Source organism: Ambystoma mexicanum, chromosome 6q (assembly GCF_040938575.1).
Source record: "Ambystoma mexicanum isolate Mex_15411 chromosome 6q, UKY_AmexF1_1, whole genome shotgun sequence".
NCBI classification, from domain to species: domain Eukaryota; kingdom Metazoa; phylum Chordata; class Amphibia; order Caudata; family Ambystomatidae; genus Ambystoma; species Ambystoma mexicanum.
In genome coordinates, this window is record NC_090937.1 from 298,057,246 (window position 1) to 298,345,603 (window position 288,358).

A 288,358-nucleotide genomic window follows, 5' to 3' on the forward strand; every position below is an offset into this window, starting at 1 on the left:
TTTCTAGGCTTTCCGGAGCGTGAGGGTGAAACGCAAGCAGACATCATACAGAGCCCATAGAGCAGGTGCAGCCAACAGAGGCCCCAGGTCCATTCTAGTACGATTCCACTACTTTGCGGAGAAAAGTATGATTCTAGCACTAGCTCGCAAGAAAGGCCCAGTGGACTGGGAGGGGGCCAGGACCTGTCTACTTTTACCCTGGCAAGGCACCGACTATGCTCCCCCCTGATGAAAATGCTCCAAACCAAGGGGGTTCGGTATAGGTGGGGGTACCCCTTTTCGCTTTCCTTTGAGCTTGAAGGCTACAAGTATGCCCTGGTTACGGAGGACGATATCACAGAGTGTCTGGGGAGCTCCTGGAGGATTCGAACATGGAAATGAGTGAGCAAGAACACGAAAGAGCCCCAGCTGGCCCTAGGGGGCCGAGGGCTCTGCAGGAAAGGTGCAAAGTCCGGGGTCACAGGAAATTCAGGAGAGTGGCTCCAGCATCCCCAGATCAGCCCAAACCTTGAAGAGCCCCCCGGAAGCTCGATGATTAAGCTTGTACTCGATTCTGTGAGTGGGGGTACGACGCATATGTTCACAAACTGGTTGTGGTGAGGGGGGAGGGCTCAGGTTGTTGTTTTTGAGGAGTTCAAGAGCCCGGAAGGGGGAGACAATGGTGGCCTGGATTGGCGACAAGATGAAGCCAATAATCAACCAGGCGTTCAGGGTGGAGGAGGGTGGGGGGGGTGAGAAGTTGGGGTTTGTTTATTGGGTATTTAGTTGGGACACGCCAGGCTCTCAGGTTTATTTTGCTTCTATAGGATTGTTTCTGGGCACCAGCAGGGTGCGGAAGCACTGCGGGAGAAATGACATTTCCCGCTCCATGGAGGGAGCCATGAGCTTCTACCATCGCTTTGATGGCTGATTAGTTTCAATTTTTGACAGTGGGGTTGTTAAATGTAGTAGGGCTTAGCTCTCCTACAAAAAGGTTGTTGGTGGTGAGAGAATTTTCCAGGCTCCAGCTTCACTTTTTATTTGTACAAGAAACCCATTGGGTTCGGGGCAAGGAGCCAAAGCTAAGGGCTAAGCACATTGATCAGGTGTATGTGGCGTCCTTCCAGGCTAAAAAACGTGGAGTGGCCCTACTGGTCTCTCCCGGTGCTCATTTTGTGGCCAAGGCTCAGAAGTCGGACCCGGAAGGTCGATATATTATGGTTAAAGGGGAGGTGAGGGGCCGCCTGTTCACTCTGGTTTGTATATATGCTCCGAATGAGGCGCAGGATAGCTTCTGGGAGGGGATGAAAGGGAAAATCATGACTTTTTCCGAGGGCACTCTACTGGTGGGTGGGGACTTTAACATGGTCCTTTGCCCTAAAAGGGATAGGAAGTCCGTCAACCCATGCCCTGATTTGCGACTTAAAAAAAAACTGGCAGAAGCTTTCCAAGAAGTTAATGGGGAATTGGGCTTGAGTGACACGCACCCCATTAAGCAAGGCCGGGACTCCGATTTTACCTTCTATTCAAAGCCGCATGCCACATTCTCTTGTATTGACTATATTCTGGTTGATTCCACGCTTCGTGGTGAGGTCACGGACTCGGGGGTGGAGATTGTCCCGTGGTCGGACCACGATTTGGTTAGGATAAAAATGGGTATTCCCCCTGCTCGTGCATCCGGGTCCCAGTGGAGGTGCAACAACCTCCTTCTGCATGACAAGGAAGTACGCCAATCCCTTTTAGAAGCCATAAAAGATTACTTCTCTAACAACGACAATGGGGAGGTTGGCATCATGGGAGTTTGGGAGGCATTCAAGGCAACCATTAGGGGCATCCTCATCGAGATAGGTTCAAGAAAAAAGAGGGAGAGGGGCCACGAGGAGAAACTACTGAGGGAAAAGATAGATACTATCCAACCGGGGGGGGGAAACTGAAAACGCAGATGTTCCCTGGACAATGGGAGGAGTTACAAAGACTGCGCGCTAAACTGGCAGACATCCAAGTGGGACAAACGGAAAGGAAGTTGTCTTTCCTGAAACAGAAATACATGGAAAAGGGGGAAAAAGCGGATAAGATATTGGCTTGGAGGCTTTGCGAGCTTAGAAATAGTAGGAGGGTGAATTCCATTTGCACTCCGGAAGGGGATTCGACTGTGAGAGATAGTGAGATAGCTGAAAATTCAGACAATACTATGAACGGTTGTATTGTTCGGAGTACGCAGGGGATGGGACTGAGATAGACAGCTTCCTGGACTCCCTCCCGATCCCGGGCCTCCCTCCTGACTAGGCCCAAACACTAGAACTTCCCGTAACTGCACAAGAGATAATAGACACCATATCCTCTCTGAAGAGCGGAACAGCCCCGGGGGATGATGGGTACACTGTCAAGTTTTACAAGACTTATCGGTCCACTTTTGCCCCGTTCATGGCCAACATGTTTAATTCAGCTTTGGAACTGGGCTCCCTCCCACCTACGATGATGTCAGCTCTGATAGTAGTAATCCCCAAAGAGGGGAGGGACCCTCCCAGTGCCAATCATATCGCCCTATATCCCTCCTCAATGTCGATGTTAAGATTTTGGCCAAACTTTTAGCTAACAGGCTGGCAACATTTCTCCCTTCCGTAGTACATGGAGATGAGGTGGGCTTTATTCCGGGACACCAGAAATCAGATAACATACGGAAGACCCTCGATCTCATGCATGAGGCTTCAAGGAAAGGGGTGGAGGGCTATCTCCTTTCACTAGATTCGGAAAAGGCCTTCGACCGTGTCGAGTGGCCTTATATGGGTAAAGTCCTACGAAAAATGGGTCTGGGGACAACTTCTGTGGATGGGTCTCAGCACTCTACAATGGCCCCTCAGCGAGAGTTTTGGTCAATGGCGGCACCTTGGAGCCTCTGGCTCTATCTAGGGGCACCCGTCAGGGCTGACCCTGTCACCCCTTCTATATGCTTTGGCAATAGAGCCCCTGGCTATAGCGATCAGAGCTGACCAGGAAATCACTGACCGGGTTAGTTAGAGGAAAAGAACACAGGTCTGTAGAAAGATAAGCGGAAACCGCTGAGAGATAAGTCCTGCAAGACAGAACATGAACCCCTGGCTCTGCTATGGAGGATACGAAGGACAGCATTGTGTCAATCGTTGCCACCCTCGGATCCAACTCTTTCTCCAAACACCAATGACAGAACCTGAGCCATTTACTCTTGTATTGAGATCTGGTCGAGGGTTTTCTGGCTGCCTGGATAATACGCATGTTATCCGCAGACAAACTCAAATGCTCTAAAGACTTGAACTCAGGCACCATGCCGCCAAGTTGAGCGATTGTGGGGAGGGGTGCCACATCTGTTGTTCTCCTTGGTGAAGAAGATCGGGAGTTACTGGTAACCTGATCGGTGGACACACCGACAGGTGTTGAAGTTCTGAGAACCAAAACCTGGCCGGCCACCACAGGGCTATCAGTAGAAGAGAACAGTTCACAGAGCTCTTCAACTTCCAAATTGCTCGATGAATTATGGGCAGAGGCGGGAAGGCGTAAGCTCTCATGTTGTGCCATGGAATCTCGAGAGCATCCCCCCAGAGAGGAGGCTCCCAGCCCCCCTCTGGAGGCGTACTGAGGAAGCTTCTTGTTTACCGCCGTGGCAAAGAGGTCCACCTCCGGTGTGCCCCAACGCGAGAGAATCCATGAGAGGATCTCCGCCTTCAACTCCCACTCGTAGCTGACCAGTGTCCGCCGGCTGAGGGCATCCGCTGTGACATTCAGCTGGCCCGGGATGTGCACTGCAAGCAGCCAGACCCGAAGAACCATGGCCCACTCCCAAATCTGGATGGACAGGTCCACGACAGGGGGAGACTTCGTTCCCCCATGCTTGTTTATGTAATACATTGATACCACATTGTCCGTTCTTATGCGGACCACCTTGTTGACAATGAGCGGTCTGAACGCCTTGAGTGCCAGAAAGATCACCAGAAGCTCCAAATGATTTATGTGCAGGAGCTTGTCCTGAGGCGACCAGAGGTCTGAGACCTGAAGAAGATCTAACGTCGCACCCCACCCCAAAAGGGAGGAGTCAGTCATGATCGTCACCATGGGGGCTGGGTCCTGAAACCCTGCGCCCACTGACAGGTTGCTGAGAGATGACCACCAGTCCAGGTCCACTCTCATGGAATCCGGAATCATTATCCGCTTGGAATCCGGGTCCACAGCCTCACGCCAGGAACTCCGAAGAGCCATCTGGGTCCGTCTCATTTTGAGACGAGCAAGAGGAAGACCCAGTACACACGAGGCCATGAGGCCCAGAAGCCTCTGGAACCACATGCTCTCTGACTGCACAAACATCTGACACGTGGCCAACAGATCTGCCATTCTGTTCCCGGTCAGATACACTCGGCAGTCGATCGTGTTCCAACGAAAACCCAGGAAAGTCAGGTCCTGTGAGACGTCATGGAGGATTTCAGCCAGTTCACCGACAGCCCAAGATGGAACAGGAGCTGAAGGAGAGACTGGAGGTTGTCCGCTGCTGCCAACGGACAAGCGCTGCATAAGAGCCAGTCATCCAAATAGGTATACACATGGATACCCTGGAGATGAAGATAGGCCGCAATCACCGACATCATCTTTGTGAAGACACGCAGCGCCGAGCTGAGGCCAAAAGGAAGCACCCGAAACTGGAAGTGCTCCTCTCCCAAAGAGAAGCGTAGATATCTCCTGTGTGGATTCCAAATCAGGATATGCATGTACGCATCCTGAAGATCCACCACGCTGAGCCAATCGCCCATCTGCAAAGAGCAGCGAATCTGGCCGGGCATGATCATCTTGAACTTCTCTTGGGGTAGGAAAAGATTGAACTGGGAAAGGTCTAGGAAGGTGCGCAGGCCAACCTGGTTGGGTTTGGGCACCGTTAACAGCCGGGAGCAAAAGCCCTCCCCTCGCTCCCCAAGGGGAACGGGTTCCACAGCTCTGAGGTGCAGAAGTTTCTCAACCTCGGCCTTGAGGGAGGGTGAGCCCGACAGCTGAAAAGGAGGGTTGAGAGGTGGGGTAGGGGGTAAAGGCAAGCAGAGGCCCGCTCGAGCGACTGACCAGACCCATCTGTCTTCTGTGATGGTCTGCCACGCCTCCCAATGAGACGCATTGCGCGCTCCCACCGGGGTCTCGTGCGAGCGCGGAAAACCCTCATTTGGCAGGCTTATCGGTGGCGGTGCCACCTGAATCTGATGAGGAGCGGGAGAAAAACCGCGTACGCTGTTGCCTACGGCAGTTATTCCCCGCAGGAGTTTCCACTCTGCGAGATTTGCGGTTGAGGAAGCCCCTAAAACCAGAGGAAGGTCGACTTTGCGACAACGGTCTCTGGGATTTGAAAGGAGCTTTAACCAGAACAGACAATGATTTAGCCGTCTGAGTGCTAACCTTGGTTTTGGTGAGCTCTACATCAGTAGAAGAGTGAAAAAGCTCCTTACCATCGAACGGAAAGTCCAGTACCTTGTCTTGCACTTCCTTGGAAAACTTAGTGGCATGCAGCCACGCTTGCCGTGAGGTATCAACCCCAAGCATCAGGCCCCGAGTCGAGGTGTCTACGTGATGAGCCGCAGCCTCCAGGAGATCCTGGGCCAAGACCCTGGCATCGGAAAGGCCACCTCTGAAATCTTCCAACTTCTCGACCGGAATGTGCTCCTCAAAATCCATCAGATCTTTCCACATCCGCATGTTAGCTCCCGCCAAAATCAATTCTGCATTGGCCTGCCTGAGCTGCAAGGCCGAATTGGCAAAGATTTTCCTCCCTAGGGAGTCCAGGAGCTTGTCCTCCTTTCCCAAGACCTGAGTAGCCGTTGCGGAAGAGGATGCTGCAGGTCTGGATTGCAACGTAGCTGCAGCCACCACTGTGGAGGAGGGAGGCGGACAAGGCGACAAGGCCACTTCTTCCGAAGAATGCAGCCTGTACCTCGCGTCAATATTTTTATTGACAAAAAGTCCCGAGTGTGGCTTTTCCCAAACTCTTCAGACCTCGGCCAGAACGTCCTTCTGCAGGAACAAGCTGGTACGCTCCAAGGGAGACAAGGTGAACCCCCCAGAAAGCACGCCCTCCTGCGGAGCGGGTGCCTCGGGCACCGGAACATCTAAGAAACTCATAATGTCCAGCACCCGGTCATGGAAAGCTCTGATAGAGCGGGGAAGGTCCTCGCTGTCCTGATCGCCTTGAGGGTCAGGATCCTGCTTAGCCGTGTCAGGCACTGCCTTGTCCACTGGGGACAATGGTGGCAAAGGCGGAAGAGGGAGGCACCACGGGCAAGGGAGGCGCCGGCGGAACCACCGGAGGAACAGGTGGAGCCGGAGTCGCAGGTGGACATATCTCCTTGAAAAGCCCTTTGAAATATTCCCTCATGGGGTCGGTGCGCATAAGCGCTTGAAATTAACCGAAAAAGGCGTCCTCAGGAGATTGTTTCGGAACCTGAGGTGGACAAATCCAGGGACGTAACGGAGAAGGGTGCCACACCGGCCCCTCCACCGACGTATCCACATAAATCAAAGGAGCCGCCCCCGCGGGCAACGAAACATTGTGCGGAAGAGGCATCCGGGCGTTCCAATCATAAACCGGTAAGGATGCGCACAAGGGACCTTAGGTTCACCCAAAGGACCGAACCCTACACCAGGGGCCGATGGCATAGTTGTAGGGGTAGTACCTAAAATGGCCGCCATGGTCGTGGCTGGAATGGCCACCATTTTGTCCTCATCTGAGGGGAACTGCGGCACGTGAGGAAGTGAGGCAGGGGTCCCCGTTGATGGGTCAGGGGTCTTAATTTTAGCCTTAACGTAAGGAACCTCGGCAGAGCCGGTACTATGAGGCCTGGAATGTTTCTGCGACATACCAACCGCCAACTGAGCCTTCGAAGGAAGGGCCTCGGCACTGCCAGTAAAAGAAGAACCTTTCTTCTTTGCCCCCTCAACAGACCCGGTGTCACCACAAGAGCGGGAACGGTGAGCAACCGCTTTCACCGACAGGGCCTTGCCCGGCCCCTCAGAACTGTTGGTAGCCTTAGCCTCTGTACAAGGGACCTCGGACCTAGGCCCGGTAAAAGCCTTATCAGCAGGGGCCTCGAACATCCGTTCGGTAACCACAAGCCCAGCCAAGGCCTCGGAGCGCACCCCGGTTTTATTTTTTGAGGGAAGCCGAAAGAGAGGCCTCAGAGCATGACTCAGTAGAACTGGGCCTACAAACAGCCCCCACAGGAGGGGCCTCGGAGCGTACTCCAGTGTACACAGGCCCCTTACGGAGACCCTCGGAGAAAACGCTGGTAGAATTATTAGGCCCGACAGGCACCTCAGGGCGAACCCCGGTAACAGAGCGATCAACGCTCCTCCCGGCCCGAGAGGAACCTGGGAAGGTATCCCCCAGTCGGGGTGCTCTGAAAAGTAAAGAACTTACCAGGCGTTTCTTCTTCTCGTCGATGAACGCCTGAAAATGAGAAGGAGGAGTTCGTCGGAACACCTCCTCCCACCGCTCCAACCGACGTTGAAGTGCCCGGACCGAAAGGGAGCCACAGTAAAAACAGGAGTCCCAACGGTGTTCCGGACCCAAACACTCTACACAAAGAGGATGGGGATCCGCCCTCGCGAAGCGACGGTGACACGATGAACAGTCTGGAAAATCTAGTTTAAAAGACATAGACAGACTAGTAAACGAACGCTAGCGAGAGCCAGAGAGGAAAACAGGGAAGAAAATCTTCCGAGGATGCAAGTGCGTCCGGCCCCGATCGTGCGGAGAAAAGGACTGATGGGCGATGCGCGGGGCGGAGCCAAGGTGGGCGGGGTTACGACCTTGTTCCGGGCCCCGCGCAGGAAAGAGAGGAGGGACACATTTTAGAAAAATATTTGGTTGCTTTTTACAAAGTGCTCCGGTCCCGTCCCACAGGACGGAGATATCCCACAAGTATGGAGGAAAGGGGACGGGACGTAGGAGTATTAGCGTTACCGCTGGGACCTGTGGCGATATTAGCGCTGCATCAGAAACTGGCGTGAACGCGTGCACCACTCCGGTGGTAACGCTAATACCACCCGGTGGAATTAACACTGAAACAAGGCACTCTGCTGAAATTCCAGCACTAATAGTGCTACTGCCTGCCCCCGTTGGCACTTATAGCACCAGCGGGGTTTAGCATCAATGCCGGAATGGGAGGCATGGCGGTGGCCATCTTTAAAAACGGAACCCAACCCGAATCCCCCACTTCCTGCAGCCACCTGAACCTGAAGGTCACTGGCAACATGTCTCAGGAGAGAACCCAAGGTAAGGTGCCAGAAACCCGCTCTGAAAGCCAATATTTAGTGAGGGAGAGCTGGTGGTCCTCACAGATGAGGTTGTAGCCCACTGTGAGGAGCTGTATGGGAGCAGACAGCGCAACACCTCAGGCCAGTGTAAAACCACCATCTGGCTGGCAATAAACCAGATGGTAACTGTGGTAGGCAGTGTCCCCCATGATGCAGAGGACTGCTGCAAGAGGTGAAATGACCTAAGGGTCAGGGTGCGGGTACTCCTCTCCTAACACCACCAGGAGGCCATCGCAACAGGAGGCTGTACCACTGAGTCCCTAGTCCTGACACCATGGGAGGAGAAGTGTAGTAGTATCCTCGACATGGAGGGCATTAAGGAAGTTGGTGGAGCGGAGGTGGGTGCCATCAACCAGGAGGCGAGTCATCCCTCCTCCCCAATCCACACAGCAAATGACCATGCATAAATGTCAGCCTAGCACAAAATAATGTAGTTGACAGGGGTACATGCCAGCAGACCCTGCATCTGGGCCGGCCAATCAGGGGGAACTGATGGGGTGTCACATCAGCCACCCTACACAGCAGCGTGGGGGTAGGGCACCAAGTGCACCCCTTAGCAGTTCTGCAGTGTGAAGGCGTGGCAAGCGACCGATCCAAGTGCAATGCACCCCACACCCCTGCTGGTGCACCCCGTGCCTGCAGGACTGTGGTTTGTGGGTAACCATGACACCACACCACAGTCACACCAACATGTTGCGGGCCCAGTTGGTTGGCCCATGCTGGCCTGGCAGACGAGCCCCATGGAAGTACATGACCCCCTGTATCTACATGGGTGCAGCAAGCCAAACACAAAACAAGGCAGCACACCACTGCTGGGTTCACAGCAGCATCCTATAGAGACATGGCAGTGAAATAGACAAAGTCACCATACCCACTCCCACAAGGCGTGTGTCACCAGGGGTGGATGTGAGAGCATGAAGCCATTCAACCATCCCCTGTGCTGTTATTAATAAGGCTGTGCCTGTATGCCAGCAATTGCCAAGAGAGCATGCCACAATATGTGCAACCCTGCATGACCACATGCATGCATGGAATACCCAGTCAGCTGCACCTGCATGGACATCCTGCCTTCACCGGACACAGGCCTAAGGCCACCTGGCCATGGGTTACACACACAAGGTTGAGACCATTCCCACAATGCTGCTGCCACATGCAATGTCCCCTGAACAACCATCCCCATCTGGCCAAATGGGTGGGGTGCCAAATGTGACTTGCATGCCAACCCACGTGAATGCACCATACCTGATCACATTTCATTTGTCTTCTACAGGCACTCTGAAGAGAATGAGGGGACAGGCCCTCAAGTTCCACCACCACCCTTGAAGGGCCGCCACATGCAACACCAAAGCACAAGTCCCGCCATACCACACCTGAACCCAGTTAGACCAAGCCTTCTGATGGCAGCGCAGACCCTGCGCCAACCTCACGTGCCACCAGGACCACCTCCTACTGCACCCACGCAGCCAGCTACAGTGGCCAACATGGAGGACACACCTGCTGGCAGGGGTTCTGATGGCACCCAGGAGGAATTCAGCCAAGTGCCACAGGGTGATGTAGGAAGAGACAACCCCGGGAGCATTCCCCACCACCAGCGTGCCCAGACACCCGGGCCTGACGTGGACACCCCCTCATATGGCTCACCGACATTCAGCATTGACCCTCTGTGGAGCCACCAACTCCTTCACCATCCACCACCAAGCCACTCCATCCTCCACAGGCTGGACGAAATGGAGAGGCAGCAACGTGAGATGAGGCCATTGCCCTCACACACTCACAACACCTCCAAGCCATAGGGGACTGTATGTAGGGAACCACCTGCACAATCGTAAGGTCAGTGGAGCAAAACTAGGCACAGGCGGCTGCAAGTACTGCCACACTGACGGTCTATGGCCAGCGAGTCAGGGAGCTGACCTAGTGGATATCGGTATTTGCAGAGTCCATGCAACAGAGCCTTGAACCCACTCTGCCCTACATCTGGCAGCCAGGGTCCCTACCCTCAAGTTCAGCCACACCCACTGAGGGGTCCCAGCCCAGCACACCAAGGCGCCAGTCTGAGCATCATTTGGGCCTGAAGTCCCTAGCAGCAGCCCTGAGGGAGAAGATGCTGTGCAAGTGACAGTGACACACTTGTTGCCCACACTGGGCCTGTTGGGGTGTTGGTGGGAGGAGGGGGAGAGGGTATCGTGTGTTGGGGTGTTGGTGTAGGTAGAGGGGAGGGGGTAGTGTGTTGGGGGAGGGTGGAGAGGGGATAGTGTGGTGGTGGTGGAGGGAGAGGGCTAGTGTTTTGGGTGGTGGTGGTGGAGGGGGGATAGTGCACTTTAATATATTAAAATCGTTGAACTTCATCAATGCAAGGACATTCCTCATTGTGTCACTGTTGTGTTTATTCAATGATGTGAGTGTCACACAGTGGTGCATTGTATGTGCCATGTGAATGTCTCAGAAACAATTGTCAATCAGTCCCTGGCGAGCCAGTCGACCATCCTTGACGTCGTCTCTGGCAATGCGTATAGACACCTCTGCCACAAGCACTGCCTCCTCATCCTCTGGGGGTGGCATGTCCAAATCTGGGGTGAGAGGACATTCCTCTGAAGGCAGATATTGTGCAGCATATCACACACAAGCATAATTGTACCCACTTGTTCTGGTGTATAAATTAGGACACCTCCTGTATACGGTCAAGGCAGCGGAAACAGGCCTTCAGGCGGCCAAAGGTATGCTCTATACACATACGGGTCCTGCTGTGTGCATGGTTGTAGGCAAAATCCTGTGGTGTTTGTGGATCACGCAGAGGTGTCATGATCCAGGGCAGTTGCGGGTATTCGGAATCACCTGCATGGAGAGAGGCACGGCCATGAGTCACAGTGTATTGTGTGGGAATGGACTTTCATGGCGTCAGGGCACTGGACATCATGTGCATGCATTTGGGGCTTCATTGCATGACATATGTCTTTTCAATGTTTGTGCATGTTGTATCATTTGCATCATGCATTGCATTTTCTTAACATACACCCTGTCCCATTGCAGCTGATGTTACATCATCTGTCTGTCGGTGCCATGTCAAGCTGACATGGTGGCTGTCTTGTGCCAGCGTATTGCTCTCGTGTATGTGGCCTGATGGGTTTACTATCGGCCCTCCATAGTCTTCTGGTGGCAGCAGGTCTGCATTGCAGGTTGAATGTACATGGACACTTGGCTGTGGTACTGGCAGGGTTAATGTTGTGTGATGTGATGTGACACTCTTTGTGAAATTGATTTAGGATAATGCATGTTGCATTGTGGTACCTTTAGTCATGTGTGTGTTTGGAGTTGCTACTGTCTCTGTGCATCACCTTATCCATGCAGGTATGTCTGACATGTGCATGTGCTGTGGGCTGTACAGTGACATTGGTGCGGGAGGTGGGCAGGTCCAACTAGTACATTAACTTGTCATGGCATGCTTTGTGGTGTTTTTGCACATGCCCCCCACCCAATGTGGTTGGATGCATCGCAGCGCCTGTGTGCTGAGAGTTTTACTCACCCACTATCCAAGTCCATTGTTTTCCGTGCCTCTCCATGTATCCAGGCAGTGTACTATGCCATAGGACCATGGCATTGTGGGAGGAACCATTGTAGCGGACACAACAGTGGGTGATGTACATGTTGGGATTGCGGGTCACCTGCATGTTCAATGAGTGGTATTGCTTCCTGCTGTGGTTGTACTTGCTTCGTGGGCCTGTCGGGCCACCAATGTAAAATGGGTGCATGGGTACAGTCCAAGGCTGCGATGGCATTTGTAGGATGGCATGGCATGCGCCTGTGCTGGGGTGGTGGGCAGTGAGATGTGGCATGTCACATGCTGCATGAGAGCATCCAGCACCTGGACTAACACTGCACTTAATGTTGGCTGTGCCATGCCATGTATCATGGCCACAGAGTGCTGGAAGGTGCTAGTTCCAAGGACGGACACTAGCTTTAGCAGTGGGGGCAAAGGTGTCTGGATGATGAACCAGCTCTCTATGTCGCCCTGGATTGTGATGAGCAGCTCACTTAAGGTCTCCCTGTTGAGGCAGTACAGGGTGACCAACTGACTGTTAGTGAGGGACTGACCCTGGGTATTGGTGCATGACTTGCTTGGCATGTCCTTCTCCTCCTCCTTCTCCCCTGTGCACCCTGTGGCCTGGACTGGTTGTCCTGCCTCTGTACTTCTAGGCGCAGCATGAGCAACTGCATGTCCCATCTCACAATGGCTAGTAATAGCATGCTGTTGGAAACTGTGTTTGGGAAGGTGTGTGCCTTATTTAACCCTCTTGAGTGGATTGAGATCGCCTGTGGCTTAATTTCCGCCACCTGTATTCATTTACCTCCACCTGGAGGCTGGGGCTAATTGCGCCGTTGCTTGGGAGGTATCAGCGCCATATTTCGGCGCTAATACCACCATGCAGGGACTTGTGATGCAGCTGTGATTTCGTTTCTTGGTACTGGCGCCGATTCCACCAGCTGTAATAGTAGTGCTCTTTTCCAATGACAGATGAGTGAAAGGACTTGTGAGCTGTACAGCGGGAGGTCTACTGGCATTCTCAGGGGATGTAGTGGCACATGTCAACCAGAAATGTCCTAAAACCTGTTGCACCTATGTGTCAAAACACACTTGGATGGAACTGAACAAAAAGCCTGCTAAAGTGCAAATGGCACTGTACTCCTACGCATAAAATGAAAGGTGGAACAAGGCTTTGATTATTCCTCACTTGACTAATGGCATATCCGCGTTGATGGATTTGTATTGGGTGCGTGGCCAATACACTTATCTCCACCTTCCGCCATCCTGGAGAGGCGTCTGTTCACTCACCACCTCGACGGTTCTTATAATGCCCGACTTGCATTTTACTATCATACACGTGCCATCCCCAGTTGCAACTGAACCCCCGCCCGATCAGTGTCCTCGACGCTCACACAGAGCCCGCTGACAAAAGAGGTTGAATTATTGGTCCCAAGGTTCTTCTGACAGCTTAATTGATCCCAAAACAATTCTGTCTTTTTACAAAAATGGAAACATGGTTTACTTCCCTCCTTGTGCCTGGCATCCAAACTGTAGCCAATGCAAAGTGGTTGCAGATTACTATGTGGGAGATGCTCCAGATAGCGAACCAGACAGAGCAGGGTCTGTCTCAATGCAATTAAAGCAAAATTGCAGCCTATTCAGCTCATGACCCTCCAGTACCGGTATGTTCTGGATTTACTGACAGCAATTGAAGGATGCGTGTGAAAGAAGGTAGGATCCTCTTACTGCACATACATACACCCCCAATGATGTGGTCAATAGATCTCTAATCCATGCCATAGGGGCCCTCTGCAACCTGCGAATTGCCATGGAAAAGGAGGCTGGACTGAGCATTGAAGACTGGTTTTATTCAGTGTTTTCATGGGCCCCATCTTGGTGATAGCCGTAAAATTACTGGTTTCTATCATAATATTTTTTCTTGTCATTTTTTGTTTATGTCAAATGATTGTACGGTGCTTCTCCCAGACACTGCCTAACAGTGCAATGATGATGGCGGTGTCCATAACTACAGGTAAAGCTGCTCCCCTCACAAAGCATGTGTACACATAGACAAAGAAGTGGAAGGGCGAAATAGAGCATAGGATGGTAAGAGTAGAACAACCAATTGGTCCCCCGGGAACATTTTCCCACCCCCCAACTAATCCAGAAATGTATGTGGAACATTGGGTAGATTTGGCAGGAGATGGGGGATGTAGCTTTATGATGTGTACCCCCAGAAGTTTCCCTCATAACGCCTGAAAGTCCCAATCAAGAATCTCAGAGGACTCTCGAGACAGTACTTCTGAAGACAGAGGTGAGGACGTGTCTCGGGAGGGTTCGCCAGTTTCTGACATATGCGTAGTGAATAGACTGCAGGCGGTGCCGCCATTATATAGAACCTGGATATTCCATGTCATAAACGTAGTAAGCTCAACCCGTGGAGAAATGAGGATAGATAGCTATGTGTGTGTCGCAGCAAAGAAATAAGCTGAAGTTCGAAGATGTACCAAAGGATAGCTGTTTGGCCTGGTGTCGAAGGCTAAGACAGCCAAACTGGTAATCAGTCCTTGAAGAACAGTGAATTTGAGACGCTGTTCATCCCTTGTTCAGTTGCAAAGAGAGAACAGTATGAGTGCCAAGTTTCTTTATTCAAAACAAATGATAAAAATGGGCCGATTCACAGTCTCCTGTCATGTGAGTCCAAGATGGAAATAGCAGTAAGCATGCAGACCTGAACCTTTATAAGAATATGCTCCAACTCCCTTCTTCCTAGAGAAGAAAAGTTACTACAAGGCCAAGTTCAAAGACAATCTGAATGTCAGAAGGCATGAATGATGAGAGATGGTGGACTAATTGGGTGGAGAGGTATGGTCAAGTCCACCCACCAGCATCTGGGGTAACAGTTTACGTGCTGCTAGTGAATCGAATGTTCCAGAGGGGTACAAGTGTTACAAACAATTGTAGAGGGTCATGTAAAAAAGGGCCTTATAGTTTGAGGGCCAATGATATGCTGTGTACTTAATAACTGTTGAAGATGACTTGCACTAAGGGAGGGCATAAGTTGTCCACCTGACTCTAGAGACCCAATCACAACCCAACTGTAAGCATGCATATTATTCTTGGGAGACACATGGATATAACACTTTAGTCTTGACACAGGGAGGCAGGCACACAGGCACTGGTCTACATTGTCCCTCACTTCATTAACGTGTATGGTTTGTGTCGGATATGAGTCTTGGAAAATCATCTTTAATCTAGTGAGATAGATTAAATTACTTACCGGTAGTGTGGGGTTTGGCCCTGTTAAGATGGCTGCCAGTGTTTTACGAACTTTAGATGTATGTGGGTAGTCCTTTTTCCATTGCGAGTCTCGGATTGTGGGCTGCACGGCTATAACTTTACGAGTAAACGAGCCGCATGCAGTTAATGTGGAACAGCAAGCATTCAACCGGTGTGAGTACCATTTATCTTTGTGTAAGTGTTGTACGAAGCTTACTACGAGTAGACGTTACAGCGATATGTTATTATACATGTGGGTTTACACAATTTGAAATACTTTTGGTAGTGACATCCTGTTACTTTGTGTGCATTTGTTTTTATTTCTGCTGACATACTGATGTGGCTCCTCGCTTTGTATTATGGCTTGTGAGCTGAAACGCACGTAAAAGGACACACGTTTGTGGTGCTGACATTGACTTAAGCACATGTGAGTAATGTGCTAAAACTGAAATCTCTACTAGATGGCAGGTTTGTGCATTATGGAAGGTTTTTTGTACATATTTGTTTAAGCATGGATATTGATTTGCTTTGAATTGGGGTAACAGCATCTGTGGTTGGTCTATCCTCACTATAAGTTACGTATGCTGTCTCAGAGGTTGGGCATGATTTACTCTCCAATGATATAAGAAGGAAGCAAGGTCTGCTCAGATTGATTCTTTTAAAAAGGTAGCTATTGAGTGACATGGAGTGTTGATGGTTCACATTATATAGTGAATGAGCGATGCTTGAAGAAATTATCACCAAAGCACGTTTTGGTGGAAGGTGCAATAACAAGATGCCGCACAATCTAGTGGTGCTGATTTGTTTTTATTTGGTGTGGTGATGGTCACTGGGCTGGTGTAGCGTTTTTGGGCAGAGTGGCCTGATAAGTGTTTGTATGTTAGTGTTTTACAGTTCGTATACCTGTGTAGAACAGAACACAGGGCTAGAGGGAGATTTGGTGTAGAGTGAAGACTTTAGCCTCCAGGTCTTTTGGTCCTGAGGAAGAGTGTTTTGGATAGTCAAAACTAGAACTAGTGTTGGGCCTAGCTGCCGGATGGATCTATTATTATAATACGCCAGTACCAATAGACACAAAGTTGTGCACGTATTAGGCCTCTAGTTGGCCTCATTACTTTTTGCTTAGCTGCAATCACTAACAATAGATTAGGGCACATCTTATTAGAGAGCCCAGTGGTGTCTGCCACACTAAAGATGTGGACTATGGGTCTGCAGTGAACTACATTTACATTGTATCATGTATTATTATATTGTTTTTATGAAATGTATATGTCATTGTTTGTCAAAAAGAGGTTTTATGTTATGCATTGTTGTTTGTCATATCACACACACATATGTTTGTATGAATTATATCTATGAATATATAAGATCTATTTTACAATTTCATGTTATCATTGAATGTGGTTTTATGTCGTATAATTCTTATTAAAATTATTTATATATTCTTATCCATTGTGGACTACCTGGGTGGTGTCTTAATTTGTGTACCTTCCAGACGTCTTGAGAACGTCATTTTGCTGCTAGACATACAGTAATAGGTGTTTGCAGAAATGCATTTTAATTATTGAATATACTGGTTTGGTCCAGGAGAATTTGTGTTGATACAGGCCACAGAATGCGCATGGTTCCATTTGTAGTTAGCTTTGACACATATTAGAAATACCAAATAGCCATATAGAAAGAGCAACAATGTATTCACGTTGCAGTTACAGAGGTATAAGATAGGGTGATGTATGTTGCATTTAGCAGTAGTGTATGGGGTTGGGTTGTAAGGGATGTGCAAGTAGGTAGCTGACGGAGGTAAGCGTATGAGCTGGAGTCAGAGAAGTTTTGCGGTAGAGGCGAGGTCCGGGGGCTAGGGTAGCAAGAGTTCCACCATGTTCGATTTTAGGGCATGTTACAAAATGTGTTTTTGAAAGTATGAGACACAGACTCAACGTAGAGCTGCAGCTCTGTCCAGTTAATCTAGAGAGAAGTTACAATGTCAAGGCCACAGGCAGCCAGGCTATGTTGATAAAAGTTAATTTCCAGCTGCAGAGCTCAGAGGAGTTGGGAAAGGAATGTTGGGTCCAGGGAGGAAGGGTAGGGAATGCAACTTTTTAAGGTTGATTTCATGTGAGCAGGCATGGGGTTCTGTGATGTCAAGAGGCCCGGTGAAGATTTGGAGCACTAATGCCCTCACCCAAAAGAGCAGTCATCCTATTTGAACTGCAGGTGCTGTATCCTAGGGATCAATACATTTGTGTAATTCAAACATAAGAGTGGTGCCCCGATCACGTAATTCATGGGCACCTGGGTTCCCAAAGAGATAAAGGGGTAGCCTTGCTAGGGCTATAACATGATTTAAGATGGGAGGAGCAGAGGAGATGCCAATACATTTAACTACAAGGTCAGTGGGCTGTTCATGTTTGCCACAGTGTCTGGTATAATGAGGAGGCCCACTGTATTATGAAAGCAGAGTTGACCTTGCTATTCACACTTTGATCAGGACCAGATGAAGGGGTGAACATCACGTGATGGTCAAGACTATTTGACTTGTGACCGAAACGCATTATGGCAACAATGTACCTGGTAGTTAATCAACTCTATGTTTCATGGTGACAACGTAGTAGGTAATGTGTTTAGGGGAATGTGCTTAGATAATGTGTGACCAATAAGGTAATGGACTTTAAGGGATAATTAGAATTATTTATAGGTATTAGCCAAAGGGGAATTCAAGATTGTGTTATAAGCTTTTTTATGAATAATTTTGTACATTTGTGTATTCTGCTATAAGGGATGTAACTTCTTTGGGTTGTTAGAGCAACGTGTTAGTTCGGTTCTACAGGACCGGGATTGTTTTTTGTCGATCAGCTTTGGGTCATTCACCCTACAAACTGGGCACGCCTCCACAGGCTAAAGGAAATGTAAAGGATCTAGGTGTCTTAATGGATATAGACCCCTATACATATTCAAGTATATATCTGCAGTGGTGCAGAAGGCTATCATATGAATATGAAGATGATCAAAAGACTTTTCCCATTTCTAAACTTAACACACCAGGTCTATGCTGTCATTTCATTTGTCTTATGATACTAGCGTGTCTAATGCTTGCCCTGATACTTGCTTGGTCAATTGCAGCATATTCAGAACTCAGAAGCCCAACCGCTACTCCAGTTGAGAAAGTATGATTGCACGCTCCTCTAGTTGGCATTGAAAATGCGAGTGCACTTTAAGTTAATTTGTAGGTTCAACGATCCATTTATAATCAAGTACCAAGTTTCCTATCATACAGCTTCCAGTGAACCAGATCAGCAGATTACAGAAGGCCCAGAATGCAGCAGTTAGGCTAATTGGTCACCTAGGGGAGTGGGACCATGTCTCTGCCCTACGGAGATCGCTGCATTGGTTGATGGTCGAAGACCGCATTAAATTTAAGGTGGCCTGTTTGATGTTCAGATGCATCCATGGATTTGCACCTGAGTACCTCGCAGCCAAGGTGTGCGCCTATCATCCCATTAGAGACCTACGATCAGGGGACAAATTGTTGATGTACATACCTCTGGCTAAACGGCTATACAAGGGAGATAGGAGGTTTGCTGTGTATGCCCACAACATTTGTAACCAGCTACCCTTGGACATCCAAGCCTGCCCGACCATGGAACTCTTCAGGAAGAGGTTAAAAACATTTCTATTTAAATAATGTGGCTAGCGAACAGTCCACCTGCAATATGTACACACTCTGTTTAGTATATAGTTATCATCTGTGGCCGAAAGCAGTTAAGTCTGTTTGGTGCACGTAAGAAATCCCAAAATCAAAATCAGATTTCACCATTATTTGCTGGAATGCATCTTATGATCTCCCTCTACTCAGCTCTTGTACGGTGGGAGACAAGGCCTTTTCATTCAAGTCTGTGAGAGTGTGGCACAATCTGTCTTTATTGTTAAGGTTGATCATGGACCATTAAAAAAAATCAGGAAACAGGTAAAGATCTTCCTCGTCCCCATCGTCTCACTCATTCCACAAGATCTGATTATGTGGCTAAACTCTCCAGACCTAGGAGGCTGCCCTGGCCACCACAGACACACTTCAGACGAATTGTATAACATAACACATAACATAGTTTATGATAACATAACCTTGAACTGTCTTTTAGATGTGTACATTAGGATACATGTAGACACTCCTAAAACACCCAACCCCCCAGATCTTCAAAAATGAAGTGGACCCAATGGAGTCTTGGCTAAATAGGACAATGTTGCTGTCCTGCTGAACACCTTATAAATTATTATTAAGATGATTCACCAATCTCCATGGATTCTAAATTACTCTCTGGGTCTTCTGTCCTTAAATAGTATTCCACGGCATGTCAAGTGTAATTCAACCACCCTCCTTTATCGGTCAGATAGTTGTGAAGGACCCTTGTAATATCCCAAAATGTGGAGTTTGATATTACTTGTAACCTAGAATAGCCCAATTAGCTGGATACCAACAGCTGCGAGAAGCTACTTTTGGCTCCACAGTCGAGGGGATGTCATACAAATATACCTATGAAGCTCATTTTCCATGAGCCAGTAACTTGAATGAATGCATCAGACTTTCTTTGCACCATGGCTTATTTTCATTGATTTGTATGGCGGAGAGGAGGGGCTGTAACTTATGTTACTGCTGATCCCTTTCTCGCCGTCATACAAATACTACAGTATTTGCGCCAGCATGGATTTTCATGCCGGCGCAAATGCTGTGGATTCCTATAGAGCCGGCTGGCTTTTTACACCAACACAAAGCAGGCAGGCTCTATCAGAATCCACGGCGGACTGCAAAAGGGCAGCATATAAATGCTAATAAATGCCTTTTTACCCTCCTCTTTTGCACTCCACCGTGAAAATTAGGACAATTCAGCAGCAGGGACCTGCTTACACAAAAGTGTAAACATACAGGTCCCTGCTGACGAATTATGAGGAGATTGGAAAATTAGATCCTCCTATGTGGCATTAAATCAAGTACAAGTACAAATTGCAGAGTACCATGGAGGTTAGCACCCAGGTGATGTTATGGCCCATGCATTTAAGGTTCTACTTTTACAAAACAGTGTGCAAAAGTAAAGAGTAAAAACAACCGAAAATCGCCTTTAACCCTTCATTTTACTCTCTGTTTCGTTAAAGATGTAAATGTCACCTGCAACTAACACTTCTGCTAAAAACAGGCAAATTCCCTGGGCATCTTCTCCTTTTATGTCTTAATGACAAACCTTGTGCCGGCGTAACAGCATGTGCCCTTTGAAGCCGGAGAAAGAATGCACATCCGAAATATTAATACTGTTTTGTGCTCTTTGTCCGACATCCAATGGCAGCAAAATGCGTTGGTTATTCACCGTAGTGACCACCTTACTCCTAGTCCATAGTCCCCTTTCCTCCATACTTATGGGACATCTCTCCGTCCTGTGGGACGGGACCGGAGCACTTTGTAAAAAGCATCCACATTTTTTTCAAAAATGTGTCCCTCCTCTCTTTCCTGCGCGGGGCCCAGCACGCGGCCGTAACCTCGCCCACCTTGGCTCCGCCCCGCGCATCGCGCATTAGTCCTTTTCTATCACAGGGTCAAAGACCCATTAGCAATAAGAGAGGAACCTTATTGGAGGGGACGGCGGGCGGGCGTATTGAGGAAAGGGGACTATGGACTAGGAGTAAGGTGGTCACTATGGTGAGTAACCTGGTAATACTCCTACGTCCCGTCCCCTTTCCTCCATACTTATGGGAGATTCCCAAGCACTCCTTACAGGAACTATGGGTGGATGGAAATACCCCTTACTGAAGCAGGTTCTTCAGCACAGCCTGGCCGAACTGAGCATCAGCTCTAGAGCTTATATCGAGGCAGTAATGCTTACAGAAAGCAGATGGGGAGGCTCAAGTAGCCGCTTTAGCGATGGACTCCCAGGGACATACTTCTGAAAAGCAACCGCGGCTGCCTTGCCTCGCACCTGGTGTGCATGGATACCTTTAGGAGGTTTCAGCTTTTGGACGGTGAAAGATTCCGTGATACAGGTGGTAATCCATCTGGAAATAGATGCCTTAGATGCCGGCCTGCCCTGAGGCTTACCGAAGGTCACAAACAGTTGGGAAGAGCTCCGAAGCTCGGAAGTCCTGTCCAGGTAGAACCTAAGAGCTCTTCAGACATCCAGGCAGTGTAGAACCCTTTCCGCCTCCGAGGCAGGGTTCGGAAAAAAGACCGGAAGGGAATTCAACTGATTCAGATGGAATTCGGTCACTACCTTTGGTAGGAAAGCTGGGTTCGTCCGAAGGACTACCTTGTCCTTGTGAAAGACCAAGAAAGGGTGCTCCACCGACAATGCCTGGAGCTCACTCACTCTCCTCGCTGACGTAACGGCTACCAGAAAGGACACTTTCCGGGACACGTACTTGAGGTCAACTGTAGCCATTGGCTCAAAATGTTTATGGCACAGCGCCGTCAGGACTACATTTAGGTCCCCAGGCGGGTGCGGACTACAAACCGGAGGGTAGAGGCGTGTCAAGCCTGCAAAATGCCTCTTAACCACTGGGTTACTCCGAGAATAAGAGCATTGGTCTATAGCAAGATAAGCGGAAACCGCTGAAAGGTAAGTTCTGCATGGCAGAACGTAAACACCCGACTCTGCTAGGGAGGACATGAAGGACAGCACTGTGTCAATCGTAGCCACCCTTGGATCCAACTGCTTTTCCAAACACCAACGACAAAACCTGAGCCATTTACTCCTGTATTGGGATCTGGTTGACGGTTCCCTGGCTGCCTGGATAATACGCATGTTATCCGTAGACAAGTTAAAATGCTCTAAGACTTGAACTCAGGCACCATGCCGCCAAGCTGAGCGATTGTGGGGAGGGGTGCCACATCTGCTGTTCCCCTTGATGAAGAAGATCTGGGGTTACTGGTAACCTGATTAGCGGAAACACCGACAGGTGTTGAAGTTCTGAGAACCAAAACCTGGCCAGCCACCACGGGGCTATGAGCAGAAGGGAACAGTTCACAGAGTTCTTCTGCTTCCCAATTGCTTGATGAACTAGAGGCAGAGGCGGGAAGGCGTAAGCTCTCATGTTGTGCCATGGAATCTCGAGAGCATCCCCCAGAGAGGCGGCTCTCAGCCCCCCTCTGGAGGCATAACGAAGAAGCTTGTTGTTTACCACCGTAGCGAAGAGGTCCACCTCCGGTGTGCCCCAACGCAAGAAAGTCCATGAGAGGACCTCCGCCTTCAACTCCCACTCATAGCTGACCACTGTCCGCCGGCTGAGGGCATCCGCTGTGACATTCAGCTGGGCCGGGATGTGCACCGCAAGCAGCCAGATGCCATGAAGCATGGCCCACTCCTATATCTGGATGGACAGATGAACCAAAGGTGCCCACCCCGCAGGCAACAAAACATTGTGCGGAAGGGGTATCCGAGTATTCCGGTCATAAACTGACCGATAAGGATGCGCACAAGGCCGAGAACCCAGTCCTACACCTGAGGCCGATGGCGCAGCCGTAGGGGTAGCGTTCAAAATGGCCGCCGCGGTCGTGGCGGGAATGGGCATCATTTTGTCATCACCTGAGGGGAACTGCGGCACGTGAGGAAGTGAGGCAGGGGTCCCCGTCGATGGATCAGGGGTCTTAACTTTAGCCTTAACATAAGGAACCTCGGCAGAGCCGGTACTATGAGGCCTGGAATGTTTCTGCGACATACCAACTGCCAAATTAGCCTTCTCAGGAAGGACCTCGGCGCTGCCGGTAAAAGAAGAATTTCCCTTCTTTGCCCCCTCAACAGATCTGGTGTCGCCGCAAGAGCAGGAACGGTGAGAAACAACCTTCACCGATAAGGCCTTGCCAGACCCTCAGAAATGTTGGTAGCTTTAGCCTCTGTACGAGGGACCTCAGACCCAGGTCCGGTAACAGCCTTACTCGCGCGGGCCTCGAACATCCGTTCGGTAGCACCAAGCCCCACCAAGGCCTCGGGGCACACCCCGGCATAAGAGCCAGTCGTCCAAATACGGATACTCATGGATACCCTGGAGACGAAGATAGGCCGCAATCACCGACATCATCTTCGTGAAGACACGCGGCACCGAACTGAGGCCAAAAGGAAGCACCCGAAACTGGAAGTGCTCCTCTCTCAAAGAGAAGCAGAGGTATCTCCTGTGTGGATTCCAAATCAGGATATGCATGTACGCATCCTGAAGATCCACCACACTGAGCCAATCGCCCATCTGCAAAGAGGAGCGAATCTGGCCAGGCGTGATCATCTTGAATTTCTCTTGGGGTAGGAAAAGATTGAACTGGGAAAGGTCTAGGATGGTGCGCAGGCCAGCCTTGTTGGGTTTGGGCACCGTAAACAGCTGGGAGTAGAAGCCCTCCCCTCGCTCCCCAAGGGGAACGGGTTCCACAGCTCTGAGGTGCAGAAGTTTCTGAACCTCGGCCTTGAGGGAGAGTGAGCCCGACAGCTGAAAAGGAGGGTTGAGGGGTGGGGTAGGGGGTAAAGGTAAGCAGAAGCCCGCTCGAGCGCCTGACAAGACCCATCTGTCTTCTGAGATGGCCTGCCACGCCTCCCAATGAGACGCAATGCATCCTCCCACCGCGGTCTCGTGCGAGCGCGGAAATCCCTCATTTGTCAGGCTTATCGGTGGCAGTGCCACCTGATCCTGATGAGGAGGCTGAGGAGCGGGAGGAAAACCGCGTATGCTGTTGTCTACAGCGGTTATTCCCCGCAGGAGTATCCACTCTGCGAGATTTGCGGTCGAGGAAGCACCTAAAACCAGAGGAAGGTCGACCTTGCGACAACGGCCTTTGAGACTTGAAGGGAGCTTTAACCAGAACAGACAATGATTTAGCCGTCTGAGTGCTATCCTTGGTTTTGGTGAGCTCTACATCAGTAGAAGAGTGAAAAAGCTCCTTACCATCAAATGGAAGGTCCAGAACCTTGTCTTGCACCTCCTTCGAGAACCTAGTAGCATGCAGCCACACTTGCCGCGAGGTATCAACCCCAAGCATCAGACCCCGAGCCGAGGTGTCTACGTGATGAGCCGCAGCCTCCAGGAGATCCTGGGCCAAGACCCTGGCATCGGAAAGGCCTCCTCTGAAATCCTCCAACTTCTCGACCGGAATGTGCTCCTCAAACCCCGACAGACCTCTCCACATCCGCATGTTAGCTCCCGCCAAAATCAATTCTGCATTGGCCTGCCTGAGCTGTAAGGCCGAATTGGCAAAGATTTTCCTCCCTAGGGAGTCCAGGAGCTTGTCCTCCTTCCCCAAGACCTGAGTAGCCGTCGCGGAGGAGGATGCTGCAGGCCTGGATTGCAATGTAGCCGCAGCCACCACTGTGGAGGAGGGAGGCGGACAAGACGACAAGGCCACTTCTCCCGAGAATGCAGCCTGTACCTCGCGTCAATCTTTTTATTGACAAAAAGTCCCGAGTGTGGCTTTTCCCAAACTCTTCGGACCTCGGCCAGAATGTCCTTCTGCAAGAACAGGCCGGTACGCTCCAAAGGAGACAAGGTGAACGCCCCAGAAAGCACGCCCCCCTGCGGAGCAGGTGCCTCGGGCACCGGAACATCTAAGAAACTCATCATGTCCAGCACCCGGTCATGGAAAGCTCTGATAGAGCGGGGAAGGTCCTTGTTGTCCTGATCGCCTTGAGGGTCATCTGACAGGTCAGGATCCTGCTGAGCCGTGTCAGGCACTGCCTTGTCCACTGGGGACAATGGTGGCAGAGGCGGAAACGCAGGGGGAGGCACCACGGGCAAGGGAGGCGCCAGCGGGACCGCCAGCGGGACCGCCAGCGGGACCACCAGCGGAACGGGTGGAGCCGGAGGCGCGGGTGGACATATCTCCTTGAAAAGCCCTTTGAAATATTCCCTCATAAGCGCTTGAAATTTACCGAAAAAAGTGTTCTCAGGAGATTGTTTTGGAACCTGAGGAGGCCTCTCATGAGGTGGACAAATCCAGGGACGTAACGGAGAAGGGTGCCACACTGGTCCCTCCACCGACAAATCCACATAAATCAAAGGAGCCGCCCCCACGCGCAACGAAACATTGTGCGGAAGAGGCATCCGGGCGTTCCAATCATAAACCGGCCGGTAAGGATGCGCACAAGGGACCTTAGGTTCACCCGATAGAACCCTACACCAGGGGCCGATGGCGTAGTTGTAGGGGTAGTACCTAAAATGGCCGCCGTGGTTGTGGTGGGAATGGCTGCCATTTTGTCCTCATCTGAGGGTAACTGCGGCACGTGAGGAAGTGAGGCAGGGGTCCCCATCGATGGGTCAGGGGTCTTAATTTTAGCCTTAATGTAAGGAACCTCGGCAGAGCCGGTACTATGAGGCCTGGAATGTTTCTGCGACATACCAACCGCCAACTGAGCCTTCGAAGGAAGGGCCTCGGCACTGCCGGTAAAAGAAGAAACTTTCTTATCTGCCCCCTCAACAGGTCTGGTGTCACCACAAGAGCGGGAACGGTGCGCTTTCACCGATAGGGCCTTGCCCGGCCCCTCAGAACTGTTGGTATCCTTAGCCTCTGTACGAGGGACCTCGGACCTAGGCCTGGTAGAAGCCTTATCGGCACGGGCCTCGAACATCCGTTCAGTAACCTCAAGCCCAGCCAAGACCTCGGGGCGCACCCCGGTTTTGTCTTTGAGGGAAGCCGAAAGAGCGGCCTCAGAGCAAGCTCTGGTACCCCACGACTCAGTAGAACTGGGTCTACCGACAGCCCCCACAGGAGGAGCCTCGGAGCGTACTCCGGTGGATACAGGCCCCTTACGGAGACCCTCGGAGAAAACTCTGGTAGAATTATTAGGCCCGACAGGCACCTCAGGGCGAACCCCGGTAACAGAGCGATCAACGCCCCTCCCGGCTCGAGAGGAACCCGGAAAGGTATCCCCCGGCCGGGGAGCTCTGAAAAGTAAAGAACTTACCGGCCCTTTTTTCTTTTCCTCGATGAACGCCTGAAAATGCGAAGGAGGAGTCCGTCCGAACACCTCCTCCCACCGCTCCAACCGACGTTGAAGTGCCCGGACCGAAAGGGAGTCACAGTAAAAACAGGAGTCCCAACGGTGTTCCGGACCCAAACACTCTAAACAAAGAGGATGGGGATCCACCCTCGCAAAGCGACGGTGACACAATGAACAGTCTGGAAAATCTAGTTTAAAAGACATAGACAGACTAGTAAACGAACGCTAGCGAGAGCCAGAGAGGGAAAAAGGGAAGAAAGTCTTCCGAGGATGCAAGTGTGTGCGGCCCCGATCGTGTGGAGAAAAGGACTGATGGGTGATGCGCGGGGCGGAGCCAAGGTGGGTAGGGTTACGGCCGCCTGCCGGGCCCCGCGCAGGAAAGAGAGGAGGGACAAATGTTTGAAAAAAATGTGGATTCTTTTTACAAAGTGCTCCGGTCCCGTCCCACAGGACGGAGAGATGTCCCATAAGTATGGAGGAAAGGGGACGGGACGTAGGAGTATAACACTCACCGGTCTTACACCAGTCCCATCAATTCCATATCGCCCTGAAAATGACTCTGAAGGTCGAAACACGTGTTGGCTACATACATAAAAACACTTGTTACACTGCTAAAAGAACCACGTTTCTGACTCATTAATAGAGGCATTCTACTCTCATTCATGTATTAGTGCCTTGCGCAACTGTGTAGGGTCTCCAACCCCCTTCCTGCTTTCTCAGTCCAGGACATCATTTCAATAAAGGATATACTTGACGAAGATTCCCTTCTGGGAGTGAGGATATTATTTGTAGTCATCAATGTAATTGTCGAGAATTGATTGCTTATGCATGTCTAGTCAATATTTCACTATATTCCTCTTTTCATGACCTTAGTGCCAGTTTCTTTGTTTTTTGTTTTTGTTTACTGTCCTACATGCCTCTTCAATGGTGATGATTGTGTGGAGGAGCAAACTAAACGTGGAGACAGGAAGAAAAACTTCAGAATCCAGGCAGAGACTACCAAACTCATTACCCATAATGCAATCACATTCCGAGGTGTTGATTAACACCTGTGTAGCGAAGATGGGGGAAGGTGAGTATTGCACTAGGAATACAATGTGCAAACCACATTTCTGTGCAAAATAAAACATTGTAATTGTTAACATTTCCTTGCTTTAAGACTTCTTTTGCTGACGTGTCAGGCAGCCAGGTCTGAAGCTTGCAACTTAGAATGTGCCATAATACCAGAGGCTTTTATACAGAAATGTTGTGCTGGTGCAAACGTGATTTTGAACCACATGTGCACAAGGGAAAACATTGCTGCAATGCACTAAAATATATTATTTTGATACATTTTTGCAACAGGCCAAATGTTCCTGGTGCTAATACTGTTCCATAGTAACATTATAACAAAAGTTCGCTCTAGAAAAAAATGCCTTGAAAGAAGATTGGTTTGCCTAGGGGATTTTTACCCATTGCAAAATTGCACTTGTACTAGTGCAACGTTTCTGTAATAAGACCACTGGGACCATTCTACAAAATATGTTCACGTGAACAGATGATATTTGAATGTTTGCAACTACATTAGCTACAGTGCAAATTAGTTGTGGTGTATTTGCACATGTGCTAATCTAATTGCACGGGTTCAAATATAATGTGTACATGTGCTAATGTGATGGCACCTTAATTCTACCCCTCATGTCTATCAGTTCTAGTTTGACATGTACAAAATACACATGTACAAAATACTCTTTATCCTCATGCATTCCATCCTTGAAAAAGTTCAACAGAGCGCAACGTAAACCAATTGAATTTCATATTAATTAACCATGTACACGCTGGGTCTGCAATCTTTGACTCCCCCATCTTTTTGACTACAACTTCCATCATTACTAGCCTTCATAGTCAATGCTGATGAATCACGCAGTCGCAGTGCAAAGCATCCGTAGAGCTGCAGACTCCTTATATAAGCTCAGTCCTACCTGGGAAACAATGCTCTTCTCTAGATGGCTTTACTAGGGCAAAGGCGTATGTGAGATGGCTACATACTTGCCAACATTCTGTGACCAAAACGATGTAGGATTTTTCAACTTTCATAAATAATACTTTGCATAACAATTACATCACAGGAAAGTACAAAACGTACATTGTTGGCACCACTGAGCATTCTAAAGCACACAACCAATCAAAAAGCACAACATGGAAAGATTTTCAAATGTTTACAATTTATAATACAGAATGGTAAATTAATACTGATTTCAATTATCTAACTTCACAGAAGGACATCACACAGAACTAGCAGGCAACGTTTGCCACTGCTAGTAGGAGCAGCCTGGGCAATACATATGTATTCCTGCAATGCAAGATGAATAACTGAACAACATGGAGACTGATACCCTCCTCAGTCTGATCTGCAGATGCTGTGTGATGGTGGTGCGGTCTGCCACTTGCATTCACTGGTGGTTCACCTAAGGTCTGGGCAGAGTCACGTAGCTGTCAGATCAGTGGATTGGTCTGAGCCCATCACTCAAAGTAATCACTTACCCGCCCACCGCACAGACAGACTAATGTGTTGCATGCTTTGTCCTGGGCCGGTCTCAATCAGCCTGCCGTAGAGTCACATAAATGACCCACCCTTGTAAAAAGCAGTAGGATCTGTCAACCAAATTTGTAGGCGGTAGGACTGCTTAAAAAGCAGTAGCCTGCTGCCTAAATTAGTAGGGTTGGCAAGTATGTGGCTAGCATTTAAAAGCATTGGGCCCCGTCCTCAGGTGGCGAGGACCGAGTGTGCCTTCGCTGGAAGTACAGCGGCTGTGTGGCATATTATGAACGGCACCAGGCTATTGTCATGATGCCAGGGTGCGCTCCCTTCCCAAATGCAGGAAGGCCATCCATAGGAGCGGAAGGTGAATGCCCTCACTTCCAAGTACAGCTGCCTAATATGTTTAATAAAAGTGTTGTGCATCACATAAGCTAGGCGAAGGAAAATTACGTTGTAAAGTAGCCATTTAGTGTCTCCTTTCTGAGCCAGCAGCAGTCGCTGCCTTGGCCTTGGATCCGTGACGCATGATCTTAAAAAATATTTATATTTGGTCACCCAAGAGCGCAGTCTCAACTGTTCTCCAGACCACTACAGTACTAGAGAGCAGCGATAAGGCCTGGCGATGTAACCTGTCGAGCATCAATCTGCTCTGAACAAACTCTCAGATGCACTGAAGGATGCTGCAATTAGCCAGAATGCGCTATACCTCATACCCTGTGGACCCAAGAGGTTAGTGACTCTCCCCCACTTTGTACTCCCCCCCCCACCCCCTCTCCCCCAAGACCATCACCCTACTTGCGTTTCCCCCAGAGACCACTGAAACATTGTGTAAGTGTTTGGCAACAAAAAAGGCTGTGGTTTTTATTGCACATCACGTAATAATACACAATCATCATAATCATCATATAATACATAATGTGCACTTTTGGTCACGAGGTCCAGGGTTGTGCCCCTGGTCCGTGCCGCCACACCTGGATGGATTATCAGCCTTTCAGGTTCCCCGCAAAAGTTACTACCTACATTCTCTATCTGCCAGGCTTTCTACTAGTTCTCTGTAGAAATGTTCCATCCCTTTTTCAGACAGATAGGTGCCATCTTTGTGGAAAAGTTCTGGGTTTGCCAAACATATGGAGCTATGTTTAATGAAATGGATCCACAGAATTTCTCTACCCCTCTGTTACATTTCTTTCTTGCTATATCAATGGCCTTATATGAGTTTGCCCACAGCCATGTTTTTCTGGCCAACATTGCTGAGTACAAAATTTCAGGTTTCTTTCCAGTGTGGGCTATGCCTGCCAGGGAGGAGCATGTATCTGCCAATAACTGTTTTCTCCCCATCCATACCAAATCATTGCCCCCCAGATGTATGATTAGAAATTCTGGGGGGGACCCTAAATGCCACCAGGTCTGCTAGCCTGTTGTGAATGTCTGGCCAATTCAACCCCCTGTACCCCGCTGCGCCCCCACAATGACGTGATGGTGTTTTGAAAAGGTGTTCTTTCTTTAGTCTCCTCCGACCATCTCCCTGTTCTGAAAACGAAGGAATGTCCTATTATCCATACTGATTTGAGGGGGACGTCACACTCTGTTTGTGAAGAAAATTAATATTAGTTCCGGCCTTATGTACCTTCTGTAACAGTCTGATTTCCATCCCCTTATCGCTTTTACCTGTTGTGCCCCCCGTCCCCCTTGTCAGGCTGTAGTCGCTGCTCCTATTCTGAATGAATGAGTGCCATTTTCCTTACTGTCCCACCCGGCTTTGCCTATGGCTTTCATGAACACTGCTTTGAATTGAAATTGGCTTAGTGTTGCGGCATCCCTATGAACCAGGAAACAACCACCACCCACTAAACAGTAAATATTGATTTCACTTTTGCATCCTGTTGTGGATGTCTTCACTTCGATAGTGACGCTATATGTTTTTAACCTCACGTCTAATATTCCCAAACCATTGCTGGCTTTCTTGCTTGATGCTATTAGCTTGCTTATCCTGAAAGCCCCAAAATATGCTAAAGTAAATGCAGTTTTAAACAGTAGAGACTTGTATGGATGAGAGCATATTGTGTCTAATAGCCCAGTTAGCACTGTTCATTTCTGTAAATCCAACGGGCGCCTGTTATCTTTTTGGGGACCCTCTATTTTTCCCCAACCTTTCAAAGCGTTTGATATTAATGCACTGCAGGTCGGGTCCGGCCGTTCCTGGATCTTGGCAAAATATGCCACTGCTGTCAAATGCCTTTTTTCCCATTCTTTCTTTACCCCTTGTCTGTAAGCCCACTCCAGAAACTTGTTGATATCTTTTGTTGTTACTAACTCCATATGCGATAAACCCGTAACATTTAGTACCGTTTTCAGACACTTACTATATTGTGCATTGGTGTTGGTTGCCAGCGCCTTCTTGGCCTGGTCTAATAGCAACCCTGTTGCAGGGTCTGTGTTTTTTTTGCCAGAGGTAAATTCCTGCTGCCACCCCGTGTCAAAGGTGTGTGCTGTTGTTGGTTGTGCATCCCTGCCCTGTCATTCGGCGTGTAATGTTGAATTTTGTAAGGAATTTCTCCCGTATCAGAAAATCCTTCTTAACCTCTTCCCCCAATCTTATGTGTAAATGGGGCTTCTGGCAGCCTTTCGTCCTTAGTTCCAAGCTTCTTGCAAATGTTTTGCCCTGTGGGATCACCCTGGCTGCAAAATGTAGGCTTCCTGCCAATGACTGTATTTCTCTTATTGTGCCTTTGATCTTTCCTCTTAAGGATCTGATTTTGCCCCATAGTTCTTCTACCTTTTTTGCTCGGTATCCTACACACTCCTGCTTTAGAATCTATTTCTATACCCAAGAAAATTATGTTTGTTGCTGGGTTGGTGGTTTTCTCCTTTGCTAGTGGTATGCCCACTATGCTGCCATTTCCATCATTACTGCCAATGCGTTTTGACATTCCCCTGTCCCTGGATGACCCATCAGCATGAAATCATCCAGATAGTGCACTACCTGTGCTTCTGGTAATTATTTTTTAAAAACCCATTGAAAAAAGGAGCTGAATTGCTCAAATAGGGCTCATGATATCGTGCAGCCCATTGGTAGGCATTTGTCCACATCAAATTTGCTTTCCAATTTGAAACCCAGCCAACGTTGGGAGTTTGGAAGTACTGGTCGGAGTCTAAATGCTGACTCGATATCCAGTTTTGCCATTAGCGCCTCATTCCCACATTTCTTGACTATTCTGAGTGCCTCCTGAAAGTGCGTGTAAGTCACTGTGGTCTCTGTCTCTGGTATCCCATCATTTACTGACTGCCCCTGGGGGGTAAGACAAATGATGTATCATTCTGAACTGCCCTGGTTATTTTTTGGGTACCAGGCCCAGTGGAGAACATATGTATTATTTGAACGGCATTTCACTCCAAGGCCCCCCAATTCTGCCTACTTCTAGCTTTTTCAGAATTTTCTTCCTAATTATCGTGGGATTTTCCCTTGCTGATTTCAAGTTTTTTTGTATTTTCACTGATCCTTTTCCCCAAAACGGGATACTGAACCCCTCCTGGAAACCCTTTTCTATAATCTGAGTGATGTTTTTGTCCGCATAGGCTGTTAATAATGAAGAAAACTCCAAGACTTAAATTGGAGTTCTCCCTGGCGACCCTCTGACCTTGTCCCTCAGTTTTATTGTTCTTCTTTCTTGGACCCTTTGTTAGGTAACCAGGTGCACCCACTGCTGGCATGCCCCTCCCCCACATTTTGTACAGGCGTGCTTGTACCTACACTCCCTGCCCCATGAGCAGTACCCCTTCTCAAATTTCCAACATGTAATGTTGTTCCTGTTGGTGTTTTGTGGTGTGCTAGTACTCTGGCTGCGGGTATTTGACCTAGCCACCCATGGCTTGTTCTTCCGAAAGGGGGGTTCACCCTTGCTTTGATTCTCCGGCTCGGTGCTCTTATTTCTGCCTAACATGCACTGAGCTCTTTTCCCCGCAGCACTTCTATTAGTGAAAATATTTCCATGTACTCCATTTTCCGAATAGTTTCTTTGACCACCTTTCTATGTTCCATGCCAGGGACCTCTGAAACCTGTTTAAAATATTGGTCTCTAGTGCTTTCAGTTTCTATACCAACTGCAAGGTTGTGACCACTGTGCTTTGTTCTTGTGTTGCTGCAATGACTATGCTGTTGTCTGTTGCTGGCGTTCCCCCTTCTATTGTTGGAGTTGTTGTTATGGGCTCTATAGTGCTGGGCCCTGCTATCTCTTTCTGGTTCTGGGTGGGATTAGGGCCTACCCATGCCCTTAGCGGCCCTTCCCCACTGCTCCCTTGATCCACTGGTACTTCGGATCCCATGGTTTGCAGTTGTTTTTACCCCAAATCAGTCCTCATTTTTTCCAGTCGGTCAAATTTGGCATTTACTTCTTGATTCTTGCTGCACTAAATACTTGTTTGCAAATTCATCCAACATTTCAGTCATAAAAGCTTTCTTTACCTTGATTGTTGTTCTTCTTTCCGGGCCCGGCGCGTTGTCTGTTTTTCTGCTATGATTGGCGTTTTGTCCCCCTTGACTTTCTTCTATCGTGGTGCCTCTGTTTACTCGAGCTCAGTAATTTCTTCTTCCTCCTCACCTGAACTTTCACTTAAACGTTTCCTCACCCATGCCCAGCCGTGTATCTGTTCAGCTTCATCTGCCCATTCCATGCGCTTTGAATTCTTCTTGGTTGCCATTTTCTTGTTACAAGGTATGCAGCTACTGTGGTTTTGCAGTTCTTTCTGCTTTAACATATTCTGCACCTGTGTGCCGTGGAGTTCAGAATTTAAATGTTTTCATTCAGCCAAGTATGCCAGTAACTGTGGTCTTGTAATTGTATCTACGTTTAAGATTTAGGGCCTCTGTGTCCGTGTTATGCAAGACAAACGCCTCACTCTGGGCCTCATTACGGCATTGGAGGCAGCCATGGAGCTATTAGCTCCATGGCTGCCTCCAAAACTCTTCCGACTCCGCCCTGGTGAATGGAGCAATTACCGGTCCATTCCGAGGTCGGAGGGACCGGTAATTCCCCATTCACCAGGGCCATTCCCCATTCCCATTTGAGCCCCAATAGGGCTCAATGGGGAAGGCGCTAATAACGGTACCGCAAATTGCGTCTTCGTCTTCCATTTTGACATGTTAGTTTGTCAGCATTGTTATGGCCCCTGTCAAGGTGCCATTCTCATTGTCGTGAGAAGGTATGAATGTGCAATATGATTATCCGATTTTGGCACAAACACCTCCATCCATAGCTGGTTCCATGTGTTAAAATTGCAGCAAAAATTGTACCCCCCCCAACCCTCGCTCCCCTTAAATGGTATAATGGGGCACACCTTTACCGGGTCAAACCACAGCATTTTTGCCACATTTTTTGTATAGGCGACATTTTTGGCGCAATTTTATCACTGCATACCCCATAGCTGTAATCATATCCAAGACATATCTGTTCTGAAGAGTCATAAGTCGTATGGCTCTTAGCTCCTCCTTGATGGCATTGAATCCCTTTATGGTGGTGTTGATCATCTGCAAAAGTTCCCATCTGGTTATCTGTAACCATTTGGTATTTGCCATTGTCTGGAGCCCAGGCATAAAGATAACAGTAAAAACTTAAGCAGTCTTGCTGAACAATCTGTGTTCATATGGAATAGCATCAAAGGCCTCAATTGACTTGGCTGAGAAATCGTTTTCTCTCTTCATTTGATCAAGGAATTCAGCCGATCTCTTTTTCCTCATGTGAGCATCTGCTTTAGGAAACTTGCCAATGTTCAGGTCACTCTTTGGAATCACCAGTGCTGGAACATGAACAATCACTATAGAACATAGTCCTCCCCAGTTTCTGGGCAGCTTCATGTATGTTCTGGATCCACAGTCCCAATAGTGATTCAGTATCACTTCTGTATCATCTTTCATTCTTGGCACTTCGAAAATATTCGCCCACACTGTTGATTCTCTCCAACTTTCCTTGTGCCATTGTTTATGAAACATAGCTCTGCACTAGCCAAAGGCACTATCTGCAATGGACCTCCTTTGTCCTCGACCCACGTCATAAGCTTTGCAAGCCTCGGCCAGAGAGGTCTACATCAATTTTCCACTTGTTCAATAACTGGCTTGTGATGACCAGTTACTGCCACAGCTCTGCATATGACTTTGCCTTCTACCCAGCCATCTGGAGAAAGTACTGTTCCCCAGATTTGCATCTGGCCTCTTTCCTTGCAGCTTCAAACTTCTTCATCAGTCTTTCCTTGGCAGTTGAGCTTCTTGTTTATTTCCCATCTGATTCCAGCTCCTTTCATGCCAGGTAGTTCATATCTTATCACATGATTTCTGGTGTATGCTCTCTTGCTTGGCTTCAAATCTTGAACATAATCATCTTCATCTGGGGCTGACAATTCTGTCACCCATACCAAGGATGCGGTTCAACCCTGGAACTGAAATCTTGTGTGGCAGAGTGCAAGGTGAGTTAGGCAATGAGCTGTTTGGACATCTATTTCAGTAGCTATGAATATCCTAGAGTTACCCTTAGCATAAGGCAGGAGTGCACATACATAGCAATCCTCCTTAGAAGTTCTTTTTCCCACTTCTTTCATGTGCTGATACCACATGTTATTGTCACACCCCTGGAGTATACACAACTCCTTCCTAGCCCCAGAAGCCAAATGTTGTGACCCCTCCCACCTTGGTTGGCACAGGCTCCTGATTGTTATACAGACAGCCACCCCCAGACAGCCTAAGGGGGAAGTGGGTTAGGGAGAGGTAGTGGATAGGGAGGGGGTATTTAGGGTAACCAGAAAAGGGGATAACATAACCAAACAAGAACATGTAGCATACTTGTCTCACTTCCTAGCTCCTAATGTCAGCATCCTTCTTAATTAGAATACCAACTCTCCCTAATGCTCTTGTGAAGGTTTTCCTGAGATAGCGACAAACGTAAGCACATGAAGCATGGATGAATGTAACATAACACTTATAGACTCCTGTACCATGAAGGATATTTCCAGGCAAGTACTTCTTATTTAGTAATGCTCCGCAACATGTGTCCTTTCAGCTCCTAAGGCGGCACCTAAAGATCCTGTTCACACAGAACATGACTTGAAACATGATGAATTGGCACAACATGTAAATGAAACAGTGGACAGACACAAACAAATATAGTTACTTCACAATATGCATAGAACGCTGCCTTCACCCTAAAAAGTGTCTTTAACAGTTCTGCGAACACATGCATATTGCTGAAAATGTAACTCACGTGCGTCTTCCTAATCGCACATAAATTGGCACAGTGGTGCGTTAGCTCATTGAAAGAATTTTCTTATAGGGTGACAACACTCCTCACAAGACCCCTCACAAGAAAATCAGCATCAAACACCATAAACATTAATGACAGCACTTAACTGAGGCCTGAGGCCTGGGGGGACTCGCCGTTTCACTGCCTGGCCCGGGTCTCATGAAGTCACTGCCAGACACAGGTTCTGCATGGAAAGGTTCCTCACGTGCTCTGACTGAACACCTGCTCCCTACGGCCCGTGCCTGCCATGCCAACAATCACCAACAGGCAGCACAGGCCGAAGGAGCTCTTAAATAGCAGTTGGCTGCACCTGCCTCATTCCAGCCAACTGCTGCCCCAAAGGCTCATGGGGATTCTAGTTTTTTCCCTTTTCTTGAACAAAACACCCCTAACGAACAGCATTTCAGGCCCAGCAGACCCTTTTCCATTACCCCCTCTTCTAAGGCCGTTCCCTGGACCGGCTTTTTCCGGATGCACCCGATGAAATTGTCTTACCAACTGGTCTGCATGAACTGCCTCAGCCGGCTCACAAGAATCATCCTCTGGCCCACACCCCACCCAGGATATGAGATACCAGAGTCGAACACCACGCCACCTGGAGTCCAAAATCTTCTGCACTTCGAATTCGTCCTGACCATCCTTCATTATATCTGGGGCCTTTCTTGTTACCACACCGGGAGCTGTGGGTTTAATCAGAGACGTGTAACACTGGATGAATCTTCATATGCATAGGCAATCATAATCGTACTGCCATATCAGACACACATTTCACCACAGTATAAGGCCCTATGAAACGGGGCAAACATTTTAGTGACCCAAACAGTTTAATATGCTGCGTGGACAACCACACCCGATCTCCAACCACATATTTAGGGCTAGAACGTCTTCTGCGGTCTGCTTGTTTCTTATAGTTCACCTTAGCCTTATCCAGGTTTTGGCGTGCCCGGTCCTGTATCTCAAGAATCTCTTGTGTGCGTTCAGTTACCGCCGGAATCTTGTTAAACCTGGGCACTTCTGGTAACATTTGACAATCTTGACCATACAAACCGATATGAGGAGACATTCCTAGGGGATCATGTTTGGCATTATTGTAACACAATTCTGCTAGCCAGAGAGACCGAACCCATGAGGACCTGCCTTCTGCCAAAAAACATCGCAAATATTGCTCCATGGCTTGATTTACTCTCTCTGTTTGACAGTCTGTTTGTGGGTGGTAACTAGTGGACAGTGTGTAAGACATTCAGAGCATTTTACAGAAGGCATGGCAAAACCGAGAGGTGAATTGTGACCCCTGATCTGACACAATAGTCCTTGGTAACCCATGAAGTCTCACTATGTGCTGCAAGAACAACTCGGCCAAAACAGCAGCACTTGGAATTCCTTCACATGATATAAAATGTGCCTGCTCGGTCAGATAGTCCACTACCACTAAGATGTTATCACAGTTTCATCTTTGGGTAATTTGGTTACAAAATCCATAAACACACATGCCCAAGGTTCCATAGGGGTGGCTAGTGGTTGCAACAGTCCTGCCTTCTTCAAATGATCTGCCTTAGATCGTACACAAATCTCACATCTTGTCACATACTCTGCCCATCCCTCCCACCAGAAATATTGTTGCACCATCTCCTGTGTCTTTCTCACAGCACCATGTCCCGCCATAGGTGAATCATGACACCAGAACAGTGTCTTCTTTCTCAGTGCCTCATTAGGAAGAAACAACTTCCCCTCATGATAAGGTAGACCCTTTCGTATCATTATGGCCTTCCCTTTCTGTACCCACTCTGTCCACTCCGGCTTGGGGAAACCCTGTCGCACTTCCTCCAACACCACCTGCGTTACAGCCCCAACAATCCTTTCTGCTGGAATGATACTCTTTGCCACCTGACCATGCCCACCTAGATTCTCTTGCCGGGAGAGAGCATCAGCCTTGCCATTACGCCGGCCCAGCCTGTAAGTTACCGTAAAATCAAACTCCTCAAAACATTGGGCCCATCTCAATTGCCGGGAACTCAATGTCTGGGCTGATCTTAAGTATTGTAAATTCTTATGATCAGTAATGACCAATACAGAATGTCGGGCCCCCATGAGATAATGACGCCATTCCAGAAAAGCCTCCCTAATGGCCAAATGTTCCTTATCCATGATGGCATAATTCTTTTCACATTGTGTCAATTTGCGAGAAAAATAAACCACAGGATGTAGCACACCTTCCCCATCTGCCTGTGACAGGATGGCCCCATGCAAAATTAGAGGCATCTGTCTCCACCTGAAACTGTTTCTCCAATTTAGGATGACAAAGGATCGGGGCCTCAGTGAAAGCAGTCTTTACTCTCTCAAAGGCGTCCTCTGCCTCCTGATCCCACTGAAACTTGGTCGCCTTCCTCAACAATCTAGTAATGGGTGATAATTGCTGAGAAATTATGAATAAACCTTCTATAGATATTGGCAAAACCCAGATATGATTGAATGTCCTTCACACACTGAGGCGCTGACCACTTGGTTACTACCTGCACCTTCCTCTCATCTATAACCACCCCAGAGGGGGGTCAAAACAAAACCCAAAAATTCCACCCTAGTGGCATGAAATTCTCATTTTTCCAATTTGGCAAATAAATGATACTCCTGTAACCGCGTCAGTACTGCTATAACATGCTTGACATGTTGTTCCACAGTTTCTGAAAAAACCAAAATGTCATCTATGTACACAATCACAAATAAATCTATATATTTTCGCAACACCTCCTGCATAAAATGTTGGAACGCAGCAGGGACGTTGCATAATCCAAAGGACATCACCAAGTACTAAAAAAACAAATTTTGTCCGGAACGCCGTCTTCCACTCATCACCCTCCTTAACCCTGATGAGATGATACACGCACCTCAAATCTAACTTAGTATAAATTGTCGCTATCTTGACCTGATCCAACAATACAGAAATTAAAGGTAGCAGGAACCGGTTCTTAAAGGTTACCCTATCTAATGCACTATAGTCGGAGCAAGTCCTTAACATGCTCTCCTTCTTCGGGACGAAAAACAAAGGAAATGAAACGGGTGACTTGGATGGTCTGATAAACCCACAGGCTAACATCCCGTCTAGGTATGTTTGCAGATGTTGTGTCTCTTTCTCAGCTAAGGCATACACCCGACTGCAATGTAAACTCGCCTAAGGCTCCAACTCAATCACACAATCGAAAGGCCTATGGGGTGGTAACTGAGATGCCCCTCCCTTGTCAAAAACCTCAGAAAACTCTTGATACATTTCTGGGGAAGAAGTAACCACTGCCCCAATCTGAACCTGCTGGTTAACTCCTTCGACCAAAAAGTCAGAGCATTGGAAGCGAGTTGGTGGATTGAGTAACTGTTTAGGAGAAGGGGATGATTTCTGGGTTGCGCACAGTTGGCGTTTTAATAGGCTTGGGTGAAGGCTGCCTGAGCTGAGCAAGAGTAGGTTGCTGTTTGATTAGGGAGGGTGTGGGAAGCCCTGGACTGGCGCTTGTGGCTCGGGTGTCGGAGGTGTGAATAGTGGGTTGTTCAGGGGCTGCAGTGAGGTTGGGATTAATAACTGTTATCTGGACATCGGATAGCGGTGTGCAGGGCAGTTCGAATGGAGATACTTTAGGAAGGAAGGGTGTCGGGCATGAGGTTAGGAGGTGTAGTGGGCAGTAAATACAGTATATACCATGGAAACACGCAGACTGCCCTCATTAAGTGGATTTATGAACTGAAAAGAATGACAGCAGGACAGAGATTGGCAGTGGGTGACGTAAAGGGGCTATTAGTGGCGATCCTCGGAGACTCTGCTGATGATGTGTAGAAGAGGGCGGGGTTTCCTGGGGTGACAACCCAGAAGACGGCGCACAATGATTTGCCGTTCACGAACTGCAGGGCGGCGGTCTGGCGAGCCCTAAGGACACAGTACCCTGACACATCTGACATAGGGGAAATGATGTCTCGGAAAATGAGGGAAGACAAAGACTCCTTACAGTATATTCAGGAGATTGAAGAGCTCTGGCGCCTTGAAACTTGAGAGCCGTGGGACAAAACAGTAGCAATATTCTATCACATAGCCCGTCCAGGAACACCTAAGGAAGTTGGTAGGAATGGAAGCAAGAGTTTGGCCATAAATGCAGCTCACGATCGTTCACCATTGTAGATTATGGCAGGAGAAGATCAAGAAAAAGGCACAGGACAGGAAGATAGATGAAGCGAAACAAGTGCAGAAAACACTAGCTAAGTATGCAATGGAAGGGGCAGTACTAACCAGCCCAATTGCACCGGTGACGCAACAGCAGCAGCCGCCGCAGCAGTTGGCACAGCCCATGGGAGGAGGGTTCATGGGGTGGGGGAACACCCAGCAAGGGTATCGAGGAAGGGTGGGGGCAACCAAGAGGACGTGGGTTCGAACCACAGATGCATCACAATCAAGGGAGCGCTGCATGAGGGTTTAGGGGCTATGGGCAGCAGGTGCAGCTGGGCAATGGGGACTTTTCAGGGGGCTTCCAAGGGCAAGGGAGGGAGCCACCACAGTGTTGGACCTTTGGGCAAATAGGGCACATTTCAAGAGTGTATAGGAGCAGGGGGATGCAGCAGAACGTGGGAGCACAGGGACAGCAGCCATATTAAGGGGACTAGGACGACTACTATGCACACAATCAACAGCAGCGAGGACAGATGCAGGGCACACACCAGCAGATGGCACAAGTACAAGCCCCACAGATGCAATTACAGGTATCACAGATGCAAGCCCCAGTACCACAGTATTTACAAGCACCACAGGCTTACGGGAATACACAGCAATTGGCACAGCTAAAGAGCAATGACGCAGCAGCACATGTGGACTCCATGGCAACGTTAGACAACTGGGAGGGGTTACCATGATGGGGAACAACCCCTTTACAGGGAATCGGATGTCATTATACCCTCAATAGGACAACCCACAGACGAACTTGATGATGTGTCCCATCCTGTCAATCACACCCAACCCTGCTGAGGAACCTAGCATAAGGGTGGCAATGGGTGACAAAATGTTTTCCTTTCTTGTAGACACAGGGGCGACTAGGTCCTGCATTCGGGAAGGAGCCTTTAAATTGTCAGGCGATGCCATGAACACTCAAGGATTCTCTGGGGCACTGGAAATGGTTCCTTTCACAGACGATATCTCACTTTCTATAGGAGATCACGATCTATCTCTACCTTTACTTTACTCTCGACAGACCCCGTAAATATACTAGGACAAGACATTATGAGCAGACTGTACATGACAATTTCATTCACAGACAAGGGGATAGTGTGCTCCACACCAGGAATACACATGTTCAATGTAAGAGAGATTTTTCAGGCATATTGTGAACAGAGGGTACAGAGGGGGTGCCGGTGGACGAGGAGATGTTTCAATATGGAACTGACATTGCTATTGCATGGCTTCCAGGCATTGCAGGGAAAATGTGGCGTATTCCAAATGACTACCTATTCAGGCCTGAGATACCATTAGAAGAGTAAGAGGGAACAATAGTGCCAATAGAAATAGAGGCAGTGGTTGCGAGAGAGGACTGGATAGTGGTACATGGGATGGATGACACAGGACGAGCATGGAGAGCAGTGACCATAGTGGCAGAGGGGTGCAGGTTGACCACAGTGACAGACAATGAGCTATCCAGGGAAGAGAGCTTGGAGACAGATGGTATTCGAGATGAGTTTGACTTACTAGTTAAGGATACGCTACAGAGAGGTACCACAGAGGATGGCAATGGCGCTGGAAGCACCACCCCTATTCTGTGTGGAGGATCTGGCCATGGTGCCAGCACGTTATGGACAACAAGTCCCTATGATATGGGGCTCTTAAAGAGCATAGGGGGAGTGAAAATAAAACTGAAACCAGGAGCAATTTTGTCAAAAGTGAAACAGTACCCACTAACAAAAGAGGCAGATGAAGGTATTTATGAAACCATTGCAGCACCGATAGAGAGAGGCATTCGTGTACCGTCAGAGTCCCCATGTAACACTGTGGTGTACCCAGTGAGAAAGGCGAAAGGGGGGTTGTGGCATTTTATACAGGATTTAAGGCTTCTTAATCACATTGTAGAAGCAGAGTATCCTCTGGTTGCAAATCCAGCGACGATCCTATGCAGCATCCCAGCAGAAGCTGCCTGCTTCATGGTCATTGACTTGAAGAATGCCTTCTTTTCAGTCCCACTACACCCAGATTCACAGGACTTGACTTTCTTTATGTATAGAAACCGTGAGTGGAAACATACAAGAGTACTGCGAGTCACCATCTATCTTTCACAGAGTGATACAGATGAACTTGTGCAATATACAAATGGAGAGCACAGTGTTACAGTACATAGGTGACATTTTAATTTGCAGCAAGACAGAAGATCAGTGCAGGCAGGACACAGTGCACATGCTGACAGACAGTGTAAACTGACAAGGGGTAGCAGGTGGACAAGGGCAAGCTACAATACTGTCAGAAGGAGGTGCTTAACATTGGAATTGGAAAGACAATCTCCCAAAATGGCCCAAAAGATTACCCCAGAAAGGGCAGAGACAATATGAAAGACAGCCAAGCCCACGACAGTGAGGGAAATGCAACAGTTCTTATCTTAGGGTTGTGCAACTACTGCCGGGCATGGGTATTCGACTACAGTACATACACAAGGCCTCTATTGGGCGCTCTCAAGGAAGGACAGAAGGGACACAAGACACTGACATGGACCACAGAGATGACTGATGCATTTGACATCCTGAAAGAGGAACTATGCACAGCACCAGTATTAGGGATTGCAGACTACAAGAAGGAATTTTTCCTATTCTCTCACACTGATTGTGTGGTGATGAAAGCAGTACTGACAAGCTTAGGACACAAACCCATAACATAATACAGTGGGAAGCTTGACCCAGTAATGAGAAGACATTATCAGTGTGAACAAGCTTTGGCAGCTGCCGCATTCGCTATAGAGAAGTCAGCAGCAATTATCATGGGGTGCACTACCACTCGGTAGGTACATGGAGCATGCCCTCTTTGCATTACTGCAGAGGCCAAAGAGCACACTGACAACACACAGAGCATCAGGGTATGAAGTGATACTTTCAAATTCATCCCTGAAGATAGTGAGGTGCAGATTGGTCAACCTGCAATTTTCCTACCAGATGTTCTACAAGAAGGAGACTATGACCATGACTGCGGAGAAAACATACAGGCATTCAGTGACATTCACAAGGTAGATGAGGATGCACTTGAGTGGGGAGACGTGTTGTATATTGGCGGGTCTTCAACTATTAACCAGACAGATGGGGTGAGGCTTACAGAAACTGCACTACTGAGGCTGAAGGAAGACGGGACAAGTGAGGTAGTAGCCAGTGCGCAATTACCATCCCATTATCCAGCAGAAGCAGCAGAACTAGTGGCCCTAATACTAGCATTGGAGCACAGCAGAGACAAGGAAGTGACAGTATACTCTGACTCAGCTTATGTGACATCAATGGTACACTCAGGGCTGGCACGATGGATCAGGAGAGGATTCAGGAGGGTGGATGGGACACCAGTACAGCATGCACTCCTATTGGGCAAACTGATCCAAGTAATTGATTATCCAGCATGGGTAGCTATAGTGAAGTGCCAAGCACACACTAAAGGAGACGATCCTATCTCAAGGGGAAACAAAGTAGCAGATTTTGAGGAAAAATGTGCAGCATATTTTGGAGAGCTGTTAGAAATATAGACGCATCATTAAATGCTCGAGAGTGTGTCAGGAACATGGTACTGAAGGAAGCGTACAATGCACTGCCAGAAACACAGATTGTGGAATTGCAGGGAGCTGCATCCAGGGAAGAAAAGGAGCTGCGGACTAAAATGGGATGCACAGTATCTCCAACAGATGCCCTATGGCGGCAGAATAACACAGGGAAAGTGGTCATGCCATTAGCCTTATTAAACACAGCACTGACAATTGTGCCACCCAACACACACAGGAAAAGAGGTAATTGCTACCCGCTTTGGAGAAACATGGTTCTGTCCTAATTTGGTGGAACACATGGCTGAATTTGTAAGTAAGTGTTTGATGTGTAAGCAATTTACCGAAGGGCATACCTTGAGAGTTGTGAGAGGAGCCATACCTCGACCAGTAGGCCCATTCCAGCATTTACATGTCGACTACATTGACATGATCCAAGTGTGTCAAGGCTACCACTTCATGATAGTGGCTGTGTGTCCATTCTCAAGGTGGACAGTCAGGTCCCTCTTCACATGCTGATGCCCTCAGAGTGGACACATTCTTGGTTAAGGAAGTGTTCCCAGGGTGGGGTGTGTGTGAGTTCCTGCGGTCTGACAATGGCCCTAATTTCGCCAATGGTTCCAGCACATCACCACGTTGCTGGGCCTTCAACATAAATTCACCTGTGCGTACCACCCGCGAACAAACAGCGGGTGTGAGTGTCTGAATGGCCTCCTGAAGGAAGCCATAGCCAAAACACAACAGAGCACAAAAGAAATGTGGCTGCACTGCTTACCTCTTGCTTTGTTTGCACTGCGCAATAAGCCTGGGTCCGACCACCATTTAATGCCCCATGAGGTGATGATAGGACAGCGCATGCATCTTCCACTGGCTCCTCCCACAAGAGCACTGAAAGACTGTGAGGATAGTGCAGATGTGTTGGGGCAAGAGATGCACAAATACATTACTTCCTTTATTGCTAGTGCCTCTTTTATCTCTCACCAGATACAGCGACACTGGAGGGGCCCAGAAGACAGCAAGAGAGCAACTGCAACAATGCACCAAGAGACTCAGAACTGCAGAGACAAGTACATGTGGGGGACCTACTGCTAGTGCAGAACTTTATCAGGCTTTGGAATGCACCAAGATTCACAGGCCCTCACACTGTGGAACAGGTGGCAGACCATGCTGTCAGGCTCAAGGGGAAGACAGTGTAGAACCACCTGTCAGATATAAAGCCCTACAAAGCAGTGACCTTACATGGCAACGTGTTCAACAGGACCAAACGATCAGCAGCAAGGATAGCAACAAGCAGATTCTGAACTTACACTTCCAAGCGGAGGACACCCAATGGTTACTCGCTCACGGGCAGCAGAGTTAGGGACTGGACTGCGCATCGACTTAGAGTAAGGGTACACTGTCTGTTTATTTTATTCTCTACGCACCTTCGATGAGTAAGCCGATGTAATTGTTGATGATTGTTCATGCTGCCCGCTGCCCACCACCCAGATACTTTCTCAAACCAATTTGTCCACACTGTGAGAAGACCCAGTAGGTTCTTGATCTCCTGGAGTATATTATCTTGCCTCTGTAGAATATTTGACCCAAACATACCCACAGCTCGAGCACGGTGATCCTCCTATCCTCGCCACACTGAGAGACCCATCTATAAGGAAAGTGTGGGAAGAAGTCTTTGTGTTTGCCATAATATGACTATTCGGTCCACAGGGCTTAAGAGTTACGTACAATACTAAAACAATAAGGCATTTCTTTCAGCAATTCAGACGAGCAACTATATCTCCAGAATGCAGGAGGATCAGCAGCAGAGGTAAACATGAGAGAAATAATAAAGAATGTAGCTATACTGTTGTTTATGATTATTCCTAGCGGGATTGTTTTGTTTATATATTGGAGGATCTCCTTTGTTGCCAGTGCTACCGCTCTATCCTCTACTAACCTTCCCCCAACCCAAGCAGGTGGAACGACCATGTCAGGTTGACAGGAGAGCACTGCAGACACGGTAAGGAGAGGTAAGCGCAATGTTGACAGAGACATGAAAGGGGCAGACATGTATCTCACTGACACTCCTCGAGTGCCTCCAGAACATTCATAGCAACTGAAATACCAGCAGCCAGAGCACAATGCTTGATGTATCTCTCAATGGTGACAACTCGAGGAAGGTTTCAAGGGAAGACAGCAACACTGAGATGGATGTCTCAAGCAACATTCCATATGAAGATAATTACATAAAGACATTGGACATGATGAACAGTTAGTGGTAATTAGATGAAGCTATACAGTACGTAACAGATGGGCTGGAGAAGGGAGTAACTAAGACTATAATACTGAACGAATTGCCATGTCTGTGGATGAGAGTGAAGGAGACAGGAGGAGAACCTGGATGCTGGGAAAGACTGCAGATACTTGTGCATTGCTAAGTATACACAGAAGATGGATGGAAGGATGGAGTGGTGGTGAGCAAAGCACTGACACTAACGCAAGCACCAGTGAACAAAATACAAGAAGAAAATGACAAGTTCCTGAAGGAATGGGATGTGAGCGCAAAACTGCTGACATAGGGACAATTAAGCTGGACCAATGGCAATTATAACCCTGAAGACACCAGCACTATGTTATCAGAATAACAGGGAAGTAGAAGCATGCTGCTATGAAGACAGGAACAGAAGTACTGATGGACCACTACTGGGCGTGCGAATCGAAGGCATACAACAAGCTGCCACCCAACTGGGGAGGAGTTTTCTCGTTGGTACACATCAATATGTCATCATTAGTCATGCCCCGAATAGTTGTGAAGCTCGATTAATTCCCAAAGATGGACACTAACAAAAGGAAGAAGAGATATGTGTAAGGGGAACAAACAGCCAAGACCGAGAAGCCAGCTGATTTGAGCAGAGTAAAGAGAGGAAGAAATTACTCCTCAGAAACAGCACTAGATGAAGTTCCGCCACAATACCGACTGTTCAGCAGGACACAAATGTTCTTTTCAGCAATTATACCATCTGTACAGGCATACACAAATGCAAAATGGCTGCAGATTACTCGTTGGGAGCCGATGGTGACGATCGACTCCACAGTGAATGGGTTCAATACAATAAAGAAGAGCGTGGAGCGGTGAGCTTGGCAGTGCTCCAGAATAGATACGTCCTGGATCTGCTCACAGCAATGGAAGTAGGAGTTTGTGCAGAAATCAGTTCCTGTTAAACGTTCATACCTGCCAATGACGAAGGCAACAGTACCCTGTCAGAAGCGGTATTTCAGCTATCGCACATGCATGCAAAAATCAAAGAAGAAGCAAAGGGGACTGGGAAGCACCAGAGCTGGATAGTGTACATATGGTCATGGATGCCGTCATGGCTGTCAGATGGACTAAAGTAGTGTGCTGTTATATAAACTAGTCTTTCGATGATCATGCGAATTACTATGGACACCTCACAGGAATAACAAAGATATGGCAACCAAGAGCAAAAGGATTAACGTATAAGGATGTGGTCGACAGGTCGACCAGAGGGGGGACTAAAGATGGAGTTGGGATCCTGGGACCACCCTCCCCTCCCGTCAAGTTCATGACAAGACGGAAGGGCAGAACAGAAAACAAAGCAACCACCCATTCTATTTCAGACGAATCCCAAATGCACCAATGATTGACAAATACACTGAGAGATACCCTCTCAGCTGGCCATATAGACAATTTCAGTACAAATCTATCCATGTGTGGGAGAAGAGACAGTGATCATGGACAGGGACATCTATATGGACAGTCTCGACTGAGCACCAAGAAGCCGCGTTGCTGACATCATTAGAGACACTGTGACGCAGCAGCGTTAGACATGAAGTACATGTGCAGTCTGCACTGCCTCACACAAACACACACTTGAATACATGAAGAACATGAATGCACAGTTTTATAGTTAGAGGGCAGATATGTATACATAGTATCATTGCTTTTATTATTTTGTCATTAGCCAAATGCAGTAACACAGAAACTGCAAGGCACAAGAGATCCTGAGCAAGCTTGCTGATGCTTAAAGCCAATAATCGTAGGACATATAGGAGTATTTATGGAACCTGATAAAACCACATATAGCTAACCTATAGGGAAAGTAGTATAACATGGACAATGTAGAAACTGCATTATAAGGTTTAGGAAAATTACAACAGGCCTCAAATCAATGAGCAAGAGATGAACTGAGCCGATTCAAGCTGGACAGAGAGCAATGCGCCTCGGACAGGGCCCACAGCCAAGGCCAAGAGATACAAAGACATTCCAATCCCCAGATGATAAAGGGACCAGCTGCAGGAAAACATAATAAATCTTCATAATTATGAGCTGCAGAGCTCAATTTTGTGGTACAGCTGAATGGAACAATGGACAATCTTCCAGGGTGGGAAGAAGCCAGTCCCAGCAGCCTGCCACAGATTGCTACAAGTGTTGCTACCATTAGGAGAGTATTCTCATAAGGCAAAGTTAGTGTACACAAGTTACAATAGAGACACACAATCATTTGCATTACCTTGAAGAGGTACACTGAGAGCTGAGAACTCGATCAAGTCCCAGGCATGGGAGAATCAGCTCCAGCCAATCACAGTTTAGCACTCCAGGGGTGGCTAGCAACCAGCAAAAACCAATGGTAATCCAACTACTCTGCAACAATGTGATAGTAAATTGGGGATGGGACAGGCCAGCCGCTTGACATGTAAGAGCCAGTAGAATAACGCATATAGTTGACTAGACTCCTGAGAGCCAATCCTACACAGCGATAGGTTTTTGGAGAGCGGCCCAAGTAATGACAGAGTAGTGACGCAATTTTGTACTAAAACTGGCCTGCGAGCCCGAAGAAGCCGAGATCTACTGGAATCTATCTGTGTTCTTGTATCGATCCTTGCTGGATTTATTTGTAATAAACCCCAGTTTGAACTTGCCGTTGATTGAGTCCTCTGTGTATACTGGGAGAAGGAGTTGGGCTCTCCATGTCCGCAGACTTCCAGCATCACTCTGGCATACCTGGGAGTCTGTCCCAACAGTACAATACGGTACGTTGGGCTTACCTGGCAGCAATACAATGTTCTTGCGCAGTGCAGGGATATCTGGCTTGCATGTCCGTATCGGCAAGCAGCGGAGAGCGGCAGAGAGCTCTTGCACCCTTATGTTTCGCCCTTCTGATGAGCCCGGCTACGCCATCCGTCGAACAGGTCTCCTTGGAATACATCATTCTGTAGCCAATCAGATCGCTTCATGTGAGCTGTGGAAGCCGATTGCTGGTGGTTTTCTTCTGTGACGGCCATCTTGCTGTGTCGGAGGGTATTGCTGGGCAATAGGTGGCTGGTGTTCCCAGGGTGAAGGAGAGGTCCTGGGGGTCTCAAATCGGACCAAATGCTCAGTGGAGCGGCAGAGAGCTTCTGCACCCTTATGTGTCTCCCTTCTGATAAACCCGGCTCCGCCATCAAAGAACTGATGCCTGGCAATGTCACATCTTTGGATACAGGTGACAACACCTAGACCCATGGCCCCCAGATAACTTCACTGGTGAGCCCATGTAGAACATTGCCCCACCACAGAAGGACACAAACACCAATGGGGGGCATTATACTGGAGAGCATGTTCAAAAGCCCACTGATCCTCAGCCAACCCCTTGCCAAACAGGGACCGATCATGTCATGCGACAGGATGACACACAGGAATCACACCATGAGGCAATGATTGCAATACTCTGAGACATGGAGGCCAGACAGGATCACCAGGAGGAGCTTGCCTGACAATAACTGAATGCTCTACAAGAAACCTGGCAAGCCATCACAGTGCTAATAAAGGCACTGGATATTGTAACACCCGTTGGTGTGCCTCCAGCACTGACCTGGCCATAGCCTTCACTTTGAAGAGCCAGCGAATGAAGATTGCCACTGAAGCCACCTCACGTGGATTACAGGTCATGTCCGGGATCCTCAAAAGGCTAGAGAAGTCCCTGAATCAGCTGAGAACAGCAGTGCCACACAATCCCACCACATCAACCTCTGCTACAGAGGAATTCCTGCTGGTCACACCTCCCCTGCAATCATCCTGAGTCTCCCATCCCCCGCCTCCCGGCCCTCCTCTTATAGAGACAAAAGGCCCTATCACCAGTAGAATAGCTCAGACGATAGTTATGGGCTAGTGGTGGGTAGAGGGTTTTGTTGCATGGTGGAGAGTGGAGGGGTTTGTTGTGGTGCTGGTGGGTGGAGGAGTTTGTCGTAGGGTTGGTGTGTGGAGATGGTTGTAGTTGGGATGGTGGGTAGAAGCAGTTGTTGTGGGGGTGGTGGGTGGAGAGCTTTGTCTCCTCAGGTATGGACATTGGAGCTCTGCCTTTATGAGGCAGGCACCAGAATCTTGTCTTCAGGAGTCCAAAGGCCCTCTCAATTGTGGATCCTGTTCCTGTGCCATTTGTGGGTTGCTATATGGTGTCATCAGCCATGGCAGAAGAGGATATTCAGCATCACCTTTGATGAGAATAGTAAAAAGACCAGTAGGTGTTCTCTGATGTACCAAATGATTCATGACTAACATACGGGTCTGCTTGACTTCCCCAGTAGGGACGAGGGTCTGAATGTGGATGTAAGCATATATGGCAAACCACACCTTTCAGGACACCAGCACTGCCCTGCATGCCCCTAGAACACCAGCATTCCCATCGTCCTTCGGACACCAGCATTTCCATCTCCGCTCCCCCAGGACACAAGCATTCTAACTGCATACATGCACAAGTGCTTATATGTTTTCACTCGTAGGTTGCCGAACAGACCTAATAACCATGTCTGTTGTCCTCTGTGAGTGGCTATGTAGGCAGGAAGAGTGTTGTTGCACCAGATAATTGAAGGGACCTGCAAACCATGCACAGCAATGTGCGATGGTATGGTCGGTTTCAGAGGTCATCTGCACATTGAGGGTGTGTTGCATTTTACAATTCCTGTAGACCTGCTCAGGGACATGGGCTGGTACCAATGCCACGTCTGTACAATCCAGGGCACTGATCACGTTGGACTTTGTGCCATGCCAGAGAATCATCCTTTTATGGCATTGATGCCTTCCATGGCTCTGGGCAATGCAATGTGTGCTGACTCATGCTTGAGGACACACAATATGGTTAATTAATCTTGAAAACGTGAGTTGTGGTGTGCCGTGCAGCATGCCCACTCTGAGTGCTGAGTTGTGCCTGTTGCGAAAAGAAATGTAGCACTGTCACCAACTTCAACGGAGTGGAATTGGCCGTGCGAATGCTGATGTAGCTTTCCTGCCCCCCCCCCCCCTTATTGGAGGTGCAGTACTTCCACTATTGTGGCTTTAGCCAGCCTGCAGAGTGTCCGTTTTAGGCTGTCTGTGAGTGCTGAGGGGAAGGGTCTTACTATGGAAATGTGTGGCCTTCTCCTTGCCTGTTGTGCCTACTGTGCCCTCTGTTGTGTTATGTCCTGCTCTGGGGTCACCCAGACCAGGCCGACCAAGGCTGGGTGCACCCAGCCGACATGCTGGGGGCACCCAGTGGACCATAGGCTGCGGTCACGCAGCAGGACCTCAGGCAGGGATCACCCTGCAGATGTCGGGACACCCGACATGACTTCCAGGCTGGGGACACCCAGCAGACAGCTCGGGGCTGGGGGCACACAGTCAGCCCGTGAGCACACAGGCTCCTCCTAGGCCTGGGGGCACCCAGGCCTGCAACAGAAGACAGTGCCGGCGTTGCCTAGCAGGGGCACTGGTTTCCTGATGTAGAGTTGCCCAGCAGGGGCTCTACGGTCATGGTAGGCAGACACGCGGCACAGTGTTGTCCGGCAGGGGCACTGTCATGGTGGAGGGCCTGGCAGGGCAGGCCCTCAATCTGCTACGCAGCACCAGCATGGTGCTGCGCAATAAACACACAGCACATCAGAGTTCCACACTTCCAGACTAAATGCGCCGGAGACCACCCATTCTAGTCACGTAGCTACTGCCACAAGTTCCTGGGAGATATCATGCTCCCAGGAGAGGTGACCCATTACATGTTGCTGCATGGCATCAAGTCTTCTTCCTTCATATAGTATGAATAGCTCACCAATGAAGATTCCCCCTGCTAATAGCGCAGGGAGCTCTTGATTCTATTAAAGACAAGGAGGCGAGCATTATGCTTCATCTTCTCATTTATTAGCTCTCCAGCAGTTTCAACAAATCAAATAAAATGTCCATCTTTTCGTTGAAAACCAAACATTTTTTTTTCTTTTTTACAAAAACTTCATTTCCCATCAACCCTAGGTCCCTGTCCCAGTGTCCTGGTCATGTGACCTAGTCCTTCCTCTTCCTGTGACCTCCTCTTCTTTGACTGCTTTTCAACTGCAATCTTAACCATTACTGAACTGTCCACTTGTTCCGAAAAGTCTCTGAACTGTAGAACTCTGCGGAAAAGATCCCTCGCATTCTAACTTGCGATCTTGATCAACGTGTCCTGTTCTCTACTCGAACGTCTTCAGCCATTCTTCTGATCGTCTCCTAAGACGGAAACAACAGTACATGTTAGGGCGGCGGATACACACCCTATTCTGGGAGGAAAATCTTGTTATTCACTCAGATGTATATCACCGTACATTACTTTGTCATCCTCTTGTCTCTCCCGTGTATCTAGGGCGGGAAAGTAATGCTCGCCTCCTTGTCTTTAATAGAATCAGGAGCTCCCTGCGCTATTAGCAGGGGGAATCTTCATTCTATGTCAAGACAGAGGCGAGCATTATGCTTGTTCAAAGCTTCTTACCATAGCTTCTGCCAATGTGTTAATCGGTTTAAAATAAAACGTTCTGAACTTGTTATCACTCACCCAATCGGCTGCTTTCAGTATATCTTGTAATGTCGCACCCTGCCTCATTGCTTTGGATGCCCCTGCTCCTCGCACTGAGTGTGCTCCAAATTTTTTCATGTCTATCCCTGCTAGGGACATAACTTCTCTAACCCATCTCGCTATGGTGGCTGTCGCTACGCCCTTATGCGGCTTCCTGCGCGCTATCAGTAATTGCGTCGTCCCCCTCGGTCTCAGCTCAGCTGTCTTATTTACATACTCTCTTATACATGCAGCTACGCACCATTTAGGATGATCTTGCATATATGGGTATGATATTGATGAGGAATCTGTCTTCGTTCTCCTTGCCAGATGGAAAGTCACTCCGTCTGTTCCGTATACCATTCTGTCTATTTCTAATGCTCTGACATCTGCTACTCTTCTACATGAAATCATGCACAGAAGCATTGCCAGCTTTTCTGACAGTCTGTCTAACAATAAATATCTATTACTGGGCCAGTCTGCTAATAGTCGTAGCACGACTGTTACGTCCCATAGAGATTTGTATCTTGGCTGCGGTGGCTTCCTAAATCTTATCCCTTTTAGAAGTCTGATCACTGCTACATTCTCCCCCACTGGGACCCCTTCTATAGGCGTATGACCTGCTGATATTGCGGATCTATATACCCCTATCGTTCGGTAGGCTTTGCCATCCTGCCAAAGTTCTGCTAGGAAATTCAAAATCTCTACTAAAGGGGCAGAAACGGGATGAAAACCTCTCTTTTTGCACCACCTTGACCATCTGTTCCATGCTGCGTCTTAGCTCCTTCTAGTCGACGGAGCCCATGACTCTGCGATGAGGCTCGCAGCTTGTGCCGAAATTCCTGGGAGATTCCAACGTCTCCTGCTATCTTGCACGCCATCAGCGGCAGCGTCCCCTATTCTTGGATAGTCGCTATCAGTTCCACCAGTGCTGGAAACCATACTTGCGACTTCCATATCGGGACTACTATTATCAGATTCGCTGCCTCTCTGCGAACTTTCGTTAAAGCTCTGCTTATCATTACAAATGGAGGAAACGCGTATAGTGTCTCTTCTCTCCAATTTTGTAGAAAGGCATCTGTCCCTGCTGCTGCTGGGTCTAGCCTCCAGCTGAAAAATCTGCTCTTCTGAGCGTTCAGTCTGGACGCAAATAGATCTGTATGAATCGGCCCCCAGAGCTCTTCTATCTGTTGGAAGATTGCTCTGTCCAGCATCCAGTCGCTGGAGTCTGTTAGATGTCTGGAGTTCCAGTCCGCCACTACATTCTGAGCGCCTGGTAAATATTCTGCTATCACTGCCGTTCCTGACTCCAGACCGGAGTGCCAAAAGTCCTTGGCTATTTCCGCTAACAATCTGGACTTCGTTACACCTAAGTGATTTATGTATCTGACTGCCGAGATGTTGTCCATCTTCAGTAGTATACATGAGTTCACTTTGTCCTTGGTGAAGGCCTTGATCGCAAAAGAGCCGGCCAATAGTTCCAGGCAGTTTATGTGCAGTTTGAGCTCCTCCGAGCTCCATCTGCCTCCCGTTTGGAGCTCTCCACATCGGGCTCCCCAGCCTGCCCTGCTGGCATCTGATTCTATTATCATGTCCGGGCGGTCGCCAAAAATGTCTCTGCCGTTCCATGCCTCCATGTTCTGGAGCCACCACTCTAGCTCTGTTCTGGATTCTTGGTCTAGCGGCACTAGCTGGTGGTAGTTGAGCCCTTGCTGAAGGTGCTTTATTTTCAGTTTCTGAAGTGCTTGGTAATGCAGGGGTCCTGGGAATATCGCTTGGATTGATGCTGCTAACAGGCCTACAATCCGTGCGATAATTCGCAGAGATGTGGTTGGACTGCCGAGACAGTTCCTTATTTCTCTTCGTATATCTCGAATCTTCCTGTTCGGCAGCTCCAGGGTCGCTGACCTGGTATCTATGATAAAACCTAGGAATTCTATCCGCCTTGCTGGCACCATCTCCGACTTCTCTCGGTTCACCAGGAATCCCAGAGAGGCTAAGAGGTTCGCTACCCAGCTGGTCTGGTAGCGAAGAACATCTTCGCTGCTTGCCATTATTAGGATATCGTCTAGGTAGATGATGATCCGTATACCTTTCTCCCTGATCGCTGCTGCTACTGGCTTCATCAGTTTCGTAAACGCCCAGGGAGCGGACGCTAATCCGAACGGCATCGTGGCAAACTGCCATAATCGCCCGTCCCAGTCGAACGGCAGGAAGGATCAGTATTTTTTTTCTACTGGGATCGTGAGATATGCGTCCTTCAGGTCTATTCTTGCGAGCCAGTCGCCCTGTCTGAGCGTGTCTCTCAACTGGTGAGTCCCTTCCATTTTAAAGTGGTTGTAAACTACCCACTCGTTCATGTCCCTCAAATTTATGACTGGTCTCACTTTTTCTTTTCTGTGGACCAGGAACATATTGCTTATGAACCTCAGAGATATGCGTGGCTTCATGGCTTGTTTCTTCGCAAGGCTCTGTAGTTCTGCGTGCAACAAATCTTTCTCTGTTCGCGCTGCTACTATTGGTCTGGGGGCATTGTACTGGATTGGGGTCTGTGTAAATTGTATGTGTAGGCCCTTGACTGTCTGTAGTACCCAAGCGTCACTGGAAAGCGCGCGCCAGTTTTCCCAGTACTTCGCTGTCCTCCCCCCTACTGCAGGATATGTGGATGCTCTCACCTGTGGGGACGTACTGTCCTCTTCCTTGTCCTATGCCTCGCCTTCCTCTGGGGAAGCGACCTCTGGGTTGGAAGAAAGTGTCTGGTTTCTTATCTTCCCAATATTGTGCTCTGTTTGATTGAGGCCTTCTGGTCGTCTGATAGCGAACGGTCGCTCGGCCTCTGTACCGACCGGTCCCACCAAAAACCCTTCCGGGGAAGATCTTCTTTATAGAGGCTTGTGCTTTCTCCAGCGAGGTGTAGGTCCCTACGAACCTCCCCATCTCTTTTCCGAATGTTTCACCGAACAGTAGCCCCTGCGCAGCTTCGCCTGCCTCTTATGAGGACAGGTCTCCTAATTTCTGATCTATTTTCAATAGTAGTCCTCTTCTGCGCTCAGAGGATATCGCACAGTTTGCGTTACCTAAAAGACATACAGCTCTTTGCGCCCAGTTTTCTAGCACTTCCGGGTCAATCTCTTCCCCTGTATCTTTTGCCCGCTCTGCCAGGTCCATGATCTTGGCCAGTGGACCCGCTAGATCCAGGACCTTCTCCTGGCAACTCCTCCATGAGCGGTCGATCCCTTTCCTAGGGTCTCTGTTTGATTTAGCTACGAAAGCTAGCATTTTAGGATCCAATTCTGGTGCCTTTGCTACCTTTCCTGGGAGTTCTGGCCTGGGGCATTCAGCCCTCATCCTTTGCCTCACCTCCTTTTCAAGTGCCTTGCGCAGCCTCTGAGTCATGTATCGCGCCACTCTTGGAGAAGGCACCCATTCTGAGGATCTTGGGTTTCTGATCTCCTCCGGCTGAAACATATATGAGGTTTCCTCCTCTATATTGTTCAATTTCCTCAGCCTCTTTTTCGGAGGCGGTAAACTCCCTTCATCTGCCTCCTTATCACCTTCCTCTTGCGGGGATGTCGGAGATTCTGCGAGTTCTTCTTCTTGGGGAACCTCTTCTTCCGTGTCTCCCATATTCTCTTCCCCTAGGTAGGGGGTCATGAGGCTCGGCACCCCCGACTTGGACATAAAGGGTTCCTTCAGCCTAATGAAAGCGTTGGTCGCCTCTGGGGCCTTTGGATTTTCCCCTTCAAGTTGGCCCTGGGGGTCAGAAGAGTTCGCGCTCTTCCGGGCCTTAATACACCCCTGTGGGCCCTCTGGCGCGGCCCTGGTGGACATGCTTGCTCGTGGTGTGGTGCTTCTGTCTCTTTGACTCAGGCATGTTTCAATCGTCTGCAGGCGTTCCTGCAGGAATCTAACTCCTAGAGCCACTGCCCCTACGAGTGATTTGCCCAGCACATCTTTGAAGCTTTGAGCCAAGTCTTCAGAATATGTGGCTTCTTGCTCCTCCTCACTCCATTCAAATTCAGCCATGTTGTGTGCTGGTAGGTGCCTGATAGTACCTGAACAGGTGTAGTGGCACGTCCACTCTTCACTCTCCTCTCTTGAGGCTGCACCTGGCTGCTAAGCAGCTTCTTTCTCTTTCAGTGCAGGCACTGAGTTCACTTTATGCTCTGACTCGAGCTGTGGTGTGTTTATGCACTTCTTTCACCTAACGCCGTATAATCTGTCTTTCCGGTGATTTCTTACGATCTGTCACTGAAGGGAGACTGGAGCGCAATGCCTGCGAAGCGCTTAGCCCCTCCTTTCCAAGGGAGGGGGCCTCGCGCTCTCCCAGTTGAATCGCCGGGTTCCCCAGCTTTAAGCCCCACCTCCGCGAGGGTGGGGGCCGTGTGAGCGGCTCTCCGTAAGACGCTCGTACGCGTCTGGACGTCGGCTCCGCCCCCACAAGAGTGGGGGCTCCCGCTCCTTCGCGCCTGCGGCGAGCGAACGAAGCCGCCTCTGCAGGCTCCTCTGCGTACTTTGCTCCGCCCCCACGAAGGTGGGGGCTCTTTGCTCACTCGCGTGCAACGCGAGTGAGCCGACGTGGCCTCAGGCCTACCCCTGGAGTGCTGATACTGCAGCACGGGGCCGCCGGATAAAATTATAAACACACGGATTACGCAATCCTCTCTACGCTGTGCGGTCCCTGCGCACTATCTTAGCATTATGTTATCACGAACTCTTCAATTTATCTGCAAATATACAACAAAACCCTAATACAAATGCTGACTGAATATGCAGCTAAGTGGAGAGGGTACTTATCTCTGGAGAGCAGGAAAAGAAGAGGAGGTTACAGGAAGAGGGACTAGGTCACATGACCAGGACACTGGAACAGGGACCTAGGGTTGATGGGAAATGAAGTTTTTGTAAAAAAGAAAAAAAAACAAGTTTGGTTTTCAACGAAAAGATGGACATTTTATTTGATTTGTTGAAACTGCTGGAGAGCTAATAAATGAGAAGATGAAGCATAATGCTCGCCTCCGTCTTGACATAGAATGTGAGGTGACAGGGATCTGCCTTGCTGCATGTTGTTGTTTGTGTGGGTGTTTTATAAGCTTCTGGGACTAATTGGAGGCATCTGTGTGCGATGAGAGGGCACCTGGCTCCAAATACCAACTGCTTTTTGCAAGAGGTAAATGTGATGTTTTGCTATTATTTTAGCCAGTATCGTAAATATAAATCAGCTACTGGTTACCGGATTCGATCTGTTTGTCTGTGGATATCCGCGTTTTACGGATGCAGTGTCTGCATTTTTTCCCAGTTGCAGTACTTTCGCTTGTTAGTCCCCATTAGCACCCTTGAAGGGGGCACTGGCCAATCAGAAAGCTAAGAACATGGGCTGGGTTCTCCAATATAAGCCCAAGTTCCCAGCAGCCTGAGTGCTGCTGACCAGCACCCACTTTCTTTCCCTGCTCCCCTCTTCCTTCCCTTTTAGTTTCCTAGATAGGTGCTAAGAGTGTTTAATTAAAAAACAAAAAAAGAAACATACCTTGCGTTCGGTGCAGCACGGCGCTGCTGTAGTCTCCAAACTCTGTTTTCTTTGTTGATGTCGTGCTGGTCATCAACACTGAAAATGGACTCGGAAACTATGATTCTGAGCACAGCAAGGTGTGTTTCCTTTTTTTTTTTTATTAACCACCATTAGCACCTGCATAGAAACTACACGGGTGCTAATGGCCATAATTATGAGAAACCTGGACTGTACTGGGTGGTAGCATCCCGGGGCCCTTATTAAAGGCCCTCGATTTGACCAAGCCTATTAACTCGGACCCCAGGCCATTACCACCCGGTCAAAACATTCAGTATTCATCACATGTTTTAGCTTTACAACCAAACTGTTTAAATGCCTTTCAAGGAACATTAGTCATGTTTACCTCTTCATTTTACTGCTTCATTTCCAGTCCAGGTATTCCAGGGATACTATAGCACAGAACCCTACAGTATTATCCGCCAAGGGGTCCTACAAGGCCACCATAGAAGGAGGCCATGGTGGCTCATGCATGGGCTGTGGCTTGGATTCTTCCCTTGCCCATCCTCACAGCAACTCTCCTCTTCCATCTAGCTATCTATAACATTGAAAATGTGTGGGTTTGTTGGTGTCTGGATTCGCTTAGGTTCCGTATACAATTCCACACTGTTTCACCAATCTGCACCAAATTTTGCACAGTCACCGGTTAGGACGCTCCAGACATTACTGGCTACATGTCATCTGGACTGCCCCCCCCCCGACCCCCTGTCCCGGATTTCAGCATAAAAGTGAAAATATGTGGGTGTGTGGCTTCACGTATGTTCCCTATGCAATTCCACACTGATTGACCAATCTGCACCACATTTTGCACAGTCCTGTTAGGACCCTCCGGACATTAATGGCTACATGACATTTGGACACCCCATCCCTTTCCCCCGATTTCAGCAAAAGTCTTAATTTGTTTTTGTGGGTTTGTGGATTGGCAAAGCGTTGCTCCTTATAGAATTCCACAATTCCACACCGTTTCACCAATCTGCACTAGATTTTGCAGTTACCTGTACCTATGAGGGAATGAAAGCCCGCGCAACCTTGGGCGTAATTATAGGGGGGGCAGGGGGTTTTGTCCCCCCCTACTTCTCTGGCATGTCTTTTGTCCCCCCATCTTTTGGAGGGAGGGCAGGGGGGCCGCAATCATCAATTATGTAATTTGACAGCGCAAGCCCAACTGGGCTTGCGCTGTCTCATTATATAATTCTTAGATGCCTGGCAGCCGCGCTGCAACACATTCAGGGCTGGGATACCCTGCGTGGCTCAGTCCCTCACCCTGGCTGCAGAGCCATCTTAAGCACTTTTGGGGCCCTGGCACGGGCATCCTTGGGGGCCCCCTCCACCAACCCAGAGGAATTAAGGGATCAAGAATACTGGTCACGCAGCCCACCCCCCCACCCGCCCGCTCACAATCTATAGGTTGATATGCCGTTTCGCAGCATAATAAGCACGTTTACTCCCTTTAAGTCCCTTTGCCCTCTTCATTCTTGCTCAAATCAGAATGATAAACAAGTAGCATTTGAAGACCAACATTAGCAGTCTACAAAGGGGATACTGTTTTGTACACACAAGATACTTTCTATCAATAACATCCAGTAAGGTCGATGTGCTATTAATGCAGGGCCGTGTGTAAAAGGTACATGTAACCCATAATAGACAGAGAACTCACATTAGCTACCTCACAGAATGCAAAAGTGCTCATCCATGGATAGAGACCACCAATTGGAAGGAAGGAGAACGCTACACATACCGTAGCATGGATAGTGGAGGCAGATTAGAAGCTACCAAGAAGGCATCTTTATCCAGACAGACTGAGATCAGAAGTGGGATATGGTTTTCAAATAGTGTAAAAACTAGATGAGGACTGGGTTTGTTTTAAATTGAGGTCAGGACCGTGCCCCTAACACACTAGAAAAAAATGTTTTAGTAAAGGGATCCTGCACCTCACTTATACTCCTTTTCTAGTGAGATAAATGCTCACAATAGCCCCTAGAGGGTGTGCAACTCCACAGGTCAAACCAAAAGACAATTCTGGACCATTGTAAATTAAGAAAAATATATATATGTACTTTATTTATACCACATTTCGGTCTATTTTTATAAAAAAAAACATATACAACCTGAATGGGGTTTCAATGTACACCTTTTTTGAAAAAAATTTATAGAAAAATATTGTCTAACATATATTACCTGCATGAAACAACACATCAAGTAGGCACAAATCAGTAAAAGAAAAAAGAGGAGAAAAACAAGTGACAAATTAAATAATTAACTAGTAACACTGGGTTCAACACAAACGACCTCCACCTAATGATATCACTAACACAGTTCATTAACACATACACAATGGGAAAAAAGTACATTTACATAAAATCACATTAAGAAACTACAAACCATTCTGAACAAAAGCAAACAGCACTACTAGTAAAGCTATATACATTTAGTATTTAGCTGCCTAGTATTTTATCCTTGGGTAAGTTCGGATTGCTCAGTAAATTTTTTATATATAAATACAAGCTGTTAATGCTCTATTACAGCCGTGTCTTAATCACACGGTATCTTCATCCCGACATGTTTCTTTCCCTAAATATGTGGATCTTGTACAGGGAAATTCTTCAGGGGTATTGCTTCAGAAAGACAAACAATATAACATTAAATACAGTTGTATAGTGCTGGTTCCTTATAGAAAAACTTGATTTGGCCAGGAGTTGCAGCCCTCGAGGGTTTTCTTCTTGTTATACTTAGTTATAACCTTATGGAAAAAGGAAGGAGGGAAAAAAAGAAATGAACACACCATCAAAATGGGTTGTGTTGGGCTCAAAACAGAGTCAAGCATGCTTCACAACCTTTGTTTGTAATTAACTCGGTGAGGCTTACCACACTGCAAACTTATGCTAGAGTAAGAGATGTAAGGTGCGCTGCTTTTAAGTAGGGCGCTGATTCCCTAAAGGGAAAGGAAGAGAAAATAACAAAATGACAACAGGTCAGTGTTGTATCCAGACAAACCGATTTTCCACTGTAAAACAAAGTACAGGTGGCACCGGAAGTCTGGACCGCGGTAATCCATAGATTTACCAAGGTGCACCGACAAACCTTGTCTAATTTAAACTTAGCATCCAGTCAACAATGAAATTTGGGAATACTAAGATGTACATACTAAAGGACTTGTAAAGCCATATAAATGTGGCAGGACCAAGTCTCAATAATTAATACTAAGGGTCCGAAAATGGAAGCAAGCACCTTAGATCACAGTAGGCAGAAAACAGGGGGTGGACGTTTGTATAAGGCAGTTAAAATATCAAGTCAGAATACAGCCAGCCAAACAGTGTACTTGCTCCCGTACTGAGCTGATGTCAGAAAAAACTTCCTGTCATACCAAAGATCCCAGTGAACATACCTATTTAATTGTATCTAGTGCAATTCGTTAAATGCTTATTAGAAGGGAAAGTAGAACGCATACCTGACAGGGCGTAAGGGAGAAGTCCCTTCTTGATATGGTTTTCCTGCAAGTCTCTATAGCCGTTTTCCATGGAGTGTCAGCTGCTGGATAGATTCAGCTGTGTGGGTTCTAGTGTCAAGCTTTTTTAGTGAAGCTGTCAAAACAAATGCGATAGTGCAACAAATGAACACTCTTTCTCACTACGGCTCGCTTGTCTTCATCTGTATTTCTTTTAAAAAGTATATGGTTATTGTTTAATATATTAAACGCTACTGCTGTTATAATAGCGTAATGCATAAAGTCCCATGGTTTTGGGTCAGTGCGAGGGGCCTTCTACAGTAGATACCTCTATTAATTGTAAAACCATGTTGGCACTGGCTGCATGCGTAAATTTTACAAGAAAAGCGGCCACCGCGAGTGTTTGCAGCTGTGCCTAATGACTACAATACTCCCCCGTATGCTAATAGAAACTAAATCTCAACCCGTCTGCATACGCCCAAAACGAGTGATAACAAATCTGTTCCTGTACGGGTATTAACTCAGATTATGCTAAAGCTGGCTGTGCACAGGAATAATATAACAGGTAATTTCTTACCTTGCAGCTAGTCTTCCATGCTGCTGGTTCTTGGCATGCGTTATTGCTCGATGTAGCCGTCGGATCTGGTCGACTGATCCCTTCGGCAGTAACACTGCTTAAAGCCTCACTCTACCGGAAGTCGGAAATTAGGCTCCCGTGACAAACAGACGGCAGGAACACTAGTGCGTTCAAAAGCTCACGCGTTTTTGTTCTTACTGACCCTCCATGGAGGTGCAGTGGTAACACATACCTGCTGTGCAGTGAAAGAAGTGTAACCATTAGATATCAAGGCAACAAATGCCTGTGGTGTGCGATATACATATGCTCACTATTAACACAGTGAAACCATGAATAAGGCTTTTATGAAGATCATACCATGAGAAGGAAATCACTCGGAAGGACTGACAATTTTGAAAGGTTTAGGGACTGGCAATATTGAGAGGTTAGGCAATACAAGATTTCATTATATGCCCAAGATCACACATTGGTGAAGGGGTGAAGCTGGGATTTGTGCCAGCTCTGCAATTTCTGCATTTGAACACTTTCTTTTCCAGTTCTTACCATGAACTAAAACAATCACATTTTATAAAAAAAAACACAGACTTGGAAAGTACACAAATCACATTACCAAACATGACCATTTTTAAACAAAATATTATAGAAGGGTGTTATGCAAAATGGGAATTATTCTAGCTTAATTCTCTCCATCATCAAGGGAAGTATATAGGAACCAGAATACCAATCAATGTGATTTATCAAATTTAATCTGGGGTTGTCTTTTGTATTTTAAAGCTTTAAATACTTACAAAACAATGGCTTGTGACATTTTCATTTATAAACGTGCATACAAACTTTGACTTTTACCAAAAAGCAAACCGTTTTTTGTGTCAAACAAGCAGACCTTAAAATATGCTTGCCTGAGGCCTGCAACATATGGTCCACTCTCTCCTGTATAGCAACCCTTCCACCCAAATGGCCTACATAAGAAGAAATATCGAGTAAGGGGCTAAATGATATCAGCAGTATTCAAGAAGGCAAACCTCACAGAAACATCACAGTAATGTAGGATATATTAGATGATTTGACCAGGATAACTGCATCATCTGCTGGCAAATCCAGGATACAAACATGAACGCTGTCATTCTATTATCTTGAATTTGGATTCTTATTCACCTGTAGTACTAACAGTTTGTGCCATTGTTGGAGGCGATTGCCTAGGTTTTAAAACACCCCATCTGAACAAACCAATTTCTAGACCTTCACCATATGGATGATATTTTAGTTTTTTATAGCAACCCCTGTCTGGTACAGGTACATTGCTGATAATAGCAGATGTTGTTCTGCAAAACCAAGTACATATGCAGGCAGGTTTATAAACTTCAGACATAGGAAAGGCCCAGCCAGCCTTACAAGAATGTGATATTCTATTTTTGCATATGAACACATATCTCTGCAATGGGTGCTTCACACACTGAGCAAACGTCTGGACCATTGTGGCACTCATATCAATATGCATTTCACTATTGCCTATTGCACATTATCAATATCATTCCCACAGGAAGGAAAGAATGCTACAGAGTTGTGCAATAAGGAACACACAAACTATGTATACCACAGTGAACACAGAAAGCAATACATGATCAATTGATCAATGCAGAATGCACTTGCCATAACAAAAAGGCAATGGGTTTAGAGCCTCAGCAGCACCCCATAAAATATCCAGACGTGTGCTATTTAAGACTGGTGAACAATGGAATCTTACTTTTTCAGATCAGCTAGCCTTTTGGGGCCCCCTCCAATGTGGGGGCCCTGTGCAAGTGCCCCTTTTGCCCTCCCATAAAAACGCCTCTGCCTGACTGGCCTGACTCAAAGTCAGCAGCCAGGGTGCTGAACTGGGTGTTGCAGGGCCTGGCGCCTGTGCTGTCACGCTAGCAGCAGCACTTCCAGGGGAGAGCGGCACTGAGCATCACTTTCCGGCTTTGGTTTCGCGCGACACACAGACAGGAACTAGGAAGCTCATTCAGCTTCCTGGTTTCTGTCTGGAGGTGTTTGAGTGCGAAGAGGTTAGGTTGGTGTAGTTTTATGCTCCCATTTCTGCAGGCAAAGTCACAATAGCATCATGCAGATTAATGTGAGCCTAACAAATCCTTCTTGGGTTTTAAAGCCATAGTCATTATTTCATAAAGCATGCAACATTATGCACCCTTCTCGCTTCTGATCACTCCCTCCCATTCACATTTCTAAAGGGACAAAAGTCCCTGCTAATAGTACCCTCCTCCCTCCCGTCAGTGCCTAATGGCTCACATTGTAATACTCTGTTGATACAGAGCAATGTGAGGACCCTCTGCTGCCCGGCGCTCCTTGGGATATTGTCCTGGCAGCGGGACACCTCTACCACTTGGAACGGGAAAGGTGTCCTGCTGCCAGGAAAATGAGCATGCTGAGCAGGTATTTGCTCAGCACACATTGGGCCTCTTTATGATACTGGCAGTAGTTGTGCCGGCAAAACCGGCACGGCTGCCGCTGGTATCATTTTTTTCCCGGCACCCACAAATGGGCAATTACCGTGTCATTACAGCCTTGCCGGACCCTGTAATTGCCCATTCGCGGGCGCCGGAAAATATTATTCCTCATTCCCATTTGAGCCCAATAGGGCTCAATGGGAATGGGGAAGCCGGATGCACCGGCACCATTCGTGAATAGTGCAGGATGCATCCGACATGCTCTGCTTGCGCGTGCCCACGAGCAGAACTCATAGTTTGTCGGTCCGGTAGTAATGACGCCGGTAGCTTTCCGGCACCATTACTACCGGACAGGCAAACCTATAATGAGGCCCATTGCCCTAACAGCGGGACACTTTTGCCGTTGGGCACCTTCTTTGAGGTGCCAAATGGGAGAGGTGTCCCAATGACAAATGTCCCGGTCTGGCTCTTAAAAGAGCTACGGGAGGGGGGGGCAGCTTGACAACCCACTTGCGACTCTCCCGCTCGGTACTCCACTGCTTGGGGTCACTTGAACACAGGAAAACATACCTTAATTTTAATCAGTCAGAATCTTGTAGAAAAATTCTATCAGCATGTAGACATATAAGGTGCTGTGCAGAACCCAAGTTTGGAGATATATGGCATTTAAAAATCTATACCAATTATACTTGGTCAGCCACTGCATTGCATTAACCAATGGTTTCTGCCTTTGAATGAAAGGAGAAATCAGGCAACTTGCTGACATTCCAGTGAATCTGGTCCTTTCGGCCATGGCTTTATAGCTCAGCTAGGTCAAGTCAACATAGCCCAAAATGTCAGGTATCAGGGGGTGATAAAGTCTGGTCTTCTCAATAGACGTTGCGCCACTGCTTCCATGTGTTATTCTAAATGTTCATATAAATTTTGTGTGCACACAGTGTATGTCAGTGGAGGTGTTGGGTGCATTTGTGTGTGAGTGAGAGTGTGTGCAAGCATATGTGTGTTGACATTTGTGTCTGAATGAATGATAAATAATGCATTGTTTGTATGTTCTAGTGGAATTAAGTTTGTGAATGTTATGTTGTGTCACTGGGTGCATTGTAGGCCGCCTGAAGATGTGTGGGGGCCCAATTAAATTTTAAAGGTATGCCACCAGTCTTATAAAAGTTATAACAGAGCATTAGCAAAAGACTCTTGTGGTGTAGTAGTTTAATGTTATCCCTCAGGGATTTAGGTTGTTTGGCCGACGTACAAAATCACGGTGGAATTAACCGTAGTCATTTTCGCTGCGAATACGTTTTTACCTCTGTACAAAAAACCAAACACATGTCCCCTCAAACCACCAGTACACCAATAAACCCCCCCCACTTACCTTTTCTGCATCCGCTGCCTCTCCTGTAATTTGCAGCGTCAGATCCATCCCTTTAACGTGGGTCAGATCTGACGCTGCAGCGTCCCTTTTCTTCTTTTTTTTTTGTTGGGTCCCCTGCCACCGAAGCTGAGGAAGCGGGGGACACCCCTGCATCTGCCAAAGCCAAAAATACCAAACATGGGCTGAGGGGGCCACCCCTGCAACCACTGCTCTTCATGTTTGGTATCTTCGGCTTCGAACTAATGGTGGTGACCGAATTTGGTCAAATCTACCATTCGACCAAATTTGTTTTAACAATTTGGCCGAAACGATCCCTCAGAGCCACCATCCGCCCTCCCTTCACCCCATCCCTCTCCTTCAGTTGTCATGTCCCCCCTAACATTTTCAGCAAAGTTACTCCACTGCGGGCAACGCCTTTTAAAAATATTTTTTTTCATGCTAATTCCTTATATAACTCGTTGCCCCAAATGAATGTACTACTCGTGTCTGTCAGACATCCGGGGTTGGCTGAGGGCTGAGTGTGTTCTCACGTCATTGAGGGGATTGGAGAAGGGAGATGGCTGCCATTACCCTGTGCTGCTTCGGCGTCCAGCACTTGGGGAGGACCACAGACAGAGGCTATATTTGTTGGACCTTGGGTGAGGAGCAGGGTGCAAGCTGTCAGTGTAGGGGGAGAAGAACTAAAAATGGGTGCTGCATGCTTAATGGTGTAGACTGTACTGTTGCTTTCGGCCACCACTTTCATGTTTGCCAGAGATGCATGACTATCTTCTGTGCGGACGCGGCTCCTCCTCCATCTTACACTCAACTGTTTGCTGCATTACTAGATGTCACACTTTTGGATCCGATTGGGAAAATGTTTGCCATGCTGCTGCTCAACAAACTTAATATATGGATCAAAGTAAACAAGAAATTTGACATCAGGCAGACTGGATTTACAGAAAGTATGGGTACTCATGTAAATCTTATGATCTTGAATCTATTGAAACATGAAGCACTGGTTAACAAACATAACACATATACAGCATCCCTAGACCTGCATATGGCTTTTGATATGGTAAATAGGACAACACTTTGGAGAAAACTAAAAAAGTGGAATTGCCCATTGACGCTATTGGAACCAATCAAGCAATTATATAGCAATACAACTTTAAGAATTAGACTTTCCCAACAAGGTCAATTATCGGCACCTATTGAAGCGGACAATGGGCTTAAACAGGGCTGCCCCTCGCAGCAATGCTGTTCAAGTTGTATACCGTGGATCTTCCTGATCCACCTCGATTTCAGAAGGCAAAACCACCTAAAATATAAACAACCATCAGATTCAGCACTTGATGTATGCAGATGATATCGTCATTTTGGATAAAACAGAGTTAGGGCTACAAAGAAGTCTACGGGAATTGGAAATATACATGTTGGAAAATGGCTTAGAGATAAACAACGCCAAAACAAGAATCATGGCACTCCCGGCAAAGAAACCACAAAAAAAAAATCGACAACCATTTCGATTCTGCATGAATTACAAAAAATTGACCACAGTGACAGCATTCAAATATCTGGGAGTCAAAGTGAATCAATCAGAAGTAGAAGCACCCTGGATAAATCATTTAAGAACAAAAACGGCCTCATTGGCGAGACAAGGGCTACTTTTGCATAGAAAATTTGGAAAATACTCTTTAAAACCGATCCTCATTTTCTATCGATAAAAAGTGACTGTGATGCTTAGTTATGGGAGTGAGGCCATGATAAATCTCGACCAATCAATTTGGGACATCTTGGATGGCCTTTTTTGGAGGAAAATTCTTGGGTTATCGAATTCCTTCCCGATCAAAAGAATCAGACACGAGATTGCGACTCAATTGTTACGATCAATAGTCGAGTGGAAAAAAATCGACTTGTAGAGAAAGATGATTAATGAGGATGAAATCCCAGCATACAAATTATTTCAACAAAGAAATAACACAGTGGCTAATACGGCCTTAGCGCTATGGAAGAACGTCATGAAAGACGTGATGGCAGCAAATAGTATAACAACGGAGATGCTAGTGAATCGCCCTCAATGTGCTAAACAAAGACTACAGCGAAATGATTGGATATGCACTCTGACAGAGAAATCACAATACCAGATGAATCTGAACTATGAGTTGGATACCCATGCACTTAATGATCTACCCGCATATCTGAAGCAATTTCCGGATAGGCTGATCAGGGACCAATTTATTAGACTACGATTGAACCAATTACGAAGACGGTAACTGATGGCAAATAGGCAAATCCCCAAAGAGGAAGCCTTCTGTCGATTCTGCGAGAACAATTAATTGTGGAAAGGAACATCCAAAGGATATAATTTGAGATTGGGTATCAAGAGAAATTTATTAAACCTGATACATTTTTAACACAACTTGAATCATGATTTAATCAGCACTTACTGCGAAAAATTACATAGCAGGAAAAAGGACTTTTTAAGAACACAGCTATCAAAAACAATTCATATTATTCAAACGTACAAGCATTCATCCACATACAGCCGTCATTCGTCAGTTCAGTCATTCAAAACACCAATGAATAGAAAATCTAAAATCTATAAAAGAATCATGACATATAACTCATCAAGTAATTTTAAAGAAAGAATGTGAAATCAATGTCGCCACAATGAATAGAAAAAGTGGCCGACAGAATGGGATGGGTCCAAAAGATCTTTAACCACGACCTCATACCAAATTCCTCTCGAGAACAAACAGATGCTCGAGAATATCCATCACATTATCATGATTTGTCCTACGTTAGTTAAAAAGAGAAATTGGTTTCAAGAAATGATATCAACAACTGGGCTCGAACTCAACAGCCAGGACAGATGGAATCTCATACTGTCAGGGAACCACAGGAGTCTTACTGCTGTCATTATTCAATTTTGGAATCATGTTATCGCCATGAAGAACACATAAACAGCTGGAATGTTGGACTTAAAGTAGTACTTAAAGTAATAAGGAAAATTAAATAAGGAATTATGGAGAGTACGGACAATGAAAGAAAGCTTGTGTTGAAACTTTTTATTGTAAATTTTGGAAATGTATGGTTGTTTGGATAAATGAAAAGTTTTGAACAAAAACTATAACATTTCAAATAAAAAAAAAAATGTCTAGCAGGTCCATTAAAGCCGTTTTTTGAGAAAGGAAGACATTGTGCTCTTGGAATCTCCACAAATAGCACATCTTCATTTTTGTAAACATGTGCTCATAGTTTTAGATGGGCCTCCCAGAAGGACACATTTGCCGACATGGAGTAGACCTCAGGGAGGTCCATGTCCTTCTGTCTCAGAGTCTAAGCTACATTCCTGGCCTGCATTAATGACAGAGGTGTAATTACCTAACCCATTCACTGCTCCATGGACCATGCTTTAGGTCCCAAATGATATATGTAGGACTGCCACTTTACACACGCTCCACGCGTTCCTGCCTATGCATTTCACACTCCAAAAACTATGTTTAACAACACCGGCTTTCGTAAAAGCATATTTTGAGTTTTCACCTTACCCATTGTCATTCATTGTGCAAATGAGAATGGTTGCCTAGCAATTTATTACGAAATGGATGGAATTATTCATGAAATTAAGGACCTGGCGGGCGATTTTCGTCTAGAAATAGAAACATCAGTTTTACTTCTAGCGCTAGGAGATACCTTGTGACCAGATATTGGGTGGATATTTTGACAGGAAAACACCTCGATGTGATTACCACTACTGGCAGTGGTATTCCTGAAACCCCACCCAATTCAGAGTTTACCACTTTATACAGTATTGCTGGAATTGTCTGACTCCCAACAAAAAACGGAACGGTGTAAAACCCGGAACAGGCCGGAACGGGCCGGAACGGTACCCTAATATATAAAATGGCAGCAAAACTCACCTGAAAATGATGCAAACACACATGAAGAACATTTTGAAATGGCAAAGGATGAACAATGTGCTGTCATTAACCCATTACTGCCCAAAATCTACATTTTAACACGAAAAAGTACCCGGAACGGGCCGGAACGCTACCCTAATATATAAAACGGCAGCAAAACTCACCTGAAAATGATGCAAACACACATGAAGAACATGTTGAAATGAGAAAGGTGCACCAATATGCTGTCATTAACCCATTATTGCCCAAAATCTACATTTTATCACGAAAAAGTACCCGCAACGGGCCGGAACGCTACCCTAACATATAAAATGGCAGAAAAAATCACCTGAAAATTATGCAAACACACATGAAGTACATTTTGAAATGAGAAAGGTGCTCCAATATGCTGTCATTAACCCATTACTGCCCACAATCTACATTTTATCACGAAAAAGTACCCGGAACGGTACCCTAACATATAAAAAGGCAGCGAAACTCACCTGAAAATGATGCAAACACACATGAAGAACATTTTGAAATGAGAAAGGTGCACCAATATGCTGTCATTAACCCATTACAGCCCAAAATCTACATTTTCACATGAAAAAGTACCCGGAACGGGCCGGAACGCTACCCTAATATATAAAACGGCAGCAAAACTCACCTGAAAATGATGCAAACACACATGAAGAACATGCTGAAATGAGAAAGGTGCACCAATATGCTGTCATTAACCCATTACTGCCCAAAATCTACATTTTATCACGAAAAAGTACCCGCAATGGGCCGGAACGCTACCCTAACATATAAAATGGCAGCAAAACTCACCTGAAAATGATGCAAACACACATGAAGAACATTTTGAAATGGCCAAGGATGAACAATGTGCTGTCATTAACCCATTACTGCCCAAAATCTACATTTTAACACGAAAAAGTACCCGGAACGGGCCGGAACGCTACCCTAATATATAAAACGGCAGCAAAACTCACCTGAAAATGATGCAAACACACATGAAGAACATTTTGAAATGGCAAAGGATGAACAATGTGCTGTCATTAACCCATTACTGCCCAAAATCTACATTTTAACACGAAAAAGTACCCGGAACGGGCCGGAACGCTACCCTAATATATAAAACGGCAGCAAAACTCACCTGAAAATGATGCAAACACACATGAAGAACATGCTGAAATGAGAAAGGTGCACCAATATGCTGTCATTAACCCATTACTGCCCAAAATCTACATTTTATCACGAAAAAGTACCCGCAACGGGCCGGAACGCTACCCTAACATATAAAATGGCAGCAAAAATCACCTGAAAATTATGCAAACACACATGAAGTACATTTTGAAATGAGAAAGGTGCTCCAATATGCTGTCATTAACCCATTACTGCCCAAAATCTACATTTTATCACGAAAAAGTACCCGGAACGGGCCGGAACGGTACCCTAACATAAAAAGGCAGCCAAAATCACCTCAAAATGATGCAAACACACATGAAGAACATTTTGAAATGAGAAAGGTGCACCAATATGCTGTCATTAACCCATTACAGCCCAAAATCTACATTTTCACATGAAAAAGTACCCGGAACGGTACCCTAATATATAAAACGGCAGCAAAACTCACCTGAAAATGATGCAAACACACATGAAGAACATTTTGAAATGGCAAAGGATGAACAATGTGCTGTCATTAACCCATTACTGCCCAAAATCTACATTTTAACACGAAAAAGTACCCAGAACGGGCCGGAACGCTACCCTAATATATAAAACGGCAGCAAAACTCACCTGAAAATGATGCAAACACACATGAAGTACATTTTGAAATGGCAAAGGATGAACAATGTGCTGTCATCAACCCATTACTGCCCAAAATCTACATTTTAACACGAAAAAGTACCCGGAACGCTACCCTAATATATAAAACGGCAGCAAAACTCACCTGAAAATGATGCAAACACACATGAAGAACATGTTGAAATGAGAAAGGTGCACCAATATGCTGTCATTAACCCATTATTGCCCAAAATTTACATTTTATCACGAAAAAGTACCCGGAACGGGCCGGAACGGTACCCTAACATATAAAATGGCAGCAAAAATCACCTGAAAATGATGCAAACACACATGAACATTTTGAAATGAGAAAGGTGCACCAATATGCTGTCATTAACCCATTACTGCCCAAAATCTACATTTTATCACGAAAAAGTACCCGCAACGGGCCGGAACGCTACCCTAACATATAAAATGGCAGCAAAAATCACCTGAAAATTATGCAAACACACATGAAGTACATTTTGAAATGAGAAAGGTGCTCCAATATGCTGTCATTAACCCATTACAGCCCAAAATCTACATTTTCACATGAAAAAGTACCCGGAACGGGCCGGAACGGTACCCTAACATATAAAAAGGCAGCCAAAATCACCTCAAAATGATGCAAACACACATGAAGAACATTTTGAAATGAGAAAGGTGCACCAATATGCTGTCATTAACCCATTACAGCCCAAAATCTACATTTTAACACGAAAAAGTACCCGGAACGGGCCGAAACGCTACCCTAATATATAAAACGGCAGCAAAACTCACCTGAAAATGATGCAAACACACATGAAGAACATGTTGAAATGAGAAAGGTGCACCAATATGCTGTCATTAACCCATTATTGCCCAAAATTTACATTTTATCACGAAAAAGTACCCGGAACGGGCCGGAACGGTACCCTAACATATAAAATGGCAGCAAAAATCACCTGAAAATGATGCAAACACACATGAAGAACATTTTGAAATGGCAAAGGATGAACAATGTGCTGTCATTAACCCATTACTGCCCAAAATCTACATTTTAACACGAAAAAGTACCCGGAACGGTACCCTAACATATAAAAAGGCAGCCAAAATCACCTCAAAATGATGCAAACACACATGAAGAACATTTTGAAATGAGAAAGGTGCACCAATATGCTGTCATTAACCCATTACAGCCCAAAATCTACATTTTCACATGAAAAAGTACCCGGAACGGTACCCTAATATATAAAACGGCAGCAAAACTCGCCTGAAAATGATGCAAACACACATGAAGAACATTTTGAAATGGCAAAGGATGAACAATGTGCTGTCATTAACCCATTGCTGCCCAAAAGCTACATTTTCACACGAAAAAGTACCCGGAACGGTAGCCTAATATATAAACCGGCAGCAAAACTCACCTGAAAATTATGCAAACACACGTGAAGAACATTTTGGAAATGGGGAAGGTTGAACAATGTGCTTTCATTAACCCATTACTGCCCAAAATTCAGTAAAAAGGCAGCTAATAAGTAAACTCAAAGAGGGACTTTGTGATGACATCTATATTGTACTAGAAAATCCTCATCTACCTAAATATACTCTAGTCACATAAAGGTAGAATTGTAACACTTTTGATTTGATTGACATGAAGGGAAATTATATATTTCAAAATATTACTGGAGGGTGACTACACCTTACTGAACACTAGAGGGAGCAGTAACTGTTTAGTTGTGTTCATAGTCAGGTTTTCCTTTATCACTTCCATATCCTTGTTTCAGGAAGTGGTAACATTTCACATGTTTCTTCTTCACTTAAATGTTGCAGCTTCATCTTGTCTGTGCTGATCACCTTGAGTTTAGATACAGGTCAGATTTATGTTTTTTTTCTCTCTGCAAGCCTTGAGCATAAGAGTGCAACAATGGATTGCTTCATGCTGACCAGATCATTTCTTATAGAAAAGCTCTGCTGCAGCAACTTTGACAAATGTAGGACCACCCTGCCTTTTCACTACTTGGTTGGAAAGAGGTCTTCAAGTGGACAGGGCCCAGCCTCGTATGTGACACAGCAAGGATCATAAAAGGTCTTCAAGGTGGCTCAGCAGCTTATAAACACATTTCATGCAAACAAGGAAGCTTGAATCCCTAGGAAGGGGCCCTTAAAAATCAGACACATCAGCTCTTCCTAGGAGAAACCTAGATGTGCATCATGAAGAAAGCTGTTTCATTGTTTTCTCTGTGTAATGTGTTATGTCTTGGTTTCTCCCCTGTTCCTGTGTTGTGAGCCTGGGTGCTGTGGAATGTTTGTAGAATGCCTGCCTCTGGAATGTTGAGAGAGTGTTTGAGAGCTCCTTGCAGTTTGGAGGCTGGGGCTTGAATGATGGCATTGAGGCTTCAGCGGCCAATCAGAGAGGATGTTGTGACGTGGCTAATGGCTGAGGATGTCGAATGATGTGCCATTGAAGGGGATGGACAGCATCACACACTGTACCACGGTTTGCCGCTGCACGCCTCTAAGGGTTTGAACTGAGTCTCAGAGGAGGAGATATTTCCTGATGGTAATGCTGCTGAAAAGAAAAAGCGGCAGGTAACATCTAGTGCGGCGCCCAGCATGGAATGCTATCTGAGCCGGAGCTGGGAGTTGTTTCAGGAGAGCCGTGTGTGTGCTGTCAGCATAGTGAACAGCTGGGTGCTGTGTTTGGAGACCCATGTGGGCACAGTCAGCTCAGTGAACAGCTGGTACCTGAAACAGTCAAGTTGGCAGTGATGGAGGTTGGGCCCAACGTGTGTTGGGGTCGGGGTCACAGGTACCAGCTTGACGGCTGCTCCGGGTATGGTGTGGATGGAACTATGCTGTATCCTGACTGCGTCTCTGGGAAGCAGGAATTGACTATTCGCTGGGAAGAGCGCTGGGGTTTTTGCCTTGGTTGTGGGGCTGACCTGGGTGATTCAAGAAGTCAATATATGGCAGTTTTCCACAAGCTAGATCAGGGCTTTGTCATTTTTCAGGGAGCTGTCCATGCTGAACCGTGAATATTGATCAACAGTGTTATATGAAGTGAAGCCTGTTTGGGTGTAAGTTGTCCATTGGTACGTTGTGGATTGTGGTGGATCTGGGACGTGTCTGGTGTATTTTGGTAAAGACATGTCCTCTGTTAGTTGAAGGAAGTTGAAATTTGGTTTGTTCTTGCATGTTGATTTAACTTTTGCCTCCACAGGTCTATCAGAATATGGACGTGAGAATAGGGCATGGACTTACTGGGGGTTACTTGTGTATGTGGTGTGTGTTGTGCTCACTGGGTGGCCTGGCAAACCACCTTGTGGGGTTGGACAGTTTTGTTTGTGTTTTGTGTGGCAGGGTAGTGCCAGCCACCTGGGCTGCTAGCTGCCAGCACATGGGACACCACAGCACTTTGGGTAGGTATTATGTGCCCGTGCCATTTGCGTTCATGGTTGTGGCTGGAGAAATGTTGTTGAGTGTAGTTTACCTCATTAGTTTGTTTCTGTGGAGGTGGACCCCGCACTCACATGTTTTTTTGCCATTTGGTCAAGTGTGCTTTGCCATTGTGTGTTGGGGGGACCCCAGTACCCTTTGTGGGGGTGTCGCTCCCACACCTTGAATGTGGTGGTCTCAACCTATGTGTTGTTCTTGTGGTTGGGGTGCTCCTTGTTGGGGCACTGGTGGTGCATTTTCATGCGCCATCTATTTGCGGTGGTGTAGTGTTGCTTGTCTGTCGAGCAGCCTCAGTGTTGGTTTGGTTAGGTGATAAAGTGGTTTTGTTTGGTTGAGATGGGTAGTCAGCAGTCGTTCCGTGGGGTTTGAGGCCGGTCCCTTGTGTGAATTGGTTTGGTCAACGGTGTGGATGGTGACATGTTTTCAGTTGTGATGTTTTTCTAGCATTTCATTGGTAGGACGGTTGAGGGGATTTTATGTATTTAAAGTTTATTTATTTATTTAAATATGGTGGCGAAGGCCCACAGGCATTGATTGGGGCTCCAGGTCTGGGGTATGAAGGGGTCTGTGGGCGCACAGGAAGGGTTGGCAGAGCAGAGGATGGGAAGTGTAGAAAAAATCTGAGTGAATGGGGGATAGTGGAGAGAAGGTACTGAGGGGTGGGAGGGAAAGGAGGCTAGTGAGATCACAGATTTTTAAGCCTTTTGCAGTGAGAGACGAAAGAATGAAGAGAGGTCGGGGGAAGAAGGGTAAAAACTGATGGTCCTGGATAGTTTGTGACGGTAAAAATGGAGAGAAGAGATGAGGTTGGTGTAGCAGTGTGATGTGACAGAGTGCAGGATGTAACAGAGTATGGGGAGTGATTCCTTGTAGGCGACAAAAAGAACCTGGGAAAGGATTTTACAGCAGCGATGGATGTCCATATAGTATGATGAATCAGTAGTGATTCCCCCCAGAATCTTGACCTGGGACCCTTCTCGTGTGGCCAGGGGAAGGCAGATGCTTCCTGATCCCAACCCTGGGGGTGGTGTTCTGCGGGAGGATCACATGGGGTGGGAACAGGCCAGGAGGAAGGAGAAACTCCCTTGTTTAATTTTCTCTGAACCCCCAATCTTGGAATGGCTTATTGTAAGGTAGAAGAAGTTAGGAAAACTAACTTGGTTGGCAGGGACTTCAAGTCCCATAATTCTTCAGTACTGGGACGAGGAAAAGGGATGCAGAGGAATATTGCTGTGGGAGCAATCAGCTAATTAGTGTAAACGACCTACACCTGAGGGAGACTGAGAGGCATAAAAAGCCCCCTCAGGTGCAGGAAGAGGGAGAACATGAACAGCAGGAGCAGCAGGAGAGGAGAAAGCAGTGCAGGCTGCAGAGGAAAGTGAAGCTGGCACGAGAGAAGACGCCGGGACCATTGTGCAGCCAAGAGCGGTGTCAAGTCCTGTGAGGGTCTTTGCCTCAAGCTATTCCTGCAGAGGTTGCGCAGTGGGAAGCGTAAGAACGGGACGCTTGCCCATTGAAGGCTTGTTGTGCAGAGGTTGCGCAGCAGGAAGAGGAAGTAGCAAGGGAAGTGTACCCTCGTTAAAGGCTTTAGGAGGCTGGGTTGCACCTGAGCCTCTGCCGAGTGGAGGAAGCTCCAATTTCGAGTGGCGTGAGCGGAGGTGGACCAGACGAGGCTGTTTGCCTGACCGCGAGGAGCCACAATGACAGAAGACCTGCGAACACCAAGCGGAGCTAGATTGAGCGACTTACCTTGTGAGTTCACAGCTTGCAAGTGACTCCGGATCGCTCTGACACTATCCACGGCAGGCAGTTTCACTCGCGTGTGAGTGAGAGAAGCAGTGATTACAATTCTGAATAGTGAACCGTACAAAACCAACAAATGTTTTACTTATTAAACCAAAGTGACTGTGCAAGCAAGCATATGAGTTGGTGGAAGGGCCAAAATCCCTGTGGTGAAGCTTTAGTCCAAACAAAAGCATACAAACAATACCAAGCAAAAGAGTATTTAAAAACCCGGCAATACCAATATAACAACCATTGCTCAAGATTTCGGGAGGATAGCTCAGGGGCAACGTGCTCGCCTTACAAGCAAGACGACATGGAGCACCACAGGTTTGTCACAATTGTCACAAGCTTTGACACTCTCCTCCCGATGACTGTAAGATCCTCTCCGTGCCCAGATCCAACCGTTCTGGAGGGGGTGTAGCCTTGATCTTCCCAGAGTGGATTCCTGCCTCTGTCATTCCTATGCAGGCCTACTCCTCTTTCAAATGCCTTGTCTGAGGCTTTCTCTCTCTCCTTGCCACTCACTTACCATGGCTACTATCTATCAGCCACCTGGTCAAATCACCTCCTTCCTCTCTGAGTGGGCGGACCTCACTTCCTCCCTCCTGGCCTCAACTCCTCGTTCTTGGAGACTTCAACATCCATCTGGATGCTTTCGCGACCTCTGTGACTCTCTCTCTCTTTCTATTCTCCCCTCTGGCCCAACTCACTCTGCTGGGCCCACTCTGGATGCTCTGATCTCTTCAGACCTCCCTCTCTCTATCCCTCTGACCACTCCTCTCTCCTGGAGTGATCACTCTCTCATTTCCTCCCATCTCTCCCTCTGTACCCATCAGGCCAAGCCAACTCCAACACTGCCATGTACCTTCTCGGTCATCCGACCCATGAAGCGTGTCAGTTGAGGCTTCCACTTCCACTTTCTCTCCCCCTCCTCCTCCTCCTCTGGCTGACTCACATCCTGACACAGCCCTTTCCATGCTCTACTCTTCTATCTCTGATACTCTTGATGTTCTTGCCCCTGTCATGAACATCCGCTTGAAGCCCAAAACCAAGTGCAACTCTTGGTATGACTCTGACCTAGTTACCCTTAAACGCAAGTGTAGGGTGGCTGAGAGGAAATGGCGGGCTTCTTGTGCATCCTCTGACAAACTGGCCTGCGCCTGCTACAAAGGCAATACCAGCTCCTTGTCCGCACTAAGAAGGGAGCCCACATCCAAGCCTGCATCTTTGTGGCATCTAACAACTTGGCCGTACTCTTTAAAATCTGCAAGGAGCTGGCCAACCCTGCTGCAGTCTTTACCTCTCCTGTCGCCTCCGAGGCCATCTGCATGGCCTTTGCCTTTCATTTCATCTCAAAACCCAGGACATCCTGTCCACCCTCTCGTCCTCTCCTCCTCCTCCTCCCGCTTCTCTCTCTGCTACCTTTGGCCCCCCTGCAGCCGCCTCTCCTCCTTCTTTCTCATTTTTTCCTCTGTTCTCCCTTGAAGAGATTTCCAGAAAGTCCAATCTATGAAAGTATCGTCAAAACAGGTTATTTCCTGTTCATCCAAAACCATCAAGGACCACATCGACACCTTTGCTCCTGCTCTGGCCGACTTCTGCAACCACTCCTTCGCCTCTGTAGCCTTCCCCTCCCCTCTGAAGCACTCTCTTGTGCACCCTCTTCTCAAGAAACCCATAGCTGACCCCTATTACCCGGCTAACTATCACCCGATCTCTATCACTCCTTTCCTGGGCAAACTCCTGGAAAAGCTGGCCATCTCCCTGCTTAATCTTCACTCCGATTCTGTTGGTTGTCTCCATGACCATCAGTCTGGCTTCAGAGCTGCCAGAAGCATGGAAAGTGCTCTCCTGAACATCCGTGAAGACCTGCTCTCCACCCTTCATTCTAATATCCCATCTGTCCTCATCCTACTCGATCTTTCTTCTGCCTTTCACATGGTCAACCATGTCATCCTGCTCAATCGCCTCCGTGATAAGCTTGGTATCACTGATCAGGCCCTGGCCTGGCTGACACCCTTTCTCTCCAACCGACCCTCCTAGGTCCAACTTGGGTCCTTCCTTTCCTCTATCTCACTTTCTACCTGTGGCGTTCCCCAGGGGTCTAACCTTTCTTCTTGGCTTTTCAACCAATACCTGGCACCGCTAGCCCACTGCATTTCTGCTCTCTGCTGAAACTTTCAGTGCTATGTGGATGACAACCAACTTGTTTTCAGGCTCCCCTCTGCCACCTCTTCTCCCTCTCTCATCTCTGACTGTGTGTCTGCAATCCAGGTGTGGTGCGCCGCCAACACCCTCTTCCTTAATGCCAGTAAGACAGAGATCCTCCTCATCGGCACACCTGCACCTTCCTTTCCTGTCACTCTCTGGCCGGCCTCCCTTGGCCCTCTCCCTGCTCCCACTTGCGAGGCTAAGAACCTCTGGGTCATCTTCGACTCCACGCTTTCCTTTTCTCCACACATCTCTGACGTCTCAAAAAAAGTCTAACTACCAACTGAACCTCCTCGGAGGTATTCTTCTTTGCCTCTCCTTCCCCCATTAGCTCACTGTTTCCAGAGCTCTGGTTCTCTCTAGGCTGGACTATTGCAACAGCCTCTTTGTCAATCTGCCTGCAACCACTCTCCGCCCTCTGCAGCTCATCCAGAACAGGACTGTGAGACTTGTCCTTGGCCTCAAGCCCTGCGATCGTATCTCTCCAGCCCTGAAATCCCTTCATTGGCTCCCAGCGTCTGCAAGGATTAAATTCAAGACCCTTTGCATTGTCCACAAGGCTTTCTGGTGCCTGGTTCCGCAATACCTTGAACTCTCCCTCTGTAAATACCTTCCTACTTGAGCTCTTCGCTCCTTCACCTCCAACTCCCTCAGGATCAGTCGCTTCTCCAAGCAACAAGTTGGGGGTAGATCCCTTTCCTCTGCTGGGGCATACATCTGGAACAGCCTCCCTGCCTCTCTGAAACTTGAGGAGAACCATCTCCGGTTCCGGAAGCACCTCAAGACCTTCCTCTTTGCTTCTGCCTTCGCTCTTCCTCTCCCCTGCTAAACTGTCTGCTTTGGCACCGGGCACCTGGTTACCCTCTGATATCGGGCCCAGATCCCTGCCCTCCCAGCCACACACCCGCACTGCCTCCTGACAACCCTTGCACTTGGGTCTGTATGTGCTACCCTACAGTCCCCTTCGAGCACTTATAATACACCCGTTGTTTACACCTTATTTTCGCACTTACCACCTACTGGGCACACTACCTGTTGTTCTATCACGTGTTCAGCACTTTCCACTCTTCCCCTGCCCCTCGCACTTCCCCCTTCCCTCTCCCCTGCACTCGCACGTTCTTAATGTCACTGGGCCTAGTAAGATCGTTGTTCTGTCCTCCCTTGTTTCCCCTCCCTTGCCTCGTTGCGCTCTGAAACAATTGTGTATTGGCGCAATACAAATAAAATATCATATCATGTAAATATCAGCCTCAAAAGAAAGGTGAGTAACAGCAATATTCGATTGAATAGAAATGATTTCATCCATAAAACATGTGGACAAGGAATTACGGAGGGCCTGAGAGGAGGGAAGAGGAACCGGTAAGCTAGTAGAGAGATTACGAACCACTTTGAACAACTCCCTGGGGTGATTCACAGAAGTTTCAATAATAGATGCAACGTAGACACGTTTGGCACATGAAATGGCTAGGTGATACTGGGAGGTGACCAGAGACAAGGCAAACTTTTTCCTGGGGGTATAAGAGTGCCTCCACTTTTGCTCCATCTGCCTGCATTGTAGGCGAAGGGTACGCAGCTTGTCCATGAACCACTGCTGAGGGGGGCGTGAAGATAGCCTAGATGTCTTGAGCTGAGCAAGGCTGCCTGCAACTGCGGTCAGAGTACTAGTTAAAGAATTCATGTCCACAGGGGACAGCCCTGAAAGTCGGGCAAGTATCAAAGAGGTCATATCAGATTTAGATACTGAGCGCCATCCATGCCGCTGGACTAATTTGGCTGGTGGAGCAGATGGCGGGCCCTTAATGCCCCAGGGGAAGGGAACAAAGAAATGATCAGACCACAGGATTTGAAAGGCCACAAAAAGAGTGATCTCAGCATCTGCTGAGAAAATCAGGTCCAAGGTGTTACCTAAGGAATGGGTCTGTTCATGAACCTGCTGGGGGAGGGAGAGTTCTTTCATAGAGGACAGAAAGCTTTGAATCTTAAAGTTCTCCACCTCATTGACCTTAAGATTAAAGTCACCCACAATTGTAATTGTTTATTTATAACATGCTTAATACCCAGAGATTTCTAAGCGCGGACCCGGGCATCGAACCTGTGTTGCTCCGCGTCGTCTTGCTACCAAGGCGAGCACGTTGCCCCAGAGCTATCCTCCCGACACAATGGCATATCATCCTGACAAAGACAGTGTTTGTTTACTTGAAGGAGATGAATTTAAATCCTGTTCTTACTCCAGGAGAAGTTGGAACCTATCACTTCTTTTCGTACATTGTTGATACAACTGAACTTTTTATTACCAAGATTTGAATCCGAAAGAACTGTGTTGGAACTTTGTGGCAAAACAGAATTTCCTGATTTCTTTTGAACTGTGGAGCAAATCCTTCCTCAAACCTGGGGAAGGGGAATTAACCCAGGTTATGAGAAGAGGCAGTGGCCACATTGTGATGTGGTTTTATGTTATATATAATTGTTGGATTAAACTGCCATACATTTCCTTATTGATTTATTGAGTATACAAGTGTGAGGGACAGATATCCTTTTGTAAGAGTATTTTCTTTAGTTTATTCTAGGCAGGAAAATCCTTGTCAGGGTAGGGATAGAGTGGCGTTTATCCTACCTTTTTATTTAATAAAATGCTAAAGTTGAAAACTCTTTACAAAGTTGTCGGCCTCACATTTCTTACCCCTCACAATAGGTTCTGAGATGCTGGATGGTTGGGGAAATCCAAGGTTCAATGCACAGGCAAGAGGGATAATGGTACTCAACGAGAGCACTAGTGCTAGGTTAAAATCTGGGAAGGCCTTCTCACTGGAGTTGGTAACAGATGGAAAGAGCACCTAAAGGAAGGGCCTGACTTTATTCAGATGAGGAGTTATTTAGTCCAGTGAGTTTCAGAAAAATTGGGCCGACTGATTGTGGAGGGTGACCAGAAAATGGTCAGAGTATGAGGAGTCAAGGTGAAGACAGTGGCTGTAGTCATGTTTACGGCAGGTTGAATTGACAGGTGTTCAGTGTCAGAGATTTGATTAAGAGGTCTAAGTCATTGGAAAAGAGAGATTGAAGACTCAAAGAGGTCAATAGATGAGAATTATGCAAGAGGAGGTGGAGCAAGGAGCTGAATACAAACATACTCAAAAGAAAATGAGATTAAGTAATTGGGGAGAGAGGTGGATGGCATGTCTTTACTGATCATAAGACCTGCCATCCTGCTACCCATTCTGCCATCCTTTTAGGATAATCAGTAAGAGTAGGGAAAGTTAGAGGAATCAGTGTGAAGGGCTTCTGGTGAGGCTGATGAAGATATGGGGCCTCATTACGACCCTGGCGCTAAGTGTTTAACGGCGCCGTAAAACACTTAGCGCCTAATTACGAGGTCCCTTTCCGGGACCCGACCTTAACGGCTGGTTTTTCCAGCCGTTAAAGTAGGCACCCGCAAAGGGACCTTGGTGCTAATTACGGTACCGCAATTTGCGGTACTGTAATTAGCGCCTTCCCCATTCCCATTGAGCCCTATGGGTCAAAAATGGGAATGGGGAAGGGCCATGGCAGCATGGGGAATTACCGCCCCACCAACCTCGGAATGGGGTGGTAATTCCCCATTCCGCCATGGCGGACACCGGCATGGACCATGGTGCTAATAGCACCATGGTCCTCCGCCTAGGTCGTAATGAGGCCCATGGTGTTTACCCCATTGATACACACAGGTTACTGGTTATCAGCACATAGAGACCCATTTTATGATATAGTGTGGAATTTAGGGCCCAATTCTGCTAGAGGTGTAAAACATCCATGGCCCTTAGGGCCATATTCTGCCTGGGTTGTAATTCATGAGTGAATTCCTGATTTGGAATGTACATTTGCTTTTTACACCAGTTTTCTATCTTTATAATGGGACCTATTCTGCTAGAGGTGGAACAACCCCATCGGGATATTACACCTCTAGCAGAATAGGCCCATTATAAAGATAGGAAACAGGTGTAAAAAACAGGTGTACATTCCGAATGGGGAATTCACCCATGAATTACACCTCTAGCATAATTACACCTCCATCAGAATAGGCCACTAAGTCCAGACATGCTTCCTTTATCACTATGTCCCGACATCATCCCTTATCACTGTGTCTCTTCTTGAGTAACAAACCCACTGCCTGCGTATTTGTAATGATCTTAGGGTGTGAGGGAAACAGTGTTCATTTTTAATTTAATTCATATTTTTACTTTATCCTCCAGAATGTGCAGCATAGTTTATATGAACAAACAAACGCCGCTTTCACCACAAGAAGTATTCAACATTTTGAGGCATCACCTAAAAGGCAATATTTCCACACTTCCGGCAACTAATCCAGAAAATGGTCAGGTGTTCCTATACAGTTATGAAGGACAAAAGCATAGAAAAGATGATTGGAGATGTGATCAGTATAAATGGATTCAGAAAGGAAGGCATGCTCTGCCGAGGGCCAGTCCTCTGGTGTGGAAGACCTACTTCCAAAGATTAATTGGTAGAGAGGAAGTTACATTTTACAGATATGGCTAGGAAGTTCTTGATGGAAGTGTTGAAAAAGTGATTGTCCATTATCTAGGTGAAGACAAAACACCTGAGCCATGCATGCCTCATGGAAATATGAGAAAATACCCCTTAAGAATGCCATCTGTGCTGATAGAAATTGCTGAAAATAAAGATTTAGGTCCAACTTCAATTTACCAGAAAATAATTGCAGAATGCGATGCTTCCCCTACCCACATGAGAGTTACAGTGCCGAAAAATACAGAGCAAATAAAAAATAAACTTAAGTATGGGAAACAGAAATGTAGTATCAGTCATGATGATTTATATAACATCTTCGAGCTTCACTATGCACTGGAAGGGTTTGTATGCCATTACTCTCTGGTTCCCGAACTTATTGTAACTTTGGCTCTTCCAGACATTATCAATATTTTTGAGGAAGTGATGAAGTTGAATTCAAGAACCCTAATTTCATATGACACAACATTTCAATTAGGTGATTTTTACCTCTCTCCACTAATATTTCAATGTTCATTGTTTGAGGAAAATCCTGCAATCGCTGCCTTTGTACTGATTCATGATAAACACACAACGATTGTCCATGAAACATTTTTTTCTTTTGTAGCAAAGCGTATGCCTCAAATTAACCAGAGTTCCATTACTATAGTAACAGACAGAGAAGCTGCTATTGTGAAATCTGTAGAGAATATTATTCCAAGATGCAAGCATGTGGTTTGTTGGAACCACATACTGAAAGACGTGGAATTCTGGGTTTCAGGTCATGAAGGAGGACAAGCAGACAGAAAAGTGTACACCAATAATATTCTACAGCTCTTAGACTGCAAAACTGAAGAAGACTTTCTAACATTGTTGGAAAAACTAAGGGCCACATGGAGTGCTTCTTTTGTGAAATATTTTGAGGGAAAACTGAGCAAAGACATCTTGACAAAGGCAGGCAGATGGGTCTTGGAAACAGTTGGCATTTATAGGAAAACCAGTGGAGTTACGACTAATGTGTCAGAAAGCATGAATGCAGTGATGAAAAGACTGACTAAGCACAAAGAGGTTCACATGGATGAAATGGTATTGGCAATCTACTTTTTGAAAACATTTTATCTAAAGGAAGTGTTGAGAGGACAGTGTGGTATGGGGAATTATCACCTGTCAAACAGGCATGCTGGCAAAAAACTTAATTCTGGTGATATTGAATTCCCATTTTATTACATACCTGTGGAAAAGATAGTGGACTTTATAAAGAAGGGTCACTATGATGAAGAACCTGTAACAATATCAAAAGGTGATGAGCGCAAATCAAATGCAATGGAAGGCCTAGCAGACTTGATAGTTAAGCAAAACCGAGTATTTCTTCAGGCACAGTCTGGATGTTTCATAGTTACCGGATTACAAGACAAAAAGTATGTGGTAAAGTTATTCCCAGTTGAAACATGCTCTTGCAACAGTTCACGAACATGCTACCACATTCTGGCTGCACAGAAGTCAATTGGTAAGAGTTCAAGTAAGAAAAGAATAGTGTATTCTCTGAAAAAGCTCAGGATGAATGTCAGAAAAGGCAAATCTGGAAGGAAAAGAATTAGACAGAAAGATGAGCTGCAGACTGTAGCCGCAATGGATTCTATTCTGATGAGTGAAACTAAATTTGATGACACTCAGGAAGACATTAAAGCAAAAAATAAACATACTAAACGATTGAACCCATATGAGAATGTTCCCAAGAAAGAACATTTTACCTCTTTTCTGGTAGACGAGTATGATCTGGGTGTACCGCAGCGGTCAAGCTCACCTAAACAAACAAATAAAACGGTGCCCCTTCCATGGGACTTAATACCAGATTATCCACGCATGCAGAGTGTCCTAGTTCAAAATATTTCCATCAATGTTGAAGACATGAAATCTCTCTTAGGTGATAACTGGCTGGTTGACACAGTCATTGCAGGCTTCTTGCTTACTAGAGCTTCTCTAAAACATGTCACTGAATGTATGTACGTGTGAGTGTTTTCAGTCCATTCATAATTCATTCCATTGACTTACGTGGATACTCTTCAAGTGTTCACGAGTTTGGCATCAAATCAGATATTATGGCAAAGGACATCTGGATCATCCCCACAAATGTGCAAAATACTCACTGGGTACTTATGCTGGTGTTCATGAAGTGGAAGATTATTCTATATTTAGACTCCAATAAAACCCTCTACACAAAGTACATAAACATACTACAAACATTCATGGACATGCAGGTGGCATCCACAATTGACTGGTCTAAGTGGACAATCCATGCTCCTCATGATGTACCAGCTCAGCATGATTCATCCAGTTGTGGACTATTTCTCTGCTTATTTGCACATACATTGTGTAGTGGGTCACTTGTACCATTCCCTGCAGACATGACTGCTGTGCGGCAGTGGATAGCTATGGAATTAATTAGTGGAAAATCCTTTCTCCCAAAATCACAGTTGAAGAAACAAAAATATTGCAGAGCAAAAAAAGAGATTAAGCAGAATATTAAGAAAGATTTTAATACACCTTTTTCAAGGAATTCTCCAAAAGAGGCAACATCCACTGTTGAATTCTTATCTACAGCATTAGATGACTATTACACAGCAACTTGGTTCCTCTGTTTCATGGGTAAACGCTGTAAAAAACCAACAAAATCAAAAATGATACTCTGCCAGGGACTATGCCAGGGCTGGTATCATTTGTCTTGCCTTGACCTAGCTCATTTCCCTAGTGGTCTGTACAAATGTCCGAAGTGCATTTAGGGAAGCACTATGTATTTGAAAAAACAGAATAAATCTCTTCAAATACACGCAGATGTCTACCAAAAGACCAATAAAATATGACACTCACACTGCATCAAAGTTTATGGACAACCTTTGAAAGACATTTTATGTTAAGTTTTATGTGACTTGTTAGCACAACATTTGCCAGATGCAGCTGGTTCAGGCAACACAATCTGCTTGTCTCGTGTGCTAGATTAACAGGAATAGAAGGCAGGTTTTACTGACATCCTACAAGTGAGATGATCTCCCAGGGCTCTCAGGTGGCTTGGTCAAGAGTTTGAAGAAAGGGATGGCATATATTGTGAAAGAGAGCTCATCCATACATGTCTTATTGGTAGCTTGAAACCATGTTATAGTATCTCATTTACAATGTTATTTCATGTATTTACATTTGGTTAAATGTTATAAAATCTATGCTAACATACAAGTACTAATGTCTCTCGCCTTTGCTGATTTATTACACTGAGGGTGGTAAGTGACACTGGTGAATTGTACTTAGTGCCATTGCTGAATTTGGGTATTCATTGCAGTCATACCCAATGCCCCATCTTACAAACTTGTCACACAAAGTTGCACTCCTCTGCCTGTGCCTTCCACTTGTGCAGTGGAATGTATATAAACATAAGCATATCCACAGCACTAGCCAAGTTATACTGAGCGAGTCACTTGTCCCAACAGGTAGCGAAGAGCGGAGAGTCTTCTCCTTTGCATGTGCTCCCCTCACCCACTTGATTCCACTTGCGCAGCCCTACCAGACACTGCTGGTGAGTGCCCCTGCTCTTGTGTTTCCTCTTACTGTCCCCCATCCCTCCACTTTCATTTCGTCTTAGTGTTTTTTTGCTTGTTTGGTCCTTTCCCAGTCCCTCCCTGACCTTCACCCCTGCACACCCTGGTCCGCCTGCAACTCCTGGATTGGGCCATGAGCGAATCACGTGTCCCTCATCCTGAAGAACTCCAGGGCAGCCTTGCCTGAACAGCCATCGGCTAATGCTTCTGTGATAAGGCTGTGCTCTTCTACCATACAGCATACCCTCATACCTTTAACTGACAAGTTCTACTCCATATATCCAGGTACTGGCAGACAAATCACTATAGACCATGTTTGTGAGTAATGGGTTAATGACAGCATATTGGTGCACCTTTCTCATTTCAAAATGTTCTTCATGTGTGTTTGCATCATTTTCAGGTGAGTTTCGCTGCCACTTTATATTTTAGGTTAGCGTTCCGGCCCGTTCCGGGTACTTTTTCGTGATGAAATGTAGATTTTGGGCAGTAATGGGTTAATGACAGCATATTGGTCCACCTTTCTCATTTCAAAATGTTCTTCATGTGTGCTTGCATCATTTTCAGGTGAGTTTCGCTGCCGTTTTATATATTAGGGTAGCGTTCCGGCCCGTTCCGGGTACTTTTTCGCGATAAAATGTAGATTTTGGGCAGTAATGGGTTAATGACAGCATATTGGTGCACCTTTCTCATTTCAAAATGTTCTCCATGTGTGTTTGCATCATTTTCAGGTGAGTTTCGCTGCCATTTTATATTTTAGGGTAGCGTTCCGGCCCGTTCCGGGTACTTTTTCGTGATAAAATGTAGATTTTGGGCAGTAATGGGTTAATGACAGCATATTGGTCCACCTTTCTCATTTCAAAATGTTCTTCATGTGTGCTTGCATCATTTTCAGGTGAGTTTCGCTGCCGTTTTATATATTAGGGTAGCGTTCCGGCCCGTTCCGGGTACTTTTTCGTGATAAAATGTAGACTTTGGGCGGTAATGGGTTAATGACAGCATATTGGTGCACCTTTATCATTTCAAAATGTTCTTCATGTGTGCTTGCATCATTTTCAGGTGAGTTTCGCTGCCGTTTTATATATTAGGTTAGCGTTCCGGCCCGTTGCGGGTACTTTTTCGTGATAAAATGTAGATTTTGGGCAGTAATGGGTTAATGACAGCATATTGGTGCACCTTTCTCATTTCAAAATGTTCTTCATGTGTGTTTGCATCATTTTCAGGTGAGTTTCGCTGCCATTTTATATTTTAGGGTAGCGTTCCGGCCCGTTCCGGGTACTTTTTCGTGATAAAATGTAGATTTTGGGCAGTAATGGGTTAATGACAGCATATTCGTCCACCTTTCTCATTTCAAAATGTTCTTCATGTGTGCTTGCATCCTTTTCAGGTGAGTTTCGCTGCCGTTTTATATATTAGGGTAGCGTTCCGACCCGTTCCGGGTACTTTTTCGTGATAAAATGTAGGTTTTGGGCAGTAATGGGTTAATGACAGCATATTGGTGCACCTTTCTCATTTCAAAATGTTCTCCATGTGTGTTTGCATCATTTTCAGGTGAGTTTCTCTGCCATTTTATATTTTAGGGTAGCGTTCCGGCCCGTCCCGGGTACTTTTTTTCGTGATAAAATGTAGATGTTGGGCAGTAATGGGTTAATGACAGCATATTGGTGCACCTTTCTCATTTCAAAATGTTCTTCATGTGTGTTTGCATCATTTTCAGGTGAGTTTTGCTGCCACTTTATATTTTAGGTTAGCGTTCCGGCCCGTTCCGGGTACTTTTTCGTGATGAAATGTAGATTTTGGGCAGTAATGGGTTAATGACAGCATATTGGTCCACCTTTCTCATTTCAAAATGTTCTTCATGTGTGCTTGCATCATTTTCAGGTGAGTTTCGCTGCCGTTTTATATATTAGGGTAGCGTTCCGGCCCGTTCCGGGTACTTTTTCGTGATAAAATGTAGATTTTGGGCAGTAATGGGTTAATGACGGCATATTGGTGCACCTTTCTCATTTCAAAATGTTCTTCATGTGTGTTTGCATCATTTTCAGGTGAGTTTCGCTGCCACTTTATATTTTAGGTTAGCGTTCCGGCCCGTTCCGGGTACTTTTTCGTGATGAAATGTAGATTCTGGGCAGTAATGGGTTAATGAGAGCATATTGGTCCACTTTTCTCATTTCAAAATGTTCTTCATGTGTGCTTGCATCATTTTCAGGTGAGTTTCGCTGCCGTTTTATATATTAGGGTAGCGTTCCGGCCCGTTCCGGGTACTTTTTCGTGATAAAATGTAGATTTTGGGCAGTAATGGGTTAATGACAGCATATTGGTGCACCTTTCTCATTTCAAAATGTTCTTCATGTGTGCTTGCATAATTTCAGGTGAGTTTCGCTGCCGTTTTATATATTAGGGTAGCGTTCCGGCCCGTTCCGGGTACTTTTTCGTGATAAAATGTAGATTTTGGGCAGTAATGGGTTAATGACAGCATATTGGTGCACCTTTCTCATTTCAAAATGTTCTTCATGTGTGTTTGCATCATTTTCAGGTGATTTTTGCTGCCATTTTATAGGTTAGGGTACCGTTCCGGCCCGTTCTGTGTACTTTTTCGTGATAAAATGTAGATTTTGGGCAGTAATGGGTTAATGTCAGCATATTGGTGCACCTTTCTCATTTCAAAATGTTCTTCATGTGTGTTTGCATCATTTTCAGGTGAGTTTCGCTGCCACTTTATATTTTAGGTTAGCGTTCCGGCCCGTTCCGGTTACTTTTTCGTGATGAAATGTAGATTTTGGGCAGTAATGGGTTAATGACAGCATATTGGTCCACCTTTCTCATTTCAAAATGTTCTTCATGTGTGCTTGCATCATTTTCAGGTGAGTTTCGCTGCCGTTTTATATTTTAGGTTAGCGTTCCGGCCCGTTCCGGGTACTTTTTCGTGATGAAATGTAGATTTTGGGCAGTAATGGGTTAATGTCAGCATATTGGTGCACCTTTCTCATTTCAAAATGTTCTTCATGTGTGTTTGCATAGTTTCGCTGCCGTTTTATATATTAGGGTAGCGTTCCGGCCCGTTCCGGGTACTTTTTTGTGATAAAATGTAGATTTTGGGCAGTAATGGGTTAATGACAGCATATTGGTGCACCTTTCTCATTTCAAAATGTTCTTCATGTGTGCTTGCATCATTTTCAGGTGAGTTTCGCTGCCGTTTTATATATTAGGGTAGCGTTCCGGCCCGTTCCGGGTACTTTTTCGTGATAAAATGTAGATTTTGGGCAGTAATGGGTTAATGACAGCATATTGGTGCACCTTTCTCATTTCAAAATGTTCTTCATGTGTGTTTGCATCATTTTCAGGTGATTTTTGCTGCCATTTTATAGGTTAGGGTACCGTTCCGGCCCGTTCCGTGTACTTTTTCGTGATAAAATGTAGATTTTGGGCAGTAATGGGTTAATGTCAGCATATTGGTGCACCTTTCTCATTTCAAAATGTTCTTCATGTGTGTTTGCATCATTTTCAGGTGAGTTTCGCTGCCACTTTATATTTTAGGTTAGCGTTCCGGCCCGTTCCGGGTACTTTTTCGTGATGAAATGTAGATTTTGGGCAGTAATGGGTTAATGACAGCATATTGGTCCACCTTTCTCATTTCAAAATGTTCTTCATGTGTGCTTGCATCATTTTCAGGTGAGTTTCGCTGCCGTTTTATATATTAGGGTAGCGTTCCGGCCCGTTCCGGGTACTTTTTCGTGATAAAATGTAGATTTTGGGCAGTAATGGGTTAATGACAGCATATTGGTGCACCTTTCTCATTTCAAAATGTTCTTCATGTGTGCTTGCATCATTTTCAGGTGAGTTTCGCTGCCGTTTTATATATTAGGGTAGCGTTCCGGCCCGTTCCGGGTACTTTTTCGTGATAAAATGTAGATTTTGGGCAGTAATGGGTTAATGACAGCATATTGGTGCACCTTTCTCATTTCAAAATGTTCTTCATGTGTGCTTGCATCATTTTCAGGTGAATTTCGCTGCCGTTTTATATATTAGGGTAGCGTTCCGGCCCGTTCCGGGTACTTTTTCGTGATAAAATGTAGATTTTGGGCAGTAATGGGTTAATGACAGCATATTGGTGCACCTTTCTCATTTCAAAATGTTCTTCATGTGTGTTTGCATCATTTTCAGGTGATTTTTGCTGCCATTTTATAGGTTAGGGTACCGTTCCGGCCCGTTCCGTGTACTTTTTCGTGATAAAATGTAGATTTTGGGCAGTAATGGGTTAATGTCAGCATATTGGTGCACCTTTCTCATTTCAAAATGTTCTTCATGTGTGTTTGCATAGTTTCGCTGCCGTTTTATATATTAGGGTAGCGTTCCGGCCCGTTCCGGGTACTTTTTTGTGATAAAATGTAGATTTTGGGCAGTAATGGGTTAATGACAGCATATTGGTGCACCTTTCTCATTTCAAAATGTTCTTCATGTGTGCTTGCATCATTTTCAGGTGAGTTTCGCTGCCGTTTTATATATTAGGGTAGCGTTCCGGCCCGTTCCGGGTACTTTTTCGTGATAAAATGTAGATTTTGGGCAGTAATGGGTTAATGACAGCATATTGGTGCACCTTTCTCATTTCAAAATGTTCTTCATGTGTGTTTGCATCATTTTCAGGTGATTTTTGCTGCCATTTTATAGGTTAGGGTACCGTTCCGGCCCGTTCCGTGTACTTTTTCGTGATAAAATGTAGATTTTGGGCAGTAATGGGTTAATGTCAGCATATTGGTGCACCTTTCTCATTTCAAAATGTTCTTCATGTGTGTTTGCATCATTTTCAGGTGAGTTTCGCTGCCACTTTATATTTTAGGTTAGCGTTCCGGCCCGTTCCGGGTACTTTTTCGTGATGAAATGTAGATTTTGGGCAGTAATGGGTTAATGACAGCATATTGGTCCACCTTTCTCATTTCAAAATGTTCTTCATGTGTGCTTGCATCATTTTCAGGTGAGTTTCGCTGCCGTTTTATATATTAGGGTAGCGTTCCGGCCCGTTCCGGGTACTTTTTCGTGATAAAATGTAGATTTTGGGCAGTAATGGGTTAATGACAGCATATTGGTGCACCTTTCTCATTTCAAAATGTTCTTCATGTGTGCTTGCATCATTTTCAGGTGAGTTTCGCTGCCGTTTTATATATTAGGGTAGCGTTCCGGCCCGTTCCGGGTACTTTTTCGTGATAAAATGTAGATTTTGGGCAGTAATGGGTTAATGACAGCATATTGGTGCACCTTTCTCATTTCAAAATGTTCTTCATGTGTGCTTGCATCATTTTCAGGTGAATTTCGCTGCCGTTTTATATATTAGGGTAGCGTTCCGGCCCGTTCCGGGTACTTTTTCGTGATAAAATGTAGATTTTGGGCAGTAATGGGTTAATGACAGCATATTGGTGCACCTTTCTCATTTCAAAATGTTCTTCATGTGTGTTTGCATCATTTTCAGGTGATTTTTGCTGCCATTTTATAGGTTAGGGTACCGTTCCGGCCCGTTCCGTGTACTTTTTCGTGATAAAATGTAGATTTTGGGCAGTAATGGGTTAATGTCAGCATATTGGTGCACCTTTCTCATTTCAAAATGTTCTTCATGTGTGTTTGCATCATTTTCAGGTGCGTTTCGCTGCCACTTTATATTTTAGGTTAGCGTTCCGGCCCGTTCCGGGTACTTTTTCGTGATGAAATGTAGATTTTGGGCAGTAATGGGTTAATGACAGCATATTGGTCCACCTTTCTCATTTCAAAATGTTCTTCATGTGTGCTTGCATCATTTTCAGGTAAGTTTCGCTGCCGTTTTATATATTAGGGTAGCGTTCCGGCCCATTCCGGGTACTTTTTCGTGATAAAATGTAGATTTGTGGCAGTAATGGGTTAATGACAGCATATTGGTGCACCTTTCTCATTTCAAAATGTTCTTCATGTGTGCTTGCATCATTTTCAGGTGAGTTTCGCTGCCGTTTTATATATTAGGGTAGCGTTCCGGCCCGTTCCGGGTACTTTTTCGTGACAAAATGTAGATTTTGGGCAGTAATGGGTTAATGACAGCATATTGGTGCACCTTTCTCATTTCAAAATGTTCTTCATGTGTGCTTGCATCATTTTCAGGTGAGTTTTGCTGCCGTTTTATATATTAGGGTAGCGTTCCGGCCCGTTCCGGGTACTTTTTCGTGATAAAATGTAGATTTTGGGCAGTAATGGGTTAATGACAGCATATTGGTGCACCTTTCTCATTTCAAAATGTTCTTCATGTGTGTTTGCATCATTTTCAGGTGATTTTTGCTGCCATTTTATAGGTTAGGGTACCGTTCCGGCCCGTTTCGGCGCGTTCCGGGTTTTACACACACCCACAAAAAACAGGTACCTAATGAGTGGTCTGTGCGCCAAAACTACTACATGTAAGCTTTATTTGTTTTTTATTTTATTTTTTTATAACGCACCAAATAGTGGCTCCGGGACTCGAACTTATTTTGCTCTGCATGGTCTTGCTTTTATGGCCAGCGCGTTGCCCCTATTCTATCCTCCGTTTCACATGGCTTGAATAAACAGCCATAATTAGTCTGACAACTCTGCAACATGATAGAATGCCTACTGATGGCATTAATCGGCAAAAACCACCGTTTTAACCATTACCGCCCAACATGTGATGATCAAGTGCGTGCCCTACCTGCAGGAGATTTCAAGCTGTTAACCTTCAGAGTGTAACATTGTCGTCTAGGAAACCATTATGCGGTTTGCCCTTCAGCACAGGTGCGTGTTTTGACTCCTAGTTTCAGGCAGCGCTTTCTGTTGTGTTGACCATGACTTTCAGTCTCTATGAATATGAACCTTGAACTGATTTAATCTTACGGTTTCCATGGCCACATAGCCTGAAATCTGTGTTGTTTCGGTCCGCATGGCCGATTCCCAACTCGAGCAGGTGCTTTCTCAAGACCCACAGTGCTCGACTGGAAATGTGTATTATTGTAAACAACTCCACAGGATAGCAACATTTGCATCGAGGCCAGGTCGTGCCCAAGCCAGAGATATATTTTAAATGTTCTGGCTAGCTGTTAATGACATGTTACAACAGCTGCAGATTTGCTTGGGCTTTCAAGTAGGGAATATCAAGTTAAGATGTATGGATTCGGTCGGTTTCTAGTAAACGGTTTCACTCGTGGCTTGTTTTTTTTTTAAAATCTAATGTCCCTCGGGACTCCAGCAGCAGATGTCGCCACACATGAGTTCATCTCCCTTTCCTTGCCACAAACTGCTGGGCACTAACAACACCTTTTGCTACAAATCTGTGAAAAAGGAGGCTGTCCTCCCACTTCCCCTTAAGGCAAAGGTGTGCACCTTTGCGCCTTCATGTGTTTTGGACTACAACTCCCACCAATATCTGCCAGCGTAGTCAATGGCGAGGGATCATGGATTCGTAGTTCAAAACATCTATAGTGTCACAGGTTGCAGGGCGAGGCATCAAAGGTCATTGGATTTTACCTGGAATAAGAAGATTTCATTGAAGGGGTACCTCTAGTTTAGCAATATGCTTCAAGGGGGTTTTACTCCTAAAATGGTACCTTACATTTTAAAAGGGAAATTGGAAAATCCCAATGAAGTAACACAATATACATCATCAATGTCGCACGCCAGAAAGAAAAGACAGATACACACATCACAGTACTGAGTACCAGCTCCATGCAAGAAAGAACATCACACATCGATGGCCACAACTGTACATTTATACATCCATCAGGAAAACAGAGCTCATCTATACAGATTGCTCAAAGTCAGCCATTACACATAGGGGAACCCAATGCTATTGCTACTTTTTTATTGTCGGTAAGACCGAGATTCTCCTCATTGGCACACCCGCGCCCTCCTTTCCTGTCACTCTCTGGGTGGCCTCTCTTGGCCCCCCTCCTGCTCCCACCTCTGAGGCAAAAAACCTTGGGGACATATTCGACTCCACACTCTCCTTCCCTCCCCACATCTCTGACGTCTCTAAAAAGTCCCACTACTAGCTGCACCTCCTCAGAGGTATTCTTCCTCTCCTCTCCTTCCCCCAGAAGCTCACTGTCTCCAAAGCTCTGGTTCTCTCTAGGCTTGACTATTGCAACAGCCTCCTATTGCAACAGCCTCCTATTGCAACAGTCTCCTTCTAAATCTGCCTGCTTCTGCCCTCCGCACTCTGTAACTCATCCAGAACAGGACTGCAAGACTTGTTATTGGCCTCAAGCCCAGGCATCGTATCTCTCCAGGACTGAAATCTCTTCACTGGCTCCCAGTGGCTGCAAGGATTAAGTTAAAAACCCTCAGAATTGTCCATAAGGCCTTCTGGGGCCTGGGGCCTCTATACCTTCAACTCTCTTTTCCTAAATATCTTCCGTCTCGAGCTCTTCGCTCAACCACCTCCAACTCCCTCAGGGTCAGTCGCTTCTCCAAGCAACGAGTTGGTGGTAGATCTCTTTCTTCGGCTGGGCCTCCCTCTGGAACAGCCTCCCTGCCTCCCTGAAACTTGAGGAGAATCATCTCTGGTTCCAGAAGCACCTCAAAACCTTTCTCTTTGCTTCTACTTTCTCTCCTCCTCTCCCCTGCTGACTTCCTGGCTGATACCGAATCTGCACTGGTTACCTGGCCACCCTCTGATCTCGTGCCCAGGTCCCCCCTCCGCCAGTTGCTTACCTGCACTGCCTTCCTGGCAACCCTCGCACTTGGGGACTGTTTCTGTACCCCTACAGTCCCCCTACCAGGACTTGACACCCAATGCCTGCACTTACCCTTGCACTTGCCACCTGTTGGGTGTACTTTACCTACTGTTATTTATTCTATTATCCCTTGTACCGCACTGTACCCCGCCACACTTTCCCCCCTTCCCCCTTCCCTTGCACTTGCGCAATCTGAATGACACCTGGCCTAGTAGGATCGTCGTCGGTTTTCCCTCTGTTCCCCCTCCCTTGCCTCATCGCGCCTTGAAACACTTGTCTATAGGCGCGTTACAAATATCATATCATTCCTCTAGCTCGTCACCGTCACCACATTTAACAATACGAGGCTGAGAAATGCCAGCCCCAGGTCTAGCAGCAACCGGTGCGGTCGCGGCCAGCTCACACATTGTAAAGTGTCATCATGACACTCTACATTGTGTGAGCTGGCAGTGCCTTTTTGTCAGTCAATGACTTCATATTAGTGAGTAACATAAGTGCAGTGTGAATCACGCCGCACCTCTCTCACTCACTAATAGAAAGTCTTCAACTGACACTTTACATGATAGTGTCATGTATAGGCCACCACCAGCTCATACAATGTAAAGTGTCATGAGCTGGCAGTGCCCTTTTATTCACGCAGCCCCTGTGTGACTGCAATACTTCATCGCCAATTGAGCCGGCTTTGAGGTTGAGCCATGTGCTGCAAACAAGCAGCAACATCGGCCCTTTAAATTTAACAAACATGAACCATTATGGTCCTTTTAATTAAGGTAACACATCGTATGATGGATGGGGATGTAGAATAACTCACACCAAACAAGAAGACCGACTCAGGAAGTTGGCAAAATGTCTGTTTTATTCTCAATTGTCTGAAACAGGAAGTACAATGGACATCAACGGACATCGCACAGCACACTCTCAATACATTTCATAAAAAATATTACTTTTATAGCAAAAAATCATCATACGCAACGTCATACTATGTGGCAAACTACAAAAACGTATGCAGGATTGTGACAGCACTAAGGGGAGTATCTAAGTATATTCTCTATAGGGGATTGGATTGTGATTGGGTCTCTATAGTCAGGTGGGCGACTCATGCCCTCCCTTAGTGCAAGTCATCTTCGACAGTTATTAGAAACACTATATAACATTGGCTCTCAAACTATAAGGCCCTTCGTTATATGGCCTTCTACAATTGGTTGGCACCCGTGTACCCTTCTGGAACATTTGATTCTCTAGCAGCACGTAAACTGGTACCCCAGGTGCTAGTGGGTGCACTTGACTGTACCTCCCCACCCAATTAGCCCATCATCTCTCATCCCTCATGCCGTCTGCCACTCAGATTGTCTTTAAACTTGGCTTTGTAGCAGCTTCTCATCTCTGGGAAAATAGGAGAGTGTGAGTGAGTTCTTATCAAGGTTCAAGCTTGCATGCCCACATCTATGTCCATCTCGGACTCACATGATCAGAGACCGTGAATCGGCCCATTAATAGCATTTAATTGTCTTAAATGAAGAAACTTGGCTCTCATGGTGTTCTCTCTTTGCATCTTAACAAGGGATGCATCGGCGTCTTTTCACTTGTTCTTCAAGGACTGATAACCAGTTTTGGCTGCTCTTAGCCTTTGACACCAGGTTAAGCAGTCGTCCTTTGGTCCATCTTCGAGCTTCAGCTTATTCTTTGCTGCGACACACACACAGCTATCAATCCTCCTTTCTCCACAGGTTGAGCTTACTAAAATTGTGGTGGAATCGAATGTCCAGATTCTACACATATATAAATATATATTGGCGGCACCACCTGCAGTCTATTCACTACATATAGCCAGCCTTTACGATTACTTAGTCTACTTGCATTACGGCATCTGTACAGTTATAAAAACAACTTGCATTTTCTGCAGTGCTTCTTCACACATGCAATCTTCATCCCGCACATGAAAGTCTTCTCAATTCTTTACTTTGCCATCAGATTCTATATCGTCTCTGCATTCTTTTCCTTGGTCATCCTTCTCAGTGTGTCACTCTCATCTCTTGTGACGTCACCAGCCTCTCCTTTTCACATCTTCACACTTCTTCTGGGATCTCCCTCAGGAGACTGTCATCCTTTTGGGGGATACATCATGCAGGGTTTTCTCAGTAGATACTTTGTCTCAAAGGCTTCTCGTGATATAAGTACTCTTACTGGTACTGAACATGTTGCAATTCTCGGTTTCCAACATATAGGCAGAACAGGGGCAGGAAGTCCTGCAGAGGCATTTGGCTGCTCCTCTACAAACATGTTTAGCTAATGAATTGAATTTAGCAGCCTGGCAGGGGCAGCCAGCCAATCAGGTAGCTAGGAACGCGGGCTTGAACAGGCGATCAAAGGCCACATTCCATGCTGCCTGATGGCTGGCACCCCCGCCGCCATCTCCCCCCCCCACCCATGGGCATAATTTTAAGGGGGGCAGGGGTGTTTGTCCCCCCCCCAACTTTCATGGCATACCATTCTGTCCCCATTCATTTGGCTGGGGCACCTTTTCTTCAGATGTCATATCCCCCCCCAACATTTTCAACAAAGTTATTCCACTGCCCCCACCTTCTGTGTCCGTTTTTTGTTCCCCCCACTTACCGCATTTCTGCAGCAGCGGCACTCTCCACCGCCATCGCTCCCTCTTCTCAGCTCCTGCAGGCCACCATGGAAAGGGAAGAGGGGCTTTGCATGGAGCCCCTCTTCCCATGGCAGCCATCTTGGAAAAGTATTTTCTTTCATTCAACGGGACATGCGCATTGTCCCAATGAACAAAGGAAAATACTTTTTTAGTTATCTAGCACCCCGGGTTACCGCTTTGAAAACCCAGAGCTAGCTCTGCATCTTAAACAATAAAATAAAAATAAGGTAAGCTAGAAAGCAAGAGAGAATGTCAGAAGAGCCCCAGGAGAGATAGTGGTCCAGGAGGATGACACTGTGCATGAGAACCTAAGACTGGCCACTGCTTGCCTCTGTGAAGGGCACCTTCTCTTAGGGTTGAGAAGGGTGCCATGTATTTGACTGAAAGTGATTAGGGCACCATACTCATATTCAGAGAAGGGCATAACATCCCTTACTAGTGGGAAGGACATTGTATCCTTTAATAGAGAGACAGGCAGTACACCGCTTACATGTGGAAAGGACGCTATATAATGTAACATTGATCTGGGGACTAATAATCCCAGAAGAAGTGGGCCAGGCACTGGGAATTGGAGCAAAGAGCCAACTTGGCGGTATACCCCCTACACTGCATTAAGACTGCAGAACGTCAGGGACACACGCATCTACACTGGAGAAAAGATCCTGGTGCTTCATACTTTTACCCACCTTCCCACCTGTTTCTTTTTACTTTCTCAAGGAGGACGATCCAGTTTTGTTGTAGATAATCATCTAGACCCTGCAGCTTTTCCCCAGCCGTGACTTGTTTGTAAATAAACAAAGGTTGAAACCATGCCTCTTGTGTCAAATGCAGTGTCAGTCCACCAAAACACATAAGCCCCATTTCATGTTTTCTTTACTTTTTTGTATGTCTTTTAAAGTTCATGCACTATCTAAAAGGTCTACTTTTGCAGTCCTCCGATAGCCACACCCAGAAGTAATTTGTTTTCAATACTTTTTATTCTACTTTACTATACGTTTGAAATTGAAGAAATTTTGTTGCAAAATTAGTGTAGCACGTTGTTTTTATTCTATTTAGGGAGTTAATCTGTTTTTAATATATTTGAACTCTGGAACCATTGCTACCCTTTTGAAATAATCGTATGCTGCGTTTAGGCATCTCCTCACTAATTGTGTGCATTGGAACTGTGTGTATTTAATGCCGAACGGTGCCATGATACATTGTGTTTTCAAACCACATCTCCTGTGAGTTTTTTTAGTTCAGGGTGACATTTAAGCTCCGGTCAGGCGCGTCAGTGCAGTGCCAGTCTGTGCAAGTCCGCGCAGGACGTGCTGGACTTGCTCTACAGGCTGTCTGTGTATCTGATCCATTCCTTAATGTGGAGCTTCTCCTATTAAGGTAACTAGCACTGTTACTTTTCCGAACTATTAGCATGTGTGCTGATACCATTAGAACTAACTGTAACTATGTGTGGTTGTGAGGTCGTCACCTCTGGCGGTTTGTAAACCTATATGCTGCTAGTTGAAGGCTTGCTTGAGTTGCGTATTTAAGAGTAGCGGTTGGCGATATCCCTCACTAATAACTATACAGTGAGAGACAGACCTAACCCCTGGAGAGTTTTCTGAACAGCTGAACTTTCCATAAAATACGTCATTAACTATTTAGAATTACGGTAATTAAGGGTCTGGTAGTATATAATTTTTGTAAGTACAAATGTCAGAAATTAGTAAAACTACGTATAAAACAGTGCAACGTGTCATGAAAATCTCCCTTCTTAATACACGTTCCTTAGAAGAATCTGCAGCAGATGTATGTGATTACATCCTGGATAACCAGGTGGATGTCATGTGTATCACTGAGTCATGGCTGCGGGACTCTAGTGGTCCGAATATTGATCAGGCCACACCAGATGGTTTTGTATTTTTCTGGGCAAAATAGAGAAGTAGGTAGGGGTGGAGGAGTGGCAATCATAGCTAGGCGAGACCTAGCTTTCTTACAAACACCCATTTCCTGTGAGGAATGTGAAATTATGTTGTTAAAAACAACTCCAAAGTGAAGAATAGGGGTGGGCACCACTGTTTGTCAGTCTTTCAAAATGTGTGAGTTTCAAAAAACAAAAAACAAAACTGATAATGTTATTCTTGGTAGCTTTAGCCTGGAGCTGCCAGTGAAAAATGGTCATATGATACAAGGACCATGATAATTGAAGGCAAGCAAAACAGATAAGGTGACACCACCCTATTAGTCCTGGTGCTCTCAGTTGGCTCCAAAAGGAGCTAAAAGAAGTTTTAAAATGTGTTGTTTTAAATTCCTCTGGTGATTCTAAGTTCATTTGTTTGTTATCTTGACCCATATAGTTCCTTATTTAACTTATAGAAAACATATTCGTGAACAAAAATGCCGGGACTCTTGTTAATGAATCAGGAACTGTGTAAAGCACATGTGTGAGCCTTTTATTTTATGGCGAGTAGTGAGGCAAAATAATAATAACAAAAGACCATTATGTGTACATATGCCAATGCATTTCGGTAAAAAACCATCTTCAGAGCTGTACACTTTCGTTTTTATATCATACTGAAATTTTAAACCTTTGGGATTCAACAAACCATATTCACAGTAATTTAACATAAAATGTGCAATGACCATGACATTTATGCAATGTAAAAGATAAAATTAAAAAAAACATACCAACGTGTGCCAATTGTGTTTTTTTGTTTGATGTCATCATAAATGACAAGGTTGGAAAAACAAGAGAAAGTCTGTGTCAACTATATTAAATTTCTGTTATTAGCCTGGTAATTATGTCAAAAGTAGATGTGAATCATACCTCTTTATACTCTGATTAAAGTATCTTCTTGTGTGATCAGTGTGAACACTGAAAATGGAGCAGCATCTATTTGAAAATATGCAGTTTGTCAGTTTATCAATCCTCTGTGTGTATCTAGCGTAAGCTTTAGCTTGACCGGCACTCACCTCTCATCTGTCTCTCTCACCGAATGAAGCCGAGCGAAGCCACGTTGCCTTGGGTGCGCGCGGCTTCAATTTCTATTTATGCATTGTCATGGCGACGGGGCGAGGCGCCGTGCTTCCGCGAAATTGCCGGAGCACGTACGCCTCACGCCTCAGACCCCCGTGATATCACAGAGAGGCGGGGGTGGCGCCATGGTTACGCATCAAGCTATAAAGATCAATATTACCTGCAAGTTGCAGGTACTGCAATGGGGGTTATGATGGCCCCTTCTTATGCAAACTCATTTATGCATAAGTTTGAAACAAAATATGTACTAGAAAATCAGTTATGGAAACAAGAGCTAGCTATTTGGATTAGGTGCATCAATGATATTTTTGGAGTTTGGACGAATACAGAATCTAAATTACTGGAATTTTTTAAACTACCTCAATTTATAGACCCAAGAATCCAATTCACGCATGAGCACTCTCAAAACACCATACATCTCTTGGATGTCAAAATCAATATGACAGACGCAGAATATAAAACAACGATATTCCGTAAAAGCATGGATCGAAATAACCTACTTCAAAGGCTAAGTTTCCATCAGCCCAGTCTGATCAAAACATGTTAACAGTGTGTCGTGTGGGTTCACATCCCTATTCATTCTCCCATCCTGAGCCCCTGTTTCGGTTTCCTCAAATAAAGTCTGGTGGGGGTTCAGAAGGGGGTCCTACAATTTATGGAGAATTGCAAGCAAAGCTCTTTCTGAATATTGGTGATACTGTGCTTGTGTTTTGTGGGGAGTTGTGTCCAGGATTTGTGGGTTCAATTGCTTCATTCACTCCTCCCTTCCTGTGAATACCCATTTTTGGTTGTGTGGGTCCTTGTTCTGAGAAGACTGTCTAGTTCATGTTGGGAGCCAAGGCCTTGCTGTCCACATTCACAGATGTAAGGAACTCATGGTGGCAACAGTAAAGACAGACGCAAGTGATTACAGTTCAAGGGTGTTTATCAAACTGTATAATGGGTGAGACCAATGCCTAATCTAAACTTAAATCTAAGATGGGAGCAAGCTACAACCATCAAATAATAATAAGGCAGTCCTAGTGGCGTCTTGTAAAATATAAAGGGCCTATACTAAAAAAAAAACTATTTCCAATCCTTACAACTAAGTTACAACAATAGTGTGGAATAATGTTCTCAAGAAAAGAAAGAAGTGTTCACCAAATGATAAGTCTAGATGGTATGGCTGGGGTCTCCCTTCTCTTTTAGCATGGGACAAGGCAGGACCTTTGAGCACAGCACACTCCTTGGCCTCCCCAGCACGAGGTTACAGTTCCTTTCAACAATGCCAGGAGATTCTGGGACCAAGCCTCTTTCCTATAAAGTCTCTTACCTTATAAGGCTGTTGGACCATAAACATCCTCTGCTGAGGCAACTGCATTGGCTCCCTGTCGTTCACCAGATTATGTTCAAGTTTATGTGCATAGTGCACTGGGCCTTTTATGGCGTGGGAGCGGAATTCCTGCAATCTAAGTTTGTCTGCTACATGCCCACTCGCTTTCTTCGATCACAAGCCACCCTGCGGTTGGCAGTGCCTCATTTCAGGTTAGCCCGAAAAGGGGGACGAGCCTTCTCGGTGGCAGCCGCCAAAGCATGGAATGACCTTTCTCCTTCCTTGCAGGAGATCACTGAACACTTTGCTTTCCGTCGGAAATTGAAGACTTTGGGGTCATTACGAGGTTGGAGGTAATGGCAAAACGATGATTACCAGCACCGCATACCACTCCGGGCTATTCCAACTCAACAACCCGGTATTAGCGCCACCGCTGATAGCGGTCTCCCCGTACTGGCATGCGCGCGGGCACGAGGCCCTTGGGCCCGGCAATAGCGGGATGGCGCTAACAGGAGGACATCACAAGTCAGAAGGACATGCAAATACCGGCATCATGAAGGCAGTAATGAGGAATACCGGGATGTCGGCAATACCGGCATCGCGAACCACCCACAAACAGCAATGTGCAGTGTTCCCAACTGCCACAGGTGCACACAATCAGCACAGGTGGTGGCAATGGAGTCTGGCCCAGCACAAAAGGAGCACACCCACACACCACACCCCTTACCCCACCAAAATGATTCCACTTGTAGTAGCAATACTGGGGCTGGAGGACATGCTTTCATTTCTACACCAGCAACAACAACAGGCACCACAGAGGAGGCGCAGGAGGAGGAGGGTGAGACAGGCCCAGCAAGCCCCACCAGTGCAGCCAGTGGTACCACGCAGGCAGCCCTCAATTCCTCGCATCAGAGCCAGTCCATTCAACCTAACCCCTAAGCAGACCCAGACCCTGTACCGTCTGGACCGGGACACCATCACCACCATTGTGGACATGATACACAAGGACATTGTCAGCCTGATTGAAATACACACCGCCATCCCACCTCTACTGAATGTAGTGTCTGTGCTCCACTTCCTGGTCAGAGGCACCTACCAGCACACAGTGTGGCACATGCATGGCATATCACAACCCTTATTTTCTTGCATGCTGATCCAAGTGCTGGATTCCCACCTGAAGCACTCCACGAACTACATATCTCTGCCACGGACTGCCCAGGAGATCTTTGACACGAAAATTGGCTTCCATGAACTGGCAGGCATGCCAAATTGTATTGGTGCACTTGACTGCACCCATGTGGAATTGGTGGTGCCGCATGCAACAGAGGTGGTGTACCGCTAACGTAAACTATATCACTCCATCAATGTACAGATGGTATTTGACTCCAGCAAGATCATCACATATTGTTGTGCCCGATTGAACCCACAAATCCTGGACACAACTCCCCACAAAAAACAAGCACAGTATCACCAATATTCAGAAAGAGCTTTGCTTGCAATTCTCCATAAACTGTAGGACCCCCTTCTGAACCCCCGCCAGACTTTATTTGAGGAAACCGAAACAGGGGCTCAGGATGGGAGAATGAATAGGGATGTGAACCCACACAGCACAATGTTAACATGTTTTGATCAGACTGGGCTGGTGGAAACTTAGCCTTTGAAGTAGGTTATTTCGATCCGTGCTTTTACGGAATATCGTTGTTTTATATTCAATGGTCCTGCGGAACTCCACGCTACATGGAGCGACATGCAGGACGACGTGCCTGGCTGCTTGGTAAGTTGCATGACAGGCACATGGCAGTGAAATGGGGGGAGAGATGCACAAACCACCATGGTGTCATTGTTGTGGTGACAGCACGATGTCCACATCCCAAAACACTGTGCCCCAAAGCATCCCAAACTGAACAGACAACCAATCCACATAGCAATGAAGGAAGCTGCACACCAGTCACAACATGCCAAACTTTCATCCACCCCACATCCCACAACACGTGCACCACCCATCATCAGACCTCACCCTCCGTAACACAATCCAGCAACATTCTGTGAGTATACAGGATGTAAATGTCTGCAGCAAATCACTACACAGGACAAGCATCCCTGAGAGTGCACAAAACAAAACCACCAAGGGAATCCACTGCTTGTCACAAGGCCACCACCACAGTGGTGCAGCATGTCACCATGGGAATAATCAGCGCTGAATGCTAAATAATGCAGAGACTACTGCCAACACTGCCAGTAAGAAAATCATACAGAACACTACACATCACATATATAACACAAACACTGCGGTGTGCATCCACAATGCATGAGCAACATCAAGGCAGTGTTTACCGTGTATCATCTTGAAGATGCAATCCACACCATAAGACCATGGCACAGCACACATTGAGGCAAGGTAAAATGTGTGCATACACCCAGGGGCATGTGCATGTGACCAACAAATATCTGCAGGCATGTGTAATAAGTACAGCTGTCCATCATGAATTGACTAACACATACCTTATTTTGCACCCATGCAAGTGATAGTGGCTATCCCTTGAAGCCGTGGCTCCTCACCCCTTTCCGGAACCCGCAGAACAGGCACGAAGAGGACTACAATCATTCCCATATCCGTACCCGTGTGGTCATCGAGCAGACCTTTGGCCTGTTGAAGGCACGTTTTCGCTGCCTCAGCCGGTCGGGTGGGGCACTCCTCTACAGGCATGAGAAGGTGGCCAAGATCATTATGGCATGTGTCATGCTGCAAAACATGTGTATCCGATGGAACATGCCCCTGTCCCCTGACATTGAACTGCAACCACCAGGTGATGCTGAAGAGAATGAAGAAGATGTGGGTGCACATCATCGCGGTGCAGATGCACAGGAGGGAGGTGCTGTGCGCCAGTCTGTGATTGGCCAATATTTTTAAGACACATGGGTGCAGAGGGTGCCATGAAAGTGGGACTGAGGGCACTGGATGTGGGAGTACATGTACACTATGCACTGTAGACCAATAAATGACACATATACAATAAGGAATGTCCACTCATGTATTTTTTTCAGGTACACAACGGGTGTATTAAACAATACAATAGTAAAAAGTGCTCATACCCGCCACCTCAAACACACCCCCTCCCCCTCCCTGCATAACTCCCCCACACCCCCTCTTCCCCTTCCCCTCCCCCACAACTCCCCCACACACCCTCTCCCCCTCCCCCACAACTCCCCCACACACCCTCTCCCCCTCCCCCACAACTCCCCCACACACCCTCTCCCCCCTCACCCTTCCCCCACAACTCCCCCACACACCCCCTCCCCCAACTGCTCGACACACCCTCTCCCCCTCTCCCTCTCCCCACAACAACCCCACGCATGGTGTCCAATCAAATGCTGCAGGTTTCTGCATCAATTGCCATATTCAGGCTGCCCCATCTACTTTTGACCTCTTCCCGCATCTGGTGGCAGCATGTCTGAGCGCCGCAAGGTGCGCGCAGACCTGCAAAGGGGGCTGGTCTGAGTGGAGCTGGAAGAGGAGGCTGTGCCCGCTTGCGCCAGTCTCGGGGCAGGATGCTCTGCCTCCAAGGCATCCGCTATACACGGCACGGGGACCTGCCTTATAGCAGACAACTCCTTAAAGATACGAGTTGTGCTGGCCTCAATGGCCTGTCTCAAGGACGCAGTGTTGTCCTGGCCCTCCTTCCTTGCCTGGGTACCATCCGAGACAAATTGTCTGACTAGGCATGTCGGCTCCTCCTGGCGCTGCTCCGTCTGTGCCATTTGCTGCACCCCATCCCGAACACCAGTGGAGGAGGATGCTGCATGTGGCACATGTCCAAAATCATGGGGCTCCACTGTGGGGCTCAAGCTTCCTTGCCCTGGCTCCCCTCCAGACCGCTCCTGTGTGCTGTCATTGGTGGTGCTGAATGGTGAGATCTGGGGTGATGGCAGGGGGACTGGGTGTGGCAGGTAAGTCTGATGACTCATCCTCCACAGGGACACACACCTGGCCTTGGCTCTGTACATCCTCGTCGCTATGGGGTGCCGTGGCTGCCGCCTCCTCGACAGAGCTGTTGGCAGTTGAAAGGGCCCCTTCGGCCACTGGCTCCTGTGCAGTGCACACAGCTGTTGTGGGGACTGTTGCTGTGGCAGTGGCCCTTAGCCGCCCCCGTGATTTAGCATCCTGTGGTGCCTTCCCCTTCTGTGGCAGTTGTGGCTTGCCTGGGCCTTTTGATGTAGAAGGCCTGTTGCCTTCTTCCCTGCTCCTGGCCTTCTTCCTGGGAGGTGTTGCCTGCGCCGCTGAGTCCCGGGCCTCGCTGTCAGGATCTGAGCCTGTGGGGGACCGAGAGAGGGGCGGCATCAGTGATGGTTCTACATGCATCATTCATACATTGGTATTATTGGTGTTCTACACATTAGAGGGGATTAGGTATTGGTGTTTTGACATTCAGGTTGCTTGCTATATGGGGGGAGCATGCAGGCATACGTCAGGGTCACACATGTTTGAGGTGGTGTATGCTGTGTGACATGCATTTCTGTTGTGGACTGCGTGCAGTGTGACTAATGCCGTTTGTATGGCATTGGCATGCTGCATGCATGTGGATGTGTCAGTGCTGAGTACGGCATCTAGGCAGGGATGTGTCCATGCGTCTGTAATGGGCCATGCGTTGCCTCATGGCACGGTCACATTGGTGGACTATCATCATACTTTGCATTACAGTGTTTTCTTAGGACACTCACCTCCATCTGTGGATGATGTGGCGCCATGTTCCATCTCGCCTACACCTTCGATAGACTCAATGCCAACAGTGCTGGCCCACGTTTCCTCCCAGCAGCTGAGTTTAATTGGCGAGCTAGGGCCACCCCCAGTGTCCAGGCCCTGGCTCCGGTTGGCCGACATGATGTTACGCACTCTGAGGCGCAGGTCGTCCCACCGTTTACGCACGTCCTTCACTGTGCGGGGGTGTTCCCAACTGCACTCACTTTACAGGCTACTTCTTCCCAGATCTCTTTTTTCTTGCGCTGGGCTGCTCTCTTGAGGTAATTCGCAAAGGCCACCTCAGCATTTTCAGCCAGCGTGTCTGCTAGCATTGTGAGCTTGTCCTCCAAAAAACGCTCCTTACGCTGCTGGGATGCCCCTTTCTTCACTGCCTTTGGCATGATGCTGGTGGAGTAGATGTTTTTCTTCTGTCGGAATGCGTCTCCAGGTGCTGTGTAGTGAGGATGGCAATGGATTGTGTTTTTAAAGATGGCCGCCATGCGTTTTCCCGTTCCGGCGCGATGACATTACTTCTGGTTCCGCTTATTAGCGGTGACCGCTAATAGCGGTGGCCGCTATTAGCGGTACCCACTAATAGCAGTGCCCGCTAATGCCGTATCCATTGATTCCAGGCCCATTATTTAGAGGTGGACGGTGGCAGTAATGCAGTCTGCGCTTCCCATGGTGCCGCTAAGGGGCATTTTTGGGACGTTAGTGGCATGCCGGTACTGTCGATACCGGCATTCCGCTACGCTCGTGCAGGCGAACTCGTAATAGGCCACTGTTAGCGGCCTCTTTCCTACACGGACACAGTATTTGCTCCATGCCGTTAAAAGCTGTTTTTTACCTCCAACCTCGTAATGACTCCCTTTGTTCTTTAAGAAACAGCAACTCAGAAATAATTCCTCATCTTCTCCAGCGCCATGATGCCCTCGGGCGTGCGCACACTCAAACAAATTTAGTTAACATAACATAACATAAACCATAAATAAGCAAAAGTTACTTTGGTAATCTTTCACTTTGGGCGATTGCTCTTCACCCGTTGGATCCCCCTCAGCCGGGGTCCGATCCTTCTTGCAACATTAGCCTCCCTCAGTCAGGTACACTATGGCCTTTAACTTAAAACGTACCATTCAAAAAGTCTAAAATGTCTTCGCAGGCATCCCTCAGTCGGGTTCACATTTGCCCATTACAAAAAGTTCAAAATCTCAACAGAAAGTGGGGGGTCCCTTCTACAAGCTTTCTACTGGCATCCCTCAGTCAGGTTCACACTTGCCACAGTTCACAAGACCCCTTAGGTTCTTCCCTTTATCTAAGATTGGGTCTCACCCCCCAGTCAGGCTTTCCATAAATCCCCCAGCCAGGCTTCACACAGTTCTATTAATACCTTGTTCTCGGGTGCGTCACTGGTTACCCTGATTTGTAGGCATCCCTCAGTCAGGTTCACATTTGCCAATTTCACAGTTCACTCAGTTTTCCTCAATGTGTCAAAGATTTTTGAGTGTACGAGGGGTTTTGCTCAACCCTCGTAGGACCACTTCGACACTTCAGGAGGCCTCTCCTAAGGCTTCTTGGTTCTTGTAGTTTCAACAAAATAACACAACCCAAAAAGGCTCCAGTCAGAGTCCTTCGAATAAGCGCCTCCAAGACACTGAACCACTCTGCTTCCGGACCTTTTTCTAGAGTTTCTTTAAAGTTCAATTATACAAGGTCTTTGTTCAATAATGTTGTCGCCTGCAACCTTGGGCCCAGCAGAGTTCTCCACCTCCCCGGCTGTGCTGAACTGTTGAAGCTTCTTGTCTCGGGAGTCAAGAATGGCACCACAGCGGCAAATGCTTCTCCCTGCTTTGGCTATCCGCATGGCAGGGCCCTGTGTGCCGTTGACAGCTGTCACACCACACACCAGCTGGACTTCCCGGTTTTACGATTTCCCTTCCAGAGCCTTCGTGGGTCTCAGTTGAAAAGGACAAGTGCATATCTCTCCTCGTCATCCCTCCAGGTCTCCCCGCATCTCTCCTCAGTTGAACTGCCCTTCCAGAATAGCTGTTTCCTTATGCGTTAGACCTTGCTCAAAGTGTGCTCCACCTTTTTTCCCTGTGGAGAAGAGAAAGGGCTGTCAGGTGTGCGTAGTTATTGTCAATTGCCTGATTTTGCCTGCACCTTGTGGTGGGACATGCCAGGTAAATATCTTTGGTGTTAGTCCATTGTCTTTCACAGTGTAAGAAAGTGTTTGTGTCGGAAAAGGGGGGGGGGGTAGAACCTTTGAATATCCTATGGGGTAGGATGGGAAAAGGTGTTATAGGGAAGGGGGTATTACGTCTAACCTGTCGTCTCACCCTGTAACGCTCACCTGATTCCCGCAGAGGCGCCGGTCTTGACTGGGTGAATGCCGTATCTTCAAAGGTGATGTGTAACACACGATTGGCTCTTTGGGCTGGACCTCTGTGCACTGTATGTCTGACTCGAAGAGTAAGATGTCTGCAGATAGAAAATATAGGATTAATGAACTGGGGTTATGGGGTGCCTCTCTCCTCTTCCCTTTCTCTTCTCCTGTAGAACCCCAAAGGTTAACACCCTCACCTTAGGTAAGTGAACGCCGAGCTCTCCATCTGCCTCGGGGCAGGGTGCCGTAACCAGTTTCTTCACTGGATAAGGGTGCAGGCCTCTTGACCTCAGAGGACTGCTGTCCGTCGTCAACTGCATGAACGGTAAGTTCTGGGCACTTCAAATGTCTTAAAAGTCTTTTGTAATGATATCTCTTGTTTTGCAGGGTTCCGGCGATGGCGGATGGCGGGCTGATGAGAGTTGAGGATCGAACCCGCGTGAGGAATAGAAGCGCCTGGAAGCACGTAAGTAAGCGCTTGTAGCCTGCTTCACGATGCGCACTGACTGTCCCTTTTATCTTGCAGGTACAAGTTCGGAGCTTTAGAGAAGCTGAAGGGTGCTGGAATACCCACTGGATTCGGCGTGGGAAGGAGTAATGGCACGTGAGTAATAAAGTTGCCCAATGTCTTTAAACTCACCTTCTTTTGTCTTTCAGATGCGGGATGCAGCGCCGAAGGCCTCCGGAGCGTGCGAAGAGCTGGTAAGCTTTTGTCTTTCAGATGCCGGAATGCAGTGCGAAGACCTCCGGAGCATGCGAAGAGTAGGTAAGCCTTTGTCTTTCAGATGCCGGAATGCAGCGCGAGGCGTTGGTGACAGCCGATGGACCAGGTAAGAGATGCGCTGCCACTGAAGACCGTAGTGCTAACCTGTTCTTTCTTTGTCTTTACAGGTGCTGCTGAAAACTGGATTCCAGGATGGTAAGCCTTTGTTCCCTTAGGCCCAGGATCAGAAGCAGAAGACACGATGAGCGTTCTGCTGCAGAGAATGCAGAATAACGCAAAGCAAGATTCATCCATCGGGTGTGGTTTAAATAGCCTCCTGTAGTGCTTAGGTGTCTCCTTCCACAGCCACGCCTAGGTAAGAAAAGAGTTCCTGCTTTCCAGAAGAGTTCCAGTGTTCTGAACCTAGGGAGTGGCTCCTGCCCCACCCAACAGGAAAAGTAGTCCCAAACAGAAGAGGATCAGGGGTTCAACTGGCAGGTAAGTAAGCAGCATGGTCTGCTGCAGGTAAGTCCACCCAAACATTATGAGCCCGGCGCTTCCAGCGCTGGGACTGGGCATCTTTATGAGCCTGGTGCCACTGGCGCCAGGACAGGGTCCACAAGGTCCCAATTGGGACTGGCTGGCACTCGGAACCGGGGTTATGGGTCTTCTTCCAAGGGAGTCGGGCAAGTCCTGATCTTTTGGAAGCAGAGATCATGACACACCCGTCATTGTCCCACTTCCACTCCCCGAGGAGCCCCCATCCAGGTGATCCTCCCGCACTGGTCCACCCCCAGGAACGGGATCCAATAGTGATGGCCATGTCCTGGCCATATGGATGACAGATCTCCGGGGACTATTAAGTGAGACACCTTTTGGTTTCTCACACAGACCTCCACTCCAAGAACAGTGGGTGACGTTGTCAATTCAGAAATTGGAATACCATAGAAAGAGTGAATGTTCTGTGTGGCTTGAATTTATTGCAACCCAGGCACCAAGACCTCCAAACAGTGGTGATTAGCTGATGATGGAAAATTCAGAACCTCGTTTTTGAACCGAGTTCTATGAAGGTTCTGTGGGTCACGTTGGGAGCAGTGCTCGAAATTGAAATTCTTAACTGTGGGATCCCACCAGCAACAGAGGGGGGGCAGGGTGTGGGAGTTTTTTCTAAGACCTGCCCTCATAAATAAACGTTTCCATGTCAGGAAATTAATTCATTATTAACACCTGGAGAGGAGGAGTGTTTCCTATGATGATACAAGGAAAGAATAAAAGCTGAACATATTTTGAGCATACATAGCTTACTTAAATATTTTCTGCTGAATGTACGCCTAACAAGCATTTCACATGTACCCTGAACAGACACTCATGTAGTCTAACTGGTAAGTCTCTCGACTTTCATCCAGAAGACGTAGTAGAATCCTGACTTTGGCAACAAAAACAAGCTAAAAACATTACAATCCCTAAAGGGCAGTGCTTTGTTTTTCCGGATCCGGGGAGACAAATTTTGCCGGATCGCAGATCGGGCCCAATAACCAGTGCTGGTTGGGATCCAATACCTTGCTGTGCACATTCACTCACCTCCCCTTTAACCATTCCAAAAGCAGTATAGGTAGTTGTCAACAAAGTAACCCACTCTCAGTGACCACTTGCGCTCTTGGACCTGTTGGCTTGGCCAGTGCTGGTTTCTTGTCTTAGCCCTTTGTGTCCAACTCTGTTTTCACTCTGTCCCAGATCCATCTCTAACCTCTCCCTGCCATGGATGGCATCCTCCTTCCTTTCTCTACATCTCTTTTCCAATCTCCTCCTTTCTCTTCTCCTTCCTTCTCCTCTATCCCTCCTGAAACTCTTTTTTTTTCTCCCAGCTCTTTCTTCCATCCTTCTTCCTTTTTGAACTAGCCCTTCTCCAATTCCACTCTTTCTGCTATATGTTTTTTGACACCTCCTGCCTTATCCACCTCATATTCTCCTAGATACTACGTCCTTCTTCTTCCCTGGCCATGACCTTCACCAGCCCCATCCTTTGTCTTCTTTCTTCCTCCTTTATCTTCTTTCCAAATGTTACCATTCTCTGTCCCTTCCTTTCCATGATACTTACTCATTCCTATGGTTTATAGTGACTGTTTCGACAGTCACAGTTTCGAATGACAAAAGTTCTGACACAAAAGTGTCGAAAAAAAGTTTTGATTTTTTTTAATGGGGCGGTCCACCCCAAACCCCCATTTTTTAAAAAAAACACTTATTTTACTATATAAACTTAAAATAAACCCTCTATTATTAAAAAAATACATTAAAAACTTTTTTTTCAAAACTTTTGTTTCAGAACGTTTGTCATTTGAAACAATTGTTTTGAAACTTTGACTGGACACCATTCTTACCCCTCTCTGTACTTGCTTGCTGCTGACCACTCTCTAATCACCCTTTAGCCGGATCTGTCCCTTCCTCCTTTTATATGCGAGCATATTAGGGGATAGGGACAATGTGCGCCTTACTAGGGACCGGGGGCCCATGTGATGGACAACATTTGTGATTGGCTGGTTGTCAGGGAAAAATTCTGGCTTAACGTCTAACGGATGAGATGGTAGGCTTATTAGCCATGAAAGGCAGTTGTCTGATGTTGTTCCCCTGCACCTGAGTTTTGCTGTTTACGTGCTGCTAACAAGATGAATGTCCAAGGGTTTTGAAAGAGTGCCAAACAATCATGAGGTTCCATGTAATGGTGGATCATATATTGTTTTATGGGCCTATTTGCTGCTGCTATGATATTATCTATATTTTACATAGTTTAGAGGTAGTTCAAGGTGTGACTATCAGATTCAGGATATCCAATGGTAATACTAACCCCTATGAATAATAAAGTCGTATTTTACCATCTTTCTTGAGTCTGTCCAGTTATTTGGGCCTGATATTGTTTATCTGGGAAACCCATTGAGCACTTAGAACGCACCAGGTAATCCTGTACATTTGGTAGCGGTGCAGATGGTTCAGATCCAGACCCTCAGATTCTTGACGCCTTCCAACATCAGCGAGAAGACTGCAGAGTTTACTGTGGAGAGCAGAGAATCACGCATGTAAATCGAGACGGTCGGCGCGTGCCCCTTTTAAGAAATTCCTGTCGGTCCAAACGAACGCCCCGCGGACTGAAGGCGAAGTGGTCAGTTAAGAAAGAGTTGAAACCGAAGGCCTCAAGCTGATCGATGGACATCAGTAGAACAATGAAAGAGGCAAATGAAGGTGGGAGGGATTACATATATATATATGTATATATATATATATATATACACATATATATATATGGAAAGAACAGAGGAAGAGGGAGAGGAAACAAACAGAAATTGTCAAAAGGAAAAAAACCCGTCGAGGCTGTCGTGGGAAGCGGCTCAGATGTACATCAACAGGGCAGGTCGATGCACTCTGGAGCGAAATAGCAACAACAGACAATATGAATTTTCATCAAATTGTCAATATGTCCTCCCACACCCTCACGGGCTCACAAGCATCATTGCTTTCATTGGGCTTGAATTTCTGTCCTACCACTCAGTTTGACTATGTCCAGTCACGTCTGGACTTTGACAAATTTCTACGGAAAGTCAGACTAAAAAAATTCTTCTCCATCAATCCCCCGCAAGTCAAACCATCTGTGCCACGGCTTGGCCGAACTGACATTTGCATTTCTGACCTGGCCTGTCTTCAGAATGAATTGTTTGATCCCTCTACTTTTGATCCAGTTGACTTTGACATTGATCCCAACTGGGATATACGTACTAAATTGAAAAATAAGTCCAGGTTCAACCCTCAATTTTCGGTGGGGGGATGTATTGAGGCATTTCATGATTTGTGTGTTAATGATTTTCGTAAACTTTGCAAAAAAACCCTTTACCAACAAACAGAATCTTACCATCCCACAACGATCGGCCCTTAATGAATTGCAGAATTTGCCCAACATTGTGATAAAACCTGCCGATAAGGGTTCTAATATCGTTATTCAGGACAGGGAATGTTATGTGGCTGAGGCTAATCGTCAGTTACGGGATCGGTGCTGTTATTCCAGGCTTCCTAAGAATCCTTTTATCGAAATACAGTTGGAGCTCACCGCCTTATGTACCAAATGGGCCGAGAAAGGCCTTATTGAGGATGAGCTTGCGAAGTTTCTTGTGCCTGTGAGTCATACCATTCCCACTATATATTTTTTGCCTAAGACTCATAAATCCTTGATCCATCCACCAGGCAGGCCTATTGTAACTTTGTGTGGTTCTCTCCTTGAACATATTGCCCAATTTATAGATGAGACCCTGTCCCCGTTGGTGTCAGTCCTGCCCTTGTATCTACGTGATACCAAGGACTTTTTGAGTCACATTTCAGATATACCTTGGAAGGAGGGTTTAATGTTAGCTACCCTAGATGTTGTCTCTCTTTATACATCTATAGATCACACGACTGGATTGGTAGCCTGCAAACATTTTTTGGACACTCGTTCTTTGAATTACTTGGAGCACAGTGGTATGATTTTGGATATGCTTTTGTTCTGTTTAACTAACAATGTATTTCTTTTTGAGGGTTCCTTTTATCACCAGGTCAGGGGTACTGCTATGGGCAGTACCTTTGCGCCATCTTATGCTAACCTCACCATGGGGTGGTGGGAGGCTACTTTCTTGTCTGAGCTACTTTCAGTTAGTTTTTCTACACAAGTTATTGGTTGGTGGCGGTACATCAATGATATTTTTATCATTTGGAAGGGAAATGAGATTGAGTGGGGAATTTTTGTGGATAGCATTAACAACAATGTTGTGAATTTGAGATTCACTGAATGCCACAGCTATACTCAAATTGTTTATTTGGATGTTAATGTAAGATTGGATAGCCTAGGCATTCATACTTCCCTACACAAAAAACCCACCAACACTGGCCTTCCTTTACATGCAACTAGTTGCCATCCGTTCTCCTGCAAGAACAGTATCCCTTATGGCGAATTTATTCGCTTTCGGCGCAACTGCACAGACATTGAAGAGTTTGATCGCTGCTGCAGGTTGGCTGCCGCTGACTTTTTACTTCAGGGGTACCAAAAAAAGATTATTGAAATGGCTTTCTCCAAAGCATGGTCACTTTCAAGACAAGTGTTACTACATGGTTCTGCCAGTAGGAGGAAAAATAAGGATCAGGATGAACCTCGCCTTATTGTTACATTTAACAAAGCCTCATATGATGTCCGTAAGATTGTTGCGAAACATTGGCATATCCTCAGGTTGGACAAAGATCTTGGCCCATTACTCCCCAAGTGTCCCACATTAACCTACAAACAGGCACCTTCGTTAAAGGATAGACTGGTTTCCAGTTATTTGTCTCCTGTCCAGAAAAATTCCACCAGGACCAATTGGCTACCTGCCTTACCTAAGGGTTTTACCAAGTGTCAAAAGTGTAAAGCCTGCCCTCATGCCACTATTTGTAAATCTTTTGTACATCCAATCACGGGTATGGAATTTGTAGTGTATGTTTTAACATGTCCCTGCCGGAAATGGTACGTGGGATCCACTACATGTGTACTTAAGCTCCGTATTTTACAGCATCTCAGAGCTATTAAGAACTTTGACCCCACGTATCCCATGGCCAAACATTTCAGGCAGGAACACGACAGTGATGTTCATTTGCTTACATTTTTTGCTGTGGCTCATGTACCGATTGACCCGAGGGGAGGTGATCGCACTCTGAAATTGAGACAACTGGAAACCAGGTTTATCCTGGATTTTGACACTAAGTATCCCAATGGGCATAATGTGGATGAGGAGTTACATACCTTTGTGGGAACTTAATTATTTTGTTTCTTTGTGCGCCTACACACACCTCTCCTTTTCTCTTGCTCTGTGTTATTTGATCCTGGTTCCTTGCCACTGTATACTGCTTCTCCTTTTGTTCACTTGGATTTTCCACCCTGGCCTGGAATTGATTGATTTATTTAATTTGCATTTTTTATGTTATCCAACTTTTTTTATTGTTCAGTTGGTCTATGGTGGCTGTCTTGCCCTTTTTTTGATGTTTAGGGGGTTTGAATTTTGGGAGTACACGATTGTATCTGTACTCTGAAATTTTTGGTTTTTGATATTGCTTTTTTCATTGTAAATTGCCTTTACTTTTTCCACGAGCTCCAATATTGTATTTTGCACTAGCACTTTATGATTACCAAACTTTTCTGCCTATCCAATGCTGCTAGAGTGATAAGTTTATGATCTAATGCACTTGCACTTTACATTGTAGCCTGTAACATGTTTTTATCTTGAAGGTCGCATATATTGACTGTCCTCAAACTGTCAACGGAGTGTTTATATTAGACAGCATTATCTTGTCCCAGCTGTGTTTTTACCATGTATTATAACCATATTGTCATGTTGAGCTAGATATGCAGTTGCATTTTATATATATAATTTTTATATATATTTTTTAGCTATCGGCTGCATTATTTTATAAGCTTACATAGGAATACACTTACAGTTTATGTCACAGCTGTGGACTGCTAATTTTTGCTAATCTGTGCTAATTTTTGCTTTGAGTGAAATTTGCTGACATCTATCTCACTGCATGTCCCTTTTATTTATGAATATTATATTTCTACATGTTTGGTGCTGAATTCTAATGTGCTATTGCTTATACTGCTATTTTTGTTATAACCTGTTCTTCTTATGGTTAATGCAGTCTTCTGCTACACTCTAAAATGGCCGACATGTTATTGCGAAAAGTTGTTAGCTTGTGCTGATAGGCAACATGGAGGAAGGACCCATTTGCAATATCTATTCTCATTGTGTTCATGTCTCCCTAACGTGATCAAGCGCTCGGGGAAGCGGGAAACGCGTCGTTAAGGACACTGCCCTGGCGTCCTCTCTTGTTTGCTGTGTGTTTTTGCCTACTACTTTTACCATCTATTAAACTCGTTTTTGCTAATTGGATTCGAGTTTGTTACTTTTTCCATTGGGACCTGCAGACCTCATGCTAGGAGTGCGGTTTTTTCCTTCCTCCATGTTTTAACGATATATATATATATATATCTATACACACATACACATATAATATACATACATATAGTATACATACATATATACATATAGTGAGGAAATATAACAGGATTTGTTTAGGGAGAGATACCTCAATACCTATTCTCACAGAGATAGAAGGGAACGCATCACACTCCAGAACGGAGTATTGCATATAAGGGATTCCCACAGCAAGGCCAAGGAAGGATGCGTTTCACACTCTAAAACGGGGTAAAAAAAGATGTGCTACTTTACTAGGCAGGCAAACAGATGATCGTAGAAATTGTTGTGCACATTTGTTTGGGGTTTCTTTTTATGTGTTTAAAGTTGTTGGGGTAAAAACTTGATTTGTCTTCGGAAAAAGACACATGGTTTTATTAGTTGTGGTGATTTAGGTTGTGTATTTGAAACATAGAATGATAGTAACAATTTGCCTTTTTTTTAGACTCTTAAACAAATGGTTGGCCCCAATCATAGGAGGGTAAGAAATAAGAGAATTATGGCAAGACAATATTGTTAAAATCGCCAATAATAGAATAGAAAGATGGCAAAAAATAAAACTGTAAAGAATCGATATTTGAAGATTGATAAATAAGCGAAGAGGATATTATTGTGCAGGCTTGAAGATTTTTTGGAGGACACCTTGAGAAATGGGTCGCGATTGATGGTGCTTGCCGAAATGATTGTTGTGATAAATGAAGTATTGTGGAAAAAGGAAAGAATAAAGTTGATTTAAAATAATTGAAGTAATAACAGAATGAAAGATCAGTATTGACAGTCAAAAGCAACTTGACAGCATGGGGACACTCCCCTTACACACTTATGCAAAACATTACTGACGTATCCACCCAAGATTAAGAAGTACCACACTGAGTGGGTGAAAGGTGCAGCTGAAAGATGTTCATGCCGTGGCCTCAGGAAGGTTCCCTATCAAGAATAGTATTACACCACATGACAACATACTTACATGCTGCATTTACAGGGAAAAGTTTACACAAAAGGTTATCCATTTTAGAGCTATGGAAAATGTTCCATAACAAGGAAGAGCACCCGCCCTTGACGGAGTGGATGCTTAACCAGCATGAAGGGGAGGGCACAGTGCGCTCAGCTCCTCTTCCTCCTTCTGAAGGCTAGAGTATGGCAGATGAAAAGCAGGGATTGTATTCTTTGAAGGAATTAAAAGCAGTGGTGGGGTACACTAACCTGACATATTCACCTTCCACTTATAGCAGTGAAGATGATATAAAAGGGAGCACAATTGAAGAACACAAACTCATGTCCACACGTGACGAAAATGAAGAGCATAACGAAATAAAGGATAAACTAATACAGATAGAAGAAGAGACCCAGAAACGAATAGGGGGAAAAGTAGTGTTGACGAAGTGACAATTGTACAGAATGAGTGGATGGGAGGACAGATATTACTTAAACTAGATGAACAAAGCAGTGAAAATGTTAAAGAGTGAGAAAGGCAGGTTAAAGAGAGAGAAGAAAGAGGAACAGAAAAGAATGAAAAGAGTATGAGAAAGAGCATACAAAGACGAGAAGGCAAAAGAGAGAAAGCAAAAGAAAGAACAAAGGGGATATGTAGAGCAGGAAAAGGAGAGAGAAAGAAAAGAGAGGAAGAAGAAACGTGAGGAGATGGAAGCACAAAGACTATGGGAAAGAAGGTTACAGAAGAGATGAAAAGAGGAAGAGAATAGAGAGATTAGGAGGAGCAGAGAAAGAAAGGAGAACAAAAGAGATCAGATCATTAATAGTTCTGTGATACCAATTGAAGACTGAGAATAATGGGAAGAGGAGAGAAGTTTACAACAGCCCTGCAGGGGCTGTACAAGATACCTAGAGTACATACATGGCCAAATCATCATGAAGCAGAAGGCATGGGGAACAGAATCGGGGAATTGTATAGGAGAGTGAGGGACAAAGATGGTTACAGGACCAGAGTGAGCATCGAAGGATCTCTGCCAAGAGAAGTAAGAGGTAGATCAGCTAATGGAATGATGGATAAACACAGAACGTTATCCCTAAGTAGATTAGATCTTGATGATGAGGAAAGGGATGACAGTCACTCCAGTTGGGGTATAATGATGTTAGATGAGGAAAGGGAGCAAAATGAGAAAGCACGAGAAGGAGCTGCATGTGGCTCTCCGGTAGACCCAAATGTAGGACAAGGGGGTAAATAGTCAGATTTCGGAGAACCAGAAGGAAAAACGCCAGAACCTACACCATATGCCGAACTACCACAAGGACGGTCACATAGCTCAGGGGAAATGTCGGTGCCTTATGTAAGTAGACTGCGGACATTGCCAGGACAAAAACGAGCGGACAAAAATAGCTCAGCCCTAAAGACAAGAAGCGTAGGTGGACATGATTATGAAGTAGGATTTACACAATTCCTGTTATTAGAGTAAGGGGGAGGACGATAACAATATATACGGTGACCTCAGATGGAGAAAGACAATCTGAAATATAAGTTACCTAGTTTGACTTCAGGAGCAGGTAAATGGATTTATGAGTTAGAAATAATGACAGCGGGAATGACAATAGCAGTGGGTGACGTAAAAGGCCTATTAGCAGCTATCCTAGGGGCAAGAGCCAATGACATTTAGAGATTAGCGCAATATTGTTACGCTCACCTGGTCTCTGCAGGGACATTGGGGCACGGTTGGAGCCCTCCCTGGACTTGGCTCCCTTGGATCGGCTCTCTCCCCAGCTGCTGCGGATGCTGGTACTGCCCCTGAGAGAAGATGAGAGGCAATGAGAATGGCGTGGTGGTGTCGTGATTCCCCTCTAAACGTTCATGCCAGGATGAATTGAGCAAGCATTTGCCCATGCAAGCTCACCTGTTTTTTCATAATGATGGGCTCTCCATCCTGCTTCTTATAGCAGGGGCACTTTGAGTGGACCTAGTTGCTTCACTGGCCCGTGGAAGTGGCGACCCAGACCGGCTGTGACCGACCACTTAGAAGGTGAATGTTCTTAGCAATGGTTATTGTTCATTTTCTTATTATAATGTATTTTGCCGTGATTATAGTTCGTAATGCTTGCAATGTCTTTTTTCTATGCAGACTATGGAGTTCAGGAGATAGGTAAGGTGCGCATACAGCGGTGGTATAGCTGGAATCAGGTAAGGTGCGTCTTCAGCAATGGTGTAGCTGGAGTCAGGTAAGATGCGCCTTCAGCGATGGTGCAGCTGGAGTCAGGTAAGGTGCGCCTTCAGCGATGCAGTAGCTGGAATCAGGTAAGATGCGCAACGAGATGATGAGCAGGAAAACAGGTAAGGACGGCGGTAAGTGTTACGCTGCAGAAGGCAGACTAACGTGAAGCGCCAGTATGTGGGTGGGTTGGCCTTAAATAGGCTCGCCCCGGCCCCTCCCTTTGAACCCGCCTTGTGGCTCCACCTTGCCACTCCCAGAGGTTCTTGCACGTGCTCTCCAATGATCTTCTATGGCCACGCCTGGCCCCGATGCACGTGCCTTAGGCACAAAGTGTGCAAAGAACACTTTTTTATGAGCCTGGTGCCAGAGGCACCAGGACTGTGTCCATTTGGACCCTGTAGGTAATAAAGGCATGGGCCCTTGCCCAGTGGCCATGACAGCACCCCCCCCCTCAAGGCCCTCTCACGGGCGTTCTTCCCTCTGGTCCTGGTTTGGCGGGGCTATTACGGTGGAACGGTCTGATTAGACGAGGTACATGGACAAATTCAACAAGTTCCCATGTGCGATCTTGAGGTCCGTAACCCCCCCAGTCAATTAAGTAGTACAGTTTTGAGCATACTATCTTAGAGTCCAGAATGTCTTTAACCTCATATTCAGTTTCTCCCTCAATGATTTCAGGCTCAGGTGGTTTTTTTAGTCCTAGTCTCCGGCTTCACAGGTTTTAGGAGGGAAACGTGGAATGCTGGGTAAATCCGCATATTGGTGGGTAGATCTAATTTTACAGCGGCAGGATTGATGATGGTCTTGATGGGGTAAGGTCCGAGATATCTTGGACGGAACACCTGAGGTCCTTTTAATGGTATATTCCTGGATGCCAACCATACTTTATCGCCAATTTGGTAATACAGAGCTTCCCTTCTGTGTCTCTCAGCAAACTTTTTCTGTTGTTCCTTGGCTTTGATTAGGTTCTTGGTTGCATCCTTAAGAGTTTGAGTAATGGTCTTATGTAGAGAAGTGATTGCCGGCATTTCTAGTTCATCAAGCGGATCAAAGGAGGACTTCCGAGGATATCGACCATTCATGGTATAAAATGGGGTTTGTCCAGTCTAGTGTGGATGGATTTATTGTAGGCAAATTCAGTCAACCAGAGAATGTTTTTCCAAGATCCTTCTGTCTGTTGCAGCATGCCTCTCAGGTACTGCTCTAGCGTCTGATTGGTCCTTTCAGTTTGACCATGGGTTTGGGGATGGTGACTTGTGGATAGGCAAAGATAGATTTGCGCTATTTTACAACAACTCCTCCAGAAGGCTGAGACAAATTGAGTTCCCCAATCTGAAATCAGTACCAAGGGGAAGTCATGTAGTTTGATTATTTGTTCTAAGAATACAGTAGCCAGAGTTCCAACAGTAGGAAGCCCCTTTAATGGAATAAAATGTGTCATAAATCGACCACGACTAGAATTGTGTTGAAGCCGTCACAGGATGGCAAATCTGTAATGAAGTCCATGGATAGCGTATGCCATAGTGCTGGTGGTATAGCCAACAGACGCAATAATCCTGTGGGACTTGACTTTTGAGATTTGTGTTGCGCGCAAACACCGGAGGTTGCAATAATCTGGACCATGTCCTTTCTCCAGGTTGGCCACCAATAGTTCTTCCGGATTTTGGGCCGTGTTTTAGGAATTCCGGGATGTCCCTCCTCTAATGACTCGTGGTAATTTGCTATAATTTAGTTTTGTATTTCTTTGTCTTTAATGTATAGTGTTCCCTGAAATTAGGGTAAATTATCCTTGATGGAGTACTGGTCCCCTTTTTTCAACCATTTTTGTTGGGCTGTTTGGTCCATTTGAGACTGGAGGTCGACCTCCAAGTCTTCCCAGCAGGCGGTTCCTACGATCTGGTTTTGAATTCGCCCTTCAGGAATGAGGGTACTGGTTCTGATGGTATAAATGCGTCCTTGTCCTCTCCCATTCGTGACAGAGTGTCTGCTTTTCTGTTACGCACTCCTGGTCTGTATGTGATAACAAAATCATACTCTGCGAAGAAAAGAGCCCAGCGAAGCTGACGTGAAGATTGGGCCTTGGCAGTTTTTAAATATTGCAGATTACGGGGGTCTGTAATAACTGTGACGGTGTGCCTAGCTCCTAAAAGGTAGTGTCTCCAGGTTTTAAGAGCTCCTTTAATTACCAGTAACTCTTTGTCAGTTATGGCATAGTTCATCTCTGGTGCAGTAAACTTACGGGACCAAAATGCTATGAGGTGTAATTGCCCCGTGTCTGGGTCCTTTTGTGATAAAACTGCCCCGATGGCCACGCTGGAGGCATCTGTTTCAACTATATAGGGCAGCTCAGGTCGGGGATGCCGAAGAACGGGTGCTGAGGTGAAGGCCAATTTTAATTCCTGGAAGGCTTTTTGGCTTAGGGAGACAAGGAAAACGTTTTATTCTTTCTTAGTAAAGAAGTGATAGGATCAACGATCTGAGAAAATCCCGGGATAAACCGGCCGTAAAAATTGGCAAATCCGAGTATGCTCTGCACTCCCTTGGTCGATGTTGGGGATGGCCATTGAAGAATAGCTTCCACTTTGCGGGTGTCCATGTGAACCCCTCGTGGGGTAAGCATGAAGCCCAAGAATTCGACTTCCGTGACATGGAAAAATCATTTTTCCAATTTGGCAAACAGCTGATGCTTACAAAGCTTTTTCAGAACGGCCCTTACATGGCCCACATGATCTTCCTTGGATGCTGAATAGATGAGAATGTCGTCGATGTAAACGAGGACACAGACGTCCAACAATTTGTGAAGTAAATCGTTCATGAAGAAATGGAATGCTGCTGGTGCTTTGCATAACCCAAAGGGAATAACCTGATACTCAAAGAGTCCGTATTTGGATCGGAATGCTGTCTTCCATTCATCGCCCTTTTTCACTCTTACCAAATGGTAAGCTCCTCGTAGGTCCAATTTTGTATAGATTTGAGCATTCTTCACCTGATCAAGTAACTCGGGAATGAGTGGCAGAGCGTATCTATTCTTTACGGCAATCTGGTTCAATGCCCTATAATCTATACAATTTCTGAGGTCCCCTTCCTTCTTTGGCATGAAGAAGAGAGCTGAGGAGGCTGGAGACTTGGATGGGTGGATGAATCCGTTGGCTAGGTACTGATCTAGGTATGTTCTCAGATGCTGATTCTCTTGCTCAGTTAGAGCGTAAATCCGACTGCAAGGGATTTGTGCTCCTGGGACCAGGTCAATTTGGCAGTCATGAGGTCTGTGTGGAGGCAGGGTGTTTGCTTGTTCCTTTTGGAACACATCTCAAAAGTCCTGATATTCAGAGGGCAATGAACCAGAAATTCCTAGGATGGGTTTCACCTTGAGTTGTAGATTCCTCACGTCCCTGTGGTAGCAACTGTTTGCACATTCTTGAGGGAAGGTCAACTCTCTTGTGCGCCAGTCAATCCTTGGGTTATGGGTTTCAAGCCACGGCATTCCTAGGATCATTTGGAGCCGGGGGGCCCCTATAAGATCGAAAGAAATGTCTTAACGATAACCATCCTGACACATCAGCATCACCTTATCGGTATGTTGTATTACTGGACCGGAAGACAACTGAGAGCTTTCTACGGCAGTGACGTTTTCCGATTGTGGTTTTTGCTGAAGTGCAAGGCCTATCCGTGCGGCCAAATTCTGATCGATGTAATTTCCCACCGCTCCACTATCAATGTAGGCTTCTAGAGCATGTACTTTTGATGGTTGTTGGTGGTGGATTAATAGCACCAGGATGACCAGGTGTGAGGTCTGTACAACTTTTTTTATTCCGCTCGACAAGTGGTCCCCTACACTTGCCGGGCATCAGAGTTTTCCGACTTCTGTTCCTTTTCTTCGTTGCCATTGTCCGTGGCACCTGTTGTCTTCTTAGGGGGTTTTACAGGGCAATCTCAGAGGAAATGTCAAGCCTTCCCGCAATATAAACAGAGTTGTTGCCGTCTCCTTTTTTCCCTTTCAGCCTTGGAAATAGGGGCTCGTAATCCCCAATTTGCATGGGCTCAGTGGATTCATGAGTTCTGGTTTGGTTGCCCGAGGTTGCATGTAAGCTGACATCCCTTCAGCTCTTGTGCGGTCCATGTTTCGGTCCTGTAACCTATGGTCCAATTGCACCATCAGACTGATATATTCCGCACAATACTCGGGCGGGTTGAGCACTTGAGCTAGCACATCTTTTAGCTCACCACGTAGCCCCCGGTAAAAATGTGTGGTCCTTTTCTCCTCAGGCCAATTAGTCTGTGCTTCGAGACAGTTGAATGTGGCAATATAAGTCAACAAATCGTGGCTTCCTTGACTGAGAGACAATAATTTGTTATCTAAGGCTTGTCCTTGGGTCTGTCTGGCAAACAATGTTTCCAATTCCCGTTGGAATTCCCCAAAATCTCAAAGTATTGGGTCATCCTGGGTTACTAATGGTATGGACCAGTCAGCTGCGCTGCCTCCCAAATAAGAAAGTACAAAGGCAACTTTTGCGCTATTGTTAGGGAAAGCCCCGGGTCGACACAAAAAGTGGAGGCGGCACTGGTTCATGAATATGGCATATTTGTTAGGGTCGCCAGTGGAAGTACCACTTGCACTGGTGGTGATGATTGGGGCAAAGGAGTTGGTGTAATCCCAGCTAACGTAATCTGTCCTGCTTGTGTCTGGAGCATTTTCCTTGCCAAATCATCCATCTGTTCCCGGGCTACAATAAGGTCTCTCTTCAAGGCATTGGTCTCTTGCCTAGAGGCATGCACTACAGCCCGCAGCTCCCCCAGTAATTGGGCCAACTGATTGGTTTCAGAGGTGTCCACAACGCCCAGGCAGAGATTCTGAGAGGCTTCGCATTCTGATACGCTCACCTGGTCTCTGCGGGGACATTGGGGCACGGTTGGAGCCCTCCGTGGACTTGGCTCCCTTGGATCGGCTCTCTCCCCCAGCTGCTGCAAAGTCAACTGTTTTGGATGCTGGTACTTCCCCTGAGAGTAGAGGAGAGGCAATGAGAATGTTGTGGTGGTGTCGTGATGCTCCTCTAACCTTTCGTGCCAGGATGAAGTGAGCAAGCGTTGCCCATGCAAGCTCACCTGTTTTTTCATAATATTGGGTTCTCTGTCCTGCTTCTTGTAGCAGGGGCGCTTTGGGTGGACCTAGTTGCTTCACTGGCCCATGGAAGTGGCGACCCAGACCGGCTGTGACCGACGACTTAGAAGGTGAGTGTTCTTAGCAATGATTATTGTTCGTATTCTATTTTCTCCTCTATAGGTGTGAAGATGGCTGCCCGGAGTTGCGGTGTTTGGAGCGAGTTCAGTGATTCACCAGAGGATGATGAAGCCTTAGAATTAGATGGTAAGTTGGCTGTCAGGGTAGAATGCTAGGTTCGGGTATGGCGCGGCCGAGCGTTAGTTATTTATGCAACTTCTAAACTGTTGTGTTTTTTTCTCTTGCAGGAGAAGTCTGGCGACGTCGAGCAGAGGGCGACTGTTCAGATGCCAGTCTGCGGCTGCAGGATGGATGGTTCCGCGAAGATGAAGAATGGAAGATAAGCTCCCGCATAGCCCAACGTCCGGAACAGGTGAGAAAGCGCTCCAACTCTGATGACTATGGGAATCAGGTAAGATACGATGCGCTGCAGACTATGGAGTGCAGGAGACAGGTAAGGTGCGGATACAGCGGTGATATAGCTGGAGTCAGGTAAGGTGCGCTTTCAGCGATGGTGCAGCTGGAGTCAGGTAAAATGCACCTTCAGTGATGGTGTAGCTGGAGTCAGGTAAGATGCACCTTCAGCGATGGAGTAGCTAGAATCAGGTAAGATGCTCTTTCAGCGATGGAGTAGCTGGAGTCTGGAAGATGTGCGACGAGATGATGAGCAGAAAAACAGGTTGGGACGGTGGTAAGTGTTACGCTGCAGAAGGCAGACTAACGCGAAGCGCCAGTATGTGGGCGGGTTGCCCTTAAATAGGCTGGCCCCGGCCCCTCCCTTTGGACCTGCCTTGTGGCTCCACCGTGCCACTCCCAGAGGTTCTTGCACGTGCTCCCCACTGATCTTCTATGGCCACGCCCGGCCCTGATGCAGGTGCCTTAGGCACAAAGTGTGCAAAGCACACTTTTTTATGAGCCTGGTGCCAGAGGCACCAGAACTGGGTCCATTTGGACCCTGTAGGTGATAAAGACATGGGCCCTTGCCCAGTGGCCATGACAGATATATGGCTGTGACTGTACAAAACCCAACACATGATGGAGCGCCATTTAACAATTATAGAGCAGATCTATGGAAGGCAACTAGAGTACAGGATCTTATACGTCAGACATGAGCACAATCATGATGCGTAAAATGCGGGAGGACTAAGATCCTGTTGCTTTTATTCAGGAAATTCAAGAATGTTGGCGTCTTGAGATGAGGGAACCATGGGATAGAACCCTAGCGTTATTTTATCATATTCTATGTCAGGGACTGCCTGAGCCAGTGCAGAGAAAGATGAAAAAACAGGTAGGGATGGAAGCGAAGCCATGGCCAGAAATACAGTTTTTACAAGAGAAGAATAAGAAGAAATCTGAGGAGAGGAAGCTGGAGGAAGCAAAATCAGTTCAGAAAAAGTTGTCAAAATTTGCCATAGAAGGAGCAGTACTGACGAGCAGAGAAGGAGTGGTCACACACAAGATACAGCCTACATAGCAAATCAATGCAGGGTACTCCATAGATCAAGGTGGGTACAAATCTTGCCCACGAGGTAGTGGGAACGGATTTAGAGGATGAGGAGGTGGATTTCAAAACCCTCAAGGGGGAGGACTAGTTAATGGAGGACAGCTTCAGCAATCCTTCGCCTTTGGACGGACAGGGCATATTGCCCGAATGTGTAGGAGTAGAGGGGGCATGCAGCAGAACTGGCAGATTCCAAGAGGTTGGATGGGTTATCATCCACAGTATAGTGCAGAACCACCAGAGTATTATGCCCAAGATCACTATCAGTGTCAGACACATGCGCTGCAAATACAGCTAACACAGAAAACACAGCAGATTCTGCTGCAATCACAGCCATTACAAGGGCAATCACAGCAAGCGCCTTTGCAAACACAAGTAAAGACACAACAGCATGCTTCGAAGAAGCAGGCGATGATGCCACAATGGAAGGCAAATACAGGATCCCCACAAACACCGACACCTAGGATAGGGAGTGTGACAGTTGTGGAAGGGATTCATTTATGGGTACAGGGATAATGTATATCCACAATAGGAAAGCACACAGAGCAACCTGGTATGTTCAGTACTATCAGTGACACCAGACCCCTAAGAGGAGCTAGGGGACAAGGTATTATAGGAGGTAAGACATTTTCATTTCTTGTAGACACAGGAGTGAATCGCTCTTGTGCTTAAACGGGAAGATACCCAATGTTTGGCATTGCCATGAATGCGCAGGGATTCTCTGGGGCTATGAGTTTGGTTCCTTTTACTGATGAATTACCAATTTCAATAGGAGTACATGACGTATATATGCTGCTATTGTATTCTCGGCTGACACCAGTTAATATATTAGGACGTGACTTGATGACAAAACTTAATAGGACGATATTGCTCACTGACAAAGCGATAATATGTTCCACTCCACTGATACATTATATGAATGTAAGAGAATTCATATTAGCATTCATAGACCAGAAGGCATAACGAGGAGTTCCCTTAGACTCAGAAGTATTTTTGTATGAAGTGAAAATTTTGTGGACATGGTTACCTGGATTGATAGGCAAATTGTTACGAATACCTGAAGAATGTTTGTTTAGACCAGAAGTGCCAATGGATGATGAGGAATGACAGGTTATTCCGATAGAGCTAGAGGAAGTGATAGTGAGGTAGGAAAGAGTGATTATTCATGGAACAGATTATGAGGAGGAACATGGAGAACAGTAGTAGCTGTTGATGAAGGGTATAAACTATCAGACTTGACAGACAAGGAGTTGTTCAGAGACGATGAATTACTATTTTTCATAAGTCTCACTTATTGGATGAAAATTGATAACAGGACCAGAATAAAAGCCAAAGAAGATGAGTTATGGGCATTGGACATATTTCTATTTGATTTATTAAAGGAGTGGAACACTGCAAGTGCCAATTATTGTGAAATTAAAGTCACAGAAAATATAGCAGAAAGGACAAAATCATGGTCTCCTCACATGTGGTCTAGGACTGGGATACAAGGCCTATTAATGAAATTATATAGTTTATTTATATAGCACCTCTACACAATGCGTTTCAAAGCGCTGCAAGGGAGGGAACAGGAGACAGACGAGGTTGTTATCATACTACGTCCAGGGACAATTCTGATAGAGTAAGTGCATAGAAGAAAATAAGGGAAGGAGATAGGAAAGGGAGAAAAAGAGAGGAGAAGAGAACAGAGAGTAAGCAATCAAAAAGAGTGGAGCAGCAAGAGGGGAGAGCGAATACAATTGCAGAAGTCAGTAGTAACACATAATGTTGCAAGCCAGGATACAAGATGAAGATGGGAACAGCATGATTCAGGGCAACCATGAGTACAGGATGCAAAGGAAGTCCAGCATGAGAGTTGAGAAAAGGTGACGCACTGTAAATCAATGAAGTCCATAAAAGTCAAATCCAGCATTGGCCACAAGACAGTTATGGCGAAACCAGAATGTATCAGGACAGACTCCTGCAGAAGTAGGCTGGAGGGTGGGGGAGAGGCAGCAGGGTAGAAGAATCAAGCAAAACAGGCAACACCTGTGTGCGAGAAGGGTGGGAGGGGCACAAGGGAACATCACAGAGGGACCAGAGGTGGTGGGGATAGCCTGTGGGGACAGAAGGAGTAAACACATGTTGGTGCATGCCTACCTGCTGTCTGAGCAGGGGGTCGGGCCTTGGGTCCTCCTGGTCCGAGCAGGTCCAAACATGAATTGCCCTTTCCTTCATCTGCCCTTCGCTTAGGACGCCCGGGCGAAAGACACCCTAGATCGAAGAGTTAAGAGCATGAAGGAAGAGGCAGGGCTAAGAAGGTGGGCGGGGCTTAGGCCAGGTGACCTAGATCCACTTGCACCTGCTCCCCATCTGCAAAGGAAAAGAGGCTGGAGGGCTCCTTAAGTAGTAAAAAAGAGCAGCAACCTAGAAGGCGCCAGGTGGGTGGGGCTTAGTCCAGGTGACCTAGAGCCACTTGCGCCTGCTCCCCATCTACAAAGGAAAAGAGGGTGGAGGGTGGCTGGAGGGCTCCTTAAGTAGTGAAAAAGAGCGGCAACCAGGAAGGGACCAGGTGGGCGGGGCTTGCTAAGTGGGGAAAAAGAGCAGCAACCTGGAACACGCCATGTGATGATAATGAAGCTCCAGATGAAGATAGCAATGTACCTTCACTCCCTTTAAAGTTCTAAGGAGGAGAACATTTGACAAGGTCAGGTACAAAGGAAAAACTTTGGCTTAGGGCCTAACCAAAGAGAGATGGTAGGCTTATTAGCCATGAAAAGCAGTTGTCTGAGATTATTCCCCTGCACCTGGGTTTCGCTGTTTGGTGAGAGAGTGCCAACCAATCATGAGGTTCCTTGCAATGGTGGATCGTACGTTGTTGCACGGGCCTATCCATTGCTGCTGCTATGAAATTATCTATATTTTATGTTGTTTAGATGTATTCCGAGGTGTGACTATCAGATAAAGGATATCCAATGGTAATTCTAACCCCTATGTAATCACATAGGTATATGTTTCCCTTAACCAATCCCTCCACCCAGTAGGTTTTACTGTTAGCCACATAGGATGACATCATAGCTGATGTATGTCAAGGTATGAAACTGTTTGTATAACTGAAAACCATTGAGAGTATGTGAGCTGAAATTCGTTTTGCTTGCCTGATTTCTCTTCTTTATTGATTGAATAAGAAAGTATTATTTTGCCATCTTCCTTAAGTCTGTCCAGTTAGTTAGGCCTTATCTGGTAAGCCCATTGAACACTTGGAATGCACTAGGTGCTCCTGTATAATTCCCTGCTGGACCATAGCTATGCAGGGTGCCTCACCCCACCACGGCATCCCTGGATCAATGTGTGAGTTATTTGTTCTCCCTGCTCCACTCTTTCTTGGTCCAACATTTTCCCTGTGTCTACAGTAACAGCAAACGTGATGGAAGATTAGGATCACGCTTGCAGACTAACCCATGGACCGTGCTTGCTTGGCACTTCCCTTTGCACCATTCTGTAATGCCCTCACCATTCATGATAGCATATCACGGCTGCCATTCATGAGTTGCAGTGCCCGTTCTGATAGGGTCTGTGAGGTGGGTGGGCTGAGTTCTAAAGTTTGAATTTAATTGTGTCAGGGGAAGTGGGGTTGGGCCATATTAGAAGGTTAGGAATCGGCGAGAGGCTGTGAGTGATTCTCTGTATACCTTTTCTGGGGTCAGCATGGCAGAGCGCATGGCTTCCCTTGGCCCCCCAGGTTCCCTCTGCCTTCTCTGCTTCTCCTCTCTGACTGTCGTGTATCCTCTCCTTTTCAATTTGGGACCACCTTCAAGTTTTTCCAGTCCAGGGAGCTTTCCCTGCGTGTTCCATTTTCTCTAATGCATCATTTATGGTAGAACTAGAGGTTTTGAGTCTTTTCAAAGGTATAGAGTATCCTGCCTGTTTCAGTCCTTCATCCAGGACAGGGCCGGTTCATCTTCCTGGCTACTCTCATATAGACTGAGCAGACTAATCTGTGCTTCTGCACAGGCCTGTTCTATCCATGGCAGGAACAGAGGGATGTCGGTTCCCAGGCCAATTTGTTCCTATAAGCCTGGCATTACTGCTGCATCAGTGGACATAGCTTGTCCTTGCACCGCAATCACTAATCTGGCCTTGGGGCACACCTCAACATCTCCCTTGATGAAGGCGCTCTGTGCTACTTGGTCATCTACTGTAGTTCCTGCTCAGGGAGTCAGACTGCACTGCCATTTGGCCGCTTCGTAAGAGGTTCAAAAGTGCCAACAACTTTTTGCTCATCTAAAGTGTCTGGTATGTGACATTCTTCCCCTCTGACATCTTGAGCCAACCTCTCCATCCTGCGGTCATGGTCCACTTCTTCCCCTGGCACAAGTTCAGGACACCAGTATGGTTGTACTACTGAGCCAGGATTTGAACACATAGAGATATTTATTTATTTATTTATTTATTTGTTTGTTTGTTTGTTTGTTTGTTTGTAAAGCGCCCAACAGCCCGGAGGCATCGAGGCGCTGTTTCAAGAATGTGTCTTAGTTACAGGAAGTGGGTGGCAATACAATGGTTACATTGGTCGAGTGCCTTACATGTTGGCAGGACGAGCAAGGACATATGAAGAATACATACATGTAGTACAGTACATTGTGGTGATATTACACCAACAGCATGGTTTTTATTGCTTTTCTAAAGACTGTGTGGGATTCAATGTGTCTGATAGAAGGAGGAAGCAGGTTCCAGTTGGTAGCTGCAAGAACTGGGAAACTAGCGCCGCATGCTCTAACCCTGAGGCTTTTGAGAATGGTTAGGCGGTTGGTGTGGCTAGATCTAGCCGGCCTGTTTGAGGGGGGAGCAGAGAATCTTTGTGAGAGGTAGAGAGGTGCTGTGTCATGCCGACATTTGTGGGTAAGTGCCAGGGACTTAAAGAGGATACGTTCTTTGACGGGTAACCAGTGGACAGATTTCCTGGTGGCCGAGATGTAGTCTCTCTTTGAGACCCTGGTGGCTGCTCTCAGGGCATTGTTTTGCACTGTTTGCATAGTAGGAGTGTGTTGCAATAGTCTAGGCGAGATCCAATGATTGCTCTGGCGATGGTGAGGGAGTGTTGTTGCGTTAGGAAGGGCCTGGCCGCCGTGATAAGTTTCCAGTGGTAGGCTATGCTGATGATATTGCATTTATCAAAAAACAGACCTAGTGCATTTTGGTCTTGTTTCTTGTTTCAGGTTATGTTTTAGTCCTGAATTGTCTGGCGTGACTGGCCACACTACACTACACTACACTGCATAGGTTGTTGCAGCAGCTAGGTTTTCATCAGGTTAGTTCACTACAAGTCCTTTTTAGACACAGACATTGCCATTGGTCAGGCTATTCTGATATAAATATATATATTATTATATATATTCTTGTTGCTGATTCACCATGGTCCTGAAGGTTCCTTTTCGTTTTGCACGGTTCTCTTTTAGGAGTCACTTACCCTCTTGTTCTGGTTTACACAGCTGTTGTAGCGGGGGCCGTATATGCTTATTTTCACTATGGTGTACACGGTTCTTAATTGTTTTTAATAACTCAGGCTGCTAGCAGCAGTCCTTTTTCTCTTTTTCAATTGTATGTTGCAGGCAGTCGGCAAAGACTTTTCATGTAGTAGCTTATAGTCGCTTTTGCGTACTTGTTTTTCAGAATGGTAACACCCAACTCCTGAGGAAGACGTTCAGTTAACCAGCACTACACGTCGAAACCGGTTGAGAGATAAATTCTACAAGGATGTGATCTTTGCATCTGTTCTTCCTATCCACCCTAACAATAGATTGTCTGTGAATTATTTCTATTGTTTGTAAACATAGCAATAATGTGTGTCATTATGGGGACTAGTTATGAATTCCTCTTCCCCATTGGTTCTTAGCATGTTTGTTTTTTGTCTTTGAGTACTTTGGACGTATGACACGGTGTGATGAGTTGTGTGTGTATGAATGCACCATGTATGTTGAGTATGAGTGATGATGTTTTAGCCGATTTTCGGCATATTTTTGCTGCAGTTTTGCTATGTTAAAATGATCAGTGTATAATAATTTTCTGTGATTTATTCACTAGTTTTCAATTTTTGTATCACTTTAAATAAATTTTGATACATTTTTTTCTAAACATACTTTGCTCTGGACATATCTTTTCTGTTTTTTGATGTTATTATAATACTCTGGTCCAGAGGCTAGAGGTACCCTGCTCTTTTCAGTGTTTGGATGATATTGCATTCACCTGTCTGGTCATGGTGAGGTTTGAGTCTAGGTATATTCCCAGAGTTTTGACTGACTGGGGTACCGGGATGCGGGAGTTGTCAATAAGAAAGGAGTCATATTGGGATCCCATTTTTCTGATTGTGTCCGGAGACCCGATGATTAGGAGTTCTGTCTTTTCACTATTGAGTCAGAGCCAGTTTTCAGCCATCCAGGTCTGGATGGTGGTGTAAATGGAATTGAGAGTTTTTGGTCAGCCTCATAATCGCCCGTAAGGGGGATGAGGACCTGCGTATCATCTGCATAATTGGTGCATGTGATGCCCATCGAGTCTAAGTATTTGAACAGTGATCTTGTGAATAGGTTGTACAGGGTGGGTGAGATGCAGGATCCTTGCGGGACCCCACATTCAATTAGATAAGGTCGGGCGCACGCTTGGTCTGAAAAGACTTTCATTGCTCTACCACTGAGGAAGGAGGCAATCCACGCAGTGGCATTCGGTGAGAAGTTGCCAGCCTTTGAGAGGTGGAGGCATAGGGTGTCAGATGGTACATGGGCTCTCCCTGGTGTGCCTCAGGACAGACTCTAGCTTCAAGGCCCGTCCTACCACAGGCGTAGCAATGCAGGCCAGGTATCTCTAGACCACAAGGGTTAGCTTGTCCTAATATTCTTTCTCCCAGTCCTGTGGCCAGCTAAGGCCACCTCTGGCTTCCGATGAGGGTTGGGGTCTGGACACCATGAATAGGTTTTGGACTGAAGTCGATTCCTGAAGTCGATTCCTGTTGAGTGGGGTCATTATTCCTTTGAGAGTCCTGGCAGTTCTGATTTCGGGGGCTTTATGCTCGATGATGTCACCGGGCAGTTTGGAGAGCATCTTTCAAGGTCGGTTGGTAGAGCTGTTTAACTGCATTTTGTCAGTAGAGGACCAATAAGCATTTTTCACTTGCCTTCTAGACACTTACTCAGGATGTCCTGAAGCCAGTGTCGCAGTTTGTGAAGTGTTTTGGAAGATTTAAGTTGGACCCCCTGGTTTAGTTAGGTCCGGGCCTAGTCGGGGCCCTATGTATTTTCCTCAATGTGTTCTAATCCAACCTGCGATCTCCACTATGCATTCAAAATATGTCAAGAACAACCCCAGGTCCACCCCATCTAAATCTTTTTGTAGCACCAGGAGATTGCATGGTTCCGATAGGTTGGGTTACCACAGTCTTCAGTTCCCCCAATCTCTTTCAATTGCCCAAGCCTGATTGCTGCAGCATAGAAGATATTTGATCGTATATTACCTGTCCCAACCTCACACTGTCCTTATGGGATATGAAAGCACCTTCTCTGAGCCTCATGGGACTTGGGGCTTCATGCTTCGATCTCCCCAAGATAGGTCATTGTTTGCAATTTCTCGATCAGTCAAGTTCTAATGTTTCTGTCCCTGTGCGAGGAGTGTTGCTCTTTTTTAGGATTTCAATGCCTTGAATTTGCTTCCTATGAATTAATGGTAAGAATCACTTGTATTTTGTTGGCACAGACTCTTGAGAGCAGAACGGCTAGAGTACCGCTGTAAGATGCATGTTCATGTTACTGTCTGACGAGCAGTGTTCTTCTTTTCATTTGATTTCCTAGTAAAGTTGTACAGTTTCTAGCCACTTTTACAGTAGTACTGGCAGAGGGTGTCTGCTCCTGGGGTATACACATGACCCTCTGCCGTCTGCCCGTGTACAGTGGTGTAGTCCGAATTTCTCTACAGGGTGTGCTTGAACCTGTACACTAGGGCCTATTGTATGGATTTCCATAAACTAAAGAAAAAACATTTCGTCTATTGAAGTGCTTGTGTGCTCATGAAAGCAAGCAACGTGTGAGCTTGTATAGGCTTCATTGCGTTGTAATTAGCATTTTGTTGATTCTCATTTCATGCACTGTGTAAGGATGCAAGGCAGAAAGTGCACTGCCAGAATATGAACACGTGCTTGCATTTCCACAAGAACCTCTCGGGGTCTATATATTTGTTAATGTGTGTGGCTCCATTGCATGAAACCTATCGCTTCTCCTCCTGTCCCCTAGAGTTCTCTCTGTATTCTCCCACCTTCGTGGACAGCACTCCGAAGCTCGGTAGTCAGGTCTGTGCTGGATAAACACTGTACACTCCTATATATAAATACATGTTTTCTCTTCTGCCACACAAGAGTAATCTGCATGCACAATATCTGCAGAGTGTACATATTCTAAAGCCAGTAATGCAGAAAAATTCCCACTTTTATGACCCAACTCAGTGGGAGAGCCAGAGTGGCTGGAAGCGGGAGGGGGGGGTGACTGCCTCCTTTAGAGGCCTCCTACTTCCTGGTGTGCCCCCACTCCTGCTCGCTGGACTGGAGCTGCATCTTCGGGTTAGTCAGGTTACACATTAAATAAAACAACAATATGTGGGCAGGAGTGAGCAGAATCCAGTGCTCACTGCAGTCATTTGTTGTCTTTGGTAGCAACAGCGGATCCCTGTCCACGCGTCTTCCTCCTTCGGCTGCCTGTGGCAAGACCTGCTGTCCATAGGCCCCGCACAGCAGAGGGAATGTGATGTGGTTGATGGTACATGTGTATGCGAGCATGCTTGTTTTCAATATTGTGCAATGTGTGTTTGTCGAGGTTTTAATTAATGTGTGCATGCGTACATGTGAGATTGTGTGCCAGACTGCGCGTGTGTGTGTGTGTGTACAGGCATGCAAATAAACCGATGTGTGTTTGACTGAGTGGGTGTGTGCATGCGATTATGGATTATGTTTGACTCGGGAGAGGGGCCGCAAGTTGCAGTACTGTCATTAAGGTGAACAACAGTGATACTGTGGGCGTACCTTCATGAAAGCGATTAACACTTACAATGCTGGAATATATTATGGGTGCACGTTGTGCACGCCAAGTTGATGATGGGTGCAACACTGGCGTGTATTCAGAGGCAAGCCTCGTGGTGGTCTTTGAGCACAAGTAGCAAGACAGCTTTTGCAGTGGCAATGCTAGCATATTATATGGTCGGGAACTCACAAAATTGTCTTTGGACACACCAAGGCAGAGGTCTTCAAACTGTGGGGCGCGTCCCCCCAGGGGGGCGCGGCCGCATCACAGGGGGCGGGGCGCCAGAGCCCAGCATGAAATGTAAAAAAAAACAAAACAATGGGAAGGGGCAGCTCACATGGTCAGACTGGACCATAAAACGGTCTTAGGCACCAATGAAAAAATGGCCAGCAGTTGCAAATGGATATTCAGTCGTTTAGTCACAGACTGTTTGAATAGTACCCAAGGGGTTGTTTTTTGTTCAAATGTAAACAAATTGTGATATTTAAAGAATATTTATTCAGCAACAATGGTCAAAACTACTAGCTGCATATTGAAGTAACTCCTCAAACTGGCCCACATTGGCCAAAAAAGTGGCCTATTTTGACAGGCCTACACTAGCATTTTGCATTTTTGGGACGGCCATTGCCCTATAGGCCAGTCCAAGCCTGCCGCCTCATCCATAATGGGTGAGGGGCGTCCACGCACTGGCCACCTCACCCATTATGTAGGAGCCGAGGAGCCGGCCCAGTGAAACACTGAGCCCTCCCTCAGCTGCTTTTTCCAGCTGAGGGAGTGCTCTTGGGCTGGCTGAACTATCAAAGGGAAACACTGTTTGCCTTTGGCAGTTTATTTCCCCAGCCGCACATGATCACTGAGCCATGCAACGATGGGGGTGTTTTGCTTCGCCAGCCTTGCATAGCTCATTGGAAATGCTGGCTGGGGCACTGCATGTATGTATGTGCGAGGGGGTGCTCCTGCGCCTCCTTGCACATACGGGCAGAGCAACCTGGAGCGTGGCATTTTAGCAACCACACGCAGGCCCCTGCAGAAGGTACGTTTATGGCGATTTATTTTTTATTTAAATGTGTATGGATGTGTGTATGCTTGTGTTATGGGACTGTGGTGGGACCAGGATGAGCGGCAGCAGTGGGATAGTGGTGGGAGTAGGGTGGGGAGAGCCCAGGGTCTGTACTGGGAGTAGGGTTATGGGACTGTGGTGGGACCAGGATGAGCGGCAGCAGTGGGATAGTGGTGGGAGTAGGGTGGGGAGAGCCCAGGGTCTGTACTGGGAGTAGGGTGCAGTGACGGCACGCAAAAGTTCATAGCGATTTCTACATACCGTCCATCTGGCACTTTTGGGGGGGCCCGGCCTGCCCAAACTTTGCTCAGGGGGGGCCCAGGCCAAAAAAGTTTGAAGACCACTGCACCAAGGTGATAGTGGGTGCAACAGTGGCATATATTGATGAGTAAAGCCCCATGATGGTCTATGGGCACAGTATGTTATGTTATATTGCATATTTGTATCCTGCCTCCTTGCCGCAGCTTATTAGCGGTACAGTATTCGGTAGCCCTTTAGGTCACTAAGAAACATATGTACTTTTCCGGTTATTTTAGAAAAGTCTTGCTGAAATATGTGTGATTTTGACAGCATTTTTTCAAAACAGTCCTCACAGGGGGGTGAGCCCCTCTACTGGTACCCTCCTGGTCAAGTATAGTCTAAGGCTTGCTTGTGTGCTACATTGTAAAATTAAATGAATTATGACCCACCTCTTTTTAAGCCGTAGCTACACCCGCACCCTTAGTCAGCCAAACAACAAGCATCAAGCGACTGTATGGTTAATGTGGCAAACAGGTCAATCCACAGCAAGTCTTTGGCTGTCCTGTCCAAAGGCTTTTCTTTTTCTTACATAAGCTCATAAAGTATTACCTAGCACTATTGGGTGAATGTGCACACTTTGGAGTGCCAGTATAGCTACATGTTAGTGCAGTATTTCCACATGAGTATGAGCAGTATAGTATGCAGTATTAGCACTCGAAAGCGTGACACGGCACATGCGTTCATATGATATAGTTATGTGGTCGTCTAAACTTGCCATGGGCTTTAGCCCCCGATCTTTTACAAACCTATTAATGCCCCTGCCTGCACACCTCTGACAATCAAGACATACCAACTTTGGCACAGGTGAGGAGGACTCCTTAATCTCCTTCTCCCCTTAACCCTGACTCGGTCAGTGCGAAGCAAGCGCCTGACTTTCCTGTCATGATTCTCCAGCACCTGATTTAGGTAAAGTGTTTGTTCTCCCCTCGCACAGCCAGGAAAATCTACATTGGTATGTTTTTATTTTCTAATATAGGTTGTTCAGCTTCAATTTATTTGAACATGAACATGCAAAAACATACAGTAATGGCACTTAGCGCCACGTCTATTAGTCAGCACTGTAATTGCAATATGAACAGAATCCCTGGTCTCTGCAGTCCATCCCTAGCCAGTGACTGCCAGCAGGATCATAAAGGGCAAAAACCTGGCGCCTCTCTTTGTCCTCTCTTAGGTGGTTGGTACAGTCAGTGCTTTAAGTGGTATCCAAAATTGAGCAGAGGTTCTTATGGGGGCGTGGACGAAAAGGGGTGCGACCTGGCAGGGACTGAGTGGGTGCCGCAATTGAGAGGCAATACTTCCCTGACCTGAATGACGCATGTTAGGCCACGCCCCTTTTCTAGGCACGGCCTTGCAAGAGCCATTGCTCGATTTAGCAAAAGGGTTGTGGCATAACAGGCTGCATTCAGGTCCGATAAGTGTTGCTGTTTAATTTAGGCAGCGCCCCCCCTTGACACTCACCCCTTCGCATCGATCATCGCCCTCTACAGATCTCTGCATCTCCATTTAAAGGGCTCGAACACAAACGAAGAAAAGTCTAGGCTTTTTTCCCAAAGCATGAATTTCTCGCTTACACGAGAGTGTAAGGCTTTCGAAAAAATGCTTTGGCTTATAGTGGGTAGGGGTTCCAGTGAGACTTTAGGGAGCTCTGGCAGGGCCCTGTCTTGATCACAATTCTCGGAGCCAACCAGGACTTTGCCCCGAGCAGCCCCGGCCCACTTAAAGCCTTGGATACAGTATGTGACAGCAAGTTCACATTTTGGAGAGTGCTTGTTTGGACAGCACTTTTAAAGCATGGCCTTTGTGATTTCTGCCTGGGAGCAAGTGCACAGTTTTAGTATTAGAAGAGTTTAGGCACATGATACCACACCAAAATGATCTGCTGCCCATATATCACCAGGCTCAATCAGACGTGGGAAATTGAAAGAACCAGGTACCAAAGCAAACAATATGCTTTGGTACCTGTTTGCTTTGGTACCTGGTTCTTTCAATTGCCCACGTCTGATTGAGCCTGGTGAAATGCGGGCAGCAGATCATTTTGGTGTGGTATCACACCATATGTATGATCGACATGCTAAAATCAGAAAGGCGTCATTTTGTAAGCCCCAAAGTGGAAATGTAAGGTGTAAAAGCAACTTCTAGGCGGTTTTGCAACCATTCGGATGCAGGGTAAGTGTACAAACGAGGTTAAAAATGTCTGCCGTGAATTCCTCCTCCACCTTCAAATGCCTCCTGGTTTTATGCCAGCATGAGGTTTCCATGCTGGTGTATAACCAATGAATTCATATGAAATCTGCCTGGTTTTACTACCTACTGGAAGCAGTCAGGTTCCATAATAAAGCATTGTAAATTCTGCCTGCCATACATTAATGCCAAGTGGTATATCCACTTTTTTTTGTTTAAGAAAATTGAGTGTACAAGCAAGCATAAATACGTTGTGCCTGTTTTTACACTTGCCTTTGTCACTCTGTTTTGCAAATGTAGAACATGGAGTGGTAGGGACCAAGCCAAGTGCGGCGTTGGTGGTCTAGTCCATGCAGTTATCACTTCTGAAAAAATGATCCCCAGTATGTGAATTTAGATGGCAAACTCAGGAGGATAGCTTAGGGGCAACGTGCTCCTCTTGGAAGCAAGACGACACGAGCAACACAGGTTCGATCCTCGGGTGCGCGCGTTATAAATAACCTGTCATATCATAAACTGTTCAGCAGAACCTGAAAGAGCTTGTTTAATTGAATGTGTGTCTGATGATGCTTTATTAAGCACATGAGCAGTAATATTGTTAAAATCTGCCAGCTGCGAGTGGGGGCGAGTGCTTGGGCAAGATGGCGAATGAGAAAGAGCTGAATGGGTGACCTTCAGACCATGCGCGGTGGGGATGATTCCCCATGTAACCATCCAGTCTCCATTATCCCCTGATCAAACTTCTGCCAGCATTCCTGCTCTGAGCACCCCATCGACCATCTTTAAACCGTTCAAACTCGCCTTCACAGATATGTAGTTTGTACTGTGGTTCGTTTTCTGCCTCTTGTGGGCAGTTGGGAGAGCGCAAGCAGCCGATGAAGCTCGGTGGGATCCTGGTTTACAACAGCCCAGGGATTGGCACTTGGGGTGTGGCCTGATGCGCTGGCACTAGCTCTCTGTGGGGGAAAGCAAGGCGAGGCGCTAGCGAGCACAGACCGAATATGACAGTAAGCTGTATGCAAGGAAATACTTGCCTCCGCTTTTTTGAAGGTGGCTTCGCTGCAGGAAATTGTTCTCTGATAAACAGACGCACACTTTCCACCTTTGCCCTGTGCCTAAAGTAATGTCAGTGATTACCCATCAGCTGACTTTCGGCTTAGTGAATTGGAAGTCAGGTGATAACCTAATTGTGATGTTATGCTCCCCTGGGCCCCTAGCCCTGCATGGGCCTCTGGATACCAGGCCTCTGGTTCGCAGCGCGGGAAGGGGGAGCGCAGCAAAGAAACACGGACCACTTCGATCAGTGCATAAACCCGGACTGGCGTTATGACGCCAGTTCCGGTGATTCCTTTATTTCCTGTGTGTCACGTGATCCTCGATTGGCGGGGCACGTGACACCACATTCCTCCCCAACTTGGAGGTGTTTGCGCGGTTGTCGACAAACATACATTTAACGGGTTTCTTACATAACTTGGCATACTTCTTGGATAAACACAGCTTAATGACTGGGCTTAGAGTTCACCTTAGCGAGGCTCCGGCCAGCTTACTCTGTCCATGACATATCCATGCAGGCGGGACGACGGTTTGGGCCTCTCCCTCAGAAGATACCGGGTGTTTCTTTTCTCCGGTGCGTCTGCCCTTGGCATCTCGGCTTGCTGTCGTGGGCTGTCTGATATTCTGTGAATGTCTGGACTTCCCGGTGATACTTGGCCGGGGGGTGAGGGTGGCCCCTCCGCTTCTTCCCTAGAAGGCATCGGTTGTTCTTCCCACAGTTCAGGGGGCACCTTCCTGAAGTGAGACACGTTCCTCGTCACCGTCTCTCCCCCTCGGGTGGCTGTGACCATACTGTGGTTGGTGGTACTAACTGTCCATGGCTGGAGCTCGAAGTTGAGGGACATCTTCTTAGGCGGGGCTCGATTCTTGACAATGACGGTGTCCCCTGGTGTCAGCTCTCTGTGGCTGGCTCGTCTGGCGATGCTTTCTTGCTCGTTCCGCCTCAGCCGCGTAGCGTCAATGGCAGGGATGTCTGGTTCGGGAGCTATCCATTGGGGGTGTATGGGTAGTTCCGCCTGAATGGGTACGCCTAGCATGAGGGCTGCCGGGCTGATCCCCGTGCAAGAGTGCGGGGTTTGCCTGTGTGTTCTCAGGAACCGGTATACTGCTTTCAGCCACGGGCGTCCCTGTTCTTTGGCGATCCTGATGACTTTGTTGAGCGACCCCATGAATCTCTCAGCATCACCGTTCGCTTGGGGCCATCTTGGGGTGATACGCTGGTGCTTGACATTTACTTCTTGAAAGTACTCGCGCAGCTCTTGACTGGTGAATGATGGTCCGTTGTCGCTTTTCACTTTCCTCGGTATTCCATGTGTGGCAAAAATCTTTTCTAGTGTGAGTATCGTGGTCTCTGCGTTAGTGGATGCTACGTGTTCCACCTCTGGGTATCGGCTAAACTCGTCGATCACTACGAGAAGATACCCTTGGCCCGCGATTGTGCAATGGTCCATGCTGACAGCATCCCAGCGTTTGCAGCTTCTTGGGGTACTGCTGATCGGTTCGGGGTGTTCTGGCCTTCTGGATGCTTGGCATGCTGCACAGGATTCGACTAACTCCACTACCTTTTGTTGCATGTTGGGCATCCACATCCTGGACTTGAGGTATGCAGTGGTTTTAACGATGCCTTGATGCCCACTGTGTGCTAGGCGTAGAGCTCTATCTTCCAAGGACTCGGGCAGTACGATTCTATGTCCTTTGAGCAAGATGCCTTCTGGGGCTACTGAGAGTTCATGCTGGATCCCAAACAGAGCTCTGAGTTTCACTTGGGCTGACGCGGTGCGCTGGGCCATCAACGTGAGATAGTTCTTCCAGTTGCCAGCTCGGACAGCGGCAGTGGTGTGTTGCAGGACGGTGTCTGTTTCCGTTTCGTTGGCCACTTCCTACAGGGTCAGGGCCCATGGTTTCGCACAGGCGACTATGTGACAGACGTGTTCATCGGTTTCCTTCGCTTGGCGCCGCTCTCTGTCCGTGGCAGGCCGCGGGTGGCGGGATAGGTAGTCGGCTGGGATGTCTGTTCCGGGGCGATACTCAACCTCGATGTTGTAGGGTTGTAACTGCAGCATCCACTTCTCGATACGTGCAGGTGGGTGAGGAGCGGATCCACGGAAAATCGGGATCAGAGGTTTGTGATCCGTGAGGACTTTTGCTTGTTTGCCTAACAGGTACACTTTGAAGTGACGGCATCCCCATAAGATGGCTAGTGCTTCCTTCTCTATGTGTGCGTGGTTCTGTTCAGGTTTTGTAAGCGCTCTGCTGGCGAACGCGATGGGGACTACGTTTCCCTCGTCAGTTTGGGTCAGGACTGCTCCGAGGCCGACGGGGCTGGCGTCGACCAGGAGTTCAGTCTGCCTGTCTGTGTTGAAAAACGCCATGGTGGTGGACGCGGATAGGGTGTCTTTAATTTGTTGAAACGCTTGCTGGTGGGAGGTGGTCCATTCCCACTTCTGGTCCTTCTTTGTTAGTTCCCTGAGTGGGCTTGCCGTACTGGCGAGATCGGGGATGAAGCGTGCACAATATGTCGCCATACCTTGAAGCTTCTCACTTCGGAGGCTGATTGGGGTGCTTTGGTGTCTTTTATGTCTCGTACCTTGGACGGGTCGGGGGATACGCCCTTGGCGCTGAAGATATACCCGAAGAAGCATATTTCATCTTTGTCGAACTCGCACTTTTCGGCGTTGAGTGTTAGGCCTGCTTCTTCTAGCCTTGCTAGGACTGCTGCCAGTCGTTTGTGGTGGTCCTTCTTATTTGATGCGTATACAAGAATATCGTCGCTGATGTTGGTGGTGCCTTCTAACCCTGTGATGACTTTTCGGATTTCGTGCTGGAACACTTCCGCGGCAGAGGATATTCCGAAGTTGAGTCGTTTATACCTCATCAGGCCGAGGTGAGAGGAGAATGTAGTGATGTATCTTGACTCTCTGGACAGCCTCAGTTGGTGATAGCCTGATCTAAGGTCAAGTTTGCTGAAGACTGTTGCTCCTGTGAGGTCTACAATAAGCTCGTCTATCGTAGGTGTTACATGCCGTTCTCTCCCGATGGCTGCGTTTGGAAGCCTCATGTCAATACAAATTCTTACCGCGTCTGGTTGTTTGGGTTTTTGGGCAACTACCATGGGCGAAACCCACGGGGTAGGTCCTGACGTTCTTTCTATGATTCCCGCTTTTTCTAGCTTGGCCAGCTCTTGTTCCACTGCTCCTCTTAAGTGGAATGGAATCCGTCGATGTCTTACTGCTTTAGGTTCAATGGTGGGGTCTATGTGGAGCTTGATGGTTTGTCCTTTTAGGCATCCGATGCCTTGGAACAGACTCTTGTGTCGTCTCAGCAGGCTGTTGAGTTCGTCATGTTGGAGGTTGAAGGCGAAGTGGATCAACTCCAGTTTTTCTGCTGTTCTGCAACTCAGTAATGTCTCGCAACCAGCATCTACTACATAGATGCGTGCTCTATGGTTAGCGTTTTTGTAGGTGAAATCCGACTTGAAGGATCCTTGTACGGGCAAAGGCTTCTTGCTTCCGTAGGCATAGAGCCGGACTTTCTTCTTCTGGAGGGTAGGCTTAGGGCGGAGCTTGCTGTACGCTGTCACCGGCATGACGTTCACGGTTGCGCCGGTGTCGATGACTACTTTCAGCGGTGCCCCGTTGGGAAGGACGGTGCATGACGGTCTCTTTTTCTGTCGTGATCGGTGCGGCTCGACGGCCGAGATCAGGTGTACTCGGTGTGTCCGCCTACTCCCTCTTTTCCGTCTGTTTTTGTCTCTCCCTTCTGGGGATGAGCTGTCGTCGCTGTCGTCGCTGCTGCTCATGTCTGGGGACTTTTGGGAGTTGTCTACGGCTCTCGCTTTTCCTCTTCGCTCTTGTTGGCGGGAGGATTCCCTGGGTGCGAACTTCTTCCTGCGATCTTGTGCAGGCTGTTGTGCTGCGTCATTTCTGTTTGGCGGGTTCAAACAGACTGCGGCATAGTGGTTGAGGCGGTTGCATTTCCTGCACGTGGATCCCCATGCCGGGCAGAACTCACCTTTGTGCCATGGGCCTCCGCACCATTTGCAGTTCCTGTCTCGTCCCTGTGCCGTGTTGGGCCTTTGGCTTTGTTTCGTGCGATTGCTCGGATGTTTAGAGATGGCAGCAACGTCTTCGGTGGGTTTAGGGCTGTCTAGCAGCAATCTTTGAATCGCGGCCTCCATGATCGCCACCTGGTCTTCTGTTTGTTCACAGAGGCGTGCCATTTCTAGGATGCGAGATAGTCTTATGTTTCTCTCAGATAGGATAGCTCTTCTTAGCTTTTCTGAGGATATCCCGTTAATGATCTGAAGGCGGATGGCGAATTCTTCTCCGGGAACTTGCAGCCTACCGCCATTTCACGAAGGCAAGCGTGGAATTTGTCTACTGTTTCTTTCTCACGTTGTCTCGCCATGCAGAAATGGAAACGTTCGTAATCTGGGTTGAGATCAGGCTTGAACATATTAGTCAGCGTAGCTTTGGCCGCGTCGTAGTTGTTGTCGTTACCACGATTTGGGGTCGCGTTGAATAGGCGCAGGGCGGCTGCTCCAATGTTGAGTAGGAGGAACGTGCACTTCTTCTTTGCTATGGTAATGTCTCTCGCATCTAGATGCATTTCAAACTGCTGTAGCCAGATTTCCCACCTAATAGCAGCTCCGGTGGTAAAAGGATCAAACGGCGGCATGAAGGTTGTCTGCCCTGGGTCTGGAGGGTCTAGGGTGAGGCTCCTCCTGGATGATGAAATTGCGCTGGCCCTCGTGGGGCTAGTGTTTGGGCTGGACATGTTCTGGAAAATTCACGGTGCTGCCCCTCGGGGTAAGTTGGAGCTTACCAGATTTTGTTTGAGGCGTAGTTTGTGGGGGTTTGTGATGGCTCCTGGGGTTAGGTGAGGGCTGTGTCTTCACCTCTCAAGGTGTAGAGTGCCTGCGTTGCTGCTTGCCGGTCTTTGTAGAAAAAAAAAAAAATTTCAGTGCCCCACGTGTTGTAGCCACCTTGCGGTATGCGAGAGAGGTTGTCCGTGTGATGCACGGCTCATTTTTCCGTGTGGGAGAGGCCCTGGCACGTTGTAGTGCTGCTGCTTGGATTTGCCGGGTAGATGTAGCAGCGGCTGGCCGTCCGCGTTAGCAGGCGGAGGGATGATACGCGGCTCCGGGTCGCGCCGGCACGCGGAGCGATGATGAGCTGCTGTGCATTTCAGGGGCGCGGGTTCTTACCGCCTCGTCGCCAGTGTGATATTATGCTCCCCTGGGCCCCTAGCCCTGCATCGGGCCTCTGGATAGCAGGCCTCTGGTTCGCAGCGCGGGAAGGGGGAGCGCAGCAAAGAAACACACGGACCACTTCGATCAGTTCATAAACCCGGACTGGCGTTATGACGCCAGTTCCGGTGATTCCTTTATTTCCTGTGTGTCACGTGACCCTCGATTGGCGGGGCACGTGACACCACACTAATCACTAACATTCATAAAGTAGATACGTATACTTGTGTGCACAGTCCAAAGACAGCCATCAGCTAAAATGGAAAGTGAACACATTTCAAATACAGAAGTATCATGCCACATCAAATGCACACACGCGAAAATGTGTTGCAGTTACTTAGGTTGGTTCGCTTTTAAGAGCCCATTTTGCACTAGAGTACCAAAACAGATTTTTTCATAACACACTTGCAAGTGGATAGGGGGGCAGAGTGGCAGGTGAAGCAAGTCATCTGGGGACAGGTCGGCACTCCCACACAGACCATGCGCGGTGGGGAGGATTCCCCATGTAACCATCCCATCTCCATTATCCCCTGATCAACCTTCTGCCAACATTCCTGCTCTGAGCACCCCAACGTCCAGATCTAACAAATGGTTGTGCTGTACCCTTCTGTGTGGACACCAATGAATGGTGCAAGGCACTTTCCGAGCATATAGATCAGGCCAGGGATGTGGACAGTGCTTTAAGTGACATGCGAAATCGGGCGTGGGTTGGGGGGGTAGCTCTGTGAAGGGGTTTGGCCTAAAGGGGGTGTTGCCCCAAACGGTGGCCAGTAAGTGCCACTGACACTACCAGACATCTCTTTGCAGCGATCATCAACCTTTGAAACCTGGTGCGAGGTTGATGATCCCTGTAACTCTTACATAAAAGGATGCCTGTCGAGGGTCAGCGCCACACCTTTGCTTCCTTCATTGTGGCACTGACCCCCACCAGGCATCCTTTTAACTAAGAGATGCAAGGATCATGACCCTTGCACCCCGAGTGAGAGGGTGATGATCTCTGCATCTCTTAGTTAAAGGAATGCCTGGCGGGCCCGGTGTCAGTATTAAGGATGAAAAGGCGAGGCTGCTAAAAGCCATGGCCTTATTTCCTAAAGCCAGAAGCTCTTGCACATCAGCAAGAGCTTGAGGCTTTAGAACAAAAAGGACTTGGCTTCTAGCGGCTTCGCATTTTCTTCCATAATGTTGGTGCTGGTCCCTGCACATCTCTTAGTTAAAGGGATGCATGGCAGTAGGGCATACCGAGCGGGAGGGCAGAGGGGCAAGCTGCACCCCCTGTGGCTCTTTTAAGAGCCAGACACCTCTCCCTCGGGCACCTCAAAGAGGGTGCCCAACGTGAGAGGTGTCCCCTGCCACTGAAATGTCCCAAAGAGCTCTGGTGTCCCCTGCCACGAAAATGTCCCAATGAGCTTTGGGCAGCAAAGGGGCTCTCACGGTGGCACACACTGATGGGAATGAGGGGGGCGGAGATGCAGAGCCTTTTGTCCCACTAGAGATGTGAAGAGGAGGAAGTGATCCGAAGTGAGAAGGGTGCATAATGTTGGATGCTTAATAAAATAATGTCTACAGCTTTAAAACCCAAGGAGGATTTGTTCGACTCACATTAATCTGCATGATGCTATTGTGACTTTGCATGCAGGATGGGGAGAATAAAAGCGTGGGTTTAAGGGTGGGGTTTGGTGTGTTGGGCATTACCAACCCAGGCTATGCAATATAAATATCACAAGATTATCCTCTGCCATTAGTCATCAAAAAACATATTGCTTGCTTCCCAAGGCTTCACTAGCTTGAGGGACGACGGCTGCTCCCCAGCCTGGAAAGTCAATATCCTCCCCGGACTGAAAGAACAGCTCCCGTGGGCGGGAAGGTCAGCTTGTAGTCTTCATAAACCTCGACGGCGCCAGCAGGCTCATCTCCCTAGGCACTGGGGAGACAAGTGTTGCCGCTGATGCACGTTCTCGTTTCAACAGGTCTATTGCAACGCTTTCAATCCTGGTTTAGAAACGTTTCAAAGATGCTTGCATGCGTAGTGAACAGTTTCTGAGATACATTTTCTCGCTGAACTGTATTGTTTAAAATATTTTCCCTGCATTGGACCCTTGGAAGTTATGCCCCCAGACTGGAACCTTTGGCGCTCTGGATATTTGGACTAAAACTCCCGTAAACCCAGCCTGCATAGTCCATGATTGGGCATCATGGGAGTTATAGTCCAAAACACCTAGAGAGCGCAGGTTGCAGACCCTTGTACTATGAACTACTTAGGTGTAGTCTTCTGTGATAAGTGGATTAAAAGAGTGCAAATGATTAACTTGGTTCTGCTTGTTTGGCACTTTATCTTGGTGTGCAGAATTGGAAATGAGTTTAGCAATTGTTTTACTGTGATTAACTTATTTATTTCTATTTGTTTCTTTTTTTCCCTGTCATGCTCCTATCTTTCGCGACTTTTATTTATTGTGTACAGCGCGTTGAGTTACTGTTCTTGCTCATACATTTCTATGTTGTACCATGTTGTTACCTTGTTGATGAGCAGATATTGAATGCCTGTGAAAAAAACAAAAAACAGATTATATATATATATATATATATATATATATATATATATATATATATATATATATATATAATGACCCTGTATAAAGATAATGGGAACAGCATAATGCGAAGCTGGTAATTGGGACCTCGTGTGTCTTTTGGCAACGCCTCATTTGGGCATGCATGTTAATTGCAAACGAAACAATCATAGACAACGCACGGCAAAGGTTTTGGCTTGGTTAATTTAGAGCGCAAGGTTTTATTCTTCAAGCTTGCCCTCCACCGATGCACATGAAAGTCTTACCCTTTACATTAATGTAGAAGACATGCCTTTTGGCTTTGGCAATCTTGTTTTCTCAGATGGGCTAGTTGTTACCAGTGTTTGTGCTGCATGTCTAAGGCTTCTCTTTCTTCGTTTAGAAAAGTGTCGCTCCATGGCACAGATTGCTCAGTCTTTTCTACCTGTAGCATAAAGCTCCACCTAAGGTGAGCCTACATTGTGGAGTAAGTAGGGATTGCATTGAAGAGGGAAACCTAAATGTGGCCTGTGGCCCTCGTTGCACCGGTCCAACCCTCAACTTGACATCACAGAAATCAAAGGTGTAAATTGTTCCTGGCCCCTACCTCCCCATCACCGATGTACCGCAGATGTGAGAAACACTTTTCACTCAGATATTTAGATCCTTTCCTGGTGACGTCATTGAAGAGATACATTTGCAATCGATGGAGCAAGTAGACTGACTGTAAACATGCAGAAAGCTGATGACGTCATGACTAATACTATGACATAGATGCGTTAGACATGAAGCACATATGCATTCCTGCATGAAGCTATGCAGACACTTAGCTTAAATTGCTCTTAAACACGAAGAACATGCTTATAACCCGCTTAGCTAGAGGATGGATACACCTATGCTATGCAGTAGCCACAAGTTGCACAAGAATACATATGAACTGCTTGCTGATGCTGAACACAACTAACTAACTAACTAACGTGAATGGCCATGTAAATCAAGATGGAAGCCACAGACGCATTGAAATGAACGGAAACACTGAAAGGGCTTGAGAATGCAGAGCGAGGCCTGACACTGAGTTTGCTGAGACGCGAGGACCGGGCTGTCAGTACAGCTATGTGCACATCCTTTCCAAGGACACCGATGGAGAGAAAGTTTCACTGTAGCAGAGGAGATAGGACACAAGTGTGTGTTAAAGCTGAAAATCCTTATAAATGTGAGCAGGAAAATTAAGTTTGTGGTCCCTGTACACATGATCTGGACCTGGAAGACGATGCATAATCATTTGAGCCAGACAGAGGCCATTGTTCTCATTCAACCAAAGACGGAGGATGCAAAAGTAATACCAGGAGGAAAGCCTAATGTTCTGTCTCAAGACCTAGAGGATCGGAAATGGTAGCCCTGTTGGGTACAGACAGCACCTTTGCGACTGTTCCCTCCACCTTGAAATGTTGCTCATGGGTTGGTAACTTTCCAAAGCACCAAGGCTGAAAAAACCCTTGCTGACCAATCCCTTCCCACCTTCCATGCTAGCTCACACTTTGTCACAAGGCCCAATGACAGCGCGCTAACCTGACATACCTGTAGTTGCAACATTTAGGAGGTGGTCACAGGAGGAGCCACCAGATACAGTTTAGTCAATATGGTTACTAACCCCAACAAGGTCCATGATTGATGGGTGCAAGGATTGCAGCGACCTGCAAGCAAAGTTGGCTTGTGGTGAAGAGGGCATAGCAGAGCCCAAAGATATTGAGGGAGCTAAGAAAAAAAGTAACAGGAGAAGTAAGAAGAGGACAGAGAATGGGCAGAGGTAATGGAGGAAGTGAAGAGAAGGAATGGAGGAAGTGAAGAGAAGGGAAAGTGAGAAAAGGATGGAACAGGAACAGTTGAGAAAGGAGGCAGAGAAAGTAGAAGAGAAGGAGAGAGAGGAAAGGGAAAAGAGGAGAAAACAGAAAGAAATAGATGAGAAGGTGATGAGAAAGGCTGAGGAAGAAAAGGAATGGGAGTTGCAATTGAAGAGAGAGAAGAGGAAAGTGGAGATTGAGAGACTTGTTAAAGAACGTTGATGCAGAGAGGAAGAAGAGAGAGACAAAAGACAGGAGTGAGAGAGAAGTAGAGAGAAATGCCTCAAGGAGCTAGAGGACATGATGACTGGGCCCAGACTTCTAAATGATGATGAGGAAGCGGGAATACGGAGGAGGATCTGGAAACTGTGAAGGAGCAGGAGGGATAGGGCTTCTGCCCCTAAGGCAAGCAGGAGTGTGGCGGGTACCCCACAAAGGTGGGAAGTTATTGACTGGACAGAGCAGTGGGGAGACGACAGGGGAAAAGCATGTTGAGGAGGTTTAACTTTGAGGATGAAGGAGACGGTTAGTGACAATTGAAGGACAATGGGGTCAAATGAAGAATTAGGGACGAGTGATGACAACGAAGGAAGGAGGCCACGTAACCTCTCCGAGAGAGTAAGCCCACAGCAGGAGACACTGCGAGATGAAGAGGAAGGTACAGAAAGGGGCAAGCTAGAACCTGAGGGTGCCTTGAGCGCTCCAAAGGCAGATTGCATAGCACAGACGAAGTTACTCCATATGCACAGAGGTTCAGAGCATTACCAGGACGAAAGAGAACTAGCATGATGACAGCATTTACAGTTACGAAAGACATAGGGAAATTTGACAGAGGTGTAGAGCTGACGCTGCTAGAAAAGGGTGGTGACGACCACAATATATTGTAACGCTCACCTGGTATCCACAGGGACGTCACTCAGCCTGTTCTGACCTCTTACGACCTCAAACCCTTCCCTGGAGTCTACTCGCTGGAGACTGGGCCTGAAACACAGGATTGGTAGAGTTTAACTCCCTATTGTCTATGTGTGCTTGAACCCCTTCTTCCCCGGGGTCCAACCCTTCCCTTTGATCCACAGCTCACCTTGTTTTCTTGGAAAGTGTGCTCTCTGTCCTGCTTTCAGCGCAGGGGCGCGTTGATTGATGCAGGCTAGTTGCTGCCTAGTTACTTCACTGGCAAGAGTCCGACAGGTAAGTATAATGAGTCTTTTGAACAGTTCTCTAACTTCGTTCCTTTCCTTCCTTAGATGATGGCCGGCGTCCGGGGATGGCGATGTGCTGCTGAGATGAGTAGCGCTGAAGGTGAGTGAGAGCGCAATGCGACCCTTTCGTATTTGTATTGAACTGAGTTATTTTTCTGTGTCTTTTAGGTGCTGTAACGTTTTCAGCGTGGATGCCGGTTATGAAGAAGAAATGCGGTAAGCGCGGTATGCGGCGCCCTCTAGATGTTTCCACGCTAACCTGGAGTGTCTTTTCCCTCTTGCAGATGGATGAGAAGTTCCGTAGACAGAGTTCCCCCAGAGCGGCTGGGATTCAGGTAAGCGTTTGAAGCTCGTACAGTCTTTAAAAATAAGCGAATATTTGCTGAATGCTTACTAATGCCTTTTTTCTGTTCTTTTCCCTTTTCCTTAGGAAGCGGCGTACCGGGATGGGATGCCCGCAGAACAGAAGGAGCGATGAATGATGGGCAGAAGTGCCGCAAGGTAAGGCTGTTCCTTGCGGTGTTCTTGTTCTTGCAGGAGCTGAGCGCAGAAGAAAGATGCAGGCCTACTGGAGACCGATCCGAACATGGTGAGTGTCACGCTGCAGGTGCAGAAAACACAAAGCATGTTTCTCAGCCTGGGCATGGCTTAAATAGTCTCTGGGTATCCCAGGTGTCTCTGGGCTGAACCACACCCGAAAGACTAGACGGCACATGCAGTTCTGGGAACCAAAATATGTGGGGCATCCATCTTGTCCCCATCAATATACTACAAGTCCAATCCCCAATGTTATCCTACGGGAGTGAGTGAGTCTGGTGCCACAAGCGCCAAGTCTGACTCCAAGTGGGTCTTTGGAGGGATGGAGAGGCCCTTGAGGGCCATGTAGGTGATCGTGGCCTGGCTCCAGCCAGACTTCTTGGAGGGCTGGGGACATGAGAGGCAGGAATAATGACATATATACCATGGCAACAGATGGACAAAGATATTTTGAGGTGTAAGTTACCATTGTTGACTGCAGGAGCGGGGACGTGGATTCATGAGCTAGAAAGACTGACACCAGGGACGACACTGGCAGTCGGTGACATGAAGAGCTTACTTTCTGCCATTCTTGGGGAGGTAGCAGATAATGTTTGGAAAAGCACAGAATATCCCAGAGTAACAGCGCAGAGCACAGCGCTCGATGAGGCACTGTTCAATAAGTGCAGAGCAGCCGTATAGCAGGCTCTGAGGATACAGTACCCAGACACATCTGGCATAACCACAATTATGGCATGTAAAATGTGTGAGGATAAAGACCCACTTCAATATATTCACAAAATACAAGAACATTGGCGTCTCGAGAAATGTGGACTGTGGGATAAAACAGTGGGTTTATTTTACCACATACTATGCCTGGGGTTACCAGAGCAGGTGCAGCAGCAATTTGAAAAAAGTAGTGTGGATGGAGGTGAAGCCATGGTCAGAAATTCAGTTGACTATAGTACATTATTGTCGGCTAATTCAGGACAATACAAAAAAGAAACACGAGGAAAGAAAACAGGAAGAAGCGAAGTTGGTTCCAAAAAATCTGTCAAAATATACAAAGGAAGGTGGGATGTTGGCGAGCGTAGAGGGAATGGTTACCCAGAATGCACAGAATCAGCAGAAAATGGCAGGGGGAAGTTTCACAGGAAGGGGGGGCACTAACTATTGGCTATGGGGGAGAGTGGGTGTACCCAGGCAAAGAGGAGCAGGATACCCAGCGCAGTAGGGGGGAGACAGATTTAACGGAGGATAGCCCAGACCCATGGGAGGTCCAACACAGTGTTGGTTGTGTGGAAAGATAGGGGACAAATCAAGCCAAGGGCAAAACAATACCCTTTATCTAGGGAAGCAGACAAAGGTAATTTTGAGAAAATGTCTGCGTTAGTGCAGGGAATTGTACTGCCATCAGAATCTCAATGTAGCACAGTGGTGTACCCAGTGAAGAAGGTGGCAGTGGGATTGTGGCATTTTATCCAAGATTTGCACCCTCTGAGCAATATATTGAAGCAGAGTTTCCTTTAGTTCCTAATCCAGCGACAATACTATGGAGTATTCCACCGGAGCCACCCATTTCATGGTAATAGTGTTGAAGAATGCTTTCTTATCTATCCCACCTCACGAAGAATCACAAGACCTGACATCGTTTTCATATAGAAATAAAGAGTAGAAACACACAAGACTTCCTCAGGGGTACTGTGAATCCCCTTTTATATTCAATAGGGTCCTCCAAATGAACCTGGATAAGGTACATTTGGACAGCACAGACATTCAGTATGTAGATGACATTTTGATATGTAACGGGACAGAAGAGCAGCATTGAAAAGACTCAGTACAGTTGTTGACAGTCCTAGCAGAAAAGGGGTACAAGGTAGACAAGGCGCAACTACAGTACTGCCAGGGAGGTTTTACATATTGGACAGCTAATATCACAGGAAGGTAGGAAGGTGACTCCTGAAAGAGCAGAGCCAATTTTCAGAATGCCCTCACCAAAGACTGTGAGGGGAATGCAGCAATTCTCATGTCTTTAGGCCTCTTTTAAACAGGCTTGAGGAAGCCCAGAGGGGGGACGATAAACTAACATGGACAGGGGAGATGACAGAAGCATTTAGAAGAACTAAAAGGGGCGATATGCACAGCCCCAGTGTTGGGAATCACTGACTACAGTGCAGAATTCTATTTCTTTTCACAAACTAACAGAGCAGTGATGACGGCAGTGCTCACACAGAAAACGACCATAGGGTACAAGCAGATAGCTGATTACAGTGGGCAGTTAGATCCAGTGATGAGAGGTCATTATCCTTGCAAATAAGCATTGGCTGCTCCTGCCTTTGTAGTAGAGAAATCAGCAAGTGTTACGATGGGCTGTAGCACCACTCTGTACGTGGAGCACGCCCTTTTTGGCATTCTTAAAAAGCCTAAGAGCACATCTACCACACTGAGAGCATTGGGATACGAGGTGATTATCAGTAATGAATTCCAGAGTTTTGCTATCAAACAGGAGAATGCGGTGCCTCAGAATTTCCCTTTTCTCGTATTGTTTTGTTTCGATTTGGAAGTAATTGGCCTAGATGCCTCTGGGTTCGGTGCGCTATACAAATGTCAAAATAAATAAAAATAAATAAATTGCTCGATCTTAGGTTTCTTCCTAGATGGTAGCGGTTGATTTTGGCTTGGAGAAATTCGGCTCCTTGTTCCGCGTAGTGATTTGTGAGAAAAGTAAAGTTAATGCGTTTTCTTTTACTATAAGCCAGTGTAGGCTTCTCAGGGCTAGTGTGATGTGCAGTATTTTGGATGCATTGGGTTTTTTTGTGAGGCGTTCTGACATTCCAAGGTGCGTAGTCTAGTCTTGATAATACCAAGAAGATAACTGTGAGGGTTCTGTGTGTGACGGTGTGGTAGGCGAGTATCCCAATGATTAGTTGCAGGAGGTAGAAGCATTTCTAGTGAGAGTCTGTTTTCCATGAGTATTTCCAGTGAAGAGAGGGTCCCTGGAATGGCCCTCATGTCCCCTATGCACATGTCAGCCCGAAGGATGAGAAACAAAAGATGCAACTCGCTGATCGGCCAACCACCAGGCGCACCAGTGTATTCTAAGTATGGGAAGATATATGCTCTCAGACAACTGTTCAAACCCTATCCAGTTGACGGCTTTGAAGAAACAGGTGTTTCATCACTGGATCAGTTTGACTGATAATAATGCCCAGCCGTGCTGACATCACTAGTGACAACACGACATAGCAGCGTTAGTCAATAAGTAAATTTTCACTCCAGAAGAAAGACACATGCACACACAAAGAACACCGTTCTGTAGATAGAGGACAGATACATATGCATACTGTCAAAAGCTTTTCCTTTTTACTAGACAAATGCCGAAATGCAAGAAAGCTCAGCACACATGGACTGAGCTTGCAATCGCTTAATTGAAACGAACCATAGGGAGCTACAGGGACGTGTATGGAACCTATAAGGGCTCGATCATAACTAATCTCTAAAAGGAAGTATTAGAACATATAGGGAAACAGTAGAATGTGAATGTACATGAAGACATAGGCCTCCGAATATGGAAGAAGAGATGCAGATTCTGCAGCGCGAAGCACTGAGACAGTGTTCCCAGCCAAGGACAAGGGAGGGTGGAAAATTCCTGATTTCCAAAGCAGTGAGCCACCTGCGAAATGCAGAATAAAATCCTCAAGAATTGCAGACCGAAAGGCTCACTTTTGTCGTCCTCGCCCACGTGACCCAGCCAAGCCAAACAATGGCTATCTACTCATGATGGAAGAGGAGCTGTTCCCAGCAAAGCAGACAAGATTGATACATGCATTTTCCACCAAACACTGCAACCTGCAGGCACTCTCCGAGGCTAGGTGGCTATATCAGTGGCAATAATGGGAACACACAGTCTCTCATTACCTTGAAAAGGTACACCCAGCACTATGAACAGAACAGGGTCCCAGGCCTGGGGAGACCCGCTCCAGCCAATCCAGATGCTCAAGCCTGGGGTTGGTGTATGAAGTTGCAGGGGCCAATGGTCATCATGTGACCCTGCAACAGAGTAATAGATCGTTTTTAGGTAAGTCTCAGGCAAACCCACCTGACATGGGCAGACCAATGGAAAAAATCACATAGGTGATCTCTATAGGTTATATCACCCAAGCTACACAATAGGGATGGCCCTTAGGTTATTGGGATGGGCTGGTGATTGTGGCATCACTAAGGGATAAAACCAGGTGATGTGGGTTCAGGTGCTATGAGTGCCAGAGATTTTTGTTTTTTCCTGTATGATCCCTGTATTTTGGAGAACAAAGATGGTTTATTTGCACCATGGCTGAGTTCTCCATTATTGCCGGGGAGAAGAGTTCGGATGGGCCCCAGATACTCTGATGACCTGTGGTATTATTGATGCAAACACCCCATACTACAAAGTGGTAGCAGAAGATGGTTGGCTAAGTTCGATCGGCACAAAGCCGTCTCTTCCTGTCGCAATGCCTGGAGGGTTGTGAGGTGTCCCACGGAGACCGAGAATTACATGGAAGTTGCACCCCGTGAAGAGGCCATCAGGAGCCGCCTTGGAGAAAATTCCGCCTGCTGTCAGTCGGATGCCCAGCAGACGAGAAAGGTGGAGTGGCAGGTTGGGGGAGAGCCGGTGGCCAATCAACGTCAGCTGATCACGGAGTGTAAGTATAGACTCAGCCATACAGCAAATGGGGGAAGAAGTGAACAGATGTTGGGTGTCGGGTGGTGTTGAATAATTTGGGGTGGTAAGACGCAGAGGTGGATGTTAATTGTTTGTGGTTAGGGAACATTCGATCTTGAGGTGACCAGTTTCGGCAGTTGGCCTAGATGATTATGGATGGCAGAAGCTATGTAAATATTGGATTTCCTGTGGGGTTCGCAGTGTAGCTCCGGTCAAGAACAATGGTATCCCTGCATATAGGCCTTAGCAAGTGAAGCTAACATGAATTACTGAAGGTGTTCTTCTGGTTAAGTCTTGAAGTGGCGTTGTATCTACAAGATGACGCTGTAGGTACAGATTGAGCATGTGAAGTATTGGTATCACCTGTTAGGAGGCAGGAAGATGGCTATGGATATATGTGGTTTGTCATTGTTGGGGTGTTGGTCTAGTTGGGAAATGTTTTTATCGATTTTGTGAGAGGGTGGGTGTCGGTGATTCTTTCGTACCTCTTCTGTATTATAGAGGTGACCTCACCAGTAGGGGTTGTGTATGGGATTTGGAGTGCATGAGGGAGTGCAGAACATTTTATGACAATCAAGAATGAAAAGAGTTGCTATGTATTGGGGTGGTGCACAGAAGGCACATGTGCAAGATTGGTGGGTGTAGAAGGGCACTCCCCGGGCATTGATCGAGAGCCGGAGAGGCTTTTGATGTTTGTGGCTTGAACTGTTATTTGAACATTTGTTATTGAGGGAAAATAAAGTGAACTTGTTTGATTACAGCAGAAGTGTCGAAACCCCTGAGTTGGGGTCAAGTAAGTAGTAAAAGTAATATATTGTGACAAAACCATGGGGCACACACCCCTACAGCACATGTGCAAGTCCTGTCTGCGCTATAAGGACGCGATTTGTAAATATAGTGCGGAATGGACATGGAGCACAGAGGGTAAACTGACTAAGCCATGGCCAAAGGGAGGGAGCTTCTCCAAATGTGTGCAGCAACCATTACACGTGCATATACACAAGGCTTACAAGGGGAAGAAGTTGAGCAAGCAAATGGCTATATTCGAGTTGTGGAAAATGTTCTAGGATGGAGGAGGAGATATGACGTGGCATCACTGGATGCTCAACCAACAGGAGGCCCTGGTCGGAAAATCTTCAGCCCCTACTCCTCCTCATCCTGAACACGAGAGCAAAGGTGCAACAGCGGGGGTCCAGGGATTATATCCAGCGAGGGAATTAAGAGCAGCAGTAGGGTATAAAAATCCAATATTTCCACCTACAGCATTCAGCAAGAGGGACAGGCAGGACGCGACCGGACAAGTGGTCGAGGGAGCTCAAAGTCGAGGAGATGAAAAGAGAGAGCGCAACAAGATTCAAGCACACATAAAAGAGAACATGGGGATGGAAGGAAGAAAGATGGGACCAGAGAATAAAGTTCAGAAAGAGTGGGTAGGAGGACAAATATTGCTCAAACTAGACAAGAAGGTAGCGCGAGAAATGGGAGGCCCTAACTAAGAAGTAGCACGTTGCAAGAACACGGGTGAAGCAAGAGAATGGGCAGCGATAATGGAAGAAATAGAGAGATGAGACAAAGAGGAAAAGGAGGAGTGCGAAAGAGCACAGAGGGAGAGGCAGAAGGCAGAAGCACGAGAGTGCGAGGAACGAGAGGCACGGAGGCAAAGGTAGATTGAAGACAGAGGGAGGAGACAGGCAGAAGAAGAAAGGGAAAGGCAAGTGAAGATGAAGTTGGAAGTAGAGTGGCTCCTTAGAGAGTGACAGCGCAGGGAAGAGGACAAGCGCGCTGTAAAGGGAAGTGCAAGTAAAGTTGGGTTTAGCATATTTTAGTGACAATGAAGAGGGAGAGGAGCAAGGGAAGGGCGAGTGAGGTCTAGGAAGGAGGCATAGCAAGGTGGCCCCGCTGACAGATAGGGATGACATTGCGTCCTCCGTGGGGGGGGGGATGCGGGAGCATGATTAACCTAAGAGAAAGACAGCAAGAAGATGCAGTGTTAAGGAGGCTTAGCTTCCGAGACAATTTTAACAGCAAGGGTGGAGATACAGGATCCAATGATTACATAGCAGGGAGTGTCACCGTCCTTCAGGGAAGAGCCCGGACCGCGACACAATGTGGGGAGACGATGGGGATACGGGCAGACTGAGAGATGACAGGGGTGAAGGGGTACAACATTTTAGCAAAGGATTGTGCAGCACAGACAGCATCACTCCATACACGCAAAGGCTCAGGGATCTCCCAGCAAGGAGGAGAGGAGAATTGGTGAGGGCGTTTACTGCCACCAAAGACACTGGGAGACAGAGTGGGAAGACTGGACTAACACAATGCCCACTATTAGAGAAGGGTGACCACAATACATAGCATGGCAACAGATTGATATGGATAACCTGAGGTGTAAGTTACCTATTTTGACCGCAGGCACTGGGAAATGGATGTATGAGGTGGAGAGATTAACGGCAGGCAAAACATGGTGGGTGGCAAGAAAAGCTTACTTTCGGCCATTGTCAGGGAGGTTGCCGACGATGTATGAAAAAAGGCTAGCTACCCAGGAGTAACCGCTCAGAATATGGCACACAGTAGTTTGCTGTTTAACAACTGCCAAGCGGTCTTGTGGCACACTCTACGGGTGCAGCTCCCTGATATCTTGGACATTAGCGTGATTATGGCATGCAAAATGGCGAGGACGAAGACCCATTACAGTATATGAAGGCTATTCAAGAGAATTGGAGCCTTGAAATGCAAGAACCGTGGGACAAAATGTTGGGTTGTTTTACCATATATTTTGTCAAGGGTTGCCCGAGCAGGTGCAAAAATAGCTTAAGAAAATGGTAGGCCCGAAATTCAACTCATTATAGTGCACTATTGTAGGCGAATGCAAGAAAATGCTAGAAAAAAGAGCGAGGATAGGAAGTGGGATGATGCAAAGTTAGTGCATAAGAAGTTGTCAAACTATATGATGGAAGGGGAAATGTTAACGAGCACGGAAGGAACAGTTGTCCCATGTGTGCAGTACAGACTGCCACCCGTGGGGGATGTTTTGTGGGGCAATGTGACACATACCACTGGTTTAGAGGAAGAGGAAATCCATATAGGGCAAGAGGGTATGGGTATCAAGGGCAGCACAGCCAAGAGGGGATTTCAGGGGGATATCAAAGACAAATGGGAGGACCGCCCCAGTGCTGGGAGTGTGTACAGATTAGGCATATCTTTAGAGTATGTAGGAGCAGGGGGGGACTGCAACAGAATGGGGTGATCCAATACCAGCCCACCTATCACAGAGAACAGACTGATTACTATGCTCCAGAGCAAACACAGCAACGGGCGCTGACATCAGACACACACACACACCAACATAAATAAAATAAACAAACAAACCTACCTACCTATGACACAGACACCCAAGGTGCAGGGGCCTGCACAGTCATACTCACAGGCACCACCTGCACCGCATATGCAGAATAACGCGCAGTCACGATACGTGGCACAGCTAAATGACGAGATACCGACATGCACAGATTCAATGGGGCTATCTTCCATTCGAAAGTTGGGAAGGGCAACTGTGGTGGGGGCAACTGTTACGCTCACCTGGTATCCACAGGGACGCCACCCAGCCCTGGTTGGATGATTTGCACTCTCGATCCCTCTCCTGGTCCCTTGGTAAGGCCTCTGGTTAAAGATGGGTCTTAATATTGTAAAAGGTGGATTCTCCGTCCTGCTCCTCGTGGCAGGGGCGCGTAGATGTGGGGGGGCCAGCAGCGGCCAAGTTACTTCACTAGTGCAAGCCCCCCTGTGGGAATCCAGGCCTGCTGCGACTCCATAGGTTTGCTGCTTTACAGTCTTTATATGCAGTTTTTATGTTCCTCTTAGTTCGAATAATAATGTCTTGCTTCTTTCCTTTTAGGTATGGAAAGGTATTTTGGTGTTGTCATGCAGGATGAAGATGAGCATGGGCCGGTAGGTGAAAGCACGGTGTGCGTGATGCTGTCCGGTGAGTATTACGTGATGCGCAGCGCTGTTTCGCCTTTTATATTGCTAACCTGTGCGCCGTAATGTTCCAGCAATGATACTGACCAGGAGATGACTAACCAGGTAAGAATTGTGTGGCTTTCTTCATTCGGGAGGAAACTTGAGTAAACGCTTACTAATGCTGTCTTTCTTTCTCCTCTTTCCAGGTTATGGTATTCCAGGATGCACGCGGTGCCGGATGATGGAGTTCGTACCTTCAGGTGAGTGGAACTGAAGTCGGCGATGGATTGAAGACAGGATACTGTTCCAGGTAAGTTTCGTAGTGTTCTTTCTCTCTCTGCAGGTCTTCGGTTTCAGGTAAACTGGCATCAAAGAACTGGACACGGTGAGCGTTACGCTGCCCACAGAAGAATAACGCAAAGCATGTTCTGCTGTTTGGGTGCGGTTTAAATAGTCTCAGGTAAAGTAGTCCAGGTAAAATAGTCCCAGGCCTGCCACACCCAAAAGACCAGACCGCATAGCTCAGTTCCTTGTAACTGAGCTATGTGTGTGCCTCCATGTTGGCTGAACCCCCCAAGTTAAATAGTCCCATTCTAATGTTGGTCTTCATGATGGTTATGAGCCTGGCGCCACAGGCGCCAGGACTGACTCCAAGAGAGTCTTGGATGAGGTTTTAAGGCCTTCGACCTGGCCCTAACTGGAAGGCTGACTTGCCAGTGAGGGACAGGGGCAAGGGTGATGACAGCAACCCATTCACAGGGAATGGAATGCCATTGTATGCACAATAGGACAGCCCACAATAGGACCTGAAGTGTTGCATCCTATCGATTACACCCAACCACAGCAGAGGAACCACGTATAGGGGTGACGATAGGTGACAAGACTTTCTCCTCTCTCGTAGACACAGGGGCGACTAGGTATTCAATGTGAGGCAACTCCATGAATACGCAGGGATTTTCTGGGGTGACGGATTTGGTTCCTTTCACAAAGGATTTGACTCTTTCTATAGGGTAGCATGACTTAGCTCTACCCTTGTTGTATTCCCGACAGCCACCAGTAAATATAATGGGAAGAAACATTATGAGCAAACTTAACATGACTATCTCATTCACTGACCAAGGGATAGTGTGTTCCACACCTGGGATTCATCTCTTAACGTAAGGGAGATTATTCAGGGCTATTCGTGATGCACAGTACAGAGAGGGGTACCAACAGAGGAGGAGCTGTTCAAATATGGAGTTGAACTAACAATAGCATGGCTCCTGGGGATTCAAGGAAAACTGTGGGGTTTTCCAAACGAGTCCATATTCAGACCAGAGCTATCATTGGATGAGCCAGAGGGGACGGTGATAATGATGGAGCTAGAGATAGAGCTAGAGACAGGGGGAGAAGACAGGATAACCGTACACGGGACAGAGGACACCGGACGAGCATGGAGGAAAGTGATTGCAGTGGGGGTAGGTTACAGGTTGACTACCGTGACTAATGAAGAATTGTTCAGGGACAAACGCTCGGATCACGAGATGGTGTTTGACATTAGCATAACATTCTGGGTGAGAATACGTTACAGGGAGGTACAACAGAGAATGGCGATGACGCTACAAGCACCGCCATCATTTCTCAAGGAAGACTTGGCTAAGGTCCCTAGTGTCCTATGGACCACAAGTCCCTATGACGTGGGGTTCCTGAAAGGGAGAGGAGCAGTAAAAATAAAGCTCAAACCAGGAGCCATTTTACAGAGAGCAAAGCAATATCCCCTGTCAAGAGAGGCGGATGAGGGCATTTACGAGACCTTTGCGGCCCTAGTTAAACAAGGCATCCTAATACAATCAGAATCACTGTGCAACACAGTGGTGTACCCTGTGAAGAAGGCAATAGGGGGGTCATGATGTTTTATACAAGATTTACGCCATTTTAACCATATTGTCAAGGCTGAATTTCCTTAAGTTCCTTAAAATCCAGCGACAATTTTGTGTAGCATTCCTATGGAAGCTACCCAATTCACGGTTATATACTTGAAGAATGCCTTGTTCTCTATACCATTACACCCAAATTCACAAGATTTGACTTCATTCTTATATAGAAATAAGAAGTGGAAACATACTCTGCTCCCACAGGGTATTGCGACTCCCCTTCCATATTAAATAGGGTCCTCCAGATGGATTTAGGCAATGTACAATTGGAAAGTTCCATTATATAGTACGTAGAAGACATCTTGATCATCAGCAAAACAGAATGTAATATAGAAATGACTCAGTACTCATGTATACTGTACTTACTGAAAAGGGGTATAAGGTAGACAAAGCCAAACTAAAATATTGCCAAAAAGAGGTGTTATATATTAGACGACTGATATCACAAGAGGGACGAAAATTGACAGCAGAAAGGGCAGAGGAAATTCGCAAGACTCCAAAACCCATGACCATAAGACAAATGCAGCAGTTTCTAGGCCTCCACAATTATTGCAGAGCATGGGTATTCGACTACAGTACATATACAAGACCTTTGTTAAGTGCACTAAAAAAAGCACAAAGAGGGTAGGGCAGTTACAGTGGACAGAAGAAATTACCAAAGCATTTTAGGAGCTGAAGATAGCAATATGCACAACTCCAGTGTTAGGGATCCCAGATTATCAGGACAAATTGTACTTATTCTCACACACCAATGAAGTACTAATGACCACAGTACTGACAAAGAAGGAAACCATGAGCCTACTACAGTGGGAAACTAGACCCAGTAATGAGAGGACACTACTCTTGCAAGCAGGCACTAGCTGCTGCCCCATTTGAGGTGGAGAAATCAGCTATTACCATGGGATGTAGCACCACTCTTTTTGTGGAACATGCTCTCTCACTATACTAGAATGACCCAAAAGTACACTGACTACAGGACCTCAGGTTATGAGGTGATACTATCAAATCCAGCCATAAAAGTAGTGAGATGCCGACTTGTGAACCCAGTGACATTCGTCACCGAGCCCATAGAGCAGGGAGATTGTGTACACGACTGCACCACAAATGTAGAAAGCTAAGACAACATCCTGAGAGTGAGGGAGAATGCACTTGAGGGGGGAGAAGTACTTTACATTGACAGTTCATCAACAATAGACCAGGCCTTGGGAGAAAGACATACTGTGATGGCAGTAGTGAGAATAAAAGAGGATGCAACAAGCGAGGTGATAGTAAGTGCACGCCTACCATCACACTTTTCAGCACAAGCTGCAGAACTAGTGGCTCTAATACTTGCACTAGAACAGGGCAAGAACCATGAAGTTACAGTGTATTCAGCTTCGTCCTATGTTACGTATACAGTGCACACCGGACTGTCACGCTGACTGAAGGGGCTTCCGAAGTGCTGACAGCTAGCCAGTGCAATGCACACTTTTATTGGGCATTCTGATAGAAGTCCTCCAATTCCCAATAAGCATAGCGGTTGCGAAATGTCAGGCCCACACGAGGGGGGAGAGTCCCGTCTCCAGGGGCAACAAGTCAGGAGATGTGGAAGCAAAGGGCACAGCATATTTTGAGGGCTAGATATGGCTTCCCCATCTCGGGTGCGCAATTATATATGCACAATGGTATTGAGGGAAGTGTACACTGCATTACCAGTGACACAAATAATGGAATTACAGAGAAATGCACCAAGAGAGGAGAAGGAATTATGCATCAAAAGGGGGTGTTCTAGATCACCTTCTGATGCCCTATGGCGATAGGAAAGCACAGGTAAAGTAGTAATGCTATTATCATTGCTACATACAGCACTGACACAACTACATCATCCTACCCATAAGGGGAAGGATGTACTTGGTGCTCACATTGGAGAAGATTGGTTCTACCCCAACCTGACAGAGCATGTGGCAGAATCTATGACCAACTGCCTTGTTTGCTGAAGCTTTACAGCAGGCCATACTTTAAGGGTAGTGAGAGGAGCCATACCTCGCCCACTGGTTCCATTTCAACACCTCCATGTCGACTATGTTGACATGCTCCAAATATGTCAGGGCTACCGCTACATGATAGTTAGTGGTTGTATGTCCGTTTTCCCAATGGATCGAAGCTGGTCCCTGTTCCTATTCTGATGCCCTTCGAGCAGCAGAAATCCTGGTTAGAAAAATGTTGTGAGTGTATGTGAGGTCCTGCGGTATGACAATGGCCCTCACTTCGCCAATCAGATGTTCCATCAAATCGTAACATTGCTAGGAATTCAACACAAATTCTCTTGTGTGTACCACCCGCAGGCGAACGAGGTATGCAAAGGCCTCAACAGGCTACTCAAGGAGTCCATCGCCAAGATAAAAGTAACATTGAATAAAAGTTGACTGGAATGTCTGCCTGTAGCATTATTAGCATTGCGCAACAAACCAGGGTCTGACCACCATTTAACCCCACATGAGGTGGTAACCGTGCAGTGCATGCAACTTCCCCAGGCTCTGCCCATTAGGGCTTTGACAGACGCAGAAACAATATCTAATGTATTAGGCAGGAAATGTATGATTTCACTGCTGCCTTGATGGCTAGTGCCTCATTTATTCCTCGCAAACTTCAGGTACGAAGGGAGAGGCCCAAAATGAAGCGAAGAAGACAATGATACAGAAACAAATGAAGGCCGGCTCTAACCACCACAACTCTACCCGGGTGACAGTGTGCTCCTATGGTACTTCACCCGCACCTGGTTCAAGCCCAGGTTCACAGGACCCCACACAATTGAGGAGGCAACTGATTGGGCCGTAAGGATACAAGGAAAAAAGGCCTGGAACTATCTCAGTGATGTCAGCCAAATCGAGCAGCGGCCTCTCCTAGCAACGGCAATGAAGGGGCCAACATCCGGCAAGAAGAACAAAAAGAGCAGAAAATAGCATTACAGACGAGCAGAGGCCAACCCATGATTACTAGCTCCTGAGCAAGCGAGATAGGGAAAAGGACTTCCTACACATCCAGAGTGAGGGTACACTGTTTATTACTTTTCTTTCTGCACACTGAAAATACTATATTGTTCATGCTTCCCCAAGACCCTAACCCCACAACCTTTCATTGCCAATTTGGCCATTTTGTTAGGAGGTCCAACCGTGCAAGAAGGCTCTCTCCCAGTTCTTTTGTTTTTTCCTGCCCTATTTGTCCCAAACATACCCACGACTTCATAGAGGAAGTCCCTGCGCATTGTGTGGGAACAATTATTCCTTATTGCAGTAGAACAACATTGCAACCTCAGAGCTTAAACTAATATGTACTAACACCATAATAACGCATTTCAAGCGCATTTCAGGCAGTTCATCAGTTTCTTCAAAGCCACACAAGTTTCCGAAGCGGAGTAAGCTATGAATGTCATTATTAAAAGTGTGATAATGTTGAATTGTGTTCTTTTCTTGCTCGCCATCTTTGCCCTTTTTTTTGGTGGGTGTCACTTGCTAGAGAAAACAAATCTGTGACCACTACTAATATAACCTCAATTCCGCTAGGGGCCGGTACCATGTCAGAATTGGGAGGTAAGCATTGCCAGACCAGTAAGCAGAGGTAGACACAGTGCCGATGTAGATATAGGAGGGGTTGATTCCTATCTTACCGATACTGCTCGACTATCCAATAACATGTGGTACAAGCACATGACTAAAGTAGGTAAACAAACCACTGCAGAGAGCTGCTATGTCTGCTCTCTCATTCCCTACGCCATGAGTGCCTCCAGGACGTTTGTGGCAACTGAAATACCAGAAGCAAGAGCACAGTGCCTTGTGTACCTATTAATGTGTACCAACCGAGGGAGGTTCCAAGGGAAGACAGCAACCTTGAGATGGTTGTCTAAGACAACTTTCCCCTATGAGGACAATTATATAAAAACACTAGACATGATGGACAGTTAATGGAAGAAACACCAGGCTATACAATACATAACAGAAGGCCCACAAAGGGGAGAAACGAGAACAATAACATTAAAAGAATTACCCTGTCCAAGAAAAGACCAGCAGTAATAGGAGGAGAGCCAGGATGCTGGGAAAGATCACAGATGCTTATATATGGCCAAGTATACACAGCTGAAGGATGGAAAGAAGGAGTAGTAGGAAGCAAAGCACATACACTCCTAACAGTTCCAGTTATTATAGTACAAGAAGAGAATGACAAATGCCAAAAAGAATGGGAAACAAGTGCAAAGATACTAATATGGGTAGACAATGAGGCTGGGTCCATGCCCATAGTAGCACTCAAAGGAGCAGCATTCTGTTTCTCAAACAGCGCGACAGTAAAAGTTGGAGAGAACAAGGAATGCAATCAGGCAATACAAGCTCCAGGCATGAAAGTTGGAATGGCAGTACTGATGGATCATTATTGGGTTTGCGGATCAAAGGCGTGTGAGAAACTACCACCCAACTGGGAGGAGTGTGCTCACTGGTAAACATCAACACACCAGCATTAGTAGGGCCACAGAAGGACATCACCATGGATGAATTTCCCAAAATTAACACTAACAGAAGGAAGAAGAGAACTGTAGAGCTAACTAGGGTGAAAAGAGGAAACTACATATCATCAGCATTGAAAGACTCCCTAGATGACATACGAACCGAGCATCGATTGTTCAGCAGGACAGAAATGTTCTTTGCATCCATTGTTCCTGCGGTGCAGACCTACACAAACCAGAAATGTCTCCAGATCATGAGATGGGAGCTGATGCAAACAATAAACTCAACTGTCAATGGCTTCAACGCCATAAAAGAAGAGCTCTGAGCAGTAAGGTTAATGGCCCTCCAGAATAGATATGTTCTGGACATTCTCACAGCAATGGAAGGAGAAATATGCGCCGGGATCGGATCTTCTTGCTGTACCTTCAATCCAGCAAATGACGAGACCAACGGGACACTGACTAAAGCAGCTACCAAGTTATTACAAATGCATGCCAACATGGAATCAGAAACAGAAAATGCAGGGAAGGATATCATACATCTTCTCATGGATATGAACATGGATGGCTAAAGTTCGGGAGGTCTTACTGGCAGCATTGGTTCTAAAGTTACTGACACTTTGCATCATCAGGATATGCATCACACAATGCTGGAAAAAGACAGAAAAGTCTGTGGGCATGAAGATACTGGTAGAAACAGATTCCAAAGAAGACACAATAATAGCAGCTCGAGATGCCCTAAGGACACAGATAAAAGGGTTTCCACTGTTCCCGACAAGAGTAGTGTTCGAGGACCCCAAAGACTCAAGAAAATATTGGGGAAAATGGATCTGGTGTAACCCTGAAGGAGATTGCTGTTACATAACATGGAGTTTGGATGACCATGCAATGTTCTATGGGCACTTAGGGGGAGCAACGAAGATTTGGCTCCCAAAGTTGAAGGAAACAAGTTTGGAGGAGTGGTCGACAAGTCAACCAGAGGGGGGACTGAAGAGAGGGTCACTGGAATGGCCCTCATGTCCCCTGTGTGCATGTCAGCCCAAAGGAGGAGGAACAAAAGATGCAACTCGCTGTTCGGCCAACCACCAGGCGCACCAGTGTATTCTACGTATGGGAAGAGATTGTCTCTCAGATGACCGTTCAAACCCTATCCAGTTGATGACTTTGAAGAAACAAGTGTTTCATCACTGAATCAGGTTGTCTGATAATGAAGCCCACCTGTTCTGACGTCACTAGTGACAATACAACATAGCAGTGTTAGTCAGAAAGTAAATTTGCACTCCTGCACGAAGTTACGCAGCCACACATGCACACACTGACAATATGCTTACACCGTTTTGTAGACAGAGGATACATATACATACTGTCAAAGCTTTTCTTTTCCACTAGCCAAATGCAGAAACGCAAGAAAGCTAAGCATACATGGATCGCGCTTGCAATCGCTTCATCACAACTAACCACAGGGAGCTACGGAGACGTATAAGGAACCTATAAAGCTTCATCACTACTAATCTCTAAAAGGAAGTAGTAGAACATATAGGGACACCATAGAATTACTGTAGTGAATTCACATGAAGGCATAGGCTTCAAAATATGGAAGAAGAGATGTAGACTCTGCAGTGCGAAGCACAGAGACAGTATTCACAGCCAAGGACAAGGGCGGGTGGAAAATTCCTGATTTCTGAGGCAGTGTGCCACCTGCGAAATACAGAACAAAATCCTCAATAATTGCAGACCGAAAGGCTCACTTTTGGGGTCCTCACCCACGGGACCCAGCCGAGCCGAACAATGGCTATCTACTCATGATGTGAAGAGGAGGTGTTCCCAGCGAAACAGACAAGATTGATACATGGGTTGTCCACCAAACACTGCAACCTGCAGGCACTCTCCCAAGCTAGGTGGCTATATCAATGGCAATAATAGGGACATACAGGGGGTCATTACGACCCAGGCGCTAAGTACGCCAACTTCACCACCATGGTCTAAACTATGTTTAGACCATGGTGGATGGCGGATTTACCGCCCCATTCCAAGGTGAGTGGGGCGGTAAATCCCCATTTCCCATTTTCCCTTCCCCATTCCCATTTTTGCCCCATAGGGCATAATGGGAGTGGGGAAGACGCTAATTACGCCACCGTAAATTACGGTGGCGTAATTAGCATCATGGCGGGTTAGCGCCATGGATTTTAACGGCTGCTAAAAGCAGCCGTTAAAATCAGAATAGGCGTTAAGGGTTAACGACGGCGTTAACCCTTAACGCCTGGGTCGTAATGAGGCCCACAGTCTTACTCATTACCTTGAAAAGGTACACCGAGTGCTGTGAACAGAACAGGTCCTGGGCCTGAGGAGACCTGCTCCAGCCAATCCAGATGCTCAAGGCTGGGGGTGGTGTATTATGTTGCAGGGGCCAATGGTCATCGTGTGACCCTGCAACAAAGTAATCAATCATTTTTGGGGAAGTGTCAAGCGAACACACCTGACACGGGAAGAGCAATGGAATTAATCACATATGGGACCTCTATGGGTTATATCACCTGAGCTACCCAATAGGGATGGCCCTTAAGTTTTTGGGATGGGTTGCTGATTATAACATCACTAAGGGATAAAACCAGGTGACGTGGGTTCAGGCACTGTGATTGACAGAGATTTTTGTTGTTTCCTGTATGATCCCTTTCTTTTGGAGAATAAAGACGGTTTATTTCTTTGTTATGTTTTGGTCAGGTTTAGTTTGAGATTGTTTATTGTCATCCAGGTGTACATGTCCATGAGGCATTTCGTCTGCGTAGTTGTAGGCGGTTAGTTCATGGGTTCGAATGAGTTTCATTAGACATGTAGATGTTGAAGAGGGAGAGGCTAGATCCTTGTGGTACACCACAGGTGATATTTTTGATCTTAGATGTAAATGGCAGTAGTATGTTCTTTCCTTTCGGTTGGTGAGAAAAGATTTTAGCCATTGTAGAGCGGTGCCTTTTATGTCGCATTTCTCCAGTCTCTGGATTAGTGTTCTGTGTTTGATTGTATCGAAGGCGGCTTATATGTTGATATGAGGGTTTATCGGGTGCTGATGACAGTGTTTATTTTGAGGTCATCCCATATTGATAGAAGTGCTGATTCCGTTCCTCTCACGGGTCTGAAGCCAACTTGGGAGTGGCTGAGTGTACTGTTGCTTTCTACATGATTGAGTAGTATTTTGTAGATGTGTTTCTCCAGTAGTTTCACCGGGTAGAGTAGTTTCAATATTGCTCTGTAGTTGGAGGACTCTTCCGCATCACCTGTATTGTTTTTGAGGAGGGGCTTTATGTATACTGATTTGAAGGTTTTGGGTACTTTTCCTGTGTTTAGGGAAAAGGTTATCAGTAGCCGGAAGTATGATGCTGGTGATCTGTGGTTTAGGATTTCTTTGAAGATGTTTGGTAGGTATAGTGAAAGGGGCCCCTAGGGGACCCTAACGTCTATGGAAACAAGGCGAGTCACCACACAGGATAGAGACGCCAGACACGAGGTTGTATTCCCAAAGCTGGGGTTGTATTGCAAAGCAAAAGTCTCAGTTGGCCAACTCGGTCTCACGCCCCGCGACGTGTATCTCTAGACGTCGAGGGACGCAAGAGAGTTAATTACGTACATCAGTTACATATATAGAAAATGCATATCAAATAATCAGCTATGACATGTTTAACACCCCCCTTTATTGGGTTCCTTTGAACTTGGTGCGATGATGGACATCTCCGACCATTATGACACCTTCAAACATCTATTCTAGTAACAATTTGCAATTTGTGAGTGCGAAGGCATCTTTCAGTTGTTGAATAGAACACTGCGCCTCTGCTCTTGGAAGCGAACTACATACGGGGGGGAGTTGCATTCCAGACCTTGCTATCTATCAGGTACTATTCGCGTCCTGGGAGCCGACATGCTCTAGCGGGCTCAGCAAAGAGGGGGCCGTAAGAAAAGCATAATTCAAGCCTTTAGCAGTATTATTCTAACATATTCTACCATATAACGAGACTGGCTGGCAGCTGTGAAATGATTAAATGCCTTGCAGCTCTGCTTCAAGGCTACATTCGGGAGGGAGCCGGGCATTCTTCCTGGCGCTGCCTACGTTTGTGTTTCAGCGAACTCTTGTTATCCTCACGGCCCTGCGGCCTTGTCCTTTTCACATACAGACAACAATGTTTCACAGTCGAGCAGTGTAAGCGGAAAATATACTGCGAAGCAATAGGAACAGAAAGCAATGAGCAATGGTTAGAAAACAAAATGGCGATTCTTGTTACATCAAAATGGCCGTTCATTGGCAAACTCGAAAACCTATATTTTGTCATATCGTGCATGAGACGGTTGGCCCACGGCCACCAAAATGCATTTGCGGTCTGAAAGTAGATTATGCGTATTTCTAGACTGACAAACCTCCTTTGGCCGTGTGCCAAACATCTCATCTATTTATTGAAACCTCCTCTAGTGATGATGAATCTGAAGTACTTATGTCTGAGTCTTGCATGCAATCGTGGACATCATTGTCTCCATCAATATCTATTGCCATCATCTCTTTTACCTCTCTCATCTCATTTGAGTCTGGGTCAGTTCGATCATGAGGTTGTTTTTTTTTTGTTATCATATGCATGCATCCTTCCGTACATCTCTGTTACCTCAGCGCAAATTATGGGTAAACAAGGTATACAACAACAGCACGTTAGGAATATTCCGAACACCACTACTAATATTGAGATCAACTTCCATCCCCAAGATCGTAGTATTCCCCAAAACCAAGATCCTATTCCCCAGCTCCCTTCTCCAGTAGGGAGTTCAGAGCTTAGAACGTGCATTTTCTTTATTGTTTCAAAGATCGTGGGGGAATAATCATCGACATAAACTCAACATGCTGATCCCACTATTTTGCAAATTCCCCCACGATCAACCAGGCGTCATTAACCTGATTCCTCTTTCTTCCAACGTCATGTTAAATAATTTATCTGTTGTTGTGTTTATTGTATTCTTTAGGATTCTGGACAGTTGTCTTATATTATAGGAGTTCACTACTATCTGCCCTAAGAATGGAATGAATGATTTTGCTACATCAGTTGCTATTAAAACACCCTTGTCAGTCCTTTTGACTCTAGTTCTGGATAATCTGGCCATGGCTGCTGTTTCTAAGAGGAATACTCCTTGGAACAGTAGCCCTAGGTAACATGTACCTCCACAGTTTCTGGGCAACCAAGGGTATGCTTTCTCTCCACATATAAAATAAACTGGATCACCTACTTATACTGGTTCTATTTCCCATTTTAGTACCACTGTATTCATACAACCAGCATATGTTCCGACTGAAAAAGAGCCTTTCTTTTTTAGACAAAAAGGGACAGTTCTTGGGCTATAATTCACCATGTAAGATGGGGAATTGCCTCTTTGTCCCCTTCTATTCTTACACAAAATGTTATTACAGATGTTTTTTCTGGTGGGGATAATCTATCTCGTCTATTTTGTCGTGTTATCTTTCGTGCATTTTTCTTCGTAGGCTCTGGGGCTATTACTTGTGCTTTATGGAAAATGGAACAACTCACAGGCTTCATTATTATCTCCTCAAACTCATTCATGTTGGTTCTGTCTAATTGACCTGTATTACTCCCATTCCATTTCCCATAGAACATTGCACCTAAGGATGCACTACATGCAGAACTTAATGGTAATGGCTGCACATACCACCCTATTCCTTTCCCGGCATGCTGTGGTAAATGGGCACATACCCAGCAGTTTGTTTTCTTCAGGATTGCATGTGTCATGTTCATTATCAGCAATAAGGTGTTATTTCCAAAACCTTCCCTGTGTTTTTCTTCCATTGGGGTTAGGGTATAAGTGATCACCTGAACCAGGCTTTCAGTAGTGGATATATTAATTATTGGTAAAAACATTTCTAATGGGTGTATTGTTTCTACCCACCATAATATTAGGGCTGTCGATATTGGTGCTACCACGCTCATAAAGCACATTATTATCGTTAGTACCAGTATACAATTTGTTTTACCATGCGTTTTTCTTAAGTTTATAGTCTTTATAATTGACTCATTCTCAGCGGTGGTGGTGCAGGAGGAGGCTGGAACCAGTCCTGGCATGTTTCTCGTTGTCCTTCTTCTTTTTTATCACAGTTCGTTGTGGATATCTCTCTTCGTCGCGCTTGCTCTGATGTTAATAAGTTCAATGGAATTGTCACAGTTCAGTTCTGCCGGTCTCTTTTTTAGCCTGGATTCGATTATTCGTTTTTAGGCAAGATCACTTGTCCCCTCTTATACTGCTCAGAGGACCTTCGATCAGTTATGTTATCGCCTTAGTATCATGTGCGCCCAGCTTGTCCGCTCTGGTTCAGGACACATGTACTGTTAACCGGTTATCTCACTTGCCATAGTACCATGTGCGCCCAGTTTGTCTGTTCTGGTTCAGGACACATGTACTTTTTATGAGCGCACCGAGGAGCCGCGAGTCTTGAATTGTCCGACTTGCACAATTCTCACGCTTCTCTCCTCTACACCTCTGGTTCCTTCTCCGTCCATGAGCTGAACCAGAGGTTGACAAAAAAACCAAAAAGAACTGCGGATCACTTTGTCTTCCGAGGCCGCAGGTTGTATCGCCTTGCTCCTGGTATCGTATGATCCTTGAACAGTGTCGGTGCACTTCCAGATTCAGGCTCGAAGTCAGCCTGTGGCGCTTCTGCAGGTGCTGGTGTGCGCCGCGCCAATGATGCAGATCCGTTCTTTGGCGTGCTGGCAAGTGCTGGTGGGCGCCAAAGGGGTACACGATTTGGTTTTGCTGGTACTTGCAAGGCAGATTTCGCATCGGTCAGCAGTGATGTCGATTCTGCTGGGCAATGTTGGGGCACTCTTTGCCCTTCCCCCTCTTTGGCAATCGTCTCAGGCTTTGTTTCGAGTTTCACTTCTCGTTTTGGCAGATTAGGTGGCTGCTCACTGGCAACAGTTTCTTTCGTTTCTGGGACCGCTGTCTCTTTCCGGTCATCAGTGTCAGGCAAGTCTTTCAGTGCAGTTGGAATCTTCTTGGCATGGGTGCCATGGATCCACGACTTCCTTCCATCCACCCGTATTGGCGTCTGCGTTGCCAAAAGTACTTGATGGGGCCCGCGCCACCTGGGTTCTAATGATGACTTTCTCTCAAAGTTTTTTAGCAGCACCCAGTCTCCTGGCTCCAGCGCGTGCCCCGGACCGGTGTATCTCACTGGTAATGCCTCCTGCACCTGCTGATGAATCAAACGCAATTTCTGCATTAAAAGGCCACAATAAGTACTAAGCACAGGATGTTCTATCTCACTTAGTCGCTTTGGCTGAGGTGCGCACCAAACATTTGCAGGCCTCCCCATTACGATTTTGTACAGGGAGAGCCCAGTTTTAGCCTGTACAGACGTATGCATGCATAATAGTGCTATTGGTAATGCATCCACCCAACTCAACTTGCTTCCCGCACAAATCTTGCTAATCTTTGATTTAACAATCCCGTTTTTCCTCTCCACAAGACCGGCAGAACTCGGATGCCTTGAACTATGGAATCTCTTATCAATCTGGAGACCAGCACATATCTGTAATACCACTGCACCCACATAATGCGGTCCATTATCAGACAATAGGACTCGGGGCAAGCCAAATCTGGAAAAGTACTCCTTCAACATTACTTTTGCCGTACTCATTGCTGTGCAGTCTTTCAAAGGATATACCTCCACCCACTTACTGAATGCGCAGATCACCACCAAGACGTATTTCAAGTTTTGGCACCTCTCCATCTCTATGAAATCAAAATGAATTACCTCAAATGGCATGGAGGGCAGGCCAAAACTTCCTGTTGGAGTCACTGTTCCCTTCCCTACATTGTATTGCAAACACGTGATACAGTTCTGCACCAACCTCTCTGCATTCTTTTTTATGTTTACATTCTGCCAAACTGTAGAAAGGTGCTGTATTATTTTCTTCGCACAGATGTGCGTAGGGCTGTGGGCCATTGTGACCATTGCAGTCACATATGAATTCTAGTTCCCTTGTCCACCCAACAACCCTCCAGATCCAACTCAGCAGATCCCTCAGCCCATCCCTGTATTTCATCGGCCATAGCCTCGGCCTGCATTTCTTTGACAGTGGCAACTCCATCTTCTATCATACAGGGTACTTCCTCTGTCTGAACCGTCATCATCTTGGTATTCAAATCAGTGGCAGTTTGTTTCGCAATTCTGTCTGCAAACGTGTTTCCCTCTCCTACTTTGCATGTTACTTTTTTATGTGCCTCACGTTTCACTATTGCTAGGCGCTTTGGAAACGTGAGTGCAGACAGCAATCATACAATGAAAGGGCCATGTTGAATTCTGGCACCATGTGATGTCAGAAACCCTCTCTAAGCCCAGAGTCGACCAAAATTATGAGCTACTCCAAAAGCATACCGACTATCAGTATATATATTCACATTCAAATTTTCAGAAATCTTGCAGGCTCTGGTCAATGCTATTATTTCCGCGGCTTGTGCTGAATTATAGGGGATTCTTTTACTTTCTACAACACTCTCTAGAGTAGTGATAGTGTATGCGGCAGTTGTCGTGCCATCTGGTGATTTAAAACATGAGCCGTCACAAAATAACTCTCCATCTGGCTCTTTCTGTGGGATATCACTTAAATCAACTCTTCCCTTGGTTTCTTCCTCAGTGACCATTAAGCAATTGTGGGGGGGGGGGTGATTCATTCTTCCCAATTTATTTTATGGTTAGTGGCATTAATTCTGCAGGATTCAAAGCACTACACCTCATAATTTGGATATGGGGCGCGAACAAAATAATCTCATATCCTGTCAATCTAGCAGAGGTGAGGTGTTGCGTCTGTGTCCTATTTAATAGAACGTCTATGGCATGTGGCACCATCAGAATTAAAGTGTGCCCCAATACCATTCCTTCCGTTTGTTTCACTGACGCAGCAGCCGCCGTGACAGATCGCAAACATTGTGGTAGTGCGCGTGCTACAGGGTCCAGCGCAGAAGAAAAATAGCCACACGGCCTATTTCTTCCACCTTGTTCCTGTGTCAAAACCGCCAATGCACATCCTTCACTTTCACGCACAAATAGTCTAAAAATGTTCTCATAGTTCGGCGTACCCAAAACTGGAGCCGAGCATAATGCAGTTTTCAATCCATCAAATGCTTTCTGACATTCCTCATCCCACTGCAAAGGCATAACCGCATCCTTTCTAGTTAAATTCACTAATGGTTTCACAATTAACGCAAAATTACCAATCCATTGTCGGTAATATGAAGCCATGCCTATTATGGCTCTGACTCCTTTTTGTGTCTTTGGAATAGGCATACAAGAAATACTTTCTATGCGTTCTGGCGTTAGACTTCTCCCTCGTTTCGAAAGTAGGTAGCCCAAATAAGCCACCTCCTTTCGATTATACTGAAATGTCTTCAAACTAGCTTTATGGCCATGTGCCGCTAGGTGTGACAGTAGTAATACAGTGCTTTCTTTACAAATCTCCTCTGTGTCTGCAGCTAGCAATAGATCGTCTATGTATTGCAAAAGTGCACAACCCACTGGTAATTCCAAGCTGCTCTTTTAATGCTCTACTGGAAATACTTGGACTTTCCGTGTAACCTTGCGGAATCCGCGTAAATGTAAATGATCATCCTTCTAATGTGAACGCGAACAAATATCTACTGTCCTTGTCCACTGGAATTCTAAAGAATGCGTTTTTCAAATCTACTACACTAAAATATTCTGCTGAAACAGGTATCATTGGCAATATTGTAGTGACGTCTGGCACTGGAGGAAATTGCGGATCTACTACCTTATTCAATGCGCACAGATCAATTATGAAACGGTATGGTACCTCATTACCTCCTTTTTTATAAATCGGAAGAATCGAGCTGTTGCATGTACTGCCTGTGATTTCCTCGATTACCCCTAATTTCACCAAATCTGTAACAATACTCTTCAATCCTTTCTCACCTTAAACCAAAATTTTGTATCGGGGTATTCGCGGTAGGGTAACACCTTCTTTCAAAATAATCTTTACTGGCTCTATCTTTAAACATCCTACATCGTTGTCATGCATTGCCCATATACAGGTTGGTACTTTACTTAGTTCCCCTGGTAACGCTTCGGACATGAATTCTGACACAGGGGCATCGTGTGGCCATATCGTTAGAAACACTCTGTCTGCCTGCAATGTATAACAGAACCTAGTTTTTTCAACAAGTTTAATCCCAACAAATTTTCTCCACAATTTTCTGTTAGAAGGAAAGGACAATGTTCAGTTAATGGTCCTATGGTAACTGGGACTGGTTTGGACACTGGGTTTATGACTGGTGTACCTGCGAACCCTACGGAAATATTCTTTCGCCCTGACAGTGGTATATCTGGAACCAAGTGATGGTCTATTGAACACTTCTGTGCTCCTGTATCTACAAGAAAGCGGTGCTCCTCATTCCCAACATTTCTACGTAGGGTCCTCTCTGATACACGGGAATAGACACTGGTTCCGACCCCTGTCCTGGGCTGTCCTATTGGGGAAATAACATATCGTCCGATGTGTAATCATTACTATTACTGTAATACGTGTTTGGCTGTGTATCGAAAACATTTCCACTCTTCCCTCTTTTTCCCCCACTCTGATTTCTATATTGTTGATTTTGCTGTCCCTGACTCTGGTTTGGGGCATTTTGGTTTTGGCCTTGGTTTTGATTACCTCTGTTATTATGATGTTGCTGCATACTATTCCTATTTGGTCCATTTGCTCCTGGGTGTCCTCTGACCAGACCCATTCCTTTTCTGTAGATGCGGACATTGCGTTCGCCAATGTCCTTCCTCTTTACAATATGCACACTGATTCGGTCCCACTGTTACCCCATGTATATTCGAATTACTCCTTCCTTGTGCGTTCCCTCGCCCTCTATTATATCCAACTACTTGCTGCAATAATACTCGTGTCTTTAGATTTACCCTATCCCTCTCTTCTTTTTCTTTTCCTGCAGTCACTCTGCGCTCATAATATTGGGCCATATGTAATACTTCGCCCAACGTCTTAGCTTGCCATGCACTCTCTGATGTCATTATTAGATCCTGAATTGGAAGTCTTAACCCCCTCACATATTTGTCAACAAATAACCTCTTTCCTGCTTCTGAACCCACATTCTGCCCACTGAAGTCTGTGAATACTTCTTCAAATCTATTAAAATAATCTGTAGCCAACTCATCCTTGCCTTGTACACATGCAGTCAATTTGTCCCATTGAATTCTTTTCTCTGGGACAATTGCTTTTAACTTCTGCACTATACGTGCTGGTAACGCCGCCAGATTTGCTCCTGGTGTCCCTCCAACCGCTTTATTCCTGTCTTCTATTATTAAGTCCGCCCATCTGGCGCCAAAGGCTGTTGGGTCATCTACCTTCCTTATTTGTTTCCATATGTCTGCTGGCAGGATCGCCAGGAATATTAGGTCTATATCACCCATGGTAAGCACGGATGATTGTAGGCAGGACTCTACTTCCTTGTAAAACCCTGCAGGATTCTTTCTTATATCAGGAATCGTCTGCTTTATGTTGTTCACCTCCTATCTGGAAAAGGGGACATGCACATATTGGGTGGTGTAATGGGCTGGTGTCACCTGCGCCGCTGCACCGCCCACTGCGGGAACCTCCACTTTGGGCACAAAGGTGGGTGGGACCTCTCTCATAGGAAATGCCCCACTCACCGTCCCCCCTCCTTCTCTTAGATGTAACAATATTCCCAGATCCAACGATAGGGCTGTTTCTCCTGTCCCTCGCTCTAGTGCTCTTCTATATACTGCCATTATTTCGGGTGGGCTGGCCTTATCGCTTTTTATATCTCTGTCTAATAGATGTTCAGCCATCGACTGTAGTGCTTTTCTTTTCATGGGTATGGAATATTCATAAAATATCTTGTGTATCTCCATTGTGGGAATACTAGGATCTGACATCCATCTAACCGCTTCTCGCATACATACTTTTAACTTGTCGCCCCTTTGTACTGACGACATTGAATGTCGTCGTTGTATATATGGCTCTACAGTTTCCTTCCTATTTCTCCCGATATCTCTACTCCTGTACCCAGGTGTAGCAAACATTTCGGCATAATCATTATCTAATTCATCTTTAAGCTCAAAAAGTCTATATACATGTTCTCTCACTTCTTCATCCCTCTCCCTACACGTGCTAATGCATTCAAATCTAACAATCGCTGTGGTCGTAATTTCCCAATTAGCTGTTTCCATTTTTCCACCAAATATTCACCCATGCATTCCATCACTACCTGTCTTTCGTTGCTTCTATGGAAGTCATATATCAAAGCCACTGCTGCCGTCCCATCATTCCCATCTATATACATCTCTGCCTGTTGCTGCAATTCCACCTTCCTTTCTTTGCTGATTGCGCTGCGGGTTACCCTTGTGCACCCCCGTTGGTCAGTCCCGCCTCTTGCCCCCGTGGTTTCAACTTCAACCCCGGGAGGAACGGACGGTTCAGAGTCTGTGCCTGAGGCGGGAGGTGCGGATGGGACAATGGGAACAGGGAGTGTCTGTTGTGGGTCTGGTTGGCTAATAGGAAGTGCTACGTGCGCGGTCTGTGGCTGTGGGAGGGCTTGAGCTACCGGAGGGGGAGCTTTAGCTACGGGTGGGGTCTGGGCAATAGCTACTGACGTGTCTGGTCTTACTTCTGATCTTGGGCCTTGTTTTTTATGGGTCAATATATTTTCTATCAATTCATCTGCTATGTGTAATTCTCGTTGTGGGTATATCTTTTCTATATTCAACTGGTCACGCCTACCTGCCCTTCTTAGACTCTCAGTCCACTCCTCCACTTCACCTTTCGATTTATGCCTGCGCGCATGCTTGCTCTGCTTTTAAATCGGAGCATTGCTTCCTTTCTCCAGTCTTTAATAGTCTCAAATGCTGCAGGACGCGTTTTCTTACTTATCAACACCCTTTCCAGGTTGTCTATCCTTGCTATCTCAAAACTACCATTAATCGGCCACTGATGGTCTTGTTGCTTTCTGGTTTGCCTATGCCAAGTCTCACAGAATATTATCGCACCCACACCATACTTCACATACATCTCATACGCTGGCGTTCCCCCAGGTGGTACAATTTGGCCATCTTCCAAAGATTGTCTGCCACAGCGGAAAAAACCTGCTAAGGTGGACAATACCCCAGGCATGTTTAAACCTTCCCCCTGGTTAATCAACCTTACCTAGGGCGTTTGATTTTGCAAAGTCAACTCTCAACCAATATCAGGATACTTTGAATCGGGAAATGACTCACCTGATAAATCAAGTCGTCTGTATACTGACGCACCAAAGGATGCTGTGTCTGTGTTTCTTGGCTTCCGCCTCGTTTAGGGACCCTCGCCTCCTTGTTCTCTAGCCAGGCACGTCGATCAGGGATCAGATGTGTGCAGATCTGCAAAGGAGTCTCATCACTTCTACAGGGCATCCCGAACACCTCTTGATCCCGGCTCGATCGTCCCGTCCTCGCTGTTCTCTGCCTTACTCAATTACAACGTTACGGGATGGAACAAGTGGGGGAGGGTCCCTGTTCGGCGCCATCTTGAAAGGGGCCCCTAGGGGATCCTAATGTCTATGGAAACAAGGCGAGTCACCACACATGATAGAGACGCCAGACACGAGGTTGTATTCCCAAAGCTAGGGTTTTATTGCAAAGCAAAAGTCTTAGTTGGCCAACTCGGTCTCACGTCCCGCAACGTATATCTCTAGACCATGAGGGACGCAAGAGAGTGAATTACGTACATGAGTTACACATATACAAAATACATATCAAACAATCAGCTATGACATGTTTAACACCCCCCTTTATTGGGTTCCTTTGAACTTGGTGTGATGATGGACATCTCCGACCATTATGACACCTTCAAACATCTATTCTAGTACCAATTTGCAATTTGTGAGTGCGAAGGCATCTTTCAGTTGTTGAATAGAACATCGCGCTTCTGTTCTTGGAAGCGAACTACATACGGGGGAGTTGCATTCCGGACCTTGCTATCTATCAGGTACTATTCGCGTCCTGGGAGCCGACATGCTCTAGCGGGCTCAGCAAAGGGGGGCCGTAAGAAAAGCATAATTCAAGCCTTTAGCAGTATTATTCTAACATATTCTACCATATAACGAGACTGGCTGGCAGCTTTGAAATGATTAAATGCCCTGCAGCTCTGCTTCAAGGCTACATTCGGGAGGGAGCTGGGCATTCATCCTGGCGCTGCCTACGTTTGTGTTTCAGCGAACTCTTGTTATCCTCACGGCCCTGCGGCCTTGTCCTTTTCACATACAGACAACAATGTTTCACAGTCGAGCAGTGTAAGCGGAAAATATACTGCGAAGCAATAGGAACAGAAGGCAATGAGCAATGGTTAGAAAACAAAATGGTGATTCTTGTTACATCAAAATGGCCGTTCATTGGCAAACTCGAAAACCTATATTTTGTCATATCGTGCATGAGACGGTTGGCCCACGGCCACCAAAATGCGTTTGTGGTCTCAAAGTAGAGGTATGCGTATTTCTAGACTGTCAATAGGTCAATGGGGGATTCTGCAAGGTTGGTGTCTTTTTTATTATTTTGTTGATGGTTTCTTCATTTATAGGTCCGAATCAGTCAAGTGTTGTGGTGGTTGGTGGTGCGGTGGTTTCTGGAGGCTCCGAATTTGTGTTTTTTGTTGCACTGCTTGCATTGATGGTCTGTTGAATTACTTCTATATGTTTTTCTTTGGAGGTGTACGATGTTGTCACATAGGGATTGCGATGCATTTGTTGCACGATGTTGGGTTTTTGATTTCCTTGATGACTTTGAACAGTTCGTTTTGTGGGTTTGTTTTGAACGGATTCTTGTGGTGAAGTATGCTTTCTTTTGCCTTTAGGACTGCTGATTTGTACATCCTGAGATGGCGTTGGTATTTGTTTGTCCGATTTGTTAAAACGTTTTCTCCACTGTTTTTCCAGTTTGCTGTTTGTTTTTGTGAGTTCCCTCAGTTCTTCTGCAAACCTTCTTGCTATCATTTTGTTTTGCAGTGGCTATGAAGAGCTTTTGCAGGTTCTAATTGGTCTAGTGCCGCTCTGATCCAGATGTTGAGTTTCTTTTCCGCTGATCCTGGAGTCCTTCTATTTAACTCAGGGATTTTTGGTTTGGTTGATTGCATTAGTTTGGTTAGGGTTTCCAAGTCAAGACTCTTCCAGTTTCTTTTGTTAGTAGCATGCGTTTCTGGGCAATATGCGGTTCAGGACTTTTACGGTGTATGGGATCAAATGGTGATCACTGCATATGATCCGTACGATGAGGCGGTGGTTGAGAGTCCACTCTGTAGAAGATTGCATCCCAGGTGTATCCAGTACAGTGGGTGGGCCCGTTTACTATTTGTTTGAAGTGGAGGGTTTCCAGTAGAGTGCTGAGGGAGTTTGCTGTGGTTTTGCTTTCTTTTTTGAACCAGATGTTGAAGTCCCCCAGAATACTTATGTTATCATTGTATGTGGACAGGTTGGCAATGGCGTCAGTGAGCTTTGTTGCAAGTTGGGGTTGTGGGATGGCAGTCTGTAGATTAGGAGGAACAATCGGTTGGCTGGTCATTAATTTTGATGTTGATTAGGCATGATTCGCAGTGTTCTATGTTGGTTGGTGCGAGTGGTGTGGTGGGGATGTGGTCTTTGTGCGCTTTTGTAATTCAACCTCCTCTTCTGTTTTCTCTGTTGGAATGTATATTATTTTGACATAGGGCCTCATTACAAGGTCGGCAGTAGCCTTGCCGGTAAAACCGGCAGGCTGCCGCCGAACTTGCAAATATTTCCTGCGCCTGGCAATGGGGAAATATGGGGGCATTACAGCCCCGGTGGACCCTATATTTCCCCTTTGCCAGGCGCCAGAATTTATTACTCCCCATTCTCATTGAGTCCCAGAGGACTCAAGGGGAAAGGGGAAGACGGTAGCACCGGCGCCATTTATAATGGTGCCGGTGCTACCATCAGTCTCTGCTCGCGGGTGCCAGTATGCCCACCAGGTCAGACCTGGCGGGGGCGGGAAGGCACCCACGAGGAGAACTCGTAGTTTGCCAGTCCGGCAACAACAGTACCAGCAAGCTTACCAATACCGTTGTTACTGGACCGGCAAACTTGTAATGAGGCCCATTGTCTCGTATGGCTTAATGGGCGATTGTTTTGTAGTTGTCCGATAGCCATGTTTCTGTGAAGAAGAGTGCGTTGGTGCCGACCTCACTTAGGAGGTCATACATTTTAGTTTTATGCTTGGCCATGGATCTTACGTTGAGTAGGCTCTAGTACATAGAGTGTGCTTTTTCTTGATAATTGTTGCATATACTCTCCTGTGTCTCAGTCAGGGTGGTGTTTGTTAGGTTTTCGGTTCTTTCTTGGATGAGCCTTTTATTTGCTGATAGCATGGTTGGGGCCTCTGTTTCTTTGTTGAGGAGTACAATTAAATGGAGGGATGGGTTTCTTTGTTCTGGTTAATAATAGTGGGTTGTTTGTATGCGTGGTCTTTTTTCCAGTCTTTGGTAATGGATTGGGTGTGGAAGATTACAGATCCGAGTTTGGCTGTGATTCTTGTTGAGGTCTTTCCGAAAATGTCTTTGTAGTTGTTGTGTTCTGTGTGTTGTTGTGTGCAATTTGGTGGTCTGTTGGGGTCCAGGTTTGTGTGGGTCCTTGCTTGTAGGCTGTTTGTGGTGTTGTGTGTTTTCCATTGAGGTTGAGTTATAGGTGGAGAAATAGCGGAAGATGTACTCAGTTTTTGTTCTTGTCTTGGTCCGTATCCTCAATTCATTTAGTGGCAGTTGGTGGGGATTTTCAAGTGTTGTGAATTTTGGTAGATGTTTTCCATTCCACAGGGGTGCGATTTCCTGCCTATTTCAGTTTTCCATTCTTGTTTCTTTGTCATTCTTATATCGTGGCATGTGGTCTAGGTGTCTTGGTCAAGGATTTGGGTTTGTGGTATATTCCGGGGAAGTGCACTTCTGAGTAGCTTTCTTTCCTGGGATTAGTAGTAGGGCAGTGTGCTGCAGTATAAAGAGGCCTTTGCCTCGCTGTGGAGGTAGGTTGTAGCCTCAGTTTTTAAACCAGAAATTTATTTTGTTATGCTCCAGAAGGCGGTGCCCTCCTGAGTCGGTTACTTCCCTGGTCTCTGGTTAGGTCAGTGAGCTTCGACACTTTCCTCGTCTTGAGTTAAATCGGTGCTGTCCGACATGCAGTGGCATCTGCCTCGCTGTGATTGTTCTATGGGGCCTCGGTTTTGGGTTTGGATTTGTGATATATATTCTAGGGGTGGGTGCCCTCTTAGGTTGGTTTCTTTCCTGGTTTTGGGTTGAATCAGTGTGCTCTGACACAGAGTGGCGTTTGCCTCGCTGTGGTTTTTGTATTGTGATTCAGGTTTGAGGTATATTCGTGATATGTTCCAGGGGCGGGTGCCCTCCTGGGTAGGTTCCTTTCCTGGTTTTTAGTTAAATAAGTGTGCTCCAACACACAGTGGCGTCTGCCGACGGCTTACCAACTGAGAAACTTGGGGGCACTCCTGATGATCACATCGCAATCCTCCAAAAATGGTGTTGCTCACTCCACATTTCTCAGGATTGGTGCAGTGCTCCTGAGGGGCAGGAATTAAGACCTTGCAATAAGGAATCAAATCCTCATGGTGTGCACTGTGGGAAGTACAGAAGTACTGTTTACTGTTGTGGACCAGGAAAGGTGACTTTGCCTGACTGCGTTATTGGAAGTATCTCGCAGTGGAAAGCTGCAACACCTCAGGATTTCTGGCCCTTTAAAAGTAACTTGCAATTTAAGCAGCCTGATTGTACTGACGAGCATAATAGCATTTTGGTTAAGGTGGAGCCTCAACGTGCTGCGCTCAGAGGCTAGATAGTAAGCTAAGTCTGCTGTTTGTGTTTCCCCTCCCCTTTCCCTTACAGTTCCCCAGCCATCCTGATTGATTGAAGTAAACGCTGCCCCTCAGGAATCACCCGGAACAGGCTATATCTGCCGAACTCCCTGTGCACCCTGCGCGCGCACCGTGGGAAGTACGGAAGTACTGTTTACTGTTCACGGTGCACGGGGCAGGGTGCGCAGAGGTTGGTTCAAACTCTAAAAAAGGGAGGAAAGACACTCACCGAAGTGAGGAAGGTAAAATCTGTAAGGCCTCGGGCTACGGGCAGGGATACTGTCTGGTTGTCTGAACGATATTGGAGTGAATGACCCGGTGGGTGGCATCACTATTAGGTTATGGCCACTTAGATTGTAATAAGTAGTGGAAGGTCATGCATTTAAGGTCTAAGAACTGTAAAAACAATGTTGAAAAAAGGATGTTTGAAGCGATGCAGAGACCTAACCAATCCTGTAAATGCAAGGTCATATGCAAACAGGGTCTTTTACATGTAGCCAAGTTAGCCAAAATGTTGACCTTTTTTGATAAAATTGAGATCTCAAAGCCGAGTAAGGCAACACTGCCTACACTGAAAGTGTAATAAAAGAAATTAGATCTGATTTGGTAGACCTTACGCTAAGATTACCATGTATCGGTGCTAAATTGCTCACCACGCTGCTTGCTGCTCCTTGCAGCGGGGATATGAGGAATGAGGCAAAGATGTCTAGCACTATAGATCCACACAATGAGTGCACTGAAATGACCATCTGGGGAGGTATTGTGCCAATCCATCCCCAGATGGTAGCCTTCAGTAATTGGGGAAAAAAAGGTGTAAACCCAAAGATGAGGAAAGTAAAATGATAAACTGGCATGAGATAGAGCCTACTGTGCCCCAAATAGCAAAAGTGAGTATCATGAAGAAAATAATGAAGATGATTATAGTCTCAACATAGATCAGCAGAGCAAAACAGATGACGCTACTAATGAAAGGGTCATAGTTGACCCGGTTTCTGGGTTAATCATTTATACAGACGAATGCAGTAGCGAAAAGAACATGCAAGAGTCTGTGCTTAACCCAAGATTGAACACTAGTAAAATCTCAATTAATAGCACACAGTCACTGGAAAATGAGAGCTTTGCCCCCTTTAAAAACGAAGAACTATGGGAAGCACTGGAACGTGTGCTAACTGAGATAGTGGACAGATGTGACACCATAGAACGCAAGTTGAACGTTCACTCAGTCCTGCTACATAAGAGTATAAATAAAGTGAGCAAGACCAACAGGGAAGTAGGAACTAACACGGAAATGTCGCAAAATGCGGCAGATACAATGGATGTTGAAACAGAAGCTCTAATGGCTAGCAATGACAACACCCAGGATGATAAGGAAGTAGGGTACACCATTGAATGTGAAGCTGGGGTATGTAGATCTAGAAAAAAGTAGAGAAAGTGGAAAAAGTCTAGGAAAGTGGGAAACAAAAAAACAACTCAAAGATTAGTGGCCCACGAAAGAAAGGAGGGAGTGAGTAAAAATGGGTATATAATAAGAGATGAAGTTATGTCTAATATTGTGGATGAGCCTATACCCATACGAGTAATAGAGGCAGTGGCTGAAACGGGGAGACGAAAACCTATCCACATGACCAAAGAACCAAACTACTCAGGAAAATACACAGTGGCAATCAACACCTCTGTGGAGAAGAAAGAAATTAAAACCCAGCCAAAGAAGCTGACTAAGGCATCAAAGGAGTCAAAGTTAATTAACCTACCGAACAAATCAGTAATGCCGACCCTTGTTGAGTGGGTAGTGTCCATTAAGAAAAAGGAGAAGAATGAAAAGAGAGCTAATAAAAGTCAAGAGATTACTAATAAGGTGCTAACAGCCATGAACACTCTATTTATTGAAGGGAGCATGAATATGAGCAAGTCCCCTGTTCTGAGTCGGAAGTACCCCAGGGTGATGAGAAGCAGAAGCCACAGACTATAAAAGCAGTGCGATTTAGAGAAAACACCGGAGCTGAGGTGAGTGGGCCTACCTATAAGAAAGATCCGCTAAACTTTGTCAGGGCACTCCAGTTTCGAGTAATAAATAAATCTGAGGCAACTAAGGTACTAAATAGACAGCGAATATTTGAATTATGTGTGATGGTGGTCCCGTTGATGGGACTTGCAATGCTCTATTACGCCTGGCTCCTGATGTATGGGCAAAAGCACTCCATATACTAATCGTATGGATAGGTAAGAATGGGATGATCCCAAAAACGTGGCATGACAGCATCATTTTGCCGATACACAAAAAGGGCGAATGGAAAGATCCTAAAAATTATAGAATGCTGGCAATGCTGGGCATTCCGGCAAAACTATTTGTGAAAGTCCTACTGGAAGAACTAAATGTATGGATAGAGGGGAATAAGATTCTGCCAATTTACCTAACTGGGTTCGTGCGAAATCGTCAGCCACTCACAACATAATTAATCTAGTATCAGCAGTTGAGTAAACTTGGGACGTGCGCAATTTACCAGTGTATGTTGTGTTTATTGATTTCTTAGCTGCGTTTGATACTGTGGTAAGAGAGAAATTATGGAGGAAACTGCAAAAATTGGGGGATACTATCAGGGCTACTACACATGATTCAATTGTTATATTCAGACACCTCAGTCAGAGTACGGTTGGATGGTGAAGGACGACTATCAGAGGCAATTCCCACAGTACGTGGGGTGAAACAAGGCTGTAGCTAAGCAGCCGCGCTGTTTAATCTTTACCTGGCCGACTGTATGAATGAGATTGATGAGAGAATGGTTGATGCAGTCAAGATGGGTAAGATATATCTCCCATGGTTAGGATATGCTGATGATTTGGTCCTACTGGACTACACGCCGGCATATTAAACGGGAAATCATATCATGCCTCCTTCTGATATATATTGGCCTAAGACTAGTGGTTCTGCGGAAAAAAAAATGTGTTGCAAAGTTCCGATTTTGGATCGACTTTGCCGCCATTTTAGAATCGCCCGCCATTTTGATTTCTGTTTGTATGTGATTCTCCGTTCTAAAATGGTGTACTATGTTTAACTTGCAAACCGAGCCTTCCCGAACTTTGAATCTTGTTAATAGTTAGACTGTCTGAGGGCTGAATGTTTAGACTAGGTAATGAGACCTTACCCCGAGCATGACTTGTGGTCATAGGATTGTCTGCACTAACAAGCCTCATCCACGAACACACACTGAGGACAATGCAATGCAAATGTCGAGCGTGGACACTGGCAGAACTACATTGTGAAGGGATATGTGCTAAGGCTTACTGCTAAATCCAGGAATACACTTTGCCATTGTAACTTGTTGGATACACAAACCTATGTAATCCATGTGCATATTATTGTATAAGCTATGTATGAACTCGGCACAAACTCTAGACTGCAGATTATTAACCTGTAGAGAGGCTGGACAATATTGCAGGATATGTATAAATAATGCAAATGTTTAGATGTCCAGTACCTCTCGCTCCTCACTCTGATGGGCTGGTACTCATTGCGGGGTATCGAGACCCAGATAACTATCTGTATCAGATCTGTGTTTCTTTGTAACTGTGCAGTAATAAAGATCTGTGAATCTTTATAACCCGTGTTTGGTGTATTTCCTTTGTAGTACTCAGCCTCGATATTTCCTTGCTTTTACAGATGGCGCCCGAACAGGGACCCTCAAGATTGATGCCATCTCGTTGAAGTGTTGACGCGGCTATCGGACCGGGATCGGATGGTGAGAAAGGGGGCCCCTTCTTGGATGAGACGCGATACCTCAACAGTACTGCACGACCCGATCCCTGGACGGTGAGCCCACGATCCGAGACGGCATCTTGACGAGGGTCCATATATCGAGGCGGGCAGTTTTGCCGAAATCACCAATCACGAGGGTCCTTTGTTGTCCTTAGTAATCCGATCGGACCTCCTTTAGTTCTTTGATCAGGTGAGTCATGACCCGATTCTTAAGTATCCTGATAATTTGATTTGGCGTATTGTACTCGCGAGCACAATTATTGATCAGGTAACACCAGGAATCTGATATGCCTGAGAAATTGTCTGCCTGTTTCAGGGCATTATTCCGCAGAGACAGACAATCTTTGGAATTTCGTGTACTATGTACTGTAAGCACGGCATTGGTAGTATAGTGTTTAATGATATTTGGCACAGACAAACTAGACATGCTTCCGAACCTCAGTGGCCAATCAATGGTAGCTTTGAAATTCCTCGTATATTATATTTAGAGTCTATATTGTTGAAGAAAAAAGCGAGACCTGCAGCATTTGATGTACTACAAAACTGGAAGAAAGAAGCTATGCAGCAACTTAAAAGTAGAGAGAAACATGCGCGCCGACATATGTCCAACACAGAGAAAGCGTTATTGTATGATCAAAACAAACAATCAGTGTCAGTTAGAAATATGGATAGGGCTTTTCAATTTAGCATTCAGAAAATATATCTGTGTAAAGATTTTCATGTGTCTAATGTATTAATTGACAAGCTTCTAAATGAACGAAGGCCTGGTGCCACTGTGCCACCTCCGTATGTACCTATTCCTGTTGCTTTACCACTTCCTGCTGTCGTTCCTCCTCCTGTAGTAATTCCTGCTCCTCCTATCATTCCTCCTATTGCTCCTCTTCCTCCTGTTATTGTTCCACCTCCTATCTTTGCTCCTCCACCTGTATCTCTGCCCTTGCCTACTGTCACGGGTCTGGTAGATTTGTCTTCTGCACCAGTGATAGCACCTTTGTTACCGATTGTACAAGATTCTTCCACTCTTTCTCTTCCAAGTGGTTCTGTTCCGCTTGTAGTTGATAAGAGGGCGGAATCAAAGATCGTAACTCGCAGTACTGTGTCTAAAGAGAGAATGCGTGATTTGACTGCATGGGCTAGACAGTGCATGGAGAAGGGTAAACAATCTGATGTTTTTGCCACACTCTCTAATCTAGAAAGTTTTCCTGAGAAAAATGTTTTTATCGAAGGACTGGGAATTTATTTATCTGTAATGTTGAACAGACTGAATAATCTCCAACAAGGGTTGAGGGATTTGAATGTTTTAGCATATTCAAGAGATACTGCGGAGAAAGTATATGAGCATGTTGAGAGGGTTTTTGAGTATAGAAGGGAGTTAGAAAGGTTACGGAATGAAGAAATTGATGGTGATAGTTTGAGTGCTATTTTTGTACAGAAACGGTTCCTTCCTCTTTGCAAGTCAATGAGTGAGGAAACACGAATTTGCACAAAAGATGCAATTTAGATGAATTTGAGACATGTCGATATCTCCCGTAGAAGTATATGACACGTATAGTCAGTACACGCCAGAAATGCAGAGGAAAGTGATACAGGTTATGGTAGAATACCTACAGGGTGAATGTATAAAAAGAAAGATTTGTTGTCCCGCAGAACTACTGAATATCTACAAGATAGCCTTTTCGTCTGACACTCCTTCAGCTGCTTTAGCGCTCGATTTAGCTCTGTTGCTCAGTAAGCGTTCTGAGTTTCCTATCTCACAGTTGCCTAGGAGAGAGGTTCCTCCGACATTTGTCCCAAAAGTTGAGATTCCAGCTAATGCAGCAGCAGGTATTGCTGCTTACGACATTCCTGCACATTATGTATCACAGTTTGTTCACGTCCCGTTCTCGAGACAGGAAGTGAACACTATTAGACAATCCATCCCAGATATTAGAAAGAATCCAACAGGGTTCTAGAAAGAGATAGAATCTGTCTTGCAGTCGTCAGTATTTACTCTGAGTGATATAGAGTAGTTATTTTCCGTGCTCCTACCCATTGATTTGTGGAAACAGATTAGGACAGTAGATGATGCAGTAGGGTTAGGGGACACATGGGATAATATGGCTAGACAAGATAGAGATAGACCAGCTGGCGAGAGACCGCCACAGGTAATACTGACTTTGCCTCATAGAATAGTGACAAAACAGAAAGCCTCAATTCCTGAGAGAAGGATTGTCTGGGACAAACGTACTGCTTGTGTCCAAGGAAAGTCTGAGGGTGCTACCGAATTTTTTAATTTGTTTAAACAATTGTTTTCGGATTTCAGTGGACAAGATTTGAGCACAGAATCTGGAAAACGACTGTTTGTAGACAAATTTGTGCGTGGATTGTTGCATGACATCCAGTCGCAAATTATGACTTCTGAGAGCGCTTGGCAAGCTAAGTCCCAGTCTGAAGTGTTGCATATGGCTCAGTACTATGAAAACCGAGTCAATAATGAAAAAGAGAGTATCGAAAAGAGAAAGGGAGACATGAAATCTAAGGTTTTGTTGCAACAGATTGTTAGAGGTCCTAGAGTGGGTAGAACACAGTTTAGGGGACAGTATGTTCCACAGGGTAATGTGCCGTTGGGTCCTGTACACGCGAACCAATGTGCTTATTGCAGACAAGAGGGTCATTGGCAAGCATAATGCCCGATCCTCCAGCAGAGGTCGAATACCACATTTGGTACTATGGGTAGACGATCCAGAGGCCGCCCTGGGGCAGGGGGTCCTGGTAGAAGTCAGTTTTCTCAGAATTCACAGCCTTTTTCACAAGACAGTCAGTCACTGAGTGTGGATAATAGAAACATTTTTGATCATCCTTCTACTGCATATCTCTCTGAAGACCTTCCCTTTGATGATATATTGTTTCGCTAGGATTGCCCGAAGCAGGGTTTGGAACCGACGCCTATTCCCGTTAATCAGAAAGGTCCCTACGTTGAAATGATAATGGGAAATAGGAAACATCTATTCTTAATAGACACAGGAGCACAGCATTGTTCCATTGACCATTCACGGGTTCCAAACATTCCACTGTCAGGGCAAGCCAATGTTTCTGTAGGGTTTTCTGGTACACCAGTGGTTAGTCTGGTTTCTTCACCGGTACCGATTACACTGGGTCCTTTCACGGATCACTGTCCGTTTCTTTTGACAACGAACTGTGGAGAGAATGTGTTGGGGTTGAATCTGTTGAAGGAATTAAATGCAGTAATTCATTGTTCTTCGGATGGAGTGCGTTTGACGATTTCACCGGAATTTAGTGATGTCCCGGAGTGTTTATGGGTGATTGATGACAATGATGTCGGTGTTTTACAAATTGGGCCTGTTAAAATCATTTTGAAACCTGGAGTAAAGTTGCCACGTATTCCTCAGTATAAGATCTCGGTTGATGGTGAGCAAGCTTTGAAGTGTATAGTTTCCGATTTTGTACACTGTTGGGTAATTGAAGAAATTGCAGGTAGTTTGTGCAATAGTCCGATTTTGCCTGTGTATAAGAAAGGAGATAATGCAATTCCTTTTCGTTTTTATCATTGATTTATGCGCTATCAATAAGATTGTTGCTCCACAATTTCCTATTGTACCTAATGTAACGATGATACTAACTATGATCCCAGCTTCTGCTACTCACTTTAGTGTTGTAGACCTTAAGAATGCTTTTTTTTTAGCATTCCTATACACAAGGATAGCGTTCACCTTAGGGGGACGCTCGTTTACATTCACCCGTGCACCACAAGGGTACATGGAAAGTCCGAGCATTTATAGTAGGGCTTTGAAAAAGCAGCTTGACACACTCGAGTTGCCTACCACTTGTACAATGCTTCAATACGTAGATGATCTTCTTTTAGCTGCTGACTCAGAAAATGCCTGTAAGGAGGGCACTGTGTTGTTGCTTATTCACCTAGCAAAACATGGACACAAAGCTTCACTCAAAAAGTTTCAATATTGTCGACAGGAGGTCACCTATTTAGGCTATCACCTGTCAAAGGAGGGAAGAAGGTTGACGCCTGAATGGATTAAAATAATTTCTAGCATGTATGTCCCAAATACACAGAAGGAAGTCAGAGCCTTGATATGAATGGCTTCTTACTTTAGGCAGTGGATCCCGAACTTCTCACTAGTGATTAAACCAATGTTGGCTTTGACAAAGAAGGGCATTTCTTTGCCATTGCCGTGGAACTTGGAACACCAGAAAGCTTTTGATCTGCTCAAGACTGTCACATGACTGCCTTTACACCACAGAACAAGAGACTAAAGGCAGGACTGACCTGAAAGATACACCTTTGAACGAGCCACAAGGGGAGATGTTTTGTGATGGCTCTTGCTTCAAACTTCCAGATGGTACATCCACGGCTGCTTATGCCATCACCACACTGAGCACGATTGTTGAAACCAAAAGAATTTCGTATAACTCCGCGCAGGCCGCAGAGATTATTGCATTGACTCGAGCTTGTAAACTTTCCAAAGGGCTGAGAGTAAATATATATACTGATAGTCAGTATGCTTTTGGGGTAGTTCACAACTTTGGTAGACTTTGGGCAGAACAAGGTTTCTTGACCTTACATGGAACGAAGATTCAATATGGCTCCTTGATAGTGCGGTTACTTTCAGCGCTTGAACTTCCCACTCAGTTAGCGATCATAAAATGTGCAACGCATCAGAAAATCATAAATGATATAGGAAAAGGGAATGCTTTCGCTGACCAGATAGCCAAACAAACTGCCACTGATCTCTACTCAGAAATGTACACTAAAAGGGAAGCCACAAATGTTTGTACAATAGATGAAGGTATTTATTCAGTAAAGAATATCCAAGCTGATGCCACTTTAGAAGAAACTAAGCAATGGGCTGAGGGTTTGGCGAGGTTGGATGATGATGGGTGTTGGGTGGATAAGATAGAGGGGAAATGGATGCTGCCAGATGCGTATATTACTATGATGGTCGCAATGGCTCATCGGCCCACCCACATCTGTGCCAGGAAGGTTTGCAAAATGTTAGAAAACGTCTGGGTGAACGATAATATCTCGAAGACAGCCGAGGGTTTTGTCCAGAGTTGCATGATCTGTCTACAGCACAATATGGGGAAGGGCACATCGACACCAAGGGGTAGTTTTGGTCCACCTTCTGTCCCCTTTGAAGTGATCCACTTTGACTTTATTGAAATGGAGCATTGTTATAATTTCACATTTGTTTTGGTTGTTATTTGCACCTTTAGTAAATGGGTTGAAGCTTTTCCTGTAAAAGATGCCACAGCAATGACAATTGCGAAAACCATGCTTAAGGAATATTTTCCTAGGTTTGGTTTGCCAAGGGTCATCTGGTCGGACAATGGTCCACATTTTAACGCTGCTGTAAATCTGCAGATATGCGCGGGATTGCAGATCAATAAACAGTTCCATTTGGCTAGATATGCTCAGAGTGCTGGATTGGTAGAGAGACATAATGGAATTTTGAAAAACAAGCTTGCTAAGACGTGTGCCGGCACCAAATTGAAATGGCCGGACGCCTTACCGATAGTGTTACTGTCCATGCGCACCACCCCACAGACTAAGACTGGGCTCTCCCCATATGAAGTGATCATGGGTAGGTGTTAGGAAAGATTTCATATTTGAATGTAATTTTCCCTCCATGTGTCAACCCCCAAACTTTTTGCTGCTGTTTAAACGCCTGTAACTAAACTTTGCAAGAGAAGCACATCCCTCAGCTGCACTCCTCTGGGCTTTCGCTCACTTTTTATGGGGAAACTGACATGTCCTTAAGGCATTCAGTACTGGGAGACTTCGTTTCCCTTAATCCTTTCCTCATGTTGCAGCTTTTGTGCAACATGTAACAAGAGTGCAATGTAACTTACATTACCGCACCCTTGGGTCTCTAGTCTTTCCAAAGGCCCTAGAAACTCTTGCTGGACTTGTTATGAACTGGGCAGATGTGTCAGGCACAGGACTGGTGGCAGCAATCATTTATCTTATGTTTTGAACCCTTTTTTGCCACGTTATCCGCGCTTACCGCGTTTGGCATGAATAGGTGGCCTGGCTCCCAAAATGGCTATGCCACAAGGTTCTTTGTCCTGTCCTTTGGCCATCTTGTCCCTTCACCTTCCCCAGGTCGAGTCGACCCGGGTCGGTCCTTATTTGGTCATGCACTTTCCCGCAAAACCCAACATTTTCTCGGGCTTCTGCATGCCTTGTGTGTGTGCCTCCAGGATGTGGGCTGGGATGTCTGTTCCCAATACACATCCTGGGTGCCAGAGAGTCTGGAGTGTCTTGAATGCCTGGGACCACCGTGGTCCATGATTGGTCCATGTATGGAGTGAGTGTTTGTGAGCAGATCTCCCATTGGGTCCTCTCTGTTTTGGCTTGAAGAGAACTGTGGATAAGAGGAGGCTGAAAACACCACTACCATGTTGATCTCCTGAGTTCACACTGAACAAGGGATAAGGAGCCAAGTATCCTGCAACAAGAAGCCGAGTTGAGGAACCACTGGTGACCCGCTGGAAGGTTTGGCACCGTGAGCCCGCTGTTGTCCTGCGAGACGCCTCTGCATCTGATCGTCCTAGAAGGTCTGCAAAGGCGCTTCGACCCATTAGAATAGTGGGACCAACTATTCTCGGCACCTTCATCAAACCCTGCAAGTAAGCCTCTTCGGAAGTGTCCCTGGGCCAACCAGTGGGCTGACCAGCTTACACAGAACGTTTGCTCTGTCACCGCCACAGTTTTGGGGAAGCCCTCGAAACTTGGCCTACTGCTAGCTCTGTGTCCACGGCACCCTCACACTGAATTTCGTACACTTGGCATTCCCAGGTCTGAAGTGAGACGAGTGCGCCCGGACCAGAGTAAACGTAGTTGCCGTGTTGCCCTGCTGTGGTAACGACCTGTGCAAGTTCACTGCATTTGTGACCCCCTCGACCCTGAATCCTGCTACCGTGGAATCTACACAGTGTCGAGACGTCCTGATTGTCGCATCCGAACCTGCCAGCAACGTGAACTGAACTGGCAAAGTCTGGGTCTGCCTGCGTTGGGGACCGGTGAGTAGTCCATACCCCAACCGGTGGCCCCTCGCGCAGGAGCCCATTTCTTTTCTACCACTGTTGCAAAATAGCAACTCTATCCCGCACTCTCAACCTGCCTCTGCCCGTAAGTGGAGGTCCTGCTTGAATAGTGGGGACTTGTTCTTCATCGACCAAATCCACCTTTCTGAGCTGTTAGTGACCCTTGAAGAGACCCTATTTTGTCCATTGGCACCAGCGCGTGCAGGTACTATTGAGCATAAGGCTTCTCTCTTCGTAGGGCGTGGACTGCCTCTTAGTTAGGTGCCTTTCTGATGTTGAACTGGGTCTAAAGATTACTTGCACTGCCTGTCTTCCTCCCCATCTAGGTGGTCTACATATTCCGTGCTGTTAACTCCTTAGACCCCTCGGTGTTGTATATATATTGTATTGACTGTGATGTGTTGGTTTACTTTAGTATTACTGTGACTCTTTGCTATGGTCTACTTTACAAAGGTCTTGTAATAAATGTGTATATATTTTTAATATAACACCTGTCTGGAGTAATTTGTAAGTGTCCTTGCTTTGTGTGCTCATTGAGGTCTTTCAGTCACCCTCACCCCTCTTGAGACTTAGTCTTGACCGCCGCCATCACTACCCTGATTGGTCTAGCTTGTCCAGAGGTTACCCTGTTCCAAGAAACTAGGCTGGCCTTCTGAATCTCTGCCCCTTCAGGTCCGAGTTCAGAAATCCTTCTTAACAGTAGGCCAGCTAACATTTGGAACGTCCCAAAGCCCCGGGCCCTGAGGGATATTGAACATGTACTTCTTTCTGATTACTGTGACCGGTTAACTAAAAATCTGTATTTGATTTACCAACAGGTGCAAGAAGCCCTTCCAGTAAAGTACGAGGGACCAGGTCAAAATATCCGACCTGGGCAGTGGGTGCTTGTGAAAGCATTCGAACAAGCATCCTGTCTCGCACCCCGTTGGAGAGGCCCACACCAGGTCCTCCTGGCCACACAGACGGCGATCCGGGTGGAAGGAAAGAGGCACTGGATACATGTGTCGCATGTCAAGAGGATTCCCTTCCCTTTGTCACACGATACAGAAGATACAGAGAATTTTACCTGCTCTGCTTCCAACAATCACTCAGCATTGAGCAGTACTGAGAGTGCGTCGGAGACACTCCCTGAGCCCGTGGGGCCTGGGGAAACAGCCGCTTCATCTCCACACTCTCCTACAGATCCTTTTTCACCACTGTTAGGTTCTGTTGCGAATTCACCACTTCCATTAGGAAGCAACGACACGTTGTTCGCAGATCACACTGTACCAGAAGTCACAAGGTACAATCTGCGTCCATGGAGCTAGACTTACTGCACCGTTCGGCTGTGCCAACAGGAAAATCATCCATCATAGGGCTTGCCCTTTGCCCTATCTTTTGCATACAAAGGAAAGTTGTTGGCTGGGGATAGGGAAAGACTAAGAAAATGTGTGATCTGGAGATCACCAGCACATGAACTACGGCGCTTTTCGTTTTCAAAGGAACAATGCCTGCTATTGCCTCTACCCGTTCGGAACAAATAAGTGACTCTGTGGCCAGCAAAGACAATGGACAATCGAATACATGCTCTTTTAAAACGTATTGCTTTCTTGTAATCATGTTAACCGTTTTCACAATAGTAATTGCTTTAGGATTTTGGTACATGGATGAAATACGTCCGCTTGTAACACTTTTTCCTACTGAAAATGTACATACTGTATCTACACCTTTCGTGTGTCTGCACACTCTATCTCCTATAGACTCTCAACACAGACATAGTTACCACAATAACACATTACTGCTTATAATGAATGCAACACACGCCATTTTGAACAGGTCTAATTGTTGGGTCTGCTCTCATTTACCGCAACATGGAGACAAAGGGTTGGGCTGGTATATTCATCCTTTGCCTCTAACTACTGCATGTTATGCTTCTCTAAGGGCACTATTCTTTGACCGAAGGAATGATAGCATCTCAGGGAACTTTGATGGAATGAATTTGAATGAGTTTGAAAGACGAGTTCTAACGCCCCTGGGATGCTCACTTTTCGCAAATAGAAGCAAGCTTAATGTTGTTTCCATTAGGCCTTCTAATAAACTGTCTCGACCTTTTCAATCTCTGATCTCCTTCAAGATGGCCCTTTAGGCAAAGGGATGCCACGCCACCTTCCTATACTGTTAACCACAGCCCCAACTCAGTTTCTTTCTGCAGACAGAGGAATGGTACTCAGTCAATGGGTGATTTCAAGGGTTGCACCAATGTTGCAAACTTGACCAGTGAGGACAGACCTTTGTATGTAGGCAAACCTGTCTACTTCATTTGCGGTAATGAAGCTTTTCCATGGCTATCTAGGGATTGGCAGGAAACCTGTTATTTAGGAATTCTGTTACCAGGGGTATTTATAGCTAGTACCACAGAAATCTCTAAAGCTCGTCCAAGGCGGGATGAAAATGGCGATACTTCATCACAAGTTCTGTGTGATGTAGCGAAATCCTTTGTACCTTTCTGGGGAGAAATACTAAACTCTGAGGATATTAGGAGACTGGCAAGAGTACTGGAGAGAACCATCAACCGGACCATTGACATACTCTATAACATGACTCTAGAACAGAAAGCGGTAAGGTTAGTGGCATTACAGAAACGGATGACATTAGACATCATCCTGGCTGAGCGTGGTGGAGTATGCAAATTAGTGGGGTCCGCTTGTTGCGTTTTCGTATCAGATTCCTCCCCAACCATCTTTAAGGCTATGTAAAACCTGCACGTCCTTAGTTCTGAAGTGCACGTTCCCGAGGGAAATTGGGATCTTAGCGCTTGGCTCTGGGACTTCTTACAATCTTGGGGATGGAAGCTACTTTCAGTCTTACTAATTATTCTGGGTATTCTGTTGTTCTGCTGTTGCTGTATACAATGTCTTCCTGCCATATGTTCAGTGCTAGGGGGATGTTGTGCACAGACTATGGGAACGTTAGGACAAAAGGTATGCGCACCGGAAGAAATGACCAATTAATTTGTGTTGAAAGAAATTTCTGTTACAGACCTTATGGCGATTGATATCTCTGATGATTGTGATTCAGGGTGTATGGACATTGAGATGTGGAGTTACTCGTAAAGTGACTAATAGTAGTTTAGCGCTTGGTTTAGGCCAAAAGGAGGGTTTGTTAAACGGGAAATCATATCGCGCCTCCTTCTGATATATATTGGCCTAAGCCTAGTCGCTCTGCGAAAAAAAACGCGTTGCAAAGTTCCGATTTTGGATCGACTTCGCCACCATTTTAGAATCACCCACCATTTTGATTTCTGTTCGTATGTGATTCTCTGTTCTAAAATGGTGGACTATGTTTAACTTGCAAACCGAGCCTTCCTGAACTTTGAATCTTGTTAATAGTTAGACTGTCCGAGGGCTGAATGTTTAGACTAGGTAATGAGACCTTGCCCCAAGAATTACTTGTGGTCATAGGACTGTCTACACTAACAAGCCTCATCCACAAACACACACCGAGGACAATTCAATGCAAATGTCGAGCGTGGACACTGGCATAACTACATTGTGAAGAGATAGATGCTAAGGCTTACTGCTAAATCCAGGAGTACACTTTGCCATTGTAACTTGTTGGAAACACAAACCTATGTAATCCATGCGCATATTATTGTATGAGCTATGTGTGAACTCAGCACAAACTCTAGGCCGCAGATTATTAACCTGTAGTGAGGCTGGACAATATTGCAGGATATGTATAAATAATGCGAATCTTTAGATGTCCAGTACCTCTCGCTCCTCACTCTGACGGGCTGGTACTCATTGCGGGGTGTCGAGAGCCAGATAGCTATCTGTATCAGATCTGTGTTTCTTTGGAACTGCGCAGTAATAAAGATCTGTGAATCTATATAGCCCGTGTTTGGTGTATTTCCTTTTGTGGTACTCAGCCTCGATATTTCCTTGCTTTTACAGGCAGGGCTACAAAACAGGCTGAATTGTCTGACCCAATTCTCAGAAAAGAATGGGCTAACAATAAATATTGCAAAAACAAAGGTGATGGCCTTTCTGGGAAATGGGAAACATACCCGGTCTAACAACTTTACTTGGATGGTGAACTCAGAGATGATTGAGAAAGTTGAATGTTTTCCTTATCTGGGTGTTATAATAGACTCAAAGCTGTCGTGGAAACAGCACTGGATGGCAACCAAGCCTCTGTGCCTAAAAAATGCAGGTTCAGTTAGTCAATGTATTGGCAAACAAGGTGGAATCTCAGTGAATACAATTGTGTTGCTATATGCCAGTAAAATAATATCTAGTCTACTTTATGGAGCAGAGATATGGGCGAGTAAGATCGATAACCGAAATATGTAAACTGGAAGGAAACATTTTTAAACGTTTTTTTAGATTACCCACTGATGTTTCTTGTGAATATATTTTATTGGAAGATGATTTTAGATATGCCAAAGATATATTAGAATATAAATCAGCAATGCTATATGCGAAATTGAGCACGTTGACCATTAATACATTTGTCGTGGCATTGATGAGAAATTTTAACAAGGAGCGACACTATAAGCATTTCAAATCGTTGAATATGTTGTGTATGGTATATGTGAAATGGACCAAGGGGAATGCTAAGAGTTGGTTACTGTTAAAGCAAACAAAAATCAAAAAACTATTACAAGGGTTGATACACAGCTGTGCAAAGGAACGTGATATGATCTCTATGGCCACAAAATCCACAAGTGACTTATTTTTTTAACATTGGACCCTGGCAACTGTGAAACCCAAATATCAGTATGTTTTTCCCAATGCAGCCACAGTAAGACAGTTCTTAATGTTCAAGTTTAATAAATGTGACACTATGGAGATTCTAGGTGCAAATATTGGTTATGAGAAAAGCTTAAGGCCATGCAAACTATGTGGCATGGAACAAATTGAGACTGCTAAACATTTGATATGCTATTGTGAAGGCCTACGGAAACTTTGAGTGAAATATCTCCTAAGATATACAAATTCACGTCTATCTGAAGAGATAGAAAAAATATGGCAAAGACTGATGAAAGGGAATGACATGAATTTGCTATATCATATGATGAAATTTTATGAGACCATTTTAATAATTTTAAAGGAGCTATCAGAGGATATTATTGTATGTAAATTGTAAATTGTTGAAGAATGTATGTCAAATAAAGTTTTTGTAACAATATGTTTGTATATGTAAAGCCAGTCATGGCTGTGAACATATTATTAATAAATAAAAATAAATAAATCCTGATGGAAGTAAAACAAACACCTGATATGGGGGTTGTCAATCACATACAGAGACACACACAGAAAAAGTAACTGGTGTGTCGCTACAAACCCCCAGCTCTGCCGACAACAACAGGCTAGCATTAGTACATATATGAGAAGCTCAGTTGAACCTCCCTGTACATAGCTAGTTCACAGTAATCATTGCAACACCACTTCCCTTAATATGTTCATTCATAAAGTGACATCTCAGCCAGTAAGGTCTGTTAAACATCCTGAGTATCAGTGCTACTCATCAGAAGATCTAGTACCGAGACATTGCACTGCTTGAAAGGGTCCTACTGATGTTCAGTGCCCCATGCACGTACAGCTTTAATATCCTCCTGAAGTTGTATGTCATGGGACGACATACATGTCAAGACAAAAAATAGAAAAACCAAATAACGTACCAAAATATTTCTTAGGCAGGAATTTCAAACAAATCATGACTTCAATACCACTCCATGGAATAAACCAAGTCATGAATACTACAACAGATGATGACACATGTGAAAAACGAATACTGACATACAAAAACCACTTCCAGGAACTACTCGATCTTCATGCTCCTATGAAAAACAAACAAGTTAGGCCTAATGTAAAACATCAAAAATGGTTCAATGCCGAATCCATTACACTCAAAAAAGAGAAATGAAAACTTGAAAGAAAACGGTTAAAAGACCCTATCGAAATGAACAAAATGAATTGGAAGAACGCAGACACCAGGTATAGGACAAAACTCACAGAACCCCCCCAAAAAAACATTACAATCAACATATTTCCACTGCAACTAAATCTACAGGGAAACCCTTTGAAATACTGAAAGCCATGGAAAAACCAAAGGCCCTCTCCCCACCATTCCAACCCACAGAGAAAGATTGTGACAAGGTCCAAATAGCCTTTCAAAACAAAATTATCAAAGCTAGACAAACAATAACAAAATGCAAGACCATCAGCCCCCCCCCTTTTCCGGCTCAATTACAAGAGGAAATCCCTAAACCTCAAATTCCTAAATTTAATTTTACACCAATATCTATGGAAGATATGAGGAAAACACTCTCTAATATCAATTGCACCGCCTGCATAGAAAATGTGATACCACCTAAAATAATACTAGATAGTACAAAAGTATTCACTTCTTTCCTCAGAAGAATGGTAAATGCCTCCTTCAAGGATCGTATTGTCCCTGCATAGATCAAAACAGTTACGGTTACACCCCTGCCTAAAAAAACAGAGCTTAATCAACAAGACCCCTCAAACCTCAGGCCTATTACTAACTGTAATTTTCTCTTAAAAATACTCGACAAGATTGCCACTGATCAATTCCAAGACTATGTAGACAAAAACAACCTTCTCCAGCCACAACAGTCGGGATTTAGGAAAGCCAACAGCACAGAGTCTGCATTACTCGATCTGCAGATAGAGATGCTGGGCATCCTAGACAGGGGTAAGGCAGGATTACTGATTCTCCTGGACCTCTCAGCAGCTTTCAACTTGCTGGATCACCGGAAGCTCCGAGAGGCCCTCGACCTATCAGGAAACTGCTCCCAAGGTGCCATCGAATGGGTGTGATCTTTCCTCCAGAATAGACGCTCCAAGATTATCTGGGGAGGGCATGCTTCATCGACTAAACCAGTGGATTGTGGCGTCCCACAGGAAGCCAGTTTTTCCCCACTTTTGTTCAACCTGTATTTGCGCTGCCTATGCACATTGTTGACCCAACTCAGCATATTTTTCACCAACTTTGCCGACGATACCCAACTGGTCTTTGAACTTAGTCGAAATTATAATCAAGACAGCGACAGACTAACATCTATATACAACACCAATGACACATGGATAAAAGAAAATTGGATGTGCCTTAATGGCACCAAAACTGAGCTGATGATCTTTGGATCATCTTGCGCCAGGAAAAACCCTAGCCCAACATATTCCTCATTTAACATCAAAGAGACGCCTATCACAGTATCAGAAAAAGTCAAGATACGGGGCATCTACTTACAGGCTTCACTGGGAGCTGAAGCCCAAGTAGCATATCTTAAAAGAAACAGCCATTACCACCAAAAACTCTTCAAAAAATCAGACCCCTGCTAAGTCAACAAAACAGCACAACAATTGCTAGGGCTACCATTCTCTCCCGGCTAGACTATGGAAACTCTCTAGTACTCGGTGCAAGTAGTAAATGTTTAAAACAGTGCCAAGTGATCCAAAATAATGCCATAAGAACCATAACTGGCAAAACAAAGAGAGAGCATTTTACAAGTGACAGGAGAGACCTACATTGGCTAGCCATAGAGGACCGTATCACATTCAAATCACTGACACTGGTTCACCGCTGTCTATTTGGAAATGCTCCCGCATACCTAAAGAAACAATTCAAGTGGTATGAACCAAGCCGCAACCTTAGATCAACAAATAAAGGTCTCCTACACGCCATACCAGCTAAAAAGTCAAAGGGCCTCATTACGACCCTGACGCTAATAGGTTAACGGCACCGTAAAAGGCTGCGGCACCGTTAACCCATTAGCGCCTGATTACGAGGTCCCTTTGCGGGACCCGACCTTAACGGCTGGTTTACACCAGCCGTTAAAGTAGGGACCTGCAAAGGGACCTTGGTGCTAAGTACGGTACCGCAATTTGCGGTACCGTACTTAGCGCCTTCCCTATTCCCATTGAGCCCTATGGGGCAAAAATGGGAATGGGGAAGGGCCATGGAGAAAGGGGGAATTACCGCCCCGTCAACCTTGTAATGGGGTGGTAATTCCCCCTTTCTCCATGGCGGAGTCGGTAAGTTACCGGCATGGACCATGGTGCTATTAGCACCATGGTTTTCCGCCTGGGTCATAATGAGGCCCAAAGGAACTAGGCCGGGCCTTCTCGTCCAAAGCTTTGCTAAATGGAACGAACTACCTATGACATTAAAATCGAAAATAAACTACCTATGCTTCAGAAAAAAACTTAAAGGCATGGTCTAGTAAAAAATGTTATTGTCCCTACGGGTCGGCCATGTTTTTTTAAGCCTAAGTGGCTCGATTTTAGAAAACTTTCCTATGGACCTTACCCGAGTTTTCGTCCATTAAACGCACGCGAAAACAAGCACCAGGGAGCCGCCATTTTCTGATAATCCTGCTTTTGCGGCACTAAATCAATTCCCCCACCCCTGAGCCTGACATTATCAAAACATTGATATTCCCCGCCTCTCCCCGTGACGTTACTGTGCTGCGTAGGCAAACACGCCCAGTTGTCTTCTGCGCGACTCCACACAGAACCCGGAAACCAACACAGATCAACTCACAACACAGCGCGCCACAATTCGGAATATGAAACTGTACTTTAAAATGAAACAGCAACACGGTACATTTGGTAAAGTACATTTATTTGACATTAAATGTTTAGAGAATATTCAGCAATTGCCATATGAACTCCGGAAGCCATTTATTTTCTTTTATCTGTATCTGCAATAACTGTTCCGTTTCATCTTGAGTCACGCGCTGTTCCTTTATGGTACACAGGGTGTTCATTTTCGTAAAAAGAATCACTTTGGAAGCACGGTGAACCGCAAGGCTGTTCCATCAACTAGGCACTAGTCCAGCCTAAAGGTTGTTATGTTGCTTCTAGCCACTAGTACAGCGTAAGGGCATGTGGGCCCTTGGCGATCGTCCCATAATATGGTGATCGTGCTCCAGTTGTTGACACGAAGCTGCAGGTGTCTGCTGAAGAATCCATCCGCTGGTGTCTCAAACAGATGGCAGTGGCAGAATGGGATCAAATACCTGTTATGAAAACAAAAAAATGATAATTAGTCTCGCTAGCTGAACTTCATTAATATTGCTCATTTTATTTATTACGGCCGATCAGAAACTATTTGCTTGCAAGGATAGTTCAATGGAGTATGTTTGTCTCTAAAATCAATGCGAAAAGTAACGAGATAAATCGAGGCCAACACACAATGATAAACAACAGTTAGTCTACATGCGTGAGGAATGATATGATATATGATATGGCATTTGTAACGCGCCTATACTCAAGTGTTTCTAGGCATGACGAGGCATGTGGGGAACAAGGGCAGACAGACAACGATCCTACTAGGCCAGGTGTCTTTCTGATCGCGCATGGGGAAGGGCTGTACATGGTTAGTTGAATACAAATTAAATAATAGGGCCAGCTGGTGGCAAGTGCAAGGTAAATGCTGGGAGAAGGGGCTGAAGGATACAGAGACAGTCCCGTAGTGCAGGTAGGCAGTGCAGGGAAAAGTGGCTGGGCCAAGGACCGAGATCGGTGAGACCAGTGGACCTGCATGCCCATGTGCCCACTACGAACAGTTTTACTTGCTTTTCCTAGCTCTTCATTCATTCATTTATTCATGCATCCATTCATTAAATCTTCATTCCGGTATAAAAGCGTGTAAAGATTTACTTACATTATATTTGAAATTTCCATTGTGTCTCTTCGTAATGCAGTCTGTAAAACGGACCGTGTTCTTGACAACGATTTTTCGTATACTGACCTAAAATGAAACTCGGTCTAGTTTCTGAATTTTCTGCCTTATCGTCTCTTACGTTATTGCGCACTCCCTTCAAATGTAGTTCTTTCGGCATGGTCCCTGTCTCAAGGTAAAAAAACAATAGACCCTTATACTTCCAGTGTGACTTGTGGGCCTCATCTGGGCGCTGTCCTTCGCATTCTTTATTTGCAACATCACGTAGTATAGGCATCTGTGAGAACTTGAAGTTTAGAATCCGTCTATGTAGTGCGCCTCAATGTGCAAATGCGAACTGGCTTCTCTCCCAAATGCCACGGCCCGCTTGGCTGGCGCGTTCTAAGTGCCCTAATTTTGTCCCCGTTGTCTGCGAGCTTTGCAGCCCAAATTGAGACATTTAATTTTTGGCGGAAGGTCAGGGAAAGTATAAAGTACCACAGGAGTTGAGTTAAAAGTGAGATTTATTGTTTGTTTGTTTGTTTGTTTTATTATTTGCAATACGCAAGCCTCCCCTCCGTTAACAGTGCGCAGCATTTACATTAACATGAGATGAGACATAAGAAAAATATATACATACACATATGTGAGGTGAATAGAGAGAATTCAAAGATGACACCCAGCTTGTTCGCCACCCATGATGGTGAAGGTAGGGGTTAGGTTTACAGGTACACTGTACAATAACATTTATTTACAAAAAGACAATCTTATTGCAATTATTTAAATCGGGATTTGTACTTCAGAATCAGCTGTGCTTCGGGTGGGCATGGCACAGTCGCAATGTTCGGTGGCAATGGATCACTGCTCTGCACAGAAACGTCCAAAATTCCATATCTGTGCTTCTCTAACACAGCAACAATAAGGCCTTTCACAAAGTCGAACTGCATTTCATCATAGACTGGCTTGATCACCCATTGCTTACTTCGTTTTGAAAACACTTTAGTGTAGCGAGGCATTCTTACTTTACCCCTAGTCCTAGATTGTTCACGTCCGACATTGCTGTTATGGGCCAAGACCGCTAGTAGAGTGCGATGTTTCATGCCCCGAAAGCTAAAATGCAAGCGCTTTGGCCTGTACTTTAGGCACATATTGTGGAACACCTCCAAATCTCCTGTGTGACAGAATTCTGTCAGTCCTCTCAAATCTCTTGATATAGTTTTGTCGAAAACAATCTTCTCAATGGCTTTGTGTGTCGGTGAAGATGGAATCAACCACTTCTACTTCCGTGCCTCCTCTGGGGACAAAGGGCCATGTTCACATTGGTGGAAATGTTCATTTGCTGTCCAGCGGTGAACGTTGGTACAGTGGTACATCAGTGACCGCCATTTTTCAAGTAGTATTTCCACTGACCCCTCACAGGTTTTTGAGCTCCACCAAAGATGGTTGGTGATAGAATGTGACCACTGCAAAATACTTTCAAAACCTTTTTTTTTCCCTGCAGCCGAGATTTTCTTATTGATTGATTTAGCAAGATGCCATACGTCAAATTGATGTTTAATATGTGGGAACTGCTCTCTCATTGTCTTGGCAATTGAAACGTGTCTATCCGTGGCTATGAGGTCGATGTGCATTCCCCTCGATTGTAGATATTCCACTGATTTTATAAAACCTAGTTTCTCCATGGCCACTGAGGATGTACATTGTGTTACCTGCACGACCACCGAACTCACAATTTTCTTACTATCCATGTCCTGAAAGTGGTAGGCGCAGTACTTGGCAGAAAATCCAGGGCTGTCGCACTGTCCATCGCCGGCTAGCCTGAATCGTTTGCCTTCGAATGTACTTGCTATAGACAATTGTTAAATTTTCCAAGCATCACTAATGGCCGGAAACAGATAATCACGTTGGTATATGTAGTACAGCGCTTTAGAAATGAAATGAAGTCCCACAAACTGAAAGAAAGCCTCTAACTTTCTAAAACTGGAGTCACTAAAAAGTGATGCAGCTGCACACAGTAGATTGCCTGCTGGCAGTTTCCCCAGCATCGGTTGTGCAGACCATGAGAACCTATGATTTAATCTACAGGCGGCATTTATTTTGGCGTTACTGCCTTTTATTTGACGAGTCACATTAATCAATGGCTTCCCACATACTTTCCCTCTAATGGAATGCACACATTTCAGCATACTTATAATTTCCATCAAACAACTGTCGAATACAATATATTTGCTCTCTTTCATTAGACTGTCATCCTGCGTCAACGTTGTTTCGGCCTTTGATGTTGTGGAGATTTCAACACATTGGAAAGTAATTTCGCTGATATCAAGTTCTGATGCGTCTATGGATGCTGTGGCTGGTTCATTCTCTGTCATTTCAACATCTATTACTTCAACATTGATGGGAGAACACAACAATGTCGACAGGTTTTTTGGTGGCAAATCTTTGGCGGGTGTAGATTGTGTAAATTGATCTGCAACTACTTCAGAGCTATCTTCAATACATTCAATAACATCTTCTTGTGGTGGTGCGGTCGCACTGTAGCTATGGTCCAATGCAACTTTGCTGTAGTCTCCAAACACAGTTAATTCATGTTCTCGCCATTGGACATGAGCATCTCGAGCCTGAACACGCCTCGCCTCAATTAATAGTTCCTCCATAGTGTACACGGTCTGGCAAGCCACATCTCTCATTCACTTCACTGTCTGTGTGTGTATAGTTCTGACACCCACGGGTAACTGGAGGAGAGATTGGAAAAGGGATGTTCAGTTTAAACACAAGATGGAGTGTAGTAGAATTGACTGGAAAAAAACATAAAATAGTCCCCAGCACAAACATTTTTTTAAAGTTATGAACTGTTTGTAACTAACCTTTTTTTGTTTTTTTTTCTTTGCAACTTTTTTGACTCGACCTTCAACATCTGCACGCTGTAGCTCCGATTCGTTTCCGCATGTCCTCCCTTCCTCTTGCGCTGCAACGACTATATTTTCTGTATCCGCATAGAGAGCATGGAATGAGGCTCCATCGTCTCCCGGAAACATAGTACTTTCATTACTATGTATCAAAATATTGTTAGCATAAAACACACGTGAGGACGAACACACAGGTACATCTCAATAGGCAAACACGATTTAAACATTGTGTGCAACAATCAAATGACAAGTATTCGACCAGTGATGATCTATTTCGATGGAACTGTCAGTATCCATACCTCTGGCTCTGCATGGACTGCCATGAATGGTTGTATTGGAGAGGAGGCATCCGCATCTCCCTGAAACACAGTACTTGCATTAGTATGCTTTTCAATATTGGAAACACAACACACACTTGGGGTCGACGGCACAGGTACATATAAAGAGATAACCACAAATGATGCATTGTCCAAAAGAATCAAGGAAAATCCAAATATGATCACATTTCATCGACTTATTTCAACGATTCCTTTACATCTGCATCATCTAAATGAGATGCTGTGATTGTGGTGGAAGCTCCGTCGTCTCCCTGAAACACAGTACTTGGATTAGTATGGTTTTCAATATTGGAAACATAACACACACTTGGGGTTGAACGCACAGGTACATATAAAGAGATAACCGCAAATGATGCATTGTCCAAAAGAATCAAGGAAAATCTAAATATGATCACATTTCATCGACTTTTTTCAACGAATTATTTACATCTGCATCATCTAAATTGGATGTTGTGATTGTAGTGGAAGCTTCGTCGTCTCCCTGAAACACAGCACTTGCGTTAATAGGGAAGAAAGTATAGCAAATGGAATCACGTTATATGATCACGCATGATGGAGCTGTCATTATCCATACCTCGTGCTGCTGAAGAATATCTATGGATGTAGCAAATGTAGTGCGCACTTCCGAAAGCTGTTGCGCCGATTCGTATACTTGAATGTCAGGCTCTGCATCAAGTGCAGGGGTTGACGCTCCATCAACTGCCTGAAACATAGTACTTGCATTAGTGAGGATTACAATTGTGAAAACATAACACACACCTGGGGTCGACAGCACAGGTACATATCAACGGCAAACCTGAATGAAACATTGTGTAGAACAATCAAACGACAAGAATTCCAGCTCTGATGATGACGCTCGATGGAGCTGTCAGTATCCATACCTCCTGCTGTTGAAGAACATCTAGAAATGTTGTAGATGTGGCAGACGCTTCAGCATCTCCCTGAAAGACAGTACTTGCATTAGTATGGATAACACTAATTATAACTGAAAACAAACACCAGTGGACGATAACTAAGGTGTATATCAATTGGAAAGCAGTAACCAAACATTCGGTAAAATAATTACACGATACAATAAAACTATTACTTGACATGCATAAAACAAGTATGTAGCGGATTAGCCTAGTAAGATTACCTGATACGCGCTAGAAGTGGTTGATAACTGCGACCACGTCAAGGATGTAGAATGTTCTTGCTTCAGATTCAAGGGATAGTCAAGAAGTTGTAAAGGTCAATTAATGATTGATAATGAAATGCCAATATTAAAAATAGCCATGTAAGGCGACAGAATACTTGAAAAACGCTCAATACAGCACAGTTCCCTGTCCCCATATATATATACATGGCATTTGTGGGTTATGAAATCGAAAAAGAATATATTGATAAATGTCATTATTCAAAAAACTATACACTCATATCAATATTGAAATTATTACAAGGGACAGAACACCTACAATATCAATTAATCCATTCGGCTACCTACACACTACCGCAAGGCCTAAAGCTAAATCCGGACACTTGACTCACCGGTGGCGGAATGTGGACGAATAAAGTGGGAATAGCGTTTTCGCGCAATTTCCGTGTCGTTCTCTGTTTATTCTTCTTTGTTACCCAAGATGTTGTGTACATGTCCAAGGAAAAGTGCCGGCTGCAGATGCGGTATCGATCAACCCTCTTGTCCTGTAAGACTTGTTGGACTCTACTTTCCAGCTCATCCAGTGGATATACGCAATGTCTGACCCATTCTCTTATTCGATCAACAGTTTTCGGGAATACATGCATTGTAGTGCCTTCAGATTTAGCATGGGTCTTCGAAGGGCAACCGCTAATCGAACAGGCAGGCATTGTTGATAAATCTGAAAAGTAAATATCGACATTATTTTACAATCTTCAAGAATAAAGATTTGATACAAAAGTAAATGAATCATACAATGATCAATGCAAGGTTTGTTTTGGTCGCAGGAACTATACCAGTTCATTATGTGCGGCTTAGTATTTGCATAAGTTGCAGAAATGTATAAATGATGTGACTAAAAACTGAACATGTGACTCATCCCTTGGATGTTCTGTATTGCACGAGAAGGAAACATGCTTACATTATAGATTGGACCACCGAAGGGTGCAATTCGATGACAATAGACACATATGAAAATAAATAGATCTATTGATAGCATAGCAATGGAAACTCAAGTCAATAGCAATGAGACCAATGAACCTAGCACTATTGTGTACTCAACTCGTAAATAGATAGAAATTTAAAAATCTGCGAAATATGACTAGGATACATGGCCTTACCTTGACCAACAAACAGTTGGATTCAGCAAGCAGAGCAGTATGTTGCAGGAGAATAGGTGGGTGGCCACGGGTAGCACACTGATGGGTTTGCTCTAAGTGGTCACAGAAGTTCACGGATAGCACGACGACGAGCAGATTAGCGTAGATCTCAGTGGTTGCCAGGTAACACGTTCAGGAGTTGACTTGCAAAGCACAAAGATGTTCTCATGAGACATATCAAGTGGTTTATAAAGTATTAGAAACAGGGGTGTGTTTGTGAATGAATGACGTATGTATGTCGTTGTCTTAGGGGGCGGCCTGCTTCAAGGGGAGGCCTGGCTGGAGACACAGGGTCTGAGGAGGCCATGTGACCGATGGCCCCTGGGCGTGGGACACCTTTTGAAGTGCACATGTAGTTTGGCACCTTGGCCGTTTGCGCCCCTGACAGCCCCCCATGCCAGCGGGCATCCACCGGCGCGAACCGCCTTTGATACAGGGGGGTGGGATGGATGGGCCTGGGGCGTGCAGATAAGGCACAGGAAGGCTGCTGAATGGAGACACACTTATGTGGATTGCAGGGGGGAGGCCTGCTTCAAGGGGAGGCCTGGCTGGAGACACGGGGTCTGAGGAGGCCATGTGACCGATGGCCCCTGAGCGTGGGACACCTTTTGAAGTGCACATGTAATTTGGCACCTTGGCCGTTTGCGCCCATGACAGCCCCCCATGCCAGCGGGCATCCACCGGCGCGAACCGCCTTTGATACAGGGGGGTGGGATGGGTGGGCCTGGGGCGTGCAGATAAGGCACAGGAAGGCTGCTGAATGGAGACACACTTATGTGGATTGCAGGGGGGCGGCCTGCTTCAAGGGGAGGCCTGGCTGGAGACACGGGGTCTGAGGAGGCCATGTGACCGATGGCCCCTTGGCGTGGGACACCTTTTGAAGTGCACATGTAGTTTGGCACCTTGGCCGTTTGCGCCCCTGACAGCCCCCCATGCCAGCGCGCATCCACTGGCGCGAACCGCCTTTATATCAATATATAGTATATCGCCTTTATATCAATGATAGTATATCGTGCTTATCAATAACAAATGCCACATACCAGAGATTCTTGTGAGCACAGACCCACACTTCAACCGGTGTATTATAGTGGTCAAGACCCTAAGGCCTGTATAATCCAATGGTAATTGTTAGTATAGATATATGTGTGACTTTTATAGAGACATAACCTACTGAAAGACTTTGAACAAGTGTTATTTAGTGCATGCATTATCGAGAATATGTTATGTTAGCTTAGATAGATAGTGACCACCCTGCTTCACAGCGACCAGACCTTGACCCATTCGGAGCACAATTGTCTGACGTTCATCCTTGAATGGAGACACACTTGATTCATTTAAAAAATCATCGAGACAACCGTTGTTAAAATATATGTGGTGTTTTATTTTGTATCTTATTTTCGTGACACAAAAATACAAGACTTTAAAGATTATACAGGTCAGGTTGCAGCACAGCGAGAGAAAATCCCCTGTACTGACCGCTGTCACTCAGGAACGTTTCTCTAATGGCACAAACGGCACAGGCAGGTATCACTCTTCGAACGCGGTGTCCAAGCCTCCCGTGAAGCCACCATGTAAAGGAACGATAGGCCACCAGCCTGTACCACCTGTGAAAAGGAATGAAACAAACTGTTTTTAAATGACCAAGATAATTTAATAAACGTTTGTTGCCAATGACAATTCTTGTAACTAATGGCATTTTACACGGACAAATGCTATCTAGACAATGCACACAATTGAACGACTTACATGCGTTACAATGATATGTAGATGTAATTTTGGATATAGTAGAAGAACATGAAATAGGAGTGGCATGACAAGCAGAGTATACTTACTCGTTACTCGGATTACGAGGACGAACAGTTGCGCGAAGTTCGTGCATAAGCACCATCATTATTCTCAACACGGCCCGTGTGAGGCAGGCTGCCCTGAAGTCTGGCAGCTCGGTGATGCATTGCGGTCGTGGCTCGCCTTCCGAAATGTAGGCCAGGCATCCCGAGTTTTCTCGGCAGCAGCAGTTCTCGTCCTCAGTTGGCATTAGCTCGCACCGATTGCATGTGCACCAGGTGGAGACGCCGTCCATTCGACTAGGCCCAGGCTCTTCATCTGTTGATTCGTCCTGCCAACTGCCGTCCGAATCCCCATCGTTTTCGCGTGCTTCCCTTTCCAGTAGTTCCTCCTCGGTATACACAGAGAGAGGAATGGAATCGAAAATCTGCTGCTGTGTGTTGTGAAACGGTCTGTTTATACTTATTGAGGAAAGAGTCGTCCTGCCATTTCCATGGCAACACGTCATTAGCTGAAGCGCAGCGAATGTTGACACGAGACGTGCTTTGGCGTTGGGAAATGGGCGGTACGAGTCTGCTGATGACAGGCTCAGGGGCGGGGGAATTGATTTAGTGCCGCAAAAGCAGGTCAGCCAGGGCGATCGGGGAAAAGATAGGATTATCAGAAAATGGCGGCTCCCTGGTGCTTGTTTTCGCGTGTGTTTAATGGACGAAAACTCGGGTAAGGTCCATAGGAAAGTTTTCTAAAATCGAGCCACTTAGGCTTAAAAAAACATGGCTGACCCGTAGGGACAATAAAAATGTTTACTAGACCATGCCTTTAAGACTGCTCTTCAAATAAAGTGACCATCCCTATCTACCCTTGAACCTTAAGCACTGTCCTCTACCTTTGTCCTGTTACTAACTCTTTGTCTACATGGAACGCGCTCTGATGCCTGCGGGCTACAGCGCTCTATAAATATATAAATAAATAAATGGGGCCTCTAGCTCATGTCTGAGTTGGTTGGCAGGCTTAGCCCGCCAACCAACATACTAAGGAAGGCGTAAATGGGTACCTGCAGTAGTCAAATTTCAAGCAGACTTATCCCTTATCCGAATGTTCTTGTCTCCCATAAACGTCAGTATGTAGCTTACTTATTTCCATAGTGCACCCCCTTCCTCGCCTACCAACTTGCATATCCTTCTTTGGTCACACATTAGATACAGTGGCCCGCATTTCTAGTCCGGCGGTAGCCGGGCCGGTAAATCCGGCAGGCTGCCGCTGTACCCATTAACAGTTACCTGCGCCTGGCTTGCTGGTAACACTGGGGTATTACAACCCCAGCTGCAGGTAAATCAGCCGCCGGTAACTGTGTTGTTCCCCATTCTCATAGAGTCCCATAGGATTCTATGAGAATGGGGACCCCTGTAACACCAGCACTGTCAATGTACGTCTGCGGGCAGGTGCCGGTCCACCCACCAGGGCAGACCTGGCGGCCGGGAAGGCAACCCACCCACAGACTCGTAATTTGCCAGTCATGAAACAACGGTGCCGGTAAATTTACCGGCACCGTAGTTTCCAGACCGGCAAACTCATAATGAGGGCCAGTGTATCTATTTGTGATAGAAGGAGATGGACAGAGGCAATGTGAGATAATGAAACAGGACTAGTCTGCATGAGGGCAGTTGTAGGAGTGTAGGGTTTCAGGTTGTTTTTGCTTTGTGAGGCATACTGATATGATAGGATAAGTCATTTATAATGTGCCTGTACACAAGTGTTTCTAGGCGGGACAAGACAAGGGAGGGAGGACAAGACAAGCAATCTTACTAGGCCTTGTGCAATTCACATAGTGCAAGTGTGGGGGAAAAGGAAGGGTGAAGTGCAATCGGGCAGCAATGCTCTGAGTAAGTGCACGGCCAGTGCCAGGGAGAGGGAAGGGGGAGTACAATCAGGGCAGCATTGCTCTGGGTAAGTGCAGCCAGGGCAGCGCGGTTCTGGGTAAGTGCAAGGAGGCAGGGACTATAGAGGTTACAGTTTCAACCCTGTAAATGTGCAGTAGGCCCAGAGGCAGTGCACAGGAGACTGATCATGGAGGAGCCTGGTATCCAGTGAGACTCTGAGGGTAGCCAAGCAACTAGTCGTCGCAGCAGACAGGTAGGTCATCAAGGGAGGTAGAGAGAAAGCAGAGGAGAAAAGGAAGGTCTTGAGCTGCTTCCAGAACTTCAGATGATCTGGCTCAATTTTGAGAGGGGCAGGCAGGCCGTTCCAGAGGGAGGCACGTGCAGAGGAGAGACCTACCACCCACTTCCTGCCCGGATAGGCGTCTGACCCTCTGAGAGTTGGAGGTAGCTGAGCGACAGGCTTGAGAAGGAAGGTATTTTGGAAGAGAGAGTTGGATGTAGTGTGGGCCCCGGCCCCAGAAAGCCTTGTGGATGATGCAGGGGGTCTTGAACCTGCTGCTTGCAGCCATCGGGAGCCAGTGGAGAGATTTCAGGGCTGGAGGGATACAGTCCCTGGACTTGAGGCCAAGGATAGGTCTCAGAGTCCTGTTCTGCATTAGTTGCAGAGGGCAGAGCGTAGAGGAAGGCAGATTGAGAAAGAGGCTGTTGCAGTAGTCCAGCCTAGAGAGAACCAGGGCTCTGGAGAGAGGGAGCTTCTGGGGAAAAATTGAGAAAAGCAAGAATGTTTCTGAGGAGGTGCAGCTGGTAGTGGGCCTTCTTGGCAAGGTCTGTGATGTGAGGAGATAAGGAGAGAGTGGAGTCGAAGATGACATCAAGGTTTTTTGCCTCACAGGAAGGCGAAGGAAGAGGGCCCAAGGAGGATGGCCAGAGTAAAAGAAGGAAAGCGGGAGTAGGGGTCCCAATGAGAAGGATCTCCATTTTACTGGCATTAAGGCATTAAGGCAGAGATCGCTGGAAGCACACTAATCCTGAATCGTGGATACAGTCAGGAATGAGCGAGAGAGGAGAGGAGGCTGAGGGGAACCTGAAGGAGAGCTGGGTGTCATCCACATAACACTGAAAGCTAGAGGATAAGGTAAATATCAGGTGGGCCAAAGGAGCCAAGTAGGCATTGAAGAGCCAGGGTGAGAGGGTAGAGCCATGGGGAACACCACATGTGGAGAGAAAGCACCCAAGGTGGACCTGGGAGGGTCAGTCCAGGAAGAAGGAGGTCAGCCACACCAGGGCCTGATCTGTAATGCCCAGGATCTTGCAGAGTCGATTGAGCAGGATGCCATGATTGACCGTGTCAAAAGCAGTGGAAAAGTCAAGGAGGATGAGGACAGAAGGAAGGCTGGAGTCATGATTGAAGAGCAGATCTTCACAGGAGTTCAGGAGAGCAGGTTCCATTCCTCTGGCTGCTCTGAAGCCAGACTGATGGTAATGGAGACAACCAATAGATTCAGTGTGGAGAGTAAGCTAGGAGTTGGCCCAGGAAAGGAGTGATAGAGATCGAGTGATAGTTTTCCGGGCAGGTAGGGATGGCCGAAGGCTTTTTGAGGAGGGGGTGCACAAGGGAGTGCTTGAGGAGAGAGGGGAAGATCCAGTGGAAAACGAGTGATTGCAGAAATCGGCCAAGGCTGCACTGCGTGTGTCAATGTGGTCCTTGATGGTTCTGCAGGAGCGAGGAGCACCTGTTTGGTCGAGACTTTCATAGGTCAGGCTTGGCTAGAAACATCATCAGGTGTTATCAGAGAGAGGGAGAGGTGGCCAGAGAGGGGGCCGAGAGAGGTAAAGGTAGAGGAGGAGGAGCACGAGGACAGGATATCCTGTGTTTTAGTGGTGAAGTGAGAAGCCAGGGCTGTACAGAGGGGTTAGGTGGGAACATGAGAGGTAGAGACTGTAGAAGGATTGGCCAGCTCCTTGCAGATTTTAAAGAGTTTGCCCGTGTTGTTTGAGGCCGCAGAGACGCAGGCTTGGATGTGGACTCTCTTCTTGTACAGGACAGAGAGTTTGGATTGCCTTTGGAGCAGGCGGCAGGCCAGTTTGTCACAGGATGCGTCAAAATCCCTCAACATCCTTTCAACCACCAAAAACTTGTGTTTCAGGATGGCGAGGTCAGAGTCATACCAAGAGTTGCACTTGGAGGTAAGCTTCAGATGGATTCTCATGAAAGGGGCAAGGATGTCCAGTGCGTCAGAGATAGAAAGATGCAGGTTAGAGAGGGCTGTGTCAGAGTGTGAGTCAGCTGCGGGAGTAGGAGGAGCAGAGTAAGTAGAGGCAAAGGCATCCACTGACACACAATTCATGGGTCGAATGACCAAGAAGGTAGGTGGTAGTGCTGGGGTGGGCTTTGCCTGAGGGACAGAGAGTTTCCAGTGAGAGGAAAGCAGAAAGTGGCAGTCCAAGAGAGACGAGTGGTGAGAGGGTTAGAGAGGGGGATGTCTGAGGAGATGAGTACATCCAAGGTGTGTCCAGCAGAGTGTGTTGGACCACAGGGTAGAATGAGAGAGGTGGAGTGTTGCAGAGGTTGTGGTTTCCAGAGGAGGGATTAAAAGCATCCAGGTGGATCTTGAGGTCTCCGGGGAGGAGAGGTTGAGAGGTAGAGGCAATGAGAGAAGAGGAGAGGTCCGCCCACTCTGAGAGGAAGAGTGCAACCTTGCCAGGTGGCCTATAGATGGTGGCCACAGTCAGGGAGAGGCCAGGACAGATAGAGAGCCTGCAGACCAGACAGTCAAAGGAAGAGTAGGCTTGCGTAGGAATGACAGAAGCAGGGACCCACTCTGGAAATATCAGAGCTACTCCATCTCCGGGATGGTTGGTTCTGGGTTCGGAGAGGATCGTGTAGCCATCAGGGAAGAGGCTGTCAAAACTTGACAGAGCTGGCCGTGAACCATGTCTCTGTGACAGCGAGGACATCCAGGTCAAGTTCTTCAAGGAGGTGGGAGATGTCAGAGGAGTGCTTGACACCAGAGTGAGAGTAGAGAGTAGCGATGTGGAGCAGGTTGCCACATTTGCAGGCTAGAGTTACGCCCTGCGGAAGTGGTAGAGGAGCCCAAGAGTGGGCAGAAGTGGTAGAAGGAGGTGGCATAGTAGCCAGAGAGAAGGAGGAGGGGTGCCAGAGAGGCAGCAGAAGAAGGAGGCAGCAAAGGAGCCAGAGATGTGCTAACAGGGGTAGCAGGAGAAGGAAGTAAGTTGATAAGATGCGGGAAACACCTATCGAAAAGGAGTAGATTGGGCTGAGGGCCCTGGAGCAAGATGGTGCCATTCAGACAGACATTAATGATGGCCTTGGAGGAGTGGAAGGAGGCTAAGAAATCTCCCACTAAGTGCCACCATTATTGGGAAAGGAGGAGAAAGGAGAGAGAAGAGAGACCATATGAGGGGTCCATAGGTCTGGAGAGGGAATGACAAAGAGGATGTTGGTGAGAGTCTGTCTGGAGGGAGCACTGATGTAGCTATCAGCGATAGGAAGGCCTGGGTTGGAGACCAGGATGTCCCTCTTGAACTTCTTCCTACCCGACTTAGTGAGAGGTATAGGATAGGAGATAGAATAGCAGTTATAGAAGATGGGGAAACAGAAAGCACCATAGAGGGTGCAAGGAAGTAGAAGGAGGCGAGAGCAAAGCGGAGAGGAGGGACGCACAGCCCAGCGCCGCACAGCACAGATGCGCGGATGGGCAGGTCACACAGTAGGGAACACAGAGAAGGAGCATACAGGTACACTTAACAGTACAAAGGTGATCCCAGCAGGGTGGGGACCTAGGGAGCAGGAAGAGCCTACTGAGACACAGTTAACAGTAACACAGTTACCACAAAGCAAAACTAGGTTCACATTTCCTAAAAAGAGGGGAAAGGCCTAGTTTAAACACAGCAGCAATTCAGAACACCCAGATTCCACTTTCCGGGTCAGCTTTGCTAACCATTCCGCATTCATTTTTTTTTCTCACCTCATCTCCTGACTAACGTCCCCTCTCCAAGATCTCTACCTAATACCGCACACACAAAGACCCACCTTTAGCATACAAATGCAGATAGGATGCTACATCCCCCAGTTATTAAATAACAGTACGATATGTAATACATTTTTTTTCAATCAATCATTCAAGTTTTTTAAAGGTACACAAAGAGGCTAAACTTCACCTCACTGCCCTAAGTCACTAAGAGTAATACAGATGTAGACCTCTTGCTCAGTGAGCCTTAAAGAGGCTCAGCTTCACCTCACTGATGATGCCTAACAAGGCTGAAACACATGTTAGGGTTGCTGATGGTACTCTTGTTCAAAGGAGAATTGCATAGCATTTCGGTGCTGGACTGTCCTTGTGGGTGGCCGAAACTGATATGCAAGTATATAATTCTTCTTTGTGAAGAGGGCAGTGGGCTACAACGTGGTTCTAGACCCTCTTAGTGGAATACATTCCACAGAACAGGTCATTTGAACCATGTTCATTCTCAGTAGAGGTGCTCCCACAATAGTGTACCTTTTATATATGCGTCAAAACCAACTAGGGAGAGGAGGCACATGAGATATTGATGGAACGTGTGTGTCAACAGCCCTCACATCTGCACTGGAATGTTCAGAAATAGCATGGGACATCTTTACTGAAGTATACGTTTCAGGACTTTTATAATAATGAACCAAGAACCTCAGGTGTCACAGGTTGCTATACTAGATCCTGATTACTGTGAGGTTGGCATCATGGAAGGAAATGCAGATAACAAATTCAAAGTTTGAACAAGGTTTATTAAAGAAAATGCAAGGAAGGATTAAGGCTTAACTTGCCCTATACTAAGGTGGGATTTCCCTACCTAAAGAAACTAAGGAAAGCCTGTGTCCGTATGTTCAACTTAAAAGTCCAAATCTTATACTTGCTCTCACAAATAATGCTAAACAATATGTTGGGGCATCAACCATAACTCAAATAGTGTACCAAACATAAAGTTCAGAGCCACTTCCAGCTCTGGCTTACTCGCCAGCTTTCTCACCCAAATGTCAGTAAAGTCACCAGCAAGTTCAATTTCTCCGCCTTTGAGTATTAGATTAGATATCGTTTTCTAAAGGTCAGGGTGCCCTTCCCCAGGTTCAGCACAGTTCCAGTGTAAAGGTGGGTGGGGTCATCTAGCAGTTACCCCAGGTAACAGCAGAAAACACTCAGGCCCATCAAAAATTCCCCGCCATACGAACAGAAGACTCACTCACGGGGAAAAGTAACTGCCTTTTATTAGCAAACAAAATGACAGGGATCACACCAGAAAAACAAGTATCCTCCGGAGCTCTCGCCTTCTAAGCATGTGTCACCCGGTTTTATCCCGATGTGACATCACAAAATCAGTTTCCATCCTAGAAACCTATCACACATTCACACCTAAGGATGGGAGAGTGCAGTCAGTTAAAAGCTCGTAGGCAACATGTGTAGCCTTTTCCTCTCTAGTTCCACAGGAACAGTCCTCTTCATCTACCTTGGCTGAATAGGCATTGTCCTGTTCGGCTGGGTCACGTGTGTGGGAACCACACAATGAAGCTGTTCTGCTTGTAACTATGAGGATTTTAGCCTGACTTTCTGCAGGTGGCTCATTGTCTTGATAACTGGAACTTTTGCGTCTCCACTTGTCCTTGGCTGGGCGCCTTGTTTCTGCTCGCCTCTGGCTGTGGCGATTGTGCCAGCTTTCCCACGTACTCAAAGCCTGTCTCTCCTTTTCCATCCATTGCAGAGACCTATAGCTTCTATATAATACCCTATATATGTTAATAGCAGTCAAGCTTCTCCATGTTAATAGCAGTCAAGCATGCGCAAGCTAAATATATGAACTCTTTGCATCTTGCAGTTTCAGCTTTGACGAAGGATATAAATACAAAGCGATATGCATATGTGTCTGTCCTCTACCTACGTGGGTCATAAGCATGTGCTTCGTGACTATGTGCAATAAACTAGTGCATGGCCATGTAACTTCATGAATGGATGAATATGTATTTTATGTACAATGCGGCTATGTTGTGGTGTCAGTGATGATGTCATTAATCTTTGGCTTTGCAGTCAATCGATTTGCTTGATCAATGTAATTTCCACATTGCTCAAGTCATCAATTGTGTATGGTCTGAACAGCTGCCTGAGCGAATAACGCTTCTCACACCTGCGATACATTGAAGCTTGTGGTGATAGGCCTAGAACTGAGGCACATCTGTCGTTTTTTTGCCTTTGTGCTCAGGGTCATGAGGGGGGAATGAGGGTTCCATTTGGCCCCCCATCTACAAAAGGGTAACACAGTTTCAGTAAACCAAAACTTAGGGTTGCCTTCCCCAAGCTTAGTGTCCATATCAAAATTAAATATCTTGAAGCTTTGGTCTTTGGGCTGAACTTTCACAACTCAGGGTTCCCTTCCCAAGTCTGATGTCCAACAATATTCAGTTTCCTGCTTTCACCACAGCAAGCTTCCTTGGTGACATAAAGAAGTTCTCTTGTAAAGGCGCAGTTTTAGACCCCTCTGTCCATTCATTACACATCACGCAACCAGAAACTTTCAGGTTTCTTTCAAAGTTCAATATATGACTCATTAAACAGTTTTCTTAAAGTGCAGCTTCACAACATTTACTATATTTGTTTCTTTCCTTCAGTTCGGCTTCCTGTTTGATTTTTACTTCACTGTTCATTAATGATGTTTCACCTTTATTTATTTATTATTTATTTTTTACATTTATAAAGCGCTCACACAGCCCGCAGGCATCGAGGCGCTGTTACAGGAATAGCTTGTTTTTCTTAGTTGCGTAATTGTGTTTTTTTTTTTGTCTTAGTTACGTATTTATAACGCGCTTAAACACCAAGAGGTTTAAGCGCGGACCCGGGGATCGAACCTGTTGTTGCTTCGTGTCGTCTTGCTTCCAAGACGCGCACGCTGCCGCTGAGCTATCCTCCCGGGACATGCATTCCTTGCATTCAGATAAAAAGTTCAGTATGCTACAGATGTGGCTTTCACTCCATAAATTATATCTTTGCTTCTGCTATTCAATTCTGGGTTCAAATAAGGCCAGCTTACTTGTTGTATTTAGAGTAGCAGTCAATAAATGTAGCTTTTGTTCAGTTCATTCCATCTGGTACTCAAAATAAGTTCTTTTTACTTGATTAATTCAGTTCAATATTCATTAGGAGCAACGTGATCCGTTTCATTCATTGCAGTAAATTACTTTCACTTATTTCATTCAGTTCAGTATTCAGTATAAGAAACATAGGACCTCATTACGAGTGTGGCGGTCTGGAAACAAGGCTGCCAGTAAGCTTACCGGCACCCTTGTTCCCAGACAGCCACACTACAAGTCTGCCTGCCGGGGCCGCCATGCCCGGCAGGTCTGACCCTGCCAGGCGCAACGGCCCTGGTAGGCAGAATTGTCATGTAAGCACTGGCACCATTACGAACGGTGCTGGTGCTTCCAAGTCCCCATTCCCGTGGAGTCCTACTGGACTTCACGGGAATGGGGGCTTACCGAATGCCTCGTCTGATTTCCCGCTCTGCAGGGACTTGTAATGTACCAGTGGCACCAGGAACTCAGGCGGCGGATTCAGTGTTTCACAGTCAGCAGCAACCCCCGGTAGCACTGGCGGGTTACCGCCAACCTCATAATGAGGCCCATAGTCTGTTTCATTCAAAGCAATGAGTTACTTTCACTTATTTCATTCTGTTCGATATTCAGTAAAGTAACTTGGTTCAGTCCTAGTTCATTGACCGTTATCATCTGCACAGACTCCTTCAAGCGTCCTGGATACTGGAAGTGTCCCTGACACTTACTCAGTCTCGGCAGCTCCTCTGGCAGCTCCTTCTTTCCCTTTCCTCTTTCCAACGTACAGCCAAATAGCCTGCACTTGAGTACGCACTCGCTGGCTGCTATGCAGAGCTTTGCCTTTGCCTTTCTGCAGCGCCTGCTGCCCGCCGACCCCTCTGTGGGACCTCGGATCAACATTCAAGGTCCAGCGGGATTCCCACTGGCAAAATAATAGGCTGCAGGTGTAGGTTAAAGGCTTGCCTTGCCTGGCTTGCCTGACCATAATTAAGTAAATCTATGGGACATGCCTGACCGTCAAGCACTTGAATGTGGAATGGAGGTAATCTTCATAGCTCCTATTGGTTTCTTCCTTGTCTCAGTATTATCATGCAATTCAAAGGGTTAGTGAAGTGGAACACTTATACCATGACCCATACAGGTCAGGAGAAGATTAGGTTGATTATCCTGACGAAAAGGGGGATACCATGTCTCACCCAAAGGTACCTCACTCCCATTCCCCAAGGGTCCTCCACCCAGTTGATCCTCCCTCGCTTTTCCACCCCCAGGGTCAGGGTCCAATAGCGATGGGCTTTCCCTGGCCACCTGCATAAAGGATCCCAGCGGAGTAGGAGTGTGAATACCCTCAGGCTTCTCACATTATCTACTTTGAGACATGGTTATGTGGTATTCCTCCAGTGATCAGCACATGACTTCATCTTCTGCTTCTCAAGCTCTCCCTGGGATCTCATTTCAATGTCAACAGTTCTAGGTACTTTGGGATGCAGCAGCCTGGTCTTCAGAGTTTTTCCAAATATAATCACAGCAGGACATCTATTTGCTGTGGCATTTTCTGTAATATCGCTCAAGAGTTGAGAAAGAACTTGAGCAAGTGCACTGGACACCACTTAAAGCTGCTCATAAAACATTCAATTGAACCATTGGCCTGAAGCTTCTGGTGATGAAAGCCTAAGTAGAGAGCTATTTTCTTTTGAATGCTGGTCAATTGTGAGATATGAGAGCTGTTGTCATTTGTTAAGCTGAAAATATTTGACCAAAGTAGGGTTCTCTGAAGCAGCAGCAGTGAAAAGAATTACCTATATCTCCTGGGATCTTGAGAACATATCCATTACAGTTAGGATGGAGTGGCTACGGTGCAGCAGGCCAAAGACGTAATCTGCCACTTTATCCAGAATGTTCCATGGAAGTGGCATAATGCATAGTGGTTTGGTTACATGTGATTTTGTGATGGTTTGGCAGATATGACAACTTTTTTTCTTATTCTCTAACATTTTATCTAGACTCGGAAACCAAACCTTTTGCCTCATGAATCACTTGGTGGACACAATTCCCCTATGACCTGCATGTGAAAGGTCAACAGAAAGTGGTCTTCTTAAAGCAGGTTTTATTACTATTCCATTATCTTGTAGAAGAAGACCATCACTTGAAATGGAAAGTTCATCTTGAATCAACCAAAATGTTTTCAGGTCATCTGCAATGATCCCACCACAGTTTCAATTGAATCATTAATGAGACACCATTGCTGTGAGTTAATGAGGTCCATGACCAAAGACATGGTAGGATGGGTTTGAGATATCGAAATAAGATCACCTAAAGGAACAGCATGGGAACGAAAAAGCAGTCTCTTTAAAACATAATAGCCCACTGAAACATGTTTGTTAAGAAATATAGTAATCATAAAATAATCATCCTACAATATCTCAGTAAGCATTTCTTTGCAGAGCTTTAACATCTATACTTTAATTAGAGAGCCCTTTGCACCTTCTTCAAGGTGTTTGTCATGTATATTTTTGGCAGGGTATCATGCTAGCCCTGCCACTTTACTAGTGACTGGGCAACTGTCAAATGTGCTCATCTTCTTCCTCCTCCTCCTCCCCCTCGTCCTGGTACAATCTGCTGTACATGGGCTACTTTTGCACTGCTTAGACAGGAGTTATCAATTCCCGGAGGAGAAGCCAGCAGGGCGGGAGAAGATCAGGAAAAAAAGCATTCTGTTGCATGTTCTACAATATTTGGTCATAGCTGTTTTAGACCCATCAGCCCTTGCCAGAACAGTGAATGGTATGGGATCATGGGAGTTGGCTCCAAAATATGTGGATAGTCACAGGTTGCAGACCCCTATGGTAGGGGGATGGCAGGAGAGTGACTTTGAGCAAGGACCTGTGCTATTTCCCACATTGCCATTGCTTAGAAAATTGACCAGCTCCGGGACCCGAAGCAGAGAGGTAGGCAGATAGACGACTGCAGCGAGGTGACGGGACCAGGACCAACGAAGCGACGTTGTACACTTGAACCAAAACACGGCCATTTATTAGGGCTGAGCCGTTGCCTGAATGAGATCAGCATCCTTACTTTCAAAAACGGACACATGACAGGATTAGATCTCTACTACCTTGGATGTGCACATTTGGAGGACACAAGGGAGCAGTCCAGAGTTTGGACACCTGAATATTCCCAAGCACAGAATTAATAAATTAACCTACACTTGCATGATGGGTGCTACACACCTTCTATCAAGAATCCAATACGAATTGATTCAAGAAACTCACTTGTAAACAGGATTGAAGGAGTCACACTTTTTTGCTATAGTCCTGGTCTATAGATTACTAATATTAATTAGGACTTAATTGGTAAAATACCATTAATTTTAAAATTTGTAGTGGGATCACGTTGTTTCCCCTGATGAAGTTCTTATAGTTAGCATAAAAAACTGCTCCCATAGGACGAAACATGTTGGGTACGAAGCACTGTGATTCAATAACAGTGTCATAACAAAAGAGCTATTGAGTACGAGATACCTTTCGGAAGAAAGGAGTATGTGGATATATCCTAATATAAGGGTTCAATAGGTCCCTTGCTTTAGGTTAAGGGTTCCTTGATACATTAGAAAAAATTGTATAAAAAAAAGCCAACGCAGTGTTTACACTGCAATTGTTTTTTTTTTGTTTAAATTGTTTCAGAGATATTAATGTGGTAATTTTGCACTTTTTTGCACTTTGCACTTTTGTACTGCAAGGTCGTTCTTCCATAAGTGGACAATTGACCACTGAGGTTGTATCAACCACTTTAAAATATTGACCTGAAGTACAGTTATAAATATGAATTTTTTGTATGTTTGTCGATGATTGTTTTTAACAACACCAGGTTGTAAACAATTGTGTTTTAGAACTATATATGTGAATTGAAGTGATATATATATATATATATATATAATAAAAAATATGTTTTAAGATTCCATCTGTGTGCTACCCAGTACCTATTTGGTCCATGGTCTGGGTGTTTTCGTTTTGAAGGTGTAAAGAGGGGAGACTGAGGAGAGAAGGTTCTAAGTAGGAGTGACATATTGGTTCTTTGGTTTCTGATTTCTTTGTTTGCTAAAAGGGCAGAACCTCTGTGTCTTGAAACTAGCCCACAGTCTCTCTTTTCGTTGTTGTTAGAAAATTGGTACACACAGTCATTCACTGCTGGTGATACAGCCAACTTTATCTAGAGGCAGGGTGTTGTAAAGTGGGTTACTTCAGTAAACGGCATTGTGCCAGATGGCTCCAGACTCGTGTTAGAAACTCGTGTAGCTTTATTTACATATGTTACAAGGTTCTAGTTACTCTTATAAGCATGTTGCAGGGGAACACCCACAGGCCAGCCTCAGGCATCTCCAGCTCAGGTTTCAACTGACAACCAGAGAACTCTCATGAGTCATCATATAGCAACATTCCGTGGACTGTCAATCACAACACTCACCAGCATTCTACGCCTTGGGATGGTAGGCAGGGAAAATACTCAGTACATATGATACATAACATAAAGATAAGACACAACACACCTCTTTCTCTTCACATGAGGAAATGGCTAACACAGGATGCCGACTACATATGATGCACTGCACAATGACAAAACATGACACACCTCCTTCTCTTTACATGTGAGGCGAGTAAAACCAACAACCACAACAGAAACCGATGCAAACACGGACAACACAAAAAAATCACAACACACCTCAACACTATATACATCAAAGACACACCCTGTGTTATCTAGTCATGTATCAATGCGTTGCACTATTGTAATATCATGATCCAAGCCACCTAACTCCCCCAATGAAAACCAGCTGCTATACTGGTAACAGAAATAATACCAGTTCTAGCGTTTGGCCATCTTTGCTAAAAATATAAAAAAGAGAAAAGCACTATTTCTACTGCGGGTCAATAGAGTTGCTCCTATATCTAGGGATCCGGTCCCCTGTTAATAAGAGTATTTCTTTTATTTCTAGCAACCTGTGCCAGAAATAAAATGTGTCCTTTTTCTAGTGTGTGTCACATGCATACTGTGGGGGATGGCAGCCTGTGTTCCCTCACAGGGCCATCCTAGTTGGACCCATTTTCACAAAACACAAATCACTCCAAAATAAGTATTAATTGATTTTCCCAAAGGTCTGTTTACATCGTCCCATACATCAAAACGTCAAACCATGAAAAATCTTAGGGATCTTAGATGGAGCTCTCAAACACAGTGTCAAAGTAATTAAGTCACACGCATGACCACTGACCTACTTTAAAGCCACCGCAGGAAAGAAATGTAGTCTGATTGTTTACAAGGTAGACATTAACTGATAGCTTCCAACCCTGCAGCTCTATATTTGGTTCATGCATACACCGTTTTGAATTTTCTGCAGTTTCAATATCTCCTTGCACCAGCGCCACAAGCATCCTCGCGCCTGTTTCTCCAAACGAAACGTAAGCATTTTTAGCTAATCAAGCCTGAGCAGAAGGGAAGTGGTGCACTCACGGCCTGTGCCCTCATTGCAGGCGAGGGACCCGGAAGAGAACCCCCCCTCCCCCCCCAGAGTGACAGTGCGGTCAATGACACCACAGCCAACTCAGCAGGCGCTTACGCAGCTAAATGAGTGGTAGCCACATTTGCATTTCCTGCGGAAGCACAGACAGAAATAAGTTCTAGATATGAATATACATATGTTTAAGAAGCTTCCTGAGCAAACAGTTCGCATGCACAAGTTAAGCAGATTTGGCTCTGGTGACCGGACGCTGTGTCTCTGTTAGTTGTTGCAACATTAAGAGTTTATCTAGTGTCCCTTGTCTTGCAGGGCCTCTGAGTGAGTCGGGAAGATTATGCAATACAAAGGCGGGCGTAACAGATGGGCATACAGAGGCAACGCAAGTCCTGCCGACCCAGTGTTATGCGCACTGCTCTTGATGGCTACGTCATATGGCTCTACAAAATAGGTCAGATTCTTCAAACATACAGAAATGACCCACACATACTAGGGCTTCTATCAAGGGAAAGAGTAGATGCCAAAATGTGTGACCATGGAATCTCTGTGCGCGTGTCAGAGTGTAATGGGGCTTCCATAAATGATTATTGGGCCAAACCACCACAGGCTGAAAGTCTGCAGACAAGCACCTCATCAACATAACCACACTCACAGCCCAAAGCAACTACACCAATCGAGTAAAAGCAATTGGCTTCGAAAAAGTCAAGCGCTGAGCATCACCTCACCCACTTGGGGCCCACTTGGCACAAACCTGAGCCCCAGCGGGTAATGGTGCTCAAAGAACGTGAAAGTAGTTGGGGCAAACCGGATAGTTAACGCGCTTCAGTGTTTGAGTGTAATGTGCCCACTGAATCATTTCCACCAATTGGATAGCTGCACACCCTTGAAAGTAAAGATTTACCCCTAAGTCTCTACATTTTAATCTGTAATAAGTATACTTTCTGGGCAATGCGCTTCTCCTTAAATTAATCCTTCAAACAGATTTGCATTCTTAATGCCAACATAAGGTTTTCATTGTTTTTCTTCAACTGCACTTTGCTGACACGTGTTTCGACCGCTGGTCGTTCTCAAGGCTTTTCAATATGCAGTTAATTTACAAAATATAAACATGCAAAACCAGTCCCAACGTAAGAAAAGAAACATATGCTCAACCATAAATATTACTATCATTTTAGAATCGAAAAATGGTCATTGGGAAATAGACAAGAGAAAATAAAGGAAGGAAGAGAATAAAATAATAAAAACGAGAAAATATATAAAACTTGCATTTGTGGTACTCTGAGCGAGTATTCTGTTTCAACGTGGGCATCTTCTCTACAAAGCAATGCAATTATTATCTATCACAATGAACTTATTTGATTAGTATGCATGCCTTCCCTTGAACATTACATGATTTATCATCACATAATTATGTGATCCAGCAAATTGGCCCTCATTCCGAGTTTGAAGTTAGCCATGGCGCTATGAGCGCCATGGCTGCCTCCAACATCGGTCCGACTCCGGTCTGGTGAAGGGAGTAATTACCGGTCCAGTCCGAGGTCGGCGGGATCGGTAATTCCCCATTCTCCAGATCCATTCCCCATTCCCATTTGAGCCCCCATAGGGCTCAATGGGAAGGGGGAAGGCGGCAATAACGGTACTGCAAATTGCGGTACCGTTATTGACCCCGGTATCCCTTTGCGGGTCCCGTCCATAACGCCTGGTAAAACCAGGCGTTAAGGGAGGGACCCGCAAAGGGACCTCGGAATAGGGCGCAAAGGGATTACCGGCACCGGTGTCATTACTGGTGCCCGGTATCCCTTTGCGCCCAGGTCGTAATGACCCCCATTGTTTTGAGGAGTAGTTGCTCACCCTCACCCATGTGATTCTTCATTAATTGTAAATTGATATGAACTTTGTTAGTGCTGTATAGATTGTGCAATGCACCAATTTGTGTGCATGTCGCACCTTTATACAGTTCATAATCCACCACATGGATGTGTTGTCTGACAGATTCTGTTTAACGAGCAATGGTTGATCACCCACCTTAATTATGTGATGCACCCCACCTTAAATATGACATGCCGTGGTGTATTAATATCCATAGGTCAGTATATTCAATTACTCACCATAAGATTAATTCTTGTCAAAATCCATGAAATAAGGGATAATATATTCCTAAATGGATATAACCAGTTTAAGTATCACTTATTGGATAGTGAAACGTGTGTCATATCAACAAATATATAAGAATATAACGTACATTCCTCACCCCTATAATGTTTCTAATTGTCCAACCTTATTTGGTACAGGTTCGTATATTCTGTTCTCGAAAGGTAAGTGTGTTGATCAGCATCTGTTTGTGTAAAAAGGAATTACATAGTGGTCATGCTAAACTGAAAATGTACAGATTAGCACTTAAAAAGCGAATATTCAATTTGCACCGTTGTCAATAAAGAGTGATTTCCTTACCTACATGAGGTTGAATCCTCCCAAAAGAAAGGTGTCCTGTTTGGATTCACCTGTGGCGTTCCGCGCAGCAGGCTCTCGCAGTTGTTAGTTAGTTTATTATTTATAGGGCGCGCCATACCCTGGGGCATCAGGGCGCACAGGACAAGAATATGCTCAGCTTAGTTACAAGTACATAATAAGTAATAACAGTGCAAGGGTATCATACAATGTACATTATATAGTAGGCATATATATACACGGCCGGAACTAGGTCCAGAGCCAACACAGTTTTACAAGTGTGGATATACTATCGGGAGTATACAATAGTATATACATTAGTAATATACATACAATATAGAGTATACAATAATATATACAGCAGTAATATACAGGTATCATTCCAGTGACATTCCAGTGCAGAAGGAAGTTGAATTAGATAGTCTGGAATAGGGGTGCCAGTGGAGCTTCAGTTAGTTTACCAGTGGAAACAGTCAGGGCAGGGAAGTTAGTTAGGCGTCATTTACTCTCAGCCAATTGATCAAGTTCTGCCTGAATTTCGCAAAGGGCTGGGGTTCTCTGATGCCAATGGGTAGTGAGTTCCACAGTTGTGCTGCCTTGACTGGGAAGCTCTGTCCTCCTATAGTCGCGAGTTTAAATCGCGGGACTTGTAGGCAGTTAGCATTTGCTGTTCTTGTGGGTCTGGTCGAGGTTCTAGGGTGTAGCCTATCCTTAAGGTATGGTGGTGCTTTGTTGTAGAGGCACTTGTGGGTGAGGGAGGCAATTTTGAGTTGAATTTTATCCTGTGTGGATAGCCATTTATGTTGTCTTCTTACCGAGGATATATGCTCCTTTCTGCTAATCTTGAGAGCTGCTCTCAGGGCATTATTCTGGAGGACCTGGATTTTATGAATAGTCTGTTTATTTGCCCCAATGTATAGTCCATTGCAATAATCCAATTTGGAAAGTATGAGGGCTCTGGCGAGCGTGATGCAGCTGTCTGTAGAAAGGAATTGTTTGCTCGCTCTGATAAGTTTGCATGTGTATGCGGTAGCTGAGGCTAGGGAATTAACTTGTTTAGCAAAGTTCAAGGTGGCATCTAGGTAAAAGCCTAGGGTCTTCACTTCCTTAGCTACTTTTATGTTGTTCCCATCGATGATGAAATTGGCATAATCCGGGCTGAGTTTGGTTATGTATGTCGGGGTGCCTAGGATAATGAGTTCAGTTTTGTCATCGTTCAGGCATAGGCCGTGTGTGGCCATCCATGCCTGAACGATGCTGTAGACTTTATTCACTAAGGCCAGATCCCTGACGTAGTCACCTGAAAGCGGGAGGAGGATCTGGGTGTCGTCTGCGTAATTAGTGTAGGCAATACCCAGATGATCCATTTCGTCAAAGAGTGGCTTTGTGAATACATTGTAGAGGGTGGGTGACACACAGGATCCCTGAGGTGCCCCACATGTTATGGGGATCGGGTCTGCTGAGGCTGAGGGAGAAAAGACTCTCATAGTTCTGTTACTCAGGAAAGACTTGATCCATATTATGGCCTCTTTGGAGAAGTGGGCTGCGGAGTCTAGGTGGCTACATAATACTGTATGGTCGACTAAATCAAAGGCCGCTGAGAGGTCTAATAGTAGGAGAAGGGCTGCTTGGCCGTTGTCTCTACATTGATCTATTTGGGCCTTGAGATCGATTAGGGCTGTCTCAGTCCCATGCTGTGGGACTGAGACAGCCCATTTTGTATGTTGTTTTATAGCCCGAGAAACAGAGCGCGCATTGTGCGTACGATGCAGGAGTACATGTTGCTACTTTGTCAATAAAGATATACATTTTGACATAATCTAGATGAACAAGATTTAATATTTCCTTGATGTTGAAGTTTGATATTATAGTGTTTTATAGCCTGGGTAATGTGGAGTCCCAGGCTATAAAATGTGGAGTCCCCCCTGCTGAGTGTACTGAATATATTTGCACCGTTCCCCTAGGGAAACTAATGTTATTATGCGATCATACTCACAGCTCCTAATATCAGGTTAAGCCAAGGAAATAGGTACTTCTTGTTCGGAGCAGCAAGTTAAAGAGATATTCTGACAGTGAGTGAGTGCCACACTCTCCTAATCACTGTACCAGGTACTACAGGAGTAACATTCAGCGAGTACAACAAAGATGCGCATCTGCCATCCGCGAACTTGATTTTGACCCATAGTTTGCAAACTGCAGTTGACCAGATGGACAGGAGTGATTGGAGGCCCAGTTCCAGTCTTAAAACCTCGCCTGGTACTTGACCCGGCAAACCCAATTAGACTGTAGTATTTTGGCCTCTAACTTGGGAAGCTAGCAGATATCACTATTTGAAAAAACATCTAAGGCATACATGATTCCTGGCACAATAGCTGTCCTATAAGCCAGGAGTTTTGCCTCCAACGAGCACCCACCCCACATGTCAATCACCTTCCTAATTGCCAGCCATTTGGCCCATGCTTTCTGTTTTATGGTCTCATACAAATATGTAAATGATGGTGATGCTTTCACCTGGATGCCCAGGTACCTAGATGTGTCTATTTGGGCCAATTGTATACCTCCTAGATGCCAATTAAACTTGTCACCCCCATATGCCTTATTACCAATGGTCATGATCTTAGTTTTCCACATATTTATGCTTAGGCCATTTTCAGCCGCTTATCTATGAAGTGCATTTAGAGAATGTTGTAGTCCCATTGGAGTTCTATCCAATAGGAAAATATCATCAGCCTAGGTGAGGCTATTTACTGCTTCATTGCCATGCTGAGGAGGATGATTGTGCGCTGTTTTCAGGGCCTTGTCGAGGTCAGCCATATATAAATTGTACATTAGTGGTGCCAGTACACACCTTTGCTTCAGGCCAACATTTGTCGCACAGGTTTAGACAAGGTGCCATCTTCTGATAGCCGCACTTGCACCAATGTATCCTGGCGCAATGCTTAATGAAGTAGAGGAGGGATGGATCAATGCCCCATTTATTCAGCTTCTCTCACAGTCTAGAGCAGATTACTGTATCAAAAGCAGAACTAAAATCGACATAGCTAACATATAATGAAGTGTCAGGGTACCTATAAAAATCCGAAATTAAATTTGTAAGGACCCATAGCGGGTGCTTGTATCAAAGGCTTTTGAGAACCCAAAGTGATGTTTACTTAAAAGGTGGTTTGTCACGGACCATGAATCAAGCATGTCCTGCAGGATGGTGGAGAATATTTTTGCGCTGCAGTCTAGCATTGATAATAGCCTGTAGCAACAAGGATCCATCTTTAAGCCCTGTTTGTGCACTGGGATCAAAATAGAGTCCCGCCAGGAGTTTGGAACCTGGGCAGTTTGATAGATGTGGAGGAATAAAGTTTTCAAGAACTCAGACCACAACACAGGATCTTTCTTTAGCACAATATAACACAGTCCACGAGGCCTTTGCCTTCTTGATTACCTCCTCCACATTTGAATTAATCAAATGATGGCACACGACAGACCCTCCATAGTTCTAACGATGGGGCTAGGCAAACTTTCATGATTAACCCAGAATCGCTTCTTTATGTGGTAAGCCCATTTCTCCTCAGAGATAGGGCTAATCTTTGTGGCCATTTAGCTCCTGCTAATGGAGCCGATCAGTAACCAAAACCTTTCAGAATCATGAGTACGAATGATCCTATCTATAGTCTTTCATTTTGCGGTAGTTTCCCTGTAATGATAATCGTTCAACCTCTGCTTATATTCTGTTTTGATCCTACTCAGTTGATACTTAATTACCAAGGGAGGCAACAATTTACATCTGTTTAGCCTACGAGCCTCAATATTTACCAGGCGTTTCTTCTCCGCAATGCCCGCATCATAGGGGACACTTTCGCTTTGGCGGTCCCCTTCCCTTATGCTCCAAAATAGTTACAACCATATGTTTCAGGTAGCAGAAGGACAATCGTATCCATCGCTATCAACCCGCACCTTGTAGAACTTTCAAGAAATTAAGTTTTGGTTAGACTTAACCCTTTGAAACTGAGACCCACATTGGAGAAAAACAAATGCAAAGCAAATAACAGAATGGAATATTTATAAAATTGCAGTACCAATATAAGACAAAATTGAAACACTCTCCCGATTATCCCTTTTTGAATGGAATATAAAGGATGAAACAAGTGTAGAGAAACTTCAAATAACTCTGAAAAACCTTAAACTATTTTGCAATTAAAGAACACATCTATGTAAAACTGAAAGTGTGGGAACAAATGCTTTGGCGCTCACAACTACAAGACAACACAACTAAAGGTGTCGCAAGTGGATATGCATGCACTCATTACTTTATATACCCTATCTTTGGCAATTAAGATATAGATGCAAAACTACAGCTGACAACTTACCTTAACTACTAGAAGCCACAAATGTTATAAGAAGAATTTTCCCAACGACTGAAGTCCGCTGATAGTTGCCAATTCTGTGTCTACCATATGTTTCAGGTCCCATGAGTGTTTCCTAAGGATCTCATCACCATAACATCCCTGAGTCCTAATAGCAGCATTCAGATTTTTCATGTTTATCGATGACCAGCATCTACGGTTTCCCTGTAGGTTTACCGTAGTGGTGTACTTAAGTTTTGTACAATATTTTTTCTTGGGTACTTGGAGGGTCTTTCTCAATGGGACATGCTTACTCATGGGGACCGCTTTGATCTGTAGGTCAGGCATTAGATCACGAATCACCTGGTTCACAAAGATAAAATTGATCACTGAAAATAAACTGCCATTTGACCACGTATAATTTGTCCTAGGTGTGTTTATAGCTAGAAAAAAAGGTAAAATTCAGCTAGTGCTGCAACCCACTCAGCCCCACAGCTGGAACTGGACAGAGCCATCCCTTCCTCTGCAAGGGGTGAGGGGGCGGCAGCACAGTGGCTGTTAAAGTCCCCAGCCAGGATGAGACCACCTTTATTATTTGGAGCATCCCATGACTGCAGGGTATCCATGACAACCTCTATAGGTTCTCCCATGTGCTTAGCCCCGTGGATCATATGACATTGCTACCAAAGTATCCCCGAGGCATGGGGAAAGTCAGTTAGTATCACTACAAGGAGGTTAACATAATCCCTAGCACCTTGGTACTGTGTAAGCATAGGACCAATCCTAGCACCCATATGCAGGCCGCTCTTTGACTGGCCCCTGAGCAGAGGAGAGGATAGACTAAACAATGTAGAGTACCCATACATGTAAAACGAGGTTGTTAACCATGTTTCCTGTAAGAAATATAAGTTTGATGTAAAACGTTTGTGGCCGCCCAGTGGGTTTATCAAGAAAGAACAGTGGCCATGCAAATTCCAGGATAACACAGAGAAGGGGGCAGATTGCAATGCTTTGGGTCAATCCCTACCCTCATGCGCCCTTATCCAGTTACCCTGGATTCCGGTGAAGGTTGTGTGTACATCCTGCCCATAATAAGATTCTGTGTTGGAGCCCTGTTTGCTAGTATAATTTGTGGACCTCCCTTGCGAACTCCTAGAACCCTGTATTGCCCTCTGGGAACTCTGAGCCTACCTGCATAGAACATATGTATTTCAAAACCAATCTCATATAAAGCTTTTGGGCCTCATTACGAGTATGGAGGTAGCCATGGTGCTATTAGCGCCATGGCTGCCTCCATACCGGGCTCAATACCGGGTTCCTTCAATGGGGAATTACCGGGTCATTCCAACATTGGAGGACCCGGTAATTCCTCCTTGAAGGAACCATTCCCCATTCCCATTGAGCCCCTATAGGGCTCAATGGGAATGGGGAGGGAGCTAATAACAGGCACGTTAATAACAGCCTGTTATTAGCTCCCTGTTCCCCTCGTAAAACCAGACGTCTGTTCCAGGTCCCTTTTTCTTGGAACCTCGTAATAGGTGCTCCCGTAATGAAGTGTGCCGGTCCCGTACCAGCACCCTTCATTACGGGACCGCCAGGGTCGTAATGAGGCCATTTGTGTTCAGATGCACTCATTCCGAGATCACTGGAGAAATGAATGTTACCAGAGCCCAATTTGTCCGACTATTAAATTTGGGCAAATCGATACCTTCAATATCTTTAGAGGTGATCATTTCTAGATCCACTAATAAGTGCAATAAATCCAATAGCCAGGATCTATTTAAGAAGGGACTAAGTGCAGAGGGCTCGACCTCCACTATTTTTATATATTTAGAGGGTGCTTTTACCATGTTACTATCCAAAATAGGAGGTTGAGCATTAGCCACTTGGCCAAACCATGGTAAAACAGTTGGACAGGCTGACTTAGAAATCGCTGCCTGGGGGGAGTGATATTTTTCCCAGAACTGGGTGTGAGCGGCCATACTGGTAGTTTCCCTGCCGATGGGCCCTCTGCCCATATACGGCGCAGCCCAAGAACCAAGGGACCCAGCCATATTTCGAATCATGGCTGGTTGACCCCACAACTGTCCAGCATCACCTTGTCGGGACATGACTTGCGATGATGGGCTGTCGTTTTTAGTTTGCCGCCTCCAATCCACAGTAGCCTGCTTTGTCTAGGGTTTCCGGGGCACCACGCCTGTCAGGGGCGCCATGCATTTCCAGGACAACAGGATCCCCCGTGTGATATCCCTACAATCCGACTTCAAGCATGTAGAGGAAACCCAATTATACAACAGTCCCTGCAATACCACTTCTCTTGGTACCCCGTCCCCCAAGTCATTGTTAACAGCATATTTGCGTCTTCACAGGCCTTGAGTCCAAGCACCATAGGTGGTCTTGTGTTATTCTTGCTATTCCAAATGTCAGGGTTTAGTTCAGGACCTTTGTGCCCTTGTGCGTGTTGTGGACAAGATTTCCGTTTTGATCGCTGGGGTCTACTGTTCTTGTTTGGAGCGTTGTACAAGGATTTCTCATTTGAGATAGCCTCTAAGGCTTGCTCCCTAGTGCTTGCTGTGACTCTTACTGTTTCTCCAGGCTTCATCTGGGTTACTAAATCAACTATTTCATGATTTTCTGAAATAACAGTTACATCTCGATCTGGCAGGATAGTCTCAGCATTACTGTGTAGCTGCTTTTCCCCTTTGCTTTTATTCCCAAGACCCAGATCTTGTTGGACACTGTTCGAGCAATCAGAGCTTGATGCAATGACGATATCTACTATAAAACCCAGTATGCGGTTCGTTTCATGCTGCTCTTCTGCCATTTTTGTACGTAGCTGGAAAAGAACATCCAGTTTGTTTTCAAGAGTATTACATTCTGAATTACGAGGCACGGTAGAGGTTATGTAGGCATCCGTGTCATAAACTGAGATATCCAGCAGGTTGTCACCATCGCCTCAGGAGATATCCAATGGTATGGCCAATTTCCCCCATATCCCGGGGCCGCAGACAGATTTGTTCCTGTGATACTTTGTGATGGTTATTTCTCAAGGGAAATGAGTTTTGTTTCAGTCCCAGGTACATATTTAATAAAGAACCATTGTTATTGATCATACACGAGCAATGTGAGACATCAACCATGGAAGCAGAATTAGGAGTGTTGGAATTGTTGTCAAAATTGGGGGATAGCAGTGGCTCCCAATTTGGGCATAATTTTATCCGCAGCCAATGTCATGTTCTTTTTCTGCAAAAACCTGGTGATTGTCTGCTGGGACACCCCTTTATTGTGCTTGGAGTCCTTCTTCCCTTTTTTCTTACATGGGGGCAGAGTGGGACCAATTTTGTCAGTGGCTGGGCTTCGCGTACGCTTACCGGCACAAACCACAACACTGCGCAGACCCGTTCTCTTAGTGCATGTATGTTGTGCACTGCCCTTGATTCAGGGGATAGGTAACTCACCAACTCCTGGACTGCCAGACTGCCTTTGCCACTTACAGCCACTTTCCCAGGCACACGCGTATTCGCACAGCTTCCTGGTTTTTAAAAGGTGCAGCCAGACGAATCACGCCGAGCGCCGAGCTCCCAGGCTAGAGTAGTCAATGTTAGATGTGTAGAAGGCAATCCTCCTTCACCTTCTGTTTGCCAACAAAAGGTCTGGGTCCACTGCCAAACTGCCTTTGCCCCTTACAGCCACTTTCCCAGTCACCATATTAATAAGTAGCTATTAAATGTTCCTATAAATTAATTCACTAAGAGTGATACATTTGTAATCACGCAGTCTGGGTGAACAGCTACCCTCTTTTAGGATCATGTGTAGTAATATTTATATACAAGATTAGGTTCTACATCTTCCTATGTCCATTTCACAAAAACACATTAATCTCATGTTCATAATTTATACCATTTTTAGACATCGTAGTTTACATTGCATCCTTGATTCTGCTTGTCTCAACAGGAGTTTTTGGTCCCCACAGATACCCGTTTTGGATTTTCGTAGCCCAATGAAACATATGTCATCTTTGTTATCTATCTGATGCTGTTGCTGCCACTGAGTCGCCAATGGTAATTTAATGTCTTGCGAATTTAGGCTCGATGTATGTTCACGTGTGCAAATACGTAATTCGTGAATCGTACTCCCCACATGGATTTTATGGCATACACAGATAATTACATATACTACATATTTGAAAGCAACTCAAGACCTTCCTTTTTGCTTCCGCTTTCTCTCTTCCTCTCTCCTGCTCATGTACCTGACTGCTCTGCGCACTGGTCCCCTGGTTTTCTTCTGAACTCGGGCCAAGGCTCCTGCATGTCCATTTGCCCCTGCACTGCCTTTGGGTGCCCCAGCACTTAAGGGTTTATATCTGCAATATTACAGTCCCTTCCCTCTGCACTTATGAGCCACCCACTGGCTGCACTTACTGTGCCACCTGCACTTCTCCATTCCCACCCACCCCCAGCACTTCTCCCCTTCCCTCTTCCCCTCACTTGCATGATCTGAATGACACAAGGCCTAGTAAGATCGTTGTTTTGTCCTCCCTTTGTTGACCCCTCCTTGACTTGTCATGCCTAGAAACACTTGTGTACAGGCGCATTATAAATGCCATATCATATCATTATGCAAATTATTATTCACACGAAACTGAGTTTGCACATATGATGCACATTAGAACAAGTGCATCTAGTTTGAAATTGATTGGTTCCACTACAATTATTTATTCCAACTTCAAGGGAACATTAAATAATGTTCATCAAGATTATGGCTAAATATATATATAGGGTTTGAAAACATACTAAAGGATTTGGAGAAAAGAGAAATTACTCCAGTGTGGAGTTTTACACGGAGTCAAGTAAAAATCACCAAAATCAACCCACAGTATGGGATTTTCATGTGTTTTGTCAAGTACAGTCTTTTATATGTTTTATATATTGTGTGTTTGACTATGAATTTTATGTAACGTGATCATTTTATGAGTGTCACAATTAAATAAATATATGTACTAAGAAGTATATTTGGTAATACATGTTTTTTGTCTTGTTAGCCCTGTAGATACAGACAACGGTGTCTACACCGTCTTTTGTATATACTAATAAATACTAATAAATATATATATTCATTGACTAAGTACTAGCATTGCTCTTGCGTCGTACGCATGACGTTCGCTACGTTACTCGGGCTATAAAACACTACGATATCAACATTGCAATATCCCACTACAATATCTAATTCCGACCCTATGGCAACATTAAATACTTTTCATCAAGATTATGTAAAATATATACATCTTTATTGGCAAAATAGCAACAATGCTTTTGCGTCGCACGCACGGTGCATGCCATGTTACCCGGGCTATAAAACACTATAATGTCATACTTCAGCATCAAGGAAACATTAAATCTTGTTCATCAAGATTATGTCAAAATGTATATCTTTAAGTACAAAGTACCAAAATGTACTCCTGTGTCGTATGCACATTGCACGCTACGTTACTCGGGCTATAAAACAACATACAAAATGGCGACCGCGAGAGCCTGCCACGCGGAAAGCCACAGGTGAATCCAAACAGGACACCTTTCTTTTGGGAGGATTCAACCTCATATAGGTAAGGAAATAATTCTTTATTGACAATGGTGCAAATTGAATATTCGCTTTTTAAGTGCTAATCTGTACGTTTTCAGTATAGCATGACCACTATGTAATTCCTTTTTACACAAACAGATGCTGATTGACACACCTACATTCCGAGATCAGAATATATGAACCTATACCAAATAAGGTTGGACAACTAAACTGGCTATAGCCATTTAGGAATATATTATCCCTTATTTAATGGATTTTGACAAGAATTAATCTTATGGTGAGTAATGGAATATACCTGCCTATGGATATTAATACACCCCGGCATGTCACATTTACGGTGGGGTGCATCACATAATTAAGGTGGGTGATCAGCCATTGCTCGTTAAACAGAATCTGTCAGACAACACATCCACGGGGTGGATTATGAACTGTATATGGGAGCGACATGCACACAAATTGGTGGATTGCACAACTTAGACAGCACTACTAAAGTTCAAATCAATTTGCAGTTAATTTCATGGGTGTAGGAGAGGAACTACTCCTCAACACAACCAATTTGTTGGATCTTATAATTATGTGATGAATCATGTAATGCTCAAAGAAACGACATGATTTGTAGAGAAGTTAACAACATTGAAACTGAGTACCATTAATGCAAGTTTTATGTATTTTCTCCTTTTTATTATTTTACTCACTTCCTTCCCTTATTGTCTCTTGTCTCTTCCCCAATCACAATTTTTTTATTCTAAAATGATAGTAATATTGATGGTTGAGCATATGTTTCTTTTCTTTTTAAGTGGAAAATTATTTTGAAATTGGTTTTGTATGTTTATAATTTATAAATTAACTGCATAGTGAAAAGCCTTGAGAACGACCAGCGGTCAAAACACATGTCAGCAAAGTGCAGTTGAAGAAAAAACATTAAAACCTTATGTTAGCATTAAGAAGGCAAATCTGTTTGAAGGATTATTGTAACGAGAAGCGCATAGCCCAGAAGGTATACGCATTATTCCTCAAAGAACGTGTACCAAATGTACAACATGTAAAGGCAAACACTAAACTAACTGAATGTACACAACACTCCTAAAATAAACAATACAAATGCTTAATTACAAAAGCGAAATATGTGACAGCTGCACCATTTCAGCAGTACAAGTAAATATATTGAGATGTTGCTAAAACAATGCACATCTCGGATCAACAATGTTGTGTCTGGGTCCCTCCCAGTGCTCGTGCAGTGTCATGTGCTTGGCACACGTGCACACACCATGTGATGTCTCTAAATAAAAGGGGCACACGGCTTCCCATGCGCCAGTTTCACACCAAACTCACTGATGCCTGTGTTCTTCCAGACTAAGAATGCAGCAAGGGGGTCAGGCCTTACCAGGTCCGATAACAATGGCGACGAGGACTATGAAGCTCGTGTGCAGCCTGGCCATGCCGGAACACTCTGCAGGAGTGTCCACCATGCAGAGCTCTCACCTTCCACGTCGGACCGTGTCTGACAACCAACCATCAGCATGGCTGGCGAGGTCCTGCGGTGCACGGGCACTTCATGCCCAGGGTAGACCACTGAACCTTGTCCAATCTGGCACGTGCTGGCCTTTATGGTCAAGTGGGCCTTGTGAAGAGCCTGCAACACAATTATAAGGTGTTTCACATGATCCTCCCAGGTGGCACTGAAAACTGCTACATCATCCAGATATGCTAGACAGAATTCATCCAACCCATTAAGGGCATGATTCACAAGCCTCTGCAAAGTGGCAGGGGCATTCTTCAATCCAAAAGGCATTACCCTGAACTGGTAAAGATCCTTTGGTGTTGAGAAATCTGTCTTCTCCTTGGCATGTTCTGCAAGAGCTATCTGCCAATAGCCTGCAGTGAGGTCAAATGTGCTGAGGTATTTGGATGCACCCAAATTATCCACCAGCTCATCTGTTCTAGGCAAGGGGTGTGCATCTGTCTGGGTGACAGTGTAATCCACACAAAACCTCAACTCAGAGGTGCCTGCCTTTGGAACCAAAACTACAGGGCTGGAAAAAGGACTACTAGAGAGTTCAATCACCCCGAGAGCCAAAGATTTTTTTTACCACTGTCTTAATGTAAGACCTTACTTTGTCTGACATCCTGTATCCCCTACTTTTAGAAGGTACACTATCTCCTGTGTCAATGTCATGTTTGCACCAAGGTATCAAACTAGGAGTTTGTGAGAACAAGGGGGAAAACTGCCTAAGCAAACTTTTGACCTCAGCTTGTTGAGCAGAAGTCAGGTGAGGGGCCACTTTGACACCCTTGATTGGGCTATCTGAAGGGCCGCCCTGGAATATGTCACAGAGAGGTTCTGACTCCTCCTCCTCAACATCTGAAGCCAGCAGCAGACCAGCGATTTCAACTCTTCATATGAAAGCCTTCAGTCTATTTACAAGGAACACTTCTGGAGCTTGTCTAGCTTTTCCAAGGTCCACTGAATAGTTGACCTCGAACAGTGACTCCACCACTCTGTAAGTGCCTGACCATTTGTCCTGTAAAGCTCTAGGCCTTATAGGATTCATGATCAGGTATTGCTTACCTGGTGAGAAATTGATGAGGGCAGCCTTCTGGTCATACCAATGTTTCACCAGTGCTTGCCCTGCCTTTAGTTTCTCACTAGGCAGACCCATCAGGAGTATCCTCCTCCTCTTGAGCCCTAGCACATAGTCTACTACATTGGTAGTGATGGGGGGAGTGGATCTCCCATCCCTCCTTGACTATTGCTAAGGGTCCCCTCACAGGGTGACCAAACAGAGGGTCGGAGGGGCCAACACCCTTCTGAGGTACCTCTCTGTAGGCAAACAGTAAGCATGGTAATAGAAGATCCCATTTTCTTCTTTGGGGCTCTTCTAGAGCCCCAATCATGCTTTTTAAGGTCCTGTTAAACCTTTCTACAAGACCATTGGTTTGTGGGTGGTATGCAGATGAAAACGTATAGGTGACACCACATTCCTTCCACATGCCCTGCATATACTTTGACATAAAGTTGCTGGCCCTATTAGACACACCTTCTTTAGGGAAGCCAACCCTAGTAAATATGCCAAGTAAAGCTTTTGCAACTGACGTGGCAGTCACAGTCTTCAATGGGATGGCCTCAGGATACCTGGTGGCATGGTTGACCAGCACCAGGATAAACCTTTTGCTGGAGGATGTTTGGTGGTCAAGGGGACTAACAATGTCAATCCCTACCCTCTCAAATGGTACCCCCACCACTGGGAGTGGTACCAATGGAGCTTGGATTGTTGTGCCACTCTTCCCAAATAGCTGGCATGTGGCACAACTCCTGCAGTGACTTTCTACTTGCACCCCCATCTTGGGCCAGTAGAAGTGCATGGATAACCTTTGCTTGGTTCTCGTGATGCCAACATGACCAGCAAGGGGGACTTAATGCGCCAACTGCAAGAGGAAGGGACTGACAGCAAGGGAAACCAACAACCTCCTATGGTCTTCTTCTGTAGACTCTGTAGGCTCACTGTAGAGGAGCCCACCTTCCCAATAAATGCTATGCTTCACGGAGGTTCATCCTCCAGCTGGGAGCAGGTCTCTCTCTTTAGGCCCCCCAGAGATGGGCACTCATGCTGGCCCCTACTGAATTTAATCCTGTCAGGACCACCTTCTACTAACAAACCTTGTAGTTCAGGATGGTCATTGGGATCAAAAATGTCAGGTAACACCTCTTCCTCATCAGGTGCAGGTGTTTGACCAATTAATTCCACCTCAGTGGTAGGTAAGTTAGGGGGAATATTTTCTTTCCCTCTTTTGTCTTTCTTCACTCCTTTAGCCTTGGGTTTCCCCTTTGGCTTGGGCTTGGCAGTGGACTTGACCAATGCAGCCCTTGTTTGTGACCTTGTGCAGGGTCTTTCTGCTGTGTCTCCCACAAGCCCTAAAACTCTGAGATCATTCCCCAGCAAGATCTTTCCGGTGACATCTCTCTGAATGCTAGATAGACGGTAGAGGGTTAGGAGATTGGCTTAGGGACAGGTAGGGGGATTTTAGGGTAACATGCTCCTGGGCTCTGTCCTGTGAGCCTTTTTACAAACTCTTACAATTACACATCACTCTTTAATTCGGTTGAGGTTTCTGCACTCAGATGAGCTTCAGCACTGAGTTTCCCCCCCTTTCCTATTACTTATACTTATGCAAAGTTCACACCTGTAATCTGAAGCGCTGCACTCAGTTGTAGACAGCACTGGGTTGCCCCTTCACAGTTCGCACATATATGGGTAACACCAGTATTCACACCCACTTGTCCATAGCAATTGCAGGATAGCGTTGAGCACAAAGTTACATCAAACTTAAATCACATAAACAAAAGGTACACTTAGCTCTGTGTGTTCGTGTCCATATGGTTAATGGCAATGTTCGGAAGTCGGGGCCTGCAGCCTCAGAGCGACAGGAGCGGCGTTAACGCCTGCCAAGAAGGAAACAATTAGTATGGCCTTTCTACCATGCACCTTTCCAAACACATTATTTTCACATTAGTACCAATGCACGCCGAACGTGCTGCACCACATGCGGTTAGTTTTTCTGGCACCGATTATCCCTCATGCGAGAACTCCCTCAGATCTCCCAACGTGTCATGCGGGGTAATCGGGGTCCCTCCCACACTGGTTCATACACTGCCGGGTCCGATCGTTGGGAATCGTAATAGTTTACTTATCTTTAATCACGCGGGCCCGCAACAGGAACGTGCAGGCGAGGTCTGGCCCTGTGTAAAATGCTTTAGCCGGAGATCGTCAGCAATGCGTCCGCCCGGAGGAAAGTACGAGCGTGAACAAGTTCGGGGTGTTTGCGCATGCGCAGAAGTTCCTGCGCGCATGCGCGTAAGTCTGGGTGTCGGCTCCAGTCTTGACAGGCCCCGTGTGCCTGATTCTTGAAGTGGAGGTCCCTGGGCTGCCGGGGCTGTAGTCCTGGAGGCTGAGCATGCTGAGAAATGTGGTTTCTTCCTGTTTTGGCTTTTCCCTGGCTTTCTTTTCTGTGTGTAGCACCAGTTACACCTGCAATGGGGACAAACATGACATCTGCTGCATAAAGTGGCTCCCACCATTCCAATTACCTTTCCTTGCCCATGCTTTCTGACATAACCAGAGTTCTGTTTAGGAGGATAACCGCCACTAGCCTGTGTATTCTCTTGTGACTTACCCTTACATTTCTTTTTGTGGCTCTTTTGGGAGGAAGTTTTATCAGACCCCCCACCCTCCTTATCTTTGGACTAATTCCCCTCCTCCTGCTTACCAGGACAAGTCTTGTACTTATGGGCCACTCTATGTGACACCCACAAATCTGCTGCAATGGCTAGCTTCTTAGGATCTAACTCCTTTGAATCTGCCAAATGCTGCTTAAGCTCAGGGAAACAAGATGCAAAAAGATGTTCAAGCATGTCAAGACATATCACACCCTCAAAGGTGGAGACCTTAAAGCCTTCAACCCAGCCAGTCAAATGTTTTAAAGAATCAGTCACATATGACACCCAAGTACTACCTTCTTTCTTTTTGTACTCTCTGAACCACTTCAAGTACTGGGCAGGAGTCTTCCCAAACTTTAAGATGAGAGTTTGCGTCAACATTGCAAAATATCCTCTTTCAGCTTTTGACATCTCCATAATAGCACTTCAGCCAGAATGGGATAGTCTGCTGAGTAACCAGGCAATTTTATCAGCATTCACAACCTCTTAAACTTCACATGCATACTCAAATGTATTCAGGTAGTCCATAATGTCATTCTTCTCATCATACACACTGAGCAGATCTTTAGGAAATCTTTGATGAGAGGAGGACCCAGACCCATGTCCAGATCCTTTGGATCCATTGGAAACTTGAAGCTTGGCCAGTTCTAACTGGTGATCCCTGTCCTTCTGTTTTTCAGCCTGCTCTATCTTCAGTTTAGCCATGTGGAATTCAAGCTCCTTCTGCTTAAACAGCAGCTCTTGCTTCCTGAATTCTAGCATGGTATCAGCATCAGAGCTTGCAGAGGAAAGATTGGACATCACATCATCACTGTCATTATGGGTACCATGTATGAGGGCAGCAACAGAACTGTCAGTTCTGCCAGTGGAAGCAGCTCCACCTCCTTCTGCACTCTCATCAGAGGTTATGGCACTGAGTTGTACCTCTTGATCTTCCATAATTCTTTGGATCATTTCCAATGCTGTGCCTTGAGCAGGTACACCTCTCTCATCACACATAATTCTAAGTGTTTCTGATTTAGAAGCATTTAAGGTTACATTGGTAATTGTTTCCATAAAATTAGATAGGTCTATGGCCTTTACAGTTATCACCACTAGGTCACTATGGGGGTCATTACAAGTTTTGAGGTAGCCATGCCGCCAATAGCGGCATGGCTACCCCCTTACCGGGTACCAGGTCCAGGTTCCTCGAATGAGGAATTACCGGGCCATTCCGACCTTGGAGGAACCGGTAATTCCTCATTCGAGGAACCCTTCCCCATTCCCATTTGAGCCCCCATAGGGCTCAATGGGAATGAGGAGGGTGCTAACAATGGGCCCGTTAATAACGGTAAGACCAGGCGCGCTTAGCGGGCTCCCGCTAGCAGACTCGTAATGAGGCGGTAAGGGGTTGACAGCTCTGGCACTTTTACCGGTGCCGTTAACCCCTTACCGCCTCACTTGTATTTACCCCCTACGTGTCCTGGGTAGGGGCAATCTGAAATGCCTTCATTAATGTGCAACACTGGATATCTTCAGTCCTATCCCACCGCTGTACACCAATTTGTTAAGATGGATTTTTGAACTCTGACCTGGTGGGCAGAGGTTCTGGAGGCCAGCCTAGTTTCTTGGAACAGGGTAACTTTCTGGACAAGCCAGACCAATCAAGGTAGCATTGGTGGCAGTCACGGCTAGGTCTCAGGAGAGGTGAGGGGGGCTGAAAGTGTCAGCTTTCTCAGCTTTGGAATCTCTGAGAGATTCAAACATCCCTCCCTCCTCACCTGAATCTTCTGTAGACTACTTCGGTGTCTTTCCCTTTCTTCTCCGTTCTGTCTTCTTCTTGGTGAAGAGATATGCCTTCCCCGAATGGAAGCCACAATGGTACCGTGGTAATCCCGGTAAGCACTGGATCCCCGCCCGGGAACTCCTGTACAAGAGGAAATAGCTTGCAGCAGAAAAAACCTCTTGTCAGACGGTTCGTGGAAGGGAGTTTCTCCAAACGATGAGTAGACCGGGTAATAGCTTTGTATAACAGCGCGGTTTGAGAACTGCTATCCAGGGAACCAGACCAGATTGGAGCCAGCGTTCCCAGTACACCAGGAACAAGAAGGGGGAGTGGCCAACGTACTGTGAAAGGTAAGGACATGGTATAAACCAGAACAATGGCAAAGAGTGCTAAAAGACAAACAAAAGGAAGCAGATGAGAGCCACTAGAGAGAAGAGGAAAAGGAAAGGAAAGGTACGGAAAAACCACGGTACGGAACCGCGAGGAAGGCACTGAGCAATGGAGGTGGCCTGAGAGCCGGAAAGGCGGGAGCGGGATCTCTGAAACTGAAGAAGCTCAAGGGAGCAGGAAGAAAAGGGGAAAGCAGAAAAAGCAGCCGGTATGGCTGAAAAGAGGAAAAACTCTAGCGCGTAACCCAAAAGCAAAAGTTAGCAATAGGGTTGCAACGCAAGGATAGAAGGAAGAAGCGGGGTTAAGAACCCGAAGGAAAGTAAGGGAGAAAAAGACTAGACCGGCCAAGAAAGAGCATACAACCACGTGATGGGACATTCTAAAGGCCGTGGAGGCACCATGTATTCCAAAGGCACCAGGAAGCCCGGCGTATGACAGTATGCCCTCTTCCTAGGTGCTGGACGCTGGGCTTAGCCGGGTGAGACCGGTGAAATAAGTGCAGCAACCTAAGAGCGTGTATATGCGAAAAGGGTTCCCAAGAGTCCTCTAGGTGAGAATAACCCTTCCAATGCACTATGTACTCCAGTCGCCCTTTTCTGTATCTGGAGTCCATGATTTGGGAGACCTCATATTCAGCCGGTGTATTATTGGCAGGTAGTTTAGGATTGATGGTAGAATGCTGATAGGGATCTTCTAGGTATTCTGTGAGTAAGGAAGTGTGAAATACCGGATGGATGCGTTTCAAACTTTGAGGACGTTTAAGCTGGTAGGCTACCGGATTAATTTGTTTGAGAACTGCAAAATGACCCAAGAAGCTAGGAGACAATTTATTTGGCCGAACCCATCGAACCCATCGAGGCAGGTAGTTGGTAGATAGCCAAACCAGCGTGCCCTTAGACCAGTTGGAAGACTGAAGACGATGAGGATTGGTCTGAGTCCTGTTACGGGCTTGACTGTCCAGAAGCCCCTCACCCGCTATCCTATGAGCTTCAGATATGTTGAAAAGGATACCATCAACCGAATGTATAGATGTGGCCTGTAGATCTATGGGCAGGATGTTAGTTGGGTGATATCCATAGTTGCAGTAGAAAGGGTTTAGACCGGTGGATGAATGTTTGGCGTTGTTGTAAGAGAATTCAGCCATGGGCAACAAAGTCACCCAATTGTCTTGCTGATGATTGGTGAAACACCGTAAGTACTGTTCCAGAGTAGTGTTTAATCGATCGGTCTGGCCATTAGTCTGAGGATGAAAACCCGATGATAATGCGCTATCAATGCCCAACTTATCACAAAGTATCTTCCAGAAACGGGAAGTGTACTGGCTACCTCTGTCAGAGATTATCTTAGCCGGTAGACCATGTAGATGGAAAATGTCTCTAGCAAACACTGCTGCCATCGTAACAGCAGAGAGAACTCCTGGCAGCGGGGAAAAATATGCCATTTTAGAAAAAGAGTCCACTGTGACCATTATACAGGTACAACCTTCTGATGGAGGTAGATCCATGATGAAGTCCGTTGTAAGAGAACTCCATGGTTGCTATGAGATCTTCTCTTGTTGGAGCAACCCAAGTGGCTTTTAAGTGCGGTGTTTACTCCTACAGCAGGTGGGACAAGTGGAGACATAGCTCTTCACATCAGAAGACATTTCTGTCCACCATCAACTGTCTCTTCAACAGATCCAAAGTGGAAGCAACTCCCCTGTGACCGGCTGGGGCACTATCATGACACAGTAGAGGAGGTCCCAAGTGCAGCCCGCACTCCAACCGTCCATTTTGAAGTACCAGGAACGTTCACGCAGAAATATGTGACGTATGATGAGCAAATGATCCAGCAGAGAGCCACACTGGGGCTCTGTCCAGTACCTATCAGAAGAACAGCACCTATTGAAGTACCGATCCCAAGCAAACCATGGACAGTAAGGTATCCATTGAGAAAGCCATATCAACAAATAAAACGAAATGAAGATTGTCTGAGTACAGTGCCTGAAGAAACCAAAACGATCTCAATGGGAGACAAATGGTGACGTCACAAGAGCCTGGACTGACTCACACGTAGAAGACATAACGACCTGAGAATGATAAAAAGAGACGAAATGCCATGAATAAGGGATATCGTGAACCTAAAGTGAAAGGACAATGCCAAATGTAAGAAGGTTAAGCCATGAGCATGGTGAAGATATTCAACCAGTTTACACATGTACATATGCTTGGAACCGCAAGAAAGCTAGGAAAATCGTGCGGCTTGCTATGCTTAGTAGAAAGATAGTGCGGCAAGCGGCACCTATCCATATCTACCTCAAAAGAAGTACATTATATAAGTATACTTCCACTTTGCACAAGAAGCAGAATTAACCAAAGGTTACTATAGGCCAATGATGAAAGCTTCATATTGAGCGAAAGCAAGAAGCAGCAGCAGAAATGAAACTCAGCAGATGCAACTCGTGCCAGGAAAACCAAGGTCATGTCAGTGGAATAGGCGAACAGTAGCTACAATTAATTGAAGCTAAGAACAGAATATCCTGCATCTGAAAGGTCGAGATAAGAAGACGAAGGCGGGTGGTGGGTGAAATGAAAATCAAATAAACAAATTGATGAAGAAGAGGCAAATTCACGGTGTCTGAATCACGTGACCAGCCGAGCTAGCAGAAGCAAGACTTTCACACCTACGCATGGCAACAGGCCAGGAGAAGATATCAGAACTTTTCCAGAAAGGAGATGCAGTCTCGAAGCCAACCACAGTGAAATAATTGTCACATGGCCACTAAAGTGATGATTGTTTGTAACCATAATTGTACGAAGGTAGGGGGATCTAAGGGGCACCCTGCACCTGGCCGACCATCCTGCGTGCTGCTAAGCAAAGTGAAAAAGTACGAGTGGGGTTGGTGCCAACCCAATCACAATGGGCCAAGTAATCTACGGTCCTACAGTTAGTAGAACCAATGTGACGTCGTACTTTTAGTGACGTCTACAGTAGCCAGTTTGAAGGTAGGGCTTAGATGCCCAATCCCCTTACTCCGTTACCATATACAGATATAGTACCTATATTAAAATTACCTTTCCTGAACCAATAGCATTGCATGCCAACTTTCAAGTGTTACACGTCAGTGATGACGAGCTTTTAGTATAAATGATGTGTTTTTTTATGAAGTTCGTTGGAGTTGTGAAGGAGAAGGAAGATCGCACATCCGCTGATATTCATGAGACTCCCCACTTTTTGTACTTATCATTAAATGGACTACCTTTGCCAAACCGTTGAGTTGCCATTATTGATTTGGTGTTGGAGTATTAATCTGCACCCCCATCCATCTCACGGGTGCTGCTATCTCGTCTTAAAGTGCTTAAGAGCAAACCCGACTCTATGGGCCGGTTGGGGGTCTCAGAGCACACTTGGTAGCAGAGATCGGATGGTTCGATTATCGATTAGAATAAGGCGACACCCATTGACCGTCGACATAAAGTAACTCTAGGTCCTCAGTAATATCACAAGTCCTTTGCCATCCGGCTGAGTAGACCGTGAAGCTCCCCGTAGACAGTGGTTAGAGTAAAAAATAGAATCGGTAGACAAAGGTCCGAAGGGACCTGTGTTTCCCCACATAACCCCTTCCCGTTCCTACGGGCTGCTAAGCGGGCGAACGGTAGGAGAGGCGGTGACGAAGGCGGTGATCCCGAGCATCCAGAGAGGAAACATGCGAACGGTGAGTGAAAAAGACTAAATGTTTTGGCAAAAAGTGCATACCTTAGAACAAGTAAGGGGAAAGGTAATGGAGGGAGGCGGAAAAAAAAAATATAGTCAGAAGTAGAGTAGGATGTATATATATATATATATATATATATATATATATATATATATATATATTTCTGAGGCTTGTGGAATCTGCTTAGATCACATGCTGTGCATAGGCCGACATCTAGTGGAAGCTGCGGAGTATTACAGTTTGTTTTTCGAAACTCGAAAATGGGCGTCGACACAGGCGTGCCAGTAATACTATCCCTAGTGTGACGTCCACTGTACCCAAGATCCCTCACACGTCTAGGATCCTCAGATTGTTTTTTTCCGCCATACTGGTCGGAAGCATCTTGCGGAGTCCCCTGGCCTTAGCCATACTTTTGCTAATAATTGAAATTTATTATTCTTTATTGACATCCTTCCCCACACCAACGTCGACCCTCGACACTCGACGACGGCTGGAGAAGACATCGACCGTCGGCTGCTGCACGACGGATCTGGGCCTCGGAAGGCCGCTGGCCTCGGCCCGGGCCTAGTAGGCCGCTGGCCTCGGCCCTGCAAGTAGGGAGAGTGGGGGGTGGTACATACTCTTCACTCTTGGTATCTAGATTCACTTATATATTTCCTACACTTATCAGCCCGCTGCCTCAAGGTGCGTATGGAGGGTACCCCTTTCCAATTCTGCCCCAAGTGCAACCGCAAATACCATTGGGTCGACAGGCACGCCACGTGCAATCTCTGCTTGCCGAGGGACCACCCCGAAGCGAACTGCAGAGCGTGTAGTAGGTTTAAACCTAAGACACTTAAGGACCGTTCGACAAAGCGTTGGGCCCACCACGCCAGGCAGGCGGCCATGGCAGCGGAGGGCGCCTTCAGCGATGGCAGCGACGCCGTACTTTCGGACGGCGAGGGCATTACGGCGTCGAAAGACAGCCGAGCGCAGGTCCCCGACCTCGGAAGGTCGTCCGGCAGGGCGGCTATGGGGAAGACCCCCGGCGACGCAAGCGCTACACACCCTACACACACTAAGCACACTAAGTCCAACCGAACCTCGACGACGTCGACTTCTCGGAAAGAGGCACAGATAGAACGGTCCGACTCGGTGTCCTCTGGGCGCTCTCGATCGAGATCGCCTCATGACGCAAGGCAATCATCCACTCTTGCCAAGAGTGCCTCGCTCCCTAGACTAATGGAAGTTCGATCGTCGGAGGACGAAGACGACTTCCACCCCCAGGCCGCGCTCCAAGAGACGGAGCCCGCAGTTAACACCAGCGAGGCCCCACGCTCGAAAAACACAGATACCTCTCCCGATCCTCGACGCCAGGCGTCGAAAGTCTCCGGGGCCTCCAAGGGACAGGGAAAACATTTTTCCACGCACGGGGAGGGGGGGAAACAGCGGAAAGCACATTCTTTCACTCCTGTAAGACCATCCTTCCCCCCTAAGCAGACAAACAAATACAAGTCTACTGAGAGATCAACATCCAGCAAGGGTACCCTTGATAAGTCCCCTAAATTGCCTACTAAAGTCATCCCCTGTTCCAAAGAATGGTCCAGCGAAGACATAGACAGGGTCATGTCAAGGATGTCTTCCTTGGCTGATTTTTACGACAAGAATCCAGAGCATTTCCTCTCGTATGACCCTCAGGGAGCCACACCCTCAGGTTCCACTGATCCCATCCCCCTAAGTAAAAGGGCCCGGTTCGAAAGACCTGAACCCTTCGAGGTACAGCCTTACTCTACTCCATACTCTACTCCACACCCCAGGTACCAAGGAGAGCCTTTCCCTGAGGGGGACCAGGAGTTGGAAATTATGGAGGAACAAACCGGGACGGAATACTATGCGGATGATGAGGACCAGGAGGAGGGAGAAGATGAGCAGGAAATTTACAGAGTAGATTCCCCGGTAGAGAACGAAGCCCCAGTTACCGACTCGCCAGTCGATAACCAGCCCCTCCTTAACGAGGTTCTCGCTCGCGCGGCAGAACATTTTCACATCGACACCCACGGTGTACAGGAGGAAAGGGACTTCGCAGAAGAGTTGGTGGGAGAGAGGAGGCCGGTCGCTCAGACCATCCCTATCCTTAAATCCATCCAACGAAGAATAGATCCGTCCCTGGTGAACCCAAACCTCACCAGAGCAGTCAACCCCAGGGTCGAAAAACTTTTCCGGGCAGCCCAGTCTGACCCTCTCTATATAAGAGGACATCTTAAACCAGACTCCCTAGTTGTTACCAACACTCGGAAGAGGGCTGGAACACCCTTATCTTCGTCAGAAGCTCCTCCCGACAAGGAGAGCAAGAAACTTTACGGGTTTGGCAGGAAGGTAGCCTCAACGTCCGCCTACCAAGCAAGGATTGCTAACTCCACCACCCTGTTGGCCAGCTACAACTGCCATCAATGGGAAGAGGTCGCGGCACTCATAGCCTCTGCTCCTGAACCGTTAAAGGGCCAATTGGCCCGGATCTCGGCAGAAGGGAGAGCCGTGTCTGGTTGCATATTGAAAGCAACTTTCGACTCCGCGGACAACGCAGGGAGATTGATAGCAGAAGGTACTGTTATCAAGAGACATGCGTGGTTACGGCAGTCGGGGTTCAAAACAGAAACTCAGGCTTCATTAATAGACAAGCCGGTGGAACCCGATCTATTGTTTGGGAAAGCGGTCGAAGACGCACTGAAAAACGCCAAGGACGAATACGAAACACTGAAATCACTTGGCCAACTAACCAACAAACCCCCTAACCAGAGGGTGAACAGTAATTTTCGTCGCCCACGCGGCCAAAATTCACAAAGAGGCAACTATGCCCAGGGACAGGGTACACAGTGGAACAACAGCCAGCAGTCTACCAAAGATACGGCAGGGGTAACAAAAGAGGTCGTGGGAGAGGCAGAGGCAGCCCCAACAAGGGAGGTGGCACGCCTCCACCAAAGCAGTGACGCTCAGTTCAGGGTCCCTTCTCACGCAACCCCAGTAGGGGGACGCATTTCCAACTTCACCCAGGCTTGGGAAGGGATCACCTCAGACAGATGGGTGCTGTCAACAGTGTCCACAGGATATTGTATAGAATTACTGCAACGTCCCCGGAACCATCCTCCACGACAAAAAGTACACTCCTTAGAACATCAGAAAATCCTTCTCGAGGAGATCGCCATTCTGCTAGAAAAGGACGCGATAGAACTCGTCTCAGGACACCAGGTAAACAAGGGTATCTATTCAACTTACTTCCTTGTGCCAAAGAAAGATTTGACAATGCGCCCAGTATTGGACCTACGGCCTGCCAACAAGTATGTCAAGCCCCAAAAATTCTGTATGAACACGCTACAAGAGGTAATCCCCCTCCTAAAAAAGGGGGATTACATGGCAACCTTGGATATGAAAGATGCTTATTTTCATATTTCCATGCTCCCGGCGCACAGAAAGTACTTGCGCTTCAAGGTGGACAGTCGCCACTACCAATTCAAGGTACTGCCCTTCGGGATAGCCTCAGCACCAAGGGTATTTACCAAGGTACTGGCGGTGGCAGCGGCACACCTACGCAGGGAGGCAATCCCAGTGTACCCTTATCTGGACGACTGGCTCATAATGGGGGAAACCCCAGGAATTTGCAGGACAAACATTCAGAGGACTATCGACCTCCTCCACGAATTAGGCTTCTCAATCAACGAGAAGAAGTCAAGCCTGGTGCCAAGCACCTCAAAACAGTTCCTAGGAGCAATTCTAGATACTCAGGAAGGGTTGACCTTCCCTTCGGAAGAGAGAATTCGGAATATACTACTGCAAATTCCACATTATCAGTCCGGTCAACAAATAACGGTACGCAAAGCAATGCGGTTACTGGGCATGATGGCGTCATGCATTTACCTGGTCCCCCACGCGCAACTGCGCATGCGTCCCATGCAGGAATGGTTGGCGAAACAGTGGTCTCAGGCAAGTGGTCAGTGGGACGATCTAGTGGTCGTTTCGCCAACACTTGTACAGAGCCTACACTGGTGGACAAGAGAGAATCTCGCAAGGGAAAAACCCTTTTACGATCCCGAAATACAGGCAGTGGTGACTACAGATGCATGCCTGACTGGGTGGGGAGCTCACCATCTCCACCACACAGCTCAGGGTCTCTGGTCTCACTCAGTAGCCAAGAACCACATCAACCTCCTAGAGCTTCTGGCAGTATTCCGAGCGCTTCGGGCGTTCGAGCCCCATCTACTAAACCTGTCGGTGCAGATCCGGACGGACAGCACGACAGCCATGTTCTATCTGAACAAGCAAGGAGGGACTCGTTCGCCAAATCTGTCCAAGCTTGCCCAGAAAATCTGGATATGGGCACTCAAACGGAACATCTTCCTGTCATCGCAACATGTTCCAGGGGAGCTCAATTCCCTAGCGGATGCTCTAAGCAGAGACTCCCTCCCAGAAGAACACGAATGGGTCCTTCACAGAGAGATCGTAGAAGATCTCTTCTCTCAGTGGGGTTTCCCCACTATAGACTTATTCGCCACAAGCGAAAACAAACAATGCCCAGGATTTGCATCCAGGTTCCCCCAGCCAGACTCCCAAGGGAACGCCCTGTGGATGAACTGGTCAGGGATGTTTGCGTACGCTTTTCCACCAACTCCTCTCATCAGGAAGGTGGTGTACAAGATGAACAAGGAATCGATGACGCTCATCCTAGTTGCTCCCATGTGGGCGAGACAGCCATGGTTTCCACACCTACGCAGGATGGCGGTGTGCGAGCCCATCAAACTTCCAGCCTGGTACAACCTACTGTCCCAGCAACAAGGTCAAAGAGTGCACCAGCAACCCAACTCAATGAACCTGGCAGCATGGCTCCTGAGGTCATAGAGTTTGGACATCTCAATTTACCACAGAGGTGTATGGACATCCTAAAAGAATCCAGGAAACCAAACACAAGGCACTGTTACTTTGACAAGTGGAAGAGATTCGTTAGTTGGTGCCAGAATAAACAAATCAACCCTGTTGATTGCACTCCCTCCAACGTCGTGACATACATGCTCCACCTGCTGGACAGGATTGGTTTTTAACTCTCTGAAAGTACACCTGGCAGCCCTCTCGGCTTACACCACATCCCATAACAAGGTGTTGTGCTGGAAAGTATCAGTAGTTAAAGCCTTCATGGAAGGAGTAAAGAGACTTCACCCTCCTATTTCAAACCCACCGCCAGGATGGGACCTTAATGTGGTGCTAGCTAAGCTCATGGGCCCCCCTTTCGAACCCATGCATAAAAGTAGTCTCAAACACCTGACTTATAAAACGGCCTTCTTAGTAGCCATTACCTCTATAAGAAGGGTCAGTGAAATTCAGGCTCTGTCAGTGCAGGATCCTTTCTTTACTATCCACAAAGACAAACTGGTTTTACGCACACACCCTAGGTTTTCACCTAAATTTATATCAAAGTTCCATGTAAACCAGTCCATCGAGCTTCCGGCTTTCTTCCAGAACCCGCAAAGCTCGGCTGAGGTGAAACTACACACCCTAGATGTGCGTAGGGCGGTCCTCTACTATGTAAATAAAACCAGACCGCTAAGGAAAACAGATCAACTGTTTGTCTCCGTAGCTACAGGCAGAGAGGGAGATCGCGTCTCTAAGGGCGCTATCTCGAAGTGGATTATCAACTGTATACAGCTGTGTTACTCTCTTTCTGAAAAAACTCTGCCTTTTACGCCAAGGGCCCACTCTACTAGATGCATTGGGGCCACTCTGGCTTTCATTGCAAATGTTCCCCTCGACACCATTTGCAAAGCAGCTACTTGGAGCTCTATTCACACTTTTACTCAGCATTACTGCATTGACACTCATTCCAAGACAGATACACAAGTGGGACAAGCGGTTCTAAGACACCTGTTTGCTCATGACCCTTCTCACATCCCACCTTCTTCTTCTGGTACTGCTCGCTAATCTATGCACAGCATGTGATCTAAGCAGATTCCACAAGCCTCAGAAGGGATACATTACTCACCGTAATCGTATTTCTGATGCTTGTATCTGCTTAGATTCACATGCGACCCACCCTTCCTCCCCTCCGAGAGAAGGCGCATGATTGCTTGTAGTCTTACCTTTCTGTCTATCTGCTTGGCTTATCTGTACTCACGCTACTCCTCATGCTTCCTCATGTCAGAAAAAATACAATCTGAGGATCCTAGACGCGTGAGGGATCTTGGGTACAGTGGACGTCACACTAGGGATAGTATTACTGGCACGCCTGTGTCGACGCCCATTTTCGAGTTTCGAAAAACAAACTGTAATACTCTGCAGCTTCCACTAGATGTCGGCCTATGCACAGCATGTGAATCTAAGCAGATACAAGCATCAGAAATACGATTACGGTGAGTAATGTATCCCATATGGGGAAGGAAATAGTGACTTAAAGGGTGATTAAAAGTAGTAAAAAAGGATACCGCGGAGGGCACCCGAAAAGAGACATCCTCTGACAAACTGGCCTGTCGCCTGCTACAAAGGTAATACCGGCTCTCCCTCCTTACCAAGAAGAGAGCTCATATCCAAGTCTGTATCTCTGCGGCATCTAACAACTCGGCTGAACTCTTTAAAATCTGCAAGGAACTGGCCAATCCTGCCGCAGTCTCTACCTCTCGTGTACCTTCCCAGGCCCTCTGCACAGCACTGGCTTTTCACTTCATTTCTAAAACTCAGGACATCCTTTCCTCACTCTCCTCCTATCGCCTCCCTCCCTCCATTCCCTGCTCCTCCTCTGGCCCTTCTGCAGCCACCCCCGCTCCCTCCTTCTCTGCCTTTCCCCTTTTCTCTGCAGACGATTTTTCTAGACAAGTCCGATCTATGAAAGTCTCATTGAAACAGGTCCACCCCTGTTCCTCCAAAACTATCAAGGACCACATCGACTCCCTGGCCTGGCTCCTGCCCTGGCTGATTTTTGCAATCACTCCTTCGCCTCTGGAGTCATCCCATCCCCCTGAAGCACTTCCTTGTGCACCCTCTTCTTAAGAAACCTGCTGCCGACCCCTCCTGCCCGGCTAACTATTGCCCAATCTCTATCACCCCCTTCCTGGGCAAGCTTCTGGAGAAACTGGCCATCACCTAGCTTAATCCCCACACTGAATCTGTTGTTTGTCTTCATGACCATCAGTCTGGCTTCAGAGCTGCCAGAAGCACAGAAACGGCTCTCCTGAACATCCGTGAAGACCTGCTCTCTAACCTCGACTCCAACACCCCATGTGTCCTCATCTTGCTTGATCTCTCTTCTGCCTTTGACACTGACAACCATGCCATCCTACTCAACTGTCTCCGTGATAACCTGGGTATCATTGGTCAGGCTCTGGCATGGCTGACCTCCTCCTCTCCAACCGACCCTCCCAGGTCCAACTCGGGTCCTTCCTCTCCGATATCTTTTTCTCTTCCTGTGGTGTACCCCAGGGATCCAACCTCTCTCCCTGGCTTTTCAACCAATACCTGGCACTCCTTGCCCACCACACTGCTCTCTGTCCCAACTTTTAGTGCTATGCGGATGATACCCAGCTCATTTTCAGGCTACCCTCGGCCTCCTCCTCTCCTTCCCTCATCTCTGACTGTCTGTCTGCTATCCAGGAGTGGTGTGCCGCCAATGACCTCTGCCTTAATGCCAGTAAGACTGAGATTTTACTCATTGGCACACCCGCTTCCTCCTTCCCTGCACCTCTCTGGCCGGCCTCTCTTGGCCCTCTTCCTGCGCCCACCTGCAAGGCTAAAAACCTTGGGGTCATCTTCGACTCCACACTCTCCTTCTCGCCTCACATCTCTGATGTCTCTAAGAAGTCACACTACCATCTGCACCTCCTCAGCGGTATTCTTCCTTTCCTCTCCTTCCCCCAGAAGCTCACTGTCCCAGAGCCCTGGTTCTCTCTAGACTGGACTATTGCAACAGCCTATATCTAAATCTGCCTGCCTGTACTCTCCGCCCTCTGCAACATATCCAAAACAAGACTGTGAGACTTGTCCTTGGCCTCAAGCCCAGGAATCGTATCTCTCCAGGACTGAAATCTCTGCACTGGCTCCCAGTGGCTGCAAGGATTAAGTTCAAAACCCTCTGCATTGTCCACAAGGCCTTCTGGGGCCTGGGGCCGGAATACCTTCAACTCTCTCTTCTGAAATATCTTCCTTCTCCAGCTCTTCGCTCATTCACCTCCAACTCCCTGAGGGTCAGTCGCTTCTCCAAGCAACGAGTTGGTGGTAGATCTCTCGCCTCGGCTGGGGCCTCCCTCTGGAACAGCCTACCTGAAACTTGAGGAGAACCATCTCTGGTTCCGGAAGCACCTCAAAACCTACCTCTTTGCTTCTGCTTTCTCTCCCCCTCTCCCCTGCTGAATCCCGGGCTAAAACTGCACTGGCTACATGGCCACCCTTTCTGACCTTGGGCCCAGGCCCCACCATTTGTGCACCTGCACTGCCTCCCTGGCAACCCCGCACCTGGGGACTGTATTCTGTATCTCTACAGTCCCCCACCAGCACTTATGTCTGCTCTTACCTTGCACTTGCCACCATCCTGCTGCATATTTATCTTATTTATTCTACTATCCCATGTACTGCACTTTCCCCTCTCCCATGTACTGCACTTTCCCCTCTCCCTTCCCCCTCACACTTTTTCCTTTCCCCCTTCCCATGCACTTGCGCAATCTGAATGACACTTGGCCTAGTAAGATCATTGTCTGTCTTCCCTCTGTTCCCCCTCCCTTGCCTCGTCGCGCCTCGAAACACTTGTGTATAGGGGTGTTATAAATGCCATATCATATAATATGGAACGGATGAACGGGGTGGAACAGATGAACGGGGTGGAACGGATGAGCGGGGTGGAACGGATGAGCGGGGTGGAACGGATGAGCGGGGTGGAACGGATGAACTGGGTGGAATGGATGAATGGGGTGGAACCGGTGAACAGGGTGGACGGAAGTGGTAAAGTATTTAGATGGAAAGGGTGGAGTATGTGGATGGAAAGGGCGAAGTATGTGGTTGGAAAGGGTGAAGTATGGGGATAGAAGGGATGAAGTATGTGGATAGAACGGATGAAGTATGTGTATGGAGCGGGTGAAGCATGTGGAAGGAAAGGGTGTAATATGTGGAAGGAAAGGGTGTAATATGTGGAAAGAATGTGTGAACTATGTGGAAGGAATGGGTGAAGTATGTGTATACAACAGGTGAACTGATGTAGAATGGGTAAAGTGGGTGGAACAGGTGAAATGGTAGAATGAATTAAATGGGTGGATGAACGGGTGATCTGTTCGGAACCAGCGAAGTGGGTGAAACGAGTGAAGTGGATAGAAGGTGTGAAATGGGCAGAACCAGTTAAGTGGATGAACGTGTGAAGACGACGTATGTGGGTGGATGATGCATGGAGAAAAGATAACGTGGCTAGAACGAATGAACAACGAGCAGCGCATAAATTGGTTGGAGTACATTAAACGGTTGAAGTGCTTGGACCAGGTTGGAGCGCTTGAAACGAGGTGGAGTGCATGGAACGGATGCGAGCGTATGGAACGGATGCGAGTGCATGGAATAGATGCGAGTGCATGGAAAGGTTGCAAATGCATTAGAGTGCATGAAACTGATTGGAGTGCATGTAACGGATTGGAGTACATAGAATGGCGTGACCTACATGGAATGATTTGGAGAGCATAGAATGTTTAAAGAGCATTGAAAGGAACGGTTTGGAGTGCTTGAAACTGTCGGAGTACTTGGAACAGTCGGAGTACTTGGAACAGACGGAATACATGGAACTATTGGAGTGGGCTCAATCTCAAGCACCTATTTAAACCACCATATTCACATCCCCACGCTTACTCTCTCCTTTACACCACCACTCAAATAGAACACAGCAATAATATGACACCATTCGGTATAGCTGTTCTCATACCATCATTTGCCACATACTCCCCATCACTCTAACTAAACACTGCTTGTTACACACCCTCCAGCCTAGGTATTTCTCCTCAGGCCTAACGCAGCCAAAATCGGTCTGGATAATGTTATGTTATGTTGTTAACATTTGTAAAGCGCACGTTCGCCCAAAGGCATCATGGCGCTGGAAAGGAAGCTGCCCAATCGAGAAGGCCAGTGACGAGGACAAACTTAGAACAGATTAGTTTTCAACGCTCTTCTGAATCCAAGATGGTTAACAGTGGCCCTAAGAGATACAGGGAGGTTGTTCCAAAGTTTGGCCACGGTGACAGAAAAGGTTCTACCTCCAAGCCTTGTCCGGTTAAACCTAGGGACAGTAAGCAAGTTAGAAGTGGCAGAGCGTAAGTCCCGGTCCGGGCAGTATCGGGTGAATTTGAGCTGCAAGAATTCAGCTCCCTGACCATGAATTGCCCGGTGAACAATGCATAGAGATTTAAAATGAATTCGCTGGTTCACCGGGAGCCAGTGCAGTTGGCGAAGTACTGGTGTGATGTGGGCACCATAAGGGGAGCCAGTGGCCAGCCTAGCAGCTAGGTTCTGCATACGCTGAAGGCGGTGTATAAGGCCAATTGGTTGAGACAGATAGAGCGAATTGCAATAGTCCAGTCGTGTGAGGACTAACGCGGCCACCACAGGGGGGCGCAGAGCTTCCAGGATCAAGGGCATGACCCTCTTGAGGATTCGAATCTGGTGGTGGGTGGACTGGCACACGGCCGTGACCTGGTTGGACATCGATAGAGAGGCGGACAGGATAACTCCTAAATTCTTTACTTTACTAACTGGGTTGGGCAGCGGGCCCAGGGTAGAGGGCCAAAAAGCAGAGGTCCACAAGGAGCGGTTAGGGGGGCAGCCTACCAACAGTACCTCCGTCTTGTCCCCATTTAACTTTAGCCAATTCTGATCCATCCATATCCCGACTGCCTTAAGGCAGTCGTGGCGGCACACTGAGGCCTCACGCTGATCCTGATCTAAGTGGATCAGGATTTGTGTGTCATCCGCATATGAGTAACAATTCAGCCCATAAGAGCGGATGAGACAGATCAGGGCCCAGATGTAGATGTTAAACAAAATTGGCGATAAAGAGGATCCCTGAGGGACACCACAAGTGAGGGGGCATGAAGGGGAAAGAAAAGGTGGCATAGCAAGGGTCTGTGTGCGATCTGAAAGAAACGAGGTAAACCAAGCAAGAACAGAACCAGATATCCCAATCTGTGAAAGGCGAGAGAGAAGGATGGAGTGATCCACCGTGTCGAATGCGGCAGAGAGATCTAACAGGATCAAGGCCCCAACTCCGCCAGCATCGACAAGCCTGGACATGTCATCTTGTACCGAGACAAGGACACTTTCCGTACCTCGCCCAGGCCTAAAACCTGCCTGGGCATGGTTAAAGATTTTGGAAGATTCCAAAAAGGAAGACAGAAGGGGTGTGACCAATGATTCCAAAAGTTTAGATAAAAACGGAAGTAAAGAGATAGGGCGGAAATTGGCCGGGATAGTGGGGTCCAGAGAAGGCTTCTTAAGGAGGGCAATAACCCTTGCGGATTTCAGTACAGGGGGAATAAGCCCAGACTGGCACGAGTTATTTATTGCCAATGTGATTTCAGTCAAGATGTCAGGTGCAATCACCTTCATAATGGAGGCAGGGATGGAGCCCTCAGGAGATGACGATTTGATCTTTAAGATGGCTGCCAGGACTTCTACTTCGGTAAATGGAGGGAAGGAAGACCAACTAGCCAAGGTGTCTGTAGAAGAGGCAGGCACAAAGGTGGGGGTTTCAGGGGGCAATATTGCAAGGGATTTAGCAATGTTGGCTCGTATAACATCAATTTTAGTAATAAAGAAGGAGGCCGGGTCATTGCACAATTCCTTAGAAGGCTTAATCATAGAGGTAAGAGTCTCCGAAGAGGCTAATGAATGTACAATAGAAAAAAGAGTTTTTGGTTTGCACATAGCGTGTTCAATTTTCTGAGCAAAAAAGGTGGATTTAGCCAGTTTAACACTCGCCAGGTAAGTGAACAGATTCTGTTTATATGCATCTCTAAGCTCCGGATTATAGCCAATACGTCATTTCCGTTCGGCTTGTCTGAGTTGAAAACGAGCCGTTTTTAGCTGGTCATTAAACCAGGGTTGAGAGGGGAGCCTACGGCCTTGAGTCAGTTTCAGAGGGGCAGGATAACAACCTGCCAGAACGAACACATACTCCTGATCCCTCAACCTCCACACCTACCACTAAGAAACAGCTATCACACGAATGCTACACCAGCTGCACACATATCTGATGCTCACACGCAGCTTTTGACTCTCTCTACTCTCTCTACTGACCTGAACTTCGGTTCCCGAGGGCGTTCAACCTACCAGCGCCTTGAGACCATACTAATGGTACATAAGGCGCTATATAAATGCAAAGTAACATAACATAACATATCATACCTGGGGGGACATCCGAGAAGAGAGAGGATTCGCCTTATTCCTACGCTTTAATATATCGGCTAGAAGAAACTTGCATTCTGAGTACGAATAGAGAGGAACAAATAGGTCACCACAGCGGTTAAAGACGCCCGTGAAAGGGATGAGTTTAAATTCCCTGTCGGGGTAAAATATTAGAGGCAGATGTCTGTGTAACCAGCTGGAGTTTGTCTAGTCTGTGAACGTCTGTCTTACGTGTTGTTTGTTGTGACGTCAGGACGAAAACTTTCCTTCGAGGAAGTAGTATAAAAATTACGCGATTGGATACTTGAAATATTGTAGAATATAACCTGATGTTTATTGAGTAAAATAGAAGATATAACATTTTGTGGAAAAACGGGATTGGAGCTTGCAACAATTGGTGCTTCCTCATATTGTTGAAATTGTTTAAATAACGAAAGACATAACAAGTGTTGTATAAATTGAAAGTGAACAAATTTAAATATGGAAGACATAACTCCATTAGTACACCTGTGCAAACAGTTGCCAAAACATGCACCTAACCTGAAAAAGTACAGTGCAGAATGGGTTAAAGGAACCACAAACAAAATGTTTATGCCTTGGCCCCATGGTGGATCGTTATCTAAAACAGTCCTACAGCACATGACGACATATCTACACGCCACATACATGGGCAAAAAGTTAGACAAACGCCTAGCGAGTCTAGAGTTTTGGAAAATGTACCAACAGGATAAAGAGGAGGAGCCGCCAGTAGATTGGATACTTAATGGATTCACAGAGGGTGCTGAGACACCCACAGCGTCACCCGCCCCGTCAGAAATGAAAATTGAAGACAGTCAGGACAAAGGGTTATACCCGCTAAGAGAACTTAAAGCAGCTACAGGGTAAAGCAGCCCAGCATATGAGTCACCTATGCACTGTAGTGACGAAAATCCAGACAAAGATAGAGATAGAGATATCACCTCCAAAGTCCCGAGGGACAAGGAGAGACGTGAGAACGAGAGAAAAGACCAGACACAAGCAAGTACATCTCTCGATACAGAGAGAGAAGGCAAAAGATGGAAAGGAAGCGAGGATAGAACTGATGAGATAGCATTCACACAGAACAAATGGATGGGAGGGCAGATCCTATTGAAACTCTATGGCAAAGGCATTGATGACACGACACAAAAAGAGAAGTTAGACGATGTACAGAGAAAGAAGAAGGAAAAGGAAAAAGGATTGAGAGACGAAAGAATAAAGAAGAAAGATAGGCAGAGACGAGAACAGTTATATCGCGAAGAGCAAGAAAGGCAACGCAATCGAAAACAGAGATCAGCCAATGATCAAGACAGACAGGAGCAGTGAAGCATAGAGGAAGAACAAATGATACGAGAGAAAAGAATAAAGCGACAAAGGGTTGAGGAAATCCAAAGAGCAAAAGAACGTAGAGACGCAGAGAAAGAGGAAGAAGATAGGGTCAAAGAAGAAGCGAGAAGACTGAGAGAATTCGATGACGGTGTAGAACGCAAGCGAAGACAGAGAGCACGCGATCTTGAATATCTGGAGAGGGAGGTTAAAGAACCTGAGCCAGTAGTAGACTGGGAAGATATTGAAGAATTCTTTCCTGAGTACAATTCAGTACCAGGCACATCTAGTGTGAATATCGAGGATGACTTCGATACCAGAAGCATCAGAGAGATGATCGATAGAATATATGATGAAATGGGGCTAGAACAAGTACCCCAAGGGGAGGGGGAAGATGAGCACCTGGAGAGCGCTCAGCTTTACGATACTGAGGACGTCTCCCAAAGTAGTGGAAATAGAGAACTGTCCCTAGATCGGTTAGAAATAAGTAGGAACAAAGAGAATGCAAGAAGTTGCACGAGTTGGGCGCAGACAATGTCGGACGCTGAAAGAGAGGAGCATGAGGAAAAGGAGGAAGAGAGGAGATGCGAAAAACGATTCTCAGGTGGGAAAGGCATAAGATGGCTAGATTCTAGTGGGTGTGCACCAAGGGCATTAGAGTCAGCCACACAGTCAGACCGACACGAAGAAGTATCTTACGGTCAGAGGGGGGTGTCTCCAACACCCTGTGTGATCCGGTTAAGGTCATTTCCCGGTAGGTGGTGATGCGGGAATATTACTCCTGCAATAGACAGGAGAACAATGAGAGAAGAGAGAGAGGACTATGCGTCACAATTTCCGTTGCTCAAGAAAGGTGGAGCGAGACCACAGTATATTCCATGGCCACACATGGATCGAGAAAACCTGAAAAATAAACTTCCAATGTTGACCTCGGGAGCCGGAAAATGGATACATGAGCTAGAAAAAATGACAATAGGGAACACGTTAGCCATAGGGGATGTCAAAGGTCTCATAATCGCCATACTTGGTGATAGAGCAGATGATGTGTGGACACAGGCAGGTTACCCTGGTGTGACCACAGTTAATACCGCGCATGACGGAGGTCCATTTAACAATTGCAGAGCTGCGGTATGGAAAGCATTACGAGTGCTATATCCAGACACTTCCGACATGGGAGCTATAATGACACGTAAAATGAAGGAGTCACATACAGAATTTTCAAGACGCGTGGGTGCTAGAGACGTGGGAATCTTGGGGGAAATCTATACCCGTGTTCTACCATATATTATGCCAAGGGCTGCCAGAGCTGGTACAGAAACAGCTCAAGAAATTGGTGGGAATCGAGGCCAAACCGTGGTCAGAAATACAGCTGACCATCGCACACTATTACAGGCTGCTGCAAGAAAAGAATTGCAAAAAAGAAGCTGCATGAAAGGGTGAAGAGGCAAAATGAGCGCAGAACAAATTGTCAAAATACGCCCTTGAAGGGGCAATGATAACTAATACAGATGGATCGAGCATGCAGCAGGCCAATAATCCACCGCAGAATAATCAGGGCAATACTGGGTTTTATCCCAGGGGAAGAGGATTTAGAGGAAGAGGATGGCAGAGTAATCAGGGAGGTTTCCAGAATAATCAAGGAGGCTTTCAAAACATGCAAAATGGCAATCAAGACATGTCAAATGTGCAAATAATCAGACCACCGCCAGTCTGTTGGTTGTGTGGGATGACAGGGCATTTAGCACGCACATGCAGAAATCAAGGCATGATGCAAAACGGCCAATGAATAGGAGCAGGTATGGTGAATCCACCTGTGTTTTTACAGCAGGGAGTTAATGGAGTTGCACAGAATCACACAGTGCAACAACAAACGCCAGGAACACAGCACGACTTGCAACCTCAGAATTCGATGAGTTTTCCACAAGGGCAGTCTCAACAGTCGCTGATGCAACTGTCACAGACCGTAAGTGCAGGACAGGCTGTGAACCCCGGAATGAGGAGTAACACTGGTGATGGGGGAAGTCCATTCGCACAAGGTGGGACAAAATTGTATATGGACTAGGACAGCTCACTGGGAACCCTGATGTGTTCTATCCTATCAGTGACACCAGACCCTAACCAGGAACCAAGGGTGGGTGTTGTTATAGGGGATAAAGAATATTCCTTCTTAGTTGACACAGGTGCAACACGTTTGTGTATACGTGAAGGCAAATTTTCCTTGTCCAGCGATGCTATAAATACTCGAAGTTTCACAGGAGCTACAAGTCGAGTTCCTTTTACAAGCGCACTTCCAGTCTCTATACGAGAATGTGATATGAATGTACCACTGTTATATTCACGACAAACACCAGTAAACCTCTTGGGTCGAGATTTCATGATGAAATTAAACATGACAATCTCGTTCACGTAGGAGGCATAGTATGTTCAACTCCAGGAATGCACTATTTGAACATATGCGAAATGATTAGAGCATATGCAGGACACACAGCTATGAGGGCTATGCCATTAGAGCCAGAAATATTTGCATATGGAGTACGCGTGTTAATGGCAGGGCTGCCAGGCCTTGTTGTGAAAACCATGAGGACCCCAGATGAATTTCTGTTCAGGCCAAGAATACCTATGCACGAGGAAAAGGGACAAGTATTTCCCTTAATGATACACACAGCCGCGATATGAGGGAAAATGGCTTTGATCGATGGTTGCGATGATGAAGGCCGGCAATGGTGCGCAGTAATTGCCATTGAAGAAGGATACAGATTGACTGACATCACCGATGATGATCTGTTTGATGAGCAAGCAGATGAGGGAGAAACAGCAGTTGAGGTGAACCTCATCTTTTGGGTGAGAATGATCAAATGAGAAGTGCCTCAGAGAATGATGTTAGCACAGAACCGTCCTGAATATTTCGAGGACGACATGGCCCAGGTGCCTGTCTCAGTGTGGACCACAGGCCCCTATGATGTAGGCTTATTGAAAGGGGTCGGAGAAGGGAAAATCAAACTGAAGCCAGGAGGAATGCTACCAAAAGCGTGGCAATACCCCATGTCCAGGGAAGCAGATGAAGGAATTTTTAAGACGATTTCGGCAATGATGGAGCAGGGCATCTTAGTGATGTCAGAGTCGTTATGCAATACTGCAGTTTACCCTATCAAAAAATCAAAGGGATGGTCTTGGAGGCTAATTCAATATCTGAGGCCGATAAATGATATTGCTGAAGCTGAGTTCCCTTTAGTCCCTAACCCGGCTACAATTCTATGTAATATACCTGTTGAGGCAAATATTTCCCGGTGATTGACTTGAAAAATGCATTTTTATCAATCCCATTGCACAAAGACTCACAAGATCTGACATAATTTACGTTCAGACAAATGCGTCTGAAAAGCACAAGGTTACACCTCGGGTACTGTGAGTCTCCTTCTATCTTTAACAGAGTCCTGCAGATGGACCTAAGCAATATTGCATTAGAAAGTGTTGTCTTACAATATGTGGATGACATCTTAATTTGCTGCACTACAGAGGAAAGATGCAGACGCGATTCTATTCAGCTATTGACTATATTAGCTGAAAAAGGATGTAAGGTTGACAAAGAGAAGTTACAATATTGCCAACAAGAAGTGCGATACATAGGCCAGCTGATCTCTCATGAGGGGAAAAGAGTTACCCCAGAAAGAGCTGAAGCCATACTGAACACAGCCAAGCCACACACTGTAAAGCAGATGCAGAGCTTCTTAGGCCTTTGCAATTATGTCAGGGCATGGGTCTTCGACTACAGCTCATACACCAAGCCTTTGCTTCAGGCCCTAAAAAAGGCACAAGTGACGAAAGAAAAGATTGAATGGTCTGAGACCATGGAGGAAGGATTTGCTGAGCTCAAAAGAGCCATTTGCACGGCACCAGTTTTAGGGATTCCAAATTATGAAGAGGAATTTTACCTGTTCTCACACACAAATGGCAGCGTTATGACAGTAGTACTCACACAGAGAACCACACTGGGGTACAAGCCCCTGGCATATTATAGTGGAAATTCGGACCCAGTGATGAAGGGCCATTTCCCTTGCGAACTAAGATTAGCTGCTGCAGTGTTCGCCATCGAAAAGGCTACTACCATTGTAATGGGATGCTCAATGACGTTGTACTTTGAGCACTCGTTATTTGCTATTCTAGAGAAACCGAAAGGCACGCTGACATCTCAGAGAGCTTCTGCTTATGAAGTGATCATATCGAATCCATCGATTAAGATAGTCCGATGCAAGACAGTGAACCCAGCAGAACCAATCACTGAAGGAGAGCCAATACATGACTGCGCAAATTATGAAGAATTCTATGACGAAATTCCCAGAGTGAAAGAAAATGCTTTGGCAGAAGGAGAAATTGTCTTCGTTGACGGTTCCTCGAGGATCGATCAAAGCGATGGACAAAGATATACAGGCGCTGCTGTAATGAAACACATAGCAAACAGAGAATTTCAAGTGCTTCTTAGTGCACAATTACCATCTCATTATTCAGCACAGGCAGCAGAATTATTAGCATTGATCCTCGCGATTGGGAATCACGCAAACCAGAAAGTGATGGTGTACAGTGGCTCCACCTATGTGATGTCCACAGTGCATGCAGGTTTAGCGCCCTGGAAAAGGAGGGGCTACCTCTGAGCGGACGGTACACCAGTGCTACACGCAGCCTTATTGGACAGGCTCATTAAGGCACTACAGCTCCCAGTGGGCATAGTGGTCGTGAAGTGCGCCGCCCACACGAAAGGGACAGATTTTATCTCACCAGGAAATCAAGCAGCAGACACAGAAGCCAAGCATATGGCATTCAAGAGCGAGACGATCATGGATGTAGAAGTCGCAAATGTGAACGAGAAAATGATTGTCACACAGAGTTAACCTGAGAGCTACAATAATATGGGACAAACACAGTTAATGGAACTCTAAGGGGAGGCACCACAGGAGGAGAAGAACTTATGGAAGCAGCGAGGGTTGGTCTTTAAACCCCTCTGAAAGCTTGTGGAGACAAGACAGTACTGGTGAACCAGTAATGCCTATAGCCCTGTTAAAAATAGCGCTGGAGCAGTTACACTATCCAGCACACATGACAAAAGAGAATCTAGTGGCAACGCTCGCAGAAGACTGATTCATACCGAACTTAGCAGAGCATGTTGCATTTTTTCTGGTGAACTGTATAATTTGCCAACAGTTCACAGCTGGGCACAAACTAAAAGTAATTAGAGGAGTCATCCCAAGGCCCAATGGACCTTTTCAGCACTTGCATGTCGATTACGTCGATATGATTCAAGTATGTAACGGGTACAGGTATCTAATTGTTGTAGTGTGTCCATTCTCTATATGGATAAAAGCAGGTCCATGTACACACCCAGACTCTACCTGTGTTGCCAAATTTCTGGTGAGAGAGGTATTTCCCAGGTGGGGTGTATGCGAAGTCATGAGATCAGATAACGGGACTCACTTTGTAAATTAAGTTTTTGAGCAGATTAGCTTGTTGCTTGGTATAAAGCACACGTTCTCGCTGGCGTATCATCCACAAGGTAACAGGATATGTGAGAAGCTCAATGGCTTATTAAAGGAGATGATAGCCAAGTTGATGCTTACTCTAAGAAAGGGATGGTTACACTGCCTTCCTTTGGCACTGTATGCACTCAGAAACCAGCTTGGTTCTGACCACCATCTTACGCCGCACGAAATAGCTACAGGAAGAAGAATGCACACTCCCCTGACACCTCTGAGACAGAGCTAGATGTGATGCCCAGTCAACAGGAGAAATCTTAGGGTCTGAAATGTAAAATTACTTGAATTGCATGACATCTTGCCTTACTGTAATTTCAGGCCAGCTGTAGCGATGACGAAAAGGGTGCAGGACAGCACAGAACACAGAAGGAGATACTACTGCAGACCCAGCTCAAGGATTATATGTACCATCAATCTTTCCTGGAGACAATGTCCTGGTGAAGAACCACAAGAGAAAAAAGTGGGAAGAGCCAAGGTTTAACGGTCGCTTTACAGTGGAAGACTGCACTCCATCTGCAGTAAAGCTACAAGGAAGAAGAGCTTGGATCTTTTTGGGTGACATTAAGCCATACATCGGAGAAGGCCCCCTGCCTGCACCCCAGCGCGAAGAGACTACGGACGACAGGGAAGAACCACAGCACATGCAGACGAGATCCATGACAAGGAAGAAGGACGCATGCGCAGCAGCAAAGCAAAGACAAAGAACTTTTGTATAAAAGTTGTGGCTTCATTTTTGGACATTCCTCTGAGAAAAAGAAGATAAGGACATAAAAATGGACACTCTGTGCATCCTAGTTGCAGGGTGAAGAAGAAAAGTGCACGTGGAAGTCACAACATAGTCTGCTGACTTTGAACTTTGGACTGAGGCACACGGAAGCCTTGATTAAAAAAACATTTAAAAAAAGGAATATGCCAAATGTCAATCGAGGACACATAAATTGGAAGAAAATACAGTATGCAGACTCTTTCAACACAGACACTTTGTTCTGACTCACTTATGGTGTCCCACAGTAATGACATCACCAAAGCCATGCCACATCTGTTGCAGCACTACTGCATGACTATGGATTAATGCAAAAAGTCACTACCCCCACCCATTCCAAAGGTAGGACCCTTGACTGGGTTGCTGACCTGAACTGCAACATCAGCATCACTAGTATAACTCCTCAAATTTGGACAGACCACCATCTAATCTCATTCACTGCCTCACTGGACCTCACTCATCCTAAACCGATAATAATGACCCCGCCACTCCCCACCAGAAGCAAAAAAGACATCTCAGCAGTACAACTCCTTCCACACCTCCTCCCCACCCTGAACAATGTAGACAATATTACAGACCCATCCTTACTTGTGGAATCCTACAATAACACCATGACTATGGCACAAGATTTGATCGCCCCCACCAAAATCCGGAAAAGCAAACAACTCTCCCACCTAAACAACTGGTTCACACCCCAACTAAAAGACCTTAAGACCCAAAAAAGAAAACTGCAATCTATATGGCGACACTCGCCCATTGAGGAGAATAAAATCAAGTTAGCCACCCACGCCAAACAATACAAAAAGGAAATTATCAGCACTAAAAAGAACTCCTACAACGACAGAATAACCAAAGCCAAATCTGACACCAAGGAATTATTCTCCATCCTGCGTGAAATGGAATCGGCCATACCGCAAACGGATAATACCCCCAAAAAACAACTCTGGTGCACTAACATACAAAATGCCCTTACAGGAAAAATGTGCTCTCTTCAAAATAAAATTGCAAATAAAAAAGCTGCCTTGCTATTGCCACCTGAGCCCATCCCCATGACACAGCCCTCCCTCAACCTGTCCATTAACACTCCACACCCCTTTAGTTTCAAACAAATAACCATACTTGAGACAGAAAAAATTATACTCTCCCTAAAGCCCTCTAATTACAAGGAGATAACTGCCCTCCTCAAATTATAAAAGATGCAGCGAGAGACCTACCTCCCTTCATCTCAAAACTGATTAACGCCTTCTTTAAGACTAACCTAGTGCCCAATAACCTTAAACAGTCTTGGGTCTTACCTCTGCTAAAAAAACAAACTCTCGACCCATCACCATCGTCCCATTCCTACTCAAAATTATCGACAGGGTAGCCTACCTGCAAATTCAGGATTACCTTGAAACTAATAACCTTCTAGGCTCACGACAATCTGGCTTCTGCCCCCTTCACAGCACTGAAACAGCCCTGATTGATTTTAAGACTCAAATCGACGAGTTGAAGGATAGTGGAAAATCAGCTATGCTACTCCTCCTTGACTTATCGGCAGCCTTCGACCTGGTAGATCACACAGTTTTATGCAATCACCTCAGCTCCGCTGCCCATTTTTCGAACGATGCCATAACCTGGGTTCAATCCTTCCTTGCTAACCGGACTATGAGAGTCTTCTCCCCCCTCGCAGCTGCTGATTCCATACAAGTCTCCTGCGGTGTCCCCCAGGGATCATGTGTATCTCCCACTGTGTATAACATCTTTACCAAACCCTTGTTCGACAAGTTTGATAGACTAGGTGTCATATACACTAACTATGCGGATGACACTCAGATCCTCATTCCCCTTTCAGGAAACTACTTGGAAGACTCAGCTTTGGTAAATAGGATATACCTCCTCATTCAGGCATAGATGGCATCCCACGGCCTCTGCCTGAATGACGACAAAACAGAGATTCTGATCCTCGGCACAGAGACAGCGATTAAACATAGACAACAATATCATCAAAGTGATGCCTGCCGTCAAAACCCTTGGGGTCTATTTGGACTCAGCACTCACTTTCAAAAAACAAATTAACTCCCTAACCTCCTCCACAACCTATACGTGTAAACTGATCCGAGCATGCAGGCCATTCCTAACAGAGGCCAGCTGTATTACCCTAGCCAATGCACTTATCATATCCAGATTGGACTACTGTAATGCCCTATATGCAGGATCTAACAAGTATATCCTTAACAAACTCCAAACTCTCCAAAATAACTCTCTTAGAGCAGCCCTAAACATACCTAATAGAGACCATGTCTCCACCGCCAGAAGGAACATCCACTGGCTAAAAATCAAAGACAGGATCACCCTCAAAACTCTCTCGCTCACATCCAAATGCCTCAACAATATAGCTCCTCCCTACCTAGTGAATAGAATCAACAAGAGAATCTCAAACCGTCCCACAAGAACGACTAACGCCATCACCTTGCTGGTGCCTAGATTCAAAAAGACCACAGCTGGCGGCGCCAGCTTCCCAGTCACAGCTGCTGAAACCTGGAACAAACTCCCCATAGAATTCAGAAAGGACCAACCTTACCCAAGTTTCAGGCACAAGGTGCTATCATGGATACGCTCCAATGACATCTAATGTGTTTCCCATCCCTAACAGAACCACTCATCCTGTACGACACCCTCCTGACCATGCCCATATGCCAACTATGCTAACATGTCCCCTAGGAGCCCCAGAGACCCCAACCTCCACTGCTAGTACCTAGCCACTTCACTGGACCCCACTGGGAACACTAACTCTGGCTGACTACTACTCCTACTTCTTAGCTCCCTCGTGATTCCCGCCACCTGGCATTCAACTGTCCAACTTTACTCAGACTGTAGCGTTATTGAACTGTCCTATGACCTATTTCCTTTGCTTCCTACACCTGTATTAATTGTATAAGCACTTGCTGACTATAATGTTGTAGAACCGTCCCTATTGCCTATTTTTGTGTGTTCACTGTAACTAAGTTCTCAAGTATCCTTGTAATGTTTGCGCCCGGCTACCTGCGGGTTTGGTTTCGCGCTATATCAAATAAACAAACAAACCAACAAACAAACAAAGATGTATTAATATACTTCGAGCTAGTACTGAGCTCATACCCGTCATTGGTGGGGAAGCTCACCAGTGTCACCGACTTTCTTCAAGATCCTGAAAACGAAAACACTATAAGGTGGCTGTTCACTGTGATTGCCAAACAGTTCCTCCTACTTTCGGAATACAGCGAGGAAAAACCAAATGTCCCAAGTGGAGGAAGAAGCGAATAGGCTTATTAATGTACTGTTCTTTCGCCTAATTGAAGACTGTCCAGATCTTGTCGGAAGAACTACAGACATATTGACATTTCTTTGTGATCCAGCAAACACAGAATGTTTAAGCATAATCCTAATTGGAATAGTTATCCAAGTAACTCTTCATGCACACAGAAATTGCAGAGACTGTTCACAGTAAGTGAGAGCCAACAGTCCCAAACTTCAGCAAAGGCAGGACAAATGTCTCTGTCACCAGAAGACAGCAGGTTGGCGAGTAATGTTTTCTTTCGCCTAATCGAGGATTTTCCAGAGCTTGTGGGGAGACCTGTAGATGTCGACGTCCTCACATTCATCAGAGACCCAGCTAATTCTACACAGATGAGCATGCTCTTGCATGGTATCGTGATGCAAGTGGAACTTTCTAACCATCAACATAACTATTTGATAAGATTTTAAACTTTCTGCCTAGGGTCAGATCAAGAGAATAGTGCCAGAGATGTCATTTTTTATTTATACTGACAAGGACACAACATGTCTTTGGGGATGAAGCAGATCAGAGGCATAGACTCAGATCTAGTATATTGTGAACAAGCACAGTAAAGAGACTTGCTGAATTATTGCCTGGGTTGGATACTTCCCATAGCTCAGCAAGAGAACTGTGTCCAGAAGTAATAGCCAATCCATTGTTCAGACAAAGCGGGACAACTGTTTTAGTACCTGCAGCTCACAACCAGAACCAACAGAATCCAGTGATAATATCATTTAGAAGTTGTATTAAAAGTTAGCATATTTCAACGGATGTATCGAGATGTGGATCCAGAGGATGAATCTCGTCCTCCCTCGGGAGGAGAGACGTCCATATTTTTCTGGAAGTAAATGCTGCCAATTGACCTACAGGGGTATAATGTATTGATGTATTATATTCACCATTGTTTTACTGTCACTGACAATTAGAACTGCACTTTTTATTGGTGTACAAAGCATCCCAATCCCAGTGCACCCACCTAATGGTGCACACATGAAGCCCACAAAGGCACCCAGACCTTACATAGTCATTCCTGTCCCTAGGAAATCTGATGGTGGAGTAAGTGAACTTGAGATGGATGTGATTAGCAATAACACACACACACTTACGATAACAAGTAAAGTGAAAAGCGGAGACAGGGTCGGCAGAGTGTGAATGTAGAAAGGTTACTGACAACCACACGCATGCAAACATTGAATGCACACACACCAGGCTTAGTATCAACAACTGCAGAACCACAATCCAAAGCATGGAAGAAGAAGAGACTGCCTACTATGAGAAGTTCCACTACAAGTGAGGTGAAAAAACAAATGGGAAAAGCTGAACTCCTGAAGCGACAAAAGGAGCTGGAGAAGAAACAAACAGAGACAACATTGCCAATCACATATGTTCCAGTGAAGGGGACAAGTACAAGTTCTACAATACAGCCATATACTAGCCCAATGAAGGAGTGGATATGGCCACTTTTGACCAAAAGAGAAGGAATGGAAGAGGAGTTGGAGAAGAAACCAACAGAAATGACATTAATGAACACTCCTGATACCACACTGATAGAGACAAAGAAAAGCTCAAAGATCTCACAAGCACAGCTGATAGCAGAATCAATATGGCCGTCGTTAGCCAGAGCCAGGAAGAGGCAAGAGGAAATAGAAAGAATTGCCAGACTTTCCTCCACTCGACTACTACAGATGAAGATACCTGCATCAAGGACTGGGATACCTGAGAATCCTAAAGCAAGATGGAGCCATACAGATGAATTCAGGGATGTAGTTATAGCGTACTACATGAAAACCTTAAAGATTCAGAGAAGCATACACGGAGACGACAGTGAACTAAACGATTACTTGGACAGCACAGCACATTTGAGAAACAACATTTGGTACCAGCATATGAAAGAAGTTGGAAGACGAAGTTCAGAGGGGTGTTTGTGCACTCCTGCCATACAGCATGGGGAAGTCCAAGATCTTCGTAGCTGTAGAAATCGACGTCTAGACAGCACACTGTCTCTCACACATAGCAATGTGCAAAACCAGAGGCCAGTTCATGGGTAGTGACACCTCACATAAATGGGCAACCGAAGCAACCGACCCAAATGAATACGATTATGTCCAGGACATAGAGACAAGAAACAATGGAAAGACAAAACACATTGTGATCAAATATGAGAAGCCTGGAGTTAAAGGAGCTGAGATTAGAAGAGAAGCAAATCAAAAAAATGAACGTCCAAGGAAAAACTTCAGAAGAGACTCGAAGTTGGAAAAACAGAGGCCAGATGCAGATTTGGGGAACAGTGCTTTCACCAGACGAATGGGAGAAAGGAGTAGTGATTTGCAGGGCATAGATGGTCCTTGGAGCCTGCATAGAAGCAATTGAAAATGCACAAAGTATATGCAAGCCATTATGGCCAAAGCTTGCAAAACTGCTGACATGGGTCGAAGACAGAAGAGGACCCTTGCAGATAGTGCCACTGGAAAGCCCAAAACTGTGCTTCAGGACTAATGGCACAAGAAAGATGGTAGAGAATCAGAACTGTGGACACATTTTTGATGCTCCAGGAATGGTGCCTGTAACTGCAGTAATTATGGATCATTATTGGGCATGTGGATCCAATGCATACATCAGACTGCCGAGAAACTGCCGAGGTATATGCACATTAGTGAATGTCCACGTTCCAGCGTTGGTGATCCCGAAAAGTGACATGAACATTGACAGTTTCCGGAAAGCAGATGCTCATCTGAGCAAGAAGAGATCTGTGGAACTGCTGAATCGAATGAAGAGAGAGAATTACTTTTCTGCCAAATCAGAAGACGCTTTTCATGCAATCCCATACAAACGCAGGCTGTTCAGCCTTACCTCATCAGTGTTCACAACAATTTTCCTGCCAATATTTCAAGTTGGAGCAAATACTAAATGGTTGCAGATAACCAGATGGGAGTTACTGCAGACCATCAGCTCAACCATAAAGGGATTCAATGATATCAAAGAAGAGTTAAGGGCAGTCCGACTGATGACTCTCCAGAACAGATATGTACTTGACATGATCACAGCAATGGATGGAGGTGTTTGTGCAAAAATCGGAGAGTCATTTTGCACATTTATACCTTCTCACGACGAAGAGAATTGAACCTTAACAAAAGCCATAGGTATGCTGACGAAACTACAAAATCAAATGATTGATGAAACTGACAAAGTAGACAATGACAGTTGATTTGGATCACTATTCTTGAGGGTTCAGCAATGGATGGCAGAGGCATTCAAATTTCTAGGAGCCCTGTTAGTGATGATACTGCTAGGATTCTGTGTTATGAAGATGATAATCTCTCAGTGCTAGAAAACTGCAAAAAAAGCCATAGGGATGAAGATCATGATTGATGTCGAGCCAGGATGGAAACGCAAAGACCTGACTGATGAAGAAATAAGAGACTTTGTGAAGGCCAGCATTCACGCACCAGAAGGAACAAAGTTTCTATATCCCAGGAAGCATAGAAATTATGTGGGAAGCTGCGTTTACTTCAGCCCAAATGGACAGTGTCAACTGATGACGTGGAACAAAAACGAACACATAATAAGAACAGCAGGAAGCTTGAAAGGAGTAATAAAGATATGGACCTCAAAGAGACATTTCTTCAGACCATCATGTATAGACCCAGAAGATGAAGAACGAATGGACTCAAACAATGAAGCAAAAGAGAAACTGGAAGAACTGAGGAAAGAGGTGAAAGTGATTGATGAATCGCCCAGATGGGGGAGTGTCGAGGAGGTCCCAAGTGCAGCCCACACTCCAACCATCCATTTTGAAGTACCAGGAACGTTCATGCCGAAATATGTGACGTATGATGAGCAAATAAACCAGCAGAGAGCCGCAGTGGGGCTCTGTCCAGTACCTATCAGAAGAACAGCACCTATTGAAGTACTGATACCAAGGAAACCATGGACAGTAAGGTATCCATTGAGAAAGCCATATCAACAAATAAAATGAAATGAAGATCATCTGAGTACAGTACTTGAAGAAACCGAAAAGGTCTTAATGGAAGATGAATGGTGACGTCACAAGAACCTGGACTGACTCACACATAGAAGATATAACGACCTAAGGAATGATAAAAAGAGACACAACGCCATGAATAAGGGATATCATGAACCTAAAGTGAAAGGACGATGCCAAACGTAAGAAGCTTAAACCATGAGCATGGTGAAGATATTCAACCAGTTTACACATGTACATATGCTTGGAACCGCAAGAAAACTAAGAAAATCGTGCAGTTTGCTATGCTTAGTAGAAAGATAGTGCGGCAAGCGCCACCTATACATATCTACCTCAAGTGTACACTATGTAAGTATACTTGCACTTTGCACAAGAAACAGAATTAACCAAAAGTTACTAAAGGCCACATGAGGAAAGCTTCATATTGAGCAAAAGCAAGAAGAAGCAGCAGAAACTAAACTCAGCAGATGCAACCTGTGCCTGGAAAACCAAGGTCATGTCAGTGGAATAGACGAACAGTAGCTACAATGAATTGAAGCTAAGAACAGAATGTCCTGCATCTGAAAGGTCGAGATAAGAAGACGAAGGCAGGTGGTGGATGAAACGAAAATCAAATACACAAATTGATGAAGAAGAGGCAAATTCACGGTGTCTGAATCACGTGACCAGCCGAGCGAGCAGAAGCAAGACCTTCACATCTACGCATGGCAACAGGCCAGGAGAAGATATCAGAACTTTTGCAGAAAGGAGATGCAGTCTCGAGGCCAACCACAGTGAAATAATTGACACATGGCCACTAAAGTGATGATTGATTGTAACATTAATTGGAGGAGGGCCGAGGGAACTAAGGGGCACCCTGCACCTGGCCGAGCATTCTGCATGCTTCTAAGCAACGTGAAAAAGTACGAGTGGTGTTGGTGCCAACCCAAACACAATGGACCAAGTAATCTAGGGTCCTATCGTTAGTAGAACCAATGGGACGTCATACCTTTAGTGATGTCTACAGTAGCCAGTTTGAAGGTAGGGCTTAGATGCCCCACCTGACAGTGTTTACCCAATCCCCTTACTCCGTTACCATACACAGACATAGTGCCTATATTAAAGTTACCTTTCCTGAACCAAAAGAATTGCATGTCAACTTTTAAGTGTTACACGTCAGTGATGACGAGTTTTTAGTATAAATGATGTGTTTTTATGAAGTTCGTTGGAGTTGTGAAGGAGAAAGAAGATCGCACATCGGCTGATATTCATGAGACTCCCTGTTTTTTGTACTTGTCATTAAACGGACTCCCTTTGCCAAACCGTCGAGTTGTCATTATTGATTTGGTGTTGGAGCATTAATCTGCACCCCTATCCATTTCACCGGTGATGCTATCTCGTCTTAAAGTGCTTCTGAGCAAATCCCGACTCTATGGGCTGGTTGGGGGTCTCAGAGCACACTACCATCTTAATGCACTTTGTCTTGAGGTAGTATCGGGCAGGAAAAGACATTGGTTGACAATCCACAGACCATCTTGTTTCCTAAGCACATCCTGGGTTAAGATCCGAGGATAAAATGCCATTCTGACTGTGGCTTCCCATACTTTTTGCAAAAAAGCTGACACCTGACATACGATCCTATTGAAAGGAAGTATGTATTCCAGTCTATGAAAAGGAGCGGTTCCTGGCAAAGGAACGCCGGAAAGGGAGTCTGACTAAACATTTTTTCTTCCAGGAAGGTAAGTGATGTTGAAGTCAAATTGGGTAAAGAAGTGTGCCCGCCTTGCTTGCCCAGAGTTGATACATTCCATCTTCTGGAGTACCTTAAGATTGTTATGGTCCGTTCAATCTTCATCGCTAATAACTCCTTTTCAAGGACACAGTAGTTTAGTTGGCTTGGTCCTAGAAAGATAGGCTATTGGATGCTCATTCCCTTGATGTTCTTGAAGCAAAACGGCACCAACCGCCGCTGACGAAGCATCCGTTTGCACAATGAAGAGGCAGTTCTGATCAGGTTGACGAAGAATAGGAGCAGAACAGAATTATTATTATTATTTTTTTTTATTTGAATTTTATTAAGTTTTTAAACAACAACATACGGGTAACGCAATTTGGTACATACTTGCTTTGGTCATGTTGTTACAGTAGAATCATTTTATAGTTCAGCAAGTGCTATGCCATTGTCACAAATAACTTTCTGTTCCCTGTTGGGTTAGAATATATTCTGTCCATTCCCACCCCAAGACGGGCATTCGGTTTCATCGCGTTTGTTGGCTTGCACTTAAACAGTGTTCAGTGACCGTTGTGATGATTGTTTCAGTTGTTTTGTGTATGTTCATGTCGTGCGACAGGCTTCGTTCACCTATAGTTTGGTAAGTGGTGTCCAGGCCTCGGGTGATTGTGTAGTTTAGGGTGGTTTGGAGTCTATGGGTTGTCTTTGTCTCCGGTTTGCGATATATAGTGTGGCAAAGTCACTCCAGATTTCTTCATGGCGTGCTGCTTTTCCGTGGAGGGTCGCCGTGATTTTTTCCATTTTGTACATGCTTGTTGCAATGGTGATCCATTCTTTTTTCGCAGGGAGGTATGGGGATTTCCATTTGATGACTAGGCCGGCTCTTGCCCTGATTAGTTCATCGTAATCTTCTTCTAGGCCAAATAAAGTCAGGAGGGGAGTGGGTTTTCTTTCAATGCCGTCTATTTGTTTAATCCATCCCGGTACCTCATTCGAGTATATGCAGACTTTGGGGCAGCCCCACCACATGTGCCAGTAGTTGGCGTTCATTCGGCATTATCTCCAGCATTGTGGACTGTTGGTCTGATACATTTTCGATAGTCTGTGGGGATCATATTGCCATCTGTGAAGTAATTTTATTGCATGTAGTTTGTATTGTGCGCCGATTGATATTCGGGAAGGTGTTTTTGCAGATTGTGTCCCATGCCTGTTGGTCAAATTCTCTGTTGAAGTCTGTTTCTAATTTTTCTTTCAGGCGAAGGTTCGGGTTCTGGTCTTTGGTGATCAGCGCGCCGTACATGCGTGCTATCAGGCCTTTATTCGTGGTGGTTGTGTCGAGAATTTTCTCGAATGCCGTAAGTTCTCTGCGTATCTTGGTCTCCATTCTCGTTTTGATAGGACGCCCTTCAAGCGTAGGTAAAGGAAGATCGGTATTGGGTGCAGTTGAAGGGCTTCTTCCATTTCTGTGTTTGCTATGAACTTGTCCTCCCTCCATAGCTGTCCGACCCTTTTGAGTCCCGCGTCGAACCAGGTTTGATATCTGGGGTGTTCAGGGATTTCATCTCTGATACCTGGGGCCCATAAGGGGCTCAGGGGGAATGGCCATGTGGTAACTGCGGTCATTCCTTTTCCTTCCTTCCATATGTTCCATATCGTTCCCAGTATTGGCTGGTCGCGCAGTCTTCGGGTGAGTTTTGGTCTGGGGACCCATAGCCATTCTGAGAGTGTCGCGGGGGTTAGATTATCATTGTCCAGCTGTACCCACTGCAGGTCCTTCCTGTCTCTTAGGTGAGGGGTGAGGATTCTTAACTGGGCCGCCTGGTAGTATTGTTCTATGTCAGGAAGGCCAACCCCTCCTTGATCATTGCGTAATATGAGGGTTTCATAGGGTATTCTGGGTTTCTTTCCTGCCCACAGGAATCCGGTAATTGCCCTTTTCACTTGTTTGAAGAAGTCCTCTGGGATCGTAATCGGGAGGACCTGGAAAGGATACAGGAAGCGTGGAAGGCTGACCATCTTGACGACGTTTAGAGATCGTCAGAGGTCGCCATTTTCCAAGGTCTGCGTGGAGTGCGGTGAGAAGTTGGGGGAAGTTGGCTTGGTATATATCGGCAACGTCCCTCGTCAGGTTGACACCCAGCTATCTGAGTGTCGGACCTCCGATGGTGAGGCCCAGTTGTTCGAGTTCTAGTTTTTGCCTCGTGGTGAGTTCATGTAGTGGGAAAAGGATGGATTTAGTTCTATTAGTTTTAAAGCCGGATAGTGAGCCGTATTCTTCAACGTGATGGATTGCACGTGGGATCGACTTCTTCCAGTTTTGTACGTGGAGTAAGATGTCATCTGCATATAGGGCCAATTTGTATTCTCTTCCATGTACCCGCAATCGCCCGACGCCTTCGTCTGTCCTGAGTGATTGAGCCAATGGTTCCAGTGATAGGGCGAACAATATTGCAGAAAAGGGGGCATCCTTGCCTCGTGCCTCTGCTAAGCGGGAACCAGTGAGAGTACTGGGAGTTTACTATCACAGATGCTCGAGGTGTAGTGTATACCACTTTGATTCCTTGTCGAAGTGTCGGACCAATGCTTATCTTTCTTAATGTTGCCTCCAGGAAGTTCCATTCGACCCTGTCAAACGCTTTTTCTGCGTCGATTGAGAATAATACAGGGGTGTTTGGCATTTTCTTGGCTTCTTGTATAAGGTGAAGGGTCTTGCGGGTGGAGTCTGCCCCCTGTCTACCGAGGATGAATCCGACCTGGTCGTTGTGGATTACGGCGGGCATATGCGATTCAAGTCGTGCAGTGAGGACCCTTGTATAAATTTTGGCGTCAATGTTTAGGAGGGAAATAGGGCGATAGGATGCGCACTGCTTGGGATCTTTGACTTCCTTGGGATGACTGTAATTAGTGCTTCGGAGAAGGATTCGGGTGCAGAGCCGGTCTGGAGGATGTGGTTAAAGAGCTCAACCATAAATGGGAGGAGGGTATCTATGAATGTTTTGTAAAATCCTGCCGTGTAGCCATCGTTTCCGGGGGCTTTTCCTGTTGGGAGCCTTTTAATGGCGTCTTCTATTTCTTTGTCAGTGATGTGGGCATCTAGGGCATCTGCTATTTCTTGGGATAGAATTGGGATTGTTATCTTGTTCATGTATTCTGTGATTGCCCAGTCATCTGATGTGGTATCTGAGGTGTACAGATTCTCATAGAAGTCAGTAAAGGCTTCAGGGATGTTGGCATGGTGATTCCCTTGGGGGTCGTGTTCATTTTCTATGTTTGATACCCATCTTTCTTGGCATTGTCCACAGAGCCGGGCTGCAAGAAATGCATCTGCTTTGTCCCCTTTCTCGTAATGTGTCTGCCTCAGGTATTGGAGTTTGCACACGATTTGATCAGTTTCCAGTTGGCAGAGTTCTTCCCTCTTGCTGGTTGCCTCGGCTATTTTTACCCTTGTCCCAATGTCAGCGGATTGGGCGCTAAGGTTTAATTGAGCTATTTCATTTCTGAGTCTATTTTCCACCAGATACCGCTCCCTCTTCCTTGCCGCTCCTTCCTTGATTAGTATGCCTCTCCATGTGGCTTTGCCTGCTTCCCATACCGTGTTTTTCGAGACTTCGCCTGTGTTGTTTCGTTCGAAGTATTCGCCAATGTCCTTCTCAAGTTGTTCCCGGAAAATCCAATCCTTCCAGAGCGTTTCGTTACAGCGCCATTTCGAGCTTCAACAGGGGAGCGCCACCTGGCTAAGGGTGACCGTGACCATGTCGTGGTCTGACCAGGTTATGGGGGATGTTTTGGATGTGGATACGGCCTTTGTTAAGTCCGGTGTAAGATATAAGTAGTCGATTCTGGTATATGTAGCATGTGGTGCGGAATAGAATGTGAAGCCTGTTTGGTGGGGGTTCATATGGCGCCCTGCGTCTCTGAGCTTGTAGGTGTCCATCATATCTATTACTTCTGAGCGGCTGGCTTCTGGTGGGTTATTCGCCTGTGGATTGCCGGGTTGTCTGTCCAGTGTTGGGTCAGCCCACATGTTGAAGTCACCTCCTAGGATCACTTCACCTTCTGCTTCAAACATGACTTTGGGCACTATATGTTGTAGAAACCTGGACTGACCTGAGTTGGGGGCCTATATGGATGCAAGTGTAATGGTGGTGACCTGTATCTTGCCGACCAACACGATTGCTCTGCCACTTACGTCTGTCCAAGTTTTCATAACTTCAAATTGGAGTCCTCGGCTGATTAGAATGCCTACGCCAGCTTTCCTGAGTGGGCCTGAGCCCAAGTATTCGGCGCTGGTTCTGATGTACAGAACCCTTCTTTCTTCCCCTTTAATGTATCTGGTTTCCTGTAGGAAAAGTATGTCGAGGTCCGCCGTTTTGAATTCCCTGGTTACAAGCGACCTTTTGGTGGGAGAATTGAGTCCTTTGACATTTAGTGTTCCAACCTTAATTATGCCGAGCCTGTCGCTTACTGTGTTGCAAATATTAGTCATTGGAGTTTTGTCTTCGGTCATTCACTGTTACGTTCACCTGGTATCCACAGGGACGCCACCCAGCTGGGTTACTCGCTGGTATGCTTCTCAGCTTTGCCCTGATGTGGTCTGCGGGGAAGTTTCTGCCTTGTGGTAGAATTAGGCGTGCTCTCCGTCCTGCCTTCTTTGCAGGGGCGCGTTGTCTTTCATGGGTGAGTGCGGTCCAGTTACTTCACTGACGCCGGCCCGTTTGATATTGTTCAGGTAGGTTTTATTGCTGTTCTTTAGTTTTGTTGCTATCCTGCATGCCTTTCTTTGTTTAAAATGTCTTTTTTCTCCCTTAGGAATGCGGAGATTCAGCGCGGCGAACTGGCTTGGTTGAGCCCCGCTGGTAAATGATGGCGCATTAAGAGCGCTATGATGCGGTAAGTAAGCACTATGCGCAGCGCTGCAAAGTCTTGCCTTTGCTAACCTGTGTTTTCCTCCCTTGTAGGTCGCGGTGTTCTTCAGTGCGAGTGGAATGTCCGGAGTGGTGCCAGCCGAGAGGCGACCAGCCAGGTAAGCCTTTTGAGCAGTTCGTAATTTGTAAATGTCTCTACAGCTTTCTTTAATGTTGCCTCTATCTTCCTCTTTCAGGTCCGGGAGGCGTTCAGATTCGAGGAAACTGATCTCAGTAGCTGCGAGTGTTTAAAGATGAAGACTGCAGGTAAGATGCTGCTGCTAATGATGTTCCTTTTGTCTCCTTGCAGGTTCTGCTTCTCCGAGGTTCGAGGGAATAGCTGGACACAGTGAGCATCACGTTGCAAGCTGCAAAGTAACACGAAGCATGTTCTGCAGTCAGGGTGTGGTTTATATAGCCCAGGTAAAGTAGTACCAGGGAAAGTAGTTCCAGGCCTGCCACACCCAAAACACTAGACCACATAGCTTGGTTCTTGGGAACCAAGCTATGTAGATGCCTCCATGTTGTCTGACAATACAATAAAGTAGTTCCCAAGCACATTGTTGTTCATGGTGTATGAGCCTGGCACCATAGGCGCCAGGACTGGCCCCATGAGGGCTTTTGAAGAGGATGCCAGGCTCTAGAGGCCCAAGTCCTGACTCCACCTGGCCAATGGGTTGGCCAGAGGGGGTTTCGGGCGAGGGTTGTGACAGCACTCCCCTCTAAGGCCCCTCCCATGGTGTTCCTTCTGTCTGGCCCAGGTTTGGTTGGGAAGTTCTGATGGAATTTCCTGATTAGACGTGGTGCGTGGATATTCTCACTGGCCTCTCAGGATCTATCTTGTGGTTCAAATCCTTTCCAATCGACGAGATAATATAGTTTGGTCCTAGAGTATTTAGAGTCCAAGATATCTTTGACTTCGAATTCTGGTTCTCCGTCAACAAGTATGGGCTTAGGTGGTGTCCCAATCCGTGTGCTGGGTTGCATTGGTTTCAGGAGGGACACATGGAATACCGGGTGGATGTGTAGATTAGGTGGTAAATCCAGTTTCACGGCTGCTGGGTTGATAATTGCCTTAATGGTATAGGGTCCTAAGAATCTGGGATGAAAGGTCTCGGTTCCCTTGATGGGTACGAATTTAGCGGCTAACCAAACTTTGTCTCCTACTTGATAATCAGGGGACTTTTTCCGGTGTTGGTCGGCGAATCTCTTTTGTTTTTCTTTGGCATGAATAAGGTGTTCCTTTGCCCTTTTGAAAGCCTGAGAAATGGTTGTGTGTAGAGTCTTTACCGCTGGCATTTCCAAGCTGGCTGGAAGGTCTAGTTCAGAGGTACGTGGATGTCTGCCATGAAGGGTATAGAAGGGCGTTTGTCCCGTGCTTGAATGCAAAGAATTGTTATATGCATATTCGGCTATCCATAGTAGGTCTTTAAAATTCCTTTGTTCATGGTGCAGCATGCACCGTAAATATTGCTCGAGTGTCTGATTGGTTCTCTCGGTTTGGCCGTCCGTTTGGGGATGGTGACTGGTAGATAGCCGAACGTCGATCTGCGCCATTGCACAGCATTTCTTCCAGAAGTTTGAAACAAACTGGCTGCCTCAATCAGAGACCAGAATCGAAGGGAAACCATGTAGCTTAACCACGCCCTCCAGGAACACTTTTGCTAAAGTGGCTGCGTCTGGGAGGCCTTTGAGAGGAATAAAATGGGCCATCTTCGAGAATAAGTCCACAACTACAAGGATGGTGTTGAACCCTTGGCTTGGAGGTAGATCAGTGATGAAGTCAAGGGAAAGAGTGTGCCATGGAACTGGAGGAATGACCAATGGTTATAGGAGACCAGATGGTTTTTGTTTCTGTGATTTATTTTGTGCGCAGACACCGCAGGACTGAATATACTGAATGATGTCCTTACGCCAGGTAGGCCACCAAAAGTTCTCTTTCACCTTAGCTAGGGTTTTGGCGATGCCCTTGGATCAGTGAATCGTGATAGTTTGAAATAAAATGCTGTTGTAATTCCTTCTTGGGTACATATAGACGATCCCTAAAAAAGGGTAGGTGGTCCTTGATGGTATATTGTTCTCCTTGAGTTTGCCATGCGAGGTAGGCATCAGGATTAATTGTCCGTTGGATTTCTTTTCGTAGTTCTGCTTGTGTTAAGGCTGTCGTGATACCCAAGAGTTTGTCTTCAGGTATAATAGGTACTGGGTCTGGAGTTGTATATACTATTTCATCTATGCCCATGCGAGATAAGGCATCCGCCTTTCCGTTTCTGACTCCTGGTTGAAATGTGATTACATAATCATATTCAGTGAAGAAAAGGGCCCACCGTAATTGGCGCAAGGACTGGGCTTTGGCTGTTTTGAGATATTGCAGGTTTCGGTGGTCTGTGATGACTGTAATGGTGTGTCTGGCCCCGAGAAGGTAGTGCCTCCAGGCTTTAAAGGTGGATTTGATAGCCAGGAGTTCCTTGTCCGTGATGGCATAATTAATCTCTGGAGGTGAGAACTTTTTCGACCAGAAGGCCACAGGATGTAGCTGGCCGGTTTCCGGGTCTCTCTGTGAAAGGACAGCCCCCATTGCGAGACTGGGCGCATCAGTTTCAACGACATAAGGGAGGTCTGGACGAGGATGTCGCATGATTGGAGCGGAGGTAAACCTTCGTTTAAGTTCCTGAAAGGCTTCTTCTGCTTCTTCAGTCCAAGCAAACTTTTTATTGTTTTTTCGTAATAGTACTGTGATTGGGTGCACAACCTGAGAGAAGTCTGGGATGAACCGGCGGTAAAAGTTTGCAAAGCCCAACATGCTTTGTACCCCTTTCAGAGACGTAGGTGAAGGCCATTTCAGAATGGCATCTACCTTGTGCACATCCATTCTGATGCCTCCTGGAGTAAGGATAAAATCAAGAAATTCTCCTTCGGTGACGTGAAAAAAGCATTTTTCAAGCTTTGCAACCAAGCGATGTTGACGGAGCTTGGTGAGGACTGAACGAACGTGCCTGACATGATCTTGTTCCGAGGCTGAGTATACTAAGATGTCGTCTATGTACACTAAGGCGCACACATCAATTAACTCCCTTAAGACCTAATTCATGAAATTTTGGAATGCCGCAGGAGCGCTGCATAACCCGAAGGGCATGACTTGATATTCAAACAAGCCGTACTTAGTACGGAATGCGGTTTTCCATTCATCTCCTTTTCTGACTCGGTCCAGGTGGTACGCTCCTCGAAGGTCCAATTTGGTATAAATCTGGGCATCTTTAACTTGGTCTAGCATCTCAGGGATAAGTGGCAAGGGGTAGCGGTTCTTCACA

At 46.1% G+C, this 288,358-nt stretch overlaps 2 long non-coding RNA genes across 2 annotated transcripts; one reads left to right on the top strand and one right to left on the bottom strand.

Annotated features, from left to right (window-relative positions):
* Nucleotides 1-26,525: 26,525 nt before the first annotated feature.
* Nucleotides 26,526-200,066, top strand: LOC138515992 (uncharacterized). The gene is made up of 2 exons (XR_011282197.1): nucleotides 26,526-27,118; nucleotides 197,018-200,066. It is a non-coding gene; the product is annotated as an uncharacterized lncRNA (long non-coding RNA).
* On the bottom strand, nucleotides 59,997-62,072 carry LOC138515506 (uncharacterized). The gene is made up of 4 exons (XR_011282034.1): nucleotides 61,985-62,072; nucleotides 61,411-61,543; nucleotides 60,828-60,894; nucleotides 59,997-60,702 (listed from the first exon to the last, which is right to left on the bottom strand). It is a non-coding gene; the product is annotated as an uncharacterized lncRNA (long non-coding RNA).
* Nucleotides 200,067-288,358: the final 88,292 nt, after the last annotated feature.